Raw genomic sequence first — 288358 nt, forward strand, 5'->3', positions numbered from 1 at the left:
AAGGTGGAAGTTACACATTGATTGAAAATTTGCTCTCTGCCCCCTCTATTGTCTAACTGCCAATCAGTCTGCATTTAATAATAAACACCAGAGTGTGTATCTCTGGGTGAACTGGAGGTCATTAAGCAGCTTCTCCTCCTCAGTGTTCAATAATAAACATTAAAGAATGTGCTCTAACAATTCAAGACACAAAGACATGACACATGTTCAAAGTTCAGCGTTCTGTGCCATTTTGCCATTTTCCCACCACCCTCAGTGCTGGAAAACTGGAACTGGGACAGGGTTGAACTCACTGAACAAACTGGATAAACATGCTTACATCATCATGACTATGTCAACAGTTTCATACTGTATCTTGTCCTTCAGGATAAATGATGTCGTTTATGAACAACTTTGGCCCGACAGCATACATAAAGTATAGAGCTGGATTTCTGCTCTCTTGTTGACCATGTGTCAAGCTCAAAATGGGACATGCTGAATGAATCTTCACAATCCTCAAGATGTTATTAGACGATGATGTGGAAAGGCTCAAAGGGGGAAACAGGAAGTGTTTTACAATGATGCCAAACTAATTTAATATTGTAGTTCCATAAAACTGGGATGCTCACAAGGGACAGATTTAAAAAACCTTGTAAAAATACAGATGAGAACAAAGGCCGTGGTATTTTTTTTTTCTCTGACAGGAAAAACAGTTATTTAGTACATCGTTTTTCAAACAATGTATAAAAGACCAAATCAGTCTTTTCATAGTAAGGTGTATGGGTTGAAATGCTGTCTGCAAAGAGGGACAGCTGCACATGAGGCCTTAAATATCAGTTCATGATCCTTGGCAACTTAAACAAGTTTATTCTGGATTTTTTTTCTAATCCACACAGGGATAAAAGTGTATATACAGCCTTAAATATATACATACTTGGGTTAAATGTCCCTTAGCAAGTTACGCCTCGACCAGACAGTTTTGGCAGCAATCAAAAAGCTTCTGACATAATCCTGTCTGGATATTTGACCATTCGTCTTGCCACACTTGATAGATTTCATTTAAATGAGTTGGTTTCCTGGCATGAAGCCAGTTTTAAGTGTAAGCAACAGATTTTCAATTTTAGGTCGAGGGTTTGGGAAGGCCATTCTAGAAGCACAATGTTGGCCTGCTTCATTCATTTCATACCACACGATTTGAGAATCGGAGGTAGACATCCTCCAGTCAATATTCCAACTATTTTGTGTAATACCACTGTCAACTGGCTGCAACTTTACTCCTCAAAACATACGTCTTATAAATGTGACCAATCAAAATTCTAGTTTTGTCTTTTTTCACCACAAGGCTTTTGATTTGTCCACATGGGCCACAAATGCCAGCAACAAATAGCACCAATCATTGGTGTTGATATTGCTTTTAATATAATTTGCATCATAAAACATTTTGCCCAGAGATTCACTCTTACATTTCCTTCTGAAATAGAAAGTGGGAAAGATATGCAATGCAGCCAGAAGAAACTGGATGAATTATAACAGCTCTTTCATGAGCTTGATTCTCTCATGGCTGCAGTTAATTTTTTTTATCTTCTGCTTTGGAGGCATTTTCTCCTACTGTTGTAATGTTGGATCATCAAAGTGTTCACTGAATTTTACTGGGAGATGAGGCGTGAGAGAAGACCATATCCCAAACAATGTGAGGGATTTAGTATGACCAAGATAAAATGGGTAGGGCGGTGAAAGAGAGCGCTGAGACGTGAGAGTGGGAGTCTGAAGGATGAAAGAATGTCAAGGGGCTTGACTCGTGGTGTGTGAGAAACCTAATTGAGTTAATAGACATCAGACATATAAGAAGTAGAAATGCAAGAGACAATACACCACTCACTTTCTGTTACGAGACCGCTCTACTTTTGAAAGATGGTACTTACAAAGTATACTCTTCAAAATGTAAATAAAGAAAGAATCTGATGACTTACAAATCTCACAAGTCCATAATAGTAAAATGTAAAATTCAAAACCTCATTTTGAATTTGATAGCAGTAACATGTCTAAGAAGAAAGTTGGGCAAGGGCAACAAAAGGATGAAAACGTAAATGGTACTAAAAAGAAACAGCTCGGAGAACATTTTGCAGCTAATTGGGTTAACTGGCAAAAGGTCAGTAACATGATCATTCATAGGAAGAACATCTTAGACAAGCAGGGATTTCCGTGTAATGAGTATGAATATCTCTTCATCTGCAGTACATAATATGATCAAAATAATCTGAGAATCTGGAGAAACGCAAATGTCCAAATGACAAGGTCAAAAATCAAGACTGTATACCAGTGAGCTTCAGGCCCTCAAGACACATTAAAAAAACGAATTCTTCCATAAAATCCCTGCATGGACCCAGGAACTCAGAATTGTGACCACAGAGTATCATGCTATCCATGAATGTAGTTTAACCTCTTAAGCCCCAACGCCCCCTGATACGGGGGCAAAAAGCAGGAGATCAGGTAGGCTTGGGGCTTAAGAGGTTAAAGCTCTATCGTTCAAAGAATAAGCCTTATGTGAACATGATTCAGAAACACTGCATTCTTCTCTGAGCCAAAGCGCATTTAAAATGGCAAAGTGGAAAAATCTTCTCTGATGAGAAAAATTGATATTTTACTTTTTTTTTTTTTGGAAAAGCTGAGACTAAAGAGGAGAGGGCTTAGATAAAAAGGTTTCATCTTTGATCGTAGGGGAAACATTAGTGGTTATGGAATTGGTAGCCTGTGCATCTTCAATGGCACCATCAATGCTCAAAGGTACTATACACAGGTTTAAGAGCAGCATATGTCTCGTCCAGATGATATTTTTCAGGGAAGGCTTTGCATATTTCAGCATGATATAAGGTTTGATACTAAACCACACATACAACAGCATAACTTCCTTTCCTTTCCTTTTCCAAAAGTCCAACAACTGGCCTCCTCAGTTCATAGATGATTACAGACTGTTGTAAAAGGAGAGGGAATGCTACAAAGTTTAAAGATGGCCCTTTTTTGTGGTGTGTTTCTCCCATCAAAGCTTTTTTTTTTTTTTTTTTTTTTACATCAGAATGGTATTATTATCTACATTTAAACATTTGATATGTTTTCTATGTTATATTATGAATAAATTGGGGTTGTATTTTTCACTAGGTGTAGCAAATAAATGCTAAATGATAGAATTTTGAGCAGGGATACATACTTTTTCTTTTCAAAGTATTTGCATTGCCAGGCACAGGGTCAAATATATCAACACTTTAACAGAAAAGCAGAAGATATGTTAGACTGATTAGATTTTAAGTTTAAATGGACACGTAGAAGAACTATAAAAACTGTGGACAAAACAAAGCAATTTGTAGACCATCACTAATATAAAAAATGTTTTTGTTTGAAGAACAGTGCACTCCACCAGGATTTGAAGCCCTGCTCACAGCATCCATTTCAGGGATTTTATTTGTGGATCAGAGCTATCGCTGTGTGTGTATGTTAGTGGAACAGCGTGTACGTGCATGCGCATGTGTGCTTATCTTAACATGCTCACTATGAACATACTGTAACAATCCAAAACATGTTTTCCACTACTGTGTACAGGACACACAATAAAGACAGGGACAGAAAGCACACACTTTTGCACACTCCCACACACATGCACACACTATGGATGTCGGTTAGATCATAAACCAATAGTTCTGCTTACTTTGGCCCACATGTCTTTTTCTCTCTCCATTCCTTCACTTGGTCCATCTTCTCTCTTTACCCAATGTCTTGCTGCATGATCAAAGACAGACCTCCTTCCTAAGAACACTCATTTTCTCACACCATTTTGGTGACACTCAATCCTTTATTTTGAGTATGTTTTGTAATGTACCGTCTAGCTCTAAAGCTTCAATCAGCAGACAGAGTGATGATTCCCTCGAGAGTAAAAAGTTGTCTTCAAATGATCATTTTTGTACTTTGTCCATCTTTTTTTCCAAGTAGCCAGCCTTGAGCTTAGACCTATGTCGGACTCACTATATGAAACCAAAACCTTTTGTCTAGTCAAATCCTCACCATCTGTTCTGCAATCCCTTCAAAATTTCCAACCTTGCCATGTTTCACTATCCCTGGTGATGTGATGAAAGTAGTGTACCACACTTGCACAATAACTAAGGATGTAATTTCTGCAGTGCAGGCCTTTGAGGAAATATAAAGATGATTTAGTTTCTCACATTGCTGGTGCAGCTATAATTTTTAATCCAAGCGGCTGACACACAACACACAAAATTCAGACTTCAAAGTTAAAGCATAAAATGTATCATTGGATTTTGTTCACACTGACACTTAGTCTGTGTTCCAGTGTGCCCACAAGGCCTTGCATATACACTAAATGCATATATGCATTAAAATGTTCTAATCAATATAACCTATTTAAGCTGATACTTTGGAGTCATTTTATCCATTTAATTAGTTTCAGCTTAAATGCTCTTAGCCACCTTGATTCAATGAAAGGATTTAAAACCTGCTGCCCCGAGCAGGCGGTATGCAGGAAAGTGAATCCATTGCAGATCTATATAGCTTAGTTTTAACACAGAACAAAATCCCACCTACTCAGTGGTCATTCATCAAGTACATGCTATCCACTGCTCTGAATGTGTGAGTAGCAACATGAAACAGGGGCTGAATTCCTTGGAAAAACACCATAAAAACTGGTCAAATGTTATGTTTTATTGAGTTTTCCTTTTGACAGTTGTGTTATATACTATATATTTATAGTTGTTTTGACAACTATAAATATATATCTATATCTATATCTATATCTATAGATATATATATCTATATCTATAGATATAGATATAGATATAGATATATCTATATATCTATATCTATAGATATATAGATATATAGATAGATAGATAGATAGATAGATAGATGTGAAAGATATTCGGATAAAGACATTTATAGGAATTTGGAGGAACATTAAAATACTAAAATCAGTTGAGCCCTATTAATCTAATTTAGCGTAATATTTTAAGTTGCTACAGGTCATAAGCCAGGGTACTTCTGGTGCAGTCAGGGTGAATAGCAGAGCAGGAGATTGATATCTAGCCCTGCTTTTCTTAAATTATTATTTTCTTATTATTTGTGCTGTCCTATTATTAGCATGTCATTCATGTGTGAACCACTTTAAATTCCACTGAACTGCACAAACAGTGCTGTACAGGAAATGTTTTGTCCAGTTTTCCCATTGTGAGGCTTAGCACAGAAATCTGAAAAGTCAAAATTCTAGTCTCATAACTACTGAAATAAATATTTAAAAAAGCTGTATTTGTATAATATAAAAACTATGAAAAGAGGATATATACTTTATATAAACCAAAAGATTGCAAAAAAAAAAAATCAAGTTATGAGAATGGGTACATAGTTTTAAAGCAGTGTTTTTCAACAAAAAGCAGCTCAGATTCTTAGTTATGTGCTACCAGATTGTCTTGCTTGGATGTGCACTTTGTCTATGAGACACAGTATATGAGTTTCCATAACCAGCACCTCTCCACAGTCCAGCATGTGCAGCTGCAGAAATGTCTTTTCTTCTTAATCAGATAAATACTACACTTCGTACCCGAGTTTAAATAAACCAACCACATTCTAATCAGACTGAGCAATCATAGCGCTGAGGCAGACAGGTATGTGCTAACACAGCAGTGAATCTGAGAAGACGTGTAAAAGCGTATTGTCCCATAATTACTGCGTATCATTTTCATATGGTTAATGCACTCACTGCAGATGAAAAAATTAAGAAAAAAGCAAGACACCCATGTTCACATGTACCTGCTTTAACTTGTGCTTGTGTTCTCTGCATGTTCCCTAAACACAACTGTGCTTTACTAGCTCTAAACCCAACGACAAAACTAAAATAAAGGACTACAGCTCCTTATTCCACTATCACGTAGTAAAGGTTTTTGGGTGGTGTCATAAGCTTTCTTCAGGGAAACTTCTGGTGAAACGTGCTGAAAGTTGAGACAGCTTGATTCGCGGCCAAGGTCTTACAAGAGCAGGAATAGCGAAGCGAACAATTTGAACTTAACACAGTAAATGATGCCATGATCCTGATAAGCAATCGTGAGATCAAGTCCTTTGCTGCAGTTTAATAAAGCTCCTTTTGTCTGAAGCATGTGTGTGAAGAATCTAGCACTCAGTAGCTGTGATAGCATCTAAACTTGGCAGTGTCTTTCTTAGTGTCATTGCCATGCAAGTATAGTTTAATGATTTTTATGCATTTATATATTAGTCTAAGTGTGCATTTTGCTTCAGGAGACAGCATATAAATAATTCATGTCCCCCGTCCCTTTGGCATGTGGGTGTATGTGCATATCAAGTGTGTGTGGTTATGTTGGCAGGATATGTGCTGTGCTAGTCTGGGCTCAGTGGTTTTACGATGTATATCAGGCAACTGCTTGGTCTAGCATCTAAAAGATCAAAAATAAAAGCTGTTAGTCTAGAAAAATGGCAACTGTGAGATACTATTTCACAATCGGACACCCACATAAATGTGTGTGTTGTACATACAAGCACACACCAGCGGTCGCTTCTGTTTTCAACCCCTTTTCCTGGCATTCCTAAGCCTGTGTTGACCTTTAAACTGGGAGGTCAGATAACATCTCAGGAGATGTACTCTACCGGCTGAATTGTTGACTTAGCAACAGTAATTGGTTTGAGTTGAACTTCATGGAGACATTTCAGGGAAAGGTATTCACCACAGATATTTCTGGCTTTGAGGCTTGGGGGGGATTTTACTTCCCCATATTTTGGATTTATTCACTGCCTCAGGCTTTCTAAAGGAGGAATAAACATACCTTATATTCATGAAAATTTAGAATTAGTTATATGAAGTGTGTGATAAGTCCTGTGACCTAGGTCCGGCTGTTTGCTTTTAGAGATATTAAAATCAGTGGAGAACCCTTTTTTCTCCTTTATTTCTTTGGGGAAATAAACACATACTGTGAATTTTATCCAGAAAAAGCAATATTTTGCTCACAGGGCAAAGAGAGAGACACTCATACGTGGACACATTCACACTGGGCTGCAAGTCATGTCTCAATCAATGTAAGCTGATCCTTGTCATCTGGTTCTGGTTTAGATAGACCCCATTTCGAGACTGATTTGATCTAAGTTCACCCTCTGGTGTTTCTGTTCTTCCAAGTGACTCATTCAGTCATTGCTTTTCTAGCTGTACATCACACACATGCACACGCACAAGCACCCATACACACATTGCTTGCACTGGTAGTGAGAGAAAAAGATATTTCCTGCACAGTCTTCTCACTTGACCCTGTGTTCAAATATGTTAATCATTTCCTGCTGTATAATCCAATGAAACGGTTGAATCCACTGACTTATTAGATTAGTCAAACTGGTTTCTACATTGGAGAAGCAGCAGCATAACTGGATCTGGACTCACTTGAGTGTAATTTTATTACAAAGACTTTTTGTATGATTCATTAAACATAAAGCATTCTTTCTGCTGGCTTTAAGCATTCTGATGCACTGTTTTCAAATCTTTCCAAAGTGGTGTTATTGGTGTGGTGGTGTTTCTATTACAACATGATTAACATAAGATAACGGTAATGGTCCCAGTGAAGTGTATAGTCATAGTGAAAGAAAAACCCTAGTCATAGGAAATGAATGCATTTTTAATAGCAATATTGAGACTAAAACTAGACAAAAATGTTGGGGATTTATAAGGAATGTAACCCATAAGACCCATAATCAAAATACTGAAAAACAAGAAAATACTGATAGTACAAAATTCAATGCTATGGGGGGAGTAAAGAGTCCAACGTCAACAGAGTAATGAAAACCTTCATATCCAAGTTCAGATGCTTCTCATTTAACTTTTGACCCCCAAAGTGCCTTCCTTTATCCACAGGAGCAGCCCTAAATGTCTTCCTCCTGTTCGCTCTGTCTAAACAGTAGAGGCCTGTAGTTCTGGTGACCCCTCTCTCAAGGCTACTTGATGGACATGTGGCCATAGTTTAACATTGCATGGCACAGCTGTTGTTAAATGCAGTTTATCCTTCATGCTTCTTTAAATTGTTATACTGGAGAAGAAAATACAGACACCTCCCGTTTTCTAGGCAGTAAATGCCTGTTTTCATTTCCCTTTCCTTTTTTCTCTGACTTATGGTGTTTGACTTTAACTTCACTCCAGCTCCAGTTAAAATACTTCATGGCATCATTTATTCATGACCCGCTTGAAGCACTGGGAGGTGATTGTCTTGCTCTCATTTTGGGGGTCTGGTGAGCTCTTTCCTAGGGCTGCATTTCTTTTCTATCTTTACTGTACTTTGAGTGCACATCTTTTTGGAGTGATGTATCTGTGTATTTTGGTTATGAACAAACAGAATTAAAGCAAATAAAAGAAAAAAAAAAACCAATCAGAAATGGCCAAAGCTAGGACTTAAATAAAACAGAACTAGAGAAATGGGGATTGCTATATAGCTCTTTCTCTTTGTAATCAGATCCTAACAGCTCTCTTTGTTCTCATGCTGGGGGCTATAAGTAGGCCGGCGAGACATGTGTTGAATGAGTCCATCCCTTTGCGTTATTACATGTCTGTGTGTGTTTAATCATTGAGCAGTGTTTTGAAAATGATGCTTCAAGCTTGTGACGTATTTTAAACCCTATGATAATGACACTGATAATGATATTGTAGGTCAGGGGTTAATAAAGCAAGTGAGTATGTGTTAGGGCAGGTGTGCATGTTTGCTCAAGTCTTAGACCTCTCATTAGCTCCCCTTTGTGTGCTTTGAAAAACAAATATAAGCAACATGAACAGATGAATCACACAGCAGCAAGTAGATCAACATTTACTACTGTTATTCTTAGGAAAACAGAGGTCTTTTAAAATCAGGCGTTTTAAAATTAAAATGCTCATTTAAAATAGGAAGGTGACGAAAGGCCACTGACCCAACCTAAACCCCATGGCACCTGCACATTTCTGCAAACTGACTACATAGTCCCTCATAGAAGCTCTTTTATATACAGAGGGAAAACTAACAATTATACACTCGCCAGCCACTTTATTATGGACACTTTTTTAGTACCAGGCTAGAAGGATGGCTGTGGCAAGCAACAATAATCAGGTATGCTGTGACATTTAAAAGACACTCAATTGGTACTAAGGGGTCCAATCTGTGCCAAGAAAATAATATTCATAATATTACACCACCCGCAGCCTAAACCTATTATGATGTAGGATGAAGCCTTGCCTTAATATCATTTAGACAAAATTCTAACCCTACTATCTAAATGTCACAGCAGAGATTCTAACTCATTATGTCAGACAATATTTTTCCAGTCTTCCATTATTCAACCTTGATGAGCCCTTGCAAATTGGAGCCTCAGTTTCTGTTCTTTGCTGACAGGAATGACACCCAGTGTGGTTTTCTGTTGCTACAGGCCATCTGCTTCAAGCTTTGATATGCTGTCTTATGCTCTTCTGCATATACTGGTTTTAATAAGTGGTTATTTAAATCACTGATGCCTTTCTCTACTCCTCTGACCTCTGCCATCAAAAGGCATTTTTGTACAAAAAATTGTTAGTCCAAAAACTGGATATTTTCTATTTTTTGGACCATTCTCAGAAGAACCTGTGTGGCACCAACAGCAATCACTTCAATGACCGTTTGTCTTATGAACCTATACTTTAGTCACAACAGAACAAAGAAGAAACAAAGAAAAATAAGGACATGTTTGAATTTGACGACTGGAGTACATCTCAAAAAAGTTGAGAAGAGGGCCATGTTTACCACAGCGTACTGTCCCCTTTTCTTTTAACAAAAGTCCAAAAATATCTGGGAACTGAAGAGGAATCTTGTCCTCTTCTTGTATGACATAGGAGTTTAGTTGCTTTGCTGTATTTTTCATGTCACCATGCATCAGATATTTTCAAATGGTGAATGTAGTGCCGCCTGAGGAACCAAAGACCTCACTAGTCAAAAGAGGTTTCTCCAGAATCCAAGAATCCTTTGATGATTTTTGGATTGAAGATAATGAGATATTCAAAGTCTTTACAGTTTGTAGATGCCGATTTTGCAGAATGACGAACCTCTGACAGTCCTAATTTCTGAGAAACTCTGCCTCCCACAGATGTTCTTTTTTATAGTCAGTCATGGTACTGGCCTGTTGCCAATTAACCTAATTAGCTGCAAAATGTCCCTCCAGCTGTTTCATTTCTTTTGTTGCCCCCATAGCAACTGTCTTTTTTTTTTTAACATGTGCAGCTGCTATCAAATTCAAAATGAGCAAATAATTTTCATAAAATAGTAAAATGTATCTTTTCTATTCTATTGTGAAGCAAATCTGGATTTATGTGACTTGCAAAACATTGCACTCTGCTCATTTTACATTTTACTTTTGGGGTTGTAGCTTAAAACAGGTTATGCACATTTTCTGATATATTTAAAGTAGCTAGAGGTGCTTGGTGAAGCAAACATATTTGTAGAGATCTGCATATCATCATCTTATGGTCACCAGGGTCATTGCATAATGCACAAACAAACTCATATTTACATTTTTTTTATGAGTCATATAGGATTTCAGATACAGACACACAACCTGCACACACTGTAGAGCTTCCATACAGGATATGAAACCAACTGATATAAGCAGACTTAACACATAAGGTGGTACTGTCCCTCTGACTAATGACAAAAGTAGGCATATGGTTCAGCAACAAATATTAAATCACAAATATAATTTCTATATTAGTTGTTACACAGGGAAATTTTAATGGCATCATCAGTCCTAAAATAGTCTTATCTAGCTACCAAAAGTTATCGGTAAAAGCATTTGGTAGACCAATAAAAAACATTTACTTATGAGGTTGTTGTCAGATTTTACTATTTGGCTTTAAAGTGTTAAATGGTTAAATATTTTAGAACTTTATTCTTTACAGAAAACATCTGCTCTTAGCTGGGAGCTTATTTTAGCAAGATTTGCACACTGCGGCACCAAAACTATGAGCTAACAGAGACTAAAAAGCTCTATAGTGCCTGTTGTTGACTGATAATTCTCTGTGGATTTGTCACAATGAGCAGTGCCTCTCAGAACGCATGATTTAGTTTTATAATAAATATTACCAAGCAGCTGTGCTTTAGGTTAATTGCGACAGCAGCTGTGTAGTCTAACAATATCTATTGCTTCTATTAACACTGTGGACCTTATGAATAAACATAGAATATTTGTGCAGTGTTTTAGTCTACTGCTCTCAGATGAGCTCAAGTATGTGTCTGGGATGTTTTGATCGAGGGATATATGCATTTGTGACGTATATATAAGATTAATCCAGTGTTTGGTCAGGGTGTCAACCTATAAGCACCTAAAATAGCCCCAATTTTCTTATTACCACACACATCTAATTACTATACAGTGGTGTATGTTTATACGCACATGATAGATGTAGAGGACATTGTGTCGTCACCCAGGGTAAATACTGAATGAGTCATTCCTTGCCTCAGGTGGATTTCATTAACGAGTGAATAGCATCTATCTTTATCTTAACAATTTCTAAAACAAGATGCAGAGACAAGGAAGAAGAAGGATGAATGATGCAAGGCTTACTGATGATATCAAATACGGCAACGTGGCAACTGAAAATTGTGCAGACGCCGTAATGAAGACGTTATGAAAAAAGTGATAAAGGGAAAGATCCAAGAGATAATGAAACGCTGGCATCAGGGGTGTTTCGTCCAGATTTTCATAAAACAGAACAGCCCCTCCTTCCATCTTTCATCCCCATGGTGATGTGTTTATGTGTGTGGGCAGACACTGAGGAGAGAGAGGGCAAAGCTGAGGAAAACCATTAACGGAAGGAAATAAAGAGAGTGCAGAAGAGCAGACTGGTCAATTCCCCAAGGTGGGGGTGGTAAATTATTTTTTCCCCTCTCTGACAGAGCACTTATAACAATAGCAGTAGTAGATACACTTAATATCGTCTACCCCATACACAAAGACATACACGCCCTGGAGATAGCTTATCATCTGCATTTTTATTTAATTACAACAAGTTCTAGAGAAATGTTGGAATGCTTCACCCACCCTGATATTAAAAACGATATTCCTCTGAGCCATCTCTGTTTTTTCTCACTTGGCTGCGTTTACAACTTAATTACATCTTGGTCTCAGTGAGATTACATGTGATAGGACATGCTCCACATGCGAGTCATACTTACCCATATGCTTGCAACAATTGCTCTCACAGTCAATCTCCCATGGACACTCATAAGCTGGAATGTAATTGAATCATTTATTGAATCATGAAATGTTATATTTCCTGCGCCTGCATGGGGAGCTGCTATCTGTATGTTCATTCATTGCAACCTAAGGAAACAATGATGAAAGGAACTAGGCGGACCAGCCATATTTTCTGTGTGGAAAGCAGAAAAGTAAACACCGCTGCAGAAACAGCCCATTATACATAACCGAAACATCTTTGTATCGATTTTCGAGATGACGGTGATTCAAATGCATTAAAGTAATTACAAGTAATAATTGTCATCTTCATTTTCATGATTAAAGTTGATTAATGAGTAATGTTTGCTTCTGACATATGTTTAGAAGCTTCTCGCGCTAAACACGCGCACACACGGTTGCCGTGGTTACCAAACACCACACAAGCATACATTAGTATAATTGCCTCGATAATAACACCCAAACCGAAATGTCAAGAACTCATCAGCATTAGAAAATGAGGCCACGGGCTTCATGGAGATACAAGGTTTTTTTTAATCCAGCAGCTCTGAGCTCATTTTAGAAACATGCAACTCACGAGCTACCTCTGTGACAAGAGATGTGAGATATCTTCACCTGGGTGATGTACAAAGCACATTGATAGTGCGAATGTGTGTGTGAGTGACACTGTGATATGTGGAAGATGAGGAGACAGGGGAAGGGAATTGAGAAGAAATTCATGCAGTGAAACAATGGGATAAAATGATCATCCATTTCAAATATTTGATAGCATTTTAGGTATTTCCTGTGCGTGATTCTCTTAAAAGAGGACACTGGCTGGGATCCTTATATTTTCTAGCTATCCATGCACCAAGACAAAAAAGATTGTCCCTTACACTTTAATGCTTGCTAGTGTTCTTGAAAATTGTGAACAGGTCGGCAGTTTCCTCAAATTAAGGACGGCTGTATTGGGAGACATTTGTCACAATAAATTGCACTGTTGTAGCCAACTGAATGAAACCACAATATGCTGTTAATCATCGCTGAAATAAGTAATACGTGCACAGCCAAATAGGCATACAGCGCACAGACACCAATCGATACACATCCACAGTTATAAATCTAAACTTGGTGCACTGCACAATTAGGCTGGTTCGGGTCCAGCTACACAGAGTTGTTCGTGTATTCCTGCTGAGCTGCCGAAGCTGTTTATTAAGTGTGTGTTCTTTTTTGTGGGTGCATGTGCATTGTGAGTGCATGGCTGCTGGGTCGAAGCAGCCGGGGGAGGCCATCGATAATGACCCCATGTGTGGAGCTCACACCTGTGGGAACAGCCAACCTCAAAAGCGCAGTAAAGGATCATGGCACAGGAGCTGCCATGCCTCAAAGAGACTCCAGAAACCATGGCATTAACTGACAGCACTGCCAATTAGTGGTGTGAACCCTCTGGGTTTTGCCTTTTGCAGACCAAGTCTGTGTAAAATTGCATTTGCACAGAGATAACAAGGTTTGTTTAAGTGTTGGTTTAGAGGAGGTGACCATGCGACACAACACAATGAAAAGCACACTCTTTAAGAAGTCATGGAAAAGGTATGTTAAGATTTTTGGCAATGATTTCTGCAGCAAAAATTTTTTACTATCATATTCTGATTAAAAACCAAGCTGACTAATATGGGGACTTCATCAGTTTGTCTGTAATACCATCTGCATATGGTACTACTTAAAAATACATTTGTTTTAAAGTGCCACTGAAAGTGCTCTTAATGGAGTGTTAAACTTTTGGCCACTGTGCTTTGGAAACTTTTGCCTTCTTTAAAGAGCTAGTTTAAAAAAATGCCTGCATGTTAAATATAGAGCTGGAGCAAGAGAACCATTTAGCGTTTACTTCTCCTAGTTCTAAACTTAATTAATGTAAGTTTAGAATATCATAAAGCTCAATTTTATCATATAGCTTATAGTAATAACCTATTGTTGGTTTGGCCTGCTGTTTTCTGTCAAAGATCTCAAGTAATGTTTATTCAGCATCAGATTAGGAAGGTAGATTTTTATCATATTATCAGCTTTGTTGTGTTTCATTGTAAAATGAAAGACTAAATTTATCTCCATGTATTGAAATTTAATGAGGCAAACTTGGCTGGCTGCAGACTGAAGAGGATAAGAAAGACTCCAAAAAAAGACAGGACTGCGGTGTCCTCAAGCTTCTTCAAAGCCAAAGTGTTCAAAAAATATATAAAAACATATCTGTTTAGTCTTTTCCTCCTTTTCAGCTCACCCACTCCGTCTGTGTTGCTCTCTTCATGGTGTATCCTCTCCTTTATATCTCTTATTCCTTCTGTTTTATCTTTCTCAACTCATCACATTCCGTTCCTCTAATTTTCACTTCGCTTTTTCACTCTTTAAGTTTTTTTTTTCTTGAATCCTCCCTCTTCTTAGCTCTCCTCCATCCAAAGGGAGTAAGAGGACTACTTCTCGAGAATTTGTTGAATAATACATGCCTGTTCGAGCACAGCAGAGCTGAGGAGGCTGACATGGATGGAAGAGAGACTATTGAGCTGGATATAGAGTTTTTATAACGTGTGACTATGGAGCATTTATTATGTTGAGAAATGAGCAGACAGGTTCATTACAGGGTGGAATTATAAGATATGATAAATCTTTTAGGTTCTTCCTGGCAAAAGGGAAAATGTGTAAAAGCACACGTTTATTTTTAGATGTTTTTAATGAGCGTACAGACGTTTTCATAAACATGTTAACAGCCAGTTCAATGTGTTGATGGTTAAACCTCACTTCAAATATGTATAAGCAAAGATATTGACTCTTAGCTGAGATTTGAGGAAGCAGGATGTGTTTGTGGTCTGTCCATTCCTGCAGATTCAGATCTGTCAGACATAAAGGGTCACTCCTGCCCTGTAGCCCAGTGACCCCATCAGACAGTGTTGAATTATGGGTAGTGGCACTTAGGTCTCACAGCTGTCTCACCGCTTAGGGCACAGTGATAGTGAGTCATCTCTCTCTACCTCGCTCTCTTTCTTCCAAACGCACAAACACACACACACACATACACACGCACACACACACACACACACACAGCAGCTGGACTGCAGAGTCGCTGACATTTAAAAGTGAAGGAAAAAGCAATGAGTGGGAGCTAAAAAAAAAAAAACAGAGCTGCAGCCATGATGGTAACAAACACATCAGAGCACCAAAGACTAGAATAGTCATAGATGTGGTCTACTTGTGCTTAAAGCGAGTGTGTGCTTTTTGGCCTGTACTTATTCTCTTTGCTACAGCATGTTTTTTTATGTCAATTTTCAAAACATTTACACGAATTTTAGTCATCTGCTTTAGAGATTAAAACATCACACTAAATGAAAGCAAATTAAACAATTACACCTTAAAACGACATTTAAGGTGTATTAAAACAACATTCCATTATTTGCAGACAAACTCCATTATTTGCAGATACTCTTCAATTTTAGTGCAGTCTGGAAATGCCTGTGGGAATAAATATGATTTCACCTGAGATATGAAAATCAGTAGTGAAGCTGAAATGTCTGAGATGGCCTTTAGAGGAAGTTTGAAAGCCAGCTTGGGTTGAAGACCTACTAAGAGCTGCTTCTCCACTGACCTAAGCAAGTGATAAAAATGAAATAGGTCTAACAAATAAGCCATATTCAATCAATTCAAACACTCAAAAACAAGATTTTAGGTTGAGGTGGATATGATTTGCACACAGTCTCTTAGCCTAGAGCAGGGGTGGGCAACTCCAGGCCTCGAGGGCCGGTGTCCTGCAGGTTTTAGATGTGTCCTTGATCCAACACAGCTGGTTCAAATGGCTAAATCACCTCCTCAACATCTCTTGAAGTTCTCCAGAGGCCTGGTAATGAACTAATCATTTGATTCAGTTGTGCTGACCCAGGGTGAGATCTAAAACTTGCAGGACACCAGCCCTCGGGGCCTGGAGTTGCCCACCCCTGGCCTAGAGGTTAGGTGGCACGTCTCTTGCAATATATCTGCATTTTTATCTTGAAATGAAATAAGAATAACATTAGATATTTTAAACTAAAACCTAAACATGTGAGAAAACACTTACTTTCACTTAGAAACGAAAAAGATTGATGAATGGCTAGATTGGACTTGACTGCGCAGAAGCTAAAATTATACAGGAAATGTCTTCAGCTGTAATCTTGTAGTCAAGTAGGTCAAATGAATCGACATAACAAACAACAGGGGGCACTGGTGCATATAATTCTTTGAGATGGGGTTGTTGACATGAGTGTGAGTTAATTGCCGGCACATAATATTTTTCTATTTTAATAGCTGTTCTCTAAACAGATCAAATCTTTAAATATATTTTTTTTCTTTTTCAGTTTTTAATCCTTGTCCTTTTATTGAGTCACCCAATTTTACTTTAAATTTATGTCTTGGGTGTTTTAGTTTATGTTTGAGTACTATTTTACATCTTAGCCTAATCAGCTCGGACTCTTCCTTTGTCAAAGGGTCTGTTATCTACCCTTCTGTTTTGCCTGGCTCATGGCGATGTTCTTTTTGGGGGATTTTGAACTCCCCCAAATCAACCACAATAAAGACTCTTTTCATTTGATCCTAATCACGTCCATGTTATGATAGAAACTAATAAGCTATACAAAAACAAAAAAATGATTAAAAATCAAAAACTAAACTGAAATAAGGAAACTGACCTACCGTCTGAAATCTAAACAAGGCATTTTTAATACAACAGTGCAAATAACCAATGAAAAATAATGTTTTACAGTTTGTTTTACTCTTCTTTTGTTATACAACGTTTGGTGCGAGGACCACTTTACACCACCACATCTATCTGTTTGCAAAATTGCTAAAAAATTACAAGTTATCTGGATCTGGATCCAGGAATATTTGCAAGTATTCTTTACTGTTGCGAGATGTTGCAAGATACATTTTATGAAAATATGTTTATTTTATTCATTTATTTTTCCTTTTTATTCTTTTAAGAGCAGTTTTTCCAGCTGAGAACAATCTCCAGACTAAAATATTTCTTAAAATCATGAGACGGTACTGTTTGTTTTTCAAGCCTTAAATAGTCTTGAACATGTATATGTTGTATCCATACAACATAAAGATTACTAAGACCTGCTTCCCACTCAGTATTGCCCACCTACCGTCAAAGCTCATTTCAAAACGTGCCTTTGCTGTTATTGCGCCAAGACTCTGGAATAATCTCCCAAAGGATCTTAAATGAGCATCAACTGTGGCCGCCTCTAAATTTAAGATAAAGTCGACCTTTTTTGTCAAGCTTTTGGAAGTGGCTCATTTCTGGAACTGTAGTTGGAAAACAGGATGTTGCTGTATTATTTTATGCAAATTGTGCAATTATGTGTAGCATGAAGTTGAAGGAACCCTTTTATTTTTCATTTGTTATTAATTTTTTATTGTAAAGCACTTTCAGATACAAATAAAAATTACTTAATGTCCTGGCAGCAACAGAAAGCTTTGTTTGTTAGTTTTTTCTAAAAATGATCAAGCCAACATATATGTTGGCACATCTGCAAAGAAATATCGCTGATAAACAAGTGTTAAGGTCTGTGTCGGATTAATGGCTGCTGAAATTGGTGAGTTGGAGAACAGGTTATTCACTGGCAATGTTGATGTTGCACAGGAAGTCAAATATACAGCCTTTGTCTCTCTTTCTCCTCAACATACTCAAATACACACAATGACATAAACAGGTTATCTATGGCAAACAACATAGCCATCTGTTGAATATTTGATCAGAGACCAGCGCAGCCTTAATAATTTAGCAACAGGCCTTTGCATGACTCTCACTGCTAGTGAATGTTGGGTCCTCTTGGCACACTAGGAATCAATTCTGCCACTTGACTAGAAACTATTCAACAGCTGTCTAAATCTGATATCATTATATTTTACAGGCATGCCTGAATACCACCTGCTTTACATTATGGAAGATGATTTATTGCTGCAGATGTGTTTGGTAGTTTCATGATATACTGATAATCCGCTTGATGAAATTATGAAGTACTAAAACTGGCATGAAAATATTAAACCTATTTAAGCTCTCTGTACTAATTTTCCTGTAGTCTTAAAAGCAAATATTTTCTTTGTGAGTTGAAGTTTTTTCTTTCATATTAAGAGTTTTAATATTATGTACTGTAGTAGATTAAAACCCTATATCTTTTACGATTTACTTAAAAAAATGTTATACCTAAACTATTCTTCAGTTGTTAATCTGGGATGCTCCTTTTATACCCTTGTTTTGTGTTACTGGCCTTGACAAAACTTTTTTACTCTTTGAGCACATATGTTCACCATAAATGAAAAGTAATGACGAATCTTCTCTATTTCATTTTGAATAAGATACGACTATTAATTTTAGGCATATTGTGGGCGTACTGTAGTGATAATCCTTGTGTCATGGCTGGATCAGTGTAAGTCACGGGGGGGTAGTGGACTGCAACGGTGATGTCCGGTCAGCTTGGTGTCTTGGCCGGTCAGGAAATAAACCGGATGAATAATACACAGTGTCGACGGTCACATGTCGTGCAGCGGGCTCCTGAATGATTTAAAGCTTTTTACATCATCAGCCTCACCCTCCCTCCCGCTCTGTCTGCCGCTGATGCACCGCGCAGCCCGGAGATGCTGCTGCTGATGCTGGTGACCGACTGCAGCATCCGACATGGGTATCCTCTAATCCGGCCGTGCCACAGTGAGTGTTTTTCCTTCGCTTTTCTCCCCTTTGTTCTCCTTGCCATCGTGTTATCTTAAACTTGATCACCTTCCACCCTCCTCCTTCGTTTATCACCTATCCACCCCTCCTCTTCACCCACCCTTTTTTGTTGTCTTCCTTTGTGCAGTTTTTCACGAATGATGGCGCATTATAACGTGGCGGAAACCGTGCGTCTTTCCTATAGGGAGTGTGTTTATGATTTCGCGGAGTGGACGGAATGGTCGGTCAATGGTCCCGTCCTGTCACCTTAACGGTGAGCGTTAGAAACAAGAGGGAAGGCAGAGTTTAGGGCGGGTATCGCTTCTCCCAGCGGACTAGAGCTGCAGGAGGCTATGCTTGGAGGGTCGAGAGGAGGACAGGACAAGACAAAGTGGCGACTGGGACCCAAATGAAAGAGGGTGGGTTCTTTAATTGAGAACATTTGCAGTTTTTAGTATGTATGCGGTTATTACCTAGACTGTTGGCTCAGTGGGTGTGTCGGAGAAAGAGAAGATTACATAATTAGAGTTAGACTTGATCTTTATGATCAGGGAAGGGTAGGAAAAAATAAAGCTTTATAGATTTTATCCACGAACACTGTATCGTATGTGGACATTCTATCTATCTATCTATCTATCTATCTATCTATCTATCTATCTATCTATCTATCTATCTATCTATCTATCTATCTATCTATCTATCTATCTATCTATCTATCTATCTGTCTGTCTGTCTGTCCAGTAAAGCAAACTACTATGTTACTTGATTCATGTGTGTGTCTGTGAGGACAAGAGGACTAAAGCTTCAACCAGTTCAACTAGGCTAATCCCTAATGACATGGCCAGATCTCTCACTCTCCCTCTCTCCCTCTCTCTCTCTTTCTCATTCTTTCTCTCTCATTTGCCATAAGGCCTTATCTCCTTTTTCTGCTCTTAATTCTTTAAAAACACACACTTGTGGTGTCGTGCTGTCCATGGTGCTGAAAGCAGTCGTCTGCAGATGGCTTGCTAATACGCTGAAGCTTGATGGCCCTGTCATCGCTCAACAGGTGCCTTTTACTGCTACAGCTACACGGAAATAAGGGAAGTTGATTTCAGTTGTAACTCTGTCATTTAAAACTGGTGTTGTGATTGCATGCACTCTGAATGGCATGCTCCTGACACAGAAGCAATTAATTTGCCAACATGGAATTATGCAATTCAAAGGGCAGTGGGCATTGCAAAATTACTGCTTTTTAACACCCATTATTTTACAGATTTTTGGGTTTGTGATACTGCTCTGAATTTCAGGACGTATCAATAAGCAAAAAATCTTGGGATGATTACCATAGAATCAAGCAAGTATTAATAATAATTAATACTTTATTATTTCAAACAGAAAAATCTATGCTGGACAGGCAGTAAACGTTCAGAGGCTCCTAGCATTTAAGTCAAAAGCAGTCCATCCAAACCATTGAATGGACATCCGAGAGGAAAATGAAAACCATGATGATGCTGATGCTGATGATTGAGTTGGTGAAAACAACAATAAGAAGTAGAAGCAGAATATTATATAACAGACCAATTTAGCAACTGCACTTTGTCTGTCTGCATATCCCTCACACACTCTGTCGAACAGCCTCCAGGATATCCAGGTCTCACATTGGTGGATGAAGTCACATGTAGAGACACACCATAAGCTTGAGGGGCAGTCGTTCCTTGCTTAAGGGCACTTTAGCAGTAACAAAGGTCAAGAGTGGGGCATCTGCACCCCCCTCCTTTTATATTTCTTTTGCACTGGCTGAATATTATCATGTTGAAGAGATGTATTGAAATTGCAGCTGAATGGAGAGGATAAGGCACAACTCATTTGTTGGTGACGTTTATTGAGCATTTCTGTCTTTAGCTGTCTTCACAATTTAACTCCAGACAGTGTTAGAAGAATCACAGGACACAGCAGGAGGCTGTTTGCTTCAGATGTGTTCTCACTACTGGAAATAAAATGTTTAGGGTTGGGATGCACTTGCAGGAAGAAGGATATAAGATGGCTACTACTTGGCTCTGATTTCACTGGACTATTGTCTTCATCGATCTCATATTGGCACAATAAACTTGAAACAGATTTGTACTGGCGAGCTGACATGTCAAAGAGTGCTCGATTACTAATACGACTGCTCTGTACATGTGCATTCTCATGCATACGTTGGATAATGTTTAGAGAAGTCGATATCTACAGTGCACGTGTGATAATAGCTTTTATTAGATAACAATAGTGGAGATGTGGCAAAGGAGGGGCGGAAAAATGGTTCCTTCAATGCAGTAAAGTAGTAAGTTTAATAAGTGTTTAAAATATTTTGTATATTGTTATTTACTTATCTATTTATTTTGTCAGCCTTTAATGTATCTGCTTGTAGTAATGCTAATCTAATGAAAACACTTTTTTGATGCCACATCTTTAGGGTATCATTCATAAACTCATATGGGTTTTTTCATGTGTTACGATTTCTTCATGTTACAAGTTTTTAACAATTTTAAACAGCATACATAAACTAACAATGCACTCTAAATCTAGACGATGCAGTATTTGATTAATCTGCCATTTTCGGGTGCTGTAGCTGGGTTGAGCAGGCGACACATATGTATTAAGGCCACTGCTGCAGCTCGTGGGGTCATATGTGTGCCGAGGCTATTTATTGCATGTCTCCCCACTGCTCTCTCCCAAGATTCTTGTCCTGCATCGACAAAGGCTAACAAATTGCCATTTTTTCAGCATCGATTAAATAAAACTAGCAAATGCTGAAACGTGTGGAAGTGCAAGTAAAAAGGGAATAACAAAATAAACGAACAGACTTAGTAATATCAGCTTGGCAGCAATATTAATCGAAAGCTTTCTGACTCTTGCCCCAGTGAGCAACTACAGACTAGCTGGTCGTGTCAGATGTAGTAAGGCTTTAGCAATGAAACCCCTGAATCTGAATACTGCATTCACATAAATAATATATGGTTTTTTTTTTTCAATTTCAAAACCACACTGTTTTGCTCCTATTCAAGGCTTTAGATGCAGGCAGGAACTATGTTACTGCAGAGGTTATGAAATGCTACTGGCCTCTCATTCATTTTTATTAGCAATAATAGGCGCTGACAGAAGAGTTGTGAGTGTGTGAGTGTGATACATACAAGACACATACGAAAAAGGGAATTGATATTTATTTTTAAAATCTTTATTTGCCTTCAACACAAAATATTTCTGGTATATTGCAAATTTAAAATAGAATATGGGTTTGAATCCAGCAGCTGGCTGCAGCCTGTGTGGAGTCCCTGTGCTCTCACTTTGCTAGCCTGAGTATCCAGGTACTATGACTCACAGTCAATTGGTCAGTCAATTCTTAACTGACCGTAGGTGCAGCTGTGAGTGTCTTTCTCTCTTTGCTGCAGTAGACAGATGACAGGTACAGGTACATTGGATAAGAGGTTAATTGATTGATTGAGATTGATTCTTTAGAATAGGTGATGTAATAATTTCTATACTGTAAAATATAGCTGTGACTAACCAAGAGAAACTCAGACACGTAAACATCAGCTCTTAATTTTATGAATGGCCAACTGGCCTTCATCACCCTTCCTCTATGAGATGCTGCTCAGCACTGACGTCAGTGAGTCTGCTTGCGCATAAAGGCTAATATAATCAGAACACACACACACACACACACACACACACACACACACACACACACACACACACACACACACACACACACACACACACACAGAAAAAAGACTTGAAGGCCAGTATGTTATCTGATCTCTGTTATAATTTGAGAAAGCGACTGCTTATTTAGGAGCAGATTTGCATAAAAATAGGCTTTTTCTCCTTTTTTTTTCACAGGCTTCACTTGCAATTTTGAGATTGTTCCTAAAAAGGAGTATACGGAATCACACTAAAGCTAAAAGCTGCCACTTAAGCATATGTTTCTAAGCCGGAGAAAAACACTTTGCTAAAAGGTAGATGATGAATATAAATGGCTGGATGATGCAGTTTTGTAATCTGTATAAAAAAGTCTGCACAAACTGATTTATTTGCCACTTTCAGACGCAGCACCCATTTCTTCCACTCAAGGTTTGCCTTTCAAAAAACAATTGGCTCCCATTATTTAAAAAATCAATAAAATAGTGAACCAAAGCATTCTGTTCCACTGACAAATGCAGTCAATGATTTTGGAACTTTACAAAGTAGATTCAATCTGTGGAATTGGTTGTGTAGGAATGATTGGATGTCTCTGGGGCTCTGTCCTATTTCTACCCTGAACAGTCCTATTTCCCCTCATTTTCCCTTCATTTCAGTGTTGCCCAGGGTATATTGGAAAACAGCAACAAGAAACAGTTAACTAACCTAATATTTGCATCTTTACATCAAAGAGCGCAATACAGAAATGTAAAAAAGATATCTGAAAATAGCTCCATATTATAAAACAATATTAATACAATGCTGTCAGAAAAGTATTCCTCAATATGATGTATTTATTTCATAAATAAATGTTCACCCCAAAAACAAATGAAAGATTAGTTAGTTAGCATTAGTTAAATGCTTATAAATGTATTAATTTAACTCAGTTTGTCTGCTTTTTTACAATTTCAAGTCAGTCACTCCTCAAAAATTGCATTGGTCTGTTCAACCCATTAAGAAATGTCAAAGAAAACAAAGCACAGAACATCATTCAGTCTTGTTTAACTTTGAATCTGGCATTTATTCGTGTGTTAACTTTAAAACGCCAGGTTGTTTTCCACTAATTCGGTCAATTCAATTTATCCATTTGCTTTCTTTGGGAAAGTACCCCAAGGCTTTCCTTTGAAAGAAGTCAGATAAACACTGCCAGAGAGAGAAGGGGATGAAATACACCTGGGAGTGTGGAGTGGTCGAACGGGTGAAAGTGGAATCGAAATATAAAAGACTGTCAACTGGCAGAGGACTGTTTCGACATGGTGAGCAGTGCACACAACAGGCGCTACATTCATTTAGTGCTGAACGGTATGAGATGACAAACAATTCTCTGCACTGTCAGAGCTGAAATGGGAATATATCAGAAAGGAAATGCGGAGATTAGAAAAGGTTGTGTTAAAGGCATGGTTTATGATAGATGTATTGTCAGTGATATAGAATTCTGACTGAGGAACTACAGAGTGACAGTCCTGGACACAGTTGGGAGAGGGATTAGCAAATTGGACATATAGTGACAATGCTGTGAGGAAAAGGCATCATTTGGCTGCCACAGGCAATATTTCCTTTCCCATTGCTTCAGAGTGTTACCAGCGTTTCATGGTTTTGGAGTTATTTGTCAAAGAATTACTCAGCAGGGCACGCCTGAAGTCTGCCATGGAATCAACAAGCCAGTTTTAGGGCCAGGTCTTCAGTTGAAGTTTTAACATTAAGAGAGTCACAACTGGGGTAAGTCCCTGAGTGTGTCAGATGGCCCTGTTGTTTCTTTAGGGCTTTAGGCCACATTGACAGAGATGTCATTGATATGGCTGGTTAAGCACAGAGCCAGAGGGAATGACAGCACTGTTTTTATTTATCTTGCAGTGTAGAAGCAGATCCATTTTGCTTTAGGCTCCAGGCCCCGACTGTGCTACATTAGGGGAAGATAGATGAGGATGTAGCATTGCAAACTGTGAGTGGAGCAGACCAGCTGACAGGTCAGTCATGCAGAGCAATTGGTCTGTACCTTTTTGGACTAGTGCCAGGAGATTCCACACTGTAAACTTTTGATAGATAGGCATTATATGTCTTAAGTTGACTGAGAAATGGAACATTTCCTCCCTGTGTTTACTGGTTTCTTAGAAATCTAGAATATGCCTCAACAGGTTTAAGGTTAATGGTTAAAATTTGCAGTGATTATAGTCCAGGTAGTCATTAAAAGAGTAATTCTGTGAGACAGCCAATAAATTGATTCCAATACTCTAAAGGAATAGAAATTCCAGTAACGTGGATACTATATACATAACCTGGAAACCTCGAGACATTTAACCACTCATTGGTTTATACAGTACATTAGTTGTGGGTTTTTTTGGCTTGTTTAAGAAAATCTTTGCCCAATCTACACTTGGACACAGATTTCTTGTGTTTTCCTGAATCTTAATTAAGGTTCAGCAGCATCTTCTACGAGCATGCTGTTTATTTACACTGTGAGCCGAGCCCATTTCAAGTTCCAAGGCCACACAGTCTGTTTTAATTCTGTCTTGTGCTCCATAATTATAACATTTTTATGAATGAATGAACATATTAAAAATTACAAGATTAGAATCAAAAGATAAGAAAATCGTGAATAAGAGTTTTTTTGTAGTAACAGATGAGAAAAGCATGGTAGGTGGCTCTTTTCTTAGACGTGATCTTAAACCAGATCTTGATGGGTGAGTCGTACTTATATTAACACTTAATACAACATGCTAAAAAACAAACACCAAAAATAGTTTTGATCTAAATGTAGTTTATCAGTTTCTACAATAAGGTCATGCTAAATTTTTACTGTGGTTTTTCCAAGTAAACAAGACAGCAAAAATAAAGATAGCCTTAGGATAGTCCTGTTGTATACACTTCAAATATAGGCGATCAGAATGTATATAGCTCTACATCTAGAGCTATATACATTTTATATGTGCTTCTACATATGAAATACCTTATAAAACATATCATAACAGCATGAACAAATAAAGATATGTACTTAAGTGGCTCTTGTGCACTGTGTGTGCACCATTACTTTACAATATGTTATTTACCCCTTGATGAATGATGACGCCTTTTCCCCAGGTAGTCTCATCCTGTGTTTAAGTAAAGAGACATTTTTGGGGTCGGCAATTGTATTATTATGAACTGAAAATTTAATTAGTAGATATCAATCCAACAAACATCGTTGGATCATGATCTCCACCGGGCCCCAAAACCATATAATTTCAACCAGCTGACCGATGGATTCACACACAGGACCTTCTCTCTGTGACGCAACATTGCTGAACATTGAACCACCAAGTTTAAGTCTCTTTAAAATAACCATGTTTATCTGCTCTTCTTAAACCTTTAGTCAGTTTATTTTACAATATAAACCAGAGGAGCCTGAATTGAGTGTTACCTAGTTATTTTAACGCATGTGTAATTTTTTTTGTCTTTGCACATGAACTGACCATATGGACATGCTGTGTCTATTGCACTGGTGGTCATTTAGTTCTGTTTGACATTAAATAAAACAAATGATAGCATATTCCTGCTCCATGAAACTCCAGAAAATCAAAGTTCATGTATATAGTAAAAAACAGCCTTTGGTCATACAGGGATAGGTACAGTGTGACTGATGAGCCAGACAACATAATCAACCTGGCAGGCGGCAATTTCTCTTTTATGTCAGATTCATTAGGCTTGTCAGACAGGGACACTGTGGCCGGTGAGCCAAGACACTAAATCAGCCACACTGCCACCAAGATCAGCCATGCAGAAGAAAATGAATTTAGGACTTCCACGTTAAAACCTTCAGTTACTGCTGATATTTATTGATCTGATGACTGGGTCATTGTGCTTTTAGCACAATACTTTGGCTCCCAGGTACATGACCTATAGGAACTCATGAAAAATAGAGCTGGTTTATATAGACAAGAATATATTTAATAATAATGTATGCCTAAATGGAATTAGCTGTGATTAAATAAGAGGGTATTTGCTATTAGTCATAGTGATTGATAGTAATACATTATTGTGTTCAAGACTCGATGGGGCTCTAAGCACTGATGTGTAACACTCTACAGAGGCTAGCCTCATAACTCTTAATACTGAGAGGCACTAATATTGAGATACGCACATACACACATGAATTATGCATAATAATATTTTCTCTTTTACATAAGTTGTCTGTGTGTCCATTTGTTAAGCTAAAATTAAATACAATTTAGCATTTTTATATACTGCTATTTGCTAATTGTGCTACAACAAAAGCAATTGTAAAGTGACAGACTTGCTCACTTGTATTTTACATTAATTTCTCTTTCAAAAAACCCCCATTCCAAATCATCAGTGACACTGACATCGAGTGTGTGATAAAACGGAAAACAAACTCACACAAAAATTGTAATTTCCCTGACTCAGGTGCTCTACCAAGAACTGCTTCCTGTTCTGTCTGCAGGATGTGAGAATGGGGCCAGGGCAGCATGCCAGGTCTAATTTTTGTGGAGGCCAGGGCCATGCATTGCAGACTGGTTTCCACGTCAGTGTTGAGTGAATTAGAAGTGCTCTCAACTTTATTAAACCACAGCAGCTCTTACTGTAAAGGCAATGAGAGCTCAATCAGGTTATTCATCCAGTTAATTCAGACACAGGCAGGGGCGGACACAGAAACAAGCTTAGTCATGGCTGATTAGACACAAGTATAGATGTTCTGACAGCTCTCTTATCTGGAGAGGAAACACACTAATGTTAAGATGCTAGAGGTGGCTGTGGTGATTATGATGACAGGGATTTAACTATTGATCTTTATACATCTGCGCAAATGGGTGTTTGTTTAAGCGTGTAAAATTATGGAAGAAGAACAAAGAAGTGTCTAGTTCAAAAATCCCTTAGAGTGTGAAACAGTTCCTCCCATGCTGGGAGACGAAAGCGATGCTTTTAGCTCTTTGTGTTGTGCACATTACACATTTGTTGATACGTACGTGTTAATTTCCAAGATTTCTTCCCCTGCAGTTCAGTGACAGGAATAATTAGATTAACTCATGGAAAGATATTTAAATAATAGGCAAAAATATAAAATGTATTGCCTGTAACCACACTCTATTAAATAATTTAGTAGCCAGTGTCACCACTGGCATTTTAGCTTCTGCACTGTACTCCGAAGAACAGCAGTGTCTGTTAGAGGTGCTCGGTGCCTGTGTTGCAGATGTGTACCACCTTCTACATACACTGAGTAGGATTATTACAGGTGAGATTAGTGCTTACCTCTAACAAACATGTAGTTCAGATTTTCTTTTGGATGCTGTGATGATGCACTCATTACTAATGTGGGAGGTTTTGGTTTTCATTATATAGGGTGATCCAGAAATCTGTTATTTGCCTCCTGGTTACAGACTCTCATTGATCCATTCAACATGCCACCTGCTAGAAAGCAAAGTGTATTTTTTTACCATAAAAAGGTCACACAGAGCACATCAACAGGACACTTTATCACATAAACCTTTAACCCAGGAACAACTATTAGCAAGATGAAGTCATTTTTCCAGAGCAGATGGAACACCTGCTGCCACGGGCTTTGTGCGGCTCTGTTTTGTTGATCTAGAGTACGACTGTTCAAATAGCTCGTACTCAATGCGGGACAGGTGGTGGTCATCATCAATGAAAACTGGCCTAGAATATTTAAGTGAGCAGATGTTCTGAAAAGCAGAGCACTTGTATGATCTGATTAAAGATATAGACTGATGAAAGGTTGTATGTGTATGTGTGGCACTTACTCTAGCACACATGAAATGGAGCTTATTTCTTCCTAATCTGCCACTTTTATGACATTTTTGAAACTGGCTGAATGTGATTGAATTCATGTATAGGTATCATTGTTTCAAATTTAAGGTATTAAGGTCTGGCTGGCTTGTCTGGACACTCATGTTCTATACACGCACGCACACACACACACTCATGAACACGCACATACACACACATTGATTGACAAAGCAGAGCCAGGTGATCAAAGGTTAGTGCACTAATGAAACCAGATTTGCTGTTTTTCAGTCTGCTCATTCTCCTCATTCTTTTCTCCTAATGTGTTCATCTTCTTCTGTCTTCTGTACACACACACACACACACACACACACACACACACACACACACACACACACACACACACACACACACAAACCCGTTCAGCTATCTTAGTGAGGACCTTCATTGACATAATGGTTTCCCTAGCCCCTAACCCTAACCATTAGAAATGAATGCCTAACCCTAACGCTTACCCTAAACCTAACCATAACCAAATTGTAACCCTGACACTAAAACCACATTTTGAGCCTCAAAAAGGCCTTCAAACTTGTGAGGACCCGGTGAATTGTCCTCATAAGTGACTGTTGGTTCTCACAAGTACAGTAGAATGCAGATTTCGGTCCTCACAAAGATAGTTAGACAGGAACACACACACTTGTGTGCACATGTGTTTTCATATCTCAAGTATTGAGCAGTATTACGCTCAATTTCAATTTTCGTATTTCTTATTGATTGCTTCTATGAGGTGACGGAAATAAAATCTTGTTTCCACAAATATCAGGTTGTTTGTCCAGTGATTGTAACACATAGCTCACTTGTGCGTCACATTTTGTGACTGCGTCATTCATTTAAGTACATTTTCATATAAAACATAAATGGCACTAGAATAAATGAGTTTTTATTGCAGTAATCTACATTGAATTGAATAATTGAATAAGATGTCATCATTTTATGTCAGAAGAGCAATAAAAACTTTTGTTAGAATGTGTGTGCAAATACAGAATAGAAGCAGAATTTCATCTACATGCCCAGGAGTAAGAACTCTACTGATCAGATGCTCTTAAATGTTAATTATTATATATGGTTATGACTGGAAATTTCTGAATTTTAATTTTGGAAGGGTTCTGCACGTCATTTATAACTACAGGGCTTCATACCGGCTCCATTAAGGAAAATCCCTTTTGTCAGAATTTAAGAGGTACCGCCCCACCCAGAGATAACCACCATGCTCAAACTGAATCACCTTTTAAGCTTTCTATACTGCTGCACATGTAATATACCCACTAAGTGCAGTGACAATAGCAGCCCCACTCTATCTGGTTAAACAGCTGAGTAATTGCAGTCATCATTTGAGTGGCTTATGTTATAGTTGAGGGCGCACAATGTGGGTCTGCTGAATGTAAGTGTGTTTGTTCAGTAACTTGAATTTGTTGTTTAAAGTAGATGAATGGTGAGTGTTAGTTCATTGCTGTTAAGAGAGACAGAGGTGGACTCGGCTACAATTGATGGCTTTAATAGCTCTCTTTTCAACAGCATCTCTAATCTGTTACTCACTCGACTCAGCTAATGCTTTGTTTAAACGTGGCAGAAAAACCTGCATTAAAGCAGCGCTAGGAATTTACATAGTTGCATTTGAATTATTCCGATAAATTCTACTTATACTGAAAGGAAAAAAACATTCAGCCCCTATGATTGTCATGGTTTTGCATGTAATATTTTTTAGCTTGTTTTGAAGTAATGCATCATATAATATGGCATTTATTTATGTGAAAACACAGGCTAATAAATTAATAATAATTATGTAAAAAGCCCCCAGTATTATTTTCACATGAGAGTAAAATGTCAGATTTCTGTTTGTAAATAAACCTGTTAAAGATTTCATTCTGAATTTTAATGGAGTGATCGTTAAGTATGGCGAAGATGTTGTAGTTGAAGTACATTGCCTCTGATTCTACAGTTATTTATCAGCAAACTCAACAGAAGAGGTTTTGCCAAGGTTTAATATTGCTATCTCTCCCCCTTACAAACAAAATAAAATGTCATTAGTTGTAGGGCTGTCACTAATGAGCTTTGCTACTATAGCGACATGGCTTTGGGGAGAGGACTTCTAATTAGCTGTTTCCTCATTCAGGTACACCTCATTTGTGGACAAGCTTGTAACACATTTCCCCTTTTGAACTAATATGTCTTGGCATGCATACTCCAAAATAAGCCTTGTGTCAGATGAATAATAGTAGGCAATGGGCTGTGAAATGCTGTAAAAATAAATTATCCCTCCTGTGTCTTTCAGATTGCTTTCTCTCTCACTATGTGGGGAAAAACTGACGTGGCATTCTACTGAGCCTGAAAACAGAGGCGTGGACAGCAAGACAAAATCAGATTTTCTTCATTTATTTGGATTAGGAATAATTCCTCTTCCAAAGTGCTCTGCACATCTTCTTGAAGAACTCATTCACAGAACTTAAGGAAAAACACTGGTCAAACAGTATCTTCCGCTACTCCCCATTGGCTTTCAATATGAGTGGTCTGGTAGGGAAGCTGGATCCTCGCAGGATACAGTGGGGGTCGACATGGAACACCTTTGCATCCCGTGTCCTCAGGACCAAGCCTGTGGAGTCCATGTTAGATTCAGCCGTATCGGGTACAAGCTCCCATGGAACCAGACTGGCCCGGGTTTTGTCTACGGTGGACCTAGTGTCGCTGGGTGTGGGCAGCTGCGTCGGGACGGGGATGTATGTGGTCTCTGGACTGGTCGCCAAGGAGATGGCTGGCCCTGGGGTCATTGTGTCCTTTATTATTGCTGCTGTTGCCTCCATTCTGTCAGGTGAGACTAGAGCTATGCACGCTCATTTATGCAAGGCTTCTCTAATCACATAAACACCAAGGGGACAGTAGCCGCAGTATAAAGGTTGCTGTCCTTCTTATTACCATTAAACCGGTAAGATATATTTGAAAAGCCTTTTAATACCTATGTAATTATTACAAGGGTAATGCCATTATAGGGGCAGAGCTATAATAGGTTCAAGAGATAAGTAAAATATACTTTAATGCTCATATCAATAGTTTCAATTCAGCCTTTCACTCTGGTGATAATGCAGTCAAATCACTGATATGTGTCTGAATTTATGTGTGTCTATATTGTACTCCTCTTCCTGTCTCCCCCACAGGAGTATGCTACGCAGAGTTTGGTGTTCGTGTGCCTAAGACCACAGGTTCAGCCTACACATACAGCTACGTGACAGTGGGGGAGTGTGTGGCTTTTTTCATCGGTTGGAACTTAATTCTGGAATATCTGATTGGCACAGCAGCGGGGGCGTCAGCTCTCAGCAGCATGGCGGACTCACTGGCCAATCACACCATCAGCAACTTTATGATTTCACACATTGGAACACTCAACGGCTTAGGTAAGTAGCACAAAGACGCAGTGCTATGACAGCTTTGATAAATTTTCTCTCTGGTTCTAATTTTCTCAGGATTGGAATTCATTCAGGTATTGTGTAAAGTACTGCAGTTTAACTGTGAATGCTTTTTTTCAGTGTTATATTTACGTTATTTCAGGGAACTGAAGCCAAAGTGCTTCTTAGAAATCACCTGTGAGATAATTTTCTTGAAGGCACATTTTTTAAGGCATTAAGAAGCAGGGTAATTCATTTAGAATCTACATCTGATCAGCAATCAGCTACAGTTAGTTGTTTTGGTTCAGCTGTCAAGCATGTTTGCTTTAATGGTAAAAACATGCATTGACCCAAGTGACTTTTGGAGAGATGTTATCTTTTTTTCCCCCCTCCTCACTCTCCTCAAGAAGGTCAGACAGAGCTCTGTTCCTTTTGCTGTAGTTGTAGTTAAGACAAATACTTCTTCTTTGAGGTCTTTAAGAGACTTTGACATTTAGACTTTGAGAAGTACATTTAATAAATCCAGCCTTTGCTCTTATTCCGTATTTGCACACTAAGACGACTTGTTCCTAAGAGTCATGATTTACTTTATCAGTGTGGAATAGAAGCGCAGCGCCATTTCTATCATACAAAGGATCTCCCATTGCCTTGATAATCCCAACACATCTTTCAAATTTTAATAAAAACACCAATATAAAAATGCCTACATTATCTCAGAAACCATTCAAACCATACCAATTTATTTTTCCCAGGAACATCCAAAGAATATTATGCAGCTTATCTTGGAAGTCATACTGTCATGGAAAGTAAAAGCAGGCACATCATCTTGAATTCTATATAACACAGTTTTCCATAATCTTACCATGAGGAGGATGCCTGCTTATCTTGTGCAATGCTCTAGCTGATGTGTGTGCCAGCTATGTTTCTATCTGGCTGACACTGCCTCATCAGTTGCTTCCTGTTGGCCTTTGAAAAAGTGATAGTAGTGGTCACATGACAAGTGTCACGGCCAGCCGTTCCAAATGATCACGGAATGCTGATGTTTCCTTTTCCTGTTGGAGAGAAATGATTGTTTCTCCACACCCAAGGGGAAAAATGTGAAATCTAACTAAAATATATCTCATTCATTTCCAAATACACACAGGCTGAGTTCTTGTGGAACATGTGCATCTAAAAATTTTTTGCCGTAATGGTCAACTGGGTGGGGTGTATCTAATTTAGGAATGCAGTACTTCACTATGACAACTTATCTTACGAAAATAGTTCAGTTGACGTGCCAAATCTAAAAGTGTTTCCAACTTTCTGTTGCCAAGAAATTAAACAGAGTTGGAGAGTTCAATTTTTTATTAAACCATGGCTTTGGGTGTTTTATTGGACCAGTGGGGAATGTCCTGTGAATTACACATGAATTCACTGGAATACCCTTGGACAATTATCTACACATACTCCAACATACTCTATGAGAGTGGCTGAAACTCTTGGAAACAACAAATTAGTCTGAGATTATTTATTCTGATTAATAGTTGTGGTCAAATGTTTACATAGAGTGATCATGGACATGATTTCATATCGTGGACATTTTGAGCATTTAATGATTACTTTGAACAGTTTCTGTCTATGTGGGTTCTCAGTAATCTCTTAGATGAGAGGTGAAACATCATTTAAAAAAACAAAAACAAATGCAAGTCACCTTCCTTTTAGCTCTTTAGACTCTGAATTGTTCTTTCTCTAGGTAAGAATAATTGTACGTCAAACATCTTTCATGACAGATTCCATGATCATCACTTCAAATGATTGTACATAAGTAAAAGTTATTCAGATGCGCCACCACTTTGTCAAAGTCTGAAAAAAAGGTCCAAACTGTCACCCTCAGATGAGAGAAAATTGGTTAAGACGTGGAGCAAGCCAGGAACCACTGAGGCTTAAGTCTGCCATGAACTGGAAACTGCTGGAATACCAGGGTAACAGTTACATCGCCATGGACTGAGATGGTGATGACCTTGAAAAGACCCTTTTCCAAAGTTGACACCTTTAGGCTCAACTTAAATTTTCAGCGGCCCACATGGATAAGCTAAATTTCTTATAGAGAAAGGTTTGATGGTCAGGCGAGACAAAGATGGAACTATTTGGCCACAATGACAAGAGTTATGTTTGGAGGAGTAAAGATGAGGCTTTCAAACCTATGAACTGTATCTCTGCCACTATTGTATTGGTACAATGCACTAAATGGATGGAATGATACAGAAGGAAGAAGCTTCTTTATGCTTCTTCTCAAAATCCATCAACTTCACCTCAGATCAATAGCTAGATGACACAAATGGGTGTTCCAACAGATAGATCAAAACTGGTTTTGGAATGGATAAAGCAGGCTAATGTTAAGCTTCTGGAATGACCTTCCCAAAGCCCCAGTCTCAGCCCTTCTGAAAATTTGTGTGCTATGCTTAAAAGCCGGGCCGGCGCCAGGAAACCAATTCTGCCAAGACGAGTAGTTAAATATCCAGCCAGAATTATGCCAGAAGCTTGTCGATGGGTACTAAAAGTGTCGGGTTGAGGTGAAGCGCGGTACATTTGAAGTTGTATGTTTGACCCTGTGTGGATTACAGAAAATCCAAAATGAATTCAAAATGTGGCACCCTGTTCTTGATTTTAGATGTATGTTGTACAATTATTCCACCCTGGAAAAAGAAAAATTCAGAGAAATTATTAAAAGACCAAATTTGCATTGACATTTATCCCATTAATGATTGTACTTTATGTGTACTTCTGATAAAAAACAATATTTAGTTAAACTGATTTGACAGAGCTTTAGAACTAGCATCAATAATGTGAGGATTTTCTACTTTTTTTTTAAATTTGGGGTTAATCAGACAAAATAAGAAATTGAAAACCTGCTTAACTGTGAGAGGACTTGTTCTGACAATTTAGTATTTTCTTGAAAAATAACAAAACAATTACTCAAACAGTTTTATGCCAAACGCACAGGAAAATGGATATATTAATCTTCAGCACCACAGTGACTGGGTGACAGCACTTTTATGTCTTTCTGTGTATTCAAGCATGCGTGTTTCCTCTCCAGGTAAAGGAGAACAGTCCTACCCAGACCTACTGGCACTGCTGATAGCACTGCTGGTGACAGTGATAGTGGCTTTGGGAGTGAAGAACTCTGTTGGTTTCAACAACGCATTGAACGTCATCAACCTTATAGTGTGGGTGTTCATGATGATCGCTGGCCTGTTCTTTGTAAATGGGGAGAACTGGGACGAGGGGAGATTTCTGCCTTTCGGCTGGTCAGGGGTATGCATCCGAATGTATATATAAACACACACAATAAATAACAAACAAACAGAAACCCCCCTACCATCAGCAGGGTATCTGTGCTGTTTGGTTGTTTTCTTTAGGACATCCATCAGCTCTGTTTCCTCTGTGTTGCAGGTGATGCAGGGTGCAGCCACCTGCTTCTATGCCTTTATTGGATTTGACATCATTGCTACAACAGGAGAAGAGGCCAAGAGTCCCAACACCTCCATCCCCTATGCTATCACCGCCTCACTCATCACCTGCCTCACTGCCTATGTCTCTGTGAGTTAGCTTTATAACATATTGCATAAACAAACATGACCGCTCTATTCTTTATATATCTATTGTTATAATCTATTGTTATTCACACTAATAGTTTTGTGCATAACAAAGTAGAGCGTCATTCATGTTATGGTGGTTTCTGTTGATATATTTTGTAAAATGACTTAATTTAATTATAAACCTAAAGAATATTGATCACTTATCATGTGCTGAAATTCAGCTTTAGCTTCAGCTGTCTGCTCTCCCCCAAATGTTGACAAGTTTCCAATACACGGAATGAATAAATATGAAGATGCTGTATTTCAAATTTGTGGGTGTGTATCTAATCTCTGATCTCCACCTTTACAGCCCGTACAGCTTTCCTGATTACATAATGTGTGCTGGATGGTTGTTGCTATGGGTGCTGTGGAACAGCAGCCTATCAGATATAAGACGTTTTTCAGCATTTTGTGTGGCAAAGATTGCATCAACTTCAAAAATTCGAGTGCTTCTTTTTGAAATCCTTGTCTCTCTCTTTCACAGTCACATCTATTCCTCCACATCATCGCTCTCCTATGCACCAGCCTCTCTCTAATCTCCACCTTTCTTTGATCTCACTCACAGTAGGCTGCTTGGAATAACTTTTCTGCTGCTGTGAGGATCCTGTGGTTGCTGCTGTTCAATCTTCAGAAATCAGCTTAAACACATTACCTGTCACATCTTTTTTTTTCTGTGTGTGTGTGTGACGTTGATTTTTGCAGTACATTTAAATCAAAGAGTTTGCAAGGCAAACTTATGCTTGTTTGTCAGTTTCTGAGCTTTTCATTCACTGTTAGTGCTGACATATCTATCCTTGTACGGCCTTGCAATACTGTGCTCTTCCGTTTAGGTTTGGGCAATGAGCAGCAGGGGAGAGAATTGTGTTGATTATTTTTTCTGGGAAGTCCTTTGCTCTGGAGATGGGTAATATGAATTTGCCAACTAAACTTAGCCGACTGTGAGCTGAAGGGAACACTGAAAAATACATTTTGGGATCAGATTTGTGCTCTAAGCAAATATGTTGTTGTAGATTTGTTTTAGATTACTTTATCCCCCTTGTGACTGGTTCACACACAGTGTTAGCCAGTCTTTTCATACAGCAAATAATGGATGTTAACTTCCTTTCTGTAAGGGGTTAGTGCTTTTTATTATTATTACTCCCCTTCTGTAATCCGTTGATGCAAATCTATCTGATTAGCAGCACAGCATTTGTGACAGATGGCTCTGCATGATATCACACATCAGACACAGGGACACACATATTGAGCGAGGGACGAGTAATGACCACTTTGCATGTGATGGAGCATGCTGTGTGCTGAGCATATTAGCTAAGCAAAACTAAGCTCTAAGGATGTAGCTCAACTCTTTGTAGTATCTAGGGTCTAAATGTTGATGTGACTATAAGCTCTACAGAGTTACTCTGAGAAGAGCCTCCACAAGAAGTCGAATTAGTCTCTTTTCTGCAGCGTCATCCCGTTCTTCTTGTTTTTTTTCTTTGTTTGTTCTTTTTGTCGCTGTGTGGGCGTCTGTTTAATACACTATAATTCTGGCAGCAAAAATCGAATATTTCTGCTTGTTAACACTGGTATTAAAGTTTCTCTGTACTTTAATAGATTCATGATGAGATTTTGATTTTATGGTGAGAACTGCAGTAAAGATTTCTTAGTAATAATCAACACTATGTTTGTTTGTTTTTATTCTAGGTGTCTGTGATTCTGACACTGATGGTACCATACAATGAAATTGATGAGGATGCACCACTGATGGAGATGTTTGCCATGCATGGTTGTATGTTCGCAAAGTACATAGTGGCGGTAGGCTCTATAGCTGGACTGACTGTATCCCTCCTGGGTTCGCTGTTCCCCATGCCCAGGGTCATCTATGCCATGGCAGGAGATGGCCTGCTCTTTAAGTTAGTTCCACAGTACTTGCATTTTTATTTATATGTCAGTCTTAATGATGTTTGCATATGAGTCTCATCTCATCTCTTTTTTATAGGTTTCTGGCCCATGTGTCTTCCTACACAGAGACCCCTGTTGTAGCCTGTGTGGTTTCAGGCTTTCTGGCTTCCTTGCTGTCCCTCCTGGTCAGCCTTAGAGACCTCATAGAGATGATGTCCATAGGAACGCTTTTGGCCTATACCCTGGTGAGTGTTGGATAATAATAATGGAAACATGTACATCATGAAGCTTACTCTCAATATTATTTAGATCAATTTTCTTTAATGAAGTTTTTCCTTCCACATTGAGGGGCATCTGATTGTCTTTACCTTACAATATAAAGTGCCTTGAGGCAACTGTTGCTATTTGGTGCTATATAAAAAAATTTGAATTGAACTGAATTGAATTGAATGCATTTAATATATCTGGATAAAGCCCTTGAGATGTATTTAAGGATGTCTAAACAAACATACTAGCAACAACTGCTAAGCAGAACAATACAAAGCCACAATCTCACTGTATTACACTGCCTTACAGAGATCAATTCACAGTATTTTGTAACCAGGGGGCATCCATAATCCAGCAACAATTGTTTTATAAGAACTAAGTGAAGATGCGTGGCTAAGCTTTCATCTCAAGTCTAAGAAATTTATAGCCTGAAAACAGAAAGATTGTTTTTTCTTCTCCTAAGTAGCTATACATTCAGATTTGACAAAAAAAGCACTGCTCTTTAAAGGAGCTATGAAATACTGCACACAATAACAGATACCTTGCTAGGGAAAATAATCTCTCCAGTGCATGATTTCCTATGATAACAGGATAGCTGTATGTGTTCATAGACAACAAATCTTAACAGAGTCACCAGTATGTACAAGACATGTGGGCATGTGTTTATCAGGCTCTAAAGATTACCTTCTACCCATGGCTGCACAATACTAGTTAGATGGTAAGCAGTTAACTAAGATAATAATGAGTCACTGATTTATGAACCAGTCAGAACAAAAACAAAATTCATAATTTTTCATCAATTTTTGTAAAAACTAATTATTGAGCTGTTTGTTTTGAAATAAAACATTCACACAATTCCTGTGGAATGGGAATGTCACTATTAAAAATGGTTTTGTGATGGAGCTCCTGTTTATAAATGACATGTGTTTTGCAGGTGAGTCTCTGTGTGCTTCTCTTACGCTACCAACCTGAGGGAGACATCCATGGTTTTGTGAACTTTCTCTCTGAGGAGCAGAATAAAAAGAGGAAGGAAGGCGTTCTGGCTGAGTGTGAGAAAGACGCCTGCTCACCAACCAGCGAGGCCGATGAGTATGGCGATCCGCCCACTAACACCTGCGGAGCCAAAAACCTGCCTTCGCTCGGTGACAATGAGATGCTGATTGGCAAACCAGATAAAAATGCATACACGGCCAATCACCCTAACTATGGTACAGTGGATATGACTACTGGTATTGAAGCAGAAGAATCAGAAGGTGGCCTGTCCCGGCGGTTAAAGAAGCTGATTGGACCACGCTACTATACCTTGAGGATCCGACTGGGCCTACCGGGAAAAATGGATAGACCGACTCCAGCGACGGGGAAAACCGTCACTGTGTGTGTTCTGCTGCTCTTCATCTTCATTTTTGCTTTCTGCTCCTTCATAATTTTTGGTGAGAACAAGTTAACAAACTCACACTCACATCTGTATGATTCAGGCACAGATTGGTCAACAAATAATAAATGCGTTGAACTGAATTGAATGATTAAATTATTTCTTCCTTTCAGGAGCTAGCACTATTGGGGAGGGTCGTTGGTGGGCCTTGCTGCTCTTGATCGTCTTCATCATTATCATTGCCCTACTAGTCATCATCATTCTGCAACAACCAGAGAATCCTAAGCGACTTCCCTACATGGCACCCTGTGTGCCCTTCGTACCTGCTTCAGCCATGCTGGTTAATATCTACCTCATGCTCAAACTATCTGCAATCACCTGGATACGATTTTCAATCTGGTGCCTCGTGGGTAAGTAAATGATGTTTTATTTGTTCGCTTTTAAATTAACTTTAAAACATTCAGAAAGAGAAAAGATAATGCTTTTATTTAGTCAGTTCCACACCTGTCAGTCATGTAGAAGGACAAGCGGGAACTTAATGAGACTTTTTTTTTTTTAGTTTTGTCGTGTTTAATCACTATGCAGGTTGGTTGCTAAATTATTTCCATGTTGTATACATGAAAATAATTCAATATAATTATAGAATGTAATGTATATATGTTTGGCAATGGTTTATATGAAAACTGGCTGCTTCCATCTCAATATAGCAGTGAAACAAAAAAGCCAACCAAAATATTGCACTGTAAGCAATGACTCATGACAGTTGATACTTAGTGTAACGACTGAGTAATTAAAAATAACTATTTTTTAATTGAAATTTTGTGACCAATAAAAAACAGACTGTGTGTGACTTCTTGTTTGTTTTATTGTGGAAGACCTGGGGCATCTAACTTTCCTTTTCATTCCTGCCTCAGTTGTATCTATCTGAGCACCTATTTTTGACTTGCCTTTATAGCTGCAAGAGTGAAAGGGAAGGTTTACAAGAAGGTAGTGAGACCTGCTTTGATATGTGGTTTGTAAACAGTGGCACTGACAAAACATCAAGAGCCTAAGATAAAGTGGCAGGGATGAAGATGCTAAGATTTTCTTTGGGAGTGACCAGGATGGACAAGATTAACAATGAGGACATCAGAGGGACAGCTCATGTCGCAATAGCAAGGCTGAAATAGCTTGGGCGTGTACACAGTACATGGTGGGTATACTGGACAAAGGATTTTGAAGATGAAGCTACCAGGCAAGAGGAAAGGAGAAAGACCAAAGACAAGATTCATGGATGTAGTGAAGGAGGACATGCAGATGATTGTTGTTACAGAAAATGATTCTAGGGACAAGGTGAGATGGAGGCAAATGATCTGCTGTGGCAACCCCCAAAGGGAACAGCTGAAAGGAAAAGAAGGAGAGTCCAACAGAGCTTTTAGGTTGATGGAGATTTTCCTTTTCTTTTGTATTTTTATTTAAGCAACTAAAATCATGTCCCAAGGTCTAATAAACATGATCCACTGGATTATGTATGTGTGAAAAATATTAACATGTTCTGTTCTTGTAGGTGTGCTCATATACTTTGGCTATGGCATGTGGAATAGTACTCTGGAAATCACAGCCAGAGAGAATGAGGTGCATGCTTCCACCTACCAGCGCTACGATCAAGGTGTTGACGAAGGCTTCTGCGGCTTCGAAGATGATTTCTACCCACCTACCACTGACGCCTGGGGTGCGCCAGACGGGGCATCAGGGCTAACCTCGCCCCCTGTGGCAAAACCTGAAAATGATGGGATGCCATCGAAAAGTGGAGGCAGAACCATTGCCAATCATGGCCTCGCGGAGGAGGATCCAATGGATTTCTAAGGGACTGACTCTGCGTTACCCTGAATGTACTGCCTTGTCTGCTGCCTGGGGGATGGGAGGGGAAGAATATGTGAGTGCACGAATGACTCTGTATGTGTGTGTGTGTGTGCGTGTACATGCCAGCATGTGTGTTTTTTTGTGTGTCCAACTCTTGGGCTAGATTGTTTGTTGGCAGTGGAACTGCTTTTCTATCACTTTATTCCACCGTGCCTGGCTCCCCCGCTTCCACAGAAATTTCGATGTCAAGGTTGTTAGTGTCTTGACTCATTTGCTTGTTATTACTTACTGGAATCCACATGCCACACAAAGAAAGGCCAGACAGAAAAAGTGCAGATGTAGCAAGAGATAAAATATAATGTGGCTCTTTGAACTCTGAACCAAATGAGACTGTCTGTTAAGCAATTTTTTTAACTGTTTATTTCTCAGAATTACGAGATACAATAGAGGAGAAGGCAACGAGATGGGGCAGATGAATCAGCATGTCCCATCCTGTTTTAACAGACAGGCAGGAAGGTTAGATGACAGCACGGCAAGCCCAAATGACTTCCTGTGGACAGCTCTGGTTTTCTCCGTTCATTCGGAATTTTCAACAGAAAGAAAAAGTCCCGTGCATACCCTCAAAATAATAATAAAAAACGTTAACGTTAACCCTCAGTGTTATTTCTTGCTTTAAATGTTTCCCTGACCCCAAACATCTAGCCCAAGTGATTCTGAATTCTGTGAATGTGGGAAAGGGTGTCGATGTTTTCTGTCACAAATATTACTTGGACTTTGCTTGCAATAGTGCCTTCATCTACTGTATGTGTACGTGAGTTTCTGATTATGTCGGTTTTCTACTTTAATTTTGCCTGCGTGTGTATTTGAGGGTGTACTGCATGTACACTCAAAATCCACCTTTACATGGGTTATTATATTTGTGTTCGTATAAAGTGTGTTCTTCAGATTGTTTTACTCTGTATGTATAGATATATTTTCCCACTCTTCCCCAGCATGAAGCTCAGCGTGAATTCACTTGCAACAAATCAACTCATCAGTATATTGGAAAATAGGAGAGAGTAGTCAATATAAAAGCAAAAGAGAATGAGCTGAATCCTAACTGGTAACCACTATGGTTACTCTGAAGAAAGTCATATTTTCTCCTAATTTTGTTTGCATGATAAGTTTACGATTTTATTTAAAATTCATTCAGAATGTTTTTTGACTTATGATCATCTGTTCTTTTTGCTTTCTTTTTTACCAAATGAAATGAAATCTAATCCTTCCTCTTCCTCCTTTCCTTTGCTTTTCTTTCTTCAATTCCTTCTTCTTCTTTGCATTTTATAATGTTCCACAATTCCAAACCAACTCTACCTTCCTCTCTCTGCCACCTCACCCTCGTCTTGATATCCATCGGGCCATGTCATCCACTTTAAGCCACAAGTGATAGAGCCAGGATTGGTTTTCAGTCAGGATTTGTAACAGCAATCTGTTCATGGCCTGTCGATCTATTAGCTCCTGTTTCGCTTAAGGGTGTCCGCTATCGCTTTTCTGATTTGTCACTGGAGCATTTACTACACTCCCTGTGGTCCTGCTCCCACTTAGGCTCAAGCTGGTATGAGTGAACCTCACTATTTGGCCCTACTTTGTTTTTAAAGCATGTAGCTTGTGCTGAAGTCCCACTCTTCATATGGTACCCACATCGATGGTGCACTCTGAAGAGCTTGTGAAAATCAGCTGGATCAGATAATGAGCCGGTGTGGTTTAATATGTAGGACAAGTAAGCTACAGCCAAGGTTAGGGGTTGGATTTCATAATTAGTATGTTTAAGAGTAAAACACTTTTAAACAAGAGAATACAAAGTGCTTTACATTGAAGGAATTGTGCAATGTATCCATTCATGGCACTATAACTGATTTTGGCATCAACCAAAGCACCCCCCTCCCTTATAGTTGGGGGGTGCTTCTTCTATATAGCTGCTGCTGCTGTCTGCCCTGATTGTCCTACTTGTACCTTTTGCCCCTGTTGCTGCATCAGTCCCTTCCAGGGAAGCCTTATTTGTCTAATGCACTAAATCTAAGGATGCCACGCTATACCCTCACCCCACCTCTGCCCCCCTCACAACCACCCACATTCAAAAAAACAAGAAAACAAAAATAAAACAAACCAAAAATTAAAAAATAAATTAAAATAATTATTATATAAACAGGCCCTTTGGTGATGTCCATTGAAGAGATTATACCAACTCCATATACACAGGGATTTATGTTCATATTGAATGATTCTGCAGGTAGCCAGCGCACGGAGCAGTATGCTGTGCAGGCAAGTGGAAGTTTAGGGAGTTGGAATTTAGTTGCGGTTGAGCGTGAAGCCTATGTAGTCTGCCAAGGTCATGACTTTAGTATCTTTTATGGAAATGTGACTGGGTTATTGACTTGAGAGGGGGGGATCATATTTTACGACCACAATATTACATTAAACCACACTGTAAGTTCCAGCCATGGATGTTAGAAGAACTGATATTTTATAGCAGTTTTTTTTACGGTTGGCACAGGAAAAAATAATAGAAAGTTTTGCAGAATTGTCCAATATAAACATTATTCTAGGTGATACAGTTGGAAAAGCATTTGCGCATTAAATCTCGCACACATCTAAACATATTTTCATTTTGTACTTTTGAGCCAAAATACCCACTCAGATCACTTCCTAACTCAGCCAAAAGAATCCAACAGCTTTGCATTCATAGCTCAGCCAAAACAAAAAAGTAAATTCAGGCGACGCCATTCCTCTCACACTGGACTGTACAGCCGACTTTCTATATTATCTGATCTGCGTGTGTGTATAAAAACTGTGCGAATGCATGTGCTGTATGTGTGTGCGATGTGTGTTTGTGGTCTACGCCTGCGCCTCAGTGTGATCGTCTGGTGAATGTGTAGCATGCTGTCATGCACGAGGCCCAGACTATACATGTTGTACTTGCATGCGGTGACTGATCGCAATGACCTGTAATGGAACACTAAACCAAACCAAATGCAGGCTTAATTCTTATACCTGGGAACGTTGGCCTCTCTGCTCTGGAAGGACTAATGTTTAACAATTTAATAGGTTAAATAAAACCACTATCCTACAGGATGATTTTGTGCATTTGTTGCACTTTGCTGCATTTTCTATTCTGATGGGAACCCAGAATTTTACTTTATAACTCAATACTATGTTAAATGAAAGAGCTAAAGGAATATTATATACAATATTCAAATCGCGTACTCTTTTCCTCAGTAATCTCCTTGCCCAGGTATGAGAACCAGGACTCCATTTGAAAAAGAAGGAGTACATGTAGCAAACACACTGATGTGGGTTGCTCTTCTCACATCCTTCCTCAAGCACTTACAATATGCCTACTTCCTCTTTGTCCATCTTCTCAACCACAACCTCTGCAAGCCAAAGTCCACAATGTTTGTTTACTTTTCACGTACAGAAGGCTGTCGTTTCTTCAGAGTGAAGACCTGAGAAAAAAACAGAGCTAAATTTTTTTCTTCTCTTCTAATAAGCTACTTTATCACAAGCAGACAGATTTTCCTTTTATTAAAGTGACTTTGGTCATTGGTATAAAGGATAATTTCTGAATTTTTGCTAGTATTTCGTTAATATTTCAAGTATTAGTGTAGACTCCGACGCATCTGTTCTGCAACGACACGATGCAGTGAAAAGTACAACACTATAGGAGGAGTGAACTAAAAGAAAGGTATTTTTCTACAGCTGTTTCCCATTGACGGATCCTCCTCGGGAAGGTGTACACAGCAGAGTTGGGTGGAGTTATCAGTCTTCACTGTCTGTGGTTTTGTTTAATCACAAGGAGGCCTGGGAGAAACTGCTAAAATATATTTTTAACAGCCATAGTCTCTCTAGAATGAAAAGGCTCATTTATAAACGTTAATCTTTTCCTTTGAAGGTTTTTCAAATGGTTGTTCAAGACGTCAGTACGACTATAGGTGGTTTAGGAGTAAGAATATTAATAACTAATAAGAGAAAACACGCAGAAACTATTTTAATACGATTCTATAAATGGTAAACTACACACAAAATCAAAGATTGCCTCTGTTGCTTTTAAAGTCAGTTACTGTTTGTTTATTTAGTCTTGGAGAAGGCGTGCCATGTTCTTCCTGTGCTCTGTGTTCACTGTGGCCAAGCGTCCAGTCAGTGTGTGTTGGACTTGTTGAGATTGGCTTCTCTTGCAACAGCAGATTTTATTCCTTTTCACTTCTGTATATTTTGGCACAAAGCTGTATAATGTAATTGTTTTTCATTTTTGTTTTTTTAAAGGTTTCTTCCATATGTGTGGTTAATTTGCTCCTGGGTGCACTGTTTTTGCTGAGTTGTTGATATTGCTTCCATGCAACAATGAAAGTTAGTTATTGCAATTACAAAACAGTGGCTCGCTCGTTTATTCGCACATTTATTCACACATTAGGTAAATGCACATGCATACACAGATGTTTTCCGTGTCTTTTCCCTCTAAAACTAAACATTTAAAATAAATATATTTTTATTTTTTATTACATACAAATTCTTATGTCTGTGCAAAAGTATGCAGTTAAAGATTTTGGCTGCAATGCAGGAAGCAAGCTATTTTATGTTATATTTTTAACCGTTGTCAGAAGTGAGATACAAATTTACTTCTATTGACCATTTTAAAAAGGCATACGGATTGATTTCTCAAAATATAAAACTGTTGTTTTAGCATTTTGTCATCAGTATAAGATGTCTCACTGTTGCCATGTCTACAGTGGAGGACAGCTGGACCCCTACAATGGGGGACCCAGACCATACTGTGTATATTTCATGTTTCCACAGTATGATCGGCTTTATTTGTTTTGAAATACTAGTATTTAGTATGTAAAAATAGACTTGTCCTGTTTTTTTAGTGCCCTCACAGCTATATGATAAAAAAATTCTCATAATTAGCAGAACAGAAAACATAAAACATGCTAATTGCACACTAGTCTGTGTATTCAAAGCACCGAAAGGAAACCCTTGCACATGTGTTTCCTGCACTGACTGAAATGGCAGCTCAGGTGCATTTATAAATTTATGACCCCTTTGAACTCCACTTTTGGTCTGTTTTAATTTTAGCTAGCTCTCAGTTAATTTATTCTCAGTTATCCTATAATACATCTCAGATTAAATTGTAGGCACTTGCACCTGCAGGCACAGCTTCCATGTCTGTGTCAAAACAGCCTCTGACCCCTGTATAACATCTGTTCCTTATATCCAGGTCACTCCTGTGCTATTTTACTATTTCACTGTTTTGAGATTCTCCCATGAACCCTCAAAAACCATGTACCTGTCTCTGCAGGAACCTGGGCAAACACAGACAGTCGTCATGACAATGTCAAGGTTCCCCTTAAACTTTATCACCCTTGTCCAATAAAACATAATTTCAAATTTTAGGTTAAAAGAATGACATTTATGGTACTTTTATTGCCAGATGTTGAAATGGTTCAAATTTGACTTGAACAGCATATAAGGGTTAAATGTACTTAAAATCTGGTATTATTTATAGTCTTTTACAGTATGAAAATACAGTGAGGGACATTCTGCATCAGTGATGAAGAAACTGTGAGAAATCCATTACATAACAGGCAGAAATAACAATGAAACACCCACATCAGCAGTGTAGATTCAGTAAACTGCAACACCACTGCGTTGTGGTTAAGGGAAATCAAACATTACTATGATTTTCTTCACAGCTGAAGAAAAATGAATGGATGTTTACATAGTGGATTTGAATTGGATTCGGGACTGAAATGGAAATAGACAAGCTAGGTTGAATGATGGCGCAAACACAAGAAGAGACAATTAAATACTTAGTCAGAAAATAAAGATTGGTGTATGCGAATGTCCAAGGAGAGATTAAGAAAACCCCACAATTCGTTTATTCTTTGCTATAAACTGCCAACTGTGACTCCCATGATGTACCTACGTTGTAAGCATCATTAGGAACTGGTAAGTACTTTTAGCTACTGAAAATGATACAACATGGTAAATGGGAGCCATATTACCTTCAAACTTCTTAGTCAGTTCTGTCCCTGATGGACAGCAGCTAACTGGTAGCAATATTTATGTATAGGATGTCATAACACTACAAGTCTTTTTCAGCAATACAGGACAGCTTGTATGCTTGCTATCCTCCCACTGGCCTCCTGTTGACTGGATGGCTTTATGCCTAGAACAGCATCACATTTCAGGGAATACACACACCGACATGATCACACACCTGCACTCACAGGCGTGCCAGGAAATTCACATGCAGAGCGACAATGATATGCAGAAATACAGTAACACAGTGGAAATCTGTACGCACACTATAGATGGTTGTGTGTGTGCTAGGAGATAAGCTCAGGACAAAGAGATAGTACATTTTGTTTTCAAAGTGTCATGTCATATCTGTGGTATGACTAAGTGACCTCGATATGGGCATAGAAGTGCACACGAAGGAAACAATTATCTTTCTTAGTTGCATATTATTTGTGTGGTTGAAACAGGCTTTCATTTACTGATTTAACTCAAGGTCACTGAGTCACATTTTATCGCCTTCAGTTCAGATTTGTAAAAAATACAGACTCATGCACAAACACGCCAACTGTAACTAATGTGCAACAAAAATCAACACAGCTCGTTACATTGCAGTATATCTCACACATCCACACCACATGCTTTCTCCAGTTTCTTTCCACCCATAAATAGAAAAAAAAAGAAGATAAAAAAATACCCTTCCAGCATTATTCATTTCACTACTTTGGCTTTATTGCTGAAAATAAAACAACACATCAGTAAAAACAATAAATAGTCATTGCCGACGCTGCTTATGTACAGAGTTGCTTGAAAGTATCAGGCTCCATCTGTGTTATATTCTTTCACGAGAAGTTAATCGACACAATGCTGCTTTTTTGCACACACAAGTTAAACATACTTTTAGCTGTAGACATTTTTCAAGAGCTAATATGTGAGAAAATTTAACTGATATTTTGTGGGAAAATTTACAACACCTGAAGTTACATTTTGCCAGAAAGTCATTATTCAAACATTAAACTAGAGCAAAAGAAGGAACTAAGAAATACTGCTATCAGTTGACATAGTTCAAAGTTGTATTCTACAGTAAGGTTTTTCAGTGCAAAAAGTGAGACTTTAATGAAGTCTGTAACACTGGTAAAGCTCTCCTGTAAAATTTATGACCTCATAGTTCTACCATCATTCAGTGGGGACTAGGACAGAAAGCAGTGGTACATCATTTTAATCAAGTCTATCACTCAAGAGGCTAGAGAGTTGTATAACACTGTCAAAGAAAATCAATGTGCATAAACAATGAACATGCTTTTAATCCCAAGAACAATACTGTCATACCCTGCGAAAATCAAAGCAATAGGTCATGATATTATTCAGTTTAAAAAACACTCAAAGGCACTCAAAGGATTTCATCTTTAGGTAAACAATAGAAAAAAAATAGAATACAGAATAGAATACAATGTCTGAATGACACAAGGCCTCATCTGAGTATGACCTCAGGTGACTGCGCATCAGTTGCTCAGAGATTCTACAATTATGCAACATTTGGGAACGTTTGCACCGCACCCAAGATGAGGAGGCTGGAAGACACAAAAACAGTCCACTGGTGGGAAAACGACTCCACCAAAAGTCTTTTATGTTTGGATTTTTGTGTATGCATATGCGCGCATTCAAAATTGTGAAATTTCCATTTCATGAATGGGTGTGAGAATGTGTTGCCTTCTCTTCTGGGACATGTAAAGATTACTGCAATAAACGGGGATATATTAACACTCGTGGATAGGTCTCTATGTACAAACCACTGCTATCAACAATCCACATGGGCTTAATCTCCGATCTTAGACGTGGGCGCTTTTGGCATGATTGGTGGAGGACGCAGCTGGTGGGTTGTTGCCTCCCTGTTTGGAGTAATAAAAATGGTTGTTCTCCTGGTAGGAGCGAGACGAGGAGGAATCGGATGAGCAGGTGACGATGGATCCACCGAGCAGGCTGAAAATAGTGCCCACCCACCCAGAATAGAGGGAGAAGCCAAATGACATGAGGCCATACTCACGATGGGCCCCAATGGGAAACCAAATAGTGGACACCAAACCGCAGATTGCTGAGGAGAAAGAGACAGACAAAATGTTCAGTTAGAAACAGGAAATTAATTTAAAAAAACATATGATTAGATTTTATGAGAACCGAATCTTGAATTTAAACTCATCCTAAAAGGCCTGTGTAAAACAAACAATGTCTAAATTTAAAAAATGACATTTAAATAGTGCACTTAAATCCATCCTATATCCAGTACATACAAGAACAAATTCTAAGTGAACACGGTCAAGGATATATAAATAATACGGCTACTTAGGTAAAGAAGTAAGCACAGATATAAAGATAAAATGTGGATTATAGTTTTACAGACAACAGAGTACAGATACTGTATAGTTACAATAAGGCAACATGCCCACTGAATTTTAATTAAGCTATCCAATAAGTATTTAAAAACATGCATACCCATATATGTTCCTGATAGCTAAAGAAAACTTTTTACTAGTTTCATTAAATCTGAGCTTCATGGTGAAAGAAAATCTGTCATGAGAAAAATGGGCAGTAGAAATATGAAATGATTTGGTCACAAGGGTTGAAATTTCATTTCAGGGACACAGGCGCTGGAAATTTATAAGCACAGAGTTCATGTTGTTCAGGACAAAGACAGGGTGTGGATGAGTAGGTGGAGGAGAGGAATGTGATGGAACCTTGGGGGTGGGTTCAATGGAACAGGAACATATAGGAGTGCATGTGTACCCCAGGGAGGAAAACAGTCAAATTCAACATCCTGTCCTCACCACAGCTTGTAAGCATCTGGTGCATGTATAAAAGTGGTCAGAATCAGGAAGGTTCAAAGAGATGTTGACATGTATATTAACTAATCTCTTACCAACTATGAGTATAAGCACTCCTCCCAGGATGACACGCTTGTTCTTGGAGCTCTGGGGTTCATTCCCAAGGTTGATACAGGGCATGGACATGAGGAGCATAATCACTGCTGGGAAACCGAGGATTGAACCTGTGATCATCAGGGCACGAGTAGTCTGGATGTAGGCTATAGAAGCAGAAAAGGAAAGTTATGCGAGGAATGTACTCGGCATAAAAAATAATGCAGTTTTTTTTTTTTTTACAATCAACTCATGAATCAATAGATGAAAAAAAAAGAAATGATAAAGAACTTGTAGTTAGATAACGGGAAATAAAATAATTAGTGTCAAAAATATGGTGTAACAAACCGCATGAGCTCAAGTGAAGAGAATGACTCAGCGTGTATAAACAAACACTGTGCTGTTCAGACAACGTAGACGGAGCAGTGTCTACCTGGCAGATCCAGGATCTGTGTAAGGGAGACGCAGTGGTAGAGCCCTGTAGAGATGACACAATGCGCCCATGGTCCCCTGGCCTCCAGCTCATCCATCTTCTTACAGGTGTTTAAACCGTATTTACAAATATTCACCCAGTCAGTGGTGGATGTGGCGACCACTATACCTAGCCACCCGAGGAAGCTGAGGAGAAACCCGCCCAGTTGGAGACAAGAGTTTGCCATGATGAAAACTGCGAGTAAAGACCACTTGTCCCGAGTTCAGAAACCGTAAGAATCCCTAAAACTAAAGCTGAGTAAAATGACAAAACAGAAATTTAAGTGATAAAGCGTTAAATCAGTTCCACCACACAAGATAATCCGGCGCTAAATGTCCACGTCCAATTGAATAATTCCATCAAATGAGATCTGTTGCATACTTCAAAAGAATGGTTTAATATGACGATACCTTTTATAAGGGGAAGTTCAGTAAAGAAAAAAAAAAACTAGCCTAAAACTTTCAGCCAATCAGAAAATCACGTTTGCTATTTCCAAAAAAACAAGATGTGCACTCCCCTTTACTTTACCGGATCAAGTGATGCAGACTGTAGGTGGCTGAGATTGAAGCACAGAATGTTTAACAAGAGGCCTGCTGCCATCTACTGGTCATTCTGCATTCTCTTCAAACGGACTGGCAGAAAGGTGCATCGTTTCCAACGAAACAATCCCTTAATAAAAAGTTGGAAAAGAATAAAAGAAGACCCGAGTTAAGGTACACATTCCTCACTACGTTTATTTTCCGCACTTCTATTATTGTGTGTTAGTTGAAATCCACAATTTTTATGTACATTAACTTACTTTTTATATATAATTTAATGTGTGCATTTAGCTGTTAGTATGTTAGTTTAGGTTGAAAAGAAGGAAATGGGCGTGTGAGGAGGTGGGTGTATGTAATCCTGCTGTTTGGGGTGTGCACCCTTTCGTCCATCCTCTTTTCTGTCTGTGACTGTCGTGTTGCGACGCCTGTTATTTTCCTTAAAATAACAAAAGTAGCTTGGTTATTTTATTATATATTACATGTTAATGTTTTTGTTGTTGTTGTTTTGTTTTTTTGTTTTTTTTGTTTGTTTTTTTTTTGGGGGGGGGGGGGGGGGGTTGTGGGGTTTTTTTGGTTAAAAAAAAAAAAAAAGACTCATCCTGGCGTAAATTTTACCATTTTTCGTTTTGGTAAATCTTTTTCTATCGTTGCTGGAACTAAGCCCTACATGACAACTAATCTTCTTTATATAGATGCTAATTAAGGAAAGAGGACAAGCTCAGCATCTTAATTTATTGGGCAAACAGACACAAGGCATGATTAAGACCGCTAGCACAATCAACTCTGTGAAATAACCTTGAATGTCTATCTGTGACAGCAGTCCAATTTATCAGCACTACATGTTCAGCATCACCCAAGAACAGTCAGTAATAATTTTATATGTTGTGCAGTGGTTCACACATTCACCTAACAAGCAAAGGATCGATTCTAGAAGTAGACACAAATCCATTGGGGGCTGTGTCAGTAAGGAAATCCACCTTAAAAATATTTAAAATCAAATATGTGGAGCTACCTGCTGTGCAACTTGTCTCCTTCTTCCCTTTTTTGACATATACAGGCTGTGGCTGAAAATGAGCATTTTATGTTTGGTGGTCTTGTTTACCACCTAAACGCCAGCTTCCTCTGCTGTCCCTGGGAAAGTGTTGCCTGCCTGTAAAGCGACTTAGTTGTCTTGGGGTGTAAGGTAAACTGATTAATTTTGTCATGTGATGACGCAGGGTGGGAGATCAGAACCACATACTCAGTGTTCAGCTGAAGGAGCCTATCTATGTATCAACATACAGATATGATAGCCCACAGGAATTGGGGGCTCTACCTAACAAATGATGATGATCTCAGTAGATTAAAATTGTTCAGTCCTCGCAGATTAAATATTATAGCTGTTTATTTTTCTCCTGGATTGTCTGCTCTAATTTATTGTCCACATGTATATACAGTGCCTTTTCCTTAAAGCAAATTGGAGTAGATTTGTTTATTTGGCTGCTGTACCAGGGTGCGTTAGGAAGTATTTCCAGTCACTTTACTCTGTTCTTTTGTTTCCTTTGTTTCTGTGCCGGCATTTTTTTCTCTTTTTTGCCTGTTTTTTTTAACTCTCTGTCACCTCTCCCATATAGTGTACTACAAGCCTGGGAGAAATTTACTGTGTCCTCCTGTAGTTCATGAACAGGTGAAATTAGCTTCATTTTTTCATACCTACGAGTCTTAGATGCATGCCCACTTTTGATCTACACCCACATTCAGTATGATTTCTGCTGGTTACTCTGTGCTGTTACATGTAGACACAGTTTGGGACTTCTAACATCATGACCTCAATCTTGGAGCCACTAATTAATGATCCAAATCATCAACAGGGGGCGATAAAGCACAGCATTGGTCCACCGTTTACATTCAGGTGTTGTATGACAAGGTGTTTCCTTCCACCCGTCCTTGCTGGATGGAGTTAAGTAAGTCCTCCATCACTCACATCACTCAGTGACGTGGCAGCAGCATAGCAATCATTCTGAGAGGAAGACTGAAACCGACTGAGACTTTTCAGATACCCCAAGGTCACTGACTGTAATGGCATCTTTGGGCTACATCCTTATTGCGTGTTTTGCACATTGCTCTTTGCCACAGATGCACAAATCTCAGATTTTATTTATTTCAGCACATCTCATCAGATCAGGTATGATCAGAATATCTAAACAGAAAAGGCCTCTCATCAGGTAGGCCTACGCTATTTTCAGCCTGAAAGGATACTTGAACGTTTACGTTCAAGTATCCTGAAAGCAGTGTTACTTTGAATGTACGTGTCATAGCTTCCAGGTCAATGGATTATACTTTGAGAAAATTTTGACATCAGAGATGTGGGCTCGATAGTATTACCTCACCCTGCATATCAAAATTTGACACAGGCTGCATACTTTTTTTTTAAAACTCCGCCAGGTACTGTGGGAAAAAAAACAGTAAGGAAAGACTAAGACTTAAATGTATCAGCAGGACAAAAAGCTGCTGAAAAGCCAAAGCTGTAGGTATCAGATTATTCTTTTTTGGAGTAATAGCACTGTATCTGGTTAATGCAGTTTCAATATTTCTTTCAGCTGCTTCAAAGAGAAAGCCTTCCACTGAAGATAATCATTTATGACTTTCACTTGGGTCCACCAGAGCTATTGAGTTATAGTCATTCAGTGTAGCTTTGTTATATTTTAAAAGAGACTATTTTGTTTCAGATCAATATTTATACTTTGTTCCCTTCAAGACAGCAAATAGGTTTGCTGCATGCACTTGGTGGTGTTAGACTATTAAAAATGTCTTTACCATTACACCATCTGCAGCTGACTTTTTTGTAGTCTTTTGTTTTATTGTAGATTACCTTGCTTTTACTGGGTTAATCTTATATCCAAAATGTACTAATGGATGCACAGGCAGTGTGTTTAGTGGTGAGAAAATTGAAAGAAATGAAAGAAAAGAAGGAAAAACACAAACGTATATCTTCAGATAGTATCTCCAACCTTATGAGACACAGTCTGTGTGCATCACATTAGTGTAAAAGTGGTGGGATAAAAACACATTAGATAAACACATAGATCATTGGGGTAAGTGGTTTAAGCCAGTCAGCCATATAAGAAGTGTTACACTTCATCTCTCCCACCATTTAACTACTCTGTGTGTCATTCATATCGCTCTCTGTCTCTCCCCTCAACTCTCCAGCTCAACTGCCTAATAGAAATGGATGAATGCATAGATAGAAAGATGGATTGATATAGATAGATTGCTCTTAGTAACTAAATCAAAGATGGAAAAAAGTGAGGGAGTATCCATGCATGAACGGGGGAAACCACATGGAAAAAAGAGTCAAAAAATAAGAAATGTCCTGAACATGGGAAGAGAAAATCCCACTATGATTCCCTGAGCAGTTTGTAAGATACTGGTTGAGTCAGGCGGCAAGGGGATGGGAATATTATGCTAATGTGCTAAGGACTGCAACAGTGACACTGACACAGAGGGATGATGGGATTCTATCCCTCCTAGCGAGAGAAAGGGGGGAGGGGGGCAGTGCATGCAGCATGTTTGTGTGTGTGCCTGTGGTCAGGGCATCTGAACACAGAAGACAGGAAGCACAAGAGAGTAACTCCTGTCTAACCCCTCATGCTGTCAGAGCTGTCAGTCAGTCAGCTGGAAGAGATGAAGACCAATGACATGCTCTTTGTCTCTGAAAACCCGGACTAGTCGTCCAGTTCAGAGGTGGAGTTGCATTGGAAGAGAATGAGTTATGAGTGGGGAGGTGAGGAGGTGAGGAGAAGCAATGATAAAGTGATTGGAAGAAGAAGGTTACCGTTTTAGGCCAGCCCACTGTGATGGAGTGGCAGCCATATTGGATGAGTCATCCCCAGCCTAAGGGAATGATGGGTACTTTTTCAAATAGATGTCAAGTCACATTCTGTGATTAACAGGAGCCAGAAGCGGAGGAGAAGACGATCATTCCAACAGTGACGTGACTTGCACTGATGAGATTTCAATCAAAGTGCTTCACAGTTGATGTGTTGAGGAAAAAACGAGTATGCATCATTTAAATGTTAAACACAAAGCATCTGCTCGGCAAAAGCGTTATCAAGAACATAAAGTATCAACTTGACTTTTTATAATGTTGGGTCATTTATTAACTATATTTTAATTACCGCAGTTATGTTTTTCTGCATAGTGACAGTCTCTGTTGTGCCATTATCTATCTCTTGGTCATTTGACAGAACTATGCAAAGAAGTTTATATTTTGATATTAAATTGAGAAACAAGGGCACCAATTTATTTACACATTTGCAAACATACATAAAAAATAAACCATATAAGTCTTAAAAAGGGGTTTTATACAATTCCAGTGAACTTGAAAGTCAATATTGTTACGGATACCTTTGTTCTTCAACACCTCCTGAACTCTCTTTGGCAAGCTTTTTTTGAATATACATAAGCAGTCTTTAAAAAGGCTTTTTGGAAGGACATTTCAAAGCTTTTTTTAAATGCTTGAATAAGTCAAAGGTCATTGTTAAATGGCTTAAAAAACAAAATCCCAGCCCAGACCTCCTTCTCCCCAACACCTCCTCCAGCCTTTCTGGGGGAACACCAACAAGGCGTTCCCAGGCCAGCTGAGCTATATAATCTCTCCTGCGTGAATCCAAAATATATATTATATATATAAATATATGTATGCAGTGGACTAAAAGTTACTGAAAAAGTAGCCAATAACCATAGAAAAACTTTGCTCAACACCACTTAAAAAATAAAAATGACAGGAAAGTGTGGCTCTTTGGAAGCTAGAGATACAGAAATAAGAGCTGGGTCAAGAATTTTGCAGAGTACTGTATTTCTCAAAGCAATGTTTAAATTACATAAATTATGGTGAAGTTCGGTTAAGTAAAACTAAAGGATGTATTTTAGAACATAGGCACACTTTTGCTGACATTTCCCTATGCAATTATAAGACATTAAAAGGAAAGATCCTTTCTTTCAAATAGACTTTAGTGCAGAGCTTCCAAATTTAAGTTGCTGCTTAGTTGTACTTTTAAAAATTGTTATACATCCCTGGATTTATGTCTGGTGTGAACATACATCTCTTGTTGGGATATTGCACAGACGCGATTAAGATGGATTACACTTACATCTTCTATTCTCCTCCACTGTGTACATCCATCATTCACATCACTTCCTGTAATAATGTTGCTGAGTTATTAGATCATTTGATTGACATACTAGTGCAATTTCCATTTTGTTTTTTGATTTTTTTATATGAACGTTTGCACAACACCTTCACTTCTCTGGTATTGTGCTTTTTTAAATGTCTTTTTTGTCAAATTGCTTTGGTGGCTCATAATTTTTCTCATTAAAATCGGTTTCCAGTAATTAACTTTACTTGAACACCAGTTAATGTTAGCCTTCGGCTGTCAGGAAGTGGATCTCACTGTGACAAAAGTCTTCAGTAAACCCACTAGTGAAGTAAGTGGCTGAGTGCTACTTTATGGTCTCACACACATATCTCTTTGATTTGACTGCACTCTAGATGGCAGAGCAGTTGGAGCATGTTGCTGCAGTTGGAGCAGAGTTGGCCATGTGTTTGCAGTGTAGCAGCCATCACTCAACACTAACTGTGTTAGCCATTAGTATCAATTAATCTCAGCAAATGCTGTTGGCCATTACACTCAATACATCACCACTGGCTCTGCTAACTACATACCACACAGAACATAACAGAGTGGTAGAACCCCGTCGCTCTCTGGGAGAAGATGAGAGATACATGTGTCGTTCCCCATATGGCTGAAGAGAGGGAAGAAAGTTACAGCTAGAGAACAAGCAAGGATAAAGAGGGAGGGAGAGACAAATGGAAACAAAGGTGATATATAATTCATCCTGACCCTCTGGGACCGAGGAGCGCAGATTCTGTCAACACAGTAAATGCACTCACAGGATTTGTCATAATATTTCATTAATGCTGGGAAGAGATTTACGTAGCTACCAGGGGTTAGGAGGGTGGATTAAGAAAGGGGTGTTTTCCAAAATACATGTTCTGAAACTCTTGTATACAAACATATTTTGAAGCTACCTGTCAGCTGCCACATGAACTTGTTTCTAAACCTGAGCTCCGTCTTTCCCCATCTCGTCCTATTCCTTTCATACAGCTCCTCTCTCCGGCATTTTCAAACTGCTTAAATTAGCCTCCTCATCATTCTGCTCTTTATAATCCTCCTCTTCCCCTCCCCTCTCCCCTGTTGTCACCAGGAATAGAATAATCTATTGCTCTTTACACGGTGGGCTGTGCATTATCTAATATAGGAGATGGGAATGTGCTGGGCAGTGAGACAGAAAGAGAGAGAGATGGAGAGATATAGGGAGAAGGAGCCATGTTGTGACTCGTAAATCATTTTGATGAGAGGCTCTGCAGTAGTGGACTGAGTTGAAGTTGGGCCATATGTGAACCACAGGATTACGTTAGACCAGTTAAAGGGATAGTTCGACTCTGCGTGTTAAATGAGGTCCAGAAGTCAGGACATGTCTGACTTAGTCCGAGCAACAATTTGTGACTGAAGGCAGGTTTTAAGCATGGCATATATATCTGTACTGTGTGCAGATAAACAGAAGCATGATGGTACCACTCCTGGCAAAATTATTGTGACGACAGACTGTTGGAATAGTGCCATAAAAAGTCCTATCTGTCACTGGTTAAGAAATTGTTCCAGCATATACAGTAAGTTTCCCCAGAACCTTAAATCATCTAAATGAGCTAAAGCACTTACATTTTCCTACTTTAAAGGAAGCTGCAGGGAGAGCCATGCTAGCTGCCCGTCCTGCTTTCATTCTTTAAGTTGAGCTAGCTTACGCACCAGCTCAGTGAATGTATGGGTGACTGAATTCACAAATCAAGTAAGCCCAGATTTATATCTTCTAAAATGGAAAATTTTAACGCATTAATCAAAATAATTGTACAGTGAATTCCGGCTAACATTTGCGTGTCATTAACTAATTTCTTTGGTGTTATATCCCTAAACATTACTTTTCTCACTGCTCTCATAACCCTTTTCCCAGAACAGCAGTTGGCTGTTTTCCACCATATACTACATGCCCTGCACCAAATGACAGTTAGCACACTGACCATTTAACTTTATGGACCATTTACTAGCTAAAGATTTTTTCCTGTGCTGTGAGGCACCAAAACTAATCTAAAAGGAGAGCTTCATTCGATCGCGTTAAACACAAAACTCCAAATGCCAGCTAATGTCACATTTTCCATTTTAGAAGTATAGCAATATGATTATTAAGAGACAAAATTGGAAGAAAAAATAGTGTAAAAAATCTAGATTGAGGTTTGGATAAGTAATTAAAGTTCTTTGTTTTTCTACACCTTAACACCTCTACCTTTATTTTAAATATCTCAGCGACAGAAAGGTATACTGGAAAAGATTGTTGGAGTAGTTAAGAAATTGTGCAATCATAAGCAGTTTGTCCATAATAGTAAGATAACCAGATGCTGACAGTGAGACAAGCAATGTGTTCATGGGAAATCTGCATCAACAACAGTGGACTATTATATTGGTATATATTTCTAGGAGTTTCTGAATGTTTCAATCGTGAAAAAAAAAATGGTATTGACATTGCCCATAAAATCAGTATCAGACAGGCTTTATATAGGGCAGCTGTGTCCTTCACACAGCTGCTTTATATTTCTGGTGTCCTTCAAACAGGCAGGAATTGACACTTTTTAGTATGAGTGCTGACGCATTGTCAAGAGTACTGATCCACTTCAGTGTGGCCTCATAGGTGAATTTCATTATTTATTTTTCAGATAAGATTAACTATAATGGACGGAGGTCAATGACCCAAGAAGATCATTACTTATCCACTGACTCAGGAACCGGCCTATACTTTGCTATTCCTCAATTACCAGCTGACAGACAGGAGTGTGGAAAAGGGGTCATGCTAAAGCCCAAGCACCCTCACCCTCTACCCCCATGTATAGTCGGCTAAATCTCCTTCCTTTCACCCCTCTACCCCTATCTGGGACTCTCTGGGGAACGTGGATAAGATTGAGTGCCCCATTGTTTCAGCTAATGCGGTTTAGCTGCCTGTCAAAGAGGCAGTTGGGATCTGCTCCAGCCTTAACCACCAGCTTGTCTCCAACAATTTCCCTATATGTCTGTGTGCACATGTGTACATGTAGAGCTTTAATTTATAGCGTGCACAAACATAGGACATGATTCCTATGCATATTGTATGTGCAAATTTTGCAAGTATTTATTTCATTAGTCACGTCTTATGTTCCTCTGCCTCTTTTATCCTACCTCAATCCTTAAAAACTTGAATTTATTTGTGTGTCCCCCCCCCCTCGCAGCCCCCGGTTCATAAAACCCTACAAATGCATTTAAATGTATTTACCCCCTATCTGCCTTTGCTTCCTGACTGCCAACCCTGCTTTCTCCCTCTTAAATAAACCAATTTAATCATGGAGGCTTCTTTGCCCTCATGCATTTCTGTGTGTGTATGTCTTTGCTTGTTTGTGTTTAGAAGTGACTGTGTGTGTGTGTGTGTGTGTTTGTGAGTGCGTGTGTGTGTGTGTGTGTCTGATAGAGAGCCGGAGAAATCCCCACAGGCTCGTGTGGGTGCTTGCGAGCATGCACGTGCAGCCTTCCCCCTGTCAGTGCTTGGTTCAGTGATGCCCAGCATACTCATCCCAAATCGGTGTGACCTTGCCAGTCAGCTAGTCAGTCAGCCATGGCAGGGCATCTAGTACACCTGCCCTCTTATGCTGTTGGGGTGTGTGTGTGTGTGTGTGTGTGTGCATAGAGTTTGTGCACGTGTAGCTCATTTCCTCTTCCTTCCTGTCTTATTTGTGTGGCTTCAACTGTAGCAGACAAACAAGGCCCCATTTTGTCCCCTAAGATCAGATGATTAGCATCTGATTGGGTCTTTTAATCCTAATGACTTTTTCCACCACACGCTTTAAGATCACACCAGCTTTGTCACCAAGTTCCAGCCAATAATAATCACTTCCTTCGGGTCTGTCCCGAAGTGACTGCAGTCATTGCATAATGTCAGATCTTGAATGTTTTTGAATTTGAAAAGTTGCCGCTTGAGATTGCAAGGCAAGCTAGGATACCCAGGCAGCAAAAAAATAGAAAGTAAACACTCTCCTTTTCCCTTAACAATTACTATCAAAATGTCCTAAAGCATATATCAGGTGCATATTCCCTTTTTGCGTTATTTGAAACAGTTAAGCAGCTGACATGTTACAACTCTAAGTGTTCTTGAAACTGCCTAGATATGAATGTTTTTAACTGGCTAAATAAATGTGGACCAGAGTGTTACTGCATAAAGAGCCTAAGTGCTGAGCAAACCCTCCTTGGATAAATACAGATTAGAAACACACATATATACAGAGTTGGCAGCCAGGTCTTATGTGAAATAGACTAGACTCAAGGCAAATACCACACAATACAGCGATTTAATATAATTTTAAATCGAGCCTGAGTAAATTTTTTTATCTCACACCTCATCAATCAATTTTTGTGCAAAAAAACAACACCTGCAAGATTTTTTGCTTTGATTCTGTTCTTCCCGTCTCCTGTGTGTGGGGGATTGAGCTTAATTCATTTCTCAGAAGACAAAATCTGGCTGTGGGCCCTCTGTGTGGAAAACCAGAGCAGTGTCTCCATCAACCTAATATCAAAATGGCCCGCATCCCTCCGTCTGCCCCTGATCTGTTCTAGCTGGCACGCCTCAGGGCCGTTTGTCACACAAACAGCATCTCATATGAGACTGAGGCTGACATTGGTCCACCAGGAAAGACGGATGACACATTTCGCTACACCTTTATACAATTGCAGAGGCTTGTCTGTCAAACTGCTGCAGAGAGGAGCAATGAGTGAAAACCCAGTGGTCAAGGCAGAATTTAAAATGAGTATCGGTTCTAATTCTTCACTTTCCTCTTTGCTCTGTTCTTTACGTTTTTCTCTCTTAAACGGACCGCCCATCACAAACACTCAGAAATAAAAAATCATTACATGTAGAAGGTGGACATGTTAGATAAGCTATCAAAGTTTGTAACTAATAATTCTTGAGCGATCGTCGCTCAAGAGTTGGGAGTTCATCTTGTAATCGGAAGGTTGCTGGTTCGAGTCCCGGCTTGGACAGTCTCGGTAGTTGTGTCCTTGGGCAAGACACTTCACCCGTTGCCTACTGGTGGTGGTCAGAGGGCCCAGTGGCTCCAGTGCCTCGCCTCTGTCAGTGCGCCCCAGGGTGGCTGTGGTTACGATGTAGCTTGCCATCACCAGTGTGTGAATGTGTGTGTGAATGTGTGGATGACTGGTTGTGTAAAGCGCTTTGGGGTCCTTAGGGACTAGTAAAGCACTATACAAATACAGGCCATTTACCATTTACCATTTATTATGCTGGGTAAAGTACTCCTTAAATTGTATTTAACAAAATAGCACATTAATTAGCAGTTGTCAACAATTACAGCTCTCCCTCTCTCCACCTATTATCCGTTAGAAAAGTTATCTGATGTTGAGATGATAATCCTCACTGAATTATAGCCTATAAATAGCAGTTTTTCTTTTAGGAACAGGTGATGTCTAACCATGAAATGCTTGAAATCAGCATTTCTCTCTCTTGTGTGCAGCTGACATAATAGTTTTTGTTTTTAGTTTAAATTCATTTTGCTCCTTCTTTCTTCTCCTTGCCTCCTGCGGGCTGAGATAACTGTTGGAAGTGATTTAGTATCAGAAGTGCTGGTGAGAAGGAGGGAAGGGAGCAGAGGTGGAGTTGTCTAAAGGGGAGTAATAGATGGACGGGCCAAGGATCACAATGGCACGCAGGAGGGCTGTGCAGCTGACACTGAATTCTCTGAATCAGGCTTTCTCAAGGACTTTAGTAATTCACAGTTTGAACTTGGCCTGGGGGATCATAAGGAGACAAACAGAGGACAGGTAGACAGGAGTAACGGGCCTTTGCTCTTTGGGGCTTCACTCTGGCTGAATACATTGAGAGAGCAATTATTTGAGAGATATGAGATGGATTGGTCACTGATCCAGTGCAACTACAATGACCAATGTGTCTGTTTGTTTCTCAGAACAACAGAAAGCAGCTGGGGTGATACTGTTATAAAAGTGTGCAGAGAGGTGGCAAGTGCTGACAATTAATGAGACTTGGGAGACTGTCCAGCACCAGAGATTAATGCTGGATATTCAAGCTAGTAGGAGATAAATCAGGCCTCACGTTGTTTGAACCTCATAAATTACTGAGTGGCAGAGGAATACACAATTTAGTTAAAAATCAGCTCAATTGTGGCTTGGCAGACCTGTTATAAAGGCATTTGTATAAGTGGCCACTGTGACAAAAGTGACCTATCATCTTGCTCATTCAATAGACTTCTCTGTTTTAACTGTGGTGCAGCAACTTTATTGATTGTAAAACAACAAAGCACTAATTGTCTCTTCAATTTGCAGTGCATTTAAGTCTCGAGAGGATCGTGTCCTTATCAGCGCTGAGCAGGCACCAGGAAATGGTGCTGAAGTCTCACACAATAGCTCTTTCCATTGAATGTATAGACTCTTATGCATTTACACATGCAGACTTATGCGTACGCATATGTTTGTGTAAGTAGTGTAAGTACATACAATGGGTACACTCTAGAACTAACACAAAAGTACACCTAAAAATGCACACCCCTACCTGTCAGTGGACTACAACAGAGGCTGTTTCATGTTTCCAGTCATGTATGTGTGTGCTTGAATACCTCAAAGGCTTGTGCTGTTGCCCGCCACTCGGCTTGCTCTGCAGCCCTAAGCTGCAAGAAGCAGAAGAAAGGGGATTTGCAAGTTCACTAGTGGCTGCTGAAATGAGTGTGATGCTTTGGCGAGTTCTGCTCGTGTGGGATTTAAGTGGCTGAGAAATTCGAGGACAGTTTTTACTCCTCTGATTCAATCCACTGGCTGATCTGTCTTTGGCAAATTTAATACACAAATGAAAAATTTAAACCTCAAGGGCCAAAAAAGCTCTTGACTACTTCCTTTTCAGTATGTTGTAATAAAAAGTGTGATTGTGAGTAAAATACTCTCCAGAGCTCTATAGGTGTAATATATAACATGTCTATATATGCCACACCATGCACAGACAGCCAGTCCCCCGGATCAAGTCACAAATGTTTAGGAGTGTAGGAGGAAGCTCTACAGCACTATTGAAATACCAAAGTTAATCACTTAGAGCCACAGATATTCTGCATTACAATATTTCCTAAATCTATCCAAAGTGTCACTTCCAGTCGTTTCCTTTTGCTTATCCTTAAGCCAAGACCAGCTTAGACTGATAAGAAAAGCTAGCTGAGGGTCATCAACTGCTTATCCTCTGTTGGCCTGTGTGCATGTGTGTGTGCGCGCGCGTGTACATATGTGTCCATCTATGGGCACGCCTATCCTTACCTCTTTTTTATGATACCAAGATGTGGATGTTTGGTAATGTGCATACACATGCATCAATATTCATTATGTGCCATCGCCATGTGTTTTGTCAGCAGTGCTGATAGGCGGAGGTATTCAGAAAGGTTGGGAATCTGCTTTATCTTAGCTCCCTGTTGCTGTATCAGACTTTTCTGACCACATTCAGGGGCTCATCCTATACTGTCCCTGCACCTGCACTAAAATATGCCCTTAAAGGCAAAAAAAATATGATGTTCTGTCAGTATACTGAAAAAAATGGTATCAAATATCAAATAATTGGTGTCAGTTTACAGATTTTACGTTTTTGCATTATAATCCTAGTTTATGCTGCGCTCTGTAACTGTTTTTACTTACTCAGTATATTATTAGGTCATAATACTTTCTTTCATATTTAAATTTATTCTATTATGTATATTGTATTGCCTGTTAGTTGTATTCTTTCTTCTCACTTTCCAGAAACATGCAGAGCATGAAGACACCAAATTACATTTTGTTTAGTCTGGAGAACTTGGGGAAAATGTTTAGCATAAAAGTTAGAAAAGGGCAGCTCCACAGTTAGCTGTCTTGATTCCACAGCAGCAAAATTATGTGAAAAGACTCTTATTTTTTGCTCAACTGCACCAGCCATGCGGTTTAAAACAAAAGGATTTTCAACCTTACTGTGCATCAAATGCCCCAGGGGGTCTACAGTCTCATTATCCTGTTTGTTTTTTGTCACCTAATGATATAATCATTAAGAAGTAACATATATTTTCTGACTGAGTTGATGCTTAAATATATTTTGTGCCTCTATTACAATAATTACTGTAAAGAAACAACAACCTCGAAATGGAGCTTTAAGTAATGTAAATGTTTCCTTAAAGAAGTGAAGACACAGAGCTGTACTCTACTCCGTCCTGCTTTATTGTAATCTGCTAAAATGTGCTCCAATCTATTTTAACCTGATCTGTGTCATAAAACTAATCTCCTAACATCATTTTGTATCACACTTGGTTTAAGAATCAGAATACTCTAATAATTCCTAAGGAAATTTACTATATTTTAATGTATTATGTATGTATTAAGTATATTTTAAACAACAACATGGTTCAAAGGATATCCATAAAGCTAAATAATGCCTAAAGGATATTTTTTTTAACAAGTTTACTGACAGTAAATGATCTGTATCCCCTTTAGACTAGTTTACTCAAGGAGGCCAATGGTTCGCTGTCACATAAAACCAAAAAATTCATTTTTATAGTTTGTTGTTTTATCAATCAAACAAATGAGATATAATTTGTTACATAATGAGCTTTAATTGTTGCTGTTATTGGTAGGTGACTTTTACTCACTATGGCCAGTTAAGCTGTTTTGCTTTATCTTTATGCTAAGCTATAAACTAACTGGCTGGTCTTTCTGGAAATGTAAAGATCTTATCAAGAAAAGTCGAAGAGAGGAGAGGAGAGGAGAGGAGAGGAGAGAATCTTTCATAATCTAATGGGGAACAGGGACTGCGGAGAAATGAGGCAGCATTGGCTGTAAGCACATTATATGGCTTTTAGATGATTTTAGATGATGAGTTTGCTTTTATGGTATTTCAGGACAATCAGCTCCTGCGTAAAAGTTATTTACTATGCCCTTGTAAATCGTGTTCCTTGTTCTTTTCAAATTATTTACTACACAGTTTCATCTAAGACCCAAGTGACATTATTCTCAGAGGATATGGGGAACTGAACAAACTTACCTTCTTGGCTTAGCTAAGCTGTCACTGGTAAAACCGGACAAGTTGCATTAACAACGCAAATGAATGCAGCAACAAGGATCATTGTCTGTAACACTGTAATTTTAGAAACACTTGCTAGTGGTAAATAAACTAAGTCTAAAAGTGTCTGCAACAGTTTCTAAACAGCAGGAGGTAATTGCATCGCTTCATTGGTAAGTATGAGACCGTCTACTTTATCTCCTTTACATTCTTACAGTTGGAGAAATTCCTTTGATGTTGAAATTTCCATCGCAGGATTATTGATTCTCTTTAACTCAAGCTGTGAATTGGGTCCAACAGAGAAGAAGACACTTGAATGAAATACAAAGCGTTTCTGAATTCATATAAATTCATACAACACAATCTCCTCTTCAGTAATATCATACATCCCGACGCAATTATCTTAATGCTTTTCAATTCTGTTTAGATGACAAACAATTTTTTTCATTGTCAAGACGGATCCCCATATTAGATTTACCAGGATTGAATCACGTTTCTCATTAGTTGCTACTTTTGTATCTTTTTTCTTTTTTTTTGTGGGGTGGGGGCTTTTTGAGTGAGTGAGTTGACTTGAGTGGATCAATAACCCGCTCTGTTTACTATGTGATGCAAAAACACCCAGCAGGCCATCATTCTGTCTCTCAGTGTGATGGTAAAGATGCATTATAAACATATTCCAGCTGGCTTGATGCCTGGAAATTGATTATGATTTTATTGATAATCACTGTAGTATATCATAGCGAGGATAGTGATATGAGAAATATTAGGCCACTGATAACACAATCTTCCTGCTCTTTTCAAAACGTTGACCTTGGCTTATAAATAGGTGGTAGAACATATGATCGTTATTCAGTGCTTGTCATTTTAGCGCTTAATTATAAATGGTTAGAATTAATGCAACGCTTGTATGATGAATGCCTATCATTGTTCCGGGTGGCGCCATGTGCCGTCGGCGACAGCAGTTTACGCTATCATTTCTCCTCTCAGCCCTTGGTGAGTTCATACCCTGTGACCCTGTGTTCCCCAAACATTTTGTGCTTCTGTAGACTGACTGTTAATCGATGGGGTAAATTGTCTCATACATAAGAAATAATGCAGGAGTGCATGGAGGTGATGAATCGGTAATGTAGGCTTGTCCCTGGGAAATGATGTATCTTTTTCCCCCCGGTTGTTCCAATTCATACATTCTCTATTCAGAGCACTTCAAAGACTTCAGTGGGAGTGGGGGGAATTCTCAGTGGAAATATACTCGCCGGCCACTTTGTTAGGTACACCTGTTCAAACAGACAGTAGAATGGGTGATTTAAGGGGTTTTGAACATGGTGTGGATGTTGGTGCCAGGTGGGCTGGTGTAAGTGTTTCAGAAACTCCTGATCTGCTGGGATTTTTCTGCACTGCCATCTTTGAGGTTTACCGTGAATAGTCCAAAAGAGGGAAAATATCCAGTGAACAGCAGCTCTCTGGGTAAAAAATGCCTTGTTAATGCCACTCCTGTGGGTGCCAATCCTGTCAACTAAGAATGAGAAACTGAGGCTACAGTTTTCACAGGCTAAGCCAAAAATAGACAACAGAAAAATGTGAAAACATTGCCTGATCTGATGAGTCTCGATTTCTGCTGTGACATTTGGATGGGGTCAGAATTTGGTGAAAACAACGAGATGGATGCATCCTGCTTTATATCAGCAGTTCAGTATGATGGAGATGATAGTAGGTGGTAGTGTGGCCTCTTAGAACTAAAAGCACATAACCTACCTGAGCATTGCTTCTGACCAGGTGCACCCCCTTATGATTACATTGCACAAATCTTCTAAAGACAGCTGCCATCAGGATAGCACGCCATGTCACAGATCTCAGACTGGGTTCTTGACAGAGTTGACTCAAATTATTTAGCCCCTCGACAAAAAGGGTCTAAAGGGAAAAGAGATGCATGCAAAAATCAAGACATATGGAGAAAAGAAAGAAATTATGAGTTTTTGAAAGAAACAGAATCAGCTTACTTAAAACTCTGAATCAGTAACAAATGAAATATAAGGAGGAGGATGGAGACTTGTAAAGTTGACATTATTGCCTTTATTTGTCCTGTTTGAGTTTCTTTTTCAATAAATCTGCTTTCAGATGTGCCTTTTGTTCCAAATGTTTGAAAGGCGAGCTGTAAATTTGAGATAAACAGTTTAATGGGGTGGCATGGGACTGGCATCTATGGGTGTTGGTGTGGTCCGGGTTTCTCGTTGCTTTAACATTTGATTGAAAACGTGTATTCTTCAGCTGTAGCAAAGAGATGGTGCTTCCTCTGTCTTCCTGCTAGGCGTATGTCTGTGTTTTTAAACGCGGGGCCTTATTTAGAATTGTCCCAGGTGATTTCCAAAGCACTTTGGGTTGAATAAAAGCACTGGTCTTTAAATGAACTCTGACAGTTTATACCCACACCTCAGTGAGTTATCAGTCACCATCAGCTGCCCCACTGCACTGGCGGGTGCAGAGGTCTTATTGGAACTGTGTCTGTGTGGTTATTGACATCAGCAGAAGGACAGAAACACCCCGAGGTTAACAGAGGATGTAGACCTTCTCTGACGTATTTTCATTTCGAACCATACCTCAAAGGAGTTACTTACAAACCCTCATACTCATTTACAAAGCCAGACACATACACATATGCACACATCCACTGTAAGCGCATATGCAACAGCCTCACTGAAATCTGAGGATTAAAAGCTTCTGTTTGGTCACAAATTAAACATGTGTGCCTTTCTGTTGATGTGTGTATTAACCAGTGTGTATAATGTGGCGTATGATGAGAGGGAGAGGGGCAGAGAGAGGGGGGAGATTTTTTGGCAGGGTGCTGAGCAGAGAGAAGGTTCAAAGCTGTGGAATTTTTTTTTCCATCTCCCTGCTTCAGCATGTGCACCACCAATGACCTCAATTAGCTCTGCGTTTGATAGACATACACACAGAGCATCCTCAGATCACACACATACAGACAGTAGCAAATACTGAGATATAATATAAAAAGGGAAGAGGAAAGAGAGAGACAGTAGTAGCGATAGGATGTAGCCCATGCCATTGAGCTGCTCAAACCTGTTTTTTGTTGGCCTCCATTTCATCATTAGAGATAAACCCTGACATCCCTGGTTGTGCTGCCTGTTGGTCATAAAGAGAAAGAGTGTGACGGAAAGGGACAGAAAACCAGGAAACAATCACAGACCCTATCAGCAATGAGAGAGGTTACGGTGACCAGAAGTTTGTTATGGCTCAAAGAGAGAAACTATAAAGGAGTGAGGTTCAGAAAACCAAAAAAGAAGACAGAGTAAAGAAGGAGGATTTTTTTTGAAGAAACCAAAACATGAAGGAAGAGTAAGAAAAATGCTGGGACTGAAAATGGATGAATGAATGAAAGGAAAGTGACAAGGTAAATGAATGAAAAGCAGAAGGAAGGAGACATTTTTTAAGAACGTGAAGATGAAGGAAGATAAATGAATAGGAAGACAAAGAGGAAGAGTCGGGCTGTGCACAGATGTAGATGGCGAAAGCAGGGATCTGTCAAACGGCAGGCTCACTGAAAAACAGTTCTTTGACCTTCACGGGACAAGCTGCTACCACTGACAACAATTTATGCAAGCTCTCACTTTGCGTTATTGGGTTAGAACAGCGCGAGTGCATATACGTGTGCTCAGCCATGCATACGCGTGTGCTTTGCAGTGTGCGTGGCCATATGTGTTTGTGATGAAGCATGAATGAACGTAGGAACATACTCGAGAATGTGCGTATGCACTGCGTGTGGGCGAGTAACAGCCACAGCACGAATGAGGTAAAGAGTGAGGGTTTTCCTCTCATCGCACATATTCCGATTTCTCTCTCTCTCCCCCTCGCACTCTGTCTCACTCTCTCAACGGGAATTCCATTAGAGCTTCCACCGTGTTATCTTATCTTGGAAAAATAGCCAAACCGCCTGTGGTTCAGAGCAATTATAGTACACCATATCTCAGGGGGGGTTTACAAATTAAACATAACTTGGGTCGTCCACGTTTATCTTTAAGCAACAGCATGCAAACAAATGTTTATGTTGCAACATATTGAATTAGACATAAAAACTGGCATGGCATTCAAACGGCTCGCGCGCTTTTGTAGGAAATAACTTGAAGAAGGGATTTGAACAAAGAAAAGGTCATTGTATTATATTAGAATGAATAATCCATCTCAAACAATGGAAATTATTGAGTGAACACTAGAGAGGTGAATGGGAGAGTCATTGGTGGCTTCCGGGAAAAAAAAATACTTTTTTGCTTCAAATCTCCTGAAGGAGTTGGTAAATAATGATTGAATTTCTGTCTGAAAGGCAAGTAACTCAATTAGTTATTGTCACAACGGGACTGAATGGACTCACGCGCAGGCTCTAGGTCTTGAAAGCACAAGAGTCTTTATTACAATACACCAGGTGATTATTTGCAAAAGTGAGGGGAAAGCCGGGCTCCGGGGGTCCACACACTCCGTCCACTCCTCACGCTCCTCTTCACACTCCAATCACTCAGGTAACACAGGGGTTGGTCCAGCGACGAGAAACACAGAGCTGCCATCTTATAAAGGAGCTGGAACACTCGTGGTGAGCCACAGGTGCGTGATTGCGACCAGGTGCGTGGGCCAAGGGCAGGAGCCCACAGGTGAGCTCCGCCCAGGCAGAGGGAGGAGGGAAAGAGGGGAAGGGAGAGAGCAGGAACAAAAAAGAATATAAAAACATATGTAGCCATACTGAGCCGACCGGGTAGGCACAGGGACCCTGACAGTTATGATCTGACTCCCCTGGCACTCTTCACTACTGTAGATACAAGCTTGGTCCATGTGAGGCAGAGCTGCTCAGTGGTCAACTCTGTGATTTTTACCACTTCCACTGAAACACCGCTGGTGCACTCTACAGTCAAAACATTAATGCCGATGGATGCCGACAAGTGATCTGTTTGCTGTGAAAGCTTATCAATAAAATGGAAGCTCTCAAGCGAAATAATGTCTCACAACAAATTTCCAAGTGATATGGGTACTGAGCATGCACAATTAGTCATGCAATGTGACTAGTTATTTTATAGAGATTACATTTTGCTACGTATTCCTATTTCATGTTCTTAACTTACAGTGGTGATGAAAGATGAGTTTATTCTTGCTTATTCAGCATATTTACTGAATGTTTTCAATTAGTTTTGAGGTTTATGGATAGTTACTTTACACGTCGAAATAATGCTACTGAATTAAATGCAGCACATGGGGATGAATACAGATGAACTGGGGGAGGCACATTTTAGATGCTTTCCGCACCACTGCTGTACTTAGAGGGAATACAGTAACCAAAACAAATTGCTTCCTTGTAGCTATCCTGCAGTACTAATGCGGGATAGCTGCACGGAAGGCGGAATTTCTACAATAGCCACCGCAGCAGGTTCATTTTCAGTGGATTGAATAAATATCTGCTGCGCAGCTCAAAATGTCAGGGAACTTAAATAAATGTACACCAAGGGAGAAAAAAAGTCAGTCTGCACACTCTGCTTTTCTTTACTGTTTGTTCCATCTCTGGCGTCTATTCGTATCTTGATCTGATGCTATCGTCTGCACATGTGCGTAAGGTTGTGATGGTAAGGCTTAGTATTTTAAAAAGTCCTGTTTGGGTTGTTGGATTGTTTTTTGTGTGCATTCTTTGCTTTAGACCACAGTTCTTCTTTCACTTATGTATACACACCCTAACATGTTGCTTATCCAAGAGGAAGTTGTCAGACAACAATCTTCAATTTCTTTATTTTTCTTTATATTTTGTTAGGAAAATGGGAAATTGGTGCACTGATTTATTGAACCGTGTATAAATATACTTGGGAATTTGGTACGTAAGACAAAAATACATTTTCCACAATTTTAATGAGCTTAAAAGCCAACTTTTGGTATCACCATACTCTTCAACAGAGCCTGAACATTCTTAGGCATCTTTGTTGTAATTTTTTTGAGTAGTCTTCAGGAATAGTTCTCTGGGCTTCTTGAAGGGCATTTTCTTCCATCGTCTTTTACAGATGGTTGTAGACACTCACTGCTGTATCTCTCTTCTGATTTAAGCAAGAAATGTTAAATCTGGATTCATCCCTCCATAAGACCTGTTGCCACGGATATTCAGTCCAGTTTTTGTGTAATTTGACATACTTCAGCCTTTCTCCCTATTTCCCTTTCTTAAGAATGGCTTCTTGACAACCACCCTTTCACTGAGTCCATTTCTGATGAGGCTTTGATGAACTGTAGATGGATCAGCAGCAGAGCCAGATGCATCTCTCAGGTCTGTGTCAGATTTATTCTTTTTTTTAAAGGACATGGCTTTCAGATATTATTCATCTGCTGTAGACAGATTTTTAGGCCTGCCACTTCTTCTTTTGTCCTCCACTTGTCTAGTTTGCATAATGTTTTAAAGACACACCGCACATGATGCCCAGATATGGCAAGTTTAGGGCAAAATACAAAAATACTGTTTTATGCCTGTCAACCTGCATTATCTTTGGTATTTTTTTTTATAGATTAAGACACGGGAATAAATAACAACAGGTTGCTAATAACAAAGTGTCTAAAGAAACTATTTAAAAGTGGTTCTTTACTAAGCTGCCTGTTATGTGCAGATAGGTGTCTAGGTGTCTTTTTTATGCTCGAATGATTCGCAAGTCAGTGTTAAGTTCATTCATCAGAAAATGATCAGGTACAAAGACAGAATGAACGAAAAACCAGCCGATGTCTGAATAAAAATTTTAAGAGACCTTCAGGAAGTCAGGAGAACTACTGCTCAAAAACACTTTTTAAAAAGTGGAAGCAAAGTATAAAGAACTGAAGGATGGTCAAGACTTTTGCACTGTATATTCCCAAACTTATGTTATAAATGTGGAAATTTAGATGACATTGGAGTAGCCATGTGTGGTCCTCCTCTCTATGTCCTTCCTTTGAGCTTTGTCATTGCAATATGTATCATGCCTTAGTATCAGTGTGCATGCCTGCATGTGCCTTAGCGTGTGTTATCCTGATTGCAGGAGGCTCACAGGCACAATCTGGCTGCTTGAGAAGCATCTGCATCTATGACGGCAGTCATCCACCTGTTGTGGAAGCCAACAGTACGGAAGGCTTTCCAAGAGTTTGGAGAGTAGAGAGAAATTATCACAAACACAGACTGATAGCTTTTGATGTGTGGCCATGAAGCCAGTTGGTGATTTGTGGCCACACCCCAACATGAGATTTGAAAAATTAGAAGAGAAAACTTTTCACTTCTACAACTTCTTTCATCTGTATGAAAACAGACTAATACCTGCAGACACTCAGCGGGGCTTAAAACCTGCACAACACACACAGAGTGGACCCATGAAGGCTAGAGGCTGTTTTGTGACATGTGATTAGTGATGACTCCTAAAAGTTAAACTTGCCTCTGGTTGCACATACACACATGCATACACAGATACTAAACACACACTGTACACACAGACAGTTAAAAAGGTTTTCTGCCCCATGGTTGTCCTTGGGCAATATCATCACAGAAAGAATCAATAGAGCCATCGCTCAGAGTGAGCAGAAAGAAGAAGAGACACAGAGAGCCATTGAGAAATATATAGCAAGGGCTGACTGGGGAAGAGGGGGAGTAAAAGGGAAAGGAAGGGAGAAACAGCAAAAGCAAATGAAAGTAAAGGGAAAAAACAAACAGAAAAGTAAGCAAAAGAGTGTATCATTAGAGGGAGTGAGACCAGAACACAGAGGTATAAGAGGAGTAAGGAGCTGGCAAAGGTGTTGGAGGCAAGCAGGACAAAAGGAAGCCAGATACAAATTGACAAGGACGGATTAGGGTTGCAGGTAAAAGAACAGATGTAGAAAATGTGGTGAGTGAGTGAATAAAGGAAAAACAGGCAAGAAGGAAAAGAGAACAGTAAATCAGACATTAAAAATAGGAGGCTATAAAATTTGGGCAGAGATTAAGAACAGAGAGAAAAAGTAAGATGGAAGGAGGATGAAAATGAAGACAGGACAAAAGAAGAGGAGAAAATGGAATGAAGTGGAGAAAAAAGAGTGATTAAGTTTGAGTGAGTCAGTGATTAAGTGAGACAAAGAGTGACCCTGCAATCAAGTTTTGTCAGGTTTATGGTGTACAGTATATGAATGACACGTTGTTATGCTTGATGGTCAAATTGTAATGTAATTGCTTTTGTCAACATTGGCTGATCAGAGGTTCTTGAGCACTAATGAATGTCTTACAGTAAAGCTGAAAATAAAACACAGCTGCAGCTTTGGTGCAGTACACATCCAAAGCACTATTATGAGTTTTCAAAGCTGCGCCGAGGAGAGACTTTATATTTACAATGGCTCAAAGGGCTGTGGAGTTTTAACAATTGTTAATCATGGCCAACAAATAGAAATATAACCTGTATTAAAATATTTTATTGCATGTACAATGCATACAAACGTATTTCAGTTCATTGCTTTGGTTTTACAGCCTGAACTTTTATTGTTTTGGTTCAACAGATCAACTTATTTCCATTTGCAGACTTCCAAATGATCAGCGCTCACCAAATGTTAGCAGCTGGTTGTGAAAGGGTGACAAATTCAACGCTTAAGGTCCCAAATATCTTTCTCGGGAGTTGGCAAAGACTGTCTTTAAATGAGACTTTATAATGGTCTTTTATTTAGCAGTTAGTCAGAGATATGGTTCTAAATTAAAGCAGATGTTTTCCATTTTGTCACGGTCCCCGTGCCTCACCGGCTGATTCCGTGTTAGGCAACTTGTGTTCTTGTGCTCTCTCTCTCTCTCTCTCTCTCCCTCTTTCCCCGGTCACAGCGGTGCTCACTGTGGGCTCCGCCCCTGGCCCACACACCTGTGCTCATCATCACACCTGGCGCTGGTTACCACAATCAGAAGGGCTTTTTAAGATGGCAGACCTACACTACTCGTCGCTGGAACGTTGAGTCACCCGCGTTAGTGCTTCAGCAATCTGCCTAAGTCTGTGAGTTTCCTTGTGATCTAGTGCTATTTGGATTTTCTGTGTGTGTGCATAGATTCCTCCCGGACCCGTCCCTGTACCCCCGAGTGAGCGAGAGGAGCAACTGGAGTGGGAAAAGAGTGGGATTGTTGGCTGAAAGAGCAGAGTGTGGTTTTGGACCCTTCCCCCCTGGAGCCCCGGACCCCTTCCCCGAGCACCTTGTATATATATATAATCACCCGATGACACCACTGTAAATAAATGCACTATCAGTTTCTGCAAAGGTCTCCTGGTCTGCACCTGAGTCCGTTTACAAAACCGTGTCACATTTCTCTTGCCTATACAAAAAACTAATAACTAACACATTCCCACATCTACTTTATAAAGTGGTCATACTGTCGTTGCTCTATTTAAAGCTAGCTTCCACTTCCACTGAAGGGCAAAGATTTTAAGGGATGTTTACTTGACCTTGTATTGTAAATTGGATCATCCTGAGCAATACCCTAAACAGCAAAGAAGAATTTAATACCATAAATACTGTTAAGGGCTGTTGTCACTTGTGTGGGTGTGTGTGGGTGTGTGTGTTGATAAAGGTGAAAGGAGCTCAGACTGTTAAAGACGAGAGGACGAGTAGCAGTAGTTGGATGGAGCGGATGTGGTTCTGTGAAGCTATAATTACATTGGGCCAGTTATGGCCAGGAACTGAGCCAGTCTGTTGTCAACTTCATTAGCAAGTCCCATGTTAATGCAGTGACAAATGGCCTACATTGAAAAGCGACTGATTAGATTGAAATAGATCATAGAAGACACAGATTAGCTCATATTAGCCTCACACAAGACCTCACATTATTACCCAGCTGGCCTGTGTTCCCACTCTGAGGTGAGCTGTGTCTCCCCACTCTCCCCTCCTCTTCATCCTCCTCTCACCCACTCTACACATCGCAAAGTGCTGCGAACGCTTGGGGAGAGGCATAGTGGCCTATATTAATGTAATCCCCTGCACCCAGCACTGCCAGCTCAGCACAGTACAGCCTCCCTTATGACAATGGGAGTAATGGGCACAGCACTTACCTATTATCACAGCTCACTGTTAGCCAGGAGGGACATTAACCTGTGGAACTCAACATGTACATCTTCGGCAGCCTTTTTTTTCAAAAATTTTTCCACTTTTGGTCACGCCGTGAAGAAACCGATCCACCAACGTTTAATATGGGCTGAATCTATACTGCTGTGCCAGGGGAATATCTGTCTTAGAGAGAAAACAGTGGGAACATTTATTTTTCCACAGTTAAGGAAATTGTAATTGAACAGTTGCAAGGTATAGCTAATCTTTCTAGCCTGTAAATGAGCGAAAAATGTAATTAACCCACATACCCCTCAGGCATGAAATGAAAACGCACAAACACTTTGCTCACTTATCAGGTTGATCAAAGACAGTTGGCTCTATATTTGTTTCGATCTGAGAGATAGTAACTCTCAGTTGAAACAGTCATAAAATGCAACTTTGAGACTTTTAAATGGATCTGCAAAGACTGTATGAAAATGGGCAAATATTGTGGATCAAAGACAATATGATGATGAAATGAAGAGCATAATGATGAAAATTAAGAAATTAACCTTCTTAAGAAACATACGCTTTTTTTCTAAGAGAGAACAGAAAGTGTGGAATTTCAGACCAAACTTTTAATAGCAGTGTGTGATAAAGTAGATAGACGTATCGAAACATTACTTATTGGAGCATTTTCAGTGCAGATCCTATATGTTTTACAGACACCGCATAAGCAACTGAACTGGAGAAACGCGTTAGCAAACGTTATGCGTTGTATATCATTGTCAAATTAATTCTTAAAGCCTGCTGTAGCCTAATTATCCCACTTAAATGAAACCATGGTTGAAAGGATTGCTGTAGCCTCTATTTTCCTGCGGTCGGTCTGTGTTGGTGCATCTCTAAATTAAGATCACATTTCCCATAAAAATTCATTACTTCTTTCAGAAAAGTGGCGCTGCAACTAGTCACTTCTCCTCCTCCTGCCTAGCATTTCCCTGTCCCTGTTTGTCTGCTTTTTTCTTTCTAATGTTTTTGGTAAGAGGATGAAGGTGTTGAAGGCATTTCGAAGCTTTTCATTCATTCTGACATCTGCGTATTAAGTTCAGCTTCCCCCTCCGTCAGTTGTGTGCTGTAACACGATATATATAATGGTGTGCATTCACCTTTGTATTTTCTTTATTTTGTATTATAATGAATTAGATCTAAAGTATTTTGTGTTGTATAGTTGCATTTAATGTGCAAATGAAGTCTACTGGGTCCAGTGAAGAACCCTTTATGTTCACCTAGAAGTTGTTAACTTTGTATGTCTGTGTTTTGTTGCTATGATAGATTGTGTACCATCACTTTATAGCTTTTATGATTACCCCCCCATCCCTCCCCTCCCCCTCCCCCGTGCATATTAGATAAGTCGAGGGAATTGATTTTACAAGATTAAAGTTCTGGTGCAAAGAAACAAAAGAAATGATTATCAAAAAGCACTTTTGAGGTGAGTAAATCTCTGCGTGTTCCCTTTCACATATAATGTAATATTACTATGAAAATACACATTAGTGCGGCTTCTGTTCTCACGCAGCCAAAATGTACTTTGAACATTTAAATAAAATATGCAAAGTTATTATTGTTTCAGCAGCATTTGTGTTTAATTGTCACACTTGCTTATGAGCTGTCAAACATTTCCCTCCAGTAATGTCACAATTAAATTAACATTTAATTTCTGCTGAACTAATGTTTTCATAATGCAGTCATGTCCAATTGTCAAAGACTGGATATGCCATGGGAACTTTCAGGAGCCAATCAAACTCAGTTTGCGACAAAGCAAGAAAGAATGCAATAAATGCCAGCAGTCTTGATCGCATTTTGCACCCAACAATCTGTATGTCATATTATTGATGACACAAAACGTGTCTTTTCTTTGACAGCTTGCTCGGTTTTTGAGCAAATGCAGTACAGCTTCCTCTACAGATTATACAGTCATTTCTATGGTACATTCATCCTTGGATTCTGCTAATTCTACCTTTTTTATCCACTTTCCAATTCAAACATTTTCTTTCTTCCTAGTGACAGTGATGAACAAAACCAAACAAGCTTTTTCAAGTCCTGGCCTACCACAAAACGCCATCTGTCTCGTCTTTGTCTTTTATGTACATCAGCAACATGTGTTACGCATCAACTGAGATAAAAGACACCAGAAAATCTGCAGATGTCACTTGATACACGTGTGTCTTTCTGTTAGTGTTTATAATAACAGCGAGCTTGTAATGCGCTGGAGACGTTAATCTGAACGTGCTGTGAAAATCAAAGACCAGCAAAGAACATAAAAGCAAAAAGAGCTGCAGGCAAGCTCAAACTTCTACCTTGGGAAAGTTTAAATGATTAAAAAGCTCACAGCAGCCCTCCCTCCACCATCCCTGGGCTCATTATGCCTCATGTCCTACTATTGGACCTCATCATTTTCTGTAATTGCCCTCATTGGCCGGACTCCTATCTGGCCTATTTTGTCCCATTCTGCTGAGAAATTAAGGCATTCCTCTAGCGACCCTGACCTGTCCCAGGCTTTGTCATTTGACTGGCAGCCCATTAGCGAATCATTGATTGGTTGAATCTTGGAATGTGTGAGCCAACCTAATTAGAGCTGAGTCCCTCCTCTCTGAATGTCAATTGAGACCCTTGGAGGAAACAAAAGCAGGAAAATTAGGCCTTTCTAATCCTCTAGAAGGAGACTGTTTTACACAACCAGATTGGTTTGATTTACAGTACAGAGGCTAAAGAACAAACGTGTTTGTGGATACCAGCGTGCACATGCAGTCTTGCAGAATTTAATGTGGAAAACAGCATATTATGCACATATTAATCACTTATATTCATGCATGCAGCTGCACAAACGATAATTCGCCTGGGCAGTGGGTGCATATTTCCTCTGTCTTGCACAAATATATTCACTGAATCTTTTCCAGAGGTCCTGATTAACACTTCACCTCAATCACCTGTACAAACCCTCGGTGTCTCACAGGGAGGTGATTAAGCGGACACAAACACAAACACACACATCTATGCATACATTCACATAAGAAAAACAAACATTCTCACACATCTCCTCTCTCCTGAATACACAGATGCTCAGATTTTGATGTGTGTTAACATGTTTAGAGACACACACATACAAGCTTAAACACACACTGTCACACTGAGTCGGGATACATGTGTGCATGTTTTTTTTGGCAGCTGCTTATGCCCACAGCAGGTTGGGAGACTATTTGGGCTAATCAGTGCAGCTCTCCACCACAGATGGTCCTTGACTGAATCTACTACTATCCTGCCATTAGTCATCCTGAGGAAACTCAGAATTCATGAACAACAATAAATAAATATTCTTCTTACCTTGAAGATCTGGGTTTTAATGTGTTTGTGAGTTCGAGCATGAAAACTGAGCCACATTTGTTGTCACAGGAGGGCTAAAGACGTCCTTTTTTTCCTCCTCTTTTTTTTTAAACCTCAGGCAAGATGCTAATGAGTTGTGGTGTTGGTGAGGGATTTGTTATGAAAAACTGGTGGCAGCGTAGATGACAGTTTATTAGGCTGGCTTAAGATAAGATTGATATTTGTGTGGCGGAATATCGCTTTACTGTGATTCTAGATTATATTTGCAGGAGTAAGTGATTATTTTTGGAATTCAATTTCTGTGCAGAGCTACAGCCACAGTGAGTGTTTTCTTTTCTTTTTCCTTTTGTTCTGTTTCTGAGGGTGCAAGGTCTTTTAGAGGACACAAATGTATTCTGATTTGCTGATCAGCCAAAATTCTCTTTGGAAAAGAACAGAGGGATAGCAGAGCAGAAGGCACAATGGGAAATGCAAACTTAGTGTGATGCAAAAACAAGTGTAATTCAGTTCTCAGCTCATATGTATAAAAAATGTACACCTTTTGTAAAATATACATGAATTGAAGTATTTTTGAACTCTGCTTCTGCATACTTCAATCTCACATTTAATCATTAAAATCTTTTCAGTGTGAAATAATTTACTACTTAAGAGCATTTCCTTGTTTGGATTTCTTATGAAACAACAACAGAAATCTTCATCCTGACTTGGGTAAGGACAGAAAGTTGATCATGCTGATTGTCATGGTCCCCGTGTCTGCCCGGCTGACTCAGGTTGGCTACATATGTTTCTTGTTTACATCTACCTCTCACGCTTGCCGTGTCTCGCCGGGGCGGAGCTCATTGCGGGCTCCCGCCCCTGGCCCTCGCACGTGAAGTTAATCACACACCTGTGGCTCATCGCCTGAACTCATCCACTACTTAAGGCAGTGGCTGGAAACATCTCGTCGCTGGACTATTGAGTAACCTCGGTAGTAAGCTCCGGAGTACTGGTCTCTTGTTGCCTTTTCGTATCGCTGACCCTTTGGATTAATCACTTGTTGTCTGTAAACAGGAATTCCGTTTCCCTGGAACCCTTGGTGTGCGGGCTTGCTGGTGTGCTGTGTTTTTTGTGAAGTCCCTCGTGTGTGAAGAGCTCCTTTCCCGGATTTCCCTGTGCCCTGGATTCCCCTGCCCTCTCACTTGTATATATTTGCACCTGGTGTTGTATAGTAATAAACAGAACTGTATTCTAGCTGCCTTGTCTGGGCTTGAGTCCATCCCACTTCGTGACACTGATCTCAAATATTGTCTTGTTCATTGTTTACTTTAGATAGTATTGGCTAATTAACAATAATCACAAAGCCTTGTTAACACTGATGTGAATGCCACTGTTTTTGCAGGTATTTAGACAGAAGCCACATTGTTGCTCAAATAAAGTCTTGTCTCAGTGATGTTACTAGATAAAAAATTAAGGCATCTCCATGGAACGTTTTCACAATTCAGCCTGAGGGAAGCAATATTTGTTCGCCCCAAATGCAGTGCGAACACTCCGTGTAAGTGTATTGCATAACATTGTTGTTAACACTGCTTCTACATTTTTGTCTAAAAAAGCCCGCTGAAGTAATTATAATCTAGAGGTTATCAGAAACATTTGGCATTATAAAAATTCATTTTACATCATGTACGCTAAATGAAAATAGGTCTTAGGTACAAATACTGAAATGTTTAATTATGAATCATAGCTGTGGATTGAGTGAACAAAAACACTGACATACCAGTACAGAAATATCCAGATGTTTGAAAAAAATAAAAATAAATAACAACCCAGCAAATCTCAGCTGCTTTAAAGATAAAGATTTAGACTTTTTAAAGATATAGTGTTTTCCATATATATTCACCTGTTCAACTGCTTGCTTACATAAATAACTAATCGGTCAATCACATGGGAGCAACTCAAGTCTCTTTGGCAGACAGGCATGCTCAAGACCACCTGCTTAAGTTCAAATCATTCCTCAGAATGGGGAAGAAACTTTGTTTCTGTGACTTTGTATGTGCTATAGTTGTTGGTGTTTATTTGGATAGAAAATATCCAGTGAGTGGCAGTTGTCTGGGTGAAAATGCCTTGTTGATGCCAGAGGGCATAGAAAAATGGCCAGACTGCTCTAAGTTGATGGGGAGGCAACAGTTACTCAAATAGCCTTTTGTTACAACCAAGGTATGCAGAACAACATCTCTGAATGCCCAGCACGTCGAACCTTGAAGAAGATGAATCCTAGTTTCTCTGTGCATTCATCAGACTCTGAATCTGATGAATATGTCAATGTTAGATAGAAAGCACTTAGGCATAGAAAAAAAAGTACATTCCTGAATGTGTGTGTGTGAATTCGTGAATGAGACTATAAAGTATACTATAAAGCGATTTGAGTGCTTAAGCTGAGTAGTAAAGCACAATATAAAAACCAGTCCATTTACTGTAGGAAGGCCAGAATTTGGTGTAAATAACAAGAAAGCACAGCTCCATTCTGATTTGTATCAATGGTCCAGAGTGGTGGTGTAATGATGTGGATATCACTTTGGCGCACTTTTGGTACCTTAGTACTAGTTTATTTTCATTTAAACACCATCCTCGGATGGCTGCTTCCACTAGAATAAAACTCACAAAGTTCAGATCATTTCTGGTATCTTGAACATGACAGCGAGTTCCCTCCACAATCAGCACATCTCAATCCAATAGAGAACCTTTAGGATGTGGTGAAATGGGAGCTTCTCATCATGGATGTGCCTCTGACAAATCTGCAGCAACTGTGTGTGAGGCTATCATGTCAATATGGACTGAAATCTCTGAGGAATGTTTCCAGCACCCTGTTGAACCTGTGCCGCAAAGAGTTAAGCCAGTTCTGAAAACAAAAGGGGGTGCAACCTAACATTTGCAAGGTGTACCTAATAAAGTCTCCAATGAGTTTACATATAAATGTATCAGAATATATACTCATGACATAAAATAAACCAAGAAAACGCATTCACAGAACAAAACACACATGCACACACCCACACACACACTGTGTGCCATGCCAGACATGTGCAGAATGTTGCCAGACTGTACACATATACAATTACGAAAGCAGACACACTCACTTTTTAAATAGAGGCACACGTACATACACACACACTGGGCATACATACACATGCAGAGTGCTTCTGTTGCTTCTAGATAAGTCTCTCTCCATAGACCACTGTCTTTGTACAGTAGAGAGAGCAGAGGGTGAAAGGAAGTCAGAGAAATGAACTCATGTCATTAATTTGTTTCAACTCCAAAGACACAAAGCATGCCAAGCCCAAATCTCACGTAAACATTCGCACTTCTCCACACTTGTGTACTCCCTACAGCCTTTCCAGCTTTGCTACAATCGATTGTCTTTATTTTTTCTGTTGTATTCTTTCTTCTTTTCTTTCTTCTCCACCGTTCTTCTCCTCTCGTGTCACTGTCTTGCTACTTGTTTGTGAATATTGTGCTAAAAGGTGATATTAATGCCTTTAGAGCTGTGCCAGGAATACTAACACACAGCTTCCCAGCATTTCAGCACCCTCTGTGCTACCTGGGTTTGTACTGCCAGATTACTTAGGATTACATTTGCACACAGCCACACAATGACACACTGACACACACACACACACATGCATAGGCATAAACCATTTCTCCTCACAGAAGAGCACTCACCCTTACTCAAATTGGCAGTCGTTGTTGGCTCACCCCTCAGTTGAACCACTATGTTCTCCCGCAGTCTTTTACTAGTGTAATTGAAGTTTCGGTTCAGGAATGAATCATTGATGTGGTTTAATAGTGTGGGTTGTATGTTTGGGGGCAAAATGGCAAATTTGCTGTCTACCTCAAAGAGACATGAAATTTAAAAGGAAGAGTAAGGCAGTGGGAGGAAAAGATCAGAGGAAAACCAGGATGAAGGTGAAGGCAGGAGGAAATGGGTGGAGCTGGATAGATAAACGAAAAGGAAACGGATCAAGAGCGGATGTGTGCACATTTAAAATGCAGAGACAGAGGGTTTGGTAGAAGGAGGGCCAGAACAAACAGAGGGCAGTAGGTGTTGAGCGAACAAGAGAAGCGATCTCACACTGTGAAACGCAGACACAGCTCCGCTAGCAAAGATGAAGGGGTGCTTAATTGGGTTTCTGATTCCGGCTTAATCCTATCCTCAATATTAATCCCTTACAATGTACATAATCATAATAAATACATCCACAGGGAGAAACTGTTAATATGAAACCGTAATGCAGATAAAGAGTGCATGTGGGACACCTGTATACAACCTTTGGGGACACACTGAGGACATGTCTCATTCATCTTTTCCCCGTGCAGTGTTTTGAGCACCAAATAGAGTTTGAAATCACGCTTGAGACTCTAAATAACATCTTGCCCCAGGAACATATTGTGCTGATGAAATATAACTGTATCACCGTTGTATTCTTTAACAATGGTTTATATCCATGCGAGGCAGCAACAAGTGGAAATAAGTCAACTTGCCCCAAAACAAAAATACATTTTGGGGACCTTGTTTATCAGCTCTGCTTGTGCCAATTTTGAAAAAATACTCTTTCTCACTCATGTTCCCAGTGTTTTAGTTTGTCATGTTGCCACTTACTAGCCTCTAGAGTGTTCTATACCTAGAATTCATGTAACATATTTCACAGTTAATTATTTTTATTCAGGTTTTGGATTTAATTCGTGCTCGTGTCTTTTTTTGAATGATCAAGCAGGTCTTTCAATAAATTTTTAGAGTGGTTTGTGTATTGTATTTAATTTATTTTGCCCAGCTTGTTTAACAAAGTGAATTCTAAGGTCTTGCGGTAAAAATGTTGTACATATACAATATGACCATGTACAAATCATCCCAGTATTGGCGCAAATCCAAGATTAAACTACTTTTAAACGACTATAATGAATACACATCAGCTTTATTGGTGTTTGATTGACACATCATGTCAGGATTGAACAGGGAGGATTCAAACGCAGGACTCTGAATAATGCAATTAAGTGAGTTTATTTACAGGTAGACAGCAAATATGGTCGGGGTGGGAAGAAATAGGGCTCCAGGGAATCCAGGGAAGGGAACACACATCCAAACTCACTCTACACAGATGTCCACTCACACTCATGCTCGCTCGACAGGGTTTGAGAGGAAACAGAAGGGATTCCAGGAGGGTCTGCATAGGAGAGGAAACACACATTAGAGAATCAGCATAGCACGATGAGGGATTCAGGAATTACAAAGAGACCTGGGGCTACACTAACTGTGATAAGTACAACGATCCAGTGAAGAACATCACGGAGTAGGCCCAAATGAAGATGATGAGCAGCAGGTGAATAAATTGCAGCCAGGTGTGTTTGCCAAAGGTGGGAAACTGCAAAAAAGAGTACCGTCCAGGCAGGGGAGGAGTAAGGAGGAGAGAGAGAGAAACAGAAGCACAACAACAAAGACTGACAGGGCAGAGGAGAGGACTGGAGGACCACACATATGGGATGTGCCTAACTAGGAAGGGCCTTTATTTGTACCACCCCTCCCTTAAAGTTGGGAGACTCCAGTTCCTCTTTTTCCAGGTAAATAACAATTTAACCCTCCTCAATGCATCATTAATGAGACTATATGATAATAATATAAAATTCTGTCCTGGAACTTGTTTTTTATACATGCAAAACAATACATTTTAAGCTTTGAAAAAGGGAATCCGCCTCATATGACTCATTGTGGTTTGGTCCAGTTGCAAAGATGAGCTTAAAATTCAGGATATGTGCGACATTGTTGTTTGCTACTAACACTCATGAGAATAAAACATTTGTAGCCAGCCTGCATTTTCTTAGCTTCATTACCTCCCGGTTGAATCGAGTTTTTCTTATTGTTACCGGGTAACCATGTCTCCTAGTGCATGTTTACAAGGTAGTAGGCGCGTGGTACTTGTACTTGCTGAATTTTGACCCATTTTATAATTTTTGTGTTTCAGCCAAAGTGAGAAACAACCCTAGGAACATCCCTGGTCTCGTTTACATATGGTATGGCAAAATCTTCTCCCAGCATATTATGTTTCCCTCTTACTTTTAAATTGTCTATAATGTTGTAATGCCATCATAGTACTCAATATGTTGCAAAAAGTAGATGAAGGGATAAAGTTATAGAGGGATAAAGTTAATGAGCCATGCCATGAATCTATGGGAAAGAGTAGTTGAAGCTACGTTACAAAGAGTGGTGATGCTCAGCAAGCAGCAGTGTGGCTTCAGGCCAAGAAAGAACACTACACATGCAATGTTTCCTTTGAAATTGTTAATTAAGAAGTATTGAGAAGGTCAGAAGAAGTTGCACTGTGTCTTTGTAGAGCTGAAGAAAGCAATTGATAGGATGCGAAGAGAGGAACTGTGGTACTGCATGAGGAAGTCAGGAGTGGCAGAGAAGTATGTGAGGATAGCGCAGGACATACATGAGGCAGCAGTGAGGTGTGCAGTAAGAGTGACAGAACAAGTTCAAGGTGGGTTTGGCTCTGAGCCCCTTCTTGCTTATAAGAGTGATGGACAGGTTGACAGATGAGGTAAGGCAGGAGACTGTGATGTTTGCAGACAACACTGTGATCTATAGTGAGATTGAAGAGCAGGTGGCAGTGAGCCTTAAGAGATGGAGGTATGCACTGAAGACAAGAGGAATGTCAGTAGAAGCAAGACAGCGAATGAGACAGGTGTAACTGTAAGGTTGCAAGGAGTAGATCAAGTGTGAGTGAAGGAAGGTGAATTTACATACCTGGGGTCAAAGCAACAGGCAGTGCAGGCAGAGAGGAGTGGGTGGAGACGAGTGTCAGGGGTGATTTGTTACGGAAGGACAGCAGCAAGAGTGAAAGGGAAGGTTTACAAGATGGTGATTAGACCTGCTGTGATGTACAGTTTGGAGATGGTGGTGCTAACAAAAAGACAGGAAGCAGAGTTGGCAGGGTTGAAAATGTTAAGTTGTTTTGTTGGGAGTGACCAGAATGAGCAAGATTAGAAGGACAGATCAGGTTGAACAATTAAGAGACAAAGTTAGAGAAGCAAGGCTGAGATGTTGCAGAGGTGCTTAAAAGTGGCATATTACATCAGAAAATGAATGGCCACCTTTTCAAAAAGGATTTAATTTGAAAAAAAAAAAAAAACTTTCAGTCCTCTTTTTGCTTCGAATCAATCTTCATGACACTTACAGCAGTCTAATACTTTTTGTGCTCGGAATTTGTGCATTTTCGAACAATCTTTGCCATCAATAGCTCTCTGTACAAATCGAAGTCATCTAGAAGCAGCAAACTTATTTCTATATTTGATTGTCTGGCTGGCTTAATACTATTGTAATACTTAATACTATATACTTAACACTTTTGGACATGTGCAGGGGAGGGATAGTGGATATAATGGACAAAGGATGTTGAATATGGAGCTGTCAGGCAGAAGGAAAAGAGAATGACCACATAAGAGGACAGTGGAGGTTAGGGTGCTAAGAATAGGGTGCGATCAAGGAGGATGAGCCACTGTGGTTGGTGACGCCTAACAAGAAGAAGATTGTAAGTTGTTTTTTTTAATTATCTGAATTATTTACTGTGCATGTTTTATGTCATCAGTTATATGTCTCATAAGTGCCAAGAAGCCATACATAATCAAAATATAAAATATTTTTTAACATTTCTTTTTGTCTTTTTATCTAATGCACATAACTACAAATAGCCCTAAGTAACAATGTAAAATGAAACCAAAGAAAAGAGAAAAATGTTTGCTCAAATTGATAATATATCATTTGGTTACATAACAGCTTCAACACCCTGGTGCGCTCAGATTTCCACATTATAATGAACTCAGTTTCCAGACAAACATTATCGCATTTCACTACGTAAACAAACAGAAATATATTTGGAAAAACGCGTTTTATCCCTCTCCTCTGCCCAGCTTCAACAGGTACCAGAGGGAGAGTGTGTGAAGAGTCATGCAAGTTTAATGCTGCCGATTTCTGCAGTACAACAAAGCCCATAGTGTTGGTTTTCATCTTTCCTCTATTTGGAGCAAGTGGAGCATGAGGCGAAGGAGGAAAGGTAAGAAAACACTCTTTTCCCCCAACTGTCTCATATTTGTCAGTAAATCGCACTGGTATCACATCAGGTCACCCAGCAGGCTGTGAAATGACTTGTTGATCCCGGGAATGTGTGTGTGTGTGTGCGTTAGTGATAGACAGTCAGCGAGAGGCAGTGATACTTTTATCTGCAGGTTCGCCAAGGAAAGCTTTTTAAGCCAGACCTCACAGTGAAACGGCCCTGCAACCTCACCCCATGCCAAAGCCACAGAGAGTGAGAAAGAAAGAAAAGCAGAGACGGGACATTAAAGGCATCACTGGTGTTTGACAAACAGGGAATTATCAGAAAAAGGGTGTGCGGGGACTGTGAGAACCACAGCACCACCAGCCCAGATTTCACCCGGTGGACACAAAGATTTGCTGAATGTTCCGCTCTAACGATGGCAAATTAGATCCGGGGGACAGAGAAGTGAGTGCAGAATGAATGAAAGGAGTACTGAGCACTGTCCCTTGCATGAAGCCATATTAGCATGCACAGTAGATCTCTTTTATGGCATTGGCGCTGTCCGTGGTGCTGAAAGGACGTGGTTACACAACGGGTAATGTTCTACTTGGACGGTAGGAAAGAAGTGGGTATAAATCCCGGAGGAAAATTGAGATTTCAGCGAGCTATTAGCTTTGTGTTGCCCAACCTGGCAGGAACATCGCGATCCGGCCTGCAGAGGTGCTTAAAAGTGGCATATTACATCAGAAAATGAATGGCCACCTTTTCAAAAAGGATTCAATTTGAAAAAAAAAAAAAAAATCCAACTTTCAGTCCTCTTTTTGCTTCGAATCAATCTTCATGACACTTACAGCAGTCTAATACTTTTTGTGCTCGGAATTTGTGCATTTTCGAAAGATCTTTGCCATCAATAGCTCTCTGTACAAATCGAAGTCATCTAGAAGCAGCAAACTTATTTCTATATTTGACAATACTATTGTAATACTTAATACTATATACTTAACACTTATACTTAATACTATATATATATATATATATATATATATATATATATATATATATATATATATATATATATATATATATATCACCATCATCATATCAGTTAAGACAAATCCGATGTTTTTTCAAAACTGAATGAAAACATTAACGGCAAATTTTCCCCGGGACCCGAAGAAGCGGAAGGAAATGTTACCCGACGAATTTTCATTAAAATTCAACAAGAGGCAAGCTCCGTGAGAGGTTAGATTATTGGCGGGCAGGCTCTCTCTCTCTCTCGCGCGCGCACACACACACACACGCACACACACACACACTTGGAGAGACGCTCACACACACACTTCACAGCTGGTGTGCCTTTCTCCAGCAGAGACTGACAGAAGCGGGGCGACCGCACTAAGCTGTGAGCGCTCTTTTCTCCTCTCCTCCACCAAGCGCGTCTTTTACTGTTGACATAAAAACTTTGAAGAGGTGAGAGTCGAAACGTCAAAACGCCGACAAATCACCGTCGACAGCGCGCATCAACAAAGAAGAAAGGGGAAAAGAAAAGAACCATCAAGTCTGAGAAAAGCGGTGGAGCCGGGAGAAAGAGGGAGCTATGCCATCTCCCGCCGAGCAGAGCCCAGTCCTCCAGTGTTGTGTGTCGGAGCTGCAGCATGGTGTCTCTTTCTGGACTCTGGACCTACTGCCTCGCCCCGGGGAGAACTCATCTCCTTTTCTTCTCTGCCAGAACGCTCCTGCTGCTTCTCTTATTAACCGTCTCTTCCTCCCCGGACGCCTGCTTCCCTCACCCACAACCTTGCCACATTCTCGCCCGGATAGGACACACCGTGCGTCTCGGTGCGCTCTTGCCGACCCGACAGCCGGCACGGATACAAAACGCGCTCAACCGCGCCCTGGCCAGCCTCCGGCATCAAGGCGGAGGGGCAGACTCCTCCACAACAACCTCTCAGCCACCTCCTCTGCTGCCCTACAACCTGAGCTTGGAAATGGTGGCTCGATCGCCCGCGGGAGGGGACCCTGAGTCATTGTCCCGTAGTGCCTGCCAGGACCTGGTGGTCAGGGGTGTGTCAGCCGTGCTCGCCTTTCCCCGCTCCAGGGAGGAGCTGATCCAGGTGGAGTTTCTCTCCTCTTTCCTGGAGATCCCCTTCGTATCTATCCTGGAGGACACAGAACCCCTTGTGACTAAGGTAGGGATTGACGCTGTGTGTCTTTCCCGGCCATCACTGTGCACCTGTAGCAATCATCTTTGAAAGATGACAGTGGAAAATGGTTATGTGTGTATATATATCATGGCTTTCATCTTCCCAGCATCTTGCACTTCAATTAGCAGCATGCCATGACCTAACACAATTTCATCTGATTCCAAGAGCTGACATTCACCAGTAAGTCATTGACTGACCCATTAGCCTGTGGCGTGGATTTTGTTATCTGAGTTGGTGCAAAATGCTTCCTACTAGCCCAATTTTAAGGCAGACTAATGGCAAATGGACAGTGTAAAGAACTGTGATCATCAGAGCAGTTACACTAAAGAATGATTAAAATAATACAGACAGAAATGGTGATAATGTTACATGGATAATTAATTTTTAAAAAGAGACATTTTAGTGTATCAGACTTTAACTTCTACCACTGCTGCCTTCTTCCAGCAAAGTCTGCTGTTCAGACTGATTTTAGCTGAGCTCTGGTGAACCTGCAGGCCCTTAACATGCATGTTTAATATCTGGTCACTCTGACTTGGTATTGGACTGAACCCCCGAGCGAGGTGAAAATTTCTCTCTTTCTAAGCTCTTTTCTCTGTGAATCTATGTGCGTGTGTGTGTGTGTGTGTGTCCGTGTGCCAGAAAGGATGTGTGTACTTAGAGATTGCTTCTGGCACCTTTCTGAGCCCATTCCAGCAGTTGAAATACTGATAGACAGATGTCACGGAGAAGTGTGGCTCACTCTATTAGTATGATCACATATATGCTATGTTTATGTGTGTACGTGCAAATTAGGTAGACAACACCGATCTATGTGTGTGTGCAATGTTAGTATTCTCAGCAGAACTGCCAGTCAGTCAGTGCAGCTTCTGTCACATTTGCCTACATAAAAATGTCTCTATCCCACTGAGCAGCCAACTGCATCTCTGTCACCACAAACATATGAATGCACGCACTTTGCACACACATATTTAACTATCACCATCATGTGGGGTGGGGGTAAGTCTAAAATCTTTGTCCTGCCACCTCTCTTTGCCAACAATGGATTGCTTATTCTATTTCAATAAAGGTTGCATGAATGACAAGTCAAACCACTTGATGAATGTGTCGGCAGAGCAAGGAGATAAGCAGAGGAGAGTAAAAGGAGAGAAATTTAGGAGATATGAAGGGGGAATAGAAGGGGTGAGCTGGAAGAGAGAACAGGGTTCTTTTTTTCTATAGAACTGTGCCAAGCAGTCAGAGGGCAAACAACAATCATCACTCTCTTTCTTTGTCTCTCTGTGTTGTAGCGCTCCAGTATTTTTAGCCATAATTTCAAGCGGCATTTGTGAAATGAAAGCCTTTTTTGGTTAATTTTTGTGTTTAATGCTGCACAAAAGCTTCTCTTTTTTTTCCTTGGTGTCAGACTAATCTTTCTTTTTTATTGAAGATAATGTCCAATCTTATGATGGCTAACAGACAAAAAAAGGACCAGAAAGTGGAAATTACTCCCCAGAGAATAGTTCTGAGTACAGCGTGTGACCAATAAGTGCTCTCCAAAATAAAAAAAGACAAATACAGCCATTTTGAAACACTTATTTAACCTCTTAAGCCCCAAGCCTACCTGATCTCCTGCCTTTTGCCCCCGTATCAGGGGGCATTGGGGCTTAAGAGGTTAAAAAAAAAAACCCTGCATCTACTGCATGTAAAACATTTCTACCTCCTTTATGATCTTGTTTTTTTTTTAACTTTCATACCAATGGGGTAGACTGCTGAAAACATTAGCTCGTTAGTTAATAGCTTGTTTATTGTGATTCTTCTTTTCTTTTGTGATTTCATGTTTTTATATATGTGTTCTCATTACTGTCATAGATTTTGGACTGTGGGTGGAAAAATCAAGCAATTTTAGGAGACTGTAAGAAATCTTAAAGGTCAGATTTTCAAATTTCCTGAATTATGAGACTAAAATCAGGATAATTTCACCATTAAAAAATACAGTTGGTTTGGTGACGATAAAATAGCCTTTAGTCACAGCCCAAAACCAGTTTGAATTTCAGGAGAATGGCCTGTGAAGGATTGTAGTGTGTTTTCTTTCTCTCACACCCTAGGGTGCAACTCTATAGAAAGGGAGCAATGTGGGAAATTAAAGGACGCTGGCAGGAGGCGCGACAGGATCTTAAACGCACACAGAGAGGGCAATGACGAGTGGGTTAGGTCAACAGGGAGGCAAATTGTTAGCCTGTACAAACAGGGAACAGTGCACAGGTTTCACTGCTGATAGGAGAAAAACACCCAAATCAGAAGATATGATTCTAATTAAAGATGCTATTTACATTCTAGCATCAGGAGGGCGGAGAGCTCCAGAGATGGGGGAGGTGGGCTGGAGAACAGCAGAGACAAAACAAATGGCTTGGCCAAAAAAATAATAAAAAATCTGTCACAGATTGATCCAAATGAGAAGGGGAGGGTTTTTGTTTTTTCAAAAGAGAGTCTTTCCTCCTGGGGTTTTTAAATTGTGGAAATTCTGCAGGCTACTGGGAATTGAGCCCATGTTTTTCTGGTGAACAGATACCTTTCCTGGACATCAGAGAGGGATAGAAAGACACAAAGAAAGAAAGAAAGAAAGGTTCATGCACATTTAGAAAAAAAAACAAAACTAATTCTTCCCTTTACCTGCCAAAAGAATACTACATCAATCTTAAAACACCACAGAAAGCTAAAAGGCGACTTGTTGACTTGTTTTCCTCACAGGCTAAACAGACTTCCTCAAGGTCAAAGAAAATGTCAATGAGGGGAAAAAATAACAGTCTTTCACAAATTAATTAGTGCGTGGCACAGTTGTATTTTTCTTTCGTGACAGCTAATTTGTCATATTTCATGTTTCATCTGACGACGACAACAAAAGAAATACTCTTCCACGTCGGGGGCGTCACGTAGCATGTGTGACATTTCTTGGAGGTTGTGATGATAGGCTTTCCTGACTACCTTTAAGTGCGCCCAAAAAACTCAAACCAACCAGATGCTGAGGGGTTGAAGGGTTGTCATCATTATGCAAATTTGTCCCACAAATTGTCACATGAAATTCTCTATTGTCAATTATTCCCGTGTCACAAGACTGAAAAATATTCGGCACCACTGATGAAACAGAGACATGAAAGGGCACAGACAGACACGGGGACAGAAAGACAGCCAGAGACAGGGGTCGTCTGTCCGTCTGCGTTCTCCTCTCCCTTCTTAGTCAGAAAGAGCTCTGGGACTATGTGATGTGTCTCAGTAAGGAAGTGCTTATTCTTCCAACCTACTTAAGCTAATTAGAACCACTGTATGACCCCTAACTGTAAATCTCGTTCATCCATCTATGGCATGCAGGATGGGAGGAGAGGAGCAAGGAAGAAGGGACAGAGAGGGGTGGGGAACGAAAAGGAAATGGACTTCTAATTCCCATTAGGGCCATTATGGGCATTTTGGAAGCTGATTTTTTCATCAGTAGCTTTTCATTGATTCAAAGTAAGTAATGAAATTGAGCACATTTGATATTTAAGCAAAAAAGTCCAAAAATAGCCTGGATTAACCCATTAATAAATGGGATGGGGTTTGAAATTGGTATTCTATGGATATGTTGGGATGTTGGTAATAGTAACAATTTAATTCTGTTTTTTTTTGTTTTTTTTGTTAAAAGTTGGTGCAATTTGCAAACAGACATAATTGAAAAAGAACATCTATGCATTTTTAATGTGGCCGGCCTTTTTTCATGCACCGTACTATCAAACAATTCTGGATTTGCTGATAATATCACAGGAATTATTTAGTGAGATCATGATTTCTTTTTTTGAAAGTGTATTAGCGGGGAGAGCCGAAGGAAATGGTTTTGCTGATTTCTGAGTGTGATTAGGTGAGAGGGGTGGTATGAAGTGAATCCATTATTTGTCATTCTCCACAAGTGGAACTGAGTTCCTGCAGCTCACTTTACTCCCAGTTGCCATTGAAATAAACCTTGGATTTTTTCCCCCCCATAAGGTGGAATGTACAGAAGTCTATTTCACAGACTTTAATCCTGACTAACATTCATATTTTTCCCCTTTGTAGTTCCTTTACCTCAATTATTTCCACAAGACATTCCTCATATTATTATATTCCTTTCAATAAAGAACAGCGTTTTATTCCTATTTCACAAAGCCTATTTTGTACTAGCCTTGTATACATGCATTATGAGTACAAAGGCATATTTTGCTTGACCCAGCTTGCACCTGTTACATTGTGTTTAGTGATGCTGATAATTAAATCTCAATCTGAACTGAGCTGCTGAACCTCAAGTCCCACAGAATCGCAGCATTAACAGAACGCCATAACTGCAAATGCTGACTATCCCTAAACTGTAATTACCACAATACACACCACAAAGTAATCCAGTGTATTATTCATGAGGTCTTTACTGTTTATGATTTGAAACAACCTTTATCGTTCTGTTGGTGAACTACTTTCCCTTCTGCAATCTATCCATCCCACATTCTTTCATTAAGTCTCTTCTTTTTTTTAATGACATACCTCATTCTGCTTAGTAAAATGAAGATTAGTACAGTAAAAAACCCAATTTGCGACTTTGAATGAAATTACATTTTAATCCTGGGACCCTGCTGAATAAGACGCATTGTGGCTCGGAGCTAGCCCTGCTCTCGGAGGACACACATGCTGCAAACGCGTTCGCACACACACCTGCACTCCCGCGTGCACATCTGCAGAGAAATGCAAGTACTGGCCTCACGCAAAAAAAAATGTATCTTGCATTTATGAGATTCACGCACGCACAGAGAGTCTGCCCTGTGCTCACTAAAGGTTATTAAGCCTAATGAGGCTTTACAAGGCCATGCTGCCTTTAGTGTTTTCTTTGAGATGAGGAGGGGATTTGTGCCGTAAAACCACAGTGGAATAAACGAGTGGAAAGAGAGGGACAAAAACTTGCGCCTAGCCAGCGCTGCAGGAAAACTGACAGCTTGGGACAAGCAGGCCACTTAATGCAAACAGCTCAAAGCTTTTTCTTTATTAGTACTATGATGACAGTTCAGCACGGTCTTGACTGAGCCAGATTAATTGAGCAGAGCCGAAACAGCGGAGTATGTATTACCAAAAGGACTCTGGGCTTGTTTGAGCTGCTCACTATGGCATTCAAGTTAGTGTTCTAATGTTTGTTTTGTGTTTTTGCCTCTGGTAAAACAAATGTCTCCAGTAGTTCCACAACAATTTTATGTTACTCAGTGGAGCTAAAAAGTAATTGAAGTAGACCAGTGATGGATGGAAGCAAAAAGCACCAGAATGGCTGCATATATCAGCAAGCAAAGGAGATGTGGTTTTCATTATAATGAGTTAATAAAGGAACTGATGGAGGTATGTAGGGATAAATAAAGCAGGAATTGGTCCATTCTATAATCAGAAAGAAGGGAAAACGTTGAATGGGAGAATATGGAAGTAGGGGAAAGTGAGGAGGTAATCAGGTGCTAGGAAATATGAGAATGGACAGAATATGCGGAATTAGAAACCGCATGAAAAAACTACTCATCGAGCAAAAATTAAGGAACATTTGAAGGATGAATCTTGGAAAAAAGGAAGTATATTTCAGAGAATAAGAAAGTGACTATGGAAAAGGGAGGTACCAGGTAGAAATCAAGGAAAGTAAAGACATAAGGGAATAAACTTAGTGTAAATAAACAGGAAAGAATCAGGAATGAAAGAATAAGGCATGGGGAGAAAGTGGTTATTTAGAAAAAAGGGAGGGAAAGCAAAAGGAGGCGAGTGGGATAGAGGAATAAATAGAAAAAACTAGTCAAGGGTGGAAAAAGAGAAGAGGGATCAGCAGAGGAAGGAGAGTTCAAAGGTTGCAAGAAATGAATAAGAGAGGGTGGAGGTGCTGGTGGTGGTGGTGGTGGTGGTGGTGGGGGGGGGGGGGGGGGGGGGGGAGAGTGGTAATGCAGGGGAAGGCTGAGAGCACTCCCATGACTTGTGTTTTCTCTTCCATTGCACAGTCTGATGGAGGCAGTTTTATCTACACTGTGCTGGTTCATTAGAGGATTAGTGAGTGATAACTAAAAGTTATCTGTGATTGAAAACACCTTCACTCCAACACGTGCACACACGTGGACATGCACACATGTACACACACATTCTGTTCACACACGAACACACACTGTGCACATATAGATTGTACTCATGCAAACTTATTCAACTTCCCAAACTTATTCCATTCACCTAAAGTTAGTGCCATCTTTCTCATTCTGCAGAACCTGCGATTGTGCAGCAGTTGTTTACCTGCATACACACATGAGAATGTGTGTTATAGTTTTTCATTATGTGGCAACTGAGGCAGAACACCACAAATCTAGGCCAGGTGGGCTTCAGTGATAAGGGCACATCGGGAGACAACACACACACATTTTAGGACCTCCTATAGGAGATCCCATAGGCATAGGTCAGGGGTGAAAGACAAGCAGACGGGAGAGGCAGACAAGTGGCGAGACAGGGGAGAGAAGGTGAGAAAGACATGCGCTGATGTGAGATTAAACAGATGCTGACAGATGGCGTTGGGGCATAGCTGAGCCACTGCCAGAGAGACAGGTTAGCCAAACACAAGATGAGAAAATGGGGTAAATGTCAAGAAAGGGGTAAGACAAAATTCAAGTAATAAAAGCAAAAGAGTAGGAAAGAGAAACAGATAGAGAACCAAACAGAATTAGACAGATAGCAATTCCGACAGGGTGGGGTGGGAAACAAAGAAAGATTAAAAACTGAGAAAGAAATAGAAAAGTGAAGTGAGCAAGTAAGTTAGAGATAGAAAAGGAAAGGGGGGACCAGGAGGTGTCAGAGAAAGTGTGACAGAGCCAAGAGCTGTCAGGGATGAAGTTATTTGAGAGGCGGGTGAGGCACAGACAGAAGATTGAAGGATGGTAGACCCCAAGGTAACTTCTGTGTTCCTTCTGGGATATTTATGTTGGGAGTTGGCAAGAAAACAGGCATGATTTAGAGCCCATCTGGTTAGGTTTCAACACCACCTGCCCACAGAGGAAAAGCTGTCTGTAAGGAGACATACAACAGTGCACCAGTGGCACTCGTGTACACACTCAAACATGCTTCGTTACATCAGTTACATGTGTAGAAATGGAACCTTTTCCCTCGATTTGGCTCTCCTCCAGTTTTGGCGTTTTAAATTTGAGTTTAAATGCTGGGATTTAGGGCAATGCACAGGATCCTAAACATAAACTATATCATAAAGTTATATTTTGGTCCAATTTAGTGTATGTTTTGGATGCTAAAGATAAGAGTAAGGGTAAAATGAAAATGGTTGCGTAGCAGGTCACAGCACTGAAAAAAGAGAAACCAGTTATGTTTGTGGATGGAAAACTTGATCGCCTTGTTTAAAGCAATAAAAAACTTTATGTAATGAAGCACGACCATAGAAACTATAAGCCTACTACCGCTTTAGCCAGATCACAGAATAGAATGATGATTATGGAAATCTGGAATTTGTGCAGCGTTTTTGTTCACTACACTCTGACCTCGCCACTCCCCACAAGGAAACACTCTACTCATCTCAGCAGGGAGAAGGGATTTGTGTTGGTGTGTGCAGGCATGCAGCAAAAGAATGAGCAAAGCACTGACAGCTTAAGTACACCGCTGTGATTGAAAGGGTTTCTTGAGGTATGTGATCGCTGCCTTTTGCTTGTCAGTCTGTTTGTCAACAGGAAAAACTACAGAACTGGATTTTATGAAACCTGGAGGAGTATATGGAGCATGGTCAAAACTGAACTTTTAAAATTAGGCATAAATCTGGATTATCTTGTTTAAAAATTACAAAAATCAGGGAATTGGCCTTGGTTGAACATGAGCTTTGAAAGGGCCCTTTCCATTTGGTTGTGTGTTGCTTTTCTAAATGCAGCATCTAACTCAAGTGGGGCTCCTGTAACTAGCTTGCAGGTTTTAGTTTTTTTATTTTTTAAGTGGAAAATTTTGTTAACGATATTTGTGAACACAGTTCACAGTTCAGCACAGCTAATATTCCAGTGCATTATTTTGAATAATGGATTGTCCATCAAACTGGTTTGGGCCACTGGGCAAACAACGGTTTTACTACAAATCCTGAAAAGACTTGGATGCTACGTTTAGTGCTCTGTATGTTCATGGTGTCAATCTACCATTAGCTCGCTTTCTTCAAATCAATTTGTAAAATATTATGAAAATAGTTTTTTTTGTTAAATTAATTAAAAAGGCAGAACTTTTCATATTTTACATTCATGTGACATAAAGTCAAATATTTCAAGTTTGCCGATTATTGCTTTTACCTTGAATAACTGTGGTAGGACTTTTCTTTTCTTTATTAAAGCCTAGAAATAATGTGGTAAAGGTGGAGTAATAAGGTTGGTACGAGAAGTCAATAACTAATATGGTCATCGAATGTTATTACCATGTAATTACAATAAAATGATAATATATACATAAACATTTAATAGCATTCTAATGTGTCAAGGTGTCAAAGCATCAGTGTAGAAAAATGATCATTTTCCTCAGTTTCTGACCTGTTATTAATGTTATTAATTAACCTGTTATTATTCAGTCACTTTAATTTTAAAACTGTGTAATTTTAAAACTGTGTATGTACTGTATATTCTGTGTATTTATTATCTCATTCTTATTGTCTGTTTATGCCCTGTCCTTATCTTCAATGTCATGCTGTTCTGTTGTATCTTAATTGCCCCTTGGGGATAAATAAAGTCTTTCTGATTCTGATTAACCACGTACATAGAGTTCGGTGTAATATTACTCAGGTAGAACCACTGTTTGTGCGCAGTAGTCACTTGGGATCACCATCTATTTGGGCAATTAAGTGGTAATAAACTACTATTTCCACATTCTTGCCTTTTTGTTTCCACCTTGTTGTTCCCCTATTACCACATTATCACTGGAAGCTGCACTAGAAAGTGCAACCAAAAATAAATAAATCGGAACTGCATGTCTGACGTGAGTGAAAACACCCTCAAGCTATGTAAACTTGGCACTTGTTTCAGCTGCAAATGCAAAATTACGGCACATGCCTTGGGACTTTCCTATAACTCTCACACAATTTCACATTTACATTAATACTGACACGATCTCCCTGTAAAACGCATGTCCTATCCCGTGATTGCAGGGACCTACTGATGTAAATCGAATAATGCTCACATACATAAACTCTAGTGTTCAAACGCCACGACAGTCGCAGTCACAGCTCTGCCCCCACACATACGTGGATAGGAATGCCTCAGTCAAACTGTATCTGGGACCATCCATCACACACAAGCAGTTGTCATTTCTTGGGAAGTCATGTTTCTCTCACCTTCTCGCTTTCTGTATTGACCTCTCCGTTTGAGCTGGCTCCATAAAGTAGAGCAGAGCGGAACGACAGATAAATCCTAGTCTGACTGCAGGTGCAGGGGAAACGTCAAGATGATCTGATATTCATTTGCACAACATCTAACACATAAATACTATTTATTGGTTGAGAAGAGACATGCAGACATGGCACAACAGAGCAAGTCACTACAATATACAAGGTAGCAGGGAAAAATTTAAAAGGGCGAGTACTGAAGGCAAGTGATGTGTGAATTTCAAAGTGAGTTTAAATGGGATGACCCACAAGAAATAAAGAGATGGAGAAATAAAGAGCTAAAAAAAAGTGTGATAGAGAGAAGAGAAATAGGATGTGATCAATTTTCCTTCTTCATTGTCCTTCACTATAAAGGACAGACCGTCCTCCAGATAGCGCTAAAGCAGCTTCCCTGTCGCACTTATCTCCTGCCAAGTCACGCAAGAGAGCGGTGCAATATTTCACTCTAATTCAGGTAGTAGGATGCATATATCTTGCATCTAGCTGCTCATTTTCTTTGTTGTGGTTGAGGGACAACTGAAGAACACCATAAAATTACTATTTGTAAAACCTTTCAAGATAAATTGTATGACCAAAATGTGGACTGTTTGGACACTTATTCAGATAAAATGACAAATAGCATGACAAGAAAACAAATCACTTTTGTTTGATAACTTTATGCCTGAGTGCCATATTTTCCAGGCACAACAGCGTAGGCGTGTAGGTGTGAACAGTCAACTGACTTCACTTGGGTTGTCTTGTCATAACATATTTATGCTATATAAAAAACAGATTCCCTGAGATGTAACAAGGTTGTTGCACCGGCAAACAGTACAAGACTGAGCAGAATCAATAAGTTGTGAAGTACCTCAGGCAAGGAAACGGAGTCAAGATTTTTTAATTGAGAAAAGGGGAATGAACAAATATTGAATTGGGTTGTTCTTTGTTTTCTTTCTTTTGTTTAAAAAAAGAAGAAGCTTGTGGCATTATTTTTTTCTGTGTGTTTCAGCAGTAGAGTGGCCGTGAGGTTTTGCTGGAAACCAACTGTTTATATTTTCCCAACTCATGACACCAGAGTGAACTGGCACTGAGGCATGCAGGTGGAATGGTTTGGTAGAAAGATCCTTTTCAGGCAGGACAGCTGTGCAAAATGGTTGGGTGGATATATCTTTTTCAGGCTGCCCGCCGTTGACTACTGCTGACTGGGACTTGTCAGGTATAAAATTGGACTGGAGGAGCGATATCTCAATTTTAGCTGAGATGCCCGCAGAACGAGTGGATCGAAATCTGTCCTTTAAAAATGTAAAGTCTCATTTAGGACGATTGGCATACGACGTGTGATAATGAAACACATTTGAAACGACTGAACTGTTTCACCAGAGTAGAAGCATTTTATGTTGCCTTTTGTCACCTAGCTGGGTATGAAAAGCAAAGGAAGGCAGTGCAGTATCTGAAAATATGAATTCCTTCTTTAGTGCAGTGCACAGAAGAAGAAAATTAGCTTTCATCAAATGACTCCTTCAACAGAAAAAATGGGAAAGACATAGAAGTCACACTTTGTCCTTGTCCAAAAGGCTCATTGCACTTGAATATCAATAGCAATCTAAAATTATACATCGAAATAATCAATTGCAGGCTTAAAGCTTCCAAATTAATTAAACGATTATGAAACAGCAAAGTTGGGCAAAGGTAATCCTCTGAAACTCGCTAACTTAAAATACAAGTCCTACAATTCTCCTGCTGGCAGTGAACAAATGGGGTTCATTTTGCAAGAGACATTAAGTGCTGAAATTACAGTTTTGAGTTTTATTTTTACTCATGCTTAATAAATAGTTGGATTTACATGCAAGTCAAGAAGGAGAAATGGGACTTTCCTGCCATCTGTGTGTTTTGCTTTTCCTTTTTGGCGCAAAGAAACAAAGCATAGCTTATGAGTCAGCAAAGCAATCGTGGCATTGGACATTCCCGCAGCAGTCACTCTCAGACTTTGTTTAACAGGGTTAATTTTCCAAATGGCACCGTAGTACAGATGCAGAGTTCATTGGCACGCTTTTCAGCTGTAGTTAAAGGATGCCTGATAGACCAGTACGTGCTTGATCTGTACTTTCCACTTCCCTGTCCATTCTGTGTCACTCTCAATCCGACCATCGCCGCTGCATCAACAGAGAGGGTTACAAGTTGACTGCCAAGGCAGAAGCTCTGCCAATAGCACTGTTTGTGCGCCTGTGTCTTTTGTTGTTATATTGGGTGTGAAAATGTTTGTTGTGTCAGCTTTGGCATCGATGCGCTGTCCTCACTTTACCGTATAAAAAGTTGAGTTTGAGTTTTATTTTAGTTTCACACGAGCTTCCTCTGCAGATTGTATTGCCTGGATCTTATGAAATAATAATGTTTACTTGTTCATTTCTGTGAGTCCTTTATAGATGTCGTGTTCATTTTGGATTTAAGGCTGACTTTTACTTTTGTTTCTGAAAAGATTAATTTTTTTTAGCCACCCAGAGAGATAGGAACAAGCTGAAAATAAACACAGAGTTGCCCAGCAGACGCTAAAGATCACACTTAGCATTTATCTGGATTAGTGGCTTTTTAACTAATGCAAGCTTAACAGTCACTCTTTGCATACATGTAGTTTGATCTTGTTTGGAACAAGTAGTTCCAAATTTAATTTGCTTGGCATTTGGTGATGGACAGGTGGAGTACAGTGGGTTAATCAGAGTCTGTTTTCAGCGTCCGGAAAGGAAGATTTAATGAATAAAGAGTTGGTGTTAAATGGGACTAAAAATTCAAAGCGTTCTTATTCCAGGATGTTAAAATGTCACAGATGTTCTGTCACTTGTGCTGGTGTTCCAGAAATACAGCGAGATATGCTCTGTGATGTCTGTGTCTTAGACACAGAGAGATAACGGTCCTCTTTTAAAGAGTGATGCCAAGTTACTTGTTTGCCCGCCAGGGTATCGCAATTCACAGCCTATTAAGGACCTAAGTGTTTTGCATTTTGTTTTCATATGCTGATTCATTGTGACTGTTGCTTGCTTTTTTACTTGCTTCCACTCACTGCTTGGGCACCAAACACTACTTCAGTGTTTCCCCTAGGCTGGCTGCATTGGATGAAGGGAACACTGTGCTTGGTTAGGTTAAGGAAAAGATCAAGATGTGGGTTAAAATATATTGTGTTAAAACATAAATCCTGCATATTATTGTAATGACATATATGCACAAGTTCAATAATGAAGGAAGATATTTTTTGGCTGCTAGTCTGTTCTCTACATCGCTACCACGTTCCCATGCTGTCAGTCTCAGTGCTAACACCATTACCCTAGTCCAGCCATCGTCTTGCCTGCCTTCGTTGAACCGATCAGCCTCCACTCTGCATGGTTTAAATTTGTGCTCTCCGTCACTCTCCCTTTCAGAATTGTGCAACCCACCTCCTCCCATCTCCACCTCAACCAAGTCACCCAGAGCTCCATCCAAGCCTCAGTCTTCATCTTCACCACACCTCTGCATCTAGGGGGTGTCCTGTCCTGTCACCCCTGGGATACGGATCTGCCATGATGGGTCATCGGATTCTAATCACCAAATACATTCATACATTTCTCTGTCTCAATAAATCATGTTCAGTTCTTCCATATGACCTCTCCTTACTGAACTGGCCGTGCTCTACTGGTGTCTCTTGATGTAGTTCTTTGCAAGCATCTACAGTGGCTTGCAAAAGTATTCGGCCCCCTTGAACTTCCCCACATTTTGTCACATTGCAGCCACAAACATGAATCAATTTTATTGGAATTCCACGTGAAAGACCAATACAAAGTGGTGCACACGTGAGAAGTGGAACGAAAATCATACATGATTCCAAACATTTTTTACAAATAAATAACTGCAAAGTGGGGTGTGTCTGAAGAAGAATGGGTCTTGCCCATTCTTCTTTGCTAAACAGCTCCAGCTCAGTCAGATTAGATGGACAGCGTTTGTGAACAGCAGTTTTCAGATCTTGCCACAGATTCTCGATTGGATTTAGATCTGGACTTTGACTGGGCTGTTCTAACACATGGATATGTTTTGTTTTAAACCATTCCATTGTTGCCCTGGCTTTATGTTTAGGGTCGTTGTCCTGCTGGAAGGTGAACCTCCGCCCTAGTCTCAAGTCTTTTGCAGACTCCAAGAGGTTTTCTTCCAAGACTGCCCTGTATTTGGCTCCATCCATCTTCCCATCAACTCTGACCAGCTTCCCTGTCCCTGCTGAAGAGAAGCACCCCCAGAGCATGATGCTGCCACCACCATATTTGACAGTGGGGATGGTGTGTTCAGAGTGATGTGCAGTGTTAGTTTTCCGCCACACGTAGCGTTTTGCATTTTGGCCAAAAAGTTCCATTTTGGTCTCATCTGACCAGAGCACCTTCTTCCACAGGTTTGCTGTGTCCCCCACATGGCTTGTGGCAAACTGCAAATGGGACTTCTTATGGTTTTCTGCTAACAATGGCTTTCTTCTTGCCACTCTTCCATAAAGGCCAACTTTGTGCAGTGCACGACTAATAGTTGTCCTATGGACAGATTCCCCCACCTGAGCTGTAGATCTCTGCAGCTCGACCAGAGTCACCATGGGCCTGTTGGCTGCATTTCTGATCAGCGCTCTCCTTGTTCGGCCTGTGAGTTTAGGTGGACGGCCTTGTCTTGATAGGTTTACAGTTGTGCCATACTCCTTCCATTTCTGAATGATCGCTTGAACAGTGCTCTGTGGGATGTTCAAGGCTCGGGAAATCTTTTTGTAGCCTAAGCCTGCTTTAAATTTCTCAATAACTTTATCCCTGACCTGTCTGCTGTGTTCTTTGGACTTCATGGTGTTGTTGCTCTCAATATTCTCTTAGACAACCTCTGAGGCCGTCACAGAGCAGCTGTATTTGTACTGACATTAGATTACACACAGCACCGTGGAGGGAACAGCCATCCATCATTTGCACTATGATTTAGTGCAAATTTAGTGCACTCTATTTAGTCATTAGCACTCATCAGGCAATGTCTATGGGCAACTGACTGCACTCAGACCAAAAGGGTCTGAATAATTATGCACACCCCACTTTTCAGTTATTTTTCTGTAAAAAAATGTTTGGAATCATTTATGATTTTCGTTCCACTTCTCATGTGTACACGACTTTGCATTGGTCTTTCATGTGGAATTCCAATAAAATTGATTCATGTTTGTGGCTGTAATGTGACAAAATGTGGAAAGATTCAAGGGGGCCGAATACTTTTGCAAGCCACTGTATATTTATAGCAAGTGGAAATGAGAGATCCATCTATCCTTTATTTATCACCGATTGCAATATTCATGGCTGAAGTGTACCCTGCTGATATTTATTTTTTCCTGATTCTGATTTTCTTTTTAAAAACCCTAACGTGCAGCATATACAGAGAAAAACATTGTTTCTTTAATGCAAAATATTTTTTTCACAATACAAATTACAAAAATAATTAAGCCTTACAATTTTAGCCAAAATCTCAGGTACCAGATGTCCTTTCACTGGATAAAGAGCTCTGCTACAGGAAAGAGGTACAATAATTCCCTGAATATGAGTTCTTGTACACCCACATTTACCTGACACGTTTTACCTTACCAAACAAGAAAAGGTGCAACAAATTATATTACAAAATGATATAACTAAATAAATGTCATGTACTTGCATAATTTTCCACAATTTTTTTTTAAATAAATTCACCAGATAAAGGACATCAATCCTTTTCTCTTTATCACTTGTCTCCACAGCTTTAGCTTTAGCCACTTTACTTTTGTTACTTAATCTCCATGTTAAAGCTGGTGAGGGTGAGTTAAGTGTCTAATTACATTTGCTGTTACAAACATTTTCACAGTGTTCGAGTCTTCATTAAGAACAAAGAGCTTCCACATTAATGACGTGTTCTCGTGTGGTTGTGAGTGTACACCGAAGTTGCTGTGTGCATGTTGCGCATGAATGAAATAGACAATTTGCTAGAAATCACAGATTATGGTTCCTGGTTGGTCAGTTATCTTATCACTATGTGCAGGTAAAACTCTCATTGAGATTAAAAATCTCTTTTTCATGAGTGACTGCCGAGAGGAGCACAGATCTAATATTGCAATAACCCAGTGTGTTGCATGCACATATCTGTGACACAGCAGTTTTTAAAAAACACCAGTATTTGATGCTCTGTAAGAATGAGCATCAAACGAGAATAGATTTGAGTGACAATTCTCTTTCGGTTTGTCACTACAAGTGACAGCTTTCACATACTAATTTGATCCACTGCTGATAACTTTATTTCTAACTCGGTTACAATTGTTGAAAGCCAAATGTATTCCATGAACGATTCAGAAGTATTCGCATTTAACAATTAATTTCAGCTCAGAGTTTTGAACAAATGTGATTTCACCCGGCTCCTTTCTGCTTCAACAAAGTCAGTGCACATATTTGTGGATATATACGTACAGCAGGCCATACACTAAAATAAATGCTGGTCAATTCTTGTTCCTCGGTGGCACTTAAAGAATGAGATATTGATTGCAACACACACAACTTATTTTCCAGCTTTACGTAAATCAGTTTGTGATTGACAGTTTCTGGACACGGAGCTGTCCATCCCACTGACTGTTGATACCTATATCCATTTTCCAGCCTACCAGTGGTTTAACCCTGCTTTCAAATTAGCATCAGTTGCTTCTCCAAGAGCTTTTATTAACAGTGGACATTTCCAAAACCTAATAATATTGCTGGTTTCTCTCTATAGCATGCCTGGGATTGTACAAGCCTAAGTGATTAGTTTTACAGCAGCACGAATCGCTCTGAAGTAGATTGTCAGCGGTGAGTGCAGGAGGTCCTCCAGAGGGAAAACATCCAGTCCTCTAGCTATTTAATTATGAGGGCAACAGACCCCTGGGTCCATGGCTTCTTTCTCTCACAAAAGAGGCTCACTAACAAACTCCGGTGAATGCCTTTGATTGATCTGAAGCTATTTGAGGTGGCCATGAAAAGAAAAAAGACAGTTACAGAAGGAGGGAATGGGAGAGGAGGAGGAGAAGAAAGCAGGGAGAGAGGGGGCTGGAAAGAAAAAAAGATGGAAGGAAAGCGGAGAGAGGGATTTCAGCAGGGAGGGAAGTACTGTATGGAGCCAGGAAGAGAGAATGAGGGATGAAGGGAAGCAAGGCATGGATAGATGGCTGGAGGGAGAGAGAGAGGAGGGGATGTTGGCGTCTTTTCTGGCACGGCAGTTTCCTGCACACACAGAGTGCACACAACTAGACACAGACCCAAGAGGTGCATTTGCACACATGCTGACACAAAAACACACTTTGTTAAACTGGTGTTAGGGCTTCCACTGTATCATGGGAACAGAGATGTGGATGTATTTGCATAAGTGGGTATTATACTCTGAGCCAGTGGACAGTAGCGATGGCTAAAGTAGATAAGATAATGCTTTCATTTTCTCTTTCCCTCCCTTGCCCGGTTGCCACACACAAACTCTCCATTTATTGCTTACTGACTTTCCCCCCCCCCTCTTTTTTTACTCAAGGCAGAAAAATTCTCTTCCTGCTCTTCGTACTTTGTCTCCCTCCCTCTCACCAAACAAACACATTCATCCTGTATATTTGTTGTGCAGTTAACACTTTTCACACCCTCCAACTTCTCCTCTTATCTCCTTTACTAAACTCCCGGTGTGAGAACTTTTTCAATTATCCCTGCCTCTACCTCTGAGGGTGAGGGACGAAGGCACTGTTTTGGCAGGATAAAGAGCCCGCAGAGGAGAGAGAGAGAGGGGAGAGGGGAGGGGAAAGAGAAGGGTGGAGGCAGGAGGGGTGGGAGGAAAAGAGAAGTTAAGGGAGAGATTCCGCAGTGACTCCGTTCCAACAAGTCATCTTTCATTTTTATGACTTCAATCAAGTGTCCTTGAAGCCTAAATACACCCAGATCATGCACTCTTATCCTGGCTCGAAGACTGGGATACCTTTAAGTATAATAATACCTGCACTGCCCACTGTGTGCACAGATTTTAATGACTGTCAGTCTAGTCCTGTCATTTAATAGCAAATAGTGTCCTGTCCCTGCTGTGCTTGGGCACAAATACAAAATGTACCCCATTTACTTTCATTTTTTTTCTCTTTCTCATTGCCTCTAAGTGAGCCTCACTCTCTTCTACTCCTTCCCACACTTTTTGCTCTCCACATCCACCTTTCATTTCTACCACTCACATGCACACGTCTTTCTCTTGGCAGGACACCACTGCAGTTTGTCACAATATGGCACTGGAAGCAGTGAGAGTACCTTTGTTTCTCTCTATCTGTGCGTGGGTGTGTGACAGAGTCTGTGTGAGGGTGAGAGATAGAGAGACATGTGTAAACTTGCTGAGGATGTAACCTTGCCCAGAGAACTCTGGCTGCAGAAAGTCAACTGTCACCTTTGTGTGTGTTCCACTACAGTTACAGAGTTATAGGAGTGTGTAATTCCATCTGTCAGAGTCTACCTCAGTCTGTGTGTGCGCGTGTTTTACGTGTGTGTGTCCGCGCACGAGCACGCACAGCAGGACTCTCTCCTGTTCCTTCGGGCATTCCGATTCCTCGTCCCATTTTCATCCTTCTTTTTCTTATTAAGACTTGTCTTCTCACCTCTCTGTTTCTCCGTCTCTCTCAGTTTCCTCTCCATTTCCTCATTCCTTTCGCAGCATCGTTTTTCTCACTTCTTCTCCCCTCTCCACCTCTACTTCTCGGTCTATCCATCTTCTCTACTCTCCCTTTTTGTTTTTGCCTCACTCACCCTTCCCTCCTGCTTATCGCTTTCCTTCCCCCTATTTTCCTCCTACTCATTTCCCACCTGTATGGGACTGCTGTTCAGAGCCATCGAGCCCAGCGCTTGTAATACCCTGACCAGAGTTATTTAGCCGCGATATGACAGGTAGGGAAATGAAATCACCACTTGGGTGTGTGGGTGTGTGTGTGTGTGTGTGTTTTTCGTTTCGTTCCCCTTTACTGTTTCTCCTTCCCATTTATGAGACCCTGCTGCAGGGCTATTTTTAGTCAGCTGCCACCTTCTCACTGGCTTGTAAAAGCCGTCCACCAGACGTTCACTTAGGCAGAAATTCTCTATTGTGATTGCGGGATTGATGAATGTTATCTGCAGTGGTGTTTTGGAATGAATTTTAAAAAAAAAACACCTTCCCCTCTCTCTCTCTCATCGCTCCAGCATTGCCTGACATATACATTATAAATATTTTAAAACTGTTGTGTATCGCATATTATATTAAAGCGACTCCGACTTTTGGCTGACAAATGAATGATGATAAACGTATTAATTCATTTACAGGTTTGGATTTAGGGACTCATATACCACTGTCGTTTGGTTTTAGGATAGGCTTGGTTTCAGCTGGCCCATCAGCATTGTACAGAAAGAAATACTGTCTATTACCTGACAGTGAATAGATTCACACTGTTTTGCCTCGAGGCAGCACGGTGGTTAGCACGGTTGCCTCACAGCAAGAAGGTCCTGAGTTCAGTTCCACCATCAGGCCAGAGTCTTTCTGTGTGGAGCATGTTCTCCCCGTGTCTTTGTGGGTTGTCTCCAGGTACTCCGGCTTGCTCCCACAGTCCAATGACATGCTGTTAGTGGGAATAGGTTCATTCTAAGTTGCCCATAGGTGTGAATGTGAGTGCGAATGGTTGTCTGTCTGTATGTGTTACCCTGCCTCTTACCCTAAGAGAGCTGGGATAGGCTCTCTTAGGGTGCTAAAGTAGTGCAAACCCTGGATAACAAGGATTTTTCTCCTTTTCATGGGTTGTCTCTTATATTTCCTAATGATAATTTTAGTGCGTTAATCGCATTTCCACCTTTTTATGTTCTGCATTTTAACTGAGTTGCCCTGTCTTGTTAATTTGTATGCTTTAGAGTTAGCAATCTGATGCTTTTTAGTTTTTCCTTTTTGTATGGTGCAACATCAGCTTGTTACTAGGCTAGGCACTTTTGATAAGGTCCCCTCTTTACACTCATGCATGTCAGTAAGAACTCCAGGACACAAAAATAAAGTGCACCAGTAAGATTTGCAGTGAGACCTGTTTAGTGAGTAGTGGGTAGCAGCCCCGGGCACTCCTCAGTGCCGATTGCCTCCTCAAGTGGCCCCAAGTTGGCCTATTGATTTGTTGATGTAGTGGAGCAGTTGTTTTTAACTATCTAATATTGTGATTGTAGATTAATTTTTAAGAAATATATTAAAATAAAGGAATAATTTGGTTTTAATTTAAATAGATTTTTTCTTCTTTTATGGCCACTCAGTCCTAATTTTGATTGACTGATTGTCTGTGTGTTTTACTGCCAGTTTGTAATATAATTCAGCATTATTCGATTAATCATAGGGTGTAATTTCCTTGGGTGGTGGTTTTGGTCATTTTTCTTAAAACGTTTGTGTATTTGATTAAGAATAAAAAGCACAGCTGCTCAGTTTGTAGCTATGCTATGCTGAAAACCAATGATACCAGAAAAAAAACAGAGTCACAGAAGCATTCTCAAAATGGCTGCAGATAAACCAGAAGAAGGGCTTTTGAAGTTGCATCCAAAGAAATTTAGTCTGTGATGCTCATGCTTTTGCCAAATCTCCGTTCTCTAGCGTTGTGCAGGTTTGTTTGGTAACAGAAAAGTTGGTCACCCTAACTCATAAAAACAAAAAGTAGATTATGCTCCCTGTGGTGCCCCCAAACTCAGTGTTCGATAACCAAACAGAAAAGGAATCAGAGGTCCTGATTCTATTGCTTTTATACTCACTCCCAAACATTTCACACACTCTGAAAGGATCCCATGCCAGTCCTAGAACCATAAACACCCCCGTGGATCGATTTGCTCATGCTTCAGTAAAGCACTAGGTGTACCACTCTTGTGGTCATGGATACAAGTTTGAATTGAACTGTTACTGCTTGGAAAAAATGTGGTGGGAGTAAAGTGTAAGGATCTTCTTAAGCAAAGTGGAAGTGGCGCGAAAGAGGCAAATTGAGAAATAGGGCGAACGTGACAAAGCTTGAATGTGGTTCCTGGAAAAAAAAATGCAGTTAAAAAGAAGAAAAACTTTTCTGAAAAGGCTCTACTCACCACAACCACTCTTTTCTGTAAATCAGAAGAGCTGGCACAAAGTAGAGCTGCTTGTGCACACCATTTCCATCTGCATGATTTTTACAAAGCTCAGGGGCCCAACTGAGGTGACAGATCGCTCCCAAGGAAAGGACAGACTGCCTGATGTTCAAGAATGGAAGACTTGTGAATTTCTGATCCGTAAATGTCATTTTATCTCTTGGCTATCTTTCAAAAATTCATTTTCTGTCTCTCTTAAGGGTGTAGCTTTTCACAGACACACTTGCACGCATTCAATCTCTCTCTCTCTCCCTCCTTTTCCTTTATCCGTCAGATGCTTAATCTGATATTAAAGATACTCCCAAATGCGAAACTACCCTTCAGAGCTCCCATTTACCACTATGACATATGCATACCTGCCAATTACACTCCCTCTTCTCTCTTCCCTGCAACTGCTCTCTTGCTGAGTATTTTATACATATGGGGACACACCTGCCAAAGGCACTGATTTCTCCACCACCTCCTTTCTCGTGTGCATGCACGCACACACACACGCGCACACACTTTGACCTACCAGTGCCACAAAGTATCTTTTCCCTTTGAGCAGACTCCCTAAAAATGTCAGGTGCGGTATAACAGGAGGTGAAGGAAGAGGAAAGGTTGACGCTGGGGAAAGAAGGGAATTGAGTGAGAGATGCACACATCAGACATGAGGAGGATTTCACTTTTGCGTGAAATCACGTTATCAGACTGGTGCAGGGTATGCCAGCTGGGAGAAGAAAGCAGCAGGAGGAGGAGCTGAGAGACAGGAGGGGAAAAAAATGTCTGAGACAACTGTAGGCTTTCATATCCTGGCTACAGAACATAACACACATTGCAAGGTAGAGATTTTACATTGATGAATTATTACTAGAAGGACTTCCAGACAACCAAATGGATAATTTGGATGTGCACGTGGTCGGACCAAAGGATGGCGTGTCAATTTCATGGTTACTTTGTTTTGTATGCCAACGTAAGCTTCAAAGAAAAGTCTTAGATAAAAGGCGGTGCGTATAATCACCAGCACACTATGCGCTCACACATGCTCGTGCATACTATACCCAGTATTGGCATAATCTCCCCTGCTCTGGCATATGGCTGCACACTCAAGTGTGCAAACTTTTATGTATGTTTCACATTAGACATAGAATGTCAGTGCTTGAAGGGTTCAAATGTAAAATATGGTTTCAGAGATGTGGGACATATTTTATAGAAGTATGCACACAATCTCTCACCTACTGTACATTTACACATTCCGCCGTGTACTATTTATTATTTTGTTATTCTTCATTTTGTTTAGGTAATATTAATTATTCATTGCTACTGGCACCCACAAATATCATCCCAGAAGATTAATATGAAATTTATCCGTCCCACTTCCTCACCGGCATGTACTCATTCCCGTGGCGTACCTGACACTGAGCAAGAAGCCTATTTGCTATGCAGGGGAACCTCCGACAAGCCGAAGACCTAAAGTTGAGTTAATTAAACATTAAGCATTAATCAAAATGAGATCGTTAATCTCGACACGATTATCTGTGATATTTTGTAAATTATGTGCTCCTTCCCAGGCACACTGAGTCAAGGGGGTGCACACTGGGACATGCACGCAAGCTGACAGACATATACACACAGTGGAGAGAAATTCACTTTGCCCAGTGTGTGTGCGCGTATGTGGGCCGACAATTGCTCTCATTGCTCTTTGATGCCCTTTACATGTTTCAATCAACATCAATCAACACTTGGAATGCGGCTCGTCATATTAATTGAGAATGAAAAATAGAACTGCTGAGGGGTTGGGAGGGAATATTCACACATAAGTGAATATTGCTTTCCATTCACTTGCAAGATAATAGGGTTAAATGTTGTAGACCAAAGTAACTTTGCTGACCTGCACACACCACACGCAGACACAAATCATTGAGACTCACAGCTGCTCCCTTTAATTGAACGATCACACATCGCAGAGGTGTTTGCCAACTAAGGAAATTAAGTTTGGCTCCTAAATGTCTATCTACTTAGAAAGATCTGACGCATGCAATCTTTTTTATGAATCTAAATTAGAGGTGACTTTGTAGAGAGTTAAACTCTGAGTTGGCATTTACAGAAAGATTATTGCCTTCTCTCTGTTTTTTCTTCCTTTTCTTTTCTGCTCTTCAGCCTGAAGGAGCTGAGCTATAGTTATCAATGGGTTTTGTCAGGAGACAGGCGAAATTTCTAGCCCCAAGGCGTCTTATCTCTAGCGGACTTTGTTTCTGGATGTATCTACTGGCTTTCAGTATACACGAAAAATGACGGCACACACAGCATCCACGCAGTGCGCTGAGATCCTGTGATATAGTCACACAAATATTAAAGATAAGACGCACACGCGTGAACATCTGCTCACACAAGTTAACGCAGAGCTCAGAAACATTCCTACATGAGAGCACATTTAACTTACAGCACCGCAGAATTTGCAGCGTAATCCCTTTATTTTTCTCTGAACTGACAATAGTTGCTTTGCACATAGCCGGCCACCCTTGTATCTGTGTTGATGATAAGTTATTTTCCTCTGCTCCAATTATACCCCTTGGCTAGACGTGCTAATGGCAGATAAGTGATTAGGACCTGGTGCAGAGATTTGTCCTATTTATTTGATGCAGCAATTAAGATGAAAACTGAGGTAAGAGAGAGACAGATTAGTTACTTAATTTTCCCGTGGCCCAAATGGAGGAGGCAAAATGGACAAAAATGGCACAGTGATTACATTTGTACCCTACAAATGGAGGGGGGGTCCTGTTGGCTCAGAATCTTGCTGATTGTGCCAGAACTTTCTTTTCTGTTTGTTCCCATTTCTGCATTCAAAGACGCTAAATGGAAACACTAAAGACAAGTGAATTTGGCCTGTACAAAATACAAAAAAGATGCTTGATCAATAGAAATTCCATTACAAATCATATATGAATGAAGACTGATATTTAGTCCGTGATCAAGACTGGAAAAAGAAAGACAGGCTAATTCCACTCCCCTCCTCCCCAGCCTTCCGGGATTTTGGTCCCACATAACAGTTTGACATATAGGCTTTGTGGCAATTTGGGACTATTGTGAAAAGAATTCTGAGAAGGGTTGTGAAAATCTAGTTTTAGCGACTTAATCAGCACAAGTGTTACTGTGCTAACTATGTTACCGTAGTGATTTTTTCCGAATATTACAACAGACCAGGTCTGTGCCTGTTTAAAACAGGCCTTTTACCCTCCAGTATTGCTGATAGTAGTTTTGTCAATATTATTGACTTACTGCTCATCCAAGCTTAAAACTACACTGACTGCTTGGGGTCATCAAGACGCTAGCATTACAACTCAAATTAGCTGACAACGTATAGCACAGCTCAGAGAGAAGGTTAAATATGACCTTCTCTCGACACATATAACATAGCCTAGAGCACCAGGACCGTGCAAGTTTCCCAACTTAATCTAACTGTTCTTTTCTTTTTAGTTGATTAATGTAACAACTGTTACATAAATTACAACTGTTAAAACATAGTGTTTATTACGTATTATAACCAATCATTTTGGTCAAATTAATCAGAAAATTTAAAATTTGTAACTTTTTTTGCAGTCATCCAATAATCCAATTTTCTTGTCACTGCTGTCATTCTATTCTAAAGTTAGGATGTGGGCAACATAAAGCTAGAAAAGTAAGTGGTATTAAAACAACTCAGTTAGGTTAACTGGTAAATTGGTTATTTAGCAAAGGTGGTTACAGGTTCCAAATTCTGAAAGAAACAGCATCAACAAATTGTGGAACAATTACAGAATAATACACACATATTATCAAATTTGAATATTGACAAATAAAATTGAGAGAATCTGGAGAAATCTCTGTAGGAAAGGTTAAAAATCAATACTAGATCTTCAGGACCTGAAAAAGCTAGTTAAAGGTCTGACATGCAAAGAAGAAGCTATATGTGTACATGATCTAAAAATGCTGCTGTCTTCTCTGGGTCCAAGCTCATTTAAAATGGACTGATGCACCATGGGAAAACTGTTGAAATGTAAATTCGGGGGCTTTGGTCCTGTGAAAAAATTCACATTAAAGACTGATATTTAGTCTCTAGTCTGGAGGACCTCTCGTGAGAAACCATCCGACTTGTTGTCATCATCCAGTTCAAAGGAGCGCATGTCAGATGGTATGGGGGTGCATTAGTGCCCATTGGCAGCCTACGCATCTGGAAAGGCACCATCAATGCTAAAAGGTATACACAGGTTTTAGAGCAGCATGTGTCATAAGTATTTTAGTATTTATTGCAGTTTCCCAAATTGAGGTTTTAAAGTAGACAGTTTACTGATTTAACAGCACAGAACATAACAGCAGCAGAGCAGAATGAAGGTTGAAGAATTTCATACGGTATTATTATAATAGGAAAAAAATAAATATCTAGCCAAAATTAAGTATGTTATGAGTTTTTCTGCATGGGAGTTGGTTTGTTCTGACTCTGTACGTTGGGGGTATGGATTCACAGCGATTATGAGCCCAGATGTTGTGTCTAATCTTCCTAGAAAAAGAGAAAAGTCATTGCAAAACCAAAACTTTATGCATTCTGTGCAGTGTGTGCAGCAGGTAGTCAACCATACTTGGACCCAGTCTCCAATGAGCCAAGTGCAGCAGCACGGGATGCCAAAGTCAGCAGTAGCAGAGAGAAGCTTTCCATCTGTTCCCCAGTCACATCCTGCCACTGCTGGCTTCCCAAGTCCCAATTCATTATGGTAATCCTTCAGGTCTTCTATGGCTTAATTGTTGTATTAGCAAACGTACAATGCTATACAATGTGTGAATAAGAGAAAGGAAAACCAAAATTTGAAATAAAGAAATCTGGACTAATACTTGTAATACTTGAATAACGTCTGGCATTTAAGTTTTTTTTCATAGACTTTTTATAACGTCTGTGTCTATCTTTACTGCTAGCTTATGACAGATTTCAGTTAAAATTTGCAATTTATCATTGGAGCAATGGCATGTCTACATATTCTCCTCACCATTGACTGATTGGGTAGAACTTCCTCAGTTTGTATGTATTTTGGCCAGTAACAGATTAGCATGAGAAAAATTGGTGCATGAGATCGTGCCTGAAGGAAACTAGCAGAAGCCTGACACAGACTCCCTTACTCACTTACCTTCCCTGCAGATATCAATCTTAAAGCATAATAAAATTTCAATGCAGGATTAAGAAAAAGAAAGACAGAAAGAAGAGAGGAAAATATTTTATAAGCAGTGCTGAACATTTGGTAATGGTTCATTTTAACTCATATTGTGGGAACAGTCAAGCCACATTAAAGCCAATCCAACTTCCTTCAGACTCAGCACTATACCTCCACAGGCAGTGTTGGGAAGGTTACTTTTAAAATGTATTCCATTACAGATTACAGAATACATGCCCCAAAATGTATTCTGTAACGTATTCTGTAACGTATTCCGTTACGTTACTCAATGAGAGTAACGTATTCTGAATACTTTGGATTACTTAATATATTATCATGCTGTTTACAACTACGTGAATGTACTATTGCTGTGATTTATTACTGTTACGTAGTAAAGGGACCTCTGGCTAATACGTCGGGTTCTGTGTCGGGCTCGTAGCCAAAAACTAGCTTTACTTTGTTGTCTGGGTCAACTTTGCTAGCAAGAGACAGAGAGAGGCGTTGAAAGGCTGCTCCAACGGAACTTATTGTTTCGGAGGAAAACACGAACACAGTGTACAGTCGAGTCTTAATAGCTTACTTACAACTGGGCTCGTCAGGCACTCTTCTTGGCTGCAGTGGTTATTATTACATTTACATGCTTCCAGCTCCTGTTTTTGCTCGATGACAACTTGTACTTTTCCTTTTTCTCCCTCCTCGCGCTCACAGACACATAACGGGTATGGCAGTTCATTCTCCCTGCAGCACGGACTACACTGCCTATGATGCTACATCCTTTAGAGCTATGCCTGTAGCATTCTGCCTATTAGCTTAGCACAACAACACAAAGCCGCTCTCTCACCCAGGAAACACGCAGAGAGACAGCGTCACCCTGTAACCATGGCAACCGTAACGCTGCCGCCTCGAACAACAGAACGTAGCTGTCAAACAAAACACAAACAGGCCTGACCCGTGACAATATGAAACAGGGAAGTACCGCCGTGTAATCCATTTATTTCAACAAAGTAACTGTATTCTAAATACCACCTTTTTAAACGGTAACTGTAACGGAATACAGTTACTCATATTTTGTATTTTAAATACGTAACGGCGGTACATGTATTCCGTTACTCCCCAACACTGTCCACAGGAATACCTGGATAAACAGCTTAATCAAGTTCCACAACTAACTGAAAAATAAGAAACCAAGGGCAGAGATGAGATAGCTCAATATAATGAAGCTGGCTTTTATAGGCTGACAGCCACGTCAAGTCTCCCATATTAAATGACAAAAGACATCGTTTGTCATCGCCCTGCTTAATTACACATAGAGGTGTTGCTTTATCATTTCTCACTATACCCACCCATTTTGTTAGAGATAATCATGTCAAAGGTTAACAGAAATCAGTTGTGCACGTCAGGAGGAAACGGTCGACCAACATCCCCCTGTGCTGAAGTCGGATTTTTGTTAACCTCAGATAGTCACTGTACCGTGTCCTCCATATCTGTGAATCCAAATGAGCCTAAAGCCCCTATAGTAGGTCACTTAGCTCCGCCCCTAGTGTGTGCATTAACCACCATGGATGAACCAAACAAGGTTAGTTGTAATGATACGTCATAACTAAAGAGACAGCACTGAAATGTCCCTTTAGGCATTCTCCTTGGGATATATTTTGTCTATGGTGTTTGCTGCAGGTGTTATGGGCAGGAATAAAACAATGGCACATTTGTGTCTTATAAATAAATCCATGTGCTTGCCTCTTTAAGGTTGCATAAAGGTCACATCTAAAGGGAACGATTGCTACAGACAATTAGACCATTGTATGCAGGATGAATCATCAAAATGACTAATGGCACATTCACAAGGAGAAAGGGGCTCGGGGGCTATGTTAAGTGAATAGTTCTTATGATATTACTTTTTTTAACCTCATTCATCTCTCCAGAGTATGCTAACTACACCACTTTAGCCCTGAAAAAGTCCTTGTTTATTTAATAGCTTCTCACAGTGAGCACAGCGACAGCTTCTAATACTGCTGAACTTCCACCATTTACATCTACCATTTAGGATTTGGCTGCACCACAATTTCTTTCCTCTGATAATGACATTATTTGTAGTAGGTGTTAAGTCTAATTGTTGAATGTTGTCATTGGGCTTCTTAAATTTGTAAACTCTGAGTTCAATCTATAGGATCAAGACATTCCTTTGATCCTGACCACCTCTCCAGCCACTCTGTGCTGGGTGAGGTTTTATTGTAGATATATCCTATCTGACAGATCGGTTTCTTCTGTTGTAAACTTCCTGCTTTTATGACCCTTTTGGTCAGCAGGAGGTCACACACACACACACACACACACACATTCTCACATGACACACACACACGTTCTTGCACATGCATATACGTGCTTACACATACACACACATAGTGCCTTGTCTTAGAACCATTGGGGGGTTTTACAGAGGGAGGTGCTTGCGTTGTGATGTGTATTGTGACAGTTTGTCAATAAATAGCTGCGAGGGAAGCTGCTCTTGGAAGGATTTTGGGCATGAGACAGGTTAGTAGCGTGAGCTCCAAGAGCTGGTTCTTGACCAAAAACTTCCCTCGTTAGCGAGTGAAAAACCGGTTGAAGATGTTCTGTTATGTCTTGTTTTCTTCATGATGAATAAGTCTCTAAACTAGCGGGGCTTGTGGAAACACAGACCCAACAGTCTGCACAATTATGGCTAAAATGAATAAAATATATCTATTATTTTGATCAATATTGAGATCACAATCATTTGATTGAATAATGATTGTATAATGTACAGTAAAGTATGACTGAACTAAAAGTCAAGGTTACAAAATCAGCACAGTATCACAAAAGATGTTGAGATTACATAATAGAAAGTGACGACAGTTGAAGACCTTTTAATGCTAAATGGATTCCAAGGACAATTCCAGGATGAGGGGCTCAAGATCGTGGCTCAAGAGTTGGGAGTTCGCCTTGTAATCGGAAGGTTGCCAGTCTCAGTCGTTGTGTCCTTGGGCAAGACACTTCACCTACCGCCTACTGGTGTTGGCCAGAAGGGCCGATGGTGCGATATGGCAGCCTCGCTTCTGTCAGTCTGCCCCAGGGCAGCTGTGGCTACAACTGTACCTTGCCTCCACCAGTGTGTGAATGTGAGAGTGAATGGGTGGATGACTGGACGTGTAAAGCGCTTTGGGGTCCCTAGGCGGGACTAGTATAAGCGCTATACAAATACAGGCCATTTACCATTTTACCATTTACCATTTTAGTGGGAATCATTATTGCACTGTCGTGTAAACAAAAAACTGCTTTTACATCTGTAGAAATCTTTCCATCAAAATAAAATATACATTTTAATAAAATGCACAACATTAAATCAACAGACCACTGCTTTCACCTATAGATTGAGCTGCCGCTCTATAAATTAATCTTTGCAAACAAATAAGGGTGTTTGTTCACCTGGCCTAAACGCATCTGCTAAAAGCAAAATATAAAATCTTTCACTCCATTCATTGCACCTGCATGATGGTCGTGACGTAAACATGTAGCAAATTACTGGAGAGGTGTGAGATCCCTCTCCATTTCCCATGCAACGTTTTGCATATAGAGGTTTTGCTACTTTGAAAAAAGAACTAAATTGTAAAAGAAATTGAAAAAGATCTGTCAAGGTTTATTTGGAGGGATAAGAAACTCAGATTAAGTATGAAAACGTTACAGCTGCCCAAAGATAAAGGGGGTCTTGCCTTTCCTAACATTTTGCTGTATAACTGGTTATGTCATAGTAGAGTTATACATGAATGGATTCGCGCATATCTAAAAGAGACAGAGAATCCCCCTGAAGCCTGGACATGTTCGCCATTTAATCTCCTAAGTGAACTAGTGAGTAAATATATTAAAAAACATAACAAAGTAATGATTGATACTTACTTAAAAACATGGCGTGACATGAATAACTAATCCTATACTGAGTTATGTAACACCTTTTATAAATAATTGGCACTTTACACCGGGAATGAAAAGTGTAATATTTCAGAGATTCAAATATATGCTACTATGTAAATTATTGTTTTTGGCAAGAAAATGTATTCTTTTCAATTGGATTAATAAAAAACCACCAACAATAACTCAGTGGTATAAAGAAATCTTTAGAGTTTTACCAATGGAAAGACTGAGTGCAAAATTAAGTGGCAATGATGATATTTTTTTTGGATATATGGCGCCCGCTATTGGATTACTTACCTGATGATCTGAAGAAAAGAAAAAAAAAGAAAAAGAAAAATCAACTGATCGGAGGGAAACCCTATCCTTTGTCGTGAAATTTGTCTGCGTTATTCACCGTCTTTAGAGGACGCATATCTTTGCCCAAATGGAATGGGATTGCATTGGAGATTTCAGTAAGCCTTTGTGAGCTGCATGAATATCCTGACATGCTGTACAGGCTCACTTTTATGGATGTCTGAGTTGACGTTGAATGATTCACGTTAGCAAGCGTTGCATTGTTTTTCTTGGCCCTCATGCATTAATTATACTGTAGTGTATGCTGTATTCTCGAGGGATTTAATAAGTTGTGTTGCTTTGCAGTGCAGACACACCTCGACAGCACTCTTTGCATATGGTCTGTTTCTGGTTAACATCACTTGCCCCAAGCAGCAGATGGTGACCTGCTTTGAGGGAGATGTTTTTCACTTTCTTACATTAAAATTTTGTTGTATATCTTTTAACATAGCATTACTCATCGAGTTTACCCCAGGAAACTTCAAGCTGCATCATCATCGTCATAGCTACAAGCAGCCCAGGCAATGAGCAACCAATTCCCTCTAATCAAATCTAATTCAAAGTGTGCTTTACACTTTATCCCTGGTGTTCCATCTTGCTTGATTTGCTTTTGCTTTGCATTCTACTGGTGAAGCATGCATTTTTAGTATCACTCAGTCACATTTATTTAATCAAGATTAAAATTCGATTAATTGTGTAGCGTTAATCTGTAGTCACTGGGGCTCTAGGCTCATAAATAAAATGCTAGTTTCTTTACAACATCACACATTTTACAAAAGCACCATATATGCGGCTTTACTTTTTCCTACAGAGATTTGACCTTGAAACCAGGAGGAGTAATCTGCATTCCTTCCTGTGTTTGAATGAGTAATCAAGGAACCTTTAAAAATATGACTGCTTGCAATTACCCAAAGGAAAGACTAACATGACAAAAATACTGTAGAGACAAATACTGTAGTTTGAAATCTGCATTTGATAGCTGCAGTGCTGTAGTTTATCTTTTCTGGTTTGCTCTCTGATGAAAACCATAGTGTAAAGGATATATAATTATAACACAGCTGTTAGTGCCACAAGCAGCTGGTGGTCAAGGTCACTGGTTAGAATCCCACAGTATTTTAGACTGGAAAGTGAATGCACACTTCTTGACCCTTGTGATGTGGTTGGGCTGTGCAGCTCTCTGTGTATAAATGTGTGTCAGCTGTGCTTTGCTGTAAAGGAACCTGCAGTCTCAGCATGCTCTGCAAATCATCCCTGGATAAATAATGGCTTAAATATAGATATCGCAATTGTAGCTGTAGAAAAATGTCAACATCTATCTTGAATTAGCGCTATAGCAGGCACTGCAAGTAATCCCCTCTCGAAAGTTATTCATTAGAACAACATTAGCACAGTTTACTCACAGTTTATTGGCAGGCTGAGCTAATGACAGGCACAGATGCACAACATTTATGTGGCTATGTGCCTTATGTCTGCCCATGTGGCAGGATAGGAAAGCCGGTAAAGGAGAGCTCTGATTTCAAAGGAAATGCCAGTTTAATACAAGCTGGGTTGATCCCACTTGTTCAAATGTTCAGCTGTTGGACTGGCCAAATTTATGTCTAAGAAAAAACACATTTTTACACAAATTGTTACCCATACTTCCCATTTTTTAGACTAACTTACTGAATTAAACTTTTCAATGTGATATTTAGTTGTGGGCTTATTATACAATGACAGATCATTAATGTCATTTAAGCCTGCTTAATTTAAGTTTTACCAGACAATGTAAAGGGTCTTAGATACGTTTAGTTAAACTGTCAGTTTGTCACCTCTGTGTCTGTCTGATTGTCTTTTTTTTCCTCCATCAGACTTTGTAAATGGGTTTCTGTGCTCCCCAATCTCAGACCTCACTTAGGAGAGCATTGTATAACTGACAGAACTGATAGGAAAAACCTGTAATAATCTGCAATTTTGCTTTTGAGCTTCCTTCTCTGTATCAGGGCAACCATACTCTTTGAATTTTTATACGCATCGCCGTCCTTGTCCACAGTTTTCTAATATAGAGCTCATGTGTTTTAAAATTACTTTCTCTGAGTCATTGTCTCCAACTTAAAAATAAAGTTGACACTCAGAACAAATCACAACTCTTGAAGTCGTACCTCCGCGGGTAGGTGGGTGGGTCAGATACAAGGACCAGAAGATTGGTTTGGATAAGCAAGGACATTTCAGCACCGGATGCATTTCTTTCTAAATTACTTTGTATTCATTTAGTAAACAAAACAATTTTCTAAGCAAAGGCATTCAGGTGACTCATGTTTATGGTAAAATTATTATAGTATAGAGGTGTCCTCTTTGTTTTCTTTTTCCAAATAGCCTATTCTCCTTTGCTCATTCTGCTCTCGCTACCTCTGAAATTAATACTGCGTCTGAACATGTAGCACAAGTGGTGGTGTAAGGTCAAACAGCATACTCATTTAGTGTTGTGTAAATGTCTTGAGCCATACCCCTTCTTATTTTTAAAGTAGTCTTGAGCAATAGTTCTTCAGATTTCTGAAAATTTTACTTTGGACATTGACTCTTTTTTCCCCACTTACTTTCAGTCTGGTCATTCTATCCAACAAGAAGAGTGGTTTTGTTTGTTGGCTTGTTTGTTAGACTTATTAAAACTAACGTATGAATCAATCAAGAATTAAAAACGCAATAACTCAAGGGTTGAACTAATGTTGTGTCTCCTAAACGGTTGATTCAGTTCATCTCAATGTAGCATTTTTAGTGGGAGAAACGTTTCGTCACTCATCCAAGTGACTTCTTCAGTCTCAGCAGACTGCAGGTTTCCCCAACCTTATAAACAGTGCATTTGCACAAAAACTGAAACCCATTCAGTGGGCTGGTTTTAGTTATTGTGCACTGAAACCAGCCCACTGAATGGGCTGAATGAGACTGAAGAAGTCTCTTGGATGAGTGATGAAATGTTTCTCCCACTGAAAACGCTACGTCCAGGTGAACAGAATCAACCTTTTGGGATTTACTTACCTGGATGATTGACCATGCATCAAGACATCAATGATAACCAGTGTAGGGACTAACGCGTTATTAAGTAACGCGTTACAGTAACTACATTATTATTGTGGTAACGAGCACGGTAACTAGTTATTATGCCAAAATCAGGAACGCGTTAATTGTTACTGGGATTTAGATAGGGTCGTTATTGACTTACCTCGGAAATTGGAACACAGGCCTGGGAATGATGTCACATTCGAGTAAACAGCGTTCTGGTTAGCCTCGTCAGAGAAATCGAGATTCCAATATGGCAATGCCTTCGAAAGCGGTTGTTTTGCTAGCCCTCTACAAAAAGAAATTACTACTAAACACATATGCAGCCATAGCTGGACTCCGTGGGCCGATGGTGATTTGTTGTTTTGATGGGCCGATGTTTTTTCTTTTTTTCCGTAAAGGTATAAACAGTGAAAGGTAGTGGATTGGCCAGATGCTGGCAGATGTGTAAAAAATAACTCAATTGTTTGGTGGTGGCTATCGCGGAGCTTCCACAGATTCAGTACACTCTAAAAACTGACATTTACTTAAAATTTTTGAGGCAACACTTTTACACTTAAAAATATTGAGTAGATTGGAAACCAGTCAAATCTGTTCAATATACTTGATCAATTGAATCACTAAAGCTTAAACATATTAAGTTGAAATTAATAATTGTAGGTGTTACACAAACATGAAAATCTGAGTAAATAACTCTGACATGCTTGGTCAATGTAACTGAAATATAGATGGTCAGTTAATCCAAAACTTTGTTCCATTTTCTTAATATTGTAAACTGAATGTAATCAAAATTGTACTTAATATTAAATATGGTAAATGGTCTGTATTTGTATAGCGCTTTACTTAGTCCCTATGGACCCCAAAGCGCTTTACACTACATTCAGTCATCCTGAATGTGTGTGCATCATTCAGTCATTCACACACACGTTGGTGATGGCAAGCTACATTGCAGCCACAGCTGCCCTGGGGTGCACTGACAGAGGCGAGGCTGCCGGACACTGGTGCCACCGGGCCCTCTGACCACCACCAGTAGGCAACCAGTAGGCAACCGAGACTGTCAGCGCCGGGGCTCGAAATGGTCTTCGAAATGGAAGGGTGGCTCTCAAGAAGTAATTCTTAAGGAAAGAGAAATGAGTGTCAACAGGTCTAATGGAGTGATACATCCAAATTTGAAATTTTTGGCTAGAAGAGAGTGTGAGTGTCTACAGCCATCTGTTAAACACAGGCTCTGTCATGGTTCGGGGTTGCATTTCACCCATTGGTGTTTGGGATCTTGTCAAAGTTGATGAAATTATAAATGCAGAAATGTACCGTCAGATTTGAATTGAAAATGTAAGACCATCTGGAAGGCATCTGACTCCTAGTGGTTTCAATTATGAGTATGACAATGATCACAAACACTGTGTGTCTGTGAAAAGTAAACATACCTAGATAGAAAAACACACAATGGAACACTATTAGTCATGGATTGGCCTCCTCAGGGCCTGGACCTCAAGGTTAATGAAGCAGTGAGGGATCCAACTAAGACTTTTATAATGTCCCTCAAGAATCCTGGGGAAATATTCCTAAAGACTACTTAAAGAAATTATTAGAAAGCTTGCCTAAGAGAGTTCAAGCTTTGCCAAAGAAAACAGGAGGTCATGCCAAATACTGACTTTCAAGCTTGCTAGAATTGTGCAAACTCTGTTTTTGCCTTAGTATATCTCCATTTATGTTTGCAAATCATTCACTGAATCGCTGCAGCTATTTCCCATATTCCTGACAAAATATAAAGAAATGTGGCTCAAGACTTTTGCACAGTACCCGTATGTGCCCCAAATCAACTCACCCCAAATGATCCCTTAATCGACTGGAACTCAGAGTCATATTAGAGAGGCACTTCTGGTGCGAGCAGGGTGCCATTTGTCATACACATTACTCCAGATTTATACTTGAGGCTAATAGTCTTTTTGTTCACTTCTTCCTTTGTCACACTTGCTCCCAAATTTTTCCCTCTTCTCTAATTAGCCCCTTTATGCTTGCTCTTGCACTTGAAATCTTTCACTCTCTTCTGTGCATATTCATCCCCACACTCTGTCTGCCACTGCCTCTCCATCTCTCCGTCATCTCTCTCTTATAGAGATGGATGAAAGGGGATATCAGGGAGCCTGGGTGGAGAGCTCAGCTGATAGGCTGAATCAAGGCAGGTCATTTACTCACCACAAGCCCATCCATCCTGAAACCCACACATACCCACTTAAAAACACGCGCACATACCTTTACTCACCTCATACTTTCCCACAAACACATTGCGTCTAAATGACTTCCATCTCTCTAGGTGTATTATTTCACTCCTAGGAAGCCTGGCCAGAGTTTAAATATTCAAGCTGACTGGAGCAAAGGGATCTTTTCCATCAGGAATTTGTTCTTTCACACATCTTGAGCATGCACATTCACCCAAACGAAAATGCACACACGCTCTAAGACTAAGAAATATCACACATAGTCAGGCACGCACCCCGTGCTCAAAGCTCTAGACATCTCATTACTGGCATGGTGTGCTTTCATCGCTGGGGTATTGTGAATGAATGTGTCCCTCCTGAAGTTTTTGCTGTTTGCAGCTCTGTTCCCCGTGGGCTGACTGTTAATGACATCGTGCCATTCTGCATCTGTACTTGGGAAACTGTTAGTATCATACTCCTGGTAACGAGATAATATTTCCATCTCACAAGTCCAGCTGCCTGCTGGTCAAATTACAGCCAAGCGAGAGGCTATTTTCTGCCCTGCGCCACTGCATCTAAAACAGCTTAGTTTACCCCCAACGTGATGGCATGATTACTCCAAATGCTTGACGCCACCTCCGGCAGGTTAGCAAATCAGTGAGCGAGGAAGATAAAACTGGACAGCAAGAAGTGAGAGAGTCATGATCTTGGAAATCATGGTGATGGGAAGCCAGTGAAAGGTGTTCATGAAAGAGCAGGCGCACGCTGCCGCTCCTTCCTTTTGGTTATTGACAGATGTGCGGCGTAATCAGAATACAGCATGTATCCGCTACTGTAGGGCAGATGGATGAGGCAGGGGGAAAAATGCGATTACAGTAGCAATCATAACTCAGATTAGCCTTCCTCTGTACCTCTCTCCACTGTTCAACACGGGAATCAATCACCATCACATTCACTACGCTGCCTCATATCACACACAGGGCCGCACCAAAAGGACAAATATTATTCTCTCTGGTAGAGAAAACAACATTGTCTATAGAGCAAGGACAACAATCGCTCTCTTTAATAAATAACGGCAGCTATTATGATCATAAATAGTGAGGGGGCCAGAGGCTGTTTGTAGGGGGGAGGATGATACATGAATCCATTCAGCATATTTCTGCTGTGGGCTTGTAACTCTGCAACTGAGGGGATCAAAGGATCTCCTGACAAAAGAGGCGCAGATGCAGCGTGCTGAGATGACAGCCTTCACCAATGCTAGAAGTGCACTCAGCACTAACATTGGCTGACTAGAGACCTGACTAACCAGTCCAGAACAGCACATTTAGTCCCCCCCTGCTGTTCCCTCTATCTGATTATTATTGATGACATCAGGACATTCGCAAGCCCATGGAGGCTCATTAAAACAGAAGTCAACTGATAATGAAAGTGAACACTCTACACTGGATTACTTAATTTACTCAACACGACTATCACAGAAGAATTTGCATGCTTTGATATGTGCTTGCTTTTTAGCTATTCCCCCTGGATCGCCATTTGATTAAACTGTGGAATCATGTAGCAAAAACTTCATGAGTAAAGCCCAAAGCACTTGGCTGGTTTGAGTATGTGATCAGTCTGTCTGGATTTGTGTGTCATAATGTGCTTGTGTGTGCGTCGTATCCTCCTGGTCCTTTCTGTTCTACAGTAGCTCGCAAGGCTTCAGGGAATGGGGGGAAAAAAAACGCTGATGTGCTCTGTGTCTTGATCATTCAAATTAAATTGAAACCACGCTGAGAACAATATTCCATCAAATGGTTTGTAAATTATAGACATTCACATTTATCACGCAAATACTCTTGCAGACACCCTCACACCCAGACAAATAGTTAGCATACCTGTACACGTATACACGTTTTAACTCACACAAACACTTCCACGCTGCTACAGTTGGTTTGACACCAACACGCACAATGAACGAAACCCCTTTTATTTCAGTTCTCTCTCTCCCCCACGCAGAACAATTCATATAAACAGAGAGCCTGGAGATAAAGAGAAGACATGGCCTGTCGAGGCTTTTATGGCTTTTCCTACAATCGCTCAGGACTACAGTGGTATTTTTATGATGTTGCAGTACAGCCCCCAATTCTCCTAACACGCCACACCACCAAGGAAACTAACAAGGCCCTTATGTTTAATGGGCTCAACACGCTCATACCTCCAGCGGTCTTCAAATCGTCATAGCTACGAACTGCCCAAGCAATGAGCAACCATTTCCCTCTAATCAAACCTAATTCAAAGTGTGCTTTACACTTTATGCCTGCTGTTTCATCCTGCTCCCCCAAGGGCCACAGTCTCTTGTATACTTTTCCGCTCGATCACCGTATTGAAGATGGTGGGTGGAATTGGATGGAGTCAGGGTTTTGCATATATAATTCAGTGGTGACAATCAGAAAGACATAGCACTGTCTCCATCAACAGTTAACTGTGAAACAAGATTTAGCCATCCTTTAGTCTGTGGCCAGTCCCGTGGTGGAGCCTAATAGTGTGTATCTTACTGCTTATCACTGTTTCTCTCAGCCAACAGGCTGTTATGCTTAGATAACCATAGTCATTTGCTGTGTTAAGTGGCTGATTGCTTCACAGTCGTGTTTTGCGCGCATGTGTGAGTGTGTGCCATGCTTTCATGCATGTGTGAGCACGTAAATGTAATTTGCTCGCCTGCGTGTGTATTGCAGTTAGGTGTGCGCACATTGCCACTTTTGCCTCAGCTGCATATGCTTGTGTAGCAGTGCCAGCTTCTTTCCAACACCAAGCTTAGCTCCAGTCCCCGGCAGCATGGCTGAGTAAGATTAAAGTCACCCATATTACACTTACCGCCAGGAGACGTAAGGAAATTAGGAGAAAATTAAACAATGCCATTTGCATACAATTACTCAACAGCAAAGCAAACAGCCCAGTTAGCCCCTGTCTGGTCAACTAAAAAGTGCGGCTGTCAGTGTTGCTTTATGCAAACAGCTTTGACTGGCCTTATTCAGTCATGGATGTTATTTGGACTGTGAGGGTAAAAAATTGCACAAATTCAACAGCTTTTTTATTCATTATGTATGATTAATGTAAGTGTATGATGTTCAGTGCCCATGTTTTCATTCGCCAGTTGTGCACTGAGGGTTAAATCGCTCCGCTTAAGTTGGATTTAGATTATTTTATGTGTGCGTGTAAACCTGCATTTGCTGACATTTTAGTCTGACATTCAGCTTTCAATCCTCAGTTTTCATCTCAGGTGTTTGAAATACAAGGCTGGCATCCTGCAGAGAAAATATTTCTCTGTCTTCCTCAAGACACGCATGCACTCTACCATCACTATCTCTCGTGTTCCTTTGTGTTGCAGACACATTCAGATGCAAACTATCGCCTTTTACCTCCTTTCACAAACACGGATATTAAACCACATATCAATTTCTCTTCCCGCTTTCATCTCAAACATATATTCCCATCTACATCTGAATTTCTCTTCCTCTGTCTCTCTTCCTATCTCTCATTCCATCCTCCCAACGTACGGGCAACTCGCCTGGTGACAGTCCGTGTAAAATATTAATGTGTTCAGTGAAGTGTTGTTGTCTGGAGTGCTGCCCTGACCATGAGCTTTGTTCCTGGACAGAGGAAAAAGCGAAGCAGCCATTCAGACTCAGGCAGAGGTCCATGCAGCTGGATGTAGCAGCGAGGACAAACTCCAAGCAGGGCCTCACTCTATCCACCACTGCTTAGCTCAATGCAAATGAGTCATGACCGCAATGTTAAACCCAACTAGAGCTAGAGTGTGCTTTTGCAATAAATCAAGCTGCAGCAAGGTAAAGTGATCCGTTGCCTGAAGCAGTGACGGAAGGCCAAGCAGAGACATCTGGTTTTTAAGTGCTTCAGCTTGGGCCTTTTTGCCTCCTTCAACAAACCAAATTCTCAAATACAAACACAGAAAATGCACTTGCTCCCATGTCCCACCCCTTTGCTTTTCCTTCCAACTTACTTTTAATAAGCTTTGAAACTGCAGGTGCTGCTGTTTTTTCGGTGCTCATTTTTTTTATTTCTTTTTTTGTTCAGGGAAATCTTTTTTCCTCCCCCATTTTTGGCTCTCGAAAGTCTACAACTGAGTGCACGCCTTTGAGTCTCCCAGCTTTTCTTATGGAGACCTAAATAAGGAATGAGCTAACTAACTGAGAGCTGCTACCTCCTGTTCTGATTCAACGCACTCCTGTCGGTTTGCTTACTCCACATTGCCCAAAGATACTTTTGGGTTTATGCTCACACCTTGGTGTGTTTGCACTGTATCTGTGTCTGCTTGTTTTTTGCCTACTGCGTGTGCGCCTCTCTGTTGCCTGGGAGTGTTAGGTTTGCAGTTTGTTTGAAGACCTGAAAATCATTGGCTAACAGCACACTGGAACTGTTAAGTAGAAGCAAAGGTTTAGTTCAAGGATCCTAATTTGCAGATGTGTGAAAGGGGCTATGGATTTTATATTTCATTGGAATAATGCTGACACTCTTTTAGCTTTGCTTATCTTGCATCCTTAGTTCTGAGTCTTTCTAACCTCATGCTTGTGGATAGAGCTTTTACCTGAGAATAGAAGAAGATAAGAGCATACGCACAAAAGCACACACACATACACACACTGGAGGTCCTTACAGGTGAAAACCTATCGCTGCTTAGCGAATCCATTACAGTTCTAACCGAGCCTGAAAAAGTCCTGTGTACTTTACAAAAAGATAAACCTGGGTCTGGACCTGAGTCGCACAGAGGGGCTCAGAACTACAGCTAGAAAGATCAGGACTGTTTGTCTGTAGCTGGTCCCTGCACTCCAAAGCAAATTCCACAAAATAGCACAGAAGGGAATCTGTGTTTCGGAAGAAGCCTGCCAACACACGTTAAACTTCCTAGTTCCAGACAGCACAGCCACTTTTAATCTTGACATCATAGCAAAATATGCCACATGTATTCCTCTAGATAATGACTCAGGTGTCCTCAGGTCCGCTAAATTCAAAGTCTGGTACGCAAAATAATAAAATCAGACTCAACCCGAGGCAAGAACACCAGGATGTCAAAAACAACACAGATTCATGCAGACAGCTCGAAGTGAAGACTGTTGTAAGCATTCACAAGCCAGAATGCAAACATATACACATGCATACATTAAATCTGGTGTGTCACTGGGATAAACACTGATGTTTCCAGCTTATTTTGAAGACACGCTGGATTAAGCTGGAGCGATGGCTGACTGGCAGAGCTTTCATTGTTCTGGATACATTGCAATACTTAAAAATGCTATATATAGGGTTTTTCAGCTTTATTTTTGAGAATGAGTGGCAAATGCCTCCTTTTTATAATCCAAAAAAGAACACAGTGTGCATGTGTGTTTAATAGAAAAGCATAATGACGAATAAAAGGCTGACTGGCAGTAAGCTGTTAGAAGCTTACTATGAGTTGGCATCAGCAGCTAGGTCATTGAATCATTTTATCTTACACTGCAACACTGTGACATAAGCAGGAAGATATGAGATTCAAAAGTTTGAATTATGCAGCAAGGTGTGTTTGATGTATTTGCTTTGCCAGTGCAGTGGCTTGCCAACTTACCTTACTAAGAGTTGTTTTTGAAGAATTTTGTTTGCTTGAGTCCTTAAGGCTGGCAATCGTAATTACGTTTTATTTTTAATTAAGGTTTTGGCTTCCAAAATTTCTGAAAACAAGATAATTGAGGTTAGAAAAATGTGCTACATTCTGCTTCACAATGATGCTCTCATTCCTGCGTTGTAAATCCAGCGCAACTGTTTCGTTTACAACACTGGAAAAAGCCAAAGTTTAGTAGCTACCACACTCTGTTTAGATGCGTTTAGTGCTGCCCATGTTTATTTTTATCTCATTTTTTTGCCAATTTGCAAAAGACCGTGGAAATGAGCATTGTTATCTACTCCAGTGAAGTGTAACCGCACTTTTAAAATTTTAGTTCTCTCCACAATTATCACTAAGAGCAGTGTCTCTGTGTGTGTTCTCCAGCGAGTCATTGCTACCCCTGACCCTTGAACACAGGCTCAGGGAGAGATCTCTCCTCGGGATTGGCTATATTAAAACTGCATTACAGAAGAATTTCTTGATCTTATTGCAAAAGTAGAAAAGGGGTTGGTGAGATAAAATGGTGTTATATCAGGCTGGAGTATTTTCAGCATACAAAGCTGAAGGTGTCTGTTTGTTGGTGATCCTTCTTTTTTGATGTTGTTTCATGTTACATTACATCACCTTTGCACCAATACGCACATCAAAAACATGTCTCTTTTACTCTAATACCACAATTGTGATGAAACATTCAAATGCAGACAAGAAAGGATTATATTAATAACCAGAATGAGCCTTACTGATGTGCTTTTTCTTTTCTTTTTTTTTAAGAACTTTCTCACTGGGTCCACTTGTGTGGATCACACATTCGACTGCCTACAAAACATTTTCAGAAGTCTTCCCTCTCAAGCCAAAACAGCAGAGTGCTTCCTTATCTTATGGGCTGGAACTCACGTCCTCTCGAAATGGCTCATATCACCTTATCTCTCCAGAATCACATCACAGCCCTATGTCTGCCTCTTCCGAGTTCTCTAATTTGCTTTCTCTTCTAACACCAGCAACTACAAACACAACTTCTTTAACGCCTTGCTGAGCTTTTGCTATTATTCTCACATCCTCACCCTTGCAGTAGCTCTGCTGTCGTGCTCCCTGTAAATTGATCTTGAGCGCAGGCTAAATGCCTTAAATGTAATTGAAATTGTAAAAGAATCTCTTTAAAAGTCAAACAAGCTATCTATGATTGTGCTAGGAAAAAAAAAATAATGCTGGTACAAAACAGCTGACGCAGCAGTGAGATATCCCGCAGATGAACATTATCACAATTAATCTGACAGTGATAAATGCAGCAACAATTCGTCTCTCGTTTTCTAACAAGCTATGTAGACAAGGAACATAATTTACAGCTTTTTCTCCATTATGCAGACTCAGTGTGTTCAGATTTTTGTAGCCTCTGACAATTTTTTCAGGACAGGAATCATAACATAACCATACATTTAGTCGAATATTAATATTTAAGTGCTAGCTTAGATAAATCGTACTCAGAGGAATTTAGGATGAGAGCAGATATAGATTTACATACTAATTCCTCCAGCTGCCTTGAGGCTCTCTGTTGATCTTCTATCGTCACATTTTCGGCATATGCATAATATTAGTTTTATTCCTATCAGAAATACACTGAATAAAACTTGCACCTGTAGGCACTACCTTCCCATCTCTATTAGTCTCTGTCATCCATTCCATCTCGCCAACAACCCCCACTTACCAGATACCCCCACATTTCTAGCTCCCCTGCGGAGTTCAAACGAGAAGACCTATCTTCAGTTGTCCCCTTGCACACACCTGGGCCTTTCCGGGAAGACAAACATACGGCATTAATTCATCCATGTCTCTCCAGACTTCAAATATTTTTTCTCTGACTCTCTTAAGAGACTCAAGGACTTTCAGCAGAGGGTCGCTCTGTTTACTCTGTACTCCTGGGTGGGATATTTCCACTTGAATAAATGTGTCTCAGTGTGGGTTACATCTGTGTTCAGATAGCTTATCTTCAGATATACAGGCATGTGTGTGTTTTCCACAAGTGTTGCTGGACATAAGCTCATAGATTAATAGTATACAAATTCAATTAGGTAACTCCAGTGTGTGTTTTATTTTATACTGCACAGACGTCTTTCTGGATATATGTTACAAAGATCCTGAAAATGTGTATGCATTTGTGCCAGAGGATGTTCTTCTATTCATTTGGGTGGAGCCATTCAAAGCGAACTTCAGGTCATGTTAAGCTAAACTTTGAGCTCTTTATATAAAAGCAGTCTCCCCCCTTAACCTTGCCTGGAGCACTGATAGGATGAAAAATGGATAGAAACCCCAAAGGAAGGAAGGGGAAGGTCCATCTGTGAGCTGCATTCAAGGACAACAGTGTTATCCATTTTGGAACAGTATGAAACAAGCTAGTGTTTTCAGTGGGGTTTGGAAATGTGGGCTTCTGGATGAACTGTGGATGCTACTGTTGTCTTGCCAAGCCAACTGTGATGTTGCAGATTAGATGCGAATCATTGACTCCTTGTTTGTATCAGTGCGACTCTTCTCATTCAGAGTGAGAGATAATGAACAAATGTGACTGATTGTTTCTAATCTGTGTTGCTGTAAATTACTGCCGCATCAGGAATTGTTTTGCAGAGCTCTGGTGCATACAAAAGCTACGTTTAATGTGATTTTATGTTATTCAGCCCTGAGGTGTTTAGTTTTGGTGATATCTATTAATCTCTGGTCTGATCTTGCTTTTTTATTTCCTCTCTTATCTTCTTTCTCTTTTTGTTATTTATTCTGTTTTTATATTTTTGTATTTTTTTTCTCCTAACTCTTTCACTGATCTCCTTTTTTCTTTTGGTTCTTTCAACTCTTCTTATTTACTCCTATCCTCTGTCACAGAACCGATTTCACCTGCAGATGTCAGCCCGTGTGCCTCCATCAACCCTGGGAAGTTTGCTCCTTGCAGTTTTGCAGGGGGGAGATGGTGGGGATAGGGATAGAGGAAGCCGGGGGGACAGCTGGGGAGGAGCAGCTGTGATCTGCCCAGGCTGGGACGAAGGCGGTGATGGCTTACTGACCCACCTTCAGAAGTACAGTGGTTCAACCTGGCATTTGTGGGACATAATCAACCTTACTCGCATCACAGGGAGCAGAGATAGAAGAGGGGGGAGCAGTGAGGAGAGAAGGGAGGAGCAGATGGAAGAAGAGGCTTTGAAGATCATCTCCACCCGTTTCCTGCGCTCCCCCTCACCTGTTTCATCTGTTCTCCTCCTGGGATCCGACCCCGAGTGTCTATCCTCCGTCCTTCGGGCTGCTCAGCGCCTCGCACCATCACTACCAGCACTGCAGTGGATCATGGGATATCCCTTGTCTCCAGATTCGCTGCACACTTTAGGAGGTCCTCTTGGACTGTTAGCCTATGGGGAGGTCGGCCGCAAGCCAATAAGCTTCTATATACGGGATGCTTTGCAGCTGATTGGCCGGGCAGTCACTGCAGCAACCATGGTGAGGCCAGATTTGGCACTCACTCAGAACATGGTAAATTGCTATGACAAACCAAACCGACATGAACAGCCCTCTTCTGGACAATATCTAGCCAGGTAAGAATGTACAGGATACACCAACTAATTAAAGGGTTACTTCACATAAAAATGGCTAAAATAATGTCTTTGTTCACCTCTAATAATAATATTTAGCTATATAGGGTTTTTTGTAACAAATTACTCTATTTGGCAGCTTTGATCTGACTAGTGAGTACACACGACAGCAAGTGTATTTTTTTTGGTATACAGACTGACAGTGCAGGAATTGGTAATTCTTATTAGTCCTATGCAGAGTAGTTTGTTGCTATAGGCACCCTTACAGATAACAGTCGGGGGTATGTGTTGATTTGATGATGCTGATGCTGATGCTGGCTATAAGCTTTCACTTTTACTTTTATCTCAATTTGGTTGTTTAGCAAAGTCTAGAATTATTGCCTAGTGTTACTTGATCATCATTAAACCCCACTCTCTGTCAATGTTGATGCACTGAGATCAACTCCAGAGTTTTATGGTTTAGTTTAGAGATGATAGTAATACCTCCTCTAAAAATAAAATGTATTGTTTCAAATAGCATAAGACTAGCTTTATACTCTCTGCACTCTATACTTCCCTGCAGTTACAGGTTCACCTTAAATGACTCCTGGGTTTCTGATTTTTTGCACATAGTTTTACTATTTAAATCACCGAATGATTCATAGAAGACAGCGAAAAACTGCATTTAAAATTCGCTGGTCACATCACTAAATACATGCTAGGTCGTTAGCTTTCTGAGTGACATTTTGACATTTTTGTGAGGAGTTGCTGGCTCCACTTGTGGTACTGTATGCTCTGGTTGCTGCCCTTGTCTGTCCTTTGCACCATGGGGGTGGTAATTTCTGAATAGCACTGTCATACTGGAGGTGGGGAGGAGGTCTTTATGGCATACAGATTGGCAGCCTGACACCAGAGGGGTTTTGTGTGTTTCTGTTTGCTGTTGCTCCAACTCCTGCAGCTTTCAAAAAAAGGCTTCTGACAGCTTTCACGGGTCTGACAAGGTGTGGTCTACGATGATAACCACAGACACATGGGGGAAAAAAACACTGATTGAAATACACATTAAACCTTAAACATTTTCATTTGAAGCAGAAAAACGTAAATCCTCGCATTTGGACATGGAGTGCAAAAACCTATCACACTCGCATACTCTAGAAATCCTCTTGAGCAATATGTGGCTGATAGTGCATGATGCACTGAAGCCTGCTGCAATAAACTCACTGCAAAGTTAAATATTTTTTCTCTAACTGTTGACATGGATATACTTCAAAGGGTACAATGGATAAAACAGCATGCATCCAAGTCATGTGATACTGGTGAGGGAAGGATTTGTGGTAGGAGCTGAGTCCACAGCAAATATTGAGCCCACGTGGTGCCTGCCAGCTGAGAGTGATCATAGACAACAGCCACATAATCGCAAGCTGGATTCTCACAGCACTCTGTCTGCAAAGCAGTTTAGTTGAGCACTGGGATCTCAGAACCATGGGGCATGGAAGGCCACAGGCTTTTGTGGAAGTTGTGTTATTGAACATCCATTATTAGAGTTTGAAACAAGTTAATTAGGTTCAGAGTAGCGCCGCCACGATAGATTTTTCACTTCATGGTTATTGTGGCCAAAACAACTCACAATAATGATAATAGGGCAAACATTTTGATAAATTACTTGCCTAATCCACTACAAACAAATGCCGCTGATGAAAGCAGGGGCCAGTATGTATGCAAAGTTTGAATTTAAGAGCACCAAACTGTAGGGACTCGATCAAGCCAGCAACCATGCAGATGTTAGTGCAGTTCAACAGACCAGCTTTAAATGACTCCGGCGATGTGTGACAGAGAAGCTGCAGAGACAGAAAACATGCAACAGTGGTAGTCACTTTATTTTAGTCAGGCATGAAATGCACTGATAAGCTGAGGCTGTAGTGTAGTCCTACTTAGTGCAAGGCTGTTACTGAAATAGAAGAGACTGAAGAGGTAAACTGGAAAGAGAGTTTATAACCCTAACCGGCTTTTGATGGACCGTTTATGATATTATCATATGTATATTTTTAATATGTTGTAAAGTATTATGCAAAATTCCTTAGCCGCCTCTCATTTCTTGATATTTTGTTTCCAAGGAGCCAGACTTTAACTCATCAGTTTTTGTTAAGTGCAAAAGTTCTAAATGGCTGCTGAATGTCTTCAAGGTTTTTCACTCATTTTCACTCTTGAATCACTTATCGCTGGCCTATCAATTATTCATTCAGTTGAAGTTACAAAAAACTGGCAAAAATAGTACGGATTGACAGGTGTAAAATTACATTTTCACCATCAAGGTGATTTCCAAAGAGCTATTAGCTGGAAACTTGGCATATCCCTGCATAGTGGGCCCTTAAAAAAATTAGAATAAAATGGACAAATGGAGGATAAAAAAAGAAGTGGCAGGACTAAAAATATCCTTAAAATAGGAAGACATACAGCAAAGACCTGGCACAGGACCAGAGAGATGCATCTAGCCCTTCACATGATCCATCTACTGTTTATCAGAAACCTCATTAGAAATTGTCTGACTGGCTTTCAAGCAGCAATTTGTAAGGAATGAAAACGGGAAGAAAAGGCTGAGGTATGACAAATTATACAAGAACTGGACTGAAACAGTTCTTTAAGGAGTGATGAATATAAATGTGAAACTTTGGTTCAAATAATCATCAACATATACGTAAGAAGTCAGGAGAGTAGTGCAACTGTGAGTGTCTACGGCCATCTGTATAACACTCTGTCATGATTTGGGCCAGTGTTTTAGCCAGTGGTACAGGGTTTTTTTGGGCGGGTGGGGTTGATGGAATGAAATTGATGAATGCAAAAAAGTACAGTCAGATTTTGATCTATGTAATACCATCTGATTGGTAAATGGTAAATGGCCTGTATTTATATAGCGCTTTACTAGTCCCTAAGGACCCCAAAGCACTTTACATATCCAGTCATCCACACACGCATTGGTGATGGCAAGCTACATTGTAGCCACAGCCACCCTGGGGCGCACTGACAGAGGGGAGGCTGCCGGACACTGGCGCCACCGGGCCCTCTGACCACCACCCGTAGGCAACGGGTGAAGTGTCTTGCCCAAGGACACAACAAACGAGACTGTCCAAGCCGGGGCTCGAACCGGCAACCTTCCGATTGCAAGGCGAACTCCCAACTCTTGAGCCACGATCGCCCACATCGCTTCATCTTTCGGGATGGCTATTATCCCAAACACACTGCCAATGTAGTAAAAGGATACCAGCATATAAGAACACACAGACAAGCCTCCCAGGGTACTACAACATTATTTTCATCTTAATATCACACCAAACAATCACATCATGACTAGTAATGGCTATTTAGTAAATCTTTGATTTTCTATAAGTTGTGTTTTATATGTTATTGGTTTATTGGCTGAATTATGTTGTATTGTTTTTCTCTTCTTTTACGACTGTATGAATTTTAACACCATGGTTGTTAATCTTAAATTTGTATCAAGTCAAAATTTTACTTTGTGTGACACTTTAGTTTTTCCCCATGTGCCAAATGAATATCATTTCAAGCAACTCTCTATTACACTATATTTTAGAGACAATTAATGAAGCATTGTGCATGCTAAACTAAGACTGCAGCCAAGGTATATATTTTATCAGTTCCACTTAAGCCTATTTCTATGAAGCTATAAGTTTTGCTTTGTTTTTTTATTTAAAGAAGAAAAGAAAATAAGACAGTTTTAAATGACTCAAACTTCATCAGGACTCTAGGGAAAAATGCAATCTTTTTGTGGGCAACCAATTGGCACATGGTCTAGCCTATCAGAATAAACTATTTACAATAGAGTTCTCCACAAAATAGTCTCAGTGACCCTTGTTCATGGCCAGTGAAAGACTGATAAAAGGGGTTGTTCTATTGCACTATTCAAACTCATGCACTTGTTCTCCAGTGTACTCCCTGATTCTTATCCCTCGCCTCCAACAGCCAGACACGGCAGTTCTCCGGAGAGTCTTAACAAAGCTGGAGGAAGTGAGAGACTTCCACATGGAAAAGGCAATTAACAGCTCAATACCCTGGGGACAGAGTGAGGAAAGCAGGGAGGGAGGGAGGATGTCTTGAGATATTAGCAAGTAAAGAAGGTATGAAACGATGAGAGGTTACAAAAATAAAAGTTACAAAATTACTCTTTCAAAGCAATGAAGATAAAAATATGAGAAACTAGCCACTTTTGATGTTGTTCTTCCGAATGTCCAGAATCACAGAATCCCTAGGTGCTTATTCCCAAAAATACATTAGAGAGAAGGGAGAATGTGGTCAAAGAAAAACAGATAGATAAAAGAGAGGAAGTAGGATACAGCTAAAGAAGAATAAAAGTAAAAACAAAGGAAAGGAAAGACACACTTGTGTGGAAAAGGATGTGAGGGAGGAGAAAAAGGAGGAAAAAAGATAGCGGGTTGTTGTTATCAGAGTGAAATCTGCCAGTCAGTGCCATCTCACTCGACACAAGCTGCCACGCTGATTCCATCTCCCCCGAAGAGATTAAAACCAATGAAACAAGCAGGCCTTGTATCATTCCCGACAGACAGGCAGAAAAAGACGAAGGGAGTAAACTTTCCTCCAAACTGAAGGAGGTGGACTGACAAGAGATTGAGACGCATGCTTGGGACAGTCTTATAGAGTCATCATTTACCGACCACGCCACTGACATTTACTCTGAGTGCGTAAACCTGGGCCAGGTGTTAGGGAAGGAAGCCATCCCTCTCTGACATAGCTGGGTGACTTATCAACCTGCTGTGAAATCCAGAGTCATCCTTTAAATACAGCCTCTGGCCTGATGCTACAAAAACAATCCGCAGGACCCATAACTAAAAGGTGGTGCAGCTTTAAAGTGTGCAGAACATTTTTTTTTTACACCACTGCTCTTATCCCTATATTATGTCACACTCCTATCTCACCTCTTATCTCTGGGCATCAATCCAAACGTGTCACAAACAGTGGGAGAGGACCCTTTGAGACCTTGCACTTTTCTCCTTGGATAAAAGATGTAAAGCTTACAGTGTGGCTATTTTTTTTTCTTTCTTTGGCCAGCTTAGACTAAGAGTCTGGAGTTGGTTGGCTTGATGAATCTGCTGTCTATTGGATATGATGATTCAGCCGTGCTATTACCATGAGTGATTTCAGCTCAAGGCAAGGCTAGCACTTTCACTTTATGGCCACAGAGACAGAAGGGAGCTGCCGATGAGGAAACATAAGTTAATGTGAAAGGGAACGGGGATGGCTTCCAATCAGAAGCATTTTTAATCAAGTTCTTTACAATTATGTTGATGTTATAGTAAATCACAATGAGAGGATATAGGGCAAGGAACTAAAGCGGAATACATAAAACCTTACATATATTCACATTTTTATATCAGTCGCTGTGTGGGGAAGACAGGCTTTAGTAAAGGCTAAACTTGGAGGACAGGTTAATGACCCACAAGATAAATTTAGCCTTTTCCTTATCCTTTGGATATTCCATATTTAATGAAGAATATTCTCAGCTGCCACAATCTAAGCTAATGCATGCATATAACCTAGTGATGAGAGTGAGAAAAGAAGAAAAGATGGGGGTGGGGTGGGGTTGGGGGTGGGGGGGGGGGGGGGGGGGGAGACGAAGCGCAAGAGGATAAACCTGTTTCCTGTTCTGTGAAAGGACTCCGGCTCAACCACCCGTTTCTATTATATGGAAGGAAAACTTGCCATTTCTAGCCCTGACCCAGACATCATCAACAGTCCCGGCACGGTTCAGCACCCATACTGAAGTGGTCCCTGCATACTTTAACATTTAAACAACCACCCCTATGATTTACAATGACCTCATGACAATCCCTTATGATCAAACACAACTCGCATGGCTTGATGATGTCCGCGTGATCGAATGCTAAGACATGTGCAAAAAAATCCCTGCGTGGTTCAAGAGGCCAGGAGAGATTTATGTGCGAATGGGGATTGCTCCTCCTAATGTGTGGAGACGAGTGAGCCGAATAGCAATGACTGTCTGTATGGACTGGCAGATAGGAGGAGAAGACCCTCACTGCACTGCATTAACTTTTAATTATGACTCTCTGGAAGATGCAATTACCCATTAGAGACTAGACTTGCTTAAGCTCTGCAACCACACTGTAACTTTTTTCTTGCATTAGCCCCATTTTCCTTTTTTCATAAGCCTTTTTTCATAGACTATGTTTAGTGTCATCTGTATAATATTGCAGGCTGTACTTTTTCAAGGTGGATGTCAAGTTTATTTTCTATATTTTGTTGGCTTCCACTTATTATTTGTTCTTTTTCCTCTGTCCCTCAAGGTTTCTCTCCAACACTTCCTTCACCGGGGCCACAGGCCTGATCCAGGTCGATGCTGGTGTTTCTCGGATTCTGTCCTCCCAACTGTTTCATGTATGGAGTCTGAAGAGAGGTGCTCTGGGGCAGCCTGCTTGGGTTACTGTAGGCCAGTGGACCCGAGGTCGACTGGAGTTGGAGGGTGGCATTCTGGGACTGGTGGGAGGGTTCATGACCAGCCAGGGACAAGGTCTTGGAGCCGGGGTGAGGGGAGGGGATGGCCAGGGTGACGGCAACTTTGGAGGTCGCTGGAGGCCGGGACTTTCGGTTGAAGGGCACCGCCTCAGGGTTGTGACCCTGGTGGAACACCCATTTGTCTTCACACGGGAGGTGGACGAGGATGGATTGTGTCCAGCTGGACAGCTTTGTCTGGACCCCAAAACTAACCAGTCTAGTATAATACATGGCCTTTTTAACCAGCTTCACAACTCCAATACTACAACGGTAGACTGGGATGGCACAGGTGAGTGTTATTTTGCCATTTGTCCATAGAATACTGTCATTATAGAACCATTATACTGTAGAAGTGTAATACTTGTCAGAAACATTTAAACTTGTACTGTGAGCATCTATGACTTCTAATTTATGGCCTCTCAAGCTTTTCTTACATAAACCCTCAGATCTTTTCCTTTCAGTTTCAGTGTTGCTGTATTTGGCTGGCCATGTCTCTAGAGCACATATGGAAATTTGAGGTAGAATCAATAAGGGATTGCACCAGGTCAGTTTAGTTAAAAATATAACAGGGTCAGGGTCAAGGGCTACCCTCACCAGCTACATCTTTCATGAATAAAGAGCATATAGGAATTAAATCAATAAGAGATCAAGAGTATCTTGTCAAAGATGTACTACTACGAAATTTCTTTCACACATGAGATTATCTGCAGCTATACATCCAGTCCACAGCATAGTAATAACAGTCAACCTGACTTTCTTTAACTTTAATCAGCTGATTGCATATGGAAGCTATAGGAAAAATGTAAATTTTTGCAGGTGCAGGTACTAAATGTTGACGTGTACTGTGAATTTATTCGGTTGTCATTGATAGGATTAATCGTTTCAATGCAGAGGGGTATTTACACCTTTACATAACATAACTTACAAAATATTGAAAATAAAATTCATGATGGTTCATTTGTAAAAGAAGTCCTGAAGCCAAGCAAGAGCAACGGGGACGCTGCTGATGTTGATTAAGCGATATTGCAAGGAAAATGTTTGCCAAAGCAGTTAAAATGGCAAACATGGCAAGAACTTAAAAATTCATATTGTAGTAGCTCCATTACATCTTGCCAGCTCTACTTTTCTTTAATGAGTTTGAGGGTTGTTAATTTTTTTTTATCCAAGTACTTAATGTGAATAAATGTAGTCCATGCCAGGTCATAAAAAATGCCAAAGCTGAAGTGTAATGTAAGAATCTATCAACATTTTTCTTGAGCCATGGTTGTTTGTAGACAATTCCCATATGTGCAACCACATCTAAATCATGCATATGAATGTCCGAATGGATATCACACCATCATCATTTCTTTCCTCTCAGAACTACCAGAGGACCTGAGAAAGTGCTGCTATGGGTACTGCATTGACTTGTTGGAAAAGCTGGCAGAAGATATGGGCTTCACATTCGACTTATATATTGTGGGAGATGGAAAGTATGGGGCGCTCGGTGGGACAGGACGCTGGACGGGACTGGTAGGAGATCTGCTGAGCGGAACTGCCGATATGGCCGTCACCTCTTTCTCAATTAACTCTGCCAGGAGCAGAGTCATAGATTTCACCTCACCCTTCTACTCCACCAGCCTGGGCATTCTGGTACAACTGCTTGAAGTCATCATTAATTGTTGGAGGTTTAAACTTGATGTTTTTACGACTGTAGAATTCATGGCATGTCCTAAAAATGTGCTCTGTTTTAAGTTAAAGCACTGCAGTCCTCAGTGTTACTTTGACTTTTTATGCCTCTGCCGGTATGATTTAATCATTTGGCCTGCAGCTACTTATTGTTCACCCTAAGCCCCCTCACCTTGGTATTGTAGTAAGGAGCGGGAGATCATTAGTTGAGAGTGTATGTTAATTACTGAACTTCAAAATTGGATGCAGTTTAAGAGTGTGTAATGAGTCTAAGAGACATTTGAGAGACAGAGTCCTCAAACATGCTGTAGCTATTCTTTGATTGGTTAGCATTTCCCTCTATAGCTGACAATCTGCAACGCATGATATGATCTGACAATACAACTCCATTTGAAGATGAGATATTCATCATTTTAAAAAGTGATTTCTTCTCCTGGCTGAATAATAAATAGCACGGAATAAAAACAATGTGTGCATTTTTTTTAAAACTAATTTGCCAAGGAGTCATTAACAGAAGTTTATACAAACCATGCATGGCAATCAACGGTCTCAAGTCAGCTTCTTGTGTTTGCATTTGATCCAACAGGTCCGTAGCCGGGATACTGCAGCTCCCATTGGAGCCTTCATGTGGCCCCTCCACTGGTCCATGTGGGTGGGTATTTTTGTCACGCTGCATCTCACAGCGCTCTTCCTCACCTTGTATGAGTGGAACAGCCCCTTTGGCATGACACCCCATGGCCGGAACAGACTACGTGTATTCTCCTACTCCTCTGCTCTTAATCTCTGCTACGCCATACTGTTTGGACGCACTGTCGCCACCAAGGTAACAAAGCTCTTCTCTCTGTGATTAATTGGTATCATGTGGGGCGGGGTGAGGAAAAGTCATTGCAAAGAAGAGGGGGAGGGGATGCTTTATGGGATGCTTATTGCCAATGGCAAAGGAAAGTTGAAAGAGAGAGAAAAATGACGGAGGTGGCTAGGGAGAAGAAAAGATTGATGGGGGATAGGTTAAGAAGGTAGGCAGTGATGAAGTAGAAAGGTACAGAGAGGATAATGCGCATACAGGGACAGAAAGGTGAAAGGGTAAGTGAGTGACAGAGAGTGAAGGAGTTATGGTGAGGATGATGGGGCTCGATGAAGGTGGTGAAAATGGGAGCAAGTTGAGGTTAGCTCCCCAACGCAGTCAGACCCAAAGTTAAAAACAAGAAGCCACGGAGAAGAGGGCCAGTGAGGGGGATAGGAAGGTGAGAAGGCGAATCAGGAAATAGGTTTCAAAAAGACGATATTAGGAAGGCTGACAGAGGGATGGTGAGATGGGGTTGAAAGGGTAAGTGGGTAAGCAGGGATGAGAAAAGCAACAGATTGACAGTGATGTGGAGGTGGGCAGAAAGGGGATGATGTAAAGGAGGGGGGGCATGCGAGCGGGCAAAGTTGAAACACGACGACATAGGTTAATATCAGGGAGAAAAAGAATTGCGAAAGATAAATGGAAGTCAAATCCTCAGACTGAGGCAAATTTATCTAATAACTTGAAAGCAACTTGAAAAACAATGTCTGTTACTTCAGAGATTTTAAAAAAAAAAAAAGGACAACTTATTTTCATGACATTTGTTCGGTATGAAAATGTAAATTACAAATATTAAATGTACCTTTGGAGTAACAGCATTTTTCAAAAACTTGTCAGATTTAACAGATCGTGTGACACCCACAGTCACACTGGTGCACAAACACAATCTCAATGTATTTGCCAGTGAATAACGACTCTGTCTTCTGCAGTCTTTGTTTTATATAGCCTCACATTGTTCCAGAATCAATCATTAAGATAACTTGCTTGCTTTTCAAGTTTCAGTTTCAGTAACATCTTTTCCTTAAATTATTCCTGTCCTTATAGTGAGATTGCCGCTCATAATATTTAAATAAATACAAAACCACATTTTACCCTTAAAGCAAGCTAAGAAAACAACTTAAGTGGAAGAACGGTCGAATGATTAGTAAGACCTTCCCATTATTGAAAGGTCACAGGTTTGATCATTGCATTGGCGATGTGTCAATTAACAGGTTGTGTTCATTAGCAGCCCTGTGACCTGTTAAAATGTCCTTGAGCAACTCTCTGAACCTCTGTGTGCTGGGTCACAGCCAAGTAGTCAGGTTTACTCAGGCTATGGGAAAGAAAGGGGGAAATAAATTGATTGCTAAACCTTTACTGCTGGGTTGAGTTTTACAACTTGACTTTAATGATCAGGAGAATGTCAAGACAAGGAAACCAACTGAAAAATTTTGTCTGTTTTTAGTCTTTCTGCAATACAAATGCTTAAGGAATATATTTAGATTTTCCTCTTCTAACATAAGCTGTTATCCTCAACATACCTGACTACTACAGATAGCAATAACTGAGCATCACTTCCGCAGGCCAAGCAAGAACCATTAATCTGTGTGGTTGTGTTTCACAGCAAGGATATCACTGTATTGTACTATATGAAGCTGCCATTGCTATCAGGGTTTAGAGTAACATTAAGTGCTCTGTTTTGCTCTTCATTTCCTTTGATTTTACACTCAGGCAACCCCAGGTAAAAATAACCGAGATAGCAATGTTCTTGTCAACATATCTAACCTTAAAAGCCATTTGAGATTGAAAACAAGTGTGTTAGATGATGAACTGTTGCTTTTAGAATGAATTAGCAGTCGCTTTTAAGCGATACTTGGCCTTTAAATTGAACAGGGGTTTATTTTATCTGTGCATTATTAACTTGCAGGATTGTAATGTTTTGCCTAGGAAATACAGCTTTAGCCTTATTATTTAGGCTAATAATAAAATCACAAGTTGTCCATAGTATCATTTTTGTATCCATCGAGTTCACTTTCAGTTACAGCTCCTTTAAATGATTCATGTTTTAAAACCAGTCAGCTAGAAACATCACAGAAGTCAGCCATCCCGCGGGGCCAATGTTAGCGTAATTAGCTTTCTAGCCAGTACTGCTAAAATGTCAGTGAAAGCTGCATTTTTAGCAGTTAGAAGAATGCTTTTGTCCAAGTTCACCCAATATATGTTATTTCTTAAAGTTATTTTTTTACACCCTGTGTTACATTCCCAATCTGTCAGCAATGGCTGCAAAAGGCTGCTAGCTTAGCCTCATGGGGGCAACAGAAAATCTTAAAAGGTGTTCAGTTTACAAATGCAGTTGCATTTTAAAAAGCTCACCATCAGCTAATCATTCACAACCAAAGTGGATTGCTAGCAAGCAAACTCACAATATTGGAACAGAGATCTGACAGGCCATGTAAGTATGTGTAGTTCCTCACCTCTACTTTTTGATTAAGGGCATTCTCCTATCTTTCACTTTGGCAAAAATTCTCAGCAACTCTGTCAATGAAATCAAAAGGCTTCACTGAAGTTGTTGCCAAGTTGCCAAGTCTCTCCTGTCCACAGGTGTTTCTAGGTAGACTTTAATCCTTTTCAGGCAGGGAGAAGACCTCTCTGCAGATGTGCTTGTAATAGGAATGGTGAGCATCAGCCTCAGCAGCTTGCACACTTCAGTTAAAGCAGCGGTCAGTTCATTTCTTATGAACGTCTCCAGCAGCTCATCCGGCACCTTGTAAAAGTGGGCATACACACGAATGACCTGGTTTAAAAAACCTCAGGCATGAAAATGAAATCAAAGTCATTCCGCTTTTATTTCAGAGCAAGATCCCATCCAGGCCTAATGATAACACATGACGTTAAAAGCAATATTCTTTATTATCTCAAACCTCATGTACGGCTTGCACAGCCAGGTTTCTTATGTTCCACCATCTTCTCGGGTATTATTGTCCGCCTCAGTGAATAGCACTGTCTTTTTATCTGAATAGCTGAAAAAGTTGTGAAAGCTGTAACGATAGGCAAAAAGAGATTTTAATTTCTCAAAACTGTTTGTTCCCTGAGGCAGGGCTAAGTTAAACTTGTGCACATGACAGTGAATAAACAATGCATACTGGCGTTTCAAATGTCTCGCTCCATCGTATGCTTGACAAATGAGATTTATTTCAGGATGGTACTTTGTAATTGTCTCGATCACAACAGTCACTCTTTATCAAAGAGACCAGTCACGCACATTTGTGGACTATGACAATCAATTTGCACCTGTACATGTGCAGTATCTCTGTGGTGTCATGTAGTTTGACTACCATGAAAAGTGCAAAGAATGAAAATCCAGCTCTGTTGTGTCAGGGGAAGAAAAGAATAACAGAACTTAAAAAAAATATAATCCCTGAAGCTCTTGTGACAGCTCTGTTTACTTTCGCTCAGTCAGAGCTAAACTTAGCAAAGAACACAAAAGAAGCATATACAGTAGACAGTGTTGGGAAGGTTACTTTTAAAATGTATTCCATTACAGAATACAGAATACATGTCCCAAAATGTATTTTGTAACGTATTCCGTTACGTTACTCAATGAGAGTAATGTATTGTGAATACTTTGGATTACTTAATATATTATCATGCTGTTTACAACTACATGAATGTACTATTGCTGTGATTTATTACTGTTACTGAAGGTCCGTGGCTCCGAACCGTAGTAAAGGGACCTCTGGCTAATACGGTGGGTTCTGTGTCGGGCTCGTAGCCGAAAACTAGCTTTACTTTGCTAGCGAGAGAGAGGCGTTGAAAGGCTGCTCCAACGGAACTTATTGTTTTTGGAGGAAAACACGAACACGGTGTACAGTCCAGTCTTAATAGCTTACTTACAACTGGGCTCGTCAGGCACTCTTCTTGGCTGCAGTGGTTATTATTATATTTACATGCTTCCAGCTCCCGTTTTTGCTCGATGACAGCTCGTACTTTTCCTTTTTCTCCCTCCCTCGCTCACAGACACATAACGTGTATGGCAGTCCATTCTCCCTGCAGCACGGACTACACTGCCCATGATGCTACATTCTTTAGAGCTATACTGGTAGCATTCTGCCTATTAGCTTAGCACAACAACAACAAAAAGGCGCTCTCTCACCCAGGAAACACGCAGAGAGAGCGTCACCCTGTAACCATGGCAACCGTAACACTGCCACCTGGACAAACAGAAAGTAGCTGTCAAACAAAACCCAAACAGTCCTGACCCGCCACAATATGAAACAGGGAAGTACCGCCGTGTAATCCATTTATTTCAACAAAGTAACTGTATTCTGAATACCACCTTTTTAAACGGTAACTGTAACGGAATACAGTTACTCATATTTTGTATTTTAAATACGTAACGGCGGTACATGTATTCCGTTACTCCCCAACACTGACAGTAGATGAGTTAAAACCAGTCGTGAACCCCTTACTGCACTAACAGTAGCTACTAGTAGTGTTAGTTTGAGTACCATAATTTACTGAGCAATGCTTTTATTCTGTGCTGCTCTATGCACATGTGCAGCAGTGGAAACAACAACAAGAAAGAAAGGAGCATACCACCATGCTGTTAAGACTTTCATCCTGAGCTGTGAAGTGAATTGAGAGTATCTAGACAACATGAGTTTTGACCAAGTTATTAAGCAGCTAATTACGTGTGGCTATAAAACTTTGTCCTGACCGTTGGCTCCACACTGCAGGTTAATGGCAGTGGTTCCTTAGGTTTGTTAAACATGAAACTGTGACTCTCTGAATCCATGTTTTAAGATTGTCATTGCTACACTGCAATTCGAGGGCATAAGGGTAATGATAATGTTAAAAAAATTATTTGAGATGATCCTCAGTCAAAATTTCCACTTGTAACTCTGCCCTTATTATTAGTGCGACAGGCTTATAGAACAAAAAGCTCACAACAATTAGAACAACAACAATTTATGCTTGTATTGTGCATGCCATTCTCTGTTTCTCCCTTTTGAATCCCCCAATTAATTGTGCAAAGAGTTCTGAAACACTTCAAAAACCTTTATAATGGGTTACAACCTTGTTTGTATAATTAATATCTCATTAATCCCAAGCCCTTACAACACTGGAAATTCATCTCTTTTCTTCTTTTAAGTGGATTTTAATTGGTGGAATAAATAAATGATCACAGTGTTCAGGTGGATTCATTCCCCGAAGCAGCCAATTTCACGGAGAGATATTTTTGACGTGTCACACTAACAGTCACATTTTGTTAGATTTTGTGTTTTGCATTAGATGTTCTTTTGCTCTGTTTTAATAAATGGGATTGCCTTTTCTTGGGGAGCAGAACTGGATGAAGAGGGTGCATATCTGAAGCTGGGACACATTTGAAAGGACCTTTTTAAACACTTTTCTTTTTTTTTGCTTTTGTCCTTTCTCACATATATATTTTCAAACCTAGTTTCTGTCAAACGTAAGCCAAACTCAAGTTTCACCTCTCATACGTCTCCACTCTACAGACCCCTAAATGCTGGACAGGACGCTTCTTGATGAACCTTTGGGCTATCTTCTGTTTACTGGTGCTGTCCAGCTATACGGCCAACCTTGCTGCAGTAATGGTGGGGGAGAAGACGTTCGAGCAGGTTTCAGGGATTCATGATGACAAGGTTAGACCACTTTCGAGGTCACAAACATGCAACTCCAGAAATTGCATACATAATAATCTTACACAAGGATGAACTAATGAGAAGACAGTGAAATATTTGTGAAGGCTTATTGCTTTCCATTTCCCTAAACTCTGTAGGGAGTTCAGGAGTACTGTGAATTTAATATGTGCCCCATCGTGATAGCTGCCCTCTCTTGGGCTAAAGATGATCAAGATGGGAGCTGGAAGTTTTGGAGAACCAAAATTGTTGTTGTTGTTTCCAAACATCAATATGCATCGAAGAAAGCCTATCAAAGGAAACTCACTGAGGCAGGTTCCCAGCCCACAGTTAAAATGGTGCATAAATCAAACAATAATTTTAAAAGCTTCCTGCCCAAACTATACCGCTAATGGCAAGGGTAAATTAAAACAGACAATTAAAGTTATGCACATGAATATGCACAATATCTATATAACAAACTATCCAACCAAGACTTAATTTTAATAAGGGAAAAATACTTTCTTCCACTCCCACTGGAGACCCACTGCCGACAATAGGGCTGTGTTCCGCCCCAGCAAAATGTAGTAAAACCATTACTTAAATGGATGCAGTGGAGTGTTGTTTGTTGTGTTTTGTGCAAGAAACACACCCATGGCAGTTGATCCATTGTGTGCACTGCCTCCTTTAAAATTGCTGGACTTTAATATAGATGTCACTGCTGACTGGGTAGCACTTCTCACATACTCACCAATATGAGAAAACATACCTTAAAGCCTGGTATATACACTGTTTCCCATCCTTCAAGGAAACTTGTTGTTCAGCCCTGAAATCAGAGCAAAATGTGGCGCCTGGTGGTGCTAGGGGCTTATTCAAGAGAGGAATCAAAGAAAATAAATACTTAAATCAAAACTGTAGTCAAGCAAATCAGCTCAAGTACATATTTTACTTATTTTAACATCTGAAAGATCCTGAGTTCAAGACCTGAAGGAGACAAAAACCCAGGCTCAGGATGTCCCACGCTATTTCTGGTCACAAGCCTGGAAAAATGGGAGGGTTGCGGAGTTGCATCAGCATGGACATCTGGTATAAAAATTGATATCAAATCAAATGCGGAGATCCATCTCCTGTAGCAACGCCTTGGGAATAAGGGAGCACCTTATCTAAACTCCTAAATAGGATGATATCACCTGAATTCATCACTTACATTACATATCCACCCTCTCTTATACCCATGCCTTCCTATTCCATCTCCACAGCTGCACCATCCGTCCCTGGGCTTCCGTTTTGGTACAGTGAGGGAGAGCAGTGCTGAGGATTACATGAAGAAAAGTTTCCCGGAGATGCACGACTACATGAGACGCTTCAACCAACCCACCACTCCAGAAGGTGTACACATGTTAAAGTAAGAAACAATCAAATCCATGGACACTGTCTGAAATACTGAAAATAACCATTTTTACCCTTTTCCTTTCCTGCTAACCTAAAAAAAATCTAGTCACGTTCACATCTCGTATTTGTGGCTTTCTATATTCAGTGGACTTATTTTCTATGCACATTGTGCAAAACAGTTCTACTAATTGCACCAACAATTTGCATGTTACTCGTTCTCTCTCTTAAATATTTATTTTGAATTATTATGAAGAACAGGCTACAAGCTTAATGCAAGTTTTGCTTTGGGGATGATTTCTGCTTTCTTTACACCTGCAGTGCTGTTGTGTGCAACCCATTTATCAGCGTTTTCTTATTAAGAGAACACACTGTTTTTCAAGTGCATGTGACAGAAATATGAAGAAGTGCTCAGTGCTCTAGCCGCATGTATTTAAACCATGCATAATCATGAGCTTTTCCTTATCTAGACACACTTCAGCATAAGGTGTAACCGAGGTAAAAACACATAAATTATATTTCATTAGTCCTTGTAGTTTATAAAGAAAGAAATAATTAGACTTTTTTTTGTAATGAGGGATGAATAAGGGTCAGGGTCAGGCTGATGTAGGGAGTGCTGAGAAAAAATTATTCACTCTGATGTCGAATGGGGACAGAAAGCAGATGAAAGCAAGCACAGAAGACAAGTTTATTTTTGTATCGCATTTAATTTACAAAGGAAATTGAAAATGCTTTACATAAATTATTGAAAGTGAAAAGAAAGAGCTACAACAAATTTCACTTAAAAAACAAATTTAAGTGATGGGGAAAATAAAAATGAATGGAAAACAGAAAGTAGTTCTGTTCATAAGGGTCATGCAAAGGATGTGGATGAAATAAATGAACCTCATTACAGAAGTTATAAAGATGATCTGAAAGGTCATACAGAGGAATCCAAGAAATAATCATTCTGAATAACCAGTTAATTAGACTATGTTCACACTCGTCATTCATTATATTAGTCATTCACAAATTATGTTGCTTTTGTATATTTACTTTTTTATTTATTTTACATGTCCTTCACTCCTCCACATCTAGCAAATCTGTTATTTCCGTACCAGCTGGCTTTCCTTAAGCAGTTGAGGATGAACCCACTTTGGTTTCTGGCAGCCTAAACTGTTTTGCCTTCAGCGGTCTTCTGGATTTAGCTTCTCCATCAGATTACCAGCAATCGAGGATGAGAGTGGCAATACATTTAGTATTCGCATTTCGTTTTTGTGGCATCTCATCGCTCATAGTTTTGCTGTTGAATAAAGAAAAGGGCTTATGACAGAAAGATTAAATGTTTGGGCACAAGATTCTGTTTTGAGGCAGGTTTTTAAATTTTACTTTATCATTTTATTTTATGTAAAATCAGATCGTTTTACCAGGTTAGACCCCTTAAACATCAAAAACACTAGACTGGATTCACAGAGTACAAAAATAGTAAATAAAAATAAAACTTTATCCTGCCCATGTACTGTACCAAGCACAACCACAATGACGCACACACTTCTCAGACACAATGCCTACTCCAGAGAGCACCAGCAGAGCTACTGAGATGGTGCATGTGCTGACTTTGTGATTCAAGTGGGAAGATAGAAAGCGCTTGTTCAGAGAAAGAGGATGAGAACAGAAAAGATGAAGGCGGCATTTGTTTGCGTGTGAGGCAAAGCAGAAGTGGAAGTCACAGCAGTGCAGAGAACTGGAGTAAGGCTGTAAAATACTGTGTTGGCAGAACTACTGACCCCAATACTGCAGTCAAATCTTAAAGAAGAAAAATCCCAAGCCTTCTCCTGGAGAGGCACGATACACATGCAGGTGCACACAAACATATAAGCTCAGAGGAAATGGTGCGCACGTGTGCACATACACAAGCTTAGACCTTACAGTTGTACCTGCACACTCTCATGCTTATACATTTATAGGCATGCTCAAATACACACACACACAACTCTTATTCCAAGGCCATGCATCGGGTAGCTTCCAACTCTCTTTAGTCCCAAAAGAACTCTCTATCCCCACTTTTCTCCCTGTGCATAGCATTTGACAGGTCTAGACAGAGAAAAACAGACTTTGTTTCTTTCCAGCATTGCAAAGACTTTGTAAAGTCAGCCAGTGTTTAGTGGTAAATGTCCTGAATAACAACAAGTTTCAGGTAATTTGATCAGTCTTGTCTATTTTTCCATTGGACTGACTATATTTGTACACGTCTTCTTTATGCCTTTCAAATCTGAGTTTATTTGTTCATTATTATGACTTTGAAAGTCTCTGCATTGAACATATATACATATCTGTGTGTAGGTCTATCATTCAGACCCTGTCTGTTAAGCCTTATTCCCTGGAACTAATCCTCTGCCAACCATGGTCAGCAGCACAGGCTGCACACAGAGGAACAGTCTATAATTAAGGGTCAATCAGGGTCAATTGGATCGATATTGCCAGAGTAGGAGAGTCTTCAGCAGTGTGTATAATGCCTTATCAGTCCGCGACAGAGGATGTTGGTTTAGGTAATGATGTATGTGTTTACATAGTGTATTAGAATGCAGTTAATCTTATCCCCTGTATAAATGACACAGTGGCATAACAGCCCTAAATCCAAGGTTCCTGAGCAGGTCTGGAGATTTAGGAATAGTGTGGAAACAGAATCTGATTTGTAAAACCGAAGATTAATCGTCTTCAATTAATGTTACTCTCTCACTTCTTGTGATGTGTGTGTGTGCGTGTGTGTGTTGTTGGTGGTGAAGGACAGATCCTCCTGCCCTGGATGCATTCATCATGGATAAAGCCCTGTTGGACTATGAGGTCTCTATCGATGCAGACTGCAAACTACTTACTGTGGGAAAGCCATTTGCTATTGAAGGTACAGACACTAGCACACACTCACACACTTGTTTTTATCACTTGTGAGGGCCCGTGGTTGTTGTTTGAAGCCAGTTTTTTAAAAATCAACTTGAAAGGCGTTGAAAAGCACTCATGCATACACATGCACACCCCAAAACTCTATAAAACAGTAACATTTATTCATGTAGTCACACACTTAGAGGTCCACTGAAACAATAATTCAGGTCAGGACTTTAACTCAGGGTTGGGGGATATATTAAAATTTTCTACTGACCTTTGCTAGTCTAGCTCTTTGATTGCTTATAGTATATATCCACAGGATATGTGTGGACGGCCACACATGAGGTGTGGGCCACGTGATCCTGCTCTCCAGAGTCAGTGCTGTGAGGATAGAGTCCTAGCTAATGCATGCATTTTTAAAGGCTCATTCCTCCTTGCTATGTTATCACTGGTCAAGTTGACTGTTCAAGGCAGGTCAAAGTGAATTTAACGCAATGGGAGACCCATATAGATATAGATATATGCAGATTCATTTCAAATGCTGTAGTCAGTCATGTAGTAGCTAAGGAAACAACATGACTGACAGAATAACACGGTGATTCACTGGAACTTATAACGCTCCGGGGTAAAAGTATTCAACCATCTATTATTAACAAGACTGACCCAGTCAGAACACTTTGGACTTTGATGCTTAGACATTCCAAGAACATTTAAAAAACATGTAAAAAAAATAAAAAATCCACTGCCAATCAGAAAATAGCTAATGACCCCCACAGGGGGATATCAGATTCAAGTTTTTGCACACTGCTCCATGAATATATCTGAGAGTCTGGCACTGATGTGTGTGCGTGATTCTTTTCTTGGTACACTTTATTTTTCTGCCCCAAAAACCATAATATTTTCAGAGACGTGCACAGAAAACATGTGCAGCTAAATTTGTTTTTTTTTCCTTCTTTCCAACATTTTCCTTCTGCACGTGTCACTGAGGTACAGTTGGAAAAGAAGAAATATTACAATAATAGAAGCTTTTAAATATTGTAAATAAGATTTATGTATGCAAAGAAATATATAATATATCTGTTTACAAGGTAAACAGCATTGCCCCTATTTGCAAAAAGGTCTAAAGGGCTTATATCATTCTTTTCTGGAGGGTTTAATACAAGACAAATTACACTGTGTGCTGTAGCCATTGATCATTTGTATCAACAATAACTCTAACTGATTACTTTACGTGATTATTATGGCCCCGTATACTGTAAAAAGTTGCAACATAAGAAGTTGCAGTACTGTAGCAGTAGTAGGAGTTGCAGTGATGTGCACACACACACATACGCACACACAGGAGTAAATTATAACACTTTTAGAAATAAACGCTGCTGACGACCTGCCGAAAGAAATTATGTCCCAGCGCCAATAAATCTCAGGTTCTGCCGTTCGTCGAGATAAATAAAGCATTCTAGCTATTATAGCAAGTTTAAAAGTATTCTAGTCACATGCCGTCTGCACGTATACACATTCTGAAGGTGACTTTGAAGTGAAATTTCTGCTAGCGGAACACATTTATTGGATATATCAAACATTTAACCTCTAACCCATTGTAGCTTAGTCACCAGGAGGTTTTTTCTTTACTAGGATAGAATTGGCGCTGGGAGCTCACGCATGACCACATATGTTTATTTATGTCCATGCATATTACTGTAGGTGTGCATTTGTGTGCTGGTGCATGCATTTGTGTATTTGATTCATATCAGACTTCTTTTCTCCTCGTATCACTGATACAGGCACAAACAGAAACACAGACGATAAATAGAAGCTAGTACGGGTGCCACCTGGGACCAGACACTATCTTTGATACTATTTCTCTGTCAATCAAAGTGTCACCTCAGAAAGACCCCACTCCCACGTTCCCTACTTCCTCTACAGTTCTTGTTCACTGGAGATTATCTAGTGCTTTCTTCATTGCATTGTACAAAATGAGCCCAGGGACAGCGCTGAGCCATTACTCATGAATGTGAAGAAGGGAAAGCAGGTCTCATTGATATGTAGAGCGTGTCAGCTTGATGACTACTTGATTCACCGTCTACACAAATAAGTCATGCAAAGAATCTACACTTGTTCGAGTAGCTATTTTGCAGGAGTGAGGGAGAGTAGGATGGGGCTAAATAAAGAAAGAACAGGAAATGACACAGACAGGAAACATGAGACAAGTAAAACAAATAAGAGGGAGAAAAGAAAAAAAAACACGAGACGGAATAAAAGATTTTAAAAAGTAAGTAAGAACAACAAAAGTAAAGAAATCGGGGGCCAGTGAGTGAGGTGGGAGTTGAGCATAAGAAGGAGATAGAGGGCTTTCATTTGCCCACTGCCAGTTTGCTCCTTTCTGCACAGCTAGTGATAAAAGAGGCAGCCAACAGAGTCTCCTAATCAAGACAAACCTTCACCCCAAGCAGATGGGATGAGGGAGGGGAAGAAAGGACACGGAGTGGAAGAATGGAGCAAAGAAAGAGAGGAAGTGTTATTTTGTCTGTATGTGGATGCAGGCGGGATTTATAGAGCAGTTTGTGGTCAGGAGATACAGAGAGACGCTGGAACTGGGACTGTGGAGTCGCTCCAGGCAAGGTGCTCGACTGAAATCTTCAGGCTGCTTAAGTGGAGGGAGATGCGGGGGTGTCGCCGTGCGTCTGTTTTCGCTGAGTGCTGTTGGGAGATGTTTACGACAGCCTAGACACACCCCATTAATAATATTGCCACTGAACACGCAGCCACTAGCTGCCCGCACGCATGTGTGTGTATGGGGTTGGTGTGCATGTGGAGCATGTGTCCCTGCGTGCGTAAGTGGTCTGCACAAGCTCAGTCAAGCAGAACAAAGCACGTCTTAAGATCAAAACGAGGATGGCAAAGGATCCTGTTGGCGGGGTGAAAGTATTGTTGGTCGGGCAGCTCACGTCTGACGAGAGTGACATACAGACACGTTTTTGTGTGTGTAGTTGTGCGTGACGTGTGCGCGTGCATGCAGAAATGTGGCAGAGTCTGAAACAAAATTAAGCATTACTGACTTGATTACGTGATTAGTAGAAATGGGCAACTGTTGTGATTAATTAATAATAATTCAGCTTGATGTCTTATTTTATGTGACAGTAGTTTTTCGATTAAAGATGTCATCTTCTGAAATATTTAGAGGACTAGCTTAACAGTTTTTTTTGTTTGTTTGTTTGTTTGTTTGTGTGTGTGTGTGTGTGTGTGGGGGGGGTGTTATTGAAGAAGAGATTAATCAAGAAAAATAATCATGAATATATATTTGATCCAACCCTATAACTGTGGATCTTGTTCACACATAGACACAAACCTTAAAATTTTTTTATCCAACCTGAAAAGATTAATATTTGATTGAATCCAGTTTTGCCCTCTTTCAAAAGCTAGAAATCCATGCCTCCTAGCCCCAGTCAATAACAAAAAATATTTTTAAGTTGGAATTCAGTGAAATAAAAACTCACACACACCATGAGATCAACTGGTATAAATAAGCAGAAGCTTCAGCAAACATTCATTCATCATCTTCCACTTATCAAAAGTTGAGTTGTGGTTGGAGCAGGCTAAGCAGGATATTCCTAATGTCCTTCTCCCCAGCAACACTTTCCATTTCCTCCTGGAGCATTCTGAGGCGCTCCCAATCCAGATGAGATATATAATCTATCCTGTGGGTTGTGGGTCTACCCTGGGATCTCATCCCACTTGGATATGTGCAGAAACGCTGCAGAGGGAGGCACCCAGGAGGCATCCTAACCAGATGCCTAAACGGCTTCAACTGGCTCCTTTTAACACAGAGGAGCAGCAGTTCTACTTCAAGCTCCCCAGCCTATCTTTGAACTCATACATCCTTCAGAGGAAACTCATTACCCAGATCTCATGACCATCAGTGAGGTCTGAAATCTAGATGGACTGGTAAATTGAAAGCTTCACCTCTTAGCTCAGCCATCTCTTTACTACAACAGTCCCAAAACAACCACAAAGATGCTGGATTAATCCGCTGGTCCACCTCACATTCCACCTTCCCATCACTCATGAATAAGATCCCAGGATAGTTGAACTCCCCTTTCTGCTTCTCTCACCAGAACCCATTTTCCAGCAGAGAAACATGACCTCAGACTTTGAAAACCAGCAATATTTAAAGTGTCTGAAAACCTGTTTTCTCAGGCAGCTATTTAAAATCGAGTTAAATACAGAAATAGCTGAAGTTTGAAATGTGCTGGTTGTTTCTTTTAAAAATTGCCCCTGCTGCTTTTACCTGCACACCTCTTACCAATTTGAAGAAACAAAATTACAGATTAAAGCTGAAAGCCAGTGTCACTTGAAAGTCACATATCCATGCACCAAACAGGATTTTTCTCATATTTTAAGAGGTTGGTGGGATAACACATGCTATTTATGTTGCCTAGGAGATGCTGCTGAAAAACTAAATTGATGCAACCACTCTCACAGAAGCACCGGAGTTTGTAACTGCCTAACTCATGCAGGGTTACACAAGGTTATACATTTATTGGGGTCTACATTTCACGTTTTGCTTGGAGAGTAGGGCGTATTTAAAACTTTTTGTATCTCCAAAAAAACTGAAGTAAAAGTACATTAAAAAAACATGAAATAGGGAGTATGCTCTTTGATGTTTAATGTAACACAAGTCAAATTTACAGCAAATCCATTTGTTTTTCTTCAGTGAAATTTTAGGTCGTGTTCTTAGACTTTATATAAATGTTGGAAGCTTCAACTTTAGCACCTTGGTCACAGTCTTTCTCTATTTTACTCATTTGGATCATCTATTACTTCACCTTGATATATATTTTATAATATTCCTCCAACTGTACTTTAAATTTCCTTCTTAGTAGCTTTCACACAATTGGAAAAACTACACCTACAAAGTAGCAAGAAAATCCACCTGTGCACAAAAAAATATGTCCTTTACTTTTCAAACAGTAACTAATGTAAGAGTAAAACACCTGCAAATAGTCAAACCTCAATAACAGCAATGAATGTAGGCAATGAGCCATGAAAGTGACTTAATACAGCCCATACTCACTAATAAGCTGGTGTGCTTAGGGGAACACGAACCCAATATTAAATGCACTTTTTACAAAAAATGTAACTGTAAAGTTTGAACAGATCATCTGTGTTTTTGAAATAAGCGGAGCTTTTTACAAACCCAGTGCTTTTAAGTAAAACTCGACGGGCACCGGTGTGTCTTTGAGTGTGTGGGGGGATTTGAGTGACAGTGAAAATGCGAACGTCTGGGGGAAAGAATCAAAACAGATGACAAGTGACTGCCCACTTGCATTTCAGTATTTGACTGAGTGCTCTAAAGAATTGTGGATGGAGATATGCTGATGACAGAAAAATGCTCTCTGTCTGCTTGAAAGAAAAAAAAAAAGCATGAGGAGCGAGACATACAGAGACAAAGCAGTGGACTCGGGAGAGGAGCCGAGAGATAAAGAGAAGAATGAACTGAAGCAGAAATTGAACGAAAGCGAAGGGATGACAGAGATAAAGAGTGGACTAACAGAGGAAGAGACCAGCGGCAATGGTGGGAGAGAAAAGACATTGGATGGGGAAAGAGAAAGGATAAGGGGGGAAGAGAAGACGAAAGGAAGAAGAATGAGAAAGGAAGGGTCGGTAAAGGAAGGAAAGAGCAAAGGGATGGAGGCTTTGGCAGTCTTTGTCATGTAGGAAGCAGAGTGTGACAGCTACGTGAACCTTCGCTATTCTCTGTTTCTGTCCACAACCCCCATCGGGCTCATACACCTTGACAGCCCCATAACACACATACACACACATAAACATACTGACAAACAGCTGCCAAGTCTGAGCCAGCCACACACACACACAGACACACACAAAACCCTGTTGGTATGACTGTGTCTGTGACTGCAGTACAGATGAAATGAAACAAACAATCCCTGGAGGTTTGGTATAGCAATAAATTTTAAAGAGGGTCTTCTCTTTTGAGTCAAAGCTGAGGAACACATTTTTTTCACTTTTCACCTGTAGAAATAGTGGTCGTAATGCAAAACAGATCCCTTTTGAGTAAGTTGTGAAGGGCAGAGAGGCAATCCTCTCCAGCTATTAAACAACACTTGAATGTGCTGCTATAGAAATTAAAGCATTAAACACTGGTGGAAGATTGTACTTAAATCTGTGACTTAATTAAAAATATTGGAGTTATATAATTTTATTGCTGTAACTACTCTGTATTTTATTGCTTTGTCTGCTCTCATTATTCCAACTGCTGCTGCTGGTGTTTTAAGCAAAAGGGGAAACTTCCAAGGCATTACCAAACAATTGATGATGATGACAAAGAAACAATTTCTATAAATAAAAAACAGATTAATATTTAATGCACTACAATAATGATTTGCATTACTGGCTGCATAATTAGATAGACCTTTTAAGCTATCAGTTTCACATTTGTGACATTTAACTCTAGTTGAACTGTAGACACCCCTTGGTTTGTCTAAAAAAACAAAGCCGGGAGGATGTGTAAAGAATGAATATAACTACAATCATGCAGTCTTTAAAAATTGTACAAACACAAAAAATCACATTAAACCTCGGGAAGTAGTAAGAGGGTAATAAAAAACAGAATAAGTTGTGTTTATGCAAAAAAAATAACACATTTAATAGTATCTTACAACCATTTAAAGGTGCAGTTAGTAATTTTTATTTAGGTTATTTAATAGGAAAAAAAAGATATTGTGCTCACAAATATACTTAGATTAGTGTGTAATTACATCTTCCAACAAACTGATGCTGTCTCAAGTGTGTATATGTGCGTGTGCATGTACATGTCTATGCATAGGAATAGTAGTGGTAGAATAGTTATGTTAAGCTCTATATAGTTTATGTCTTGCATATTTCCAGAGCAGATTAGACATGCAACCATTTCTGGACAGATGACAAGAGCTGGCTATACAACAACAGCTGGTTTTAAGCTAGCATTATGCCAGCTAATATTAGGCTTGCGTGTCCAAAAAGTCCGCTAACAGTAGCTACGAGCAGCAAGAACAGCAGTCTTACTGACGGAAAAGTTCAGCATATCCTCAGTTCACCTCAGTATCCTTGTCATTGGTCAGAATGAGCGTCTCTGACTCATATTGGACTCGTACTGGACTCCTGTCACAAGGTTTTACAGTTTCCAACAGAGTAAATAAAGGTGGATGCTTCTCACCCGGCATTGGCAGCTGAGGTAAACAGTGGATCGACAGCCTGCACAGTCAAGGAACAAATCTAGGGTTGATCCAGATTCGGTCCAGACAGCAGTACAAATACACTGGCTAGTCTCAGCCCAGCTCTTATGCCGTACAGTCTGTGCACAGTCTTGGTTTGTCCTAATAGGAGCCACCATAGCTGGGATAATGCACTCGAATTGGGCAAGGTAAGAAAACAGAACTCAGTTAACACCAATCTGCAATCTATTGACATCTAGTGGTGAAATTTTTACACACAGTAACTTTAATTAGATAATTAAGATGATTTGGCATAAAAAGAAAAACAGAGGATATTACTTTCTATTCTATCTAGGACATGACTATTGAAACGGTGCATGGGAAAATACTTGACAAAATAGGATTTTGGCATCTGTGGTAAATAGTATTTAAAAATTCAGAGAATCCAGAAATAAGGCTGAAAGGGATAAGGCTGAAACTAGTAGTGAATGGCCGTGATCTTCGAACTCTGAGGCAGCACTGCATTTAAAACAGGCACCATTCTGAAGTGGAAATCACTGGGTGATGAATGACCACTGAGCGGATGGATTCAAATGGCAGAGGCAGACTATGGTGCAGACCAACTATTCGGTGAGTCCTTCACCCCAAACAATTTACAATTCATAGACCTGAAAACATGGTGTGGCTGAAGATCACCTTTGGACTCCACCAGCATCAGCGCACATGAATGTTGGTACTGTCAAATTTAAAATGAGCTTTTTTTTTATAAAATAAAATGAACAAAATGAATTTCTTTTGTTTCAATATTTGAAACAATATTTGAAACTAAATTAACTAAAAATAAGGTGCAAATTATTTGCAAATGATTGCATCTATTGTTTTCATATTCTACAGAACATTTCAACTTTGTTTTGGCAGCATTACAACAACATTCTGGAAGATAACAATGACTGCATCAGTATATAGCATGTAATGGGCAAAAGATTTGTACTATGCAAAGGTCTCAGACTACCCCTCATTTCTTATGATTTTGCTAGGGGAAAAGAAATGGTGATGAAGTGTGCAAAAATAAGTGGAAACATAGTATATCAGTATATATGGCAGAAACAGAGTTAGCGCAATTCTTATGAGCTTGGATGTCAGTATTTGGTATGACCACCTTTCTTCTTCAACACAGCGTAAACTCTCTCAGGCAAGCTTGTCATATCTTTAGGTAGTCCTCAGGAATAGTTCCCCAGGCTTCTTGAAGGACATTCACGCGCTTCTTTGGATGTCAGCTGCCTTTTGTTTTTATTCTCTGTCAAGATGATCCCACGCTGCTTTAATAATGTTGAGGGCTGGACTCTAAGGAGGCCAGTCTATGACTGGTAGTGTTCCATTATGTGTTTTTCTAGCCAGGTATGCTTTTACTGCAATGGCAGTGAGATCATTGTCATGCTGAAAAATTAAGCCGTTGCCAGTCAAGTTCTTTTCAGATGCTAGTGCATGATGGATCAAAATCTGACTGAACTTTTCTTTGTTCATAATTCCATCAGTTTTGACAAGATCTCAACTGGCCAGAGTTGTGGAAAAGTCCTTGGAATTGAGGGTGTTATGCACACTCATGCGTGTGTGTGTACATGAGCACAGCTGGGGGTGAGGTGTACTAGAAACCTCGTAGTATCTTCCAACTATAAGGTATCTTAAGACACAGCAGTCAACACCTTTATGTATCTATTTTTTGCATTTGGCATGATGCATCCCCAGCACACCTACTTCCCACAGCCTTGCCACTGGCTGAAATTTAACCCCAAATCATAACAGAAGCTGCTCCATGTTTTACCTCTTTCCTGACCTCCTGCAATCATATTGACAATGATCTAAACCAGAGATTTCAAATTTCTTTTTTCCCTGTTTCCATTTCTTAAGAATGCTTCTTCACAGCCGCCCTTCCACTGAGACCATTTCTGGAGAGGCTTTTACAGACAGTACATGGATCAACTGATTAACCAGATGCATCAGTCAGTTGTTTACTGGAATTTTTCCTATTTCTTGAGGAAATGACTTTCAGATAGTATTCGTGTGTTGTAGTTACCCCCTTTTTTGTCCTCCACTTGTCCAATTCCCTTTTATGCTTGAATGATTTGTAAGTCAGTGTTAAGTGGCTTAACAATCAAACAAAATTCATCTGAAAATGTCAGATACAAGGGTTGGAGTGAAAATGAGTCAAAGAAAACCTGAAGAACTATGTTCTACACCAGTTTAAAAATACATATTCTGGCTCCTTGTTAGCAAAATATAAAGAAATGAAGGATGGCTTAAGAGTCTTCCACAGAGGTGTATGAAAAAAAGTGTATGAAAAAACAGTCTGAAACTATACCTGATCTTGACATTTTGTATATTTAATCAGATAAAAAAAGACATACTTTTATTTATTCTGTATTTTTTTCACTTCAAGATGTTTTTTCTTCACCGTCCACGATGTGAAAGTAAAAAGTACTTATTAATACTGTCAAGAAAGTGATGCGATAACTACCTCCGACAGAAAGCTACACTTACATAATTAAAAAGGAACACTATCATCAGAGCTACCCGCTGTGGCGACCCCTCGTGAATAAGGGAGCAGCTAAGGTAGCTTTCTTTCTTTTTTACTGTCATCAGAAGAACAGGATTCATAAAAGGGCTATAATATCAGTATGGTATCAATTTCCTGTGCACATGGAGTGGAACCAACCTTTGTTTGGCCTTTCATCAAAATAAGGTCTTGTATCTGTAACTGGAGGGTGCGAATGTAAAGTGAGCCCAGAGTGGATGATCAGCATTAGGCTTTGAAAAGTGTTTTGCAACTAGTAGCTCTGGTGAGGCTTGGTGAGAGGAAGGAGGTGTTTTATTTTTTACAGAATCTGTAAGTCTAGTTCCAGATTTAGAAAGATTGTGCTCACTTTAAAGTATATTTCACACAGGATATGCAAATGGAGTAAAACCTATAAAGACAGTTTTCTAAAGTAATATGCCATAGTGTTATAAATCTTATTTCTACGGTGGAGCACAATGTAGTGAAATTTAAGGGAGAAAAGGCTAAAGCAGAAATGAAATGGAAAAAAGACACCATTAACATTCATTTAGAGGGGCAAGATAAGGGAGTTCAAGTGAAGAATAATAACACAAGAAGTTAACTTTGACATTTTTACATCTACTACATTTACTCCTCACAGAAGAACCAGAAGTCCAAGATGTTGTGTTGGACCAAGACCTCTTAAAGAGAATTTAATTTACATAAAAGTAATTTACAAGACAATAATTCATCACCACAGTCTGAGCACTGCCATGTGACTGTAACCAAAGGGAATCTAACCGACATAAGAAGCAGTCAGGTCCACTAGGGTCCACTGAAGGAACTCTAAAGGGTGGAGTCAGATTTGATCCCACTCCATTCCTTAAGCTGGGATCAGACTACTTGATATCAGCCTTAAAATGGCCTGAGCTCACAGAGAATGGGGTGGAGTTGGAGCATTTGGAATGGAAATGAGTATCAGATGTGACATATATAATTTCAAGTTTACAATGCCTTATAAGGTCTCAAGAGGCAGACCTAACTATTTTCATTATCATAAATAGAATTAAAAATCCAAAGAATCATACATGTTTCTAAAACTGACATTCCAAACAGCTGCAAACTCCATTCTGAGTTATGTTGGAGAGAAGCACATTTTCTCTCCAGCAACGTAGCTTTCGACTTACAAGACTGATGAAGACTGTGTAAGCAAGTAAAGTAGACCGTGGAGATATAATCTTAAATTTGTTTCCTTTCCACTCTCATGTTGTTAGGGTTTGTCACCAGAACCACTTTGTTACATAGAAAAATCTCATACCATGTCACACAGGTATATTTATTTCAGCAGCAAAGAAGGGTACAGAACACATGCATTCATCCCCCTGATAAAAACATGAAAAGAAAGAAACACCACACCATTACTCTGTGAAGAAGCCTCTAATAAGGCTGGGTATTATGAATTATGAGTTAATACAGCTCCGCCAGATGGGAAAAGGAGGAAGAGTTCCAACATGAGGATGTTTTTTCTTTCTCAAAATGTCTGAAAATCACGTTCTAAGGCACTGCTGAGAGTTTAGAAAGGTTGTTCCCAGTTTACTAACTACTCTCAGAATAAGAAGAAAATAATTTTATCTTAAATCAGCCTCGATTCTCGCTCCATAAGCTCATCACTGATGCGTTTGACATGTTTTGAAATCACAGGAAGTTTTGAACATATGCGGAAATCTTTCTGAAACACATCTAAGTTATTGAGATAAAATCATTAATCATCTATGCGCATTTAAGCAGGTTTCTTCCCCAAACTCAAGACACAGAAGCACACTGATATCAGACAGAGCTGCCAGCTTGTTACACTCTGACCCTGAAGTCTGAAACCAAACAAACATAAAAGAGTAGAAAAGACTAAATTGTGTCTCAGCGGGGATGATATTAAATTAGAACATTTAAGAATAATTATTTGAAACCCTGATGGTTGGCAGCTCTTTCTGCATCTAAAACAAGCACTAGTAGGGAAAATTAATTGAATGGGAACTTTAAAAAGGAAAGACTAATGAAGAACGACTGCTACATTTTCCTGCAAGGTCACACGAGTCATGAAAGACCACTTGGTTGTGTGTCTTGATCACCTATTGCTATACCTCTGGGAATAACATCTAATCCTATCTATGCTTTAGATCTGATTAGAGTTTGTAGTTATAAACTTCTTGGGCAATATCAAAAGAAGCTTCAAATAACGCAATACTTGAAGTTGATCCACTGTGTGTTCTGTAATACAACCTCCAACAGCTTTAGCTGGGGGGGGTTTCCACTTTTATACAGAGCTGTTGTCCAGGTGAATCTTGGGACACTGTATTTGCACTCTATAGGTGGAAATACTTTGCCAGAAAACATAGTTTATTTATGATTCAATCTGAAGACCGTAAACCGTAAATCTTCTTTTTCCAGAGGCCATCTGCCCTTTGGCAAAGTCCAACTGTCTGACTTTGGTTTTACTGCAAAAATAAAAAAACACAGAGTTAGACACTATCTTCCTGAGGCATGACTGTAGCTCTCAGGTTGGTTACCTTTAGCACACGTATTTACATCTGTGTCTGTGTCCTCTTTCAGGCTATGGTATTGGCCTTCCCCAGGGTTCTCCTCTAACCCGTAATGTGTCAGAGTTCGTCAGTCGCTACAAGTCCGACGGTTTCATGGACATGCTACACGACAAATGGTATAAGGTTGTACCCTGCGGAAAGAGAGTCTTTGCAGTCACCGAGGTAAGTCATCCGTGGGAGTGTGTGTTCATGAATTGTGTACGTGTGTTGTGTGTTAAGCAAAGCCTTCTGCTGCTGTACTTCTATAAATGAGTCTCCCTTTGGGACACAGACTGGATTGCCTGCCAGCTAGGCACACATACACTGACAGACACTTTCACACACACACAAACAAAGACATACAATCACATAAACCGGGCCTATTTACTGACCTTAACCAGAGTTACAGGCACGCACTGTCTGAGTGTCGATTCTTATTTGTATCATGTGGGTGCTACGGTACTCTGAGTTCTTGCCCTCCCTTTTACTTGTACTCCTTTTAAAAAACTGGAAATCTCTAGACAGAGCAAAATATCCGTATCTACATCTCTTGTTTGCAAATAGAGAAGCTATTCAACTCCCTTTGGCCATCTCTTTTAAATCCCACTTCAAAGTTAAACCATAATATAGCAACAAATGCAATTATGCAGTCATAGGTTTCTCCAGTGAAACGAAAACCTTAACTTCACCCTGCATCGGAAAGCTATTACTGTTCGTCCCATTTGAAGCGCAGAGAGCTGGCTACTTTCTAACAATGTAGGCGTTGGTGTGAACCTGCCCTCTGGATTAGGAGCAAAAGGAGGTCAGTGTTGTCACTGATGAATTTGTGGTGTCAGCATGGGGCTAATTGCTATCGGAGACAGTGCAGAAATGAGTCGGGTGGAGGAAACATGATTAGAGAGCATTGCTCTTGTCCCTGCCTCTTCCACTTCCTCCAGGCCGATGAATGCCTCATACGAGATAGACATTATGTCAAGGTGGGTTTAGGCAAATCAAATAGGGAAAAGCTGCTCTTCAATTAACCATCGTCTCTTTTTACCATCTCTGTGCTAACTGCTGTTTCTTTCTATTACTCTCTTTTAAGCCTCCCCCGTATTCTCTGCTGCCACGCTGCTCTACACCCTTTTCTTTCCAAAAATGTCTTTTACACTGTTGTCCTCTTCTCTTGACTAATATTCTTATGGGCTTACACGGCCAAACTAGATACACAACAGCAGAATATCAAGTGCTCGTTTACAAAAAGTGGCCTAAATGGTAATTATGTAAATATAAATCATCAATCTCTGTATTTTCCTCTCTGTCGGCTTAAGTCTTCAGTAATCTGTGTCACTCCCCCAACTTCTCCCTCACTCTCTCTCTCTTTCATGCTCTCTTTCTGTCACCGCCCCCTCAGACTCTACAGATGGGAATCCAGCATTTCTCAGGCCTGTTCGTGTTGTTATGCATGGGGGTAGGTGGAGCCTTGCTGACCTTGGCAGGTGAACACACTTTCTATCACCTGGTCATCCCTCGCCTCCGGCGTAGCCACACACTTCAGTACTGGCTGCACACCAGCCAGGTGAGTAAACATAAGGCCACACCATCTTTCATGCTAGCAAGACATGCCATGCACTAAAACTCACATGATCTCTCGTGCACACCAAAGACACGCATAGGTGCACAGTCAAAGGCTATATGCATGTGTGCTCATATGTATATTGCTGTTGGTGAGACATCCTTACCCCCTGGAGCTCACACTTTTCTTGCAGATAACCAACGCCCTCTACTGGTTAAAAATTAAAAAGTCAAAAATTAGACTAAATGTTCCTAAAGCTGAATTGTCTGTGATAGCAGACATATTCAATTAAACATGTCTTTTCATTAAGTTAATTACATTAATAAATACAAATTAGGTTCTTGAATAGTCAATTTGTAACTAAAAAGTTAATTAATCTTACCACCGGCAGTGTTTTACTAATTGATTTATAAAGACACATTATGCATTCGTGCCTTTGTTTGTTTAGCCTTTTCTCAGACAGATGAAGAGACAGATCGTTATATGAAGCTATTTATACAGATTTCATCTGCAAAATAATTTTAAATATTCGTTATTTTACATAAAATTCAAATATGTTATATTTTCTTCACAAAGTCGGTGTATAAATGTGAATTGCAGAAAGTTTCTGACAGCAAATATGTGTTTATGACAACATCCAACAAATTGAATATTTAAAGGTCATATTTTGGTTTTGTTATGAAGCTCTGGCCATTACCAAATGAGTTGCCAGTGGCAACATTTTTTGAGTGAATAATGGAACTAGCAGTGTAAATATCAAGACTGCTCATATTGCTCATATTCGTTTGCTACATCTCTCTAAAAGGGCAACCACTCGCGGGCAGCCTCTAGCATTCATCACAAGAGAAGCTCCGCTATGAGGCGATGGCATCTGTGTCAGAGCCTCAATATTATTCGTATCTTTAGAATAAGCCTCATTTCCCGCAGGAAATATTAAAGCATAGTCACACTTTAAAGTTGTTTTTTTGATCATGCTAACCTAAGCGTTTTGATACTTAAATGAAAAAGGCCTCAAGGAACTGACACGTTAACTTTAAGCAGAAAGGAGCTGTCTCTCACTGAATTACAATTATTAGAGTAAATTATTCAAAAGTGCACTATAGCAGGAACGGCTGTCACAGATGTTCTCTGCAGCTGGATAGAATAATAACCCTTGCAAATTCATCTCTCCTGATTTATTTCAAATCTGATGGCGTCTTAACAGATTCCATGTTACTAATCATCTTCTCTGCTTGCAGAAAATTCACAGAGCCCTGCACACCACATATGAGGATGTTGGAAAGGAAATGGCCGGCCTTGATCAAAAGTAATGAATTCACTAAGTGATTAATGCACCACTATGTTGTCTATTTTCTTCTGTTTGTCTGTTTAACAGATGTCACTTTGTTGCTGGAAGCGCAAAAACTGATTATTTTACTTCATAAAAATAAAAAAAGAGAGCATGACTTTTTGTTTTTGGGAGGCAAATGTTTATTTGTTTTCTTGCTTTAAGTTGGATAATAACAATAATGTGAAGCAGCAAGCTAAAAATAAAGCCATAAAGACTGGAAATGGAGAGAAACAGCTAGGCAGACTCTGTCCAAATGCAATAAAATCTACTTACCAGCACCTCTCAGCAAAGCTCAGTAATTAAAGCCGTTATATCTTGTTTAATCTTAGCTTGGCAACTGCTGACAGTTTCATATGTACAGTCTAGAGTCTTATCAATTTCATCATCTAACCCTCTGCTAGAAAATGAATAAACGTCAAACTATTTTTTCTTAAATAATCATATTAGAAGCAGGTTAGACCATTCGTGCTACTGTGGCAGATTATTACATTTCTATGACTTGATAACAAAATGAATTGTGAAGGAGATTTTTTTTTTGTGAAAGTCCTGTAATGGGTTTAAATCTTTTATTTAATTTAAAAAAGAAGCCCTAACAGATAAATTATAATTGAGACAAAAGATGTAGTGTTAAGTCAGATAATATCACTACACTCTACATTTGGTTTACTGGGTATAATTATCCTACATTATATATAAAAGTCCTTGCATTGCAGTACAGCATATCTCATTCTGTGTATTCCCTTTGCTGTGATCTTTCTCTCTTTCACCAGCCCCTCTTGTATCTCGGAGAACTGCACCCTACACAGGAAACAGCATCAGCCTCCTCCACCATCCCCTCCCACGTCAGCTGGGGACACGGGCAACTCCTCACCATCCAATGAACCCAAGGAGAAACGCGTGCACTTTGACCTGGAAACGCTTCACAGCTACCGCCTGCGCACACACACCGCCTCAGTGCGCGGCAGGCCTGGGATGGTTGGCCGTCCTGGACTTGGCCTCGGAGGGTTGGGGCTTGGCAACCTGGGGAGTTTTGCTTCTCCTCCACAGATTAGCCTCCACGTCAACGGGGGCCCTGTCTCGACTCTGGCTTCCACAGGTTTGGTGCTGTCTCCCATGGGAACCAGAGGTGCTCAGACCAGCTTATGGGAAGGGGAGCTCCAGGAGTTGCAGGCAAAGATCGAGATATTCCGCACCCAGCTGAGAGAGGCTCTGGCTAGGAGAGCTGAGATCCAGAGCAGTCTGGAGAGAGAGAGGAGTGGACTGGTACGCAGGGATACTAGTCTTGATAGGGACAGGGACAGACAGAGGATACAAACTATTAATACAGACAGAAGTAGCTCCACTCAGCCCAGGCTCCCTGAGAGAGACAGGACCAGCCAGCTGCAAACCCTGAATAATCAGCAGACTGGGCGGGCTAACCAGTCAGGTGGGCCTGGGACTGTGGAGCATGGGAGAAGCAGCCAGTTAAACACAGTTAACAGTTTGGACAGAGGCAGAGCCAACCAAGTGCGCCCTGTTAATACTTTGACAGGAGAAAGGACTGTCCAGTCGCGCACTTCCACTAGTTTGGAGCGAAGTCGAGCCAACCAACAAGGTGCTGGAAATACAACTATCCAAACACGGAATACTTCTAGCCTGGACAGACAGAAGGCTAACCTATCACGTGCACTGAACACTTTGGAGAGGACAAATGCTAACCAGTCGACTGTAAGCAGCGAGACTTGATTAACTCCTGACCTGTAGGACTGCAACAGGGTTAGTGAGGTATTGCTTGCATAGCCGCGGGAAGATGGCTTTATTGGTATGGGTTACATTTATGTGGCGTTTGCTGAACTATAACAGTACGTGTTTACTCACAATGTTACTTACTGCAACCTAATAATTTTCATGCTGAGAATTATTTCCACACTTACTTAAAAATGCAACTAAAAATATTTTTCTGCAAGTGAAGAGCTGATGTCATCCATGAAATATTAATTAAGCAATGTAATATTTAAATAAAAAGCAGAACATAACCCCATTAATACATAACCGACAAACTGAAATGGGAATCCAGAAATCACGGTGCTTACTGTGGAAAACAGTAGGTCACATGACGAATCGCTGTAGGAAATATAATAAATCAAAAATGTGGTGTGTTGTGCTGGCTGAAAAGGCCTACAAGCACATATGGATAATTGCAAAAGCACAGAAAAATCACAATTAACTTTAACGAAATTGAATCCATCCAATACATAGGATAAGAAAAAGAAACAAAATAGCATATTTCAATTAACCAATATAATAATTTCCTAAAATTATGAATGATAAAAATAAAAGTGGGGCAACAATCCAGATCCCATGAAACTGAAGCAAGCCTTACGTGCATTGACGCTTTGCATCTTTGTTTATGTTGTTCTGCAGTAGATATACCCAACGAGTCAAATACTTTTTTTGGATATTTTTATATGCTTCTCTCCTGTTACAATACGTCACTTTGTGAGATGGTAATTCTCCTCTGCTAGTAACTTTAAAAAGACAAACTGTTTTTCAATTTGCAATAATTTGAAAGTCTGCAGAGTGAAATAGTTTAAAGCCATTAAACCCAAATATCCTGAAAAGTTTAGTTAAAAAAGGTGACTTTCCCCTGACCCAGTGATTAAAAGACATAAGGGATTTCAGCTTCAGCAAAGCTTGTACCACAAATATTAGCTCTTAAGGCCACGGAAGATCTATTAAAAAGATGCAGTCAGGACAATGCAGGTTCTAGTGTTGTGTTTTTCTAGTTTGGCCAATGCTAGAGCTGTTCATCTCAGCCTCTGCTGAGTTTTTAGCATCTTTTTTTATAAGCTGCCTCACGTGACTACACCACCTTTATAAAAGTGCAATACTAAATCAAAAACCCCTTTAATTTTCTGAATCGTGTGTCTGGGGTATGGGTTTGAAATAAATATATCCACTATTTTTCATTACTAAAACAATCATGTAAAAAATACTGAGTGTGGATTGCAATTTACTCAGTACCTTCAGATCTGATAGGTGAGATTTCATCTTTTTAACATATCTTTGAAATAGATGTATGCTTTTACACATTTTCTTCTCCACTTTTTTTCTATAACGTGAATTAAGTTCCATGCTTTAAATCAGCCATTGGGAGCTACGAAGATCTGAGGTTCTTCAGAAACTGGCTGCATGTGGGACTCGCTTTCAGTTACTCAGTCCACCACTGGATGGCACTGAATCCCTGCTTCCTGCGGCTATGGACACTGGCGAGTGTGTGGATTCAGGTTTTATTCCAGCAAAATGACAAACAGATGAATTTAAGCAATCAACTTCTGAAGAAACAATGACAGACAGAAACTGAATATTGCCATGCAGTTCTCATGGAGAGCAGAGGATCTGGGAAATAAGGTTTTACGAACTCGCTCCAGCACTATACAATGTAACGACACCTAACTGTATTGGGATAGTCAGTCTTGTGTGTCTCTCAGTTCTTTAAGCAAGCACTGGAGATTTGACAGCAAGTTTAAGAAAAAATTGATAGCAGTGAAAGTTAACATGGCTGATGATGGTACTGATGTACATTTAAATTTTTCAAAATCTGGTGTGGTGTGAAGTGGTTGTGTTCACATCCCATGGTGTCTATGAGGAAAAAAAAAACATTTTAAATCTTTATTGAGAAAGAGCTTGTTGTACTGGATATTTAAAGAAATACTTTTAAAGTTACCCGTCATAAAAATTATATAGGGCATATTATTGAATTTTACCATAAATGGTCATTCTCATGTTTTGAAATAAACATTTATATACTTATTTTTCTGGCATTATTTCATACTTTGAATGGAAACAAAGGATAGCAAAAAATGTCGAGCTTTTCTTATTATTTAAGGACAGGAAACAGCAGTAAACACTGTAAGCAAGTTACTTTAATGGATTTGAACTTAGTCAACCGTATTTAATTGTTTTTATTATTTAATGCTTTTTACAGATAAAGCTGCTTCGTCCTGTCGCAAGTGTCAAAGTGATTAAAAAGTTCAGAACCAAAAATGTTAATAAAAAAAAACTTTGTAATCAGGAAACAGCATTTTCTCTAAAGGTGTAAGAGCTTAGCAGCACATCAGACTCAACATGTGTTTTCTACCAATTAGTTTTATTTTAGAACAACTATCCGGTGTGAGTAAGCATGACCCAGTAAATGATTAGCAGGTTCTTAAAGGATTGTTGGTCTGTTTGGCATCATTTATGGACAAAAAAATAAGTAGAATCCTATATATATTGTTACTTTTTGGACAGTTTTTACTGACCAAAATTTTTTATCTCAGAGGACTTTTTATACCCTTTAGTTTAATGGTCAGGAGATTCATCTTTCTTTCTGTACTGATAGTCTGGGCTGTCTGCCACTGTGGTAAACAAAGCAGTAAACCTGCACTCTTTCCTTTTAATGTGCCACAGTGTTCCCAGTCCTCCATTAAACAATGACGTTTTGAGGTGTATCTGGTCTCTTGACAGAACTGTTAAAATGTTAGTAGCAGAAGGCCATTTTAGTCACAACAACAAATGCATTAAGAAGAACGAACACTGACAGCATAGAACTGCAGAGTCAAAGTCAAGCTGCAGAATATATCTGTTCTATCAAACTAACTGAAAAAATCCTAACCACTGTGCCTCTGCTATAGCAAATTATTACCATGGAGCACTTAAGCATTTGATTTGTGTGAGAATTGTGGGTGATTATGATTTTTGGCTTGTCGAAATGTTGATAACATTTGAACACTTTGTAAGCCCTCAATCAATATCCTTATCACATTTTAACATGCTGGAGCCAATAACACAGTGAAATCCTCCTCTTATCTGCCACGAGCCCTATCAAAGTAAAGTGCAGTCTGGAAACACAAAAAGAGCACAGAATCAATGGTATCACAACCTAATAGACTTGTCAAACAAATGCCAGTGTTCCTGAGGCTACTCAAGTAAAGGTTTAAGCACTACTTCACCTCAGGGTATAATGGCTTTGTTTAACTTGTCATGTAATGACAGCTCTTAGCCACACAGTGGCACTTGAAGCTGTCTCTAAGCACAAGAGCATAGACTGTGGAGTGGCATTACCTGCACAGAATGACTTACCACTGAGGACATTATGTTGACAGTGTGACAGAGACATGCACTTATTTACTTTTGGGAAAAGAAAAGCCACCTTCAGTGAGAGTGCATCCTATATTATGTGATTATCTCTGCATCCCCATGTTCATTTGCTAGTCAGCAAACATCAACCACCCCATGAAGCGCTGGCCTACATAACATGCCAAAACAAATCACTGTTTCAGATTTCTCTATTGATTGTCTTTCAAATTACAAGGGAACACAATCAGAGCTATATTAATATTCTTTTAAAATCCCGTTTGCTATTTGAGACTGAAAATTGAGTGCTTATATGAAACCTGACACTTAGTGAAGCCAAAGCTGATATTGATACCACAACTGTGTAACACAGAAGAGCAATAACAACTTGTGTGTTGGTTGAAGGAGATGATAGATAGATGGATGGGGGCAGGTGCTGATTTAGTTCCACTACGTCGACCACGCTGGATAAAGTGAAGATCAATCTTTCATTTTCTGCACTCACACGGCTGGATTCTCCCTTATAATAAAATAAGCATGGCCTCTGTGTCAGGTGTCTTCAAAGCACGCAGGGTAAGCTGAATAGGTTGTTTAAAAAAATCAATCAGAATCGAGTTGTAAAGTTGGGGTTTGCATGGATGGATGGGTAAATGTGCTGGCATGCAATGATAGAATTAATATCTTTCATGTGCACTTGATCGACATGAAAGTCTGCATTTACTGTATTAACATGTGTATGCTATGTGCGCACTGCAAGAAGCTCTGTGCATGCATTAGCCATGTAAACATGTGCTGCAAGTCTGGGTCTGAATGTGCACGTGCATGTTTGTATCTGAACAGAGATGGTTGCCCTTTCGCTCAGACAAATAATTGGGTCACATGTGTGAACACCAGTCGAGGAAAATTTTAATCAAACTTAAGAATCCCCATTGTACAGCCCCTCCAGCAATCAATTACCATCCAACTGGGGTAAATGGTAAAGAGTGCTGATAGCGCACTAACTCCACTAGAGAAAATGCAATTGTGGTGATGTTTGGCTTTCACAAGTTCTATAACTGTGTTCATAATTATCAAAATTCATCAACTTGAGAAAAGTGTAAGTGTCTGTGGGAAGCAGAAAAGAGCGTTCAAGCACCTCCACCCCCCTCCTTTTAGTGCTTTGTGTAGTGGGTAAATAGGAGCCACAGAGTGTGAGTGATGAGTTTATTAGCTCCTGCCAGCTGTGACCAGCCCTTGGGTATTATTGGTGGGTTGGTTGCATGGTTTGTGTGCGATGCTGTTTAGGTGGGGGCTTCAGGCAGGGCAGGGGGGAACAGGAGGGGCGCAGGGGATGGAGGCGGAGACGGGGGAGTACCCCATGAGAACCAGAGAAACTCCCTGGCAACTGGAGACAGGATAAACACTAAATGGGGCGCCCCCATTCATCTAGCACCAAGCAGTGTCACACAGCCAAATGACAGAGATTGAGAGAGAAGGGGTGAGTGGAGGGGGTGCAAATATCTGAATGAGTGTAAAACCACTGGAGGCTGGTCAGCAGGAGACTTCCTGAGCTGCACCTACTCAAATTAGTCTGCCACGATATTAACATATGGGATGCCAGTGTCCCTGAATGTATCACACTTAATTATTGACCTGCCAGACGTGGAATTTTTTTTTCCCTTTAAATTAGGGAAGGTGTGTGGGTGCTGTGGGTGTGGATGGTTAAGTTCAGTTTTCACTTCCACGGAGAGCTGATGAGCAGAAGACTACAGATCTCTTAGAGCGCATCTTTTGCAAGCACGTGTGCCACCGACACAACACATGCACGCACGTGTGTACGCACAGCCGAGTCTTTGATGTTAATTGCCGCAATGTCATTCATGATGAGTCAGTAAACCAGAGGTGTCGGTAGAGCTATCACAAGGTGCGTGAGCGCGTGTTCATGGTCCTCACCGCACCGGTTCCTTCACGGGAATTTAAATGCACCACGGTGGTCATCCGCCTGCCACACCCTTTAGAGTAAACAAAGGCGGACACAACTGAGCCACGATCCTTGGGCGATGACCGAAAAATCTCAGGGCCAACAAATGACTCTGATGGTATTTACAGAAGCACGGGGCGTAGCTGATGCTGAGCCTTAATCGTATTTGTTTGTGAAACGTTCTCGTTCTAATAGATTAGAGGTTATCTCCCAAACCGCCCCCTCACTTTTACGCACACATGCGCAAGTTTCGTGTGCTCCTCTCACACACTGCACACGTACACATACCAAAATCTACCCCTTTGTCTTGGTCGCCTCACGGCGGTAGCCCCGTAACAGGAATTCAGCGGGGATAGAAGCAAGTGTGTGGACCAGACTGTCTCCTCCCCCCATGGTAAGCGCACACACCACGATTCTCCTCCCCCTGTACCCCCACCTCCCCTCCTCCACACCCCTGCTCGCCCCCCACGCCTTTGTGCGTGTATGTGCGCTCTGTGAGGCTGACTGCGTAACCCGAAAACCGTGTGACGGATGCTGTGCATTTAAAATCAGATTTTATTTTTTTAATTTTTGGGGGGAATTTCTTACTTATTACTGTTTTGTATTTTGTAGGAAAGGGGGAACCTGTATGTGCAAATAAAGGGGAGGAACCGGGTGGACGCACGTGAATCTCTCACTTTATTCAAAGCCAGGAAATTTAAAGGAAAGGAACGCGTTACCAGCAAGTGCGGCAAATTGGACTTTCCACCATCAGCAACCCTCCTCTCTCTCTCTCTCCTCTCTTTCGCCATCCCTGCTCCTTCTCTGTAGGTCTCCTCACTTACTTCCATCATTCCTCCAACCTCCTATGATCCCAGAATAGCCTCACGGCGGAGCTCTCTCTAAATATTAGTGAAGGTTTTGGATTTCGGGGTGACTCTGGAGATGGATTAAAGGGACGGTGCACCGCAAAACTGGAGCAGCACGCACGACCACGCCGAGGGGGAAGGGGGCGACGGGATTCGGTGAATTCGCGGAGCCCCCGGGACAGAGGTGAGTGCTGTCCGGTAGTATGGAGGTTCTCCTCTCCCGTACGCAACCCAAAGAAAGCTCGGGAACCTATATGCTTCTCCTGCTGGCAGGAGCTGAGAGGCGACAGAAGAAAAAATAGCACATGGTTTTCACGTTTCCATCGTTGATGATATCATACGCAATCTGCTGATTTCTGCTTGTGGAGGAGTAACTGCCCAGTGGTCATTTTAATATAGTGTTTAATCAGATTCTGGTTACTAGAGCCTTCAATGGGTGATCTAAAACAAATGAAAGCTTTTTAAAAAATAAAAATAAAAAAACACATGATTCCTATCCACGAAAGATGAAATCAGTATCACCGTTTACACCCATCTCAATTTATATTATTAAGATAAAGCTACATTTAAAGGACGGCTGTTTCTTTCGCTGTAAAAGCAGGTGAGTTAAACTGACCAAGGTATAAAGTCGAGCAAATAGCCCTTTGCGTATCTCTGTTTAAAGGCCCTGCAGTGGACATGGCTTTACATTAGCCAACACAGCAACTTTATTGCTGAATCCATGAATACAGTGAATGGAAAACTGGTGAGCTGTGGTTCTCCACTTCATATTCATCTCATTAATTAATTTCCAAGTTCATTTTTTTTGAAAACTACGCATGAATAACGAGTAGGGAGACACCACAAATCTATGTCACTATATTATTCTGTACTGTCCTGTAGTCTTCTACTCTGAATAATAGTGTAGTAACTATAGGGACGTAGGGATAGCAGACATACACGGATCAGCCATTACTCTAAAACCACTGATGATGAAGTGGTTTAAAATCATTTTGCTTTGCTTAGAACTGGATCCTGCTTCTGATTTGTCTTTCTTTGGCATGTGCCAGCCCCTTCAATTAACCCCAAACCCCCTTACCTGCAAAGGCACTCCCCAATGGCAGCAGCCTCCCTTAGCAGAGCAGTACCCTTCGGCAACTGCAAAAGCTCCTCAAAAACAGCCCAAGGAACAGTACTAAGAGCCCAAAGCACCAACCCAGCTTGCAAACTCCCCAGATCACATTCCAATTCTCGCAACCCACAGAAATCCACCGCCAATGTTCTGACACCAGACATCACAAGAAACTCTCAGCGGTCAAGAGTACATGCCCTGATGGGTCTGACATTTTCTGGCAGCACAAGGGCGGTGTGTACAGTAATAGGCAGGTGGTCTCATGTTGTGGCTGATGCTGTGAAGTATGTGAAAAAAAATTCCCTTTTGAGAAATAAATTGCTGGCTTTGATTTTTTGTTTTTGTTCCCATTTGATTCAATTTAATCCCCACCAAAAAATCCCTCATCTCATGAATGCTACTGAATGACTCCCCTATACTGTTCTATTTTGTAGTATAGAAGTAGGTTATATTACAGTGGGTGAGTGATTATTTATCAGTCAGTAGATAGAAAATAAATTTGATCTGATCACTAACCAGTTAATTGTTTTAGATATGTTTTTAGCAAATCTCATTGCATAGCCAGTTGGCTTAATGTTCATCAAAATGAGACGTGAAGATGCCAACCTGGGCTCTGGGGGAATGTAATGGCCAATTTAGACAAAAGACACAAAGACAAAACAATAAGTTCATTCTCAGTTAATTCAAATTGTCAGCCAGCACTCTTTTCTATCAAACAAACAACGACAGGATGTCTTTTTTAGAAGAATTAAGCTCAGTTCTCCAAGAGCTTTTACAAATATACCATAGTAGCTGCCCTGGAGGATTTTATAGTCACCCAAGACCTTGTCAGTACTGTAGGTTTATCCTTTAATTAGTCACCCATCCATACATTAGCTCACTATCTTTAACCCCACCCCTGTGCTGATGCTCCCTGAGTCATATATTTATCTCAGTGCCTGACAGACTGTTTCTGCATGCCATGGGCTATACAACCCACTTCATTCACAGACATACACACAGACAAGATGTACACAAATCGCTTAAACTATAAACACACTCAGACACTTTGCAAGCGCAAGCATAGCAGCTCAAACTACAAACAGTGCAGCCACACACACACACACAGACACACACATAAAAGATGCGCCTCAGAGGACGAATGCTGGTGTAATAGATAAACGACCCCCATTTCTTCAGTCAAGAGGCTCATTCAGTGCATTTTTGTGTGTGTAATGTGAGTTGGGGTGCGGTTTAAGTGCTGACTGGAGTAGGTCACTGAGACCAAGCTGATGGGCGAGTGAGACCCAGACCCCAGCGTCTTCCTAAGCTGCTTTTAGCTACACTGAAATCCATCCATCCCAATATCCCCCCTTCTATGATCTTCACCCCCTTCCTACTCCCACCACCAGACATACAAATACACACACTCACACACAGAGACACACACACACACACACACATTTGGCTTTTTTTGAAATATTTTTTTTCTTTGATCTGTGCTTATCTTGTCCTCTTCTCTCGTTTCCAATACATTTCTAGCGGTCATGGAAATTAGACTGTAGAAGTCTTTGATTCTTTACATTGCCTCAGGGTCAGCCCCCCCCCCCCCCCCCTTCCCCCTCTCTCTCTCTCTGTTTCGAGAGAAACAGAAAAAAATAAAAGAGGGAGGAGATTAAAAATGGGAACGAGAGAGGTGTGCAGAAAGAGGGACAGGTGGTGAAACGTGAAATGATGGAGAAGGGTGAAAAGGCAGAGATGGGGATATGCTGAGAAATGATACAGGAGAGACCAGCGAGACAGAAACAAACAAGAGCTCAGCAGAAGTACTCAGATGTAGAAGGTGACAGAGGTAGAAAGACTTACAGAGGCCACGACAGCATTCAGAAAACGTGAGTTTGTTGAAGGGTGATGTGGATGGTATTTTTGGATTCAAGCGTCACAAAAACCTTTGGGTCTTCTCTTTTAAAGTGGACTATTTCTGTGACAAAGAAGGATATTACAAGTACAAAATGTTCATACCTTCATTAAAGACCAAAGCGCTCCACTGAAACTCATTTGGGAAAGCATAAATCCATTCAGTTTGGTCAGCAGGCCTTTGACACAAGGTGCAGTAGATTTGCATATGGGGCCACTGAGCAAGTGGCCACAGGCCAAATCCCCACATTCATCATATTAGTCAGTGCATGGATTGTAATGAAGATAAATATGGATAAAACAAAGGCAAAGTAACATATAGGAACAGGAATGTTGGTATATAAAGAACTACTCACAAAGAAAAGAGGTCAAGAGGAAAGTGTTAGTAATGTGGTAGGGAAATGAAACCGATTGAAAAGGAGAGATAAGCAAAATGGGACAAGCAGAGCCAGGAGAGAGGGAAGATTGAGAGGGAGGGAAAGGGAGAATTGGGTAGAGGACAGAGAAAGAGAGGACGGGCACTTATCGGGGGGGAATGGGGTTCTGTAGAGAGAGCTGTGAATATTTAACTCTGTTTAGTTTTCCATTCCTGCCTTTGGCGTTGGCTTGTCTCTGACGCCTTTTGATTGCCTGCAGGTTACTGATGGAAGGAGATATCTCTATATATGCACGTCTATAATTTTGTGGGGAAGATTAATTTGAAATGTAACAGGTATGTAGAATTATTCTAAATGCTAAGCACCTGAGTAAATGGTAACTGGGCTTCTTTTAGGAGAGGCTTTTTTCAGTTAATCAATTCATTCTAATTCTTTCTAATTCTTTTCCCCCATTTGTTTATTTTCCTAGTGACATAAAAATCACTTTTCAAAATATGACAGTCTTGTGTGTTTTGTTGTCTCCCTGCATTTTTGGGCGGCTGCAGCTAAGGAGGGACAACAGTCATGCTAATCAGAAGATCGGTGGTTCAAACCCTGGCTGCTCCTGTCTGCCAAAGTACCTTTAGGCAAGATGCTGAACCCCAAGTTATTCCTGATGTATCCATTGGTGTGCAAGTGTTAGACAGAAAGCACTTCAGCATAGAAAAAAAGTGCTTGTGTATATGTGAACATACACCACCTTGCATTTAATCATTAGGTATTATTAAGGTCTGGCTCTCTTGCACAGTGTCTGTTTTGTCTTGCCTTCCTCCTGCAACTGGTCGAGCCAGATGGCCACCCCTCCCTGAGCCTGGTTCTGTCTGAGGTTTCTTCCTGACACTGGGAAGGGAGTTTTTCCTTCCCACTGTCAACAAGTGCTTGCTCATATGGAGTGGTCAGATTGTTGGGGTTTTCTCTCTATTACTGTAAGATCTTTACCTTACAATATAAAGTGCCTTGAGGCGACTCAAGGCACTTATATAGTGCTTTTGATTTAAAAAGCACTATATAAGTGCTTTTGGACTGGTTCACTATATAAGAACCAGCCCATTTACAATGTGTGTTCAGACAAAGTCAAAATAACAACTTTGGATATTAAGTGTGCAAAAAATTAGACTGAATTAGACTAAAGCAACGTTATATCATAATTGCATAGAATACCTTTAATGTCTGTGTTTTTTATTAGTACAATACTCTAACACTCTAATGCTTTCTAGTTCATACAGAAAACTTTGCAGCACTAACCAGCCTTTGACAACTTTTTGACCTGCTGTTTCATTCATAAGTCAGGGCCTGGCAGACTTTTGAAACATCTTTTTGAAGCTTTAGATTGATGATTGATGGTGGAAATGCATGAACCTGCTCTGAAACTCCACTCTGACATCTCTTTGCAATCTGTTATCCCAACAGGCTGTGACTGGTCCCATCCCAAGATGACATCCCCCAAAAATAAAGCCAAGAAGAAACCACCAAAAGACAGCATGACACTGTTGCCGTGCTTTTATTTTGTAGAGGTATGTGCCGCTAGATCAGATGCACGAATGAGTCACCTTTTTAAAATACAGATGCTTGTTTGACATTTCTCACTGCATTTATTGAATTAGTCCATACTGAATCATTCCTTTTTCTGTACAATGATACCAATAGTGAGTGCCTTGTGTTGAATGCATTTGGAGGCATCTGACATCTGTTGTAAAGCAAGCAAGACGAGTATAACTTGCCCTTTTGTGTGTGTTTGAAAGTGTGTATTTGTTTGTACTGAAGATGAAACATTGGATGAATCACTTTTTTCCAAGCAAATATTATCTGCGAGTCACTCTTTGCTATGTCCTTGGTCGCATTTGTGTGTGTGTTTGTGTGCGTGCATGCATATCCAGCTCCCCATCGTCCTATCCTCCTTGGTGTCCCTTTACTTCCTGGAGCTGACAGATGTTTTGTCCCCGGCGATGGTGGGCTTCCGTTGCCATGACCGCGACCTCTCCATGCCCTATGTGGAGACAGGCGATGAGCTCATCCCTCTGTTGATGCTGCTGAGTTTGGCCTTTGCTGGACCTGCAGCTTCTGTAAGTCTATATGATACACATGTGAGGATCATTTGGGGTGCTAGTTTCCTGTGTTACAGAGTCCTAGAGTTACTCCATTGGATTGTGTATAAAAATATCCATTCCATCCATTCCATCCATCTATCCATCCATCCATTCCATCCATTCTATCCATTCCATCCATCCATCCATCCATCCATCCATTCTATCATCCCATCCATTCCATCCATCCATCCATCCATTCCATCCATCCATCCATCCATCCATTCATCCATCCATCCATCCATCCATCCATTCATCCCATCCATCCCATCCATCCATTCCATCCCATCCATCCATCCATCCATCCATCCATCCATCCATCTATCCATCCATTCATCCATCCATCCATCCATTCATCCATCCATCCATTCATCCATCCATCCATCCATCCATCCCATCCATCCATCCATCCATCCATCCATTCATCCCATCCATCCCATCCATCCATTCCATCCCATCCATCCATCCATCCATCCATCCATCCATCCATCCATTCATCCATCCATCCATCCATCCATCCCATCCATCCATCCATCCATCCATCCATTCATCCCATCCATCCCATCCATCCATTCCATCCCATCCATCCATCCATCCATCCATCCATCCATCCATCCATCCATCCATTCATCCCATCCATCCCATCCATCCATTCCATCCCATCCATCCATCCATCCATCCATCCATCCATCCATCACACCACAATGTTACACGCTATACTTTAATAAACTATTCTATACTAGTCATACCTAATAAATAGGTTAAAATTGACTTTCTATTAAGCATATATTTCTATGGCATTCAGTGCAATGACTATCTACAATCTGTGCAGTACTTCCTGCTTACACCCACCAGACACTTCGTTAGGTACACCTCTCTAGTACCGGGTTGAACCCCTTCTGCCTTTAGAACTGACCGTAGTTCTTAATAACATAGATTCAATAAGATGCTGGAAACATTCTTTAGAGAAATTGGTCCATGCTGAAATGATAGTATCACGTAGCAGCTGCACATCTATGATCAACTCCACCACATCACAAAGGTGCTCTACTGGAGACTGTGTGTGTATCTGGTGACTGTGGAGGCATTTTGATTGATTTTGCTTCTTGCTTGGTGGTTATGGGTGTGTGAATGTTTTGTATGTTTTATGTAACATTTTTGTGATCTTCTGCATATAATCTGCCAAGAGACTGCAGATATTAATTAGCTTTTCAGGTGCAATGCATCAAATGGCAACATTTATCTTAATATTATACATGGTCCTGTTTTAATTAAAAATAATGGATACACTGTCTGAACTGCTGAGAAAGGAAAGATCCATGCTTTCACATTGTTTACATCAAATTACAACCCCACCAACCAAATGTGTAACACAGCAGAAACTGAGACTCATCAGACCAGGCAATGTCCGATTTTAGCGAGCCCGGGTGAATTGTAGCCTCAGTTTCTTGTTTTTATTTGATGTGAGTGGCAACTGGTCTTCTGTTGCTGTAGCTCATCTCCTTCAAGGTTTGACATATTCACATTATTTGAGCTACTGTTGTCTTCCAATTAGCTCAAAGCAGTCTGTCCATTCCCCTCTGTCTTCTGGCATCAACAAGGGATTATCGTCCAAAGAACTTCCCTTCACTGGAAATTTTCTCTTTTTTGGATCGTTATCTGTAAACCCTAAAGATGTTTGTGCAGGAAAATCCCTTCAGATGATCAAATACTCATCTGGCATCAGAAACCACGCCACGAGACATTTTAATAACCTTTCTTCCTCATTCTGAGTTCTCAGTTTGAAGTCAACCAGGTTGTCTAGACCATGTGTACGCATGTAAATGCATTGCTCAATGCTTGTATTTGCCATGTGGGTTTGATGGGTTTGATTAGATGTTTGTGTTAACGAGCAGTTCTGTAAAACCTTTTTGTAATTAAACATTTTTCTGCCACAAGTTTATCCATATTTAGATATTATGTAATATAATTTGACTTGTTATGGAAACAGGGCACTCTGGTGCCCTGTTTCCAGACATCCAGTTTCTATTGGTATTTTGGGATTGTTTTAATTTGAAAATTGATTGAAAACTTATCAGAGCATGATTTACACAGGCTGAACTAAAACAACGTGTTAAATGAACCTAAAAGTTTGAGTAATAATTATATTTAGGTTTTCCACTGAGCATTTAATTAACATTTAATTAACTCCTTATACGAAAGTGTTGATTAGCTCTACCAAAACATAATCCTGTCACAGATTCAGTGACCTATTATATGTCTGAAGCTTTGAGGGTTTGTGAGTGCTCCACATAAACATCCCGCAGATACACTTGTGCATATAGACAAATGCATAGATCACACAAATGTACAGCTTGTCAAACACTCACAAAGCACGATAAATGTAGACACTAAATATATACCTGACATTCCCATGCACATCATCGAACACGCCACAGGCCCTCCAATCAATATGCACACTCACACCCAGACGCACACATTCCTAATCCTTCAGCAGACCTCTCCAAAACTCATCTATCATTCTGACTGAAAGTGATCACTGTTCAATAGCACCTTCGCTCCGTTCGCTCTACAATGCATTGTTTCCCATCGATCACAATATCTTGTATCTGACAATGATAGATTCAAACTTTTCAAATCTTTTTCTTTTTCATTTACTCTCTTTTTCATTTAGTCGTTTGAAGTGTAACGAAGAAAGACTCCATATCTTTTATTCTCCTTTTTTTTTTCTCTCCCTCTGTCTGCAGATTATGATGGGGGAAGGCTTGATGTACTGCATGCAGTCCAAACTGAAGACTTGTCCAAAGTCAGAAGGCAGCATAAATGCTGGAGGCTGCAGCTTCAACTCCTTCCTACGCAGGACCGTGCGATTCGTCGGTGCGTATAACTGCCAGTCCTTCGGAGTGTTTGGGCTGCTTGCAGGAGTTAAGGCCACACTAAATTCTGTCCTTTATGCAAACCACAAAGTTAGAGCAAAATGCTGTTGTTCTCAAGATGAATATCAGTTTTGGCTCTGACAAATTATTCATCCTTCTCAGCCTGCAACTTTATCCCCGTTTTAGAGTAGAGAAATAAGCTAATTACATGCATTAAATGAAGGGTGGCTTAAAATGAAAAAGGCATGATATCATACTCTACAGGAAATATCTTGAGGCTCACTTTGAGCTTTGAAGTGAAAACAGTAATTAATTCACCTTGCCAAATTTCTCTGTCTGCGGGAAAGCTTCAAAATGTGACAAACTGAAGGCTTTTGGTGTCACTTAAGGTCGGAGCAAATTAAGCGTAGTTTGCGCAACTGTACACATTCATAAATGAACATCTCAATGTCCGGAAACCACCAGAGGCTTTTAGTTCATTTACTAAGGTTGCCTTACTATCTCTTCCCTTTACCTCTCTCCCTCAGGTGTTCATGTATTCGGTCTCCTGGCAACAGCCCTGGTGACAGATGTCATCCAGTTAGCTACTGGCTACCACGCCCCTTTCTTCCTTACTGTCTGCCAGCCTAATTACACGGCCCCAGGAGTGTCATGTGACAACAATGCCTACGTCACACAGGACATCTGCATGGGCAAAGACCAGTATGCTATTATGTCAGCTCGGTAAGGCATTCATTTATAACAAAAGGAGAATAAACACAGAATGTCTCCATCTGCTTAAAATCAAAATTTGCATCATTGCACATATAAAAACAACATAAACGCTAATAAGACAAACAGATTTAATGAAGTCGTTAAAGTAAATCATCAGTGTACTTGTACAGAGTCTTACCTGTCTTGTCAGCGCTCTGGCTCCATGGTCTGTTGCCTTGTAATAAGAATAAGACAACGTTGTGCTACCTAGTTTATTGTCAACATGCCTACAGTTGGGTGCAGCTCATAACTATACACCCTTAATCAGAAAATGTAACCCAATGTATTATGACAATAATGTTGCAGATTGTACTGAATAGGGTGAAACATCACTGTCTTGCAGGAGTATAGCAGACAAGGACTAATGACAACTTATTGAGAGGATAAAAAGATAAAAATAGATAGAAATGGTTGCTTAAAATAATAAGGATTTTCTTTTTAATGGCATACTTGATAGTTAAGCCAAATGTTTATTTGTATAAGAAGACCTGCCACTCATCTGCAGAATCTCCCTCGCAGGTGCTCTGACTAAGTTTTTGTTTTGTAAATGCTCTTTTGCAGTGCATTTTCTAACAAGCAGACATAGGCTAGACAAATAAGCTCCGATCTATGGGTATGAGAGGCACTAAGCACACACACAGGAAAGATTATAGCTAAATAGAGTTGATACAGGGATAATCCTTGTAGTACAAGTGCATATGTTAGCACTGCTTTACTTGCCGTGACTCTTATTGACACAATGCATTCTACTTGCTTCTCACCTCAGTGTCTAAAGGATTAGCAAGACATGTTCTATAAAACGCTTGCAGTTTTTGCCAAAACTAACATCATCTTAACCTAAATATAGTTCCAGCCTTGATCCTCAAATTCATCCTTTTCACCTAACATCACATCATTATATGCATGCCCACCCGGAGGGCAAGATGTGTGGGTTTTTTTTCACTGCTCCTCAATTATTTGTGTGTGAAAATACTTCTCCTAAACCTGCTCACAAGAACAGTGGAAAAATCTCACCAGCACAGATTACAAATGCTCAGTCATTTACACTGACACAGAAATAAGGCCTGATTAGATTAGTCATAACATTTTTAATAATCTAACAGTATTACTGGCTTGCCACTACTGCCCTGTAACTCCGACTCCAACTGAAACTAACTACCGGTGGATCGCTGTTATATAGCTTGCTAACATTACAACCGACATTTGCTTTGACAGTGATCAGTTTCATGTCCTTTACCTCCCAAAGCAGCAATAATGACACAACCAGAGCAAAATTTGCACAGCGTAATGTGATTTTTTCTGTACTTTCATCCTGTTGGCCGTGAAAGTGAAAGGGTTGTTCAGAGAGGAATCTATAGATCAGTAAATTGCTCTGGCAGAAACTTGGCTGGGTGGTTTCTTTGTGCTGGAAATACCACAGAGGCTCTTGAATGCGGATTGACGTGTCCAAAACGGGCAGTGTGTCTACATTTTTTTTTTTCTTACTTTGAGAAGTGATCGCAATATTCACAGACAGAAAACAGAAGGAAACTTGACAGGCCTGTGCTGGAGTTCTATGGAGTGTCCAGTGTTGACCTGCATGTTTGAATGGTGCCCAGGGCTCTGTGCCTGGAGGGCAATATGACTGAAATCTATTCATAAAATAGACCTTTAGGCCAGCCAAAGTGTATTCAGACTCCAGGTCTAAAAGAAAACATGGCCTGTAAAGAATAATCCTTGAATTTAGCCTGAAAAAAATGGGAAACGATAACACAACAGCAGAAGTTAAGAGCAAATACAAGATTTCTTTCATTTAAAAAAAATTAAATTAAATAACATTTCTGACCTCAATTCAATCACTATCCCTTTAATGTTCCCACTAATGCCCAGTGGTATTCTCTTTGTGTTTATTAATGTTCACATCCAAGGACACGCACTCAGTCTGACAACTCTCAGTCGGGCAGACACACAGGTTTTAATGTCAAATGCAATCCGGGCATAACAAGAGCAGCCGCGACAGTTTTATTCAGGTTTATTCAAGAGGCAATAAACGCTCTTAGAATACACAAAGCCCTTTATGAAAACAGGAATCTAATTCTTTTTTTGTCTTTACTCTTCCGCTTCTAACTCTCCCTTTTTCTCCCTTTAGGAAAACATTCCCATCCCAGCATGCAACGCTCTCTGGCTTCGCTGCTGTATATATCTCTGTAAGCACTCCCTTCGCCTTAATTGCCGCATGTGTTTGCTTAAGTGTTGTGTATTTGCATGATGTTTGTTTGCTTGTGAATATGCGTGTGGTTTATTTGATGCTTTTTTCTATGAATAGCTGATACATTACAACTTTAAAAAACAGGAGAAAAACTATACACAAGGTAACCATGTTTAGTTTGATACTTTTTCTAAAGCCTGAATGATACATTAACATTTTGTATCTTTGTCCTAGCACAACAATTAATTTTGTTTCATGATAACTATCCAGAACTTCCACTAATTCATAACAAACATTGCTGCTGGCATCATACAACTTGTATGATCTACAACCCTGCATATCAGCAACTTTCAACTGGAATTAACTGCCATTTGATACATAGTTCATAGATTTTCAGATTGCATATTATCCTCAGGCTGGACACACATCTGACTCAAATAAAAAATAACTGTAACTGTCAGATTGAGGTCAGGTTTGGGGGTTCATTGTTACGTTCTAGTGGATATTTTTGCCGTTCTGCAATCTGGCACTGACTGCAGCAGTATGTGAACTGTACGGCAAAGTAGCACTGTCATTTTTCCACGAGGTAACACCCTCCCACACACACACTCCTCCACCAATGGCTATTGCAAGCTACTGGCCATATCACTGCTGCCTCAGTGAGCCCTGTATGAGCTCATTAAAGCTCACTGGACAGATTTCTGACAAGATAAGGCAAGGGGAGATGGAGAAAAGCAGCTGTTGGGTTTGTTAGCACTACAACATGTTGTCGGATCTTCACGCTGATGCCAGGTCATTTTTTTTTTCAGTTCTGGTCATAACTGTCCAGCAAATTTAGACATTCATGTATTTATTGTGTTCAGTATAAAAAGAAATTCTGCTAAATTTAAATGAAATCAAATAAAGAAGGCACCTAAGGAAATTTCTCCACAAAAGGCAGATAGTTGGTTCAAGATGTGCCGAGAAAATCTGCATCGAAAATAACTCGCATCTCTCCAGGCTGACAGATTTTCCCTCTTGCATCAAGAAAAGCAGGATTTTTATGCACAGCACTAGATAGACAAGCTTGTTAGAAAGTATATTTTTTGCAAAGCCTGCATGCTGTCACTCAGCTGTCCTCCGTTTTATATAATCGAAATATGGTGTGCATGCAGAGAATGCGAATGGCCAGTAACTGTAAATATATTTTCCCCCTTTCACAGCCTGTCTTTCTCACTCATCGACTTTGCTTTACTGCCAAGGCATTTGAATTCTAAACTACTTTACCACATGAGCTAAAAAAGAAATTATGAAATAAGTTCATTTCCGTTTTTCAAGACAATATGAGTTATTTTAAAGAGAATGCTTCGAGTAAGATGAGCTGCACAGGAAACAAGTGCTATTGTATAATGGTTATTAAATATGAATCTATATCCGCTTTACTTTAGCTTTTCTTAGTACAAAGGGGGATTAAAGGAGGAAAAGCCTGTATCTTTAAAAATACTTTTTTAACATTTCAGTATCTTAACTGTACAGATAAGACTGAAAAACTTTATAAGTGCTGATCATAGACTGTATTGGCAAAAGTGACTGTATTTGAACAGAATGGTCCAAGGAGCACATAGTATTCAATTAGCCTGCTAATACAATTTACTGCATAGCCAGCCGTATTAATTGTCAGGTAATTGAATTCAAAAGGTAGCAACAATGCACACATGCTCAGTTCAGCTTAAGTGGTGCCTAACAGACAGCTTGTGGCTATTTAACTGGCTGTTGCATCCAGCTTTAACTGGCACATCCTGGTTGGCTTCATTTTTCAGTCCTGGAGGTAACTCTTGGAGGTAATGGGCAAATTATTCGTCTTTAAGAATGCAGCCTGGAGAGCTGTTTCTCCATTTATGTTAGGCTAAGCTCCAGACTTTGGCTTAATATCTAATAAACAGATATGAGTTTGGTGTTGATATCTCTTCTAACTAGCATATTGTTTTATTATTAGCCGGGTAATGAAATCTACATTTGCACTACACACTGTAAAGTAATTGTCTATGTGCAGCTGAGGTAAAATTATCGTAATGCCTTTTAATCTTAATCCCAGGCTTCATATGTCTCAAACGTCTGCTCTTTGCTGATATGCTGTGTGTGTTTGTTTCTCTCTGCAGATGTATTTCAACGCCAGCATCAACAGCACTACTAAGCTGCTGAAGCCGATGCTCGTCTTTGCTTTCTGCATGGCAGCGGGCCTCGCTGGCCTGACGCAGATAACTCAACACCGCAGTCACCCTATAGACGTCTACGTGGGATACGTGATAGGAGCCGGCATTGGAGTCTACTTGGTTAGTTCAACAAAGTGCACAAAAATGTTTGCTCCTGCTTTTTTTCCCCAATTACTTTATTTCTAATAATAGAACTTGCTAAAAGAAATCTGAATTGATGAAGATGTCTACAAATCTTCTATTTTAGGCTTGTGTTTGTGAATTAAGCATCAGCATGTGTTTGGATCCATTCAGGGATTTGTTTGTCCATGAGGAGTAGTTAACCATCAATATGCAGCAGGGTGGGAATGACAAAATGCACATAAATAGATTTTCTTATTAACGTGGTTTAGTTGTTTTGCTGTGACTGAACTGTCCCATTGTATTATTCTAACAGTATCACAGCATGTGCTAACAAACGCTTCTTTCTTTCATCACCTCTCCTCCCTGTGTGGCTTCCATATATTTGTCTCCGAGCATTTTTTTTTTTTTTTACTGGCAGCCTATATATAGCCTTTTCTATTACGGAGGGAAGGGAGAGGGAATGAATAATCCGATAAGAATTTTCTGGAACAATTTCACACTTCGTTTTAAGAAAACTTGTCGTTGCCATTTTCCACGCTCCCCTCCTCCTCGCCTTCTCTGTCTCTCTCGTCTTTCACTTTTCAAGAGGGGGAGTTTTTCCCCTTGTCATTAAAGGATGAAGAGAGGGGTTAGAGAGGGATTCATGCTGACCTCAGGAGAATAGCAGGAAAGAGAGATGTCTATTCACGCAAACTCTCTCCACTAATATGAAAATCTAAATTTTCTCTCCTAATGATTAAAGAAAACACAATTTCATGCTCCAGTCTTTATTTAACACCCTGAGTGGTTCTATTTCCTCATTTATTTCTCCTTTGTCCCTCTGTCCCTTGTTAGGCTGTGTACGCAGTGGGAAACTTCAAAGCCTCGGAAGAAGATGCTCCGTCTTTACAGAGACTAGCTTCAGCACAGCAGAAGGATGGCCTGAGGGTGTTGAGTCAGAGGAGCCATGACTCCTTGTACAGGAAGACTCCCAGGGTGTCTGAAAGCAGGGAGGAGCTGGGGTTGGGATCTGGAGCACGGAGTAAGGTGAGGAGGGAGAAGGCATCCCTGGCCTCCCTCAAACGAGCAAGCGCTGATGTGGAGCTTCTGGCGACCAGTCGTCCCATGGGCAAGGAAACCATGGTAACCTTCAGCAACACCTTGCCTCGAGTTGCAAACGGCAACAGCCCCATCTCACCCTCAGAGGAGCCAGTCACCACCCAGCGTCACATGACGTTCCACGTGCCCTTCGACCCACAAAGGTCTCGGCAGCTGGTGTCAGAGTGGAAGCAGCGCTCCATGGAGCTCCGTAGCCAGAGCTCACGAGATGAGGAAGAGGGAGGAGATGGAGGAGGTGAAGGAGGCACAGCTGCAGGGGAAGGGGGCGACCAACAAATGCCGTCTTCTCTTTATCCCACAGTGCAAGCCAGTACCACCACACCGACTGGAGCCAGGATGGTGGTGGCACCCCCACTTGTTCACATCCCTGAGGAGGCCTCTCGCCCACCTCCTGTTTCCCCTAAGAGTGCCAAGACACGGGCAAAGTGGTTGTCACTCACAGAGGGAGGAGGACTAAAAGAGCCTGGAACAGGGCCCATTGCCGTGTCGACTCCCCGTGTGCCCAACACGCAGCCCAACCAGCCTCCCAGCCAGCAAAGAGTCACACAGGTGAGGTAGAAATTAGAAAATGAAAGCCTAAAAACGATCACAACGATATTATCTTGAGCCATAATTTTTCATACTTTATTGTCACGTGGCATGTAGCCAATTCAGTTTAGACAGGAACGGAGATTTAACAGCTGCCATATGCTGTGTAAACTACACATCTATGATTTATTTTTGCTGGTATAATCTAAACAACACTGGTGGGAGCAATTTCACTGATTAGTTTCCAACATAAATCAGTCTCATAAGACTTCAAATGCTAATTATAACTAGAGTTAAATCTTCTGAAAATATTTTAGAGGTATATAATAGGTTATTATCTTGCTCTGCCATGTCCACGTCAATAAATGTCCCTCTTCCTGGATAGTTGTTGAGTAATTTATTTGCAGCTGCTCTTATATATGGATTATCATGAGATTTTTGTCTCTTTCTTGCAGGTCGTAGCCATGTCAAAGCAGCAGGGCCAAGGACCTACTACTCCTTCCACTAAGACATCAGAAGGCGGCTCCTCCTCTGGTCCTGGCTCCAACTGCTCAGAGTCGCCATACTACCGGATACCATCTGATCGAGACAGCTGCACTGGGAGCAACCCAGGGAGCATCGCTGGCAGCGGGAGCATCGTCACAATCGACGCTCATGCCCCTCACCACCCGGTGGTGCGTGTGTCGGCCGCTAATGGCAAGCCGTGGGAATGGAGAAACACCATCAGTGGCAACATGATGGCCGCTGACCCGACGGGTGACAAACACCGTGCCGCGCTGCAGCGACAAGACAATGTCAGTCATTACCGGGACTACAGGACACTCCCAGTGAAATCAGACTCCCTGTGCTCCTCCTCGGTCAGCTGCAGTGCCGAAGGAGGAGCTGATCTGCCTCCCCCACCTTTTCCCACCTCCTCATCCCCTCTTCCGCCCCCACCTCAGCTGTCCTCATCCCCTATCCCACCACCGCTCCCGCAACCATCTTCCTCGCCCTTGCCTCCCCCTCCACCACCAAGCTCCTCCCCAATGCCTCCGCCTCCCATTCACCCCACCTCCTCTCATATGCCTCCACCTCCTCACCCATCCTCTCAGATGTCTCCACCACCCCTCCCATCTTCCTCTCAAATGCCTCCCCCTCCTCACCCCTCTTCTTCCCAAATGCCTCCACCTCCACACCCATCCTCTTCGCCCTTGCCTCCTCCACCGCATCCCTCCTCCATGCCTCTGCCTCCTCACCAGTCTTGCTCCAGCATGCTTCCTCCACCTCCCCACCCTGACTTACTGATAGATGGCCACAACCAGTTATTGTCCCGCACTTCCACCCTGCCCCGTCGGCCGTCTGTGTCCGCCCGAAGCCATGCTGAGCAGGAGCACTACTACAAGGCCATGCAGAACGAGAGGATGTTATAGTGAAGCGTGAAGACAAGAGACACCATTGTAAAATCACAGATTGTACTAGAGAAGGGAGGACTCTTCTCAAAGAGACACTGAAGAAAAGTAGGCAGCGATAGGTGAACAGAGTTTTGTGACTTTTGAGAAATGATAAAGTGGTTTAGAGATCCTGGATATGGGATTGAGGACTAGGTGAAAGTCTGGCAGAATACAAACTCAGCAGGGGGAATCTTTTTTTTCCACCTCCTGCATACACAAACTACCCACAGTGTTAGCTCAGCAGCCCTCACTGAGAAAAGAACAGACAAGAAAAGAAACGGATGTTAAATAGAGCAGGGAGAAAAATTAAAAGCCCCAGTTTACCTCTGGTTTCAGCACGCACATCCTCTGTGTTTCAAAGGAGTCGAAGAGGCTGCAGCTGAAAGAGCTGAATGAATGGATTGGGATTTGCTAAATCAAGTTTCCCTTGAGATGGGGATGAGACTCAGAAAACAAAACAACTACAGGCAGTACTAGCTTTTCTTGAAGTTGAATAACTGTTTGAGAATTTGCTCTTGTTACTAGCTATAAAAATCATCCTTCAAGGCATTCAAAAGCTATAAGGATGCCGTAAAGTCAAGTTCAACCACAGGTTTAAGAGTACTTGCCAATAGCAACAACTGACAAAACCACAAATTCTTATACCTCCAAATAAACAAACCACATAACAAATTCTTACATTTGAGATCAGGCAGATGCGTTTGCATTTACCAGAAGAAGCAGATTTAGGAAACATTGCTTCTGGAAGGTAAGCAAGAAGGAGGAGATAGGATGATTGGATGTGGGGAGGATCGTGCACAGTTGGGCACCCCTATACAGATGTCACTGAATGGATTACTGTAGCAAACATGAGAGGCAGTCAAGTGGAAAGAGAATTATTCCTAACATGAAGAATGTGGCTGCACACAGCACAGCAAGCCAGACAGACGGTCTGTCTTTTCTGTGCACGAAACCTTCCACGGAACGGAGTTTGAAGCCGCGCTAAAGGAGATTAACGTGTTTATCAAACCATGCTAGTACACTCTTTGTATTTGGCCCTCTTGCAAATCGTAATAGTAAAGGGAATGTTAATGGAAAGCTGCCCAGCCAGTAGTGTTGCCCACCGTAACCTTGGAACAAAGTGGCTTCAGTAGGTACCAGTTGGATGGGCAAGCTGGCTTTATAGCTCAGTAAAAAAACATCCTTATGAGTAGATTTTAAGTCTTTAAGGTGTCTTTTCACTAGCATTTTGGCTTTCACTTTGCTTCTAATTTATCAGGAAAAAACAAACAGAAAGACCCAAATCATTCTATTCATAAATTACTAATACCTGCAAGTTCAGACTTCACCTGTCCATTATCTATACCATTTTTTTCTTTGCAGTTTTAAGAGATTATCAACTATACCTTTTTACAATACGAGGCTAAATTATTCTATTTTATATTTAAAAACTTCCCAGTTTAAAAAAAACAGCCAACCAGCACTATGATAAGCTAGGATTTCTTTGAAATAAATGTTGGTAAAACAATCTTAACTCAAAAATTCACTTCCTCTAGCCTTTTCATCAGCAAATGTAATTTTCTACTGTAGATAAACTATGGCCAACATGCATTTGCTGAAGACAACCATGTAATACGTTGGAAAGGCCCAGTACAACTGAGCAAGAGGGCCTTGAAGTGAGATTTGCCCACTGCACTGGAAAATGACTTAAATCATAGACAGTTGTAAAGATGGATGCATCTACAGTAATGTCACCCACTGGTTTCTGAAGTCTAGTTTTGAAGCGTTTCACCGTCGCCATTGTGGTTGCAAAAATTTAAAAATGGATGTGATAAGGAAAAGCAGATTATACTGTGAAAATGCATGCTCATTGAAGTGAATGTTGTTATAGTTTGGCAATTTATACAGACAAACTGAATTAAATTGAATTGAACTGAATCATTGGCTAAAGACTTTAAATTGACCCCTCATTAGGCAATGAGCATGCGGTTTCATTCCAGAGATAATTGTCTATTTTAAAACACAGAACAAGCAAAATCCACAAAACAGCCTTAATTTTTAATTCATTATGTCCCAAAATGAGTGACTGAGCCCATAAACATCAGTCATTCATCTGCTGATGGGCAACCTAAGATTTTTTCGTTTTCATTTTTATACTGTCTCTGGTCAAATACAGTTCAGTGAGTTTAGGCCTTCAATAATTCGTTTACAGAAATGATATTCAAACCATATCGATAACTGATTAACTCCATTCAGTTAAAGAAAAAAAATGTTGTTTGAGGATTTCACTTGCATAAACATGAGGATTAGGAATATGTGGTGGGTTTTTAATTGGTTTCTCAAAAAAAGCACTCTCAATACGCCACTTAGGGCTCTGGAAAACCGTGAGTGACGTTTTTCTTGATTAGTCAGAAGAGTGGTGGAGTTATCAGTCAGTTAAACATTTCTTTAAAAAATAATCATTTCAGCCCTAATTATACACTTCGGAGCAAGATCTGTGAGCAGGAAAAGTGAACACAACTAGTTTTGTGTTCCTTCAGTGCACTCCTGCCCTTTCTTTGTAATTATACTTTGTTGTATAAAGTTGTTATCCAGTTCATTTCTCTGTCAGCAGATATTCTGTCCAATGACAAGTGCTTTATATGATGCCATTATTTGATCATACCTTAATCGAATACAGACTCAGACACACAGATGAAGTTGGTTTGCACCCATGCACCACAACACCTGAAGGATACATGGACTGATACTTTGTAAAGTAGGAAGAGGCTATGCTAAATGGAACAAGTTGTATTTTGTAGTGGCGCTCCTCAGGCGAGGAGCTGTTAGATAAAGTTGCTCGTCAGTTTGTGCTGCATGTGTGTACGAGTGTGTCCTTTTTTTATAACCTGACCTTTTGTGCTTCGAGTCTGCGATGTTACATTTTGACAGACAGACATGCCGGTGATCATGCCATTTTGACTGTAAAAAATATTTGCCATTACTTAATATTATTAATACTTATTATTCCACAGTCCTCTTTTTTGGACTAATGTTTTCTATCTGTTGTGATGTGTAACATTAATAACCTCATTGAATAAAAAATAAGACTTCTTAAATACAGTTTTTAGCTTGTGGTACTTGAAAGCAGAGTTGGGGGGTGTATTATGGTGCGGCTGAAAATAAAGAGGGGGGTCAATGCCAAAGCAGCTTACTGTTACTCTAATGAAAAAGATCTTTTTCATTGATTCCTCGAGAACGTGCTCATTCATGCGCTCGCGCTCACACAGTAACACAAATACGCATAGCCAGATGGATGCAGCAGAGCCCCATTTGCGCCTTTCCTGTGGGCTAGTGTCAGGTTTCCATAATGAATTCTGCTAGAATCATGGTAGATCCCAGTTAACCTGCAGGGATTCAGTGCTCAGTGGTCTTTTTTTCCTGTGTGTGTTAGTATGGAAAGAATTGTGCATTTTTAAAATATTCGATATTTTTCCAATATAAAGCTGAGATGATTTTCTTTTTATTTCTAGATCCACATGCATCAGATTGGATGATTATTAATATATAAATTAGAGTTTTGGTGTTTTAGTAGTGCATGGCCCAGATTTAGCAAGGTTGTGAGTCCTTCCAGATATGTGTCAGATGTGGGCATTTGTTTCTTTCATTTGAATCCATGTCTGTCTGTCTCTGCATGTATTCATATTTGTGTGTGTCCGGTGCTGTGGAGCATTGAGCTGTGTGATGAGGGTGTAGAGGTAGTGGGGGGGTGCAGATGGTGTATCGAGGCCTGAGGACAGTCAGCCTGTCCATGACTCACACTCAGTGAGCCAGCAGCTCTTTTTCCCTGTCTTCTCCCCTCTCTCTCTCCTCAGTGGCCCAGAAAGCACGAGACAACAAGTGTGTGTGTGTGTGCGTGTGTAAGTAAGTATGTGTGACTGCAGGAGGCAACAGAAAATGCAGACTGAGCTGTCTGTATGCATGTGTCTATTTTTGTGACCCTGTGCTTGTGTATGCTTATACTTTTGTGTCTGTGTGTGTGTGGGTGTGAAAGTGGCTGTCCAGGAGATGCTGCTGACATCCTTTTCAGCACTGGTTTAGCACTGCAGAAACGGACAAAAGCCTTTTGTCCGCGGCTTTAATTTTATTGTACTCTCTTTGTCACTCTCATTCTACCTGCTGCCATCTCGCCCAGCTCCTTATGAACCTTTACACACGGAGAAAATGGATTTAAGGCTTTGAAGCTCCCACAGTTCTGCTATGAAATTCCTCAGCTCTCAGTGGCTTGAGTGAGGGAGTACGGTTCAAAAGGATCGTAAAGATCATTTTACTTTGAGTCCAATCAATAAAGAGGGTTATTTTTCTGAGAAATAAAGTATTGATTCCTTTGTAGCATAGCAAGGTTGTCACATACAAAATATTGCCCTCTGATTCACATCCACATGAAATAACTTGGCCCGTTGCTGAAATACTCGAAGAACCTGTGTTTAATGTACTTGAAAGGCTTCATCAATTATGAAAAAGAAATGAAAGTGATGCTTTTATATTCCCATGGTGTGATGCTTGTTAAAATTTTCAGCCTGGGATCCTCAGAAAATTAAATTTAGTCTCACTAGGGACGTTTAAATCCTTTTATTTGTCGACCCACCAGACACAGGCCTTGTAGCGAGCTCTTTTGGAGCTCCAACTATAACGGGCCTTAATGTGCCAGTCAGCTGTCTACCACCACAGCTGGGGGCTAAGACTGACATTTCTACTTGGTTGGATTCACTGAGCAGCTTTACTTCCAAAGCTTGTTTCCACCTAGGAATCCAGAACAAGAAAGCAAAATCTGTAATATTTCAGGTTTTGTGTGACTAATAACCTGCCATAACAGTTATGCGAGTAGCATAAACAACCAGAGGAATTTCCCAAGATTTTGCTTGCAGGATCATTAAACTTCATATGGATATATAATTGAGGATATTTGCTAGCTGTCTTACTATTTAACCCACAGGGTATGGAAGGTGATAAATGTCTTACCAGGATATCCACTATGCTGTTACTTTCCAGCTGGAAGCTGACATTTTTTAAGACCGGCTTCACCTCACAAGGAAGCTGCTGCTTTATAGGACCTTGGGTTTCAACCTCACTGATTATTTATATATTCTTAGAAAGGATCATTTTTATTTTCCTTTTCTTTTTTAACTAAAGGTCAACAATCATGCTAGCAGCTCTGTGAGACTCTGCTGGAGATCATAGTGGTTAAAGCTATGTGCTAAAAGGTTCACAAGGGCCATGCAAACATGAAGCAGGTGCAGTCTTTACAATGACTATGATTTTAGGGTGTTAACATTTACTTCTGCTAAAAGCAGGTCATTAATCTGCTCCCAGGATTTGTGATCTTGAGATTTATATAGCATTTAATACAGATATGAAAAAGGATCCTGAGTTGCGTGGGTTTTCTCAGAGGGTCCTCTGTTTTCAAGGTGTTCCAAGGCACAGGAATAACAACTCTGTGATAGGCTCAGGGACAGATTTTTTTGGGGTCCTTACTGCTCCTTACACATGGGTCCTTACACATTCTATCTCATAAACACACACGCACATACATTTTTGCAGTGTGTAAGTCCAAAAATAACATCTTAGCAGTAACCAGAAATGTCAATAGTATCATTCCAGAACCACAGACAACAACCCCAGTCAGTGGTCGGAAAAGGCTAGGCTACCACAAACCCAAAACAGATTTACATGTAGACTTGATAAAGTAAAACATAGACAGCCGTCAAGGAACAAATAAGAGAATCCCAGTAACCACAGGTCCTCACAGACTGACTGGACTTGGTCACCATACCAAATAATTTCCAGTGGACCACTGTCTAGATATCACACACGCACACATTAGTGCACAATGTGTAAGGAAATGGTATACTGATATTATTTTATCAGGTATTTGGGGATTATTCAGTGGGAAACTGAAATTAATCATCTTGACATTTGATGAAAAGCCTGATGATCATCATATACGTTACTACAAGTCCTTCTGAGGGAGACGTGAGTGCTTGTATGAAATGTTAGTCTAGTAGCTTTTAGAAAATTTCCCTCAAAATGACCAATGATGACCTACTCCTGGTCCTTCACTGCCCTGGAGTCCTTGGATGATTGGTAACAGCTGTTGAGAAATTTCACTCTGGATCAAAGGAGCAGACTGACCTGAGATGCAGTACAAACTAAAAACTCATAAAATTCATCCACCTAGAATTAAATATATATATATATATATATATATATGCGGAAAAATGTGAAAATAAAGCAGTATTCTAAAAATTCCTTGAAAGTTGACTCTGCAAAGTTGCAAGGCTTTCATGTGACAGTTTAAAGAAACACTCTGCTAAGCAGAGAATGTATGCAAGTCGTTCGCTCTGCCTCTCTGTGCTTCTCTAATCATTGTTGATGTGTGTGCTTGGCTGTCTGCTCATGCCTCATCTCCACAAGTCTCCTAGGAGAATTGTGGAGATAATGATGGAGATGGAAACAGTGTTTTCCTGTAGCCCACATGGGTACATACAGAACATACACATAAGCACTTGTACACTATGTACATATAATATAGCATCTTTTGGGGATGAAGTTTCAACTTAATTAAAGTTTCAACAATGGAACAGAAACAGAAGACCTGTACATGGCATTCATTTTACCAGATAAAGACATCTGACATGCATAAAGACATGCAGGAAACTTAGCTGCTAGCTGTTAGCTAAAACTTTTGCTAATTCACTTCACTGGAATTGGGTGTTTTTGAGCATTGTTAAATGCTCCATTTTTGGTGACTGAAATTCTAGTGATTTATTTGTCTCTTTCTTTTGGCCGTTTACCTAGTATCTGTGTGTGTGCATTGCAGGTATACAGTTCACGGATTCACATATAAACATACATATACATATACAAATACACAGTGCTTTTTTTCTGCATGTATACAAAGAAAATTGGGGGGATGGAGTACATGAGCATTGAGCACTGATGTTGCTGTGGCCTTACATGCATGAGTAAGACTTTACAGTACATGACTTCAATACCCTCCAGGCTTAGGAATTGGTAGTAACACACTGACACAGTTATCAGACCGGACTAATTGGGTCAGGGACTATGGGTATTTACATGTATGTAGGGGAACCTTTGTATATGTCTTAATATGTTAGTGTGATCCTTTCGTGCATTGGAAACCTTGTGCACATCACTGCATGCCTGTTCTCCTTCACCACTCTTTCACTTCTTCTTAAATGTGGGCAAGAAATCAAACTGTGAGCATATGCATGTCATTGCCCGTCTGCGCTTTGTGTTTGCATCCCTTTACACATCTATAATGACTAGATATACTGTCTCAAATGTCCCTTCTATATCACCTCTACTCTTCTATGTCTTCTCATGTTCATAAATATTTTTCCAGCCTGGAAAATCTCTTAGATGTGTCAGAGTTTCTATGGAAGCTCTTGGCAGAGGATCATGCACTCTTACAACTGTCTGACCCAGTTTTAGGTCTGACATCCCTACGGTTAAGATGCTGGGGGAAATAATGCATAATACACAAAAAACACAAACATTTAGCTAAGGCTTGCTCACTGCACAATGCACCACAGTTGCTATGCCATGATAATATGCTTCACCAAATCTGCAGCATGCACGCATGCACATTGATGTGGCTTAAATTTGAAAAAAAAAAGAAGAAGAAGAAGTTCCATCGTTAATCCCGTCTAAATCAGTCGGTCTGGGAGCATCAATTTAATGAGTAAATTAGAGCGCTGTGCCACTGCACTCATCTGTACTCAAGGCTGTGATCCATCCTATTTTACATCAGCTACAAGCAGGGGAGCGGAGACAATGACTGCATGTTAATGTATGTGACTTGATTTAAATGCGTGTTTCCTGGTATTTTCCAACCTGGCTCCCATCCTCCATTTATTTGCAATGACAGGACTTGTGGGCTGTGATCAGAGGTGAAAGATTTGAATTACAATTTTCACAAAATAATGTAAATTGATGAGCTACAGACCTCAGAGAAGAAAGAAAAGGGGAACAACAAAAACAATGACACGAGAGGGAGTACAAGAACAAGTAAGGGAAGAGGATGGAAAGAGGGATTCAAAAGAAGGAATAAATGATGGATAAATGGGCACAACACAAAGAAGAAACCTATACAAGGATGAACAGCTAATCAAAATTGGGATGCACAGAAGGATGGAATTATAAATAAAAGAGAATGATTAAAAGGGAAGAAGTGAGGGTGACGTGAAAAGGAAACAGAATGAACAAAAGCAAAAGAAGGATGAACAGAAGGGAAGAAAATGAGAAGTATGTGTAGGGAATAAAGCAGGAAAAAACATCAAAAACAAGAGAAGGAATGTGGGAATGACTGAACACGTTAAACATAAGGAACAAATGGAATAATAAAAGAATAAACTGAAAGCAGTAAAGATGGAGCACTTAAAAAAATACAAATGAAAGACAGAATAGAAAAGTTGAAGGCAAAAGCGAGAAACGGGAAAAGAAAAGGCAGACATGGAAATTGAACTGATGTAAAGAGGTGGTTGGGTAAGAGAGGGGAAGCAGAAAAAAAGAAATGGCTAAAAGATTACTGAGGAGAAAAGGTTCTTTTAAAAGTTTCAAATGACCTCATGAGTGAAAATAAAAGAGCTGTCACTCCACTGCGGCTCCCAGTTGAGCCTAAGAATGGATCACTGGCTTTGTCACAAAACTCGTTGACCCGTGTAACAGCCACCGATTAACACATTGTCGCATCTGATGCCAGCCTGATCTGCACCAAAGGGAGAAAAGGAGGTAATAGTGTTAATGTGTATAAGACTAAAACAGAGAGACAGACAGAGATTGAGAACAAGCAGAAAATGAAAGCAGTGTGTGTGCGTGTGTGTGTGTGTAGCTGTGTAACTAATGACGCCACCTTATAATGGGGCCAACACATTGCTTTACACTCACACATTTCCACTGCATGACCCTCATTATTCCCTACATTTATGGCAACAGGGTGCATTGTGTGGGCATATTCAAAAACACAGCCAAAGTGTTAAGGATGATATTAAAAACAGATTTACTGATTTGGACACCAAAAAGCTGGTCTTCAATTATTCATGTCTGATCTAACAGCAGTATTCTGGAGAGAAGTACAAAGAGAAGTAAAAAAGAAAGAAAGTGAGACAAGAGAGAAGAAAGGACGTGAAAAGGAATGGCAAAAATGGAAGATAAGAAAAAGAGGAAATAAGACAGAGGTGAGGTAAAAATGAAAGGGGTGTGTGTGTGTGAATGGGGGGTGGGGTTCAAAAGAAACATTATCGTTTTGTGTATTTCAGTGAAACAGCTCATTATAACCCAGAGCAACAACAAAAAAGACAAAAATTCTCCGGCTCCTACACACACCCACACACACTGGCACAACAGCATAGGAGAATACAAAACAATCTAGAGTAGCCCACAGAGGCACGATTGGTATTTTAAAGCATACAGTGAAAGACAGAGATGGAGTCCAGAGCAGGCGAAGCATAAAAGAGAAGAGAGGAGGAAGAAGTGAAAGATTTTGCTACTTTTCTGGAGCCAGTACACTGAGGGTATTCCAGGATGGAGGAAACACTTCAGTGTCTCCCTCTCTCAGCACTCATTCGCTTATCCATTCACTTTCTCAGCACTCCTCCCCTGCTGTGGATTAAACCTGGCTTTTCCAAATTCCACTCAGTTATTTTCATGTTGGATCATTTCTTTTTCCAGTTATGTTTATTCATGACCAAGGTTCTGAAAGAGAGATAAGAAGCCAAGTGCTGAGCTGGCCTCGAGGGCTGTGAGGGCTCCAAGTCATGCTGCATGCACAATGACACAAGTCACATGCACACATGTAAACACTTGAGAAAGCTCTCAGGGTGCAGGCCCACGAGAACACAAAAACACACATTTGCCAGTATGGTTTTGTATCACGATCAAACTGAGATATTTTGTGAGTGAAACTCCCAAAATGCTATCAAAGTGCGATTGAGCCGGCTCCCTCCCTTTCTTGTTTCTGTTTGTCAGGGAGAGATTTTTTTTTTAGAGATGTCAGTACCGAAACAGGCCTGACCCTTATCTGTCAGCAGTGTTTATCATGATGTCATGACAGACACACACATACCACATGGGAGGCTGAGTTTCTTTTTCACCCTCCCGCCTTCCTGCATATAGTTGTGTTTGTATGTTGCCTGCTTTCTGCTTTGTGCATACGTGTAAAACTGCTAGAGGGCGTGAAAGACGGGAGACGTGAAGTGCATGAAATGAGCAAGAGACAGAGAAACGGAGGTGTTTGTTTCTCCGAAACCGGTTTTAGTGCTTCCTTTTTATTCTCTCTCACAGGCTCAAAAAAAGAAAAGAAGAAAACTGCTTAGCCACTTTCCTATTTCTAGACATTAATCTGAGTCCCTTGACAAAAGCTAGACAATCTGATCTCCTTCCGAGTCGCTCTTCTACAGTTTTTGCTTCTTGAAAAATTCTAAGGAGTGAACTCAGAAATGCATCAGCCTGACATCGCAGCACCACCAATTTGATCACAGTGGTGGATTTGCCTAAAATAACCAGCCACATTTATACTTAGTATTAAAAATATTACATCATGTTTTTAAGGAAGCATCTTTATTTTTGTTCTTTTTTTCCTTTGCTGTACAGACATTAAAGAGTAGACAGCAACTTTTTCTCGGTCCCCCACATCAGCTGCATTAAGTTAAAATAGCCCACTGTGTACGCTAACCTTTCACCATTTTGCTTTCCAATTAAATTTAACCCAGTTCCCATTTAGACAAACAGATGTCTTTTGACAAGCAGATTTTTCTGCCCTTGTTTTTTCTTAAACACTCTACACTTTTGGTTATTTGATGAAATGTGGTGGGCAGTAGCAAACTGTCTGTAGCCAAAATTAACAATGTATTATTATAATACATTATAACAGCGTATTATTAATATAATACATTGTTAAAGTCTAAATGCGGTATCAATAAGCTAACAGAGGCACAGGTGATTTTGTGTCTGTTCTTCTCGCCTGTATAAAAGAATTGATTAAGCTCCCTGAAAAGAGATATATCCTAAAACAGATCAAAATACAGAATAATGTAGACACCCATATCTCGTTTACTGTTTTCACACAAACATTTATGGCCTAACCACCTCAAATGAATTTGCAGACCTTAAACCTATGAGAAAGCAAACTTGAAAGGACAAGGCAACATGTCTGGAAGTCTAGCACCACCTACTGTATACTGTGTGCAGGTGCAACATGTTTTGGATGATTTAAGGATGCAGATGTCACATAATTGGATAAATAAAATGTAAATGAGCGAAACTGAGCACACAGCTTAACTTTACACTAATTCCTCCGAGTGTTCCTGACTTGATAAAGAAACAGCAGATAGATGGCGACGGAATCCCATTTCAAACCCGCTCCTTGAGGCAGTGAAATCATTCACCCTTCAGCCTGCGATTCCTCGTGCAAAAAAAAATCAAGGAGTCTTGACACTGAGCCTTTTCACCACTAGATGGAGTGGACGGAGAAACAGTAAAACTGGAAAGAATGGCGCGTTCTCCTCTAGTAGAAATCCTGGATGTGGTCCCAGCCTCAGGCTGCACGTACTTTTGAAGCACCGCTGAAGCAGACAGCCCGGTTCCTTGCACGTCATATGGTGAGGCTGGAGCAGAGCCATCAGGGCCTCGTTTTTGGAGAGAAGGACCCTTATCTTAGTCAGCGTGCGCAGCCAGGGCCCCTTTATCTTCGCGGGGCTGGGAGGCGTATCCTTTCCCCCTCTGAACTCCCCTTCACATACCACTCTGACTCTCTCTCTCACACACACACACACACACGTACCCTGACTAGTCTACAACCTGCTTCAGACGACGCCCCACAACCCATGAGATTCCCACCCAGCGCGGAACCAAGTCCGCCGTGCGTCTTTTTCGCCCGAGAGGAAGCCATCGGTGTCTTATAATTGCCGGGCCGTGCGCGCAAGCTGCCCTCGGCATCACCTCAGCTATAGCACAAGGGGTGCCATCCAAAAGAAGAAGAGAAGGGGGGAGGAAAGGAAGGGGTGTGAGAGTGCTCCGAAAAATAAACAACAGGACACCTCGTTTGGAAGACGTCTGCGGCGGGAAGCAAAAAGGGATCTGTAAACTGAGTAAGTCGTGATTTTCAGTGTGCTGCGGTTGGTGATGTGTTTTCCTGTAGCTGACCTGCTTTTGGTGATTTGTTCAGCGGCTGGTTGTGCAGCGGCGGAACATTTAAGCATCAATCCTGTGCCTCGGACACGAGGGCTGACATAGCGGGACAGAGGGATGAGAGAGGGTGGATGAAATATGCATATCTAACAAAATACTGGCTGTTTTGTAATAGTGAAATTCCTTACTGTGTAAGCACCGTGCAGCTGCATTAATATGCTAGGAGGTTACAACTCGTAATCACAGGAGGCGCAGCATCCTTCTAGACAGATAAGAGCAAATTGAAAATAGCATTGCTTTGGCTTAAGTCAGCGGCTGAGAGTTACTGAACATCTGCATTATTATGTCATATCATCCTCTATTGCATGCCTAGAGGGCCGCCTTACACTACTGTACTTCCAATGGGGGCGACAGGTGTAATGGGAAGACGTGTTTACGCGGATGCCTTTCATGATCCGTCATGTAACATCGATCTGATGTGCGAAGCAAGTGTCTCTTTATTTGTTGTTGTTGTTGTTGTTGTTGTTGCTTCGATGATGAATTTCCAGTGGAGCCAGCCAGCCGCGCATGGCCGTCACTGCACGGGTGGAGAGATGCTGACTGGTTACAGACTGGAGGAGAGGACAGTAACAGGGTATTCTGTGTGTGTTGTGATGTGAGCAGTCCCCTCCAACATGGCGCGCATGAGCTGATAAACCTTGGCCATTACATACTCGGGTCTGGAATTTACACCGTGCAGTGGATGAGGCGCTTGGCTTTGTAGTAGCGGCGAATGAAACTCTTAAATAGACGACGTTAGCTCAAATGAATCCAGGCGCAGGCTGCCAGCAGTGGCACAACCTGGCTTCTCCATCCTCCCAGAATATCACGTAGCCCGGGCTTGTGTGTGTGTTCTTCTGCTTCTATTCCTGTCTGTGAATAGAACAATGTCAGCTGGACCAGCTCCTTAATTTTTGCCCTGATTTTTTTTTCTTCTTTTTTTGTAATTACGTTTGATCACAGCATGCATAGGCACAAACGGACAAAGTGTGTGTTTTTGTTTGGTCTTGTGTTCATTGTTGCTCTGCGGGGCTTGTTGACTGTTGTAGAAAACACCTTTGTTGACAAGACCAGCCCTTGCAAGATAGCTGAGAGTTCATAAACATAACGGATCATGATTTCCCTGAAGTAGCACAACACACTCTTAGGTATGTTCGTCAATAAAAAAGATTAAGAGACACCTGTTTGATTCTTATAAATGCTGGGGAAAGTGCATCAGGGGGATTGATTTCTGAGGTTACTTCCAGCCAGACATTTTATCCTCTTGCTAGGTCAGCCATCGCCATCAGAGAGATGTTGAAAAGGAGACAAAATTAATTGATTTCAAGTCCCGAGAGCCTGTTTGCTTCACAATGAACATCAGTCTTTATTGTCTAATAGTGTAATTGACTAGTAAATAGAAAATAACGTAAAATGTAATCCTCACCACTTAAGTATTAATAAATGTGTAAAAATATAGATATCAATTATGCATTATACCATTTAATATTCTAAGATTTTATTCGTAAGATTTGAGACAATTAATTATCTGGTCAAACATTTAAAAATAGGTTGGATATTTGGTTTATTAGCAGCACTTCCTGCCTTCTGTTGTTTCATTTCATTTTATAAGCAGTTAAGTCCTAAGGCCCCAGCCAGGCCACATGTGAGTGGAGGGTCTATATCCAGTTGGCTGCTCTGTGTCGTGTCAGCAACTCACAGTGGAGGCGACAGCACTTGTCTTGCCCACCCAAACATTATCTGACATTATGACTTTGGACAGTCACATTTCTGTCTTTGTCTTTTTGAATTCCTGCATACGTGCAGCTTTGTTTGTGCATTTCTGCCAGTCATTTTGCATGTATGAATGGAACAAACAGATGGATTGTTTATGCGTGTGTTGATGACTGTGCCTTGCACTGGCAGGCTTGGTACTGGGATGGGTCTGCGTTCACCAATTTAGTTAGGGGAAATGAGCCTGGTAACTGGACGGTCATTCATTCCTATTCATGGCCAGTCAGTAAAAAAAAGGTGAGGTTAAATGTGAATGAGTAACACTCTTTACTCTCAACTAACTGCAATCAAAGTGCCTTTCGGGAAGCCAAGAGGCTAATAATAGAAATCCTCATTGAGGCAAGTCATAGTAAGCAGCATCCAAAATACACTTACAGTTATAAACTCACAATGACATAACCTGTACAAATTAAAGAAGTTATAATCAGCATTTTCAGATTAACATTGGGACACATGACCATTTTAGTGTTATTCATCTGATTGTTTTGCTTTCCCCCCTCCCAGATTTTATGTTTAGCTTCATTGTCACCACGTATAGCCAGTTGCAAAATGCAGGTTTTCAAACAAAGCAACTATGATGAACAACTGTACACTACCTGCCCAGTGCCAACCCAAACAGACAGAACTCAGTGAGCAGTTGATGAACATTTAGTAGCTATAAGTCTTCCCTTAGGAATACCGATGTGAATCAAATGACTCCAAGCTTATCAATTCCTTTTATTATTTTCTGGCACTTATATATTGCAATAAAGTTGTCAGACTCTCAGATAATTCTCAGATAATAAAACAGCTGTTTTGATGCAAAAAATAAAATAAAATAAAAAAAAAAAAACCTGTCTAGACTTGCACAGAAAACCAATAACAAATCAATAACATAAATGGTAAATGGCCTGTATTTATATAGCGCCTTACTAGTCCCTGAGGACCCCAAGGCGCTTTACATATCCAGTCATCCACCCATTCACACACACATTCACACACTGGTGATGGCAAGCTACATTGTAGCCACAGCCACCCTGGGGCGCACTGACAGAGGCGAGGCTGCCGGACACTGGCGCCACCGGGCCCTCTGACCACCACCAGTAGGCAACGGGTGAAGTGTCTTGCCCAAGGACACAACGACCGAGACTGACCAAGCCGGGGCTCGAACCGGCAACCTTCCGATTACAAGGCGAACTCCCAACTCTTGAGCCACGATCGCCCCAAGACTCAGACCTATAAGCAGAGTCAACACTGGCATTAGTAAAATTAAAATCTTATCAGGATCCACACTAACTGTTTGTATAAATATCAGTTAATGCAGGTTTCATGAAAACCTTTTGTTTTAGAGCGGTGTGTATGAGTAAATAGATCTAATTTAAAGTAGAACCCTCGACAACTGTTGGGTTGCAATTTCCTAGAAGTTTTGCCAGAATCCGATGGTACAGCATTATTACAAGTGGACAGGAGGCCTCTCATGGGTTCACATCCTGCCCTGAGCAAATAGCCCCAGAGTGATGGATATTGCCAATTACCCTCTCTGACCTTACTGTCATTAAGAAACCATTTATGCAGTGGTTACAAAATCAGATCTGTAAGCTAGTCGTGGAAAATGAATGTCATACATTCCAAATGTCTTTAAACTTACTGTCCCATTCTGAAAGATGGTATTGTAGGGCAAAAGAGGAAGTGGAAGTGAAAGCTTGCTCAGCAAGCATGCAAAGTGATACGGAGTAACATCTGGGCCGATGATGATGATGTGAGATATTCTTAGATAATGCTTTGCAATCCACCTCGCCCTTTCTGTCTCTGTTTTTTTCCCTCTTTTTCTTAATCTCTGCCTTCTCTTTTCCTCCTGGATAGTCACTTTTTCTTTTTCTTTTTTATGACTATCTCTTATTACAAATCCCCCTCCTTGCTGCTTTGTCATGACAGATAAGGCAAAAGAGGATTTGTTTTTTTTCTTTCCAGCGGATAGTGTGTCTTCTGATAAACTGTCATTTTTAGCCACTAAGTCGTTTTAATCTCAGAGGGAAGTGTGCTCAGCAGTATGTGTTTGTACATTTGTATGTGTGTGCCTGTGTGTGTGTGTGTCTATTGCCCAAAACATGTGCACTCCCACATGCTCATATGACTGTCATCAGTGTTGTTGCAGAGATAATATCAAAAGCCCTATTGATAAGCAGTAGATCACCCTTCGTTTTGCTCTGTTGATAACCTCATCTACAGGGTGCACACATGGCAATATGGTTTAAGGGGAGGAAGTAGGATGAATATTAGTCCTTGTCCCCTTTGTAAATCAAACTTTATTTTGCGAGAAGAGATTGGACAGGCTGATCTTGGACAAACATACTTAGTATAAACAAGTCCTTGAGAGCCTTGAGTAGATATTGGGACCATGCCATAAGGGAAGACACCTATTAGGCCTAATGGTTCCTGCATTAACATAGAAAGGCTGCTCCTGTAATGCAAGTCCATAGGTTTCCGGATATATAGAATTTGCTTATTGACCAACAAGAACACACCAGGATGCAGGAGACAGGCCACTACTGAAATGGGTTTTCTGTAAGCATAAAGACAGTGTTGTCAGCAGGTCATGTTACACTGTTTTTGCAAAAAGGCTGAAGAACAAGTCAATAATTGGGATCACTATCATGTTCTTTACTCATTCTAGCTTAGGTTTTTAATCTTCTGTCCAAAAAGGTTGAGCTTTTGTCCAGAACTCTAAGATTATTCATCCTAGGAACTAGGGCTGTTCGATATAACGATATATATCGGATGACGATATAAAAACTAATATCGTTTCATTTTGTGCTATCATTTGTTTCGTGGTGTCGCAAAATAAACTGTTTATGGCAGTATCTTTTCATTGTTTTGATGGTCACTGTAGTGGCTATATTAATTTCTTAAAGTTCTCTCTTTCTCTTATATTTTATATAACCACACTATGAGGACAAATTTGTTTGTCTGTTTTTATGCGTTTTGGTTAGCAACAACGATGGTAACACCATCGCGTGTCTGCTTGTTTATGTTCCACATAAGCTTTTCACAATAAAGCTCAAGATCCTGTTGAGACTTTTCAAAATAAACTGAATCACGTGTAAGAGCGGATTATGTACGGATGAGAAGTTAAAAAAAAGACGCCATGTGCTAAAAAATAAACCTTAGACTCAAACGTTAGAGGCTTTTCCCGGCAGCACGCTGTATAATAAATACTCACAAAGAAAACGGTGGCCTTTACAACTTATGTCTAAAAATGTATAGTTTCATGCATCTGTTAAAACGCTTGACTCCAGCTACATGATGCGCAGCTGGAAACACTTCCCGCAAGACGAGCTGCCCGAGACTCACAGAATTTATAGAAAATGTTACATTTTTGTGATTTATATCGTTATCAGACGATAGAATTCTTATATCGGGATATGAGATTTTGGTCATATCGCACAGCCCTACTAGGAACTGCTGTTCAATAGCAAGACCAGGCCTCAATCACACCTACAAATATTAAATAATGGCTGCTAAGATCCATTGATCAAATATTTTTTCAAGGAGAGATTTTTGTCTGTTAAATATTCTGTAAAAATAGTGAAAAAATACCAGCTAAATTGCTTGTTTTATCCAACTAGCAGTATAAAACAATTTCACCGACGTTTCAGAAAAGTATAGCATAAAATCCTCAAATGTCAGAAGTTGGAACTTACTAAATATGATTTGAGTTTAAATCACATGGCAAATAATCTTCTGAGTAATTCATTTAGGAAGATCGCTGTTTTCATTTTTTAAATTGTGGTTATGAACCTTTAGGTCATAATTTACAAACATCTGCGTTTTTCCATCCCAGTCTTATTTGTGTGATAGCTTGGCTTCTTCTAACGAAACTGGGCTTCCAATACAGAACAAAATGTTTCCCAGGTTCAGAGCTAAAAGATTTCACCTTTTCCTATACCGATTGCCACTCCCTGAATTTTGATGATCTAAACAGTGATCCAAACGTCAGTCTTCATTATATCCTGTCACACAGGTATCAGTGATATTAAAGATCCAGTGTACTGTGTATGTACTATATTTCTACAAGCTAAACCTGCATTCTGACCTCTACATAATCAAAACACCCAGATCGATCATAAAGTGTCACAAGAGTTGTGGACTCAGCATGCACTCTGTGGATACCTAACATTAACAAGTAAAGATCAAAACTCATCAGTTTTGCAGCATAGCATAATGAAGGTCAAGATCGGTCAGATGAGACTAGTTGATGAAGATTCCAGGGAGAAGCAGCACAGGGTAGAGACACTGCCTCTGTTAAAGGTTTTTCATTAGGTATTTGTTGAAGGCAGAACGAGGAAGGAATTGGTGGAAAGAATGTGAGAGTGGAGATTTGTTGCACATTAGGAACTGAGTAGAAGAAATACTGACCTGTCTGTATGCCTAAAAAATGTGGCCATTGTTGAAAAGTGCCTGCAAACCTAGATTTTTTACACATTAGAGTTGGCTGCATCCGAGTATTTCTGTAATTTTCCAAAGCGAAAACTTCATATTGACTTATTGGCCAGCAGTGTGAAGGTTGAGAAAATAAGGCAGGGTTACGCAACACCTTCTCCACTGCCTTGTGTTACAAGTGTGAGAATAATTGCATACAAAAAAAGATTGTTCCCATTTTTGTGCCATTATGATTGCTGTGGACTGACGTCAGTCTGTGACAACAAGATTTTGGCTACTGATGGAACTTGCTTGCTCAAAGCATGTCTTTTTTCCCCCTTCTTTTGGCTTCTCGCTTTAGGGAACAACACAGTGAATCATGTGCCTCCATTTCACCCCATCCATAGCATACTGTCACACAAACTCTGTCTCCTTCACTATGAATCTTCTGCACGATCTTCCTCTTTTCCTCCTCTTTAGCTCCATATTCAGTATCCTATTTCCAGTGTATTCACTGTCTTTCTCTGTGTGTGTCTAAACTATCTCAGCCTTGCCTCAATCTGCCCCTCTCAAATACTCATTTCGAACCATTCTGGCCACTCCCACTGAAAAAACTTACCATCTTCAGCTTCCTGTCATATCCTCAACCTACTCTTAAAACTAAAAACTTCTATTCTATCTTAATCTCTTTGTAATGCCATAATACCCATTGTAACTCATTCATGTTTAGTGTTGTGTTGCTTATTTTATGTTTCCTCAACAATTTTCCATTATGGTTGTTGACTTTGAGTGGCATGAATGGCTCCAATAAATAAACTTCATTAATATTGCTGTTAGACAATATAAAAAATAACACTTTCCAAACTGGTGAAGGATTTAATACAAATGTAATTGAATTAATTTTTTTTTTCTAACTAGAAGACTGCATGAAGAGCACATGGTCTGCCAAGGCTAACTCACTAATGCACCATTTTAAACAAGTGAAATTTAGCTGAATTTTTGTTTGCTCATGCTTCACTTCTCTGCCAAGTTTAATGAAATTTGTCTTTTTCCTAATGTTGCCAACAGACAACTCGTAAAAGTGCTTAGAGCGGTCAATAAGACTAGAAAAGTGATACATAAAAAGCAGTCCACTTTGACCATTTATGTACAGAAGAAAAGACAAAAGAGTCATAAACATCACAGGAATACGTTTGATTGGTTGCTCGTTTTTTGCTAGAAATCCTACCACTGCATACGTAAAGTCAAGATTCATTCATTCTTGCATGCTGTTGACACTGAAACAAGTAAGACATCAGAACTTTCCCAGTTTCCCCCGTCCCAACACATGTGTCTCAGTTGCCATTTGCCCTCTCGACATAGATGTTACACAGTAGTTCACTCTCTTTTGTGCTAACAGAGCTGTTATTTATGGCTGGCCTCAAAGGGAAAGGACTTTTGCCCTCTGACTCTTGAATACTAACGTGTGGCACAATTTGTATTCTGCCTGAGATAGAAGGATGCAGAGCTGCGTGTGTGTTGGTGGTGGTTGAGAAGTCTTGGTGTGTATATGTGTGTAATGGCCTGGGACAAGTGTGTGGCTGGGGCAGAGAGGCTGGGAAGAGTATTGTTGTCCCTGTGCTTTTTTGGCCTGAAGGAAGGAAGCCGTGGAAGTGGGGAGTAGAGAGAAGGAGAAAGAAGGGCCACTTCGACACAGTCAGTGTGATTGGATTCGAGATCAGTTTCCTTTTCCAAAGTGTTTTAGCGTTTCTTAAATGCAGGGTCTGTGTCATTAACTCAAGAGTCATTTTCACCATCATCCTTCTTTCTGAAGAGGAAACATTTTCTGTTATTTTGTCTGTGTCTGGCATGCTTGTTCTTTCGGAAGCAGCCAGAAATGACAGTCTCGCTCACATCTGGGATTTCTCCAGATTTGCAGAATAAATAGTATTCTGTTTTCTTATTTTTTTGGCTTGCAGCCGTTTCAGTCACCTTTTCTTTTTTCCCTGGGTTTCATTTTGTGATTGTGTTTGTGTGTGTGTGTACCCAGGAGTTTCATTATAGCTGCAAAATATTAGTTTAAAGGTTCTCGCTGTTGTGAATTACAGCCTAAGTTAACAAATGTCTTGTAAATTTGTTGTAACTTGCCATTAGTGGCAATACAGCAAAATTTCTTCTGTCTTTCCTCTTTTTCTGTTTGGTCACTTTCGGCACCAGATGATTGGTGTGATTATCAACATCTCACTTTAGGAGGTTTTTATATTTCATATTTAAAAACAACAACAACAATCCGATCGGAAGATGGAGTATAGAGTTAAATCGCCCATGTTCATGGTCATATATGTAAATATTTAAGTGTGGAACATGTCACCCAGTGTGTGCGGCTGGCTCATTGATGTTTGGGGAGCAATTTTTGAACAGCAGCGGGTCTCTGTGGACCACAGAAATAAGCGCTGACAGGATTTAACTATATAAATGATACTTTTTGGCTCAATTAATTGCTGGCTTTGAGTGTTTCAGACAATTTGTTAAGCGCTTTGCTCTCAGACTGCAGGATTACTTGTGGTTCCTAGAGTTTCCAAACTGGGAGGCAGAGCATTGAATTATCAGGCCACCTTCCTATGCAAAAAGCTTTAAGTCTAGATCCAGGAGGCAGGCACTATCTACTTCTTAAGATCAGGCTTAAAACCTCCCTTTGTGACTAAGCTTATAGTAAGGTGATATAGAAATATCACCAGATTTAACTTTAATTAACTCCACTTGTTAACTATCATTTGAAAGTGCTCTTATCCGTCTTTCTCTCTTTGTCAAGGGACCTGATTCTGCCTGGTCCTAATGTGCAGTAGGTGTTCAGTTCAGTATAGGTGCATTAAAGTGTTTACTACCTAATGAAGAGCAAATGCTGCACAAACAAGCTTTAAATAAATTTGTGCATCTGAGTATGTGTGAGCATAGGAGGCATGTTCAGAATCAGCATGTTGGATTGCCCAACAGGTGTTTGTTTAAGATAATTGGAGGTAATTTGGACTGACACAATCTGCCACCGCTGCTGACAGAGAGCAGACCTATTGCTGTCTGGAGTCAAAGAGTAGCTATTCTCTGTCATCACATATTGGAAATTCTCTACAGCAAACTTGATTCCTTCTACAAAGGCAACATGTAAACATTTAAAAAGTGGTGTTTTTGTTACAGAGGGTAGAATTAGTTTGATCAGGAAGAGATTTAATTAGAAGAACCTAATGTTGATTTTATGTATCTTAACAATTAAGTGGAATGAAAATACTTTCTTTACCTTAAAAGGAGTTGTTTTTTTTTTTTTTATCCTAGTAAGACTTTATGCCAATATAACACCCCCAACAAAGATATACCACTGGGTTATAATTCATTTACATTTATGGGCATTACATTGATTACTTTTAGTGTATTATAGTGCAGTTAGAGTATGTAAAGTGACTGCTGGTTCCAGAGGACCATGAGCACAATGCTATTAGAAGAGAGGATGCTGTTGCTGTACACTGGCAGTTAATGTGTTCCTGGAAATGCTACAGAAGCGGTGCACTCAATAGGGAATTGAGCTGGTCATTAATGTGTTTCTCAGACTTCTTCTGATATGTACCTACCTTTATATATTGTCAGAAATCTGGTTTTAGCTTGCTAGTTGTCTCTAAATCCGCCCGTTCTGATCCATCCATCGCTTAGTCTTGTCTGAGTGATGTTTTTGATCTCTTGCATTTATCTGTGTCAGGCAAACCAGTCTCTTAGTGACTGTCTCCCTCCCTTGATGTCTTTCTCTGTCATAAATGTAATTACTCTTTTTACTGTGGCAAAGATGGCTGCCTGCTTTCCTTTCTCCCTGTGCGTCAATAATTTATGAGAGAGGCTGTAGGACATAGGCCCCCAGTGTTCCAACAAGGTAGACACAGTTTTCCAATATGTCCTTAAAATTTCATTGCAATATTATTCCAGAGGTTAGAAAATCAGGACTAGCACTAACATTTGGTTTTGGACTGTTGCCTTTAAGTCTTGCATGCACAAGATTGTAAGCATTATTCACTGTTACTGAATGTAGATGTTTAGATGCACCTGACAGTGACTGGATTGTTATCAGTACTTTTCAATATCACCTGATATCATGTCCATCTGACTAAATCTTAGATTATTGTTGTATTTACGTTTTCACATTCACAACTTGGTAGTCAGTTGAGCAAAAAAAATTATCTTTAACGAAATTTCCCAAATAAAAAGCACTACATGAATACTGGCAGGATAGAAGCAAAGTCCACACATAATTCTTGTCTTTGTAACTAAAACATGGGCAGAATACCTGTATCACAATTGAGGCCATCCTGTTTTTAGATAAATGCATAATACAACCTTTGTACAACTTTTAAATTAAAATTCATTACACTTATCTATGCAAAGCTAACCTTATTTACAGTGTGCTTTAGCTGAACTGTGTCCAGCTAGGACAGCGTGATGGAAACTGATGTAACTATATTACGTGCTGATGTTTAATATACTAACTGCAAATTAAATGTTTTAAAGCAGCTGTAGGTCTCCGGGCAATCACAGGGAAAGAAAATCACATGGTTCTCTTATTAAGATGGTCAGCTTATGTAGTGCTCATGTGATAAATTTATTTTCAGTTTCGGTTTTGGACAGTGCAACACTGAAATGGATCAAATGTCAACAAGACGAATGGATGGCAAACAATGTGAAAAAAATGGTCTAATCGCTCAATAGTAACCTAATTACTAAACAAGTGGATAATTACAACGAAGCCAATTACAAGGAAGAGCATCAAAAATAAAAGTAAACAGGGAAATACAGAAGAACTTAGAGAAGTCTATTAGCAATGCTAATGCTCAGTTAGCTGTTTAGAAATGCTAACTGCCAGCTAATTTACAAGAGTTAAGTGCAGGCATAAAAATTAAGAGATGTATCACTTCCAGTCTTCAGTTTCCAGCTACTAATTTCACATTTTTTGTAAAAAACTACAAATGACAGCGTATTCAAACAAAAGTAAACTTTTCTTCAATGCTAAATATTATTTTCATAACAACAAAAAAAAGATTAAACTTTATAGTGTCCCCAAAATTTGAGTAAGTTGCAGGATGTCCTCTCACTGAAACAACTGAAGTAACTGAAAATAAAGTGCTCCGAGACCGGAAAGAGGTGCAAATAACTGTTAACTGTTACTGTGCACCAAACAAAAGAACGTTTAACAGATTTACATAACAAAGGTCATTTACTTAAATAATTTTCCAGTATGTTTATAATTTCACCAGATAAAAGGTCAGCACCTTTCTGTTTTCTTGTCTCCATAATTTTTTCTTGTAACAGCTCTGATCCTTTGGCTTCGAGCTCTGGGAAGCTTTAGCAGCTTTGTTACTTTCTTTAAATTGTCCATGTTCGTCTGGGTGAAGATTATGTGTCTCATTAGGTCTGTTCTAACACTTTGTGTCTTAACTCATTGTGAAGAGCTTTCATTCCAACAACATGTTAGAATGTGAATGCAACCATTTGCCTGCACCACAGTGTGCATGTTGCATAATCTGACATAGATGAGGCTGACCAGCCGGTCACCAATCAGAGCCAAGAATGCTGAAAATTGACTGATTTCGGTCCCTAGCTGGTCGATCAGCACATTGCTCATAAAAGTCTGTAACTTACACATACATAGTAAGATTATGTCCAAAAACTGTTATGCATAATTACTTAATAAAAACAAAAACTACATTTCTGTGTGAATAAAAAGCAGTTGAAATTGCAAATATTTCTTGGTGATTTTGGCACATTTCAGGTGTTCTAAATGTGAAGCTGTGAATGGTCCCTCTATCCTGCATTTTTAACAAATGTATCAAATAATGGTAATGTGTTCATTGTATAATTGCTGTCAAGTTCAGCTGCGGGTGGGACCTGCTTCTTGACCTTTTCCACATTAAGATGTTTGGTCCTTTAAAAACGACAGAGGTCAGCTGCTCCTCCCTGGTCAAATTCCACCGATGAAATGATTCAGATGAGTTTCCAGATGTGCACTAATCTAAGGGCCCATCTTCCACTATAACCTGAGGGATGGGAAGGGACAAAGGCTTAGGACAAAAATGCGCTATATAACGACGGCAAAAAAAAAAACTATAAACGTAATTAATATGTTTTTTAATTTTGTTCTAAACAAACAATTATAAGCAAAATGAAGATTTGCTTTATTTTTGAGAGTGCAATCTTACCACATTAAGCCATATAAAAGCTGATTTGACTCAGTACATCCACATGTCTGGATCACTGGGAAAAGGCAAAAGTTGGGAAAAATGTGTCTAGACGGTACAATATGTCTGTGTTTGTGTGTACTTCAGGAGGTGATCAGATGATTGTTGTTCTTACTTTCTCCCCCCCAAGGGTCTCCATGTGATGGGGATGTGGCTCGATGGAAAAACAGAAGAGGGAATGGAAGAGAAGTGAGCTGTTTGATTATATGTGTGTAAATGCACAGGAAAGACAGTAATTGGACATGTTACAGACTGACCTTCCATCATGCATGCCTAAGTCTTAGAGGATCAATGGTTGCACACTGAGCATGAAAAAACGATGCTTCTTTATCTTTTTTAGGTCAGCGCTGCCACCCTGCATGCCTTTGTGTGGGAAATAAAAATGCAGCCGCAAAAAAAGGGTGGGATAGGAGGGATGTGAACTGGTGATATGCTGCATTTTTCCACTCACAATCCAACCTTTGTATGTACTAAGCTGAGAAATGATACAATCTGTTACAAGCAGGGATGCTGTTCCTCGTTCCCCATCAACAACAACACAATCAAACAATTTTAGAAATGTTACTGGCCTTGCTGTAGGTTAGGTTGACAGCTGTTTTTGTCATAGCTGTTTTTAAAAAGATTGGATTAGATGCGTATAAAGATGATGAGCCCATATATGTTGTGGTAAACTTTCATTCTGGTCTAGGGAGAGCACAACATTCTTCTGTTCTCCATCAAACACTTAAGCAACCAGAAACTCTAGTCAGAGTCAGAGAAGTTAATTTCTTCCCTGGGAGTAGAGAAAATGGATAATTTGACACCAAGTCATTCAAAACCTGTATTTAATAAGTACGTTAATTCTTGGGCTACTTTGATCACTGTAATGTTTCTAAAGATTCCTGCTATTATAGCAAATTATATCTGTGCAGGGGTGTAATTTTATGTGGCGAAAGAGACATACTTCCCCTTAAGGTTTTATGTGAATCACCTTTTTAAATGTCACCTTTTAAATGTTTTTACATAATAGTAATAATTTAAATTAGAGATGAAAAACCAAAAAGTCATTAGTTTGCCCTACGGATGTAATTCTTAATTAGGACTGCAACTTATCATATATATTTTTTAACATTGATTAACCTGTCTGCTGATTTCCTGAATAGTGGATTTTTACAAAAATATTTTAATTTGTCATTTTGTCTAAAACCTAAATGAGACGTATTGTGTTTGTCCTTATTTTCCATCATTTATAGAGTCAAATGAAGGTTTACAAAGGTCTCTATGCAGTCCTGTGACAAACTGAGTTCATCCCAGGATTTGAGAGCTTGTAGAAACACCTCTAGAGCAGGTAGCTCTTGTATATGACTTCATCAGTCTTTTGAATTGTTGTGAAGACATTTTGGTCTATTCTTCTTTTCATAGCTCTTATTCATTTATGCACAGCTCTCTTAAAGTCCTGCATTTCAATTGGGTTGAGGTCTGGACTGGGCCACTGCAGTTTTTTTCAGCCATTCTGTTGTAGATTTGCTGGTGTACATGCGATCATTGTCCTGTTGTACGACCCAGTTTTGGCCAGCCATTAGCTTTTAGATACATTACCTTATATTTGAATCTAGAACGCTTTGATATATAAAAGAGTTTATGGTTGAGTAAATAACTGCAAAGTGTGTTAGTCCTGTGGCTGCAAAAAAAGCTCAAATCATCATCCTTCCACTACCGTGCCTGACAGTTAGGATGAGATGTTTCTGCTGATATACTGTGTTTAGTGTTCATCAAACACTAAACATTGTTCCAGAAGTCTTGGGGTTTGTTCACAACTTCCATGGACTTTTTAGAGAGGAGAGGCTATTTCCTGGCAACCTTTCCAAACAAGCCAGACATATTCAGTCTATTCCTAATTGTACTGTCATGAACTTAACATCGAGTATCTGAGTTTGTGTTTGCTTTTTTTTGTTTGCTTGTTTTGTTTTTGTTTTTTGCACAGTTTTGTTTTGGGTTTTTTTTGAGGATTGCACAGTCTGACCTTCAGAATTTCTGTATACGTCCACTCCTGGGGAGATTGAGACTTTGCTTGAATACAAACTTAAATAAAACCAGCAAATTGCCAGAACTGTATCATCCGTTTACAGTCGCATAAATCAAATCTCGCATTTATTAAAACAGTAGTTTTCTACTGTTATATTTACCTCAGAGTTTTCCTAGATGTTATATTTAATGTAAGAATTAACGGACTAGTTGTAATTTTATTGGATTATATCCCAATACATTAGACATAGTTATAAAAGATATAATTCCCTCTCAGCACAATAATACTTACCAAAATAAAACATATGTGGAGACATTAGCTATTATTGTCACATAACACGTGTTGTCCTTAGAGAGCTGAAAGTAGTCAGGGTTAAATATAGTATATGAATGTATCAACGTCATAATACCCCCATATGGCACTCACAGTTGTTAGTGAAGGTGTCTATAGCTTGCATACTAAAATCCTTGTACTGAATTCTTGTACCCAGTCGATTCTGTCTTATATAGTCTTTATAAATTTAAATTTTCCAGTCTGGGATCATGAATTTATCACTATGTTTAATTTGCTCTAGAGGTCACGATAAGTGCTGCCTTTTGGATCTGATAATCTCAACTATTTACTACAGAAAAAGGTGGAACTCAGTGCAGGATTTATCACTTTTTCATAGCAATAGCTTTATCCTATCTCCGTTAAGCAGCAGTGTGCAGTCTTTTCCCTCTGGCTTTAAGTTTTCATCTGTCCATCCTCCATCCTGAAGCTCTTGTCTGGAACCTATTAAAGCAGGAATCTCCAGCAGAGCCCTCGCTGCACATTAGCATGCCTGCACCAACTTTTCCTGACTGGAAAGAGACTCTGATTTAGTGCCAAACACAAAGATATTTAACCTCAGTCACTGAGAAATCACTGGAAGGTAAATGACCGGTGAGCAAACACTGGGGTCACAGAATATTGCTTGATGCTGTGTGTAATGTCTGATTATGAGGCGTAACTCTTTCTCCCTCCCCCTCCTCCCTTCTCTCTCTCTCATGCTGCCCCTTAACTTGTCTGCCCTTCATCAGGATGGCTGAGGTGTCACATGAGGAGAGACTCCAGGCCATCGCTGTAAGTTATCTACACACATAGAAACATTCTGCTTTCTATTTTCTATTTCATACGCACACTTAGACACACACACACACAGAGTGCACATCATGCACGCTGATGGCTGAAGAATCAACAAATCATTGCTGCTTGTCATGGTCTGACTGCCAGTCTTAATGACTCAACCTTTTAGATTCCATCTCCTTCATCCATTAGAGGACATCAAAAGCTAATATAGTAGCTACAGCTCACTGCCCTTTTCTGTCTGTTCCTCTGTCTCTGTTCATCTTTTATACTTATAAATGTTTTATTGTCACTTGTTGCCTTTTCTGTTTTAACATCCAGGTGTCTGGTTAGCTAAACTTTGTATATCGCAATCTCTTTTTTATTTTACCTGTGGCAAATATAGGGAAACACATTTATATTACTACATAATATCAGTTTAATGCCAGTACTACATTCCTATGCCTATGGTCAACAAGCTGTATGTATATAAAAAAAATATATTGGTTGACTACTAAAGATGACGTATATGCAGCTCTATTTATTTGAAGTTACCAAAATTCCCAAGTTGCCACACTAGTACTGCATAAATAAATATATAGTTCATATTGTTCTTTAAAATTATGATATTATTTCAATTTCTAATCTTTGTAATATGCATTTGTGCATTTCCTAGCAATCTTAATGCATGTATATCATAACAGGAGAAAAGGAAGAAGCAGACAGAGATTGAAAACAAGAGGAGACAGCTGGATGATGACCGACGGCAACTCCAGCATCTCAAGGTACACACACACACACATTCACAGGCATACACATTTTCCACGTATTCCATAAGAATACTTGGTGGTTGACAAGAATACACACGAGTATTGGTGTCCACAACACATTGATCTCATAGTATGCACAGGGCACTCTCAGTTACCTCCTGCTCACTACTTCATCAGCACGTTTCCCCTGCTTCTCTTGCCGCTGGCCACATGTTTCCAGTTTAACTGTTTTTCCACCTTGTGTAGGCACATATTGAGTTTGTTGGATTTCTTCCAGGAAAGAAATCCATCCACCATGTTTTATGTGTATTTGTATATCAAGTATTCTTATTCCATTTGTCGAAGTAAGCAAATGAAATTCAGTTGGTACACAGAGAAGCTTGAGAGCTAGTTGAATCTGAGCAATAGATTTTGTTTTGTTTTGCAGTCACAGTAGTCATAGTACTAATTATCTTTGTTGCACGTGTTTAAATGTTATTATTTAATACTATCACCTCCCATCTACACTTGTGAATTCCTCCATCTGCTACCAAAAGAGTGCTTGCAGTGCATAAACTGGGATATTTGACCCCAGCATCACATTGCTCATCCTTCGTGAACATGCCAGTTTGGCTTTGTTTGAAATGCACTCGAGCTCTCCACTGATAAAACTAATGTACAGTATGTGTCATCTGTACTCCTACATGCCTCTCCCTTCACAGAACTTCTAACAAGCTAACAGAAATACTGCCGTGTTTCTGGGATTCATGCTCTTACATGTGTGAGCAACGTTAGACACCCACACAACATTAAAATCAACAGTTCCCTTCAAATATATCTGTCCAACATAGTGAGATACTCCCCAACTGCTGCTGTCACGGAATGTTCAGAATGGATAACAGATAATACCAAAAGCTCCTCCACATGCTGTTTATACACACACACACTCATGCATGTAGACACACACTCATTATATCAGAGCCAAGGTTTTTGTCAGCGTATGTGTCAGCGTTATCAAAGCTATTTCAGCCACCGACAATTCAGCAGGTCACAGATAAGAGCAAAGGTTGAGGTGTGTATTTGCCATGTGCACACGAGTATGTGTGTGTGTGTGTGTTTCTAAAAGTGACCTGTACTGTTGTCCCTGTGTGCTCCCACTTTTTCTATTTTCCAGGCAAACCATTGTAAGTGTGTATCTGTACATGTCGCGTCCAGTTTTGTGTAGGTTGCTTCATAAAGGAACACAGAAGCTTCAGACAATGCAGTGGGCTTTAGCAGAGGAAACAGATTTTTGTCCCACTCCCACCAACAGGAAACGGCTCTTACACCCACCGCACCCCACTTTCGTCTCACACACACACAGAGGGGAAGTGTAATCATGCTGTCCAGGGTTGTTAGAAGGCTCTTTGTGTGGACCACGGCAAGTATTCTTGACTCAGAGGCAGACCGATGTGGAAATCCTAATGAACGTCTTTGCTTACGCAGTACATTTTTTTAGGCATGTACCCCACCATTAAATCACACCAGTACACGATTAAACACACACACATATATGTACACAGACTTGTTAACACAGAAAATGTGGTGAGATATGATTACGCTAACAGGAGTCAGCAGTCAGTCAATGTCAACATGTTTTCTTAAAAGGAGAAAAGCAGTTGGCAGAGGTGTGTACAAGTTGTGATTTTTCAAAATAAAACAATTAGCACTCACAGCTAACACACTTTTACAAAGTTGGGAAAGGAGTAGTTTGTCATTTTCTTATTCATAAAAACATAAATAACACAGCTGCGGCAAGCGAGCATTTAATTTTAAAACCACATCTAAACCTCATTCATTTAATTACCAAGGACATTTGCTTAACCTGTACAAGAGACAAAGGCTAAAAGTACCACATTTAAGCTTTGGACCGCTAAGTCACTTTCGCCATCCTCCTATTATACCACAGACATTAGCTCAAAATGAAAATGAAAGAAAAAAAATGTAAATTTGACGAAATGTTTGACAAAAAACATGGACCAGAGAAACTTTAATTTGACAAAACTGACTTTTGGATAGATGCAAAATGTGATTTGAAATAAACTTCTTCTCTTTCCAGCTGTTCATAACATATCCATGTGTGGATGGATGCTTGTCTGCGTGTGCGTATGTCTGTATCCCAGTTCCGCCCTTTGTCTGCTACGTTAGCAGCTTTTACTCCAAAGAACAATGGAGAGACGTAGCTTCAGCATTCCTAGCTTTTCAACTGTTCGCATTGACTGGTGTGTGTGTGCATGTCTGTGTGTGTGCGTGTGCGTGTGTGTTTGTGTGTGTGTGTGTGAGTGCTTCCATATGCAAGAGTGAGCACATTAAAGTGATGTCAGGCGCTGGTGTAGTAGGGTGTGGCTCATGAGAGCAAGCAAGATTCAGAGAGTAGTAAGAGGGCAAAGCAGGTTTAGATTCAGTGCCCAAGAGACCATGCAGGACTGAGGAATGAAGAGTGTTGAATTACACAGTGTTAAGTGTGTGCTCTAAAGCTCTGCAGCTGGATGTCTGAAGTTGAATTACTCAGTGGAGAGGGTAAGATTTTAAACAGAACAGCAGATAAAAAAAATTTAAACACAGATATAAAGTGAGGGAGATCCACCCTGACATTTACAACCCTTTTTAGGTTCCTAAAATTTAGGATGGGCAAAGAGGCATATGCTACACGAGAGAGGAAGGGGGAGGTTTTTTGTTTTTTTGTTGGTTTTTTTTTTTTGTAGAAATTCTAGTTGCATCACTGGAGAGGAATTCGCATCAAGCACATGTCCAGATTTTCAGCCTAACTTGTGAAAACAAGAGCTTTTTTTTTCTAACACTTTTCCATATGGTCAGGCAGGGTTGTCTTTTGCTGCATGGTCCAACAGCTGCGAGTAAGACACGCTGTTATATTTACCTCAGAGCACGCCAAGTATTTGCTTTGATATTAACTCATCCAGAGGATGGAACGTGGATGGGGATTGAAGATAAGAATACTGGCCTGTGAAAATAATAAGGAATAATAGTAGTCACTGTTAGTTTTCTAAGCTTGTTCATAAAGATATTACTTGGAATGAATTAAGCTCTAAGAAATATTTGATCTAGTTTAAGATTAGAGCCACTTCCTTTTTTATCTCCCAGTGACCTCTCTATATACCCATTCCTTTCTTTAATTTAGTATAATGATATTAAATAAATGTTTGGATTTCCCAGTTTGATACCAGAAGTCCTGATCCACTGGCCGGGTGCCATTTAGTCCACTTGGCAAACTTTTTGGCAGCAGTTAAAGTGTTTGACAGAATCCCTGAGTTTCAGCAGTCAGCAGAGAAGTGCGAGACTGCCTGGCAAGAAGATGTTGTTGCTTTAGATTAACTAAAGAGTTCATCATTAGTGTCAGAGATGGTGTCACTAATCTCTCGTGTAAGAAAGTACATCGATGTCCAAAGAGAGGCTGACTCTGTGCAGCATGTGGAGAAATTGAGGTGCTTCTAACGTTTTAACCACTCAACTTGTGCATAATGTATGCATAAAGATCTTCCATAAGATCCTTTCTATGTAGCAAGCACGCACACAAATGCATCAACACCCATGGACACATCAAGTACATACACAGTAAAACTATATTCCACTATATTCTTACCATTGCTAGATCAATTTTATAGAACGTAAGTTAAATGGTCTGGATTACCTAGACTTTATCTGTGTTCTTAACATGTATATTATCCTTGCAGTCAAAGGCACTGAGAGAGCGCTGGTTGTTAGATGGAGCTCCAGCAGAGGAGGAGACTCAGAAGCGTCTGCAGGAGGACGAGGTGAAGACCAAACTTTTGGAACAAGTCATCCTCAGGTGAGCAATCCCCCATATGTTTAATTTTTGAAGCAGTTTATCCATTGTTATTCTTTTATTTTGAAATTAACCGGTAAATTGCTACAATATTTAAAAAACCAGGAGTAGCAGTAGCAGTGTGATTTAATGGTGTTTTGATTTGCACTCAGAGTTTGCTCAAATATAATACAATTTGTGGTCATGAATGATCCACAGATTTTTTTTGTGTGTGTGTGTGTTTCCGAGCCAGGCTTGAGCAAGAGATTGAAGAACTTGAGACAGGCATACCAGCCAATAAGGGTGTGGCCAAAGAAAATGGAGGTAAGTTTGGTGCCCATGGCAACATATTGTATCATCACATGGGAAACCATGGCAATGCAGCCTGAGCGCAAGTGTCACAAAGACAAAGTGTGCTCATAATAACCTCTTGATTTACTCTGTTAAATCGGTTCTCCATACCGGAGGTCATTTAAACAATATTTCCTTTCTTTCTTTGTCCTACTGTCTGACCCTGACCACGCTCTTTTCTCATGCACTTCCCTAATCTCTCAACGATGCTTTGGTGCTCTCTATAGGTGAAAATGGAGTAGTGCAGACCTCTGGTCAGACACCCAAGAGAGAGGTGACAGGGATTGAGGCCAAGCTGCTCGGCCCTAGCCCTGACCAGGCTAGTGCAGACAACCCAGTTACTCTAGTGTTCATGGGCTACAAGACCGTGGAGGAGGAACAGGAGACTCGCACGGCCTTAGGAATGGACGGGGTGGATGGCAATGTCAAAGCCGAGTTTGTTGTGATCGAGGATGGGGAGGAGAAAGCGGGCGGAGACGCAGCCACAGAAGAGCAGCCTCCACCTAACGGAAGCATGGCAGAAAAAGAGAAGCCTAATGAAGGTGGGGAGGAGGGCGAGAAGGAAAAGGAGAAGAAACAGACCTGCAAATGCTGCACGGTCATGTGAGGCGTATGTGCGTGCGTATGTGCGCGTGGGTGTGTACACACTTTCACCTTTGCAGGCATGTGTGCCATTGCATGTGTCTGTATTTGCAAATGTGTGTAACTTTTTGTTTTTGTGTGAAAGTGTGTGTATCGGGACTGGGGGAAAAAAAACAAAAAGTACAGTTACACAGCCAATATACCAACAATGAGAGCCAATCCAAGCTCCAGCTACAACAAGAACCACAAAGACTCATAAGTACACTTTACTCTATATTCTTTCTCTGATATGTATTTGACTTTTGATTTCTATTGATATTTTTCTATTTTTCTGTCTTGACATTTATATTGTATTCAGTATGTATAACTTTATTATGGGACTGTGTACTGTAAATTCATTGTTACTATTGTTGGGAAAAAAAGAAAATGTATTAGCTCTCTGGACTGTACTGCTACTCAGTTGGGAAAATCTGGAAACTTTAAATCATTTAAGTAAAAAAAGCAAACTATGAAGGACACAGATACTTAGATATATATATTTCTCTGTTTAGGCCTAACAACTATTTATCGGTCAATTTCATATTGCAATATTGTCTAAGATATTATTTTAAATAGTATTTTAATATATTGATATGAAATTATGTTTTATACAATGTATTTATTGTTTTTGGTTCTCTGTATCATCTTCAACCATTAACTGCATGTAAGCTTGTAAGCACTACCACAGTCGCGTCACACTCATACAAGTGTCTGTGTTTTCTTAGACTCATACGTGCTCATATCTTTAGTCACGCAAGTCTTTCTATCAGTAACAGTAAGTATAATTGGCATTGTTAGAGATATGCATTATGTCGAAAAATACAGCAAGGAGACAAAGATAAATATGATCACTAACTAGGTTGCAAATCACAATAGTTTCGTACTGTATGTGGCACATGTACATTAAGATCACGGCTGTTGTGTTTTTTGAATGCAGCTCTGTTTCTCAAAACGTTGCAGCGCTGTGCAAAATGTAAATAAAACCAATGCAATGATTTGCAAGTCATTAAAACTGTACAGTTATTGAATAATAAACCATAAAAAAGGTTAAAAAAAATATGATTGTATTTTTGAAAATGTATTCTCATTTTCAATTTGACTGTAATATACGGTTAAACAGTACATGAGCGGGTATAAAAAGTGCCCAGTTCCTTTAGAAGTAAAAGATGGGAAGATGCAGAGGGGTTCACCACTCTGTAAAAGTCTGCATAGTCAAATAGTTCAACAATACAAGGAAAAGTTGAAAGAATGTATTAATCTGTTCACAATTTAAAAGCCATAATTGGTAACATGGAGTGCTTTTTGCACATGGCTTGTTTTATCTGTGAAGGCACCATTAATGCTGAATGATATCTACAGATATTGGAGTACCATATGCTCCCATCTAGACGAGACCTTGCTTATTTCTGCAAAACACTGCCAATACACATTGTGCACATATAACAATAACATGGGCTTACTACAAAGAAAATGAGTCCCGGTGCTAAAGTGCATCTAGACGTGTCACTCAATTTAAAACATTTGCCGTATTTTGCTAACAAAGCTACGTCAATTGATCTATTATACATCAAATAAAAGGATACAAATAATTAGCTCTCCATTGCATTGTATTTTATTTACTTTTTGAAGAACTGTTTCAACATTTTTAGAAAAGGCCTGTAAGATGAAATCACTTTATGATTAGATTCATGAGATCATTACACAGTGTTTAGGAAGGCCTAAGTAATTTTCTTCTTACAACAGTAGAATCAATGTATGTCTTAATGAGGTAGCACTGCATGAAGCCTTGCAACTGTTTCAACTTGTCTCTTGTTAGGTCTGTAGCATACACTATCACATTAACATGAATGTAAATCCAGGGGTTAAACTGGGATTCATCCTAGCATAATGAGAAGAGGAGGGCTTGCTCAGCTCACTATAAAAAAAAAACCTTTTTGTTTTTATGTACCAAATAAAATTTGATGAATCAGTCATTTCACTGTGTCTTGGTTGGCTGGTGGTTTCTGTTCTGCTTATACTCCCAGTTTAACCCCTGATTCTTTGTTTGTACACCTGGGCCTAATCGTGCTTGAGTAGATTTCCAGAGAAAGAAAAGAGAATGAGGGCATTTGAGTAGATTTTTTGCAAATATTAATTATATCTTTGGACACATTATAAAGACTTCAGCTTTATCCGGGTATCCAAGCATTTAGCTTTCTTCCACTATTACAGATAGTTTAAATTCTTGAAGAAAAGCATCTCAACCACATTTAATGGTAGACAAAATATGCATGTACACTATAGCAATTCAAAGTAGAAAATCAGATGTGTTTGGCAGACATATGCAGTTCTGGATGGGCTTGGTCAGTAAACTGTACTGCCAATGCTGCTCCTTCCCCAGGGTCATCCATGTCACTGAATCACCTAAATGTTATCACCATTATTTCCTTACTATACTGTTTCATTGTCATTGTCAAATCATAGCCACATCTTCTATGCTTGGAGACACGCAGTTAAAAAAAAAAATCTCTGAAGTTGGTGCTAATCCAAAATCTTCTCTAAAACTCTTCATCCACCAACTATTGTTCAACCTGTCCCATCTGTCTTACTCAAATTGCTGGTAAAGGGGGATTCTACTGTCTTCTGCTTGATGAATAAGAGTCTTTTTCAACCTTCAGTGCCAGATGCATTCTCTCAAGTCCTGCCTATTTTTAACATCAGAGAAATGATCCCTTCTTACATTCCAGAGGGAAGACAACAGGCATGGATAAGTTATAGTCTATGTATAGTTCAAAAATAATTGTACAACTTTATTTCTTATATTGCCTCTCATCCTTTTTTTCTATGGTCTCTTTGCAAGGCAGTATGTCGTATTTGATGTGTGTATTTTTAAAAAACAAAACAAAAAAGATTACTACATCTGTGTATTGTCGGTGCCTTTGTCAGGTTCATTTGACTGGACTTGTCTGTCTGATGCCATTTTCAGACCAAGGTTTTTCTTGCTGTGCTCCTGGTTACAATGACCCACTTGGAAACACTGCCTTCTACTATGAAGTGTCACTAGTATATCGAATACTACACTCATTCTTTAAGTGATAACTATAAATTAACACAGCTAGGACAATTGATAACATGCAAACTACTGTTAGAGTCTCCAACTTTGTAACACGTCTTATGAACTTTTTTAAAATTGATGACATCACTTCAACTGACAGATTTAAAGGTTTTTATTTGTTGTTGTTGTTTTTTGTTTGTTTGTTTTTTTAATTCCAGAAATGCAAGAAACTTTAATCAAAACCAACCTTGATCCGATGTTTAACATTATCTGGGGATGCAAACTTTATACAGAAGACTAACTGATAGCCTATGTATATACAATACATGCACATGTGTATGTCTGTATGCATCTGTATAGATAGAAATGCATAAAATTGGTGAGCTAAAGCTTTGCTTAATAGTGGGTCTCCAGGGCAGCAGCAGAAAAATCAACCTTGTGTTAAACCAATGCCTGTTCATCTATTCTGTGGTCGTCTAAATGTTTAATCTTGAATAAAACTATTGTTTGTTACAGCAGGTCAAATTGAGTGTGTATGTGGTAACCAAATATAAGCTGAACGATGTGTGATTTTGCCATTTGAAGGAGGCACATATGAGTACAGGACACCCTTCTGTGGAGATAAACCATCTATTTATTGTTGGGCTAACTGGGTAGAAAAGTCAAGAAACAAGAAGATGAAATTGAACAATAATTTAATGAAAAAAAAATGAAGCAAGAAGAAATAAAGTTAAAGGTGGGATTTAGACAGCTGAAGTAGTCTGAGCATGCGGGATTTGAATTTCTCTGTCTTCTGACGTCATCATTTTGTAGTGTGCACTACACAGAACATGCCACTAGGGAGCATACATCTACTATTTTTTAATTTCGTCATTTTACACTGTTGTAATAAATTCTATTAAGTGTGTGTGTGTGTGTTTGTGTGTGTGTGTGTGTGTGTGTGTGTGTGTGTGTGTGTGTGAGAGAGAGAGAGAGAGGGAAAGAGAAAGATAAGAGGGTTAATTAGGGACTCTAGGAAGAGTTGGATGCATTTTAATGGCATTCATAAGTAGGGGGTTAAGTATGCATTATTCAGCATAACTATAATTGTCCTGCTTTATCCTGCATACATATATTACAATGTTTATATCAGATAAATTGAAATCTAAAAATGCTCTTGAGGTTGTTAGAAGTGTATTCCCTTTGATGAAACAAATTTTACTATCGTGTTGTTTTGAGGTTATACTGCTGACAGAAGCATAAACAAAACAATGTCCCTGAATGAACCAGAAGGATATAGCAAGTCATGGAAAATAAAATCAAATGGTAAAAGAGAGTTCTAACACAATTATCTATTGAAGTATGGAGCAAATACATCTTGCAAATCAACACTAAAGACAAAGCAAAATCTAATTGCTGCCATGCTATCAGTCACCAGTAATTACCTTTCTTCTGTGTTGGGTAAATGGATGCTTCAGCTATCCTATTACAAGCCTCGCATTAGGAAAGTTACATAATAAAACAACATAGCTCCCTTTTTATTGTAAAGCCATCCCTACTTATCGCACTGATGAACGTGAAATTAAAACGCAAACCTCAATGCAGCAGCAATGTTTTAAACCATCAAGAAACAAATCAAAGCACATACTACATCACCAACTGTGACAATTTGCTATATTGTATGAATTAAATAAAGTAGAGCTAATTCTGTTTACTTATACACTTATTAGGTACTTTAAACTTAGTGTGTGTGTGTGTGTGTGGTACTTATTAGAGTACCTATATAGCTGAGAGATTTCACCTTTTTGCTTTTACTTTTGCACATTATATATTGACAATAGATCTATACTTAACTGTTACTGTTTTCCTTCTAAGTGGGCTCAATATTGACTCAGAAATGTAGTCTCTTTGCTTTTGCTGCTGTCCTCTCTGCTCTTTTATGGATGCTAATAATTAAACAATTATTTCTTCTTAGGCATGCAAGTAATTAACTGTAATTTGGTATCTGAATTGAAATATTTACTACTATTTTTCTGCTTTTCTGTAGAACAGTACATTTGAAAATTATTGGTAAAAAATATCAATATATTTTAGCATTGAAAAAGCTTGCATACTGGTGGACTCACTATTACAGAAACATAAAAATGATATTGGCAATTGACAGTACGATTAATTTAGGACACTATAAACCTTACACGTGTTAACCTAATAAAGTTGTTAACAGTGTGTTAACAGCCGTGTGTGTATGATTGTTAGGGTATACTATTAAACACTTTTTTGATGAAATTGTGTATGAGTAGATTTGTACAACTAAAACACTTTTTTAGGCTATATTTTTATCTGGGTGCAGCCAAAACAAACTCCTAATTCCTAAAAGAGTCTCTGATACGATGCACTGGAAATTTGCCGCGGCCCTGGTTTTTTCACAAAATGAAAGCCTTCTTGTCCAATCGCAGCTCAGGTCACCGCCCGTTTTCAGCTCTTGGAAGTTCCTGGACTAATCAGCGCTCGCCTCCGTGTGTTCAGCCATTTTGTAAGAAAATCAAGCAAGTCTGCCGCCCTACCTTCGCTTCAGACCTGCAGTTTTTTTCTTGTGCAATGGACGGGTAAGTGAAAAGAGCCACACTTAACACTTATATTTATAAGACAAACCGATCGCGGAGTAACTTCTTATCTTATTTCGGTTGCTTATGGACATATTGTGATGTTTGAAGTACCTTCGCTTAACCGTCGAAATAGAAAAGTTAACTTCAAACTGTTTTTTTCATCAAAACATGCAACAGTTAGCTGGAACGTAAGCTAGCTAGCAGCTGCTAGTCGTCGCTAGCGTTGGCTAACAGTCAATACTAATGTGAATGTTTTAATGCACTTATTTTATTTATTTAATTATCGCAAACGTTAGTAACTCTAAGCAAGAGCAACTTAATTTGAGTTGTGATAGGAACATTTGCCTTTATTTAAGGAAGACAATGATAGCCTCTTGTTTGCTACGACGGACATTAGTTTTTGGCTAACGGTACCTTTGTAACTTGGTTTCACGGGAACTCGAGCGCTAGCTAAAGCAACGTGTCTCATTTCCGCGTTCATTTGTTCGCGGAGCGCCAGGGCCATGTTGAAGATGTCTGGCCTTAACATTTGATTGAATCGGGGACTTCTAAACCGAGTTATCTAATCGCAGTAGGGTACATGATAGCGTATTGTTTAGTTCGAACATGTCCTTCTCTTCTGATCGTCTGATGTCGTAACTTTGAAGGACTTCGAAAGTAGCTCATAGACAGCTTTGCATTCGCCCCCGGCGTCTGGTTGTAATTATAGGTGTTTTTCTGTTTCAGTTTTTTTTTTTTTTAAACTCACACAAGTTTACTTGCATCTCTTTTTAAACCGTTATAGCCGCCTAGACGCTGACTTGTACCCTCTGGGATCCGGCTACGTCCCTGAAATTGAGTAAGTAAATTTTTGTGTAGTTTTGTCTTTGTGTATGACTCATTTGGGTTCCTGTTGCTATTTATGGCTTTAAATAAGGAAGTAGTTTTCCTTTTGGGCTAACAGTATTGTAGGATTGTGTGTGTATGTGTGTTTTTTGTTTTTTCGATGCAGTTGAATGTTATGCGGCATTGATAACAATGACTTAAGGATAGTTTGTGGATGGTTTTCCTTATTTTCTTACTGAGAACTTTCTTTCTGTTTTGCAGCAGTGTCCATGACATATCAGCTGGCACAAAGGTAGGCAGTTTTGAGTCATCTTCCTCTTGGTTGCTTATTTCCTTTTTTATTTTACAGTATTGCACTCCTTTACTACAGCATAAGTAATGACTCCCACTTGCTGAAATTAGTATGTAGTGTTTTTTACTCCAAATATGGTCTTGTAACATATATAGTTGTGACTTTTGGTTTGTGTGTGTGAGAGAGAAATGTGTAATATTGTACAAAGGTGTGTTTTTCAGAATACAGTGACAATTCCAAAGAACTGAGCCAGCTCTGGTGGCACGTAGTGTATCACTTTGCAAGCCTCCTCCATAATACAGAATACCTTTCCAAAGCTTTTTCTCATGTGTAATAAAGTTGCAGGTGAAGACTGACTTGCTTTTTAAACATTCATGAAATAGAGCTGAATGGTCAGCACAGAGGTTGCAGCAAGACGGTGGAAGCGGATTATTCAATAATTATGTTAGCATAGATTCTCTGAGGTGGAGCTTTCATGTTTTCCTGTTCTGTCTCCGTTTGCCTGTGTGGCTGTTGAAATGAAACTTCCTGTTGTTTATTTGTGTGTTCCTTAATAGTCTGTTGGTCTTATTGGAATGTGGGAAAGCTGAATTCTGCCCTGACTCTTGTTGTTGCTCAGTTGTGTTTCAATTACAGGGCTATGTAACCATCATCGCTCTAACAAAACCACAAAGTCTTATCTAATGTTAAATCCTTAGCAAGAATTGGACTTGTAAATTAGTCACTGAGCTGTTGTATTCTTGTGAAACTGAATGTTGATGCATGCAGACTTGACAGGAAGAAACCACACCGTTTCTTCAGCATGCTGCTGGTTGTTAAAATTCCTGTTTTTGCTGTAATCCTTGGTAACATTGCCTGGAGCAGCTCAGTGTAGGTGGACTAATTGAGCTCAACCTAGATCTGTAGCCATCCTCCCGGCCAAAGGTCTTTACAGTGTTTGAACAAGCACTCTTATACACACCCCCAATACATGGGACACACCCCACCCCCTCTATTCATTTCAGTAATGCCTGTTTCTTTTCATCATGTGCACTAATACACAATTTAATGATTGCTGCTTAATAGTGAGGGTTTAACTCCAGATGAGATTGTTTCTTCTTTTTAACTACTTCTGTTTTCTGGATTTAAAGTGCTGCGGTAATGATGACACTGAGTTATGGAGCCCTGCCTTGCTGGAATCTGTAATTATTCCGTCTGGGCAGAGTGTCTGGCATTCCGCGGTCACATTCCAATCTCCCCCCTCCAGCCCCCTGGCGAGGCACAGCTCCCTGCCCCCTCCAAGTGTGAAGGCTGATCACAGTGAACAAACATGCCTATACCTGTGCTTCTCTCCTTTGTACTTTTCCTGAGAGAATACACCAGCCAACCCCCTATAACCCTAAATAAGGTTGTTTGCAAAAGGCAGGGCACATACAAATAAATCACCTCAGGTTTAGTTTTCCTTAGAAGATGAACTTCCCTATGTGCTGCAGTACAGTTGGAGAGTATGTGTCCCTTTCCCTCTTTTGCTGATGCAATGCAAACCAGGTTTAACTTGGTGAATGGGACAGAGAAATTGCTTCTGCTACAGGTCAACTTTTAAAAAGTATTGCCGTTGTCAGTGAAAAGAAGCTGAAGTTTTGGTGTGTTTGCCAGCGGTGTGTCATCACTCTGAAGATTATTGTTATCCTGTCCACATCCTAAGCAAACAAAGGAAGTGAACACGTTGATACATATTTTTTTGGGCTGTGTTGGACTTCACAAGCAAATGCGTGGTCAGGTCTGTTTTTCTTCTATAGGCTTAGCAAGCACTCTGACACATCCTGTTTAAATGCTCAATTGTAACACAAGTCTCCATTTTGAGAGTGACTTGATGCTCCTGCTCTGCACCATGGACTGTCTTAGCTCTGCAGTTGTTATTATTAGAATGAGGAAGAAGGAGGAGGGAGTCGACATTTAACAGTAACCTACAGTCTCCCCAGAGGAAGTTTAGCGAAACTCTGGAAGCAGACCTCATCTTGCTGCTCTTCCTGTTTGGAACCAGTCTGCTGAGTGATAAGTGTGCCGCTGCCCGCCCACAACCAGCGAGTCAGGCTGGAGCCACTTCCTTCATTTCTCATGGTTTGCATCTGCTATTGGCCGAATTATCGGGACCAATTTCTTCCCACAAATTGGAACACATCATTCTCATCTGTTCATTGTAATCAGTATTGTCTTGTTTATTTTATTTTTTTTATTTGTTGTTATTATTATTAATATTTCTAACTTTTGGATCATAAGTCTAAACAGTACACTAACCCATTACTCATTTATATTTTAGACTGATTAGTTCTGTCAGGCTGTGTAGAAGCCAGAGTATTTATACCACTGCTTGTAGTACTGTCTTACTGCAGTGTTGTTCTACTGTTTGGAGGCCTGACCAAATGTTGTCTCTCATAAGTTTTTGTATGCAGGCTTACCTGACCCCACCCTCTATTTAGATTCACAAGGTGAAGAAGAATGCTAGCAAACCTGCATGACTGGTTGTTGTTAAAGTGCTGCGGGGCTCTTCAACTCCCAGAGAGTCCCCCGGGCTACATATGTGTGTGCTGCTGCGTAACAATGTCCCTAGTCTCAGCCTGAACAGGACCTTCATTGTAGAGTGTTGTAGAGCTTATGCTGCTGAGCCACTTCTTGTGACTGCAATACTTCATCTCACTCAGCCACAAACACACAACCATGTGAACAGCCCTGAAACAGCACTTTTTATGTACTAGAGAGGGAGTCTGTAAAAGGCAGACAGTAGTCTAGTGTGGACTGGAAGTGTCCCCATCTTGTCTTGCGATCCAAAAGGCTTCAGTGTGTTATCCCTGCTCCTGATGGATTATATGAGAAGATGGAATGTACTCACCGACAGCTATTTGGCCAAAACCTGACTGAATATTGTCCTTCAAGCTGAAAACTACCTGTTCCAACTTAAATGTGTTATGCATAATTGTGTTTTATTGCACATTGTCTCAAAAAATATGGCCTATTGTTACAGTGGCTTGAGGTTTGGCAATACTGTAAAAGGCGTTTAATGGAATGGGAAGTCAGATATTCCTGCTGACATGATAGTTCACTGGATTCCTCCTAGTGAGGAAGGTGGAGTTTTTCTCAAGTGTGTTTGCTCAGTTCTCTTTTGGTTATCAGATTACTTCCTGCTTTATCACACAATGGCTTAGTAATGTGAGAACCGTGCTCTCCACCTGCCAAGCTGTGCCTTCATTGGGTGAACGCACTGAAGTGAACCATTGTTTCCTTTCCTTCTGCAGAGGGGATCCGACGAACTCTTTTCTTCCTGCATATCCAACGGACCCTATATCATGAACTCAGGTAGGGGGTTGCCATGGAGGGGTGAATCCCCCTTTTATTGAAGTGCTTGATGTGTTTGTGTTACCATGGTTATCAATCCATTATTCAGGAAGAACCGGAGCCTCCTGTTCCCTCCCTGATTGTATCTGCTTCTGTTTTCTCTTGCAGCCAATGGCAACGACAGCAAAAAATTCAAAGGTGACGTCCGCAGTCCTGGTGTTCCATCACGTGTGGTCCATGTACGCAAGCTGCCCAACGACATAAATGAGGCTGAAGTTATTGGCCTGGGACTGCCCTTTGGGAAGGTCACTAATTTGCTGATGCTGAAAGGGAAAAACCAGGTAGGAAAGACAGTTGCCTGTCTGCTTACCAAACTGTATGACTTGCAGTTTTGGTTGAATTATTTTTTCCCAGGCCTGAGCCGAGGGATCAGCTTTCTATCCTTCTGTCCTGACCTAAAATTATAACAATGACCCTTTTGTTACATCCTTGTGACTTTGTTGGTAGATAGACACTGCTTCATGTTAAGATTTCCTGGAGGAATACAGCAGATCATGAAACACCTGTTTTCTGTTTGAAGTAGTTCTATAACCAGTAATACTGTAACCATGTTAATTGTGTTATTTATAATGGTTAATAACAGAAAAAAAGAATTGATAAGAATGTTAAATTTGTTGCATTGGGGTGTCACCTTTGTTGTATGTGATGGGATAAACAAAATAAGTATGTTTATGTCCCAGGCATTCTTGGAACTGAACAGCGAGGAGTGTGCACAGACGATGGTGAGCTACTACTCCTCTGTTACCCCTGTCATCAGAAACCACCCCATTTACATGCAGTACTCAACCCACAAAGAGCTCAAGACGGACAACTCCCCAAACCAAGTGGTAAGGGTTTTACAGCAGCGGCACAGATCTGTGCACTTTATATTTATTTTAATGGTTTGCATTTGAGGCTTCATCAGCTGTTTAATTTATTGCTTGATGCTGGGATTCAAGTTTTGGCTCCATACTGAAAAAAATGCATATTGAATAACTTATTTACATTTGTTAAAAGTATCATTTTGTTTTACAACATTATGCTGCACACATTCACTCTGTGGTACTATCCTTTCACCACTGATGCTGAGAAGTATTTCTGTTTCTCCTTAGCGTGCCCAGGCAGCTCTGCAGGCAGTTAATGCCCTTCATGGAGGAGGAATGGGAAGTGTGGCCATTTCTGCTGATGCTGGTAGCATGGCTGGAGCAGTGGCAGCCCAAAGCCCTGTGCTCAGGGTCATAGTGGAAAACCTCTTCTATCCTGTTACCCTGGATGTACTCCACCAGGTAAAGGCAGCTGCTACAGTTTTTTGACTGGTCAGAGATGTTTTAAGTAACTAGTCTGGGCATGCCCCACCCAAAAAAAAAACCATCCCTCAAATCTTAGCTGTATAGCTACTGATTTGACCACTCATTGTCTAGTACTAAAGTGTAAAGCTATTTTGCAGTTCTCAAATTCTTATTTATTTTAGGTGTGTTAAAATTATGACCTTTTATAATCGTGTCTCTCCTGCAGATTTTCTCTAAATTTGGCACAGTGCTGAAGATCATCACTTTTACCAAGAACAACCAGTTCCAGGCTCTCATCCAGTATGCTGATGCCATGACAGCGCAGCATTCCAAGATGGTACGCTTGGTTCACTTTTTTTGTCAACATGGGACTAAGATTAGGACATTTTGAAACAAAGCAATAACATTATAGGGCAGTTAGTACACTTTGGGAACAGTCGCTCAGACGTCACTAGTTAAACTCGCCACTGTAAAAACACACCAGATATGTTATCTCAAGTTTAACAGAACACTGTTTTCTTTAGTCTCTGGATGGGCAAAACATCTACAATGCTTGCTGTACTCTGAGAATCAGCTTCTCCAAGCTTACCAGCCTCAACGTCAAGTACAACAACGACAAGAGCAGGGACTACACCCGACCAGACCTTCCGACTGCAGATTCACAGCCCTCCATTGACCACCAGACCATGGCAGCAGCTGCGTTTGGTAAGAATGTAGTCCATTCTTTTTTTGAATCAGAATTCGCAGGATTTACTTCACTGTGATTCTTTTAATTTATATTAATAAAAAAAAATCTTACTTCTATATCTTGTTGTTATAGCTGCACCAGGTATAATCTCAGCCTCTCCCTATGGTGGCGCTCATGCCTTTCCCCCAACCTTTGCTATTCAGCAGGCAGGTCGGTACAAAAAATATATTTCCTGCTATTCTGATTCGAATGTCTGTATTTCAGTAGTTTATTCAGACGTACATATAGCAGATAATCTTCATGATTAAATTATTTCTCAGGTTTTTATCTACGGATTGCATTGAGTTGAGAGTAATTTGTGGTTTACTGCTCTTAGGTCTCTCAGTACCCGGTATTCCTAGTGCCTTGGCGTCCCTCGGTGTGGGCCCCACTGGCATGGCGGCGGCAGCGGCGGCCGCTAGCCGGCTCGGCCTGTCAGGGCTTGCTGCCGCTGGGGGCCACAATGTCTTGTTGGTCAGCAATCTGAACCCTGAGGTCAGTACACATGCTATTAAACAGCTCTACTACCTTTGCTTTTGTTTTAGTTCAGTGCTGAGCTTCATTCAACAGTTACATTGCCTTTTGTTTACGCTTGTGGATCCACTTGATCAAATGAAACAAATGCTTTTACGCCTCATGTCTTACCACTTCACGTGATTGCACGAGGAACTACCCTTACCACTATTTTTAATTACAAGGGGGTCATTAAGTCAAAACCTCTTCCCTTTCAGGACCTCTCTGTGTTTGACCAAACCTGCTGCATTTCTGCCCTGCCACTTTGCTCACTGTGAATTTTAAGTTTATTCAAAAAACTAACTTCTTTTTTTTGTGTTTTCTTTAAAGAAAACTTACCATTTCATATCTTCATTTTTGTCCATTAGTTAAAATCATTCTTGAGTTGTTGGGGAGACAATATTACTTTTTTGGTCTTGTTTTTAAAGCAACACATCATGTACATTATTCTCGTTAATAGTGTATAAATATATAAGTAGTCTTTAAGCTCATTACATTTACTGTAGTTAATGTAGTCAATACACTTAGTTTGGTTATTTAAGGATTCTGTTTAAGTTCTTCAAGAATTATTAAAATTGATGGTCAGAATTTTATGTTTTATATCATTCTCTACGTAATCTAAACAAACATGACATTTAATTTAAAAGTACATATTGTCTCTGCCTTTTTCCTGTATTTCATTGTTAATCTTTTTTTCTCTTCTCTTTCTCCTAGTGTTCCCATAGTGACAGTGCATTTTAATTTAGCCAGTTCTACTGTCTGAAGCACTACATTTCTTTGTGTATACTGACCTTGTTTTGTTTTTTTTACTTCCTTTTCTCTCTCTCCTTTCTGTCCCCCTAATCCCTCTTTTTGTTTTTTTTTTGTTTGTTTTTTAAACCCCTCACTTTAAATCTTGCCAACTGACTGCACGCCCCATGACCAATTGTTCCCTCTCTCCTCCTGTCACTCCTCTGTTATTACTACTGTAACCACCTCCTTCCATCCACCCAACCCTTTTTCCTTCCCTTACCATTATCCCTAATTTGGAAATCCCCCACCACCACCACAAATTGAAAACACATACACTACATTGGCACCTCTTTGACACCCTGATTTTCATTTTATTTTATTTTATTTTTTTGCCATGATCTACCTCTCCATCATCTTTCTTCCCCCCCATCCTCACATTTCTCTTCATCCTCTTATGCTATTCAAATCCTCCTCCTCTTCTCTCTTCATTCTCTTCGTCCCTCATGCCTCTCCTTCCTCCATGGTACTGTGGCCTTCCTGTGGACCTCGCTGCCTGTGGCCTGCGGACATGTCCCGACTCCACTCCACTGTCCTCCACTCCGCTCCGTCTCTTTTCCCCTGTCCCCTGTTCCCTCTCCCCTTTTTGGCCCCCTGCCCCGCTGCTCCCTCCTGCTGTCTCTAAAGAGCGTTACGCCACACTGCCTCTTTATTCTTTTCGGTACGTTATCATCCTTTCATCTCCTTTTTTTATTACTACTGTTACCTGGCAAGGTGGGCATGTCTTGTCTCATGTTGTTGGCTTTTATTTATTTTTAACCACTGATGGCTCATCATCAGAGTACAGGGCTATGGCGGGTGGGGGTGTCTGTTTGAGGGTTTGTATGACCTGTTTTGGTTGTTGTGGGTTTGTGTGAGGAAAAGTATGGTGAGAACGCCACATAAAGCTGCAGCATTTCATTTAATTTTTAAAAGCTATGATACTTGTCCATGGGCAAAAAACATTTGCACTTTTTCCATCTTCAAAGAGCAAAGCCCTTCAATGTAAATATTGCCCCGCTAAATAGAAATGTGGGAATGATTTTGTTTGGCAATGAGGCAGGAGGCCGATCTAAAATTTAAAGCATCACCATAAAGAAGAGGATAAAAGTCAAACCTTTATTGGTTCTGCACCAGCCAAATTTAGTCATAAAAAGTAACTAATTTCATTTTTACATGCTGATTTTTTTTCAGTGATTCTCTCTCTCTCTGCTGCACTAGAATGATGAAATGCTGCAGCTTTTTTTGTGATTATGGGTTGACATAATCTCAGGATTATGTCACAGTTTTATTCTCTTGCAGTTTTTCTCAGTTATTCAAATGTAGGTATGTGCATGTTTAGTTTATTTCTGCATGTCTCTGTTTAGACCCTCAAGTTTGGGAAGTAATCAACTCTATCTTCACAGTAGAGCAATCAAATTGATCACTACTACTCATTTTACTAATCTTTGATTTTTGTCTTCAAATCACGATTTCTCCCCTCTTAAGGCATTTTAACATCTATGTGTAGTTAGTTTTAAGAGGGCTTATGTAGGAATGGTTACAGGACACCCATGCAGAATTGAACGTAAAGATTATAGAATAGCCTAACGGTAACTTCAATCACACTGTTTCCTTAGGCTTAGTGTGAATATTTATATCTGATTTGATGGTTTAAATTGTTGTTGTTGCTGTGATTGACTGTGTGGCTCCTGGTTTAGGCATGATGCGTGTAGCATTTGCTGGACTTGCATTGTGATGCTTTTTCCCTGCCTCCTTAGGTGTGTATGGCGATGTGATGAGAGTGAAGATCCTGTTCAATAAAAAGGAGAATGCTCTAATCCAGATGTCTGATGGCACACAGGCTCAACTAGGTAGCGACGCTGCAGCCCTACAAAACACAATTTTCTGTCTTTGATCTACCACTTTCATCTTTTTTTTTCTTTTTTTCCTCCTCACATTATTATACTGTGCATTGTTTGCAGCCTTTGCTTAGAAGGGTAATTCAGCTCCTCCTGTGATAGACGGCTGATTATCTGCTTATTGTTGTGGCTGTTCAGAGTTAAATTAAGTGATGGAGAATGTGCTAACAAATTTGATAGACAACTTGAAAATAGTGTGTTGAAACCATGTTTATGTGACTTATGTTTTTCAGCTATGAGCCACCTGAATGGCCAGCGTCTTCATGGCAGGGCCATGCGTGTGACGTTGTCAAAACACACAACAGTGCAGCTTCCCAGAGAAGGCCACGAGGACCAGGGCCTCACAAAGGATTTCAGCAACTCTCCACTGCACCGTTTTAAGAAGCCTGGCTCCAAAAACTACTCCAACATTTTTCCACCCTCTGCAACACTCCACCTCTCCAACATACCGTGAGTGTTAACCTTAGTGTCATTTCTACTCTAACCCAGCAACCATTTGCACAATAATCTTTTTCCTTCAGGTGTTCGTGACATTATTTCTAAGTATGTGGAGGAGGGGGTGGTTTTTATATTTAATCATGCCTTGTTGTTTTACAACTTCAGAAACAGAAACCTGTAGCTTAGTAAACAAACATAAACCTACAAAGCTTTTTAACTTCTCTGCTGTTTTGCTTTCAGGCCTTCTGTGGTGGAGGATGATCTCAGGAGGCTATTTGCCAGCTCAGGAGCAACAGTCAAGGCCTTCAAGTTCTTTCAGTAAGTTTTGGTCCATTTAAACCCAATTTTCTCAAGTTGTTTGTTTTTTGCGGCTGAGTCCTTCTTTCTTCAGAACACTCTACAACCTTAATTTAAAGCAGGCAATTTAACCAAGAGCTGCTGTAAAGTGTTGGCCTTTTTAGTCTGCTAGACACATGAACTAGTTTTGAGAGTACAACAAAGCAAATGGTGAAAAACCCACACACAAGTGGGCTGGATCTTACACTTTGAGAACAAATTGTTCAATTTTTTTTTCTTTCTTAAACAGAAAAGATCGCAAGATGGCTCTTATTCAGATGGGCTCAGTCGAGGAGGCAATAGAGTCCCTCATTGAGTTCCACAACCATGATCTGGGGGAAAACCACCATCTTCGAGTGTCCTTCTCCAAGTCCACCATCTGAGTGCCTTTCCTTTCATCCTCCAAGTCTGTTGCCATCTGAATGCTACCACTCTCGAGGTTGCATTCAGTGGAAATGGCCACCATTACCTATTTATAGCTGTTTCTTTGATGAATGTTGCTCCTTTCACACCAATTTATTCACTGTCATTAATAGGTTCAACATTGTTTATTCATTGTGATTCTCTTCTAAGCTTAAGAAAATGGGGGGGGCAACTTAATTTTTTGTTGGTTGATGTTGTAAAGTCTTAAGTTGATGTCAAAGCTTTTTAAATTAAAGTGTAGAAAAATGACTGCCATAAACTGGTAGATGACTTCTGTAGATCTATTGACTTTTCAAAGTGGGGAAAGCAGGGATGTATTAATGAGGGCTCCACTTAGGTAGGTCCTATTTTTAATACAAGCTGTTTCACAGTAATCATTATACCTTTGCTTCCCCACTGGGACAACTCAGAATGCCTGTTATTAAAAAACACCTATTCTTCTGCGTTATCCTTAAAAGAAAAGCTCCTGAATTTGTACACTGGCATCCTTTCATGACTTACTAAACATTGCCCGTTTAATTTATCTGTTTATCTGACAGCATTCTGTCATTTAGAGACTCCTTGCTTAAACTCTAGCGTTTGTTCTCACAAATCCACAACAATGATGGAGAGAGCCACAATACCTGCAAAAGACTTGTGTGAACAAGTACTGTCAGTAGCAATGCCAGCGAGGTGTAGCCGCACTTTGGAATATTCTTTCTGCCATTGTCACTAAGAGCAGGGTGTGTTTGTTGCACAATGCTGATCATAGGACTGTACACCGCTCCTCCCACAGACACTCAGAGATCTCTCATAGATGTTCGAAATATGCAAAATGTTACTATCTACATTATTGCTGTTTAAGGCATTCTCTAGTGAGCTGTGCATCTAACAGATGTACTAGAGACATGCACAGTGATAATGCTGTGACTGCACGCGCTCGTGTGTTGAAAGTCTTACATAAGGTCCAACCTAGTAAGAGTGCTGTTACAGCTTTTGTGGGTTAAGTGGCTAGGGTGTTCATTTAACACAAACCCGACACCTTTGGATGCTGTCAGATTATTGGAAGGGATTGCATGTCTGAAAGGGGCTTATCGTGTTGTCCTTTAAGCTTTGTTACACTTGCTAGCTCTTGTAACAATGGAAACGCATGCATTCTTGCAAATGAAACTATTCATCTAAAACTTGATAAAAGCTTTATTAGGAGGTCGGGATCAAATCCAGTCTAACATTTAATAATATTCCCCCCCCCCCACATAAGTTTGCATATGGGGTCCTGGGAAAGAGGCAACATTCTACAATGAAACATGTTTGTATTTTCTTTTTCTTTTTAAATTGGAGGTAAAGTAGAGGCAGCTGTTGAACTGTCCTTTTGAGACCAAATCACTTAAACACCCTCCGCCACAGATGTATGCTTATGTGGATGAATTGTATCCGCACCAGACACACTTCAGCATTCCTTTTTATTACAGTAGTTGTGTTGAGATACGTGTGTGTGTGTGTTTGCCTTTTTGAAATGCCACTTAGAACCTGTTTGGCCAGTGAGAAACGGTTTGAGACAAAGGATTAAGTTTTGACTCTGAGACCATAAAACTTATTTCCCAGCATCCATTTTTATTTTACTGTGTGACTTTCCACCTATTTACTTCTGGGGATCCATACCACTATCAAAGGTTATTCAATAGTCCTGTTTCACAGCAGCTGTTTTAATGTGAAATGGAAGTAAACACAAGTGTTACTAATGATATTAATGAAGGTTTAAGTGCAGAGCCACAGTTAATGTGATTAACAACACCCTCCTATTTCATAACAACATCACTGCTATGAAAGAGGTCTGGTTGAATGCATTCTTTCGCTGTCTTTCTCTCTACAGTCTTGTGCCTTACTTTGAATTTGTTCCAGACAGATTTGCTCTGGCTTAATTTGGTAATATATGGCTCTCAATTTTTATTTTATTTTTTTTGTCCTTTGGTTTGTACCAGCATTGTTAAAATGGGGAAAAGTGGCTCATTTAATCTTCTGTTTCTTGTTTAAAAAAACAAACAAATGTTTATCTCTGTATGCATATAGCCCCATTATATGTATCTAGAAACTATGAATGTAAGTCAGTTAGATGCTTAATATCCTTGCTAGGTGATGTAGCTCTGTTAGGTGTATCGTTGCAGGTGTAGAGCTGTATTCAGCCTTTTTGTCTTACAGTCTCCTATCACTTAGTCCTCAGGACAGTTGTTTGGAGCCTCATTTAACCACATTACGTTCATATATATGTGGACACCTATATATTCATTTATCTCTTTTAAATGTTAAAATTTACTTGTATCACTTCTAAGCTTAACTGATAGCTATTTGTAGTAGCTGGGTTTGATCGCTATCTCAGTGCCTTGACTCCTTAAGTTTTTAATTTAAGGCTGAAACAGGCACGATTAGTTGATTTTGTTTACCTCTCATTCAGGTGTTTGTATCTTAGCCTGTCTACAAAGATGCCTTTATCCCATTATATTCAGGTAATCGTACCTGTGAGAGGGCAGCTCTGACTCACTTGTCAATTGATGGTAATAACAGTCTTGAATGGTGTTTGAAACCCCAGTATATCTATTTTTTTTTCCTTAAATTTATGATACCAGAATTGCAGGGTGAGAGTCCTCACCCAGTACCCTGTCTGTGTACACTTATGCCACAGTCAGGTGCGTTTAGTGCACTTTTTTTCTCAACAATAGATCCACCACGCTGAAGTCTTACACGTTGTCACATTCCTGTGTGCCTCAAGCACCAGTTTCCACAGCCTTGACCACTGTTGTCTTGGACCAGATACAGATGTGCTCTCTCTATTTTTGTAAGATTCTTATGCATGATTTAACAAAGCTTCATGTAGCTGCAGACGGTTATTGCTGTTAAGGACCAAAGTATGTTCTACCCCTGCTGTTTTGTAGCGTTCTGATTTCTTAGGAGTATTTTTTTGTCTCGTCTTTCACCCCCACGTTACAACAAATACGAGGCAGTTCCAATTTCTATTCCTCAGATGCTTTGGAAAAAGTCACATTAATTGAAATTGTCTTTTGATTAACAACATATACTGTATATTGTACCCCTTTTGTTTGATTGACTTTACAAAGAGCCTACTTTGGTAGAGATCGCTTAGAATGAATACTTAATTGAACCGCAGTCCTAGCTGTGATGTTGTGTAGAAAAATTGTATGCCTTTCAATTTTGTTAAAAGCTTTTACTTTTCTTTTTCTTTTTTATATGGGGGCTGGGGGTGGGGGTATTGTATGAAGGGGGTTGATGGTTGTATATATTCATGTTTTTGTACCACAAAATCATTTGGAGTATATCCACATACGTTCAAAACATGTATATTTTGATAAAACAGCACAGACCTATTAAGCTCTCCTGAGCTGTAAAACAGAAAAAAAAACTTTTGTAACACAAAGACATTAAACCTATATGAACACAGAAGTGTCTCTGTATGTGCCCCACTCCCCCCCCCTTGCCATTCTGATCTTGTCTCTTGCATCTTCTGCTGCCTTCAATAAATCTTTAGTTTGTTCTTTCTTTCATCTGGCCTCATTTGGTTTCTGTCTCTTCCTCGCTTTCCTTCTGTACCGGTTAACATCTTGTAACATTTTCAACATTTCTCATCCTGTTGACTGCTGGTGGGTTGTATTTTGTCCTTTACTGCGTTTCCAGCTTCATACTCATCCCATCTAAACTTGACTGACTGCTCATCTGGACTCAGCGCAATCCTGTTACAATTCCTTGATGAAACTGTGGTGAGTTAATTGGGGATGCAGTGCTGGATACTCACTATTCTCACTGATACAGAGTAATCCTGTGCTCTCGTTTGACCTTTTGAAGTTTAGCGGGTGTAACTCGGGAAGGAGGGGTGTTGCTGTGGAAACCAAGGTACTGTATCTCATAAAGTTAATAGTTAAGAAAAAACTGGAGTATAGCTGCCCAGTATATCTAGTATCCATGCTTTATCAGAGGTGCCCTGGGATGCGAGGAGAGGTGAACCCCAAACCCCTGTGAGTAATTTCAGGTGTACACCTTTTTGGCCACTAGGGGGAGGTCTTGTTCTCTGGTGGTGATCAAAGGTTTCTGAACAGAGGTGACTTTACCTGCCACTCACACAATGTCAGTAGTTAGTGGCTTAATCTCAAGTGCTTCCCATGGCTTTCTGGCATTATACCCTTCTTTTTTTCCCCCTTGTCTCGCTATCCTCCTTTTTCTTCTACTACTTCCTTACAGAGCAGTGGAGAGGATTAACCTCAGCTCTTCCTTGCCTTTGGAGGGGGGGACAAATGAGAATAGAACTGAGCCCAGTGGTGTGTATTTGTGGCTGAGACCTGGATTTTGTTGTATTGAGCCAGCAGCTCATCGAGTGCAATCGTAAATATAGCGAGCTCCAGCTTGGTTTGAATTTCACGCTCGTTTTTCCCGTGCCATTACATTGTGCAGAAAAGCATGCCTTGAAGGTCATATTGAAGAAAGATGTCAGTCGGAATATTTGATGAGCACAGCCAAAATGGGGAAAAATCTGCATGATATTTTGGCATGCTAAACTAAGGTGGTGCTAGCCCAAACTTGCCATTTTCATGTTTAAAGTCATTAAAAATTGCAACAAGTCTCACGTTTTATGTTCACCTATGTTTTTGATACTGCCTCAGAGACTTTAGTTTGCTTGCAGCATTTTTCCATTTCACTCTCTACTAAGATTAATTTGAAGCAGAGACCTGTGTGCACAGAAACCTCTTTGGAATATACAGAAACACAAAGACATTACATACTTGGGTGGAAGGGTAACTCAAAGTAAGATGATCCAAATGTAGATACGTAATGTTCTTAGCTCGCAGAATATGGTGCTTTGATCTAATTTTAAACTTTCATGCAGAACATTTTTCTTCCAAGATTGCTCTGATTCACAAGTTACTCGACACCAAAGAAGGCCTTTATTTTATTTTTTTTACTGCTCAACTCCTTTGCACTGTCTAAAGCACACAGAAAGTGCACTGCATGTGCACTTTAAACATAAGCGTGCAATTTGTGTAATCATACCCCACCTCCCCTCCCATTTGTTTCCCAAATACAGACCCTTGGGGTGTCCCTTGCTTGATCCCGCCAGTGCCCATGTGCATGGGACTAAATGAAACCATGTGGTGTAGTAATTCAACCACATCTGGCAACATTTATTTACATTAGTACTGCAGTCTCTAATCAAGCACGCCCTGGCAAACATAAAGGCCACACACAAATGAAAACCTCATGCTTAATGAATGGGGGCAGGGTGGACAAGTGGTTCAAGGAGCTGTTCTGTATACAATTTCTGACATTTTCAATCCCTAAAGCAGCCATTTAAGTCAGGAAAACACTGAATTTGAATGGCTGGTTTGTGAATGAACCATTTGAAAACACATTGGACTTTTGAATCTCGGAGCTTACTCATGTCTACAATTTATTTCTCTTGAGCAGAGTTAAACTGCAGTGCAATCACAGGCTTAACCAGCAATATATTCTAGGATTTAACACCACATTAAGGAGGCATGCACCCTTATGCTGACTCTCTGACCAACACTCTTAGATTTAGGTTCACCTAAGAGCTGTAATATCAGAATCAACTCAACACTGTTTAGTCTGTGTTACTTACATGAGCTTTAGACTCGCATTAAGAGTGTAACAGTTGAGGAGGAAAAGTATGAAACTGAGGTGAAGGATGTCTTTGGTCTATAGTGTTTCCTCTTAAGGAAGCCATCAGGAGACTATCCACCTGTTTACATATGCACGCCTCAGACAGATGTTGAATAATTCATACACAGAGGCGGACAACATGCAGCTGTATTTGGGTTATGGGGGTGCATGGGTTCTCTCCCTGCCTGAATTTGAAGCCCAAATTATAGACATTACTTTGCAGGCAGAGCGGGGCAGAGGAAAAACTAGGCCACTTTGCATAAAGGGTCCAACCAAGAGGCACAATGAGATGTGAAGGATGGAGCAGTAGAAAGCTTGGATTTAATGTAACAAGGCCTTTTAGGTTTGGGAAGTTTGGAACAAGTAATTTGGGTTTGATTTGGGGGAAACTGTCTTTTGTAGGAACATCAAAGTTGGTTAGAGGTCGCTCTTGAAAACCCTTTTACTCGCTCGTGATTCTGCAAATTGTATTTCTCTCCTTTCATTTTCTTAACGTGGTAATGCCCTTCTAAAGAATGCAAATGAACTTGTTGAAAACTGTTTTCTGCAATCAATTCTCATCTTGTTGAGACTGGATTGATCCTCGCTGGAGCTCATTTTGCACAACATAGTCTTATCAACACGTGTTCGAAAACGCATGGAGCGCTTTGCTGGAACCACAAGTGTAGTTACTATTTCGTCTTCCTTTGGGGAGAGACTAAGTACCTGCGATGGATACGTTTTTCGCAGAGTAGTCTGCACATTCTCGCAGGACAGAGGCATCAGGGGCGGCAGGGCTCTGTCAAACAGCTATCTGGAGGTTTATGGCTCACAGGTTTTAGACTCGGTGCTGCCTCCGCTTGCCATTTGGGCCTAATGGACACTGATGGAAAATGACTCCACTGTTCCAGCGATCCATCAGACGCCCTCTTTCTCTCTCCATTCATCAGAGAGCGGCTTTCAAACAGTGAACTTCGTGGGCAATTTACATGCCCCATAAGATGCAAATAAACAGTCTTTAGTCAAATTGATGATTGTGGTTAAAAATAACAAAGTCAACTTCAGCTATAATTTACCATTTCCCTCTGGGGGGGGGGATCTTAATGTCAACTATTTATACCAAGATTTCGAATTCGTGTCACAATAAAAAGTAATTTAACTACCTAGAATGAAGCGTTTAAGTGACTTCAGACTTTCCACTATACATCTCCGGCTGCATATGGCCAGGGCGCAGTGAGTCAGCCAGCCACGAGTCCCCAGAGGGAGCGCAGCACAGCACGGCTCCAGACCCCGCCCGCTCAGAAAGAAAAGCGAGCGGGAGATGGAGAGAGGGGGTGGGGGTTACTTACACCGAGTCGGGGTACCTCTGAGTGATGTTGCCGCTATAGGTGGAGGTTGCACGGGAGCGTGTTGGGATTAAAGCTGTAATCATCGACGGCTCCCTGCCTGCGCCGGTCAGCGTGACGCACGGAAAGACGCGCAGTAACTGGAGTTACGTTGGATTGGAGCCAGTGGCAGCGGAGGGATCACCAAGTTGAGACGCCGTGAGAGCTTACGGTTGTTTAACAAGGATGCTCCCGTCTTGCAAATGTTATTTTGTGACAAGTTTGAGCAAAAAATAGCGAAAAGGAGCGCGCTTTTGTGTGCGGAATGCATTTTCTTGAACTGCAATAAGAGAAAAGGTCAAGTGGACGCAGTTTTAGGCTGCAAAGAGATTTGCACTGTGGAACAAGCGGAACAAAGCGTGCGCCAGGCGCAGCAGAAATCTGGGTAAACAAATATGACGGCCGGTTCTGGCGTTGTCTTAGGTCTGCTGATGAGCTACGATATCACCGACAGAATTGTAAACCTCGGATGAATTCTGGAGTCTGATTACCATTTTTCTGAAAAGGGAGAGAAAGAGAAAGAGAAAGAGCGAGCGAGCGAGAGACAGGACCTAATCCAGGTAGCGCATCTCTCTCTCCGGCTGCGCGTAATGGGAGAAAACTTTCGGACCTTGCAGAGGAGACGCACCAGCAGCATCCCGCCGACGACTACGCTTCCGTAAATACCATGTGAATTCTTCTGTTTTATACCTAATTGGCCAAGTTTGAGAGTGAATTTCAAACATTCAGTATGACTTGAAACACCCCCGAGGTTATCGGAACTTCAAGCATCAAGCCAGTTAACCGCCGAGCCGATTTTATCAAAAGACGCGCAGAAGGACATTGATGATCTAGAAAGGATTTCTGGAGCAGCAGCAGCGCAGTGAAAGCCTGATATCAGTTAGAAATAAAAGACTCCCCCCTAGATGTCTATGATGTTGTGCCAGCTCGGGCAGAAGTGTGTGATGGAGGTGGTGTTGCTGGCCATCCTGTCTTGGGTGTCCGTGTGGGCGGAGGAGAAGATCATATTTGACAGACACGCTGTTTACTGGAATAGCTCCAACCCCAAGTGAGTTTTAGTAGGAGTTCGGCCTGAAGGTGTGTGTGTGTGTTTGAAACATTGTTTATCTAGGCTGCCTGCCTGCTATAGATGCCCCTCAAAAACTCTCATTACTCACATACACCTTGAAATCTTTAAGAACCTACACATTTCTCGGTCTTTTGTCATGTGCTGTCTGATCACATCAGTCTTATTTACATTTCATTTTTATTTAAGCAGCGATTTGGCAGGAAGCTGCAATATTGATGTTTTAACAACACACACACAGACAGAGGCAAATGAAAGTGTGTGTGTGTTTGTGTGAACCTTGGATATTTTATTCTGTGGCACAGGGAGCTCCTTTTGTTTTAAACAATGAGGGCATCCTGCCTCATCTTCTCAACAGTGTCTAGAGACTCTCTCTCTCTCTGTCACTCACTCACACACACACACACACACACACACACACACACACACACACACACACACACACACACACACACACACACTCACTCAAAGCTTTTACCTTTCTTTCTGCTAATTTCTGGCTCCTGTGCCAGTCACACAAGTGCACATTATTTCTTTGTGAATTCAAGCACTTGTGCAAAACCCACATCCATAAATAAACACAAAGCCACACAAGGATGCACGCGCATTAACACACACACAACACACAAATGGTTGTCTTTAGCTGGCTCTCTCTCATTGACATGGGGCAGAGCACACTGGGTCCGTCTGTCTAATGGTTTGTGACAACCTGGCCAGCCTCTTTCTCTCCATCTCTCTCCCTCCAACCCCTTCCTCTTCTCTCCCCTCTCTCTCCTCCTCTTCTTTTTTTGCCTCCTTCTTTCTCCCAGGTAGATAAATAAACATTGAAAGTGCTCCCTCTCACTCACGGCTGAATTAGTCCAAACTAACTGCCCTGTCTCTCTGCAAAAACCAAACGCGCGCGCACACACACACGCATACATACACAGAGAGCGCTAACAGGCCTGTCTCTGACTGCATCACTGTTCCACAGAAGGCTTCTCAAATATTTAACAGGCAAGGGGGAACATTTTCTCCCTTTCTCGATGTCTCCCTCTCCCTTTCTGTCTTTCTTTTCGTCGTTCTGTGCACCTGCTTTCTCATCACACACATACACCAACACATTGCAAACGTCACAGGGAGAATTTAAGCTATACTGATGGTTGCTGGGGGCGCTGTTATTCCGTCAGGGTCGTATGGTGAAGCTGAAGCAGAAAGGGGGTACATCAAAAATGCATTGCTGCTAAAGCAATGAATCTAGGCTCTGGAGCCCTGGCGAGGTTGGTTCCCCCTGTTAGACTCTGGCTCTGTCACTGCTCATGCTGCGCCTTTTTCTGCACACACACATACATGCAGGTCCATCCCTTGCTGTAATCCTTTGAGGATTACAGGAAGTTTTATGAGAGACTCAAGACTGGCGAAAAGAGATGAGAATACTGACACTAAAATCATTGGAGCTTATGTAAAATTTAAAGGAGGATCTGCTTTTTTTATATATTTGCGTTGTTTCTTTTTTAACAACTTTGGTTAAATTTGGAAAGTTTTTGTCTGTTAAACTAAGGATTTCTCACAAAGTTATTTGCCAGGTGGAGGATGCAATAAAGTCAAACAAGACAAGAAACGAGCAGACAATCAGGTGATCAGGCAGATAAAGAAACCTATTAGGGAGGGGAAAATCAATGTTATTGTAACCACTGTCATTTCAAAAATATAAAATCACTACAATGACTACAAGTCCTTTATTCAAAGTGTTTATAAAGTATAGGCACATATATATTTCAGCAAAGAATAGCACTTCCTTGTGATTCTCTTTTTCATGTTAAAGATGACAAGCTTTGTCTTAACGTAGCTTGTTCTTCAAGGTGAAAACAGCGTTATGTATAAAATCTAATTTTAGGATAAGTATTTCAAAAGATCGCTCACCTATTAATACACTATATTGTGATTTAGTCACCAATAACCGAAGCTCAGAGAACAAATGCAACAGTACTGCACCGCATCCGAGCAGCAGCCATCGTCTGAGGCAGTGAAATGACGCAAACAGCTTGGAAAATGAACAGCTGTGTGTCTTAATTGATCACACAACATCAAGCACGCAGCTTGTATTGTGCGTTGCCTCTTCACATGTTCATCAAAAGTTTGCTCACACCACAACAGCTCGAGAAGGGTGTTTTCTGCAAGGTCACAAGTACTGGGTTGGAATTTGTAGAACTGGTAATCAGTCAATCTGAAGTGCAGCTTTAACTTTCTGGCGTGAGGTGACAAATTACTTTGGAAGAAAAACTGCAACCTAACTTTTATTCGTACATACTGAAATATACAAAGATTACATCTGTTGGGTTTTTTTGCTTTTAAACTTGATCAATGAAGCTCTTAAATCCCATGTGTGCTATTAACGACGGAACACCTGATTATTTTTGTTTCAGTCCCCTTTATTTAGCCAAATAAATTTCACCATGCACTGTGCAGAATTACCAACCAGCTGGAGATGGTAGTTCAGCTGCTAAATGGTTGCATGGAGTATTCAGAGATATGGTCGTGCATGCTTTGTATTGTATGTGTATGTATGTGCTGCCAAAAAACAAAAGAGCAGAAAATTTGTCAAGTTTGTTTTAGGATGCGAAGAGCTTTTCTACCTGAAAATGGTTTTACGCATCCAGCGATGAACTTAGGGGTAAATTTAATTGACTGTTGCATTTCTTTAAATGCTAAAGCTACTTACCCAAGTTCCACAAAAAAATTGGAAGAGAAGTGGAGCATGAGGTAGAGAAGATGCAATTAAATTTTTCTGCAGAACAAAACTGCAAAACGAGGAAATGTTCTATGTTGGGCTCTCCGGCTGCCTCTGAAGTATAGTCTCTGTGTTTAAAGCATTGATAAAATTATGTCATGACATTCAATTCAACAGCAGCAGCCATCCCTAGAGATGTTGTCCCAGTTACACAGAAAAAGGCTGTAGACCTTCAATGGATTTACCTTGAAGTAACGTTTGAGTAAAATCAAAATCTCAACATAAAAAAAAACGACATGGTGAAACACCACCGGTGTTAAGAACTGACCCGTCTTTGTAATTTGGGAGGCCATCATTACAAGGTATTTTACCCAATACCTGTATTTTTCAGCTGCTGTAGCAAGAGCTTCATCTCTGTTTACCCCGATCCTTCTTGCTCTACTTTTTTCTTGCATATTTCCCTGAGATTAATCATCATCCACACTGACATCTTTTAATTGTTTTCACCTGCTAATTAACTGTGCTGCCAGTAAGTTAGCTGTGCTTTTACGGAGTGCCTTGATCTCAACAAAACTAACCTGGATAAGTCGACAAAAATAAAAATAAGTCAAACAAACGTTTCTATTTAAGAGAGGCGGCATCCTACAAATTGGCCAAACCCTTTAAATCTCTGGCTGTGACTCTCAGCAGGCCCATCTCTTTCAAGGTCTTGCTGGATAATAGAAAATGTATAAGATAATCCAATTCAAATGGCTCTGGCCACTTCTGGTCACGGTGGGGAGCAACACTCGTGCACTCTCAGATTGTTGCCCATTCTGCTATTGTGATGAGATACATGGCGCTGCACAATAACAAAGTACCATAACACACATTATCACAACAATAGTGCAACATTAGAACAGCATCTGGAAATCTCCCAGATTCACATAAAGGGATTTATGCCACATGCAAGAAGGAATGTATGAGAAGCACACACACAGGCACACATGTGCACTTATACACACCGGCTAGATTTAGGTCACAAACTCACACACACAATCACATACAAGCAGAATGGCTGCCCATTGAATACAAGGTTAGGCAGCCCCCATTTTTCTATTTACTTGCTGTCATGCACACACATACACGTACACACATCAATGGAAGCTAGATATGGGGCACACATGCGCAGCCAGATTGGTTTTTCTATTCAGTAAAAACCCATCCTTTTTCCTGTTGCTGGCTTGCACACAGGGCTGCACTTTCACACACACAAATACCGAGCCCCTTTCTGGCTCCCAGGCCCATATTATAAAGCTCGCAGGTGAGGGGCTTTGTTCACCCCGAGCAGCTAATGTGCTCAGTGCAATGGGCTCTCCTCCACACACACATTCTCCGACACACACATAGAGTACACTGGCTCAATGGTCCAGAAGGAGCACCTTATCTAATCCCATGGTTTATCCTTCAAAAGACTTTCTTTTCCTTTTCTTCTTTGTTCCTCCTCTCTCTTCATCTCTGTGTCTTTGAGGAACTCCGTGTCAGTGAGAAGCGCTGATGGTTGACGACACTCTCATTCCATGGGACAGAATCTATCTCCTTGGAGACTCGCACACAGAAATACACGCACCCACACAGCCTTTGAGGAAGAAGCGACTTATGCATCGAGCACATATACTGCCCACAGAAACTTTAAAATGCAAGCTCGGGTCCGTACACACACACGCACCTCATATACATGCGGTCCGTACTCACACCGAGCACATCACAAGTCCCTGCACATAAACCCCCACACACTCACTGTCTTACCGTTGCGTCCCCTGTGGCGTACTGTGATATGTGTAGTCACTAACACTTCCTCAGCCATACCACACACATACAGACACACGCACACATAAGATTTGCATCCAATTTACATGTAGACGTGTAGTCACCCCCGCTCAGTTACTGACAGTTTGTCAGACTCAAACTTGCCCTTGGGTTAAATCTATCTTCCACTGCCACTGCCACCCACTCCACCTCTTTTTCTCTCCATCTTTCTTCCTCTCCATCTTTATGTCTCCCTATCAAACTCCCATCTTCCACTCTCTCATCTCCTCTCTCTTTTATCACCACTTCTCGCTTCTCCCATTGGGATGTGGTTTGCATGTTTTTCTTGTGCAGGACCCTGAACTGTCCACCTCGCCTCGGGCAACATTTTTTCTGTACATTAAAGCTGCACTACATCAGGTTATATGTTTGTGCTTTGACCTATATGACCTTGTATGGCTTTCTTTAAAATCTCAGCACAGCTTTGGGTCATGTTGAGCGAAACGTGTCTCAGAAGTTGTCTTTGGAATTCGTTCCCTCTGGTCTCAAGCTAAAGACGATACTTAGAGTAATTAAAGTCAGGGCTGCTACCTCGCAAATTATTTCTCCCAGCTCAGCAGGAGAGACACAGTTACATAAGAAGATCTAGTGTAGCAGATCTTAGTCATCAGCAGATTCAATGCAGTGACTGGCAGGAGGGGGTCATCTGAATATCCAGGGGCATCGAGGTGGAACAGTGTGTTTGCTGATATTAAAGCTCTACCAGTACAGCTGTTTTAAATATGGGTGCATGATATTTGATGACACGGATGGTATTTTATGTCTGTTGAATGATAATGCAAGCCAAGAGAAAGACAGCATGCAGTGTAATGATAAGGAACATCTGAGGTAAGCTAAGACACTTTTATATATCTAAGAGGTTCCCATCCTTTTTCATCTGACATACCCCCACAGCCCTGTCAGATGGACAAAAAGTCGTTCCTCAACAGCATCTGACATCTTCAAATGTGTTCAACTGAACTCGTTTCAGACTCGATCTGGACCAGTTTCAGCTTACCATTTCTCTATTATAGTCAGTCAGACAACTTCAAATGATTTATTACAGCAAAGGCATATAGTTAAATTTTAGCATCAAGCTTCCAAGTGCATGACTCCCCACAGCATGATACACATAAAAAATAGGTGGTAATGAATAATTATCTCACCAGAGCCTACAGGAGGATGCTGGGGTAGTGGAAGGCTTGAAACAGCAGGAGGGAATGCTGGTCAGGAGTGTCATTGACATGTCAGAGGAAGAGATGGGAAATTTACCACCAGATGTGTTTACCACCTGATTTTTCCTTCACTTTTTTTTACGCTTTTCTTTCTTTCTTTTTTCCAAATTTTGTGGTGGAAACAAACTTCCATAAAATAGTAAGTTAGAAGAGTGAACATGTGTATCACAGGTTGATTTTCCTGACAGAGCTAGCTCATAGGCTTTTATTTATCTCTTAACCCTTTAAGACCCACCATAGAACCAAGTTCGCCAGAGCGTATCTTTATATTTTTACATGCTGTTGTGCCATTTTTGGGAACATTTCAAGTTGCTATACGTTGATACAACCGTTATATCCCAAATTTTAATTATATGTATGCATTAAATCCATAGAAAATAGAGACATTTCAGGTGTTTGAGGTATATGTTGTAAATGTAAAAAAGTTGCACAAAATCGTTTCCAGCCACAGGAAATTTATTTTGAGTGTCTTCATAGTTTTATTTTTGAGATACACCAATTTTTACATGCTGCAGAAAAAACGAAAATAAATATTATAATGCAAATTTGCAGAAAAAAAACTACATCTGCATCAAAATAAACTATTTCCAACAGTGCAATTTGAGTTCTAAGCAGCCCAGAAACTATGCAGAAAAACATAAAGTCAAACATGACTTTTTAAAACACCGGTATACGTTTATAGAGGAAAGGGAAAAGGGAAAAAATATGACGTCACTCCCGGTTTTGGCAGGTAGTGGCGCACATGCGATAGTTCGCGCTGACGTCGTCTGTTCCAACGTAGGAAGTGCTATGTACAGCTGATCGGATCGCAACGTGCTTCTGGAATATCATGTTTTTGTTTCTGCAAGTGATTTTTGTGCAATTTTTGCAAAGCCATATGTGGTGACAGCTGAATGCATAAGATGTAAGTACAACTTCTCTTATTCCATATGCGAATAAAAAAATATTACGCTATATGTGGTTGCAGTTCTACCGGGATTTAAAAATAGTTGCGCAAAGTGAAGCAGTCTACTTTAAAGTGTAGACTTAAGTGTAAAGTTAAATTTCCAATTAAGTGTTATTGGCAACTTTTTTCAAGATTTTTGTACTTTTATCGCGCATCTAACACTTTCATTTCTTTATCTTGTTAAGTAATAAGTACTTTTATTTAGTATAATTTTAGTTTTAGAAAAAAAGACTAAAGTAGTAATCAAAGCAATGACTGAAAGACTATGATTAAAAAATACATGAAAAACTATGGTAAAAAAAAAAAAAAAAACCCAGATAGAAATATAACTAAAAGTGTGACCAGTATGCGTTCTTATTAGTACATTTCAAGATACTAAATTAATAAATAAATGGTGGAAACAAACTTTTCATATTCCAGCTTCTTCAGGTTCACTTAATTCTTTAATAGACTGGGGAAATTGTTATTAGTTTTTTTATTGTGGTCTCTATTAGTGAGATAGAAATCTCTTGCCCTGATGGGTCAATACATATTTATTCTGTTCTCCTTATTCACAGTGACCATCATCGGCATCATCATCATCATTAACATTAATATAATCAGCATCAAATGAAAACACTAACCATGACCGTAATCGTAACCATCGCCCTCACTGTCACCACCTTAATTTTCTTCATCAAAACTTTAATCACTGCTGTTATGTTCCCTGCTGCTTTCATTATCCTTATCATCATCATCTTCATAGACATCATTAGCATCACCTTATAATCAACACTGATTTCAGGCATGTAAATAAACACCAAATGTTTTTCTGTTTTTTTTTTTTAAAGTTAAGAAACACATGCTTAACACTCTGGTACGACTACCTGCTTTGGAAACTTGAAATTCAAAAAGCAGATATTCATCAAACAGCATTTTAAATTAACTTGGAGAAAAAATAAACACATAGCTGCAATAACCGAGTGCAGTTCAGGTGTGGAAAAGGTTTTGAAAGTAGTTGCATGATTTTTGATTTTTAATTTTCCAACTTCTCAGCCTGGCGGTGGAAAATGCACCCACAAAACAACCTTTGTTAAAGGTCTTTGTCCTTTGGGCTGTCAGGGACAATGACAACACCAGATGAACTATTACAACCGCGCAGTGAATGGCTGCGTACCTCTCCTGAATCTTTAATCTATCAGCTGTAGAGCTTTAATTTATCTGTTTACAGTTTCTGAGCTGAGGCTGAAGACAAATTTCCAGCCCGGATTGGATAATGATGACGGACTTTATCATTATCACCCCCATTGTCATCCTCATCCGTATGTTCATCATCACTAATGCATTCAGTATCACCTTCATCAAATCGGAATAATCAATATCATCACCACCTTTGTCATCACCTGCTCTTCTCCTCTCTTTCTGGAGGCATATCAGATTAGTGCAACAGCCCTCAGAGTCTTTATTAGAATTACGCAGGATTAGACCTGAGGTGAGGATGATTTTGCAGGTCAGAAGGAGGATTGCTGCAAAGAAAAAAGTTCAAATCCTCTCAACCAGAAGGCGGAATACATGCAGACACCTTGGAGAGACATAAGAATCAATGGACTGAATTAGTTTGCAGCCTCTGCAGCACCAGGCACAATTAAGTAGCGACAAAATCACGAGAGTGCTGCAACATCTGTTGGTTCTGCCTTATTATGTCCCATTAGCATAGTGTAAAATGGGGAGTTTATAGTGCCCCCATTCTGGATAAAACAAAGGTAGTGGGGTGTCCATAGCTGGCTGGGAATTAGACAGTTTCGCCCTGCTTCGTTTGATGGATTACATGCAAATGATTCACTCGCTCCTTCTTTTGTTTGACACTTCCACTCCTGCTGTTTGAAAATCTACCAGGGATCATTTTGGATGAAGATGATTTTTTTATTATTATTATTGTACCGACTCATGCACGTATTATATGCACACAGACATATATACACACACGAATGCAAGCCAACAGTCTCGTGATGCTATTGTGCAGTCGGACATGCTGAAAACAACCCTGCCAAAAGACAGGTTGTTTTTTTTCTTTTGGATGAATTTGTTTGCCAAATTGCATGGCTTTAAAAAAAAAAATTGCTTCTCGGCGAATACCAGCGTGAAAGTTGTCAGGGTCAGCTTTTACAGTTTAGCCTCACCTCGAGTGGAAAGAGAAAATGAACAAATCTTCTCTTCTTCTTTTCTAAATGCCAATTTTCTCATCCTAAAAGCTTTGCGCACCAGAGGGCATCTTGAATATTTGGCAAGACACCATTGTGTAAACGCCATTGTTTCTCCTGTAATAGCAGCTTCTCACCTGCCGAGACCATCCAACCATGTGCTCTCCGTCCAACTACACTGCTGGACTCTTACTTCCCTTCCCTCCATCTTCTTGGCGTCACAGATTTCCACCGCTTTCCCTCTTTTTTCGCTTAATTTCTCTTTTGTTTTGACTTCCCTTCCGTTGCTTTGATTCTCAGTCCTCTTCCAGAAACTTTCATCTTCCTTCTTCTTTGTGAAAAAGCTGAAGTGGCCTCGTCTTTGTTATGCTCTCAACTTTTTGTCCTTCTTCATATCCGCGCTCTGGGTCTAATCCTTCAAGTAGATCTTTCTGTTTCCCTTTCACATTTTTTGTCTGTTTTTGTCTCTCAGGGCCAGTCCGAGGCATATAGCCAGACAGTGGAATATGTGTTATTATCAGTCTCCAACTGGTCTATATGAACACTGAACAGAAGGGGTCCCATCAGAGTATCAGGCAGGCAGAACTGAAAGAGTGCTATTCTTCCGCTCGGGTAACACAATCGGCACAACCAGCCGGGACCTGAGGAAAAGTATTAGAGGGAAGCAGAAACAAGGATGGAGCAGGAATGACAATGCCCATTGTTCACGATGTATTGAGTGCAGTCTGGCATGTTTCATATTCTGGGCTGGTATCTCCCTATTTTGTCCTCTTTTATTCATGCTTTCATTCTTTCATCCTGTCTGTTGGCCTCTCTGTTCCTTCTTAAGATCCATGGATCTCTGAGTTTCTCTATCTCCTGGCTCCAACCATTTCATTCTCTTCATTAAAACAACAACTCTCAGGATCTCCCCCAGGTTGTTTCGGGGACTTACATCATCATCACCATCACCGCCATAGTCATTATCATCAACAAACCTCATTAGTGGAAGCTAGCAACAGCAGCAGTAGCTCTGCAGCGTAATATCCTTACTCAGTCTTTCAACCTGCTCCTCTGCATGAACGATCAAACGCGGAGGGGAAGTTAAGTAAACATTTCATATTGCATTACTGATTCAGTGCCATGCTGCTAACATACTAAACAGATCATTACACTCCTATGAGCAGATGAAATGATGATGATATTTTTCCACCAAGCACAGACTCTGTCAGGGCAGGATTGAAAATATGAAAAAGAGCAGTGTTTTGTGAAAAATGCAAAGGAAAGGTCTGATTTCATTTGCTCTGGGGGGATTTTTTTTTTTCCTTTTTTGAGAAAAAGAAATCATTTCTAAGACAAGGATTATCATTCTAAGCCACTCCTTTAATAAGAGAAAAAGTAAAATAATCCTGAAGTGAAATGATGAGATTTCTGCCACTGAGAAATAAAATCGTGGGGAAGGATATATTTTTAGTTCTAATTGTTACATGCTTTGACAGCAGGCTGCAGGAAATATGGTTGGCAGCGGAGATTAGCATAGGGACCACAGGTCACCATTGTTGTGAATAGGGAGTGTCATACATTTGGTTAGATGATTTATATATATATATATATATATATATATATATATATCGCAAGGTAGCACTCCTAACAGATCTTCTCTTAGCAGACACAAAGCAGACACAAAGCACAGGTGTAATTAATCACGTTAATGATGCTGGTTCTGTGAGGCAGCGTGCACAGTGAGGCTAGCTCCGTAACACCTGAATGGAATGCAGCCAATTGCTAAACTGGCATTCAACAATTCAAACTGTGGACAACTGTCTTTTAATTACCCTATTTGTCTGAGAGATAAAGATATTTACTGTTCAAAAACATCATAAAAACCACATCTAAATATTATTTCAGTGTCAGTTTGTTGGTCAGTTGGTCCACCACGGCTCTGTTTGTGGATTATAGCTCTGTTTTTCCATCAGGCTGTGCATTCAGAGATCATCTTCTGTATACCTTGGTTGTAACAAATCATTATTACTGTTGCCTTCCTGTTGGCTCACAGCAATATAGCTATTCTCCTCTGACCTGTGGCATCTACAGGGCATTTTCACCCAAACAAGGGGTTGACTTGATTCACCAAGTTGCTAAAATGTGGTTCACTGATTGATTACTTTTACAAGCAGCTGAACAGGTGTACAGTCGGGGTATGTCTATAAAAAGTAAAAAAAGGGTGTATGTGCAAAAGCTGATGGGAAGAATATTGTGTATATGTACTGCACAGTAAATACTGCAATAACTATCATGGCGTCATGATGGCAGTGATATGCAACAGGTAGCTATGTTGTAGATAAACAGTGATAATGACGCTGATGTTGGTAGTCGTTGCACCGGTATGACAAAAACAATGTGAACGATGGCGGCATTGTTGATGAGAAGAATGAGAAAAATGGCAAAATGATGAAGTAAATGAGCACGGTGGAACGATGATGACAACGGTTTTAAAAAAAAAGCCATAATGACGGTAATTGAAGTGGTGAAGAGAGTGAGAAAAGCAGAAATGGATAAAAAAAAAGAAAAGAAGTGATTTTCAGGGGGTGATTTTGTTGATGATGAAGCTGGATTACACTGATGCTAGAAGAGATGATGGTGATAATTCCCAATGATTGCACTAGGGTGATGATTCTGAACACAATAGCCGAGTTGTTGACAATAACAAGATTAATGACACTGATACTAAAAGAAATGATGATGACGATGATAGCAGTGATTGTGCGCATATGATGATGATGTCGAAGATAGTACGATTAGTAATGGTTTTGAAGACTAAGATGAAAGGAGCATAATGAGTCACCTCCTCTCTGCTGTTTGCTCCCCCTCCTGTTGTCCAATTTCAAGACTCCCCACTGCATCCATCTTCACCCGTGTCCCCCTCCTCTCCCCCCACTGAGCAGGTTCGTGAGGGGACAGTCAGAGCGCTCCGTTAAGATCCCTTTTCTTTCGCTTGTGTTGCGTCTCTGAGGAAAATGAAGAAGGAGAGGGCAGATGTGAGAACATTACTAGTTTTTTGGCAGTTTTGTCTTTTCTGCTGATAGAAATGGGAAAATGAGCAGATTCACCACTGATGAGATGCTTCATTCTTTGAGGCGTCACCTTTAACTCCCTCGCGCAGCCGCCGGGAGGTGTTTTGTCACAAATGAGAGGGAGATTACTCATTTATTCTTTTGTGCCCTCCGTTTTTTTTTTTATACTTTGGTCGTACGTATGTGTGTGCACATGCCTGCCAACTCTGTGCGCGCGTGCGTGCATGGGTCTTTATTTCTTTGTTCATTTGATGTGGGTGTTTAGGTGCAGCTTAGGAGTGTGTAAGTGTGTTGGCGTCAGTGGCAAAAAACGGTCCTTACACCGGTTTGAAGAGTCTAATCAAAGGCTGGCAAAATTTTCTCGCTTCTTGTGTAGTTCCGAAGCTTCCCTATTTTTTTTTTTTTTTTTTTTTTTTACTCCCTCCTCCCCCGCCTACTCTCATCTCTGATTACTGAAGGGGTTGCAGGAGGGCTCTGTTCTTCACCGAGTTTTTCGATGACGTCCTTCATAGCTGTTGCACTGACTACGAGCGCGTGTTTCCTTATAGGAGTCTTTGAAGAAGCAGAGCTTGTGAAGAAACTGTGAAGGTCTGCAGTCTTTATTTTCCAACTGTGGACACTGGTGGATAACATGAAGCCAGCTGTGGCACCAATCATCCAAAGCCTGAGGTGCAGTCAAAGACAGGAAGGCAGGAAGGAAAGGCAAGATAGTAGGAGATGTATTTATAGTACATGCACAGTGCTGAATTATATTTGCCTAATAAGGAAAATGGCTTTAAGGAGCTTCCTCGTTTTGGAGATAAGGATGTGTTAAGAAATAGAAACGAACTGTTCCAGTTTAAATAAAGTTTGAATTTTTTACAGTTTTTTTTCTTTTTGTCAGCCATGTATCGTAATGAGATTAGTGTCTGATGCAATTACTCCGTGATTTCTTTTAAAGCGACGAATACAAAGATGTTTCAAATGGATCCAAAATTTAAAAGGGAAGAAAGGGTGATGTGATGGACAAAAACCTGGGAGAAAGATGGATGGAAACAAGGGGGAAAAAAGTGGGATGAGAATGAAGAGAAGAGCGTGAGAGATGTAGAAAAAGAGAGAAAATTGACAGGAGGCGTGTATGGCTGTCTCTGGGTGCAGTGAGGAGTATAGGCTGTGGCATCCGCTAGTGGTGCTGCATACTCTGTGTTTGATCAAACACACTTCAAACACCCTCTCTGACTTCCTCTTGCAGAGGGTTGGGAAACGAACGTGCGCGCGTCTTCTCCTGAATGCGCGTGCGGCTGCGTGTTTGCTGAGGAAAGCGTTATTGATGTTTTGTTTTTCTAAAATGGGTCAACCCTAAACAAAACAAGCACAGTGACTACAGTGGCTGAGATGTTCATTGCTGTAAACTGCGGTTTCCTTGCGCCTCCCAATCCAGTGAATAATGTTGACGAATGACCCTGTGTGTGTGTAGTTGTACTGCTCTGTGTGTGTGTGTGTGTGTGTTTCCACAGCTGAGCGTGTGTGCACTATTTCTCTATTATCTTTGCCCCAGTCACGTTTTTCACCTCTATTAAGTTATTCGCCATTAAATGCTCTCTACTTCGACTTAATTTCATGTCTTCATTTTCTCCATGTTCCCCCATTGTGGAGCTGTGCATCTCTACGTCTTAAAGAACCACGACTCCAGAGAGCTCATTAAAGCCATTAGCAGAGAGAAGTCACAGAATAGTTAGGCTCGCTCGCTGTTGTCTCATTTCATATTGCTAACAGCTCCAGTACAGATTAACCAGCCTTTGACTCATCCACTTATATCTGCTTGCCCGTCACCTCCTTTAGGTCATGCATGCTGCGTAATGTGCATACTGTGGCCCACTATGATTTCCTTAATTTTCCTCTATTAAAATCATGTTACCACGCTCATCCTGTCACATGAAAGTTTGATTAGGAACATTATTGAAGATTAGATTGATGAATTATTGATCAGCAAGGTGGGAAGTCTGTTGTCGAGTAGATTAGACACGAGTCAAGAAGTCCTGTTTGTGTGAGTGTTTAAAACATGCATGGGACTGTATATGCATAGGTGAAGCTGAGTGCATATATGAGAGTTTGTGGTCATCTGTTTTTAAAAAAAAAAGGTGCATTTTATCTGCTAAACGTAGAAGAACTCAACATGCTTATCAGTTTGAAAGAAAGTGATAACTCAGGCTGAGGTTGATGGTATATCAGTAATGATTCTGTGTTAGAAGATCATTCAAAATGCTCTGTGATGTGAACAATTTCAGAGTCTCTCACCGTGTGAGTCTTGCATGGATTGCAAAAAGGCTGCAGTTCAAATCTGAGACAAAACGCACAGTTTTTTTGCAAAGAATCAATAGATTGTGTTCATTTACAAAACTGTGAACAGAATATACCAACTGTAGTTGCATAATTGTTGGTCAGTTGAATCAGCTGTAGGTGGATGTGTGAACAGTGTGCTGGATAAGGTGTTAGATAATGTGAAAATGTAATTGTTTATATGGTTTACAAGTGTCTGCATCTGTAACTCTGCCTGCTAGGATCCATGAAGTCAAAACAGCCGTCCCATCAGAGCCGCAGGGCTCTGTAGAAGATAGAAAACATGGATGTAGTGCCGGAGCATGAGGGGAGTACTAAAAGCTCACCTAGCTAAGCACGAGTATATTTATAAAGTGCGATCAAAACATTCTGGAACCGGTCCATGAAGATCAAAAGCCTTACCTGATTAAAATTTAGTCAATCTCCAGTTCAAGGTCACCTCCTCAGGCATCTCATTTTTAGATCGCTGGAAGTCCCGTTCTTACCAGCTCCACCGTGTGTTGATTTCACTGCAGACAATTTGACCTAGATTTCATATCATATGTAATGACCCAGCAGTTTTCAAATAAAGGATCGACAGTTTCCAAGCAGAAGACTGAGGAGTGTGCAGAGTTTTTTTTTATTTTATTATTATTTGTTTATTTTTTAACATGAATCAGTTCACATGAATTCATCCTCCCGGGGCGACTGTAATGTCCTGAGGGGGCTGAGGGGGAACATTCAGCAGAAATCAACTGAGCTATTTTCTGGCAGCTCTTGTTTGCACAGGGTGCCTTGTAAATAGCTTTTTCTCCATGAATACAATTGTTGGGTACCACCTTAACTAGGGGTGTCAAACATAAGGTCCGGGGGCCAGAATCGTCCCAGCAAAGATTCCAATCCGGCCCACGCTACAGCCTTAAAAACATGATTTGGTGCAGAGATTTGAAACTTTTAGCTGTATTTTCATAAGTTTTACTGATTTTCCTAATGATAAAGGCCCCCCACTGCCCATTGTCATGCATACAACACCAAAGTACAAGGACATTTTCTGTAAATTAATAAAAACCTTACAGTCTGAGCAATGATCTATCAGAACCGTTTCTGTAACATTACACGTTTATCATGTCGTTTCACTGGTGAGGCCCACTTTACATCAGAGTGGCCCATGATGTAAAATGAGTTTGACATTCCTGACCTAGACCATTCACAGTTTGCCTCCCTGTCACTGCTTCAGCTTCTTGAAAATGAAAATCGAGTTAAAGGTTCACTTTCGGCACACTGTGAATCTATGACTTGATTTATAGGCTACAAGAGATCGAGTGCACAGGCACAGGTCCAAGTGAACAGAATTGGACTTCTACAAAGTGATCTGAAGATTTTTGGCTTTCATAGCCCCCTGACTGGAGCACCCTCATATTAATATATACATATAAAGTACGGTATTATGGTGTTCTGTCATTTATATAATGTAGCACTTGATTAAACACTTCATCAAGATGTTTATTAGAAAGTTCCAGTCCCACCCCAGCCATCCAAGACCAGTCAAGATTATGGTGACTAAAATAGGCAACTATCATTCTGTTTAACTAAAGTTCAATGACTTCAGTTATATAAACCTTATACACCTTTAGAGGTAAGGTTATAGGCACCAACATTAGTAGGACTTGATGTAGCCCGGAACAGCAGCCACATATTCACACACACAAATGACCAATCAGCATAATTACTCAAGCATTCCACAAACTTGCTCATTAACATTAAAAATGACATATGCCCTGGAAGGGTAAACCACATAAAAGCAGACTCGTGCACACACAGACTGAGAGAGGGAGGACCAAAGCAATGCACCATAAAATACACTTAACAAAAACTCCCCAATAAATAATATTTAGGTGGGCAAGAGGCTACACCAGTCCAAAATTGTAAGTCAGCTTACTTTTGATTAATAAAGCAGGAGACGACCGCTGGAAGTCTTTGAGCAGTGTGATGGAACTGTAGGAAACAATTCATTTGGGGAAATATGTATCTGGGTCATGTGTGGAGCAGCTCGACAAATGATGGAAAGACCGTGTCTGCTGTCACCGCTCTTCAGCTGCTGTACAAGCACTTCATCTTCTGCATTATCCACTAAGAGAAAAGTGTGCCGCCGGTGCTGCCAGGTTGTATTAATGATTTCTCACCAAAAGCATTTGACCGAGACAAGAAAGCACCGACTCTCAAAAACTCATATTCCCAGCTTAAAAATGAGCATTCTTTCCCTTTTAAAGTGTTTATCTTTCTAAATAGTGGCTGCAGACATGGAGGGTTGGGTCAAAGGAGAGCCAAGTGCTAAGTTGCATCGTTATGCTGACAGGAAAATGGTTCAATTAGCAGTTGAGCTGTCAGGTACTTGACAGTGGCACTTGTTGAGGAGAAACTGATAAAGGGATAGTTTTGCAGAGCTGAATTTTTCCTTCTGTTTTTCATAATGTCCTTTAATATCACAGAAATGATTTTTTTATTGCTCGTAAATTATTTGGATAAAAGCAAGGAGTGGGTGAATTATTCAAATGTTGCATGTAATTCAGGGGACCTTTGGAGGGTGCAGCTTTAAACGGGTGAAACAGAACAAAGGCTTCAAATGATTGTTATTGCCCATAGATGAAGCCACGCTTTTAACCAAGGTCATCACAATTAATTTTCTTCTCTTAAGCCTGGTTATGCTTATAAACTGCATTCATCCACTCCACAATTATGGAAAAGATATGAGATGATAAAGAACTTAAAAAGATCTCCATATTTAAGCTTAATGATACTTTTGCACTTGGATGTAACTGTGGACTGCAGTAGAGTCTTTGATCAGATATAACTTTATATGATTCTTGGATGATGAGGTAGAAGTCGAACCGTATGATTAAATAGTAAAAAAAAAAATAATAATGATAATAATTTTTTGCTCATTGTGCAAAGGTTCAAATGAGTTTTTAAGGTGACAGGATAATAAATCTAACGACACTACTTTTCGTCTCATCCCTGCTGAGAGGAAACAAACTGAGTCTCAGTTACTGAGCTTTTATTTAGAAGCCCCATTTGTTGACTGCCTCTAAACACACTCTGACCAAAGCATCTTGGGAGCCACTTAGCAAACAACTCGGAGTCAGTAATGAGGAAGGTAGCATCACTCTCCGCAAAGGGTCTCCCTTTTCTTAAACCCATTTTCCAGTTTGCTGATGGCTTTCTGTCTTGCTGCGTCTCTTGGCTGTGACACCGACTGTCACCATCTGCATCCAAATTATGCGTGCCCACGGAGAGGCAGGAAAGCTCACATTTTCGGCAGAATATGCCTACCAGGAAGGTTTTGGGATAATCCAAGTCAAATAGCTGTGGGCAACCACTGCAGATCAGATCCTTCCCAGTAAGGGACTTGCTTACCAGGCACGCACCCTTAGGCCACGCTTATGGGTGAGTTTTACGTTGTCGTCAGAAGAGAGAGAGAGAGAGGATCACTTGGAAAGTTGTTGTCACTTTTTATTGACAAAAGTCAGTTGTGCAGGAAGCCGTGTTTTTGTACTCTGTGAGGCTCAAATCGGCTCAATTACATGTGTACTGAACGCTTGTCTCGTTGAATGATGTGAATCGTCAGACGCGTTTTGTTCTGGGCTGCATTTTATTTCTAACACTAAACTTCCTCTTTTTTTTTCTCTCTCTCTAATGATGATTCTTTTTTCACTCACATTGTTCAAAGCTTTTCTGTGATTCCCTCCTCGCAACCATCAGAAAGTATGAGTGTAACAAAGATTCAGCCTTTCAAAACACTTCTATTCTCACTGAGAATCTTGGCATTCGCTGTGAAAATCTAAAAAAAGTGGGGAGAAATTATTCAAACATGAGCGTGCATGCATGAATTGCAGGCGGTGACTAGTTGCTTTTTTCCATGTTTTACCCACATGCAGATTATGCATGATTTCTCCTGGGACTGCATGGCACACCAATGATACGTTTTGTCATAGATATTTAGATATTTATTATCAGCTGGCCCAAATTTTGCTGGAGAATTCAAATCTAAGCCCTTTGCACTGTGCAGAGTCACCACACGGATAGAGTGCAGGCCTCAGGCACAGGCAGAAACAGTAATACAAACTTTAGTTTCCCGTTGTCATCCCCGGCTGCATCACTTAAATCAATTGCTATGAAATCTTTTTCAAGCTTAATCTGATTTTTCTTTATCTGTGCAGCGATAACGGCATTAACAACAAACAAGACAAGATGGAAATCCAGATTAAAGATTAACTTTCTGAAGGCGCAGTGTCAACCATACCTCAATTTAGAAAAATCAAGAACAAGCAAAAAACTAAACATGTAACTAAACATTGCATGCAGGGAAAATGTAACATAAAGCATTAAACAGATTAGAATATAATAATATATAGAGAGGATGAGTCACAGAGGAGTTCAAATGCTAATTTGCGATTGTATTAAGGGACTTTTTCTTCAACATACATTTTTGTGGAAATGGTACTAATTTGTCTTCTTTATATGTAGAGAGCGTGAATTTCAAGGCTCTGATGAAACATTGATGTGAGAGGAGAAAATACCCAATTTGGTCGGCAGAGATTAACACAAAAGCATAAGAAGCTGATAAAAGGCCCTCTCATCACTGAAAGCAAACAAATGAAACAAACATGAATGGTACCCCAAAAAAATTAAATCAAAAGCCAAACCAAATTAGAAAACGAGAATCTGCGCAGTAAACATCAACCGACATCACAGGCTCTGCCAGCAGATCAACCGAAACTGGACACCTTTCAATCTGAAAATATGTGAATTTATTTTTATTCCCAAGAAGCTGACTCTTCAGAGACGTGAGGAATTTCTCTTGACAGCAGTGACAGGCAGGAAGTCCTCCCTGCATTTTCACCACAGTTGATTTGGTTTGCATCTCAAACGCAGGATTCTCTCTCACATCCCTGAAGCACTTTAGCTTCGAACTGTTGCCATTTTTCCACCAAATGGACAAATATGAACCGAGGACGGTGCTTTCAGGGGAAAAAAGAAAATCTACCCAAATCAGTTAGCGTGTGTGAGTAGGTGTGTGTCTGTGTGGTGTGCGTATGTGTGTGTGTGTGTGTTCCTCTCCCAGCATTTCCCCCATCTGCAGAGGAAAGAACTCGTTGAACTGTGAACCAATGAGCATCTCAGCAGCAGAAAGATGCAGCTAGGAGCGGTTCCTACATCCAGCTGTGGACCTATGCATAACACACACACACATTAAACACACGTCTAGTACACATCCAAAACAAACACAAAGTCTCTGTCTTAAGGCCATACAGTGAAGGTGATAGACACTTTATGGATGTAACCTTCTCCTTTCCTCTTTCTTCTCCTTCCACTCCTATTCATCACAAGTTAACATGTTATATATACGGAACACGTTATCTCCTACTTTTTGCTGCCATTTCTTTTTCTCTCTCCTTCCAGCTCTCCTTTTTTTTATATCTAATACACAGAGACAGGGTGGATGTATAATTCATACCCCCTCTGCCAGCCGTGCTCCTCGCGGTGTGTGTCTGTGCATATGTGTGTGTCTATGTGAGAGTGTGCATGTTTGTGTTTGCGCTGCCACCATTACTTCTCACCCAAACATGCAAAGCGGAAAGAACGGGTCAGCTAAGTACACGTGTGTTCCTGTGCACTTGTGTGTCTTTACACTGATATAAATCTTGCATGGTCGTGGGAACTCGCACTCGCTCATTTTGCTGTATGTTTCATTACGTGGCTCGGGGTTAAAAGGAGTGAGCGCGGGTAAAACATTTGACGTCTGTTTTCCTTTGGTGTATTTATTGGTTTTGGGATTTACATCTATCTCTGCGTAGCGTGCTCTCCCGCACTGCTTATGAAACTGTAAAAGCAGGCCAGCGTTTGCTCTCTGATGGCAGACATGCTTCTCTGAGCTCGAGTTTCTCTGAAATAGAATTTGGTAGGGCAAGACCCACCTCTCTTCTCCACTCAACCATACACTTACTCATTCCCTCTGGGGAGGAGAGAGGCAGAAAGAACGAGGTACGGGAGTGGGAGGAAGGAGAGAGAGAAGCGATGAAAGAGGGGTATAAAGTGCAAAGGAGGGAAGGGGAGAAAAGAGGGAAATGGCTGGAAAGGGACGGAAGCAAAGAAGAAGCAAGTGAGAAAAAGAGAGGACGGATACATCTGCTCGAGTAATGCATTTAAATCCCATTTTGAGGTAGATGAACATAACCCCAGTATTTCCACAGGACGGTAATTTACTACCACTTTACAAGTGGGAGATGTTGAGATTAAAATATTGCAGCTTTAATAATATTTCTGTGACCATCATAATAATTTATAACTGCAGACTAAAGGTCTGGTAATGCTGTGCTATAATACATTACTACACTATTTATATTTTAAAATGTCAACAAGTTCTCTGAAGAGACCAAGAATTAATCTGTTCGACTAGATTCACTTAAAGTCTCACTAAAGGTCTTGGATAAGCTATTAAAAGTTGTTATATACCTCAGTGGCACTGATGTTATTGAATTACAGTCAAGATCGTTTCAGTTGCGTAGGCTAATGCACTGTAGCTAAGCACAAGAAGCAACAGGGGCATTGGTCAGAGTAGCAGCAAGTAGATAGCTGAGGAAACTCAAGTTCTATTAAATTTGAGGGTATACCCTACTGAAATGTAGGGATATATCTGGCTGTGTGAGACTACCTTTCTGAGGCTGAGGTGAGGTATGTTTTTAGGTCTTTTTTTTTTTTTTGTCTGGCTGTCTGTATGTTGGGAAGACAGGCTAGGCTAGACTGTTTGCTGAGGCAGGTGCTCCTATTGATCAGTGGTACCAAAGTAAAATCTCAGCTTTGAGTTTTAACAAGCTTCTGTATTTTGAAGTGGAAAATGTATCCTTTTTTTTTTTTTTCCAAAAAAAAGTCCAAAATGTCAGAGCTCCTCAGTTTAACCCGAAATATGTGGCACGCACGAGTCTGCGTGGCTGTGCTACCGCCGCACATCTGCGGCATGCAGAAAGCAATCTATGGATCACTGCTCTGTATGAAATAAAAAAGAATCAAGTTTAGTGTATAATAACACAAACTGACCTTTAGTTGAGTCACATTAACATTAACTGCTTTGCCAGAATGAAAAGTTACAGCTTAATGCTCAAGTTCATGTAATGCATTTTATGGCACACTTTATTTCACAGTGATTCAGCGATGAAAGAAATCTGGAATTGTGGAGTTCACCAGACCTATAAGGCCACCTGTCACATCCCCCCAGAATCTCTCTCTGAATTTTTAGGGGTTGAGCTCTATTGTCAAAAAGGTAGCAGCCAGTTTTTGACAAGAAGAAGGTGTAAAATAAAGAAGACTGATTGTGCTTCCACTTTTGTGACATCTCCTTTTAAATTGGCCTTCTTCCTGACAGTATTCTATGAGTTTTATTGGTGAAGCACTACTTTATTCGATTCCCCTTTGCCATAGAGCACACTTTTCACCCATCCATTGGTGTCACAAAGCTTTATTCAGAAGACTCACTGCTCAAACACAGTATTATGTATTATATTAGTATCATGTATATGGACATTGTACTGAAAAATATATCCGAATTGTATGATTCACTCTGGTTTCCATAACATTTCCTAAAAACTAGTGTCCATCTGGACTATCAGTCAGAAAGCTGTGATATTATATATTTATAACTTTTTCTTAACAATGTGGTTAGTGCTGTCGCCTTACAGCTAAAAGGCCGACTAGGGCCTTTTTAGTATGAAGCTCGCATGTTTTCCATGTGCTTTCGTGGAGTCCCCGCTTCCTCCCACAATCCAAACACATTTTATGCATTTTACATTTGTTTTATGTGTCCAGTGTGTGTGTGGTTGCCTGCTCTAGGGCGCACCCCGCCTCTCGCCTGGGATAGGTTCCAGCTCCCCGCGTTGGATTAGCGGTTAAGAAAATGGATGGAAAATGGATCTTCGGTAGGAACGAGTGACTGGAAGTCATTAACAGGATGGAGAAGTTTGGAAATACTGAGAGAAAGACCTGTTCACTGCAGACATTTTGACATGTCGTTACAGGGAAAGCAGAGGAGTAAGTATAAACAGTAATGATGACTGAATTCCACTTAGGCAAGCCTTTTCCCTGCTCCTGGCAGTGGTGGATTATTGGGATACACACCAGAACTCAGCAGTCATTAAGGTTTTTCATTACAGCTGTGTGTTTCTCGTAGAGACGAGTCAGAACATCTCTGCAAAAGATCTACATTAGTTAGTAAGAAATGAGCTATTTGACCAGCTTTAAAATTAAATGTATAACTTAAGTAACTTAAATTCAGAGTTTTTCCTCCAACTTCTGGTGGATACAGATACAGAAATCCATAAAGAGAGGAAGCATACGAGAGAGGGTGGAAGGAAAAGAACACAGAGGAGGTATATGTGCAGAGAGCAAAGTAATGTAGAGCAAAAACAAAGAAGAAAAAAAGGAGGCCAAGATGGGGAAAGAGCTATAAGCTACCTAAAGCATGTAAAGGAAACAAGATAAGAGCACGAGAGAGTGAGGCATAAAGCGCAGGGAGAACTGTTATGGGATGGGGGGGTGGGTGGGGGTGGAAACGTGCAAAAGGGAAGGCACAAGCCAAGAGGAGAACATGTAGAGATAAAAAGAGAAACAGAGTCTTCTCCCTCTTATGGGTGACTGAGTATTGGGAACAGTCAGCTGAGTCCATGTCAAGAGGAAAAGAACCTAAACTAGAACGGAGCTTTACATGCGCAGTTTATCCCGCCGCTACAGCACTGTAGACAGCCGACGCACTAATGGACAGAACAGCAGAGCGGCGGGGAAAGATAGACGAGGTAGAAAAGAGACTTGGGGAGATGTTTCAATTGAAAAGTAGAGGAAAAAAGTGCATTCATGTACTTTACTGTAGTTCTTAGTGTAGCTGGACTCGGTGCAGGAATTGACTGGCTCACTATCTGAAAAATTGCAAACAGAGCAGGAAGAGGAGGTTCACATGGGAGATGCTTTGATTAAAAAAAAAAAGTCTCAAAACTCATTTAGAGTAACTTGCTGCTGCAGCTCTGTTTAATAGATGGCAGGCAAGTAGAGGAGGGGAGGAGAGGAGAGGGAAAGTTACATCAAAGTGCAGTTGGTGATAGGAATGCATTAGATATAAGCGCTGCCCTGATGTTTGGAATTTCAAAGCTTTAATATTTTTTGCTTCCTATCCTGGGATCTTGGTGTTTTTATTACTTTGAGGGTGTTTTTCACTAAGGAGAGCGGGTGACCGTGGCTAATTCTGTTCAATAAAGCAAATGATACGTGCTGCACAGCGCCTAATTTCTCTATTTAATGGACAGCAAAGCAAAGAGAGGCAGAGGTGGGAGAAACTGTCTCCGAGCTCATTTAGTGTTTTCGCTTGCTGTAGCTGCTTAGTGCTCACTTCAGTGGACATAAGGCAGAGGGGGTTAGAGCGAGAGAGAGAGAGACGATTGAAAACCCTCACAACATTTTAGTCCGCTCTGCCAGAAGTTTATCAAAAGTTGCATTAGATCCATCATTAGGACAATTTTCTCTTCACTCCACTTAGTTTTATTCACAAATGGACAATAACTGATTGAGGCATGTTTTTCTTATTTAAATGTAATGTTGCAAACTTGCAAAAGTCTTTTATTATACAATAGAATAATGTAGACTAGAATAGAATAGAATTCAATTTTATTGTCATTGCACACGTCACAAGTACAAGGAGGTTTGCATCCATCCAGAAAGTGCTTTAGCAATAATATCAACTATATTTACAGAATATAGATCTATTATAGATACGATACAATGTACACATACACATACAAGGTATGAAGGTATCTTATGAATATACTATAACTATAAGTATGTACAGGCTATAACTGAAGTGAATGTACAAGGTATGAACAGGTTATATGTATGGTTATAAATATGAAAAGCTATAGCAGATTATAGATATACAATTGTGAATATTAATAAACAGTTGTAAAACTAAAATTAATGTACTGTACAGTATGATCGTCCACGTTATTATTGTGTGTATGATTGTACAGTCAGCGATTTGTTGTGTGTATGTTCAGTTATGGGTAGTTGTAAGTGTGTGTATGTTCAGTCCGTGAGTTTTAATGTGGGTGAGGTGTCAGGAGGCAGAGTTCAGGAGTCTGACAGTCTGATAAAATACCTGTTAGTATAAATAAATACCAGTTATTGCAGATCAGAGCAAAGTTTCTGTGCATTTACTCAACATTGGACTGTACAATATATATAAATAAATCATATATATATGGATATAAGACAAATTTTACTATATACATATTATTATTCAAGAAACAACACCACAGCATACAAACAGGAGCAAAAGAAACATTTTAGTCACTGTTAGGATTTCCCTCAAATCACACTCCGATTTTGAGAAAAAGCAAAATTTCACTCACAGCAATCATCGCTCATGCCAAATAGGTTGTTTGCTGCTACACACAAAAGCAGTTTATGCTCGTCCAAATTTAGAAACACCAATATGGCAACTCCATAAGAATAGAGTCACTGATCCAAATGTTTTATTTCATTTCTATTTTTTTCTCATTTCTATTCATCGCACAGCAAACAATTCTCTGGTGATTGTGAACAACGGAGACCTGTTTCACCACAACCGTTCTAATATGAAATAGTAGGTAAACACAGGTGTTACTAATCACATTAATTACAGCTCTGCACCTAAATAGAGCAGACTCTTTGTTAATGTGATTAGTGACACCTGTGTTTATTGAGTGTTTCGCGTCAAAACGGCGGCTGTAAAATCGGCGGCTGTAAAATCGGCTTATAGGCTTTAAAATTGTGTGGTATTTTCATTAAGTATGTTAACTTAAGCAGAATTTGTATTCAAGCATTTAAAGTATCCAAACTGTATTTTGATAGAGAGGCCTTTTTTTTTTTTTTTTTACTCCCTAGACTGAAGAGCAGAGCCCTGGGAAGGGCCTTGAAGTTTTATCATCAATACGCAACATTATATAACTCCAGGATGAATCAAAGTATGTCAGTCTTGCAGTCTAGCATACTTTGCAGACGAGAATAAACAGTGTTGCAGGAAAGACGAGGAAAGACGAGGAAAAATGTCAACAGCACAGATGTGACATTAATTAAATTTCCACTCTCTGAGACAATACACGCACACAGGTGAGCAAAACCTTTATGAAACCAGAAAAAAAGGTATTGCCAGTATTGCATCTATGAGATCCCTTTATACACAGCTATCAAAAACATACTATACGCCTTGTGCACACAGCTGACTAGAACATTTCTAAATATGATATTTTAACAGACTTAAAGGCCCACTTTGTGCAGCATGCAACACAGTCGTAAACATTTTTGCTGCAGAAGAATCAATAGGAAAAATTGCTCTGTGGCAACTCATAATACGCCAAGGCTTTACCTTCATCTGAGTGCTCCACTTATAATGCTTAAAATGTGGCTTGGAGCTCAGGGGTTTAAGGAGATTAAGTCCCTCTTGAGGGCATTGATGCCCAAAGTGTTCAAAATGTCTTCAGGTACAGGTGTGTGAGTCCCTTCTGTGCCATGATGGACAGTAGCCTTGGTTTTAATCACCTCAATTTGGAGAGTGATCACAGATGAGACCACTGATGGGGGTAAACACAGGTACAATTCCTCAGTGTGTGATGTTATAAAAAATCTAGCTAATTTTCAGTGAGGCACCATTAGCTACTGGTGACTGGGCTATGAAACATCGTTTGACCGTGATGCTTGGAGTTATTTTAAGAAATAATAAAGATTTGTTAATGTTACATATTTATTTAAACGTATGAAATCAAGTGTTTTATAGATAAATAAACAGGAATGCTATTTGAAATGTTTTAACATCTTTATTTGTTTATGTACTTTTCTGCATTTGTCAGGCGGTGCTGTGATGTCTGCCTTTTGTGACAGGGGGTGCTGCAGCACCCACAGCTCCACTACTTCCCATGGCCCTGTTTAAAAGTAAATAATAAAACAGCAACTACATAAAAGCCGGTAGTGTGCTTTAGTAATACATATTCCCATCAAATCAAGTTGCAATTCAAAATAACTGCTCATAAATTAAGATGACACCAAAAACATAACCTGTAGAGCTGAGTTACTAAATTTTGTCATTGAAGATGATTTCCTGAATCAAAACTGAGCTTTTTAAAACTTTTAATTCCAAGTAATTGTTGTTTCAATGTAACAAAAACTACATACTTAACACTGAACCTGCAGTGCCAGGTTTTAATAGTACTAAATCAGTGTGTGTTTCACACACTTTTACAGACAACACTTTTATCTCTCTCCATGCCACTGATTTTTATACCGGTTCTTGTGTAATTTAGCATACCTCAGAATTCAGTTTTCAGCTAACATTTCTTTGGAAATCACCATGTTGATGCAGTACTATTTTATTCCTGTCAAACTGAGTATTTTTTAATGAATCAGCTAAAGAAATGTGAATAAATTACATATTTTTGTGACAGATTGCAAATAGCCAAGTGCATAAGGATTCGATTTTAATTTCTTTATTATATGTAGGCCCAACAGTGGTTCATCGATTGAGTTAGATTCCTTTTTTATGCTTAAATGGCTTAAAAGTGGGATGAAAAGGAAAAAAAAAAGTGAGGAAGCAACCAGTGTATATAAAAGTATATTTTAAAAAATTACAACAAAATATGTTTCCTTGGAAGCAAAATATAAAGAAATAAGGGCTGGCTCAAGACATGTGCACGGCCCTTGCATTGTACAAGACCTGAAAACATCTGAACAATTCCTCTTAGAAGAAGAAATCCCAGTGCAGCCAACAGCGAAATGGCAACAACAACAACAGGCTTCTGCGCATTTTATCTTAGCTCTGTGTACCTGGCAGCATGCGGGGAAGGGAGGGGAAAGAGAGAAACATCCATGAAGAGATGTCAGAGAAAGAGAGAGAAAAAACGTGTCCTCCTGCCTGTTTAGAGTTTCCTTGTCAGTGTAACTAAATAGCTTTCTATTTAATGGACAGCAAACAGAGGGGAGAAGGAAGAAACAGATACACGGTAATAGGGCTGGATATTGAAAAATGAAACCCTGTACTGCGCCGCTCACTGTACAGCACCTCTGTACATCACAGAAAGTAAGCAGACGGTGAGAGACGGCGAGAAGAATACACACGGCAGATGCTTTAAAAAGTGTCTCCAAGTCAATTTAGTTTCCCCAAGCCACTGTAACTAAATAGCTCTCTATTTTATTGACAAAAAAGTCCAGGAGAGAAGAGAGAGTGAGAGAACGATGCAAGAGTGATGAGCTGAATGAAAAACGAGCCGCTGGAGACGTAGGAATCCTCTCAACCTCATTTGTGAGCTCTGGTATTTACTGCTGCTATCAGATGTGGATTAGAGGCAGATCACAGAGGCAAGTCGTTTTATCTCATTCGCTCGCTGAGTATTATTAAATCATTACTGTCCTGGAGAAAGCGTCTGTCTTTCCAGTTTGACATTTTCCTTTAACTAATTAGCTTGTTTAAAACCGCGTGCCCTGTCCAATATGTCTTCTTGTCTCGTTTTGGTACAATAACACATATTAAATGTATATATTAGCCATACAATTCTATTTGATGTCAGTGTGTGGGTAGCTGACGCCTGAGACGACACGGAAAACGATGACAGCGGTAGAGATGTTTTAAATGTGCGGATGTTCAATTAGCGATGTGAGAAGAACTGTGGGGGAGTATTAACACCGTTTTAACACTTGTCTCTCATTTATCTCTCATTAAAAACTGAAATGAGCCATTTATTTTGCCTTTTATACTGCATTAAGCACACATTAACTATTTAAAACAGTGAAATATTTGTATCATCTTGGAGACAAGCGCTAGGCTGTTGTAAGTAATGAATAATAATCTAATAGAATAAAGACAATTGCTTTTTTTAAACTGGGTCTTTGATTTCTTAGTAACTAATAATTACTAAAAGATTTTATGATTTTTAGTAACTTGGTTTTTTTTGTTATTATTACAATTTAAATGGTGCACTGTTAATCAGTTCATTTAACTGTAAGTGCAGGAATGCCGTCTTTAGCTTCACTGTAGTACTTTAAAGTAAAACTTAAAACATAAAGTATAATGCATCACTGATATGATGCATAGTCAGTTTTGCCCATTAAATTAACATGTATTTACCTTGACTCAAGGGCTTTGGCTGATGTGAGCCAACTATATTTGGTTTTTCATGCACCGACGATGGCTTGTAAAAATATTTGGAAGGTAAATGAACTGAGCAAAAATGTAGTGATGGAGACGGGGATTCACATCTTCCAACATGTGTTTTGATTAAAATGCTTTTCCTGCTTCGAGAAGACAAATTAGAAGTATTCCCAGTGAGTGAACATTAACCAAATGTACAGTTCATTAATAATATATAAATTAATACAAATGCAATTACAAAGAGCCTTGAAGATCATCTGCAGAAATCTGAACTGTGATGCTGTTGTTAAGTTGTATCCAGGAAACCAGTAAAATAAAGGAGATCATCAAAATCATCAAAGTTGTTTGTTCATTAAAGTAATATAATAATAAAGAAATTTAAAGAAAGGATGATGGATGAATCCAGTAGCTGTAGTAATTAGAATAACAAATTGCACCTACCACACATTAGTAGTGACAATAATATAGATATGCTGAAAAAATCTTTAAAACTCTAAAAAGTATCTTTATAGAAGGATTTTTTAGAAGGACTCAAAAGACTTTTTTTAGGTATTAAATCAATAAAGCAAATTTTCACTCAATAGCTGTGATTATATTAGAAAGCACTGGGGCACATCAAGGGGCACAAAGGTTACCAAGTTCAAACCTGCCTGATCCTGTCAGTCTTTGCTTGCCTCCAACTTACACATACACAAAGAGAAAGCTAGGAAAATTAGCCAGTGAAAATGCTCACAGGAGTACACAGTATGCTGGTTTGGGAGCAGTGTGGTGTGAGATAAATTGATGGGGTGAGAGAAAAAGGGGGAGGAAGTAGCAGGAAACACGGTAGCGAAGGTATGGAAAGACAACAGAGAAAGAAGAAGGGAACACATGCATCGCTCCACTGGGACTAACAATTCCAGTCTTCCTCCAGACCTTCAAGTCAGAGCCGTCTACCACTTCAGAGAGAACATTGCCTCACTAAACCAACACACACACACACATAAACTACCTCCCCTCTGTGTCTCAACGCTCAGAACAGCTGTCAGATACCTCTGGACTCCTCTGGGGGGAGTGCATGTGTGTTTGTGTGTGTGCACTGTAACTGCATGTCATGCAGCTCCACTGCGTTTATCTATGCATGCTCGAACATTTGTGAGCCAGCATGTTTGCATGTGGGTGTCTTGTGAAGTTTCGATGACTAAGGGGCTCATTATTTTTATCTGTAATATTTATACCCAACTCCAGAATATTTACCGTTTCTTTTTTGTTTTCTTTTTTTGAAAAATTCAAAAGGGACAGAAAACAAGGATTTTTAAAATGCAGTCATAGCAAAATCTGGATTTTAAAATACCTTTTGCAGTGCAAACGTTAACCTTTTCTTTCCCTCCTTGCTCAGGCTGGCACTGGTGCATAATCAGTGGCTCATTTGTACCTTCTTTCCCTTTTTTCCTCTTCCCTGTGTTTTGCAAGGTATACTTCCTCAGCTATGCCTGGCCTCACTTTGAAGGAAGCACAACAAAACATGTTTGCATGCATTTTTTATTTTATCAAACATATTGAGCTAAAAAAAAAAATCAGACTATGAATTGTAAGAGTGATTTTCCAACATGCATTATTGTAAATCTGTATGTGTGAATGAGAAAGAGCGTGCATAAATCTCACCGTCCCACAGCAAGTGTGTATCTTTGTGTGCTACGCGTGTATTTATGCATCATATAAGCACAGAGGCGGGGTAACAAGGCATTAGTGGTCTTACTGTGCTTTCTGTCACTTTGAGTCTTGTTAGAGGCTGTTTTAGCTCTGCTAAACTAAATCAATACACAATAGCTATTGCCTTACAACACATGCATGCACTCCCCAGCAACCACAAACACACACACACACACACACTGAGGCTGCAAGTGAAATCGCCCAGTCAGCTACGATGTCCAATCAAGAGCTGTTTAAGAAGACAGAGAGCGCTGTTTAGAAGATGTGTGTGCTGCTCTGCAAAACGAGAAAGGCATTTAAAGAGGTGTCGCTCCTGTTAATGACCGGTGCCGCTTGAATTCACCTGCTGCTGTTTCATCAATAATGTTTTAGTGCAGCTGCCAACATGTGCAAAAGTATGTGTACCTTACATTATACATATTAGGTATCTTCTAATTTAACCCCTATTCATCTTAAATGAATAAAATAAAACTATCATACGCACCCTGAAAAAAACCCTCTTTGATTCCACAAGTTTTCAATAGTTTTTTGTTTCAAAGACAGTATCTGCAGCAGAATATTTTCTATTATATTCACAAGAATTATTGTCAAATACTAGAAGTGTTTACTTTTTAAAATTCTGGGTTTTTTTGGCAGGTTTTGTTTGGGGTGCGCCGGCGCAGAGAGCAATTAAAAATGCATACTTTGCTATTTATGGAGTTGAAACCTCAGTGTGGTACTTCATAACCCGTTCAACCATAATAGTCTGGTGTGTGTGTCAGTGTGTGTGTAGGAAGAGAAGGTTGAACATGTGTGCACCAACCTCTATGTGTATGTGTCCATATGTGGGTGTGTGATGAGCATTTGACTGCTAAAGACCTGAAAAACTGTGAATCAATACTGCTAATGAGAGTCTTAGAGCTGGGAGAGGAGGGATATAAAACCTCTCACCCTGTTCTTTCAATTTGTCTTTCCCTCCTCCTTTTCCACCTTCTTAACTCCCTCTCCCTCCTTCTGCATCTCCTCTCTCTGTCTCTGCTTCTGTCTCCGTCCGTATGTTTCATTGCTCAGTGGCGCGCACCATTTTGTTGCTTCCTTCCCCCCCCCCCCCCGCATTTCTTAGACCCACAAGTCCACAAGTATAGGTGATGCTAAATTGTGCCATCATCTCCTCCTCTCAAATGCACTTTCCTCCACTTCTCCACCCTGACAAATTGAATATTCTCTCTAAACACTTTTTCCAGGAGTGGAGGCATCTCATGTTCTGCTTCTGCGGATCTGCAAACTTAACATCAATGCCCCAACAGCCCATTATCCACACACCAAAGATGTATCCTGCAGCATCACAATCCCCATGTAGCAAAAGACCATCCTGTGGAGGATTTGCAGGGGTTTTTTTTGCAAATCATGTAGACTTAACATAATTTCAAATGCAGAGCAATTCCACATTCATTGCTGTAGCCCAGCTAATCCTCCAGTTCTTTCAAACTTTAAAAACTTGCTTATTTGTTTGTGTGCATCGAAGTCTAATCATTCTTGTCTGTTCTATAATTATGGCGAATTATGGTTGATTGAGGTGAAACGGCATCACAGTAACAGCTGTATAACAAGAATTCAAGCCTGTTAGAACAAATGTGCAACATGATGTGATTATTTCCTCTTACTTATTTTCCAAGAGATCCGTAGGATTTGTTTGTCCTCAGTTTGAGAGCACCGCGTATTTGCAAAACGTGACTCCAACATGATTTGTGCACAGAATAAATACTGAGCACACAGGAGACTTTTCTGGGACTTCTGTAGTTTTGCATTATCATAAGGTTGTGGGTTTGTCTCCCTGCATGCATTTCTGGTCAAAATTTATGCAGCAAGAGACAGAGATTGATATTTTCTAATGCTGTAGAACAGTTGATCAAATGTTGTATGTGTAAAATAAAACAGCTTTCCAGTAAAGAACCGCTTACCATAGATGACAACAGCATAATGTGGAAATACTTATCTAATGTACTTTAATGTAATCTACTAATAAATTAATTCACACTTAATATTAACTCTAATATACTACAGAAGTTTGTGCACAAGCTAGTTGTTAATTTTTATATTGACTGAAAATGGGATAAAAAAACAAAAAACAGTGGATACCTGAGAGCCAAATGCATAAAAATCTATGGCACAAAGGTAGACGTGTGCATACAAATCACCTCTTTGATAAATCCCAAACACTGGGAAATTTTACACATGCCTAAATATCTGATTTTCACTCCCACCTCTACCTTGGCATGGCTACAGAAATTTTCTTATTTGATCGACTGCATATAAAATTGCTGTTTCCACCTCAAGTTATCACAGTGAGAGAGAAAAAACAGCCAATAATAAATGCATTTTGACTTAATGTGAAACTGACATGGTTGATGGAGAAGTGAAGAAAGAGGAATGTGTGGTTGGTGGTCTCGGTTCTGAAATAAAGAACAGCAGAAAAACTATGTGAGGGGGAAAAATAATTAAGGCTATCAACTCTGCAAATTCAAAGCAAAGGATCCTGGCAGAGTAAAAAAGAAAAAGTCAGAATAGAAAAAACAGGAGGCAAGAAAAAAAAAAGCACATCAGTTCACACAACAAAAGCAGACCATTATGCACACTCACAGCTATTTATAGCACAATTAATGAGAATCCTAATAATAATAATAAAATGGAAACACAGCACACAATAAATGTTTTCCATTTAGGTACGTAAAAAATAAAAATGATTATAAGAAGTTTAGGCCCTTGTTTTATATCACAGTCTGTCCCCCTTTATTTTTATTTTTTTAATCTCCACCCCACTGTATTAGGCTTCACCTTCTCTTAAAACATGTGCACATGTCTGTATTTTCGCCCCTCCTTTATAAATATTAGTTTATGTTTTTGTGTGCACACATCGTTTGTGCAAGAAACACTTCAATTTGCATCTGTGGTTTGCAGAACATTTAGGCTTATTTCCAAAATGATTTATAGTTTATATGATCAAAGTTGCAAAACTCAGAATAAGGTCCTGTAAGAAAAAAAATGCCGCCCATCTAATAAAGAAGTTATGGAGTTGCTGATTAACACAGTCAGAGGAAAAGGGGGGGGTGGAGAAACGATAGTTTAGAGCCTGGTTTGCAAGCAGAGGTGGGGTGTGTTTGATAAATGGCTGACTGCGCGCAGCATCGTTTAGAGTTATTAATAAAACACAGACACTGTATCGATCCGTGACAGGCGGGGCGCAGAGCCGGCAGATATGCTCTCTCTGATATAGATTTACATATGGCCCCTGTTCCTCCATATGGATTTAGCAGCAAAGCCCAGAGTATCTGCAAGGCTTTGACTGATTAGGGCTGTCCAACCTGCTAAAGGTGAGAGGAGTGATAGAAATGAGTGGGAGTGAATAAGACATATTTACTGTATATAAAGAGAGGGAGGGAGAGGGCAGAAGGGAGATGCCCCCGTTCCCAAATCAACTCGGTACAATGCGGAGAGCTAAGCGGACCAGACAGGTGTCAGCAGCATGGTAAAGTCTCTCTCCCACAGAAGCTATCAAGGGGTAGAGCTGTCGGCATTGAGTTAAAATTTCTAATCATTTCCTCTGACTCCCACAACTTACAGCCCATCGTCGCCATTCATCATCTTCCACAAGACATCTCAGAAAGAAGTTCTTAATTTACCGTGATTATGACTCTGTTTGCATATAAATTGCGGGTAATGATTGGAGCCCTAATTTGGAGGGAGGAGAATGTGAGGAGGGAGGATTTTTCTTTTTTTTTCCTCCCCCTTCTTTTTGTGTCGCGAAAGCAAAAGAAGAAGAAGCGGATCCCACGGTTCAAGTTTCTTGCTACTTTCACACATACACCCACCAGTATAAGCACATGCAAACACATGCATGGCCTATCTCCTTTCCCCCCATGAAGGCACGTGCAGGGGTCCAGGGATCACCCAGAATGCTTTGCCCTGCATTGTTGAACTGTTCTTTTCAGTGCATTAGAGGAGGGTGAGAGGCTCCACGTTGCCAAAAGATGGGTCAGGCCCTTTCACTGCCAGCATCCTTCTTTCACCCAGGCCTCTGTCTCCCAGGGCAACTCTCTTTCTTGTCCCCTGCATGTGTGTGTGTCTCTGAAAGTGTGTGTTTGCGTATGCATATGTGTGTCTGTGTGTGAGGAAGAGTGCAAGTGAAAGAGGAACATGAAAAGGAAAAGCAGGCTCGATGACTCGCAGCCAAACCTTCTCCAATTTCCTCTCCACGACTAATCTGATTGGCTCTTGTGATGCTCCGACGGTGAAAGGAGAGCAGGATTGGATGATGCCGGTAGGAATTGAGCAGGCAGTACTCCATATTTGGCTGGGAATGTTGGGATGAGGCAGGAATTTGGGCAGATTTCCCCCTATAGAACTCTTTCGGGGGAATCACAATGTGTGTGTTGATGCGTTTGAATAATGTAATGTATGTTCAGAGCATCTTCCTTGAAGTGCCTATTTAGTGTTTTCGAGTTAATTCGCAGCTTCACATAAGCATCCTGTCTGATTGAAGGGCAGAGGAAGCTTTAGATTTAGTGGGGAAATAAAAGAGAGAGGCCAGGGGAGAGAATGAGAAAACTCTATCTTTTCACTCGATTTAGGATTACCAAGAAAAGCAGGGGGGCAGTCGGAAAGAAGGGGAGGCAGAGGATAACAGGGAGAAAAAGAGAGAAACACAGGGAATTAGCGATGTCGAGAGAAACAGTGAGGTCCAAATAAATCAGTCTGAGCAAACCAAATCAAGAGGGGTGCTGGGACTCTGAATCAGGTTAATCAGCAGGTATATTTGCAAGTACATGACTGCACAAAAATTCAAAAGAGCTCTTTTTACTCCCACTTTGACCATCCATACTCATTGTGTAACTCTTCTTCAAATTAACGCTATACGGCAAGAAGACAAAAACCCTTGTTAGTCCCTTTTTGCGGTGGTGGTGCAAGGGCACAGTGGTGCTAAAGTCAGCAAAACAGCCTCGCAATATCATAACAGCAGCACTTACATGCTGATGTTTAGCAGGAACAGTGGTACCTATGTCACTTGTCTTACTCTTAACATGCTCAAATTTGCTAATGAGCACTACATAAGAGCTGCAGCTGTGGTTAAAAGAACGCCATTGCTGTGTTTGTATTTGCACAATTAGAAAAATGAGTAAGATGTCTGATTAGGGCATTTATCTTGTCGACAACTTGATTGTGTGTTAATTTGGGGGTAATGCTTATTCAAGTTGCTGAGACATTTTATTCACAACTACAACTTTAGCCATCCATTTTTTTATTCTTAACCAATTCAGCTATCTGCCCAGCTGCCATAGAGCGAGAGGTCAGGTACCATGGACCGGTCGCCAGTCTGTCACAGGGCTAAAACAGAGAGACAGAAAACCATTCGCACTCATATTCACATAATTTAGAATCACCAATTAATCTAATCCCCACTAAGTGCATGTTTTTGGACTGTGGTGGGACGTGGGAGTACCCAGAGAAAAACCCACAAAAACATGGGGAGAATGTGCAAACTCCACACGGAAAGGTCCCGGCCAGATGGTGGATTCAAACCCAGGCTTATGCTTATGCAGCATTGCTAACCAATGCATGTTCTTCTCTCCAACTTCTCCAAACAGCAACCCAAAGATAAAAAAAAAATGAAAACCTCCAACTTAACAATCATATCTGAAACAACCAATCTAATCAGTTTAGCCAGCCTGTCAAATAACACCGTTTTGTCAGAGCAGTTTGTATATTTCAGTCATGCACAAGGTGTTATGGCAAAGTTACTGTTCTAAAGGGTCTTTTTTCCTCAGCCTAACCAGCTATTACAAATAATTGTAAAAAGAAAAGGAAACAGAGACAAAGCAAAACCGAGTGGAATACAAAAAGGTCCAAATGTGAACTATAGTGAACTAACTGATAAACCTGCAATCAAAATCAGCAGGATTCACTATCCTGATGGGCCCTAACTGGAAGAAAACGGCCTACCCCGCATAGATTATTTAGACAACGAGTGTCGAGATACTTGTAATTTAAATAAAAGTGTTCATTAAACTGCATGCACTATACATTAGGACTTTAGCTTGGAGAGTTGGTGTACATAAATAATTGCAGGAAAGTAAACAGTCATTAACTCTGCATTGCAGAGTATAGGCAACAAGATGTTTTGCACAGCAAACAGTCCAAATCCAAACACTGATACAGTGCAAGGCACACATAAAGTGATGGAGAGAAAGAGGCAAGTACGATGTGAAAAGGAGAAGAGAAAGGAGAGGATCAAAGGCAGAAAACGAGCTAAGAAGCAGATGAGTAAATAAAATGGATATACTCGCCAGTTCAGCGGAAAAACACGGTGAGGATTAGGAGGTGTGCAGATGTGGAAAAAGAGAGTGGAATGGAAAGACAAGAATGGGGAGATGAGTAAGGGGGGAGGAAATGAGGGAAACAAAGACCTCACAGTGTTAAGAGTGCTGCTGGGCATCCTCAGAGGAAAACAGAGCAGACGCCTTTGTACTTGGAGTGGAAGCTCCAGGTCTTCGTGGATGTGTGCATTAGCTGGTCCTTGAATTAGTGGCTCCCCAAGGTCCCTCTTTCTCTCTCTGTACCCCAAATCTATCATTTTCTTCATCTTTCCAGCTCTGTAAAGCCATCTATTTCCATCGGTTTATCTCTCTAGCTCTTCACCTTTCTCTATATCTGTCCATCTCCACCTCTTCCACTCTTTCAATTTCTCTTCCTCAATCTCCCACACAAACTTTATCTCCTTTTCACACACACAGAATAAACACCAAAATAGAAGCATTCGCTGACCCACAGTAATGCACAAGTTACACAAGCATATGTACACACACATACACACAGGGAAACACAACATGTTGGGTTTTTTTTTTTTTTTTTCTCAAAGGCTTTCTCTTACACTCAAACTGTCTTTCCAAACCAAGCTGCCTTGGCGAGTCCCCAGGTGCACAACTCTGCATCAAAACAGACTCCTTCTTCTTCTTTTCTCTTATTCCCATTTCTGTGTCTGCAAGAAGCTAAAACTAAAAATCCACAAACTGGAATTGACAAATTACTCACAGCATGCTACACCCAGTTCCTCCTCTGTCTTTTTCTGTTATCCAGTTTCTTTCTTTCTTTTGTTACAAGTTTTATTTCCCCCATCTTCGAAACTCTAATGCTCTTATACGCAAACCAAGCTTTACTTTATTAAAAAGAAATTTTAAAAAGCTTTGCTTGTAGGTGCTTGTGTAAAAAGATACTTTTAACACTATTTGTATACTTCTCTACTTTTCAGTGTTCGTGTTTTCTTTTCTTTTCAAATATCCACGATAAGCCTGAGTTTGGAAGCGTTCTAGCCAAGCGCCACTCATTTAATAAAAAGGGATCACTTAAGCTCCAAACACTCTTAAGTCTGGGAAATTTGGATTTTTCGCTCAGTCCCAGTGCATTATTAGCCCAATATCAACAGTGTGTGTGCGTGTGAGGTTAATAAGACTATAAATTATCTATTTGCAACAGTGAGGTATAGTATAAGTTCATAGTGGTATAAAATAAGAGTAAATTGTGAACTTTTCCCTCAAACTTTTTCACGTCTTTATCATTCATGACACACTGCCTTTTATTTTTACCTGATAATCTTCTCTTTTTTAAAAAATTTTTTGTCATTGGTCAGTCTGTGAATTAAAGGGCTATTTGCTTCAGGTCATAATTAACATCATGGCTGAGCTGAGAATGCAGCAGGTCACCAGTCATGATGTCTTGATGACCAGTTAAAAATTATGGATACCCATCAGCTAGTTTGCTGAATTTGCCTCTAGGGACAACGGACAGTATCGTGGGGTTTTCGGTGAGGATTTTCAGATATCTGAGATATCAGGACTTCCTGTTCCTGTTTACGAATGATGATTAAAAACTTAATTAAGGTCTTGTTAAAGATAATAAGAACTGTCATCAGGTAATGGATGATGGTTTCGAGATTTTGAAGATATCAGTGTCCTCTTTAGATGCAATCAAATTTTTCTCAAGCAAGATTGGTCCATAGAGCTCAGAGTATAGTACTGTACACCAGCGGTCCCCAGCCCGTGGGCCACGGACCGGTCGTTCATGGTTTTCAGGGTTTTTATCGGTTTTTATCATTATTTGTTATCGTTAACTCGGTTTCCCTGGGTCTTTTCCCTTGTGTTATGAATAAATCTGTACACTACCGTGTTGTGCTCTCCCTTCTTTGTATTTTGTTTCCAAGTAGTGTCTACATATAACATCAACTTAGGCACATGATTTATGATCATTTATTTACCTAATCTAAGAACAATGCCAAAGATAGAATAGTCTGACATACTAAATTCTCAAGGAGCTATTGGCTGAAAACATGACATATCACAGCATGGTGTGTAGTGTGACTTTAAAATTTAAAAGAATAAACTAGATCAGGAGATAAAAGAAGAAGTAGCAGGGATAAAAACAAAAATCTACAGCAGGTGAACAGTAACTGAAAGTCATGTCCTTAAGTAACATGTACAGAGGAATAAGAAATATACAACTGTGAGTGTCTACAGAGTCTGTAAAACACAGTGAAGCTCTGTCATGGTTTGAGGCTACATTTCAGCCAGTGGTGTATCTGGACTATTATTAGAGAATCAAACAAAAGGCAGCCAACATCATCAAAAAGAGAGCATTGAATTGGGGCTGCTCAATTAATCGAATTTTAATCACGATTACGATCTGGG

General features: G+C 40.2%; 7 protein-coding genes across 8 annotated transcripts in view; 6 read left to right on the top strand and 1 right to left on the bottom strand.

Annotated features, from left to right (window-relative positions):
• The first annotated feature begins 18754 nt into the window (after positions 1–18754).
• Positions 18755–45186, top strand: slc7a14a (solute carrier family 7 member 14a). Its single transcript, XM_087832852.1, has 10 exons — positions 18755–18910; positions 30681–31214; positions 31558–31794; positions 34862–35079; positions 35218–35364; positions 37086–37294; positions 37381–37528; positions 38485–38980; positions 39096–39332; positions 40469–45186. Exons 2-10 carry the CDS (start codon positions 30908–30910, stop codon positions 40765–40767), a joined length of 2298 nt encoding a protein of 765 aa, XP_087688978.1. The 5' UTR covers positions 18755–18910; positions 30681–30907; the 3' UTR covers positions 40768–45186.
• Positions 45187–47522: 2336 nt separating this feature from the next.
• cldn11a (claudin 11a) lies at positions 47523–50632 on the bottom strand. The gene is made up of 3 exons (XM_006810026.3): positions 50161–50632; positions 49730–49894; positions 47523–48907 (listed from the first exon to the last, which is right to left on the bottom strand). The coding sequence occupies exons 1-3, from the start codon at positions 50384–50386 to the stop codon at positions 48645–48647; spliced, it is 654 nt and encodes a 217-aa protein (XP_006810089.1). The 5' UTR covers positions 50387–50632; the 3' UTR covers positions 47523–48644.
• A 37136-nt stretch (positions 50633–87768) lies between these two features.
• Positions 87769–170846, top strand: grin3ba (glutamate receptor, ionotropic, N-methyl-D-aspartate 3Ba). The gene is made up of 12 exons (XM_006798767.2): positions 87769–88575; positions 132246–132946; positions 139258–139754; positions 140826–141097; positions 141720–141956; positions 147476–147622; positions 148858–149003; positions 151753–151868; positions 164201–164352; positions 165563–165727; positions 166963–167030; positions 167825–170846. The coding sequence occupies exons 1-12, from the start codon at positions 88042–88044 to the stop codon at positions 168777–168779; spliced, it is 3990 nt and encodes a 1329-aa protein (XP_006798830.2). The 5' UTR covers positions 87769–88041; the 3' UTR covers positions 168780–170846.
• Positions 170847–174601: 3755 nt separating this feature from the next.
• plppr3a (phospholipid phosphatase related 3a) lies at positions 174602–194724 on the top strand. The gene is made up of 9 exons (XM_006798769.3): positions 174602–175143; positions 179793–179896; positions 180260–180445; positions 183214–183343; positions 183870–184065; positions 186224–186281; positions 188422–188595; positions 189433–190245; positions 190680–194724. Exons 2-9 carry the CDS (start codon positions 179816–179818, stop codon positions 191631–191633), a joined length of 2592 nt encoding a protein of 863 aa, XP_006798832.2. The 5' UTR covers positions 174602–175143; positions 179793–179815; the 3' UTR covers positions 191634–194724.
• An 8436-nt stretch (positions 194725–203160) lies between these two features.
• On the top strand, positions 203161–226896 carry palm1b (paralemmin 1b). 2 transcript variants are annotated; one of them, XM_006798770.3, is made up of 7 exons: positions 203161–203782; positions 216411–216469; positions 219347–219389; positions 220076–220156; positions 223852–223967; positions 224197–224267; positions 224522–226896. In XM_006798770.3, exons 2-7 carry the CDS (start codon positions 216423–216425, stop codon positions 224899–224901), a joined length of 738 nt encoding a protein of 245 aa, XP_006798833.1. In that variant the 5' UTR covers positions 203161–203782; positions 216411–216422; the 3' UTR covers positions 224902–226896. The 2 variants fall into 2 exon arrangements, with proteins under 2 accessions (XP_006798833.1, XP_006798834.1); XM_006798771.3 differs by lacking the exon at positions 216411–216469 and having other exon boundaries at positions 203164–203782.
• A 3490-nt stretch (positions 226897–230386) lies between these two features.
• On the top strand, positions 230387–244928 carry ptbp1a (polypyrimidine tract binding protein 1a). Its single transcript, XM_006798772.3, has 16 exons — positions 230387–230534; positions 231319–231372; positions 231621–231651; positions 234924–234984; positions 235132–235304; positions 235704–235850; positions 236115–236288; positions 236518–236628; positions 236816–236996; positions 237112–237189; positions 237356–237513; positions 238948–238981; positions 240060–240152; positions 240434–240650; positions 240879–240956; positions 241225–244928. The coding sequence occupies exons 1-16, from the start codon at positions 230527–230529 to the stop codon at positions 241355–241357; spliced, it is 1731 nt and encodes a 576-aa protein (XP_006798835.2). The 5' UTR covers positions 230387–230526; the 3' UTR covers positions 241358–244928.
• Positions 244929–248384: 3456 nt separating this feature from the next.
• efna2a (ephrin-A2a) overlaps positions 248385–288358 on the top strand; it is an 82655-nt gene continuing 42681 nt past the window's right edge. Inside the window, exon 1 of the mRNA XM_006798773.3 lies at positions 248385–249473. Within this exon, the coding sequence (XP_006798836.1) occupies positions 249331–249473 (143 nt within the window). The 5' untranslated portion in view covers positions 248385–249330. The remainder of the gene's footprint in view (positions 249474–288358) is intronic.

The sequence above is a fragment of the Neolamprologus brichardi genome, chromosome 19, assembly GCF_056152115.1.
Source record: "Neolamprologus brichardi isolate AB-2024 chromosome 19, ASM5615211v1, whole genome shotgun sequence".
Classification (NCBI taxonomy): Eukaryota; Metazoa; Chordata; class Actinopteri; order Cichliformes; family Cichlidae; genus Neolamprologus; species Neolamprologus brichardi.

Excerpts from the sequence above, each read along its gene's own strand:
- slc7a14a (XM_087832852.1), top strand. The coding sequence starts at position 30,908 with ATGAGTGGTCTGGTAGGGAAGCTGGATCCTCGCAGGATACAGTGGGGG. Across the intron at positions 37,529-38,484 it reads CGCTTTTGGCCTATACCCTG|GTGAGTCTCTGTGTGCTTCT; the intron begins GTGAGTGTTGGA and ends TGTGTTTTGCAG. Across the intron at positions 39,333-40,468 it reads TTCAATCTGGTGCCTCGTGG|GTGTGCTCATATACTTTGGC; the intron begins GTAAGTAAATGA and ends CTGTTCTTGTAG.
- cldn11a (XM_006810026.3), bottom strand. The coding sequence starts at position 50,386 with ATGGCAAACTCTTGTCTCCAACTGGGCGGGTTTCTCCTCAGCTTCCTC. Across the intron at positions 49,895-50,160 it reads ACAGATCCTGGATCTGCCAG|CCTACATCCAGACTACTCGT; the intron begins GTAGACACTGCT and ends CTGCTTCTATAG. Across the intron at positions 48,908-49,729 it reads AGTGCTTATACTCATAGTTG|CAATCTGCGGTTTGGTGTCC; the intron begins GTAAGAGATTAG and ends CTTTCTCCTCAG.
- grin3ba (XM_006798767.2), top strand. The coding sequence starts at position 88,042 with ATGGTGTCTCTTTCTGGACTCTGGACCTACTGCCTCGCCCCGGGGAGA. Across the intron at positions 139,755-140,825 it reads GGTAGACTGGGATGGCACAG|AACTACCAGAGGACCTGAGA; the intron begins GTGAGTGTTATT and ends CTTTCCTCTCAG. Across the intron at positions 164,353-165,562 it reads GAGTCTTTGCAGTCACCGAG|ACTCTACAGATGGGAATCCA; the intron begins GTAAGTCATCCG and ends CCGCCCCCTCAG.
- plppr3a (XM_006798769.3), top strand. The coding sequence starts at position 179,816 with ATGACATCCCCCAAAAATAAAGCCAAGAAGAAACCACCAAAAGACAGC. Across the intron at positions 183,344-183,869 it reads CAGGACCGTGCGATTCGTCG|GTGTTCATGTATTCGGTCTC; the intron begins GTGCGTATAACT and ends TCTCTCCCTCAG. Across the intron at positions 190,246-190,679 it reads GCCAGCAAAGAGTCACACAG|GTCGTAGCCATGTCAAAGCA; the intron begins GTGAGGTAGAAA and ends TCTTTCTTGCAG.
- palm1b (XM_006798770.3), top strand. The coding sequence starts at position 216,423 with ATGGGGATGTGGCTCGATGGAAAAACAGAAGAGGGAATGGAAGAGAA. Across the intron at positions 219,390-220,075 it reads AGAGACTCCAGGCCATCGCT|GAGAAAAGGAAGAAGCAGAC; the intron begins GTAAGTTATCTA and ends ATATCATAACAG. Across the intron at positions 224,268-224,521 it reads TGTGGCCAAAGAAAATGGAG|GTGAAAATGGAGTAGTGCAG; the intron begins GTAAGTTTGGTG and ends TGCTCTCTATAG.
- ptbp1a (XM_006798772.3), top strand. Across the intron at positions 236,997-237,111 it reads CATGGCAGCAGCTGCGTTTG|CTGCACCAGGTATAATCTCA; the intron begins GTAAGAATGTAG and ends TTGTTGTTATAG. Across the intron at positions 240,651-240,878 it reads CTCCACCTCTCCAACATACC|GCCTTCTGTGGTGGAGGATG; the intron begins GTGAGTGTTAAC and ends TTTTGCTTTCAG.